Source organism: Chroicocephalus ridibundus, chromosome 2, assembly GCF_963924245.1.
Source record: "Chroicocephalus ridibundus chromosome 2, bChrRid1.1, whole genome shotgun sequence".
NCBI lineage: Eukaryota > Metazoa > Chordata > Aves > Charadriiformes > Laridae > Chroicocephalus > Chroicocephalus ridibundus.
This window is the reverse complement of record NC_086285.1, coordinates 55,000,392-55,244,184: the sequence shown is the minus strand read 5'-3', so window position 1 is coordinate 55,244,184 and position 243,793 is coordinate 55,000,392. Positions and strand designations below refer to the sequence as shown.

The following is a 243,793-nucleotide window of genomic DNA, read 5'->3' as shown; positions in this document are numbered from 1 at the left end:
GGAAGAGCCGTGGACGGAGCGGTTTGGGAGCGGGGATGCCAGAAGGCGGCAGGTCGTGTCCCCGGCGGGGCCGCCTTTCCCGGCGGGTCGCTTGCCCGCTCCCTCCCGCGGCCACCAGGGGTCTCCGGCGGAGCGGGGCGCGCAATCCTCGCGCATCGCGGCGCGGGGCGCAGCGGAGCCGGGTCGATCCGAGCCCAGCCGAGCGGCGGGGCGGGCACAAAAGCGCCGCGCCCGGCGGCCCCGCCTGGGAGTCGGCGACCGGGGGACAGTGCGGAGCTCGGCGGGCCGGGGCTCAGCGCTCAGCGGCGACGGGACGGGACGGGGCGGTTGCCCCGGGGGTCGCAGGATGCCGGCGGCGGCGCGGCGCGGCGGGGCGCGGGTGCTGTGGGGGCTGCTGTGGGTGGCCCTGGCGCGCTGCTACAACGTGGACGTGGGTCGCCCCGTGGTTTTCCAGGGCCCCAACGGCTCCTTCTTCGGCTACTCGGTGCTGCAGCACTACCACGACAGCACCCGGTGGTGAGTAGCCCGGGGAGGGGGGGGACGACTGCGCGGTGGAGCCGCGGGCGGGCTGGCCCCGGCGGGGCATCCCCAGGGCAGCCGCCGGGGAGAGGGACCGGGGGCTCTTGCCCTGCCTCAGCGCCGCGGCTCCGCATCCCTTCTGCGTGTTGGGGGGGTGTCACCCTGATTGCACACCGGTGTGTCCCCCCCCTCGTTGGGGGGTGTTTTAACACCGGGGTGCCCTTTCCCGGGCTGGCGAGCTGGCTGTCCCCAAGCGCCAGCGGTCCCTCAAGCGCCCGGCGGTGCCGTGCTTTGCCCGGCCCCGCTGCCTTTTTTTTTTTTTTTTTTTTTTTTTGTGGTGGTGGTGGTGATATTTAGCGGCTCGTCTCCCTGACAAAAAAGAAAATAATTTAAAAAAGCACGTGGTGTGAAAGATAATCGGTCGTGCCGTGTTAAACGGGGAAAAAAAGTTGAGTAGCGGTAACCTCCAGGCGGGAGCAGAGCGCTCGGGGTTGACAGTGCCCATCACTCCGTGCTGCGCCCCGGGCGAGGAGGAAAATCCCTCCGGTGGCCGGAGAGACGGTTCCAAATCGGGAGGGGTTCGTCCCCTCCGTGTGCCCGGCTCTTGGCGTGAGGGACCGCAGAGGAAATGAGTATGTGACTTTTTAAAAGAAAATAAAAATGACCGATGATAGAAAGTTTGTCTACATCTCAAAAAAATTATGCAAACTGGCAAGCTGCTTGTTTTTCCCGTTGACTGAAAAGAGCCTTGGAGCATAGTCTGTCTCTCTCTTGTCTGGGTCAGAGGCTCTTTGTTAGAGATTTCTCTTAATTGGACCTAGTTGATGTCATCTGGTGCACTTCTAATGTAAGTAGGAGCCACTGCTGCCAATAAACGTCCACAAAGCTCGTCTTTATCTTTTACACTTAGATATGGCCCGATTACTCAGCTGTTGATGTTGGAACTGTGGTGCACTGTGATATAAATAAATGTATTCATGCTGGCATCCAGTTCTTTAAAAATGAATTTCATTCACGCCCTTTAATTCGCGAGTAGCTGTATGCTCAGCCTTTCTGCATAGTGGCTTTCATGGGACATTCATTTTTAAGGACTTATCAGAAGACCTCGTAGAGGAAAAGCGCTCTGGGAGAAGAAAAGCTCTCAGTGTTTAACTTGGGGCAGGAACCGACAAAGGATGCAAAGGCTGAAAGTGACTCTCATTCAACACAGACTGCTGGGGATTCACAGTGGTGTGAACGAAATGCTGATCTCGTGGGGTATGGTGGGATGAAAAGGGTGGAATTTGTTGCTCCTTCTGTAGGTGTCTGTCATTCTGATCAATAACATGAATTATCTTCAGATAGCATCTGCTGGTGTGATTTTTTTTTTGGAAGGGGAGGTGGACTAGTGAGGAAGGTCTCCCAGATATCCCACATTGTTTGGAAACAATGCTGGACTAGCAGTGTTGGGCATCCGTCTGAAGGCAGGCATCTGTGAGAAGTCTGGTCCTCAAAAGTAAAAACTCCAGTAATGCAAACTCCAGTTTTCTGAAGATGGAGCTTCTTCATCAAGCCTTGGCTGTGGCACTCAGGAAAAAAAAAGTATCTAAGGTCATGAAGTCTTTTAAAATAAATAAATTGCTAGCCCTAACACCTAGAAGGCTTAGTAGCAGCTTAATATGGTCAGCATCAGCACTGGCAAAAATCATAAGGGTGGGATTGTCACCACTGATGGGAAAGCTCATCTTTTCATTGTGGAACTGGGGAGTTTTTTTTCACGGGTGCCTCAAAATCCTGTGCCCAACAGAGGCTTAGATAACAAATTTGGGAGATACGTCTTTTTTGCACTCTCCTTGACTCTAGTTTACTGTGTGCAGTTGTGCTCTTAATGCGTGCGTGCATCATAAAAGTCAAGGGACAGCCATGAATCTCTTTGCTCTTGAAAGTATATGTGGCTTTCTTCCAGATTTCTGAAGGTGCCATCCCCTGTACTGGGTGGGCATATTGTGGGTGCAAGCACACTTCTTTGCATACTACAACATAATATCAATTTTAAGCATTTAATGTACTTCCGGAAAGCTTAAAAGATCTGACCAGTCTTCCTTGACGTTCACACCATCAAAGGGCTGAACCCTTGTCAGTGCCTTTAGCTATGCTCCCTTCAACTGGGCATAAAGGCTTCTGGTATTATACAGTACTATTTTAAAACCATATTTATACTCTACAGAATCTTATACATGCTTTTGGAGCATAAAGTCTCTGATTTCAAGTTTAAACTGATTGCCAGTTGCAGGTTATTGAAACACAAGATGCAATCCCAGTTTATTGGATGAGGGCAGAGGGAAATGCTTTGTAGAACTCACGCCGTTTTTCAGATTTGTCAGGTTTTTGTGTGTGAAGCTTTTGTGTGCAAAGCTATAGAGCTATTTCCTTAACTGGCTTGTAGAGTTACTGAGTGATTTTTAATTTATTTTTTCCCTCCTTCTCTTTCAAATGTGATATTCTTGGGAAAGGCTGAAGTCTGTTATAGGGAATATGCAGGAAAAATGTTTTCTATTCATCCCATTGTAGCATATAGCTTCTCTTAAGGGTTATTGGTCATAGAGTTATTGTTTGCTTTTGTGTGTTAGTTTTCTTCTTACGTTTGTAGCTTTTACATACCCAAAGAAGAATTATGATTTCAGTTTTCTCATGTCTGTTTGGCCTATATGCTACAGTGGGCAATAGTTTGACTTTAGACAGTGATATTTTGGGCACTCGTGGCTTGCCTGGTGAGCAGTGCACTATGTGAGCCTGCAAAAATGTGATTGATCACATCTGAGGCTGGTAGGGCTCCTGCCTATCTAATATTATTTAATGTGCTCTCAGGCATTTGAAAGTGTTGTCGTGATGGTTATGGGCTTCTTGCTCTTTATTGCCCGAGGGCCTGATATTCACCTAATGTACTTCTGATCAAGAGAGCTTCTTAGATGAAGTGTGTTATTCTCAGTAGCCTGTCTGTGTACTGGTGTGTGTGTGTACACGCGTGTGTGTGTGTATATGGTCACTGATCTATATTAATATGGTATCTGTATTGGGCAGGTCTTCAGTGTTTCAGCTCTTTGTTTTCCAACACCACAAAGGCACCCGTCTCTATTATGTACCGTAGGCTTGCAGGTTTCCAGTAAACCCATTCAGGGTTTGGTGATTCTTGAGGATTTATATGAGCCAAATATTCTTGCGGGAGGAAAGAAAAGGGGGGAAGGATATTTGGTTTGAAATACTGTGTCAGGTAAATGTGAATAGTCAGGCTGTTACACAGTCTTTGACACAGAAATTATAGTGCAATATGGATATTTGGCCTCCACTACAATAGTGGAGTAAATCGGTGTCTTTGACCTCTCTGAAAGAGTTAATTGCAATGATGCTTCCGTTTAGGAGTTGTTTTTGCACATTTTTCATCTCAAGAAAAGTTTGTCATCACAGATGTGCTGAGGTTATTGTATTTCTGACAATGTCTCCTTTTCCTTCCTTAAGCGGGTTTTATGGCTGTAGATCTTGAAAGGTTTACCCAGTTCCCCTTCATTTCCATTTTCAGCCGAGTAAGGAACCAGGTGGCTGCTTGCATTTGGAGCAGAGACAAGCTGAAGTGCTTCTGTTCTCTGGATATAATTTTGGAGCTTGGAATAAAGACTCAAAAACCGACCAAGAATGTTGCTTTCTCTGCTTTCCTTCGGACAGTTTAAAAAGAAACAAATGTCAGTTTTTGCCCCAGTAAAAAAAATATTAATAATGTGACATCTCTGATCATTCTTTTTCTTTAAATAAGATGTTGCTTCATCTCTCTCCTGTCCCCTCCCTATGCCCCCTTCTTGCTGTCACCCCCAAATCCCTCAGTAAGGCCATGGTAACAACTTCATCCTTTCTGGCAACATGATCTGGCACGAAAAAGTAGTGGAGTCAGTTTAGTTGCATGGTGTCCTGCTGTGAGTTTTACAATAAGGAATGAGTCTGGTTTCTGTGCTGTTGCTTCATTCCTTCAGTCCTGCTCTTCACTGGATTGCGCTGCCGCTGAAATAAAGAAGGCTGTTCTGCACCTCATGCTGATGGATGTGCTTGTGTGCACGTGTTAGTGCACGATGTGCTTGTGTGCAACTAGAAGGAAGATGCGGGAAAGGACCAACCCTGTGGAGGCTGGGTGTTGGGTTAACCGTGCCGTGTTGCATAAACAATGTAGTGATGCTGTAGGTGCTGCCATGGCATTCCAGGAAACTTGGGCTTGCTGTTGTTGGTCACAGATCATCCATCTACCACCCAAATAACAGCCCTCACACTTATTGCTTTGCACATAATGGATGAACCACTGGGGTTTTTATTTCGAGGACTTAGCAAGTGACAGAGACCTTTCTGAAGGGAAGAAGCTCAACTGGGCTGTGCCGGTGGTGCACTCTCCTCTGGTGCTGCTTTTGAAATCCACTGTGCTATGCGAGGATATTTAAAGACTTTTTTTCTCTGCCACTTAACATTGCAGTGAGGTGAGGTACCTACGCTCCCCAGTCCTTGAGCTGCGATTGCCTAATCGCGGCTGGCATGCTGTAGGCTGATGCTTAATGTGCTTGGCATCTCTCCATGCCATCGGTCAGCTCGACACATTCGTTCACTGTTCCTTCTGCTAAATGCAGCACTTAATTTCCAAATCTGTATGTCCTGAGGGTCAATCGCCAGCAAAGTGATAGTTACTGTTCTGCAGGAAGTAATTTTAAGGAGGTGTGGATTTCCATGTGGCCAAAAAGGCTTCTTGTCATCCATTAATACTGGCTGCTGCAGCTCCTGCAGTGTGATGGTTTCTGGCCACACAGCTGCGTCACTGTCTCCATAAGCTGCGTCGCTGTCTCCATACAGATGAGCGTCTGTCCTTGATCGTGCAAGTATGAATGCAAAACCAGAAGGTTAAATGGCCTCTCTGCCTACTGCTCCTAATGTCAGTTTAGCCCCCAGTATTGCGTTGACAGAGCTCTGGGCACATCAAGCAAAAGTGACCCTAAAATGGCCCCAAGCCCCACTCCTGCTGCCCGCGGTTCTCTGCCATAGAAAGGAATCCCTTTCTCTTGATGGGGTTTCCCCCTCAAGCTGTCTTCACGCAGCTGCTCTCAGATGCCCTAGGGGCTTCCTGCAGAGTATGATGGTTGTGATGAGAGCCAGCACTCATTGATAATCTCTGCAGAGAGTGCTGCCCACACCATGAGCCTTGTGGCAAAAGGCTGGAGAACTGCTGGGGCTTGCTTTGCTGCCAACCCAGGTACTCCTACAGCAGCACTGGAAATCTGTACCACAAAATAAGGCTACTTTAAACTAGTTGGAATATGTTGGAAGGTTGCCTGATAATAGCAAGAGGACAGGGTTGTACTTCTGCTGGCTGTTTACACATCTTCTGTGTTTATGCCAGGCAAGACTCCTCAGCACTGAAATGCAAGACAAGTGCATTAGACTCTAAGGCTTTGTTTTGAAATTTATTTCTGTTTAAATATGGTAGCAGAGAAAGACACCTTCTCTGGTTGCAGCGTTGTTTCATAGAAATTGCAAAAGATTTCAAAGGTGTTTTAATATGTAGGCGTTTGTTTTGCTCGATGAGTCCCAAAATGTTTGAATGCAAATGAGTCTTCTAGCCAGGTCTGCTGAAAAGGCTCATGACAGTTAAACAGGTGCCTTTCTTCTAACAGTTAAGCAGGTGCATACAGAAAACGCTGAAAGAGTAAAGGACACTCTTCTTGACAAAGGAAATATTCCAGTCTCAAACCTTTGAATAAAACCGAAATAAGTGGTATGTGGCAAATACCAACTTGACCAACCAAAAAGCATGTGAACCAACAGAAAACCTCCCATCTCCCTGAAGGTGACTGTCTCAGGCCATGGGCGAACATGGGTCACACCAGAAGGAACAGGAGATCTGCAAAGGTTTCACCTACTGGGGTCTTGGTGCAAGAGTGAAAGAATGAGAGAAGATCCTAAGCTGACATAGTGTGTGATGTAGGTGAAATACAAAATTTGAATGCACGGATGTTCAGGATGATCGAAAGTAGATTTGCTTTTGGCCTGTGTCTCCAGTTGCCTTTACTGGCTGCTTCCTTCTTTCTGCTTGGTCCACATGAATAAACGGCAACCAATGTTTTCTTTTTGAAAGGTATATTTGCTCAAGACAGCAATTCTCTGTGCCAGTAGCCTACTCAAATAATGAATTATCAATTTTTCCCATTCAGCTTTTTTAAGACAGCTGAAGAGTTTTTGTGATTTAGGCTCCTTCATCTCCATGTTGCATTCTGCAACCCCAGGTATCTTGTGCACTAATTGCTGAATCTTATTTACTTGTCTTAGGTTAGAGCAAAGCTTTTTTTTAAACCGCAGGTCAGTGTGGCCTACATTATCTTATTGTTATAACAGGTCATAGAAACAGTTTCTTGCTGTTTGCAATTTGAACCCGTAGCTCTTTAAGCTAGTAATATCCCCCATTATTTATTTTTGTTAGACCTCATGAATGTCAATAAGTGAATGACATGCATTCATCGCCTGTGTAAATGAAATGATTGGCATTTGATTTTCTGCCTGCCGCCTGCCTGGTGGGATTTCCATTTGGAGCTATTATTTCAAGCTCCTTTGCGCTCACTCCCCAAATGTGTGCAGGCTTTGTAGGTTTTAGCAACTTAAGTATTCCGGGCATTAATTCTTCTCACTTGTGAAAACATGATGTGTGCTGTAGAGCGCAGCCCCATCAAACTTCGGCAAATGATACAGCTTAGCTCATGAAACTTGGGAGAAAACAGTCGCTTATTGTAGGGAATTCTCTGTGTTTTGTAAACGTATTTCCAAATGTGATGGGACGGTTTTGTCACATCCAGGGAAGCGTGTATCGCAGCAGGAGTGGAGACGTGCTGCTGTTTGGTATAGGCCAGGCTCTGATGCAGAACAGCTCTCCCAGGTGTCTCAGGCTGACCTTGGACATGTGTGCGCCTTGTGCCTTGGGTCTCCCTGTGTTTAACCAGGATGGTGATGATGGGTAGTGGTTGGGGATGGAACTGTAAATTAGAGAATGAAAGAAAAGTTATTTAAAACAGAGAAAGCTTCTGTCTGTGCTGTGGGTGGGCTGCGTATGTGGACTGACTTTGCACTGTGGCTCTTTATCCCTTTAGTGGCTAAACCAAGAGCAGTGCCTCCTTGGTCAGCTGCTGCCTCCCAGGTAGCAGGCTGGATCTGCTCACGTGAGTGCTGGAGGCTTAGTCTTTTGGAGATGGTCGCCCCTAGTTCCAGCTCTGGGGTTAACTTCAGCCAGGATTTTGTTACATGCAGAAGCTCTGCCCTGCCTCACAGTGCAAGGGCAGCAGCAGAACTGATGCTAAACTACCTGGTGCTCCGTACTGCCTTCCCTGGAGCTACCTTCCTCCTACTTAACCCCCCTCCTCATCCTCATGTGCCCCAGATCCGAGCTCTCAACCAGGTGAGAAAGATTGTCCCTTTAATGAGGAGGTGGTAAAAGGGTTCCCTTAATATTTGTGCTTCCCCTATAATCCTCCTAAAAAAGCATCCCTTAGGGCACGAGCAGCTGCCAGCTTGCTAAACAGTTAACTGGATCATAACGTAAGTTATTAAAAAGTGCTCATCGTCTTTCAAGGCTACATTAAGGAACCCTCTGGTCAGAGCTGTACGTTGGTGCTTCCCAGCTCTCATGTGGGATAAATAGTCCAGGTAAAGTCTTCACAGCCTTAATGATAAATGTTGGTTGACAGCAGCATGTCGTGGAAGAGATTTGCTCCTATGGTGTTGGTTGAGGTTTTGTGCTGTTGTTTTTTAAAGCTATAGTTACATAAAACGTTCTGAGAATGGGGTGCCTCAACTTTCTAAACAAGCTTATTAATCTTTGCTGGCTGGCAAGCGCCGAGTTCAAATTTCATCCTCTCGTGCGTGTGTGTATTAGCTCTTGTGGGTCCTTGGATTGATAGGGATGTAGCTAAAACTGAGGAAAAATGGATGCAGCTGCTGTTGTCCATCCTAATACTTTCCTAAGTGCTTTTGGGGGGTAGGGTGTTGCTTTAAATGTGTTACAATCCTAATGGAAATTTAACTTGTTAAAGCATTTGTGCCTTCACTGGGGAAAAATGCCTTTATTGTGTGTGGTGTTTTCAGTTTGTGAATCAATGTCATCGTTTTACAAGGTTGCTGAAAAAAGTCCTCTTGCTGAGGAAGCTCTGGCAATGTGAATCTTGATGTTGTTTGTTTATTTTTATTTTTTTTTCCCTTTTCTCCTGAAATTAATCACTTGTTACTTTGCTTTTGGTTTCCAGGGTCTTGGTTGGTGCTCCCAAGGCAGAATCTAAATACAGCACCTCTGTTCAGTCCCCAGGAGCAGTGTTTAAATGTCGAGTCCATACCAACCCTGACAGAAGATGCACAGAACTGGATATGGGGCGAGGTGGGTAGTTACAATGCTTGGGGGGAGAAGGGGAAACCAAAAAAAAAAGACAACCCCAACCCAAATGGCTAGCAATCCTCCTGACAGCTTCAAAGAGGCCCTAAGACGCTGAGAGGAATTAGTCACCCTCTCCTGATGGATTTTGGCAAGGCTGGACGGGGCTTTGAGCAACCTGGTCTAGTGGGAGGTGTCCCTGCCCATGGCAGAGGGGTTGGAACTGGATGATCTTTAAGGTCCCTTCCAACCCAAACCATTCTATGATTCCATTGATTTTGAGCACTAGTAGCAAAGGTGTCATATTCTCTTCAGCATTATGAAATAGTGTCCCACCTCGTGTGTCCTCCCAGTGGCTCTGCTCGCTCCCTCCACCGAGTAGCCAAGCAAAGGTGGGTTTTTCCCTGCTTACCCTAAGCCACTGTCTTTTCTCCACCTGCTTCAGCGTAACTTTGCAGCATGCTGGTGGGTATGTGAGTGGTTGGGAGCGCTGCTGCCTACTCCAGGCAGAGCTGAAGTAAGGATGCGTGGGATGACCCCGGGCGGTGTGGCGGTGAGCGCATGATGTGCAGTGTTATTAGCAATGTGGCGATCTGTGTGTTCCCTTGTAATACCGCAAAATCATTCCTTGGGTTTGCTTCTTGTGCTAAGTTGCTCTGTGAGAGTTGTGCTTGTACGCTGTTGCACGTGATCAGGAACAGCTTTGGTTTCTCTGATGTACTGTCTGAATCGGGGGAAGGTGGAGTCCTAAAGTAAGGCTCTGATGTAAAAACCTCATGCTGGATTCTGGTGGAGAAAATGGAGGCCTTTTAATATTTTGGCTTTCTTGGTGACATGCGTTTTATTGCTTTCTCTGCCTATAAAAAAGGCATGTTACTCTTGTTCATCTTTTCATGACTGAGTCAAGTAGAATTTATTTTTATGAAGCTTACATGTGTTAAAACAGTGTTTTGGCTAAGTTTGATTTGTCCTGCTACTGTCATGTAAAGTGTCTCTCATGGATTCGTGAATACTGCCTGACAGGACTAAAGATTTAGGCCTCAATTTTTTTTTTTTTTTAAGTGCTCCAGGTCTCTTCATTTTCAAGAGCGGTTTTTGCTTTGATTGCATTCTGCAGGCAATCCCACATCTCTCCCATTGACTTCAGTGCGATGGTTTACCCAAGTAAAGCTGTGGACATGCTGTAATAGCTGCCGGCTGGGCTGTTCGGGAGAGGGTCTGTTGTCTACTATATATTTGTTGGCGCCTAGTAAGAGTGAGAGCATTGTCTCAATTAATGCATAGAAGAACTGATAATCAGGATGAAAGGGAAAAGAAAAGCACTGTCAGGCAGATGTTTGATGGGCAATCTCTTTTCTTGTAGGGATTCTTTGGAGGGTATTTAAAGCTCATGTCTCCTTGTCTTGCTGCCTTTCCCCTCTTTCTGTAGGCAATTCTCGGGGCATGGTCTGCGGAAAGACCTGCAAAGAAGACAGAGATGATGAATGGATGGGCGTGAGCCTGGCTAGACAGCCAAAGGCTGGTGGAAGTGTGCTGGTAAGTCCACTCTTTTCTTTGATCTCATTAAAACCGTTGCTGCTGTCTGACTTTAATGCTAAACACGTCAGGATTAATGTGTTCAGCAGTGACTGACGGAGCCCAGCTTTACAGGTAGCAAATTCTCTAGTCCCTTCCTTCAAGCGGAAGGAAAAGTGAGCCCCAGCCAGAAAGCTTTATTTATAGAAGGAGGACTTCAAAGCCGTCACACCTGACTTGTGTCACCCAAGGGTTTCCTCCTAAATCTGGGGGATTAAATCTTTGAACAGAATAAATAGAACTTTTTGTCTGGGAGGTACCTGCTAGTTTTTTCTTTTTGTCATTTCCCTATGTTTATGTAGAGAATATTATGCATCCTTTTTTCCTGAGCATATGTTTTGCGTGTCAGAACTTAGCATGAAAAATGTAAGATGAGTCTTTGTGGTGATATTTTTTCGTTATGTATATCAATTAAGAAGAGTTGAGAGTAGAGGTGACTTAGAGAGAGTTGTGTGTGGGTGGCTTTGTTGTCTTTGATACGGTTACCATGCAAATAGACAGATCAAGGAGAGCATATGTGGTCCTTAGGATGTGGAATTTATCTTTGCAGAACAACATTTCCTCTGTTGGAAAAAAGATAATCATAAAGAGAGCTGGGCAAAAACCTTTCTAAAATACATGGGTGGATCATGATCAATAGCTGTCTGTGTTTGCATCTGTGGTTGGGTTCTGACTGTCTACCCAAGTGAGTCTGTCTGCAGGAATGATAAATGAAATTAAAAAAAAAAATAAATTGCAACAAAATGTTGTGCGTAGTATATGTGTTAGGCAAATTTCAAGCTCGTATCAGAGTAACCCTGACAACAAGTTAATTCTTTGCATTGCTGTTTGGGAGTTGGAAACTTGCAGTATGACTTCAGCTTTCCAATGATACAGGGGATTGCCCTGGTGCATGGCACCAAACTGTCCCAAAGCTGCTAGTGAGAAAGATCTAGTACAATGATTACTGTGCCAACCACCCGTGTAAGGCAAGTGGATAAAGCTGCTTCGCCCAAAAGTGTTTTTCCTCATATGCAGTTGGAAACCAAACGCTTACGATCCAAGTCTTTGCACACCAACTTCCCCAGGAGGGAGCAGGTGGTTTTTATACCTTTCTTTGGTAGTACTGTGGTGTTTCATCTGATTGTCTCTCTTAGTGTACAGCTTGCCAGTGCTGTAGAGGCTGTCTGATGCTTTACCTTCCTTGGATGTTTTAAGTGTGTTCAGCACTAGAGTAGGAGAGGAAAAAGGAGCATAAATGAAATACACTGTAAACATGCATAGCAGAGCACAAAATTAAGGCATTCATGCTAGTGTAAGCAATTTGTGTTTTCGGGGGATATCCTGGTCTGTACATGTGCTCAGAGGTCCTGTGTGACAGCTCAGGAGTAACTTGCATTGGTCAGGATAACACTATCTCGAGACACGGCATCCTCTCTGTTTTCCAGTCATTGATCTGAACTAGACAAATTCTTGTCCCATTTTCAGAAACTCACGCGTACACTTTTTTTTAGACAACGTTGAGACATTTTTGTAAAAGCCACATCTTAAAAATAACAGTTTTGTGTATTTCGGCTCAAAAGGGAATGGGTTGCAGCTGATACTTAGGTGTCATCTCCCTAGACAGAAGCCCCAAAAGAAGGGAAAGCCAGTAGGGAAAAAAGCTGGGCAAGTACCAAGGCTGGGGCTGGTTGCTCAGTGGCTGAGGGAAGGCTGCAAAGGGGAGAGATGAGGGCAAGCTGTGAGGGCTTAGATTGGGGCTGAGGGGGCAGAAATTTCAGACACAAAGCAGGTTAAAGGCAAAGTGTAGCTAAAGTAAAGTGCGCAGCTGGTGGTGCGCTTATTCGGGTGCAGGTTAAGATGATAAAATGTCTCCGCAACTTACGCTGATTTAAGGAAGTCCTAAATCAGCCCTCTGACAAGATTATGCTGCCCTCATTAAGTAGATTCTGTCCAGATGCTTGAGGATGTTTAAGTGTCTGATTCTCATTGATTTCAATGAGATAGTTACCACCAAAGCACTCCATCTTAAACTACTAATTAAACATCTGTGTGTAGACAGAGCCTGGAATGAAGGCATACGGATTCCTTCCTGTATGGAGAATACCTGACTGTTTCAGGGCATTGTTACTCTCTGTTTTGAGACACTTTTTTAATGAAAAAGATTCATGACTTTCCCATAAGCAGGTGAAATTTAATTCATCTGCTCTTCTCATTTTAAAGATCAGGATTTCTTTAAAATGCAGCTGTCTTTGAAGCACCTGTGAGAAATTGGTGTTCTGAGAAGATGTGTCTCAATGTGCGTACAGAGCCACGTCTGCTGATTTTAGCTTTTTCATGAAATTACTAGATAACTCGTGAGTGATGCCCAGTACTTATGAGTATGTGGAATCTATATTGTCTGGCGTTACAGCTCTATTTGCTCCATCTCTTTCAGAGATCCCTTTAAGTCAGAGTGGTATCTTTGTGGTCAATAGCCCTGGATGGATTTCTTTTTTTTTTTTTTTTTTTTTCTTTTCATAAATATGGGTAGTTGCTTTTTAAACCCATGCAAACAACTATTCATACTCTTGACGTCCTGCGTTAGAGGAATCAGTCACAGAATCACAGAATCTTAGTGGTTGGAAGGGACCTCTGAGATCATCGAGTCCAACCACCAAAAAAAAAAAAAAAAAAAAAAAGCACCCACCTACTAAACTCCACACCCACAACCCCACACACAACACCCCACCACAAACAATAATCTTGGGCACTAGAGCATGCCCTGAAGAGCCATGTCTACACGTTTCTTAAACACCTCCAGGGATGGTGACTCCACCACCTCCCTGGGCAGGCTGTTCCAGTGCCTGACCACTCTTTCAGTAAAGTAATTCTTCCTAATATCTAATCTAAATCTCCCTTGCCGCAGCTTCGTACCATTTCCTCTGGTCCTGTCGTTATTCCATAGTTTAACTGCGGATTGTACAAAGCAGTGGTTGCTTTTGCTTTGAAACTGCTTAGTGGCTTAAACTTCTGTCTTATCGGCCTTCCCCAGTTGCTGGATAAGAGTACCAGCTTCAGCAGAAAGGGGTGGTAGGGAAGGTAAGGAGTGTGCAGGGGGGCTTTAGCTGGTATTTGGTAAAGGGGGTTGTGTTTGAGCCCATCTTGTGCCAGGATGTTAATGAACCAGAGTTTTATGTTTGTGTGACATGCTAAATAGAAAAGTATCAAAAAATGAGAACTTAAACAAATGAAGAAGTAAGATTAGCTAAAAAAAGCTCTAAGTTTGCCGTTCAGTGGCTTCCTGTCCTCGGGTATGCTATCAGTCAATATTTGCATTAATCCCAGTACTGCAATAATACAGCTGAGATTGCCAGCTCTTTCCAAACTGAAACAGCAAAAGTCCTTTTACTTTTACTTTTGTTGGGAGAGGAACCGGGTGCAGTGCATTATTATTTGGAGATGAGCCACATCCTTCAGGTCTTGCTCTTCCTAAATACCTGCCACATCTGTCGTAACTCTGTTTTTTTTATCAAGTGTTGCCATTTTTCCTCTTAAGTAGTTGACTTAGTGGCACATTTAGTGATTGTGTCTGTGTGTCTGTGGGGAAAAAAAAAACCAACCATCACTGCAGCAAAGCCAAAGCCCTCCTAGGGAAGGGCAAACTGGAAGTGGTCTGACAGTGGTACATTCAAAAAGTCCCTTGTTTGGACTTTGACTTTAGGATTCAGCAGAGGGCTCTATAAGGACCGTGGGCAGTCAGCCTCTAAAGTGAAGCCTGGGTCTCTCGTGTTGCTTTTCCTGTGGTGCAAAGCCCGTGGCTGGTGTTCAATACGCAAAAGAGCAAAGTGGCTGCAGTTCTGAAATAGCCTATTCATTACACTGCAGTAATGCAGTGTCTGCTATCACTAGAGACCTCTGTGTGCTTTGTCCGGAAGCTTTTTATTTTGCTTCAAGGGTTTGCATCCTTTCTCCCTTGTTTCATGGTAGAGCCAGAGCCTGTGCCCCGGCAGCAGCTGCGGAGCACCAGAGTGTGCCAATGGCAGCCTCGTTGCACAGGGGCGCACCTATGGCTTGCATCTAAAATAGGGTGTATAAGCTGTCAGTTATTTGCCCAGTTTTTTAACCCAAAAAACAAAAAACCAAACAAAACTCACAGAAAACCCCTTTCCACAGCAGCAAATTCAGGTGACTCATCTCTGTTCTTAAGACCTCTTCAGACATGTTGCCATCAAAGAAGGAAGGCTGCAGCCACCTTTGGTAGCACATCACCTTGCCTCAGCAACATTGAATAATGCAGGGACTACGTACTGTAATCCAACTGAACATTTTTGGGAAGGCAGGAGAACTAAAAGCAGCTGTGGACGAGCCTTGTCGTGGCAGGGAGACAAATGTGCTGGTTGCCTGGCTGCAGAGAAACGAGTTTCAGGGAGGAAGAGGAGCTGCTGAACTTCTGTCCATTGGGAAAATCTCAAATTCTGCAGCTGTGGTGTGGGGGAGTCTGGGGAAGCCCCTGCTGAGATAACCGAGGTGGAGCTCATCTCTTGGAGCTACGGTTACGAGCTGTCCGCAGACTCAGGCAGTCAGTGCTAAACTGTAGTGTGCCTGGATACACAGTACGCTGAGAGTACAGAAAAGTGATCATTTAAAAAAACCAAAAACAACACCCAAAACCCAAACAAAACCCGAACCCTAACAGATTAGGTAAGTGTTCCTAGAATTGCTAAACTGAACCCATAGCCTCCAGTTGATTTTGAACATATTTCTTAGGCAGCAGCTCCTTTTTTTTTTTTTCTCCTTAGACTGTTCTATCTTTCTTGGCCTCCACACCTCACTCCTGAGCAAAGCCTCCTGCTTCTGATGAAATGCTGCTGCCCTCCCCAGCTCTGTCGTTTGTGCTCCTCTGGGAGAGATTAGTAGGTTAATTTATGTGAGTCCCTTGCAGTTTCTGAGATATAAAATATCAAGGAATTTACAATATCACAATCCTTTATTTATCTTTCCATAATTTTACAAAATACTCTCAGTCTGTTTCCGTTTGAGTTTATATCCGGAGAGGGGGTTGACTTGACTGTCGCTTTAATAGTATGTGTCTTTATAGTACTGTCTTTAAAAGGGCTGTGCATGTGTATATTTTTGTGCTCGCAGCACAGATCCGTCAGGAGAGAAACTATTTCCTGGTTACTCTGAAAATGAGCATTTCACGTGCTGTTTTTTTCGTTGCTGTTAGATTTTGAATGAGTGGTGCATGGGGACTAAAATCGTAACTGAGCTCCTTAAAGCAGGTAAAGGAGTCTCCAAAGCTGCAGTTCGTAGGACTCCTCACGTGCATTTGGCTGTCGAGCAGCGTGCCATCAGAAGCATCCTTCGTGTCATGGGTGGCAGCCTGCGCCAGGCAGTGCAGTGCAGAGTTTTCCACGGCCCCTGGAGTCCCTCGTTATCCCTCTGCAATAGCCATCTTCAGGAGATACGTGCTTCTCCTTGAGTACTGGAAGTTAGGAAAGTAATAAATATCAAACTCTAAATGCAGCACTGCTAATAGCAGGGCAGGCTTTTGCACAACTGGTTTTACTCTGTTTCAGTTTAAAAAACGAGAGCAATATTACCCTTTTATGTCTTTCTGTGGTTAAGTATATGGGAAGGGAGCTGTGTTGACGGTTGGATTGAATTTTGAGCTTCCCAGTGGTTGGTACGCTTCCCAGGTCCTTTACTGGATAGGTGACACAACTGTGCTTGTCTTATGAATATATATTTTTTTTAATGATGTTGAGATGCTCCCATGGGAAGCTCTGAGGTCCTAAGGCAGAAAAATGGGGTAGCACAAAGGGAAGAAGACAGAGGGTGTCTTGTCTGGGGAGGATAGGGTCAAATGTGGGGATTGTGAAGGGGATGATGCAAAGTTGCCAGGAAGGTTGGAAGTATGTGGAGGAGGTGATTTGTAGCTTAGGGGCTAGTCAGTGTGCATAGGACCAAGCCTTAAATGATATAAATTGACACATCTACATTGACTTCAGTGACTTAGAACAGCTGGAGATATGGCCCGACATGTACTCAGGTTTAACGCCCTTGCTGTTTCACATTTCATTTCTTTTTATTCCAAGTAACTCCTGAGCATCAGGCGACTTGTGGTTTGTCTGGCAGCAATGCAGTGTTAATTTTTGGAGCAAGTGGGTCCTGGGAAGGTGTGAACCAGGCTTCACGCTGCTTATGTGCCTGCATGTGTGTGGCAGTTGTACTGAGCAATGTGTCCTGGTGAGACTGGTTTAGCTCTGGTTTTGCAGCGTGATATTATTCTTCATTATGAAGGGTAAGGCACCCCAGTCTCTGCAGCACACCTGCACCTTGACTGATGTTGTCAGTCTCGTTGCCACAAAATCTCTGGCATTTTCACTTTAACTCAGTACCAGTAAGCAAGGCCCAGCTCTTCTGTCACCAGAAACAAAGCCACCTTTCCCAGTGAGACAAGCCTTTCACTCACACATGCATCCTCTGGTGGGATAACCTTCTAATATGGTCTTAGTAACTTTCTGAGTCATAGCATCACTTCTGAGCCTCTTATGTGAATTCTCAATGTCTGTGTTCCCATTTTTCCCCCATTTCTGGCTCGTCTGGGTTCTGTTGGTGCATCTTTAGTTTAGAAAAGCTTCACTGGCCGTGAGAATTCATAGACAGTGAGAGATCTTGAAATCTCCAGCATGGGCTCTGTCTTGCCCTGAGACCTGGCTGTTTTCCTAGTCACGCACACGTGAAGGCTAAGATCTGAGCTGCCAGGTCAGGCAGTGTCATGAGATGCGGAAGATAAGTGAGAAGATACTTTATCTAGAAAGGGGGGTGTAAGGGGAGGACAATGGGGCAGTGAGGGGAAGGCGATGCTGAGAGGTCCTGTTCATGCGTGCTGTGCCTTGGTCGGAAGGCTCTCCTGTGACTCTGGGTCAATAACACATGTGATATGATCTGTTTTAGGCATGTGCGCACCGCTGGAAAAACATCTACTATGAGACAGAGTACATCCTGCCCCACGGCTTCTGCAATATCATTCCCCCCAACCTGCAGTCCAACGGGAAAAAGCTCTTGCCCTGCTACGAAGGTAAAGGGTGTTGGGACTGGGAGCGGGGCTCACCTCCATTGCTGCTCTCCCATTTTATAGCTGCTGTGTTTTCCCTTTATTTCCAAAGCCATCCACAGTAACCCTCAATACTGATATTTTTATTTCTTTTTTTTTGGTAACATACGGCTGACTTCCGGCACAGCTGGGGTGGAGGTTGGGTTTTGGATGAAGTCAAAATAGTAGCAGATAGACCGAATAAGTCCTGTGTCTTAGTGTGTGTGGTTGCACTTCAGTAAAGGAATAATACATTTCTGAACTGTGTTTTTGAGGCAGCAGCTCTCTCTCCCTTAAGTGAATAATCAGTAGATATTGATCTGAACTTGGCCTTTCATGCTTTGCTGTGGCACAGAATAAAAATCCCGAGTTATGTTGCAGCTGGGAACCAACTTGCTCATCTTAAGGAAATATTTTCATTTTTGTGTTTTGATTTATCTGAGAACTGGCGGGGTGGGGAAAGGGCTGCTTAACACCTTACTTATTTCAGGGATCTTCTGCAGCAGTTCATATGAAATTGTTTTGGGTGCCATAAGGTGTCTTGGTCCCTGTTTGGATCCTACAAAGGTCTGGATTTGTGGGCGGCATGGAGAGGGAGGGCTCCGGCTCTGAGCAGTGGGTGGCTGCGCCTGTTGATTCTGCTCCAAATCTCAAGTGTCAGCGTTTTAATTTTCCAGCTCTCATGCATTTGAGACTCGTGTATCGTGTTTCCTTTCCTAAAGACTTCAGAAGAGAGCGTCTCCTCAGCCAAGAGCAATTAACTAAACCAGAGGCCATGAGTGTGTTGTTAGGAAGAAGATAGGGTATCATCTCCTAAGATTTCTCAGTCTTCAGAGGAACGCTTGAGGGAAAACACCTTCTTGGTTTCTCCTGTCTGCCCCGGGCATCATCTTTCCCCTCTTGCCTGTAGGAGCCTCAGGAAGTGTGGAAGTTCAGAGGACAAGATGCACCAGGGTTTGTTGTAGGCAAGACCTCTAATTTTATTTATTTATTTGCCTTTATTCATTCTCCCCTTCGCAAGCTGGCAGCAGCCAGCAGCAGGCTTGCCGTTGACATTAGTAAGTGGGAGAGGGATAAGGCAGTGGATGCCCCAGTGAGTTTCTCTGCTGCTGGCAAGTGGCTGTGTCCCCGTTTCTCCGCTGCTGGCAAGTGGCTGTGTCCCAGCTCAGTGGCCCATGAAGCCAGCTCTGTGACAGCTGGGTGGTCCGTTCCATGCCCACTCTCTCCTGAGGCAATTCCTCACCTCCCTCCGGGCTTTGCTTGGGAAGCTGCCACTACAAATCCATGCAACTTCTGGAGACGGAATGCATTCCTGCATTGAGCATTTCCCAGCCCTGAAATTGGTCATTATTTGAAATGTGAAGGGGTTTGAGTCTCTTGACCCAGCCATGCCAGCTGCTCTGCAGCAGGATACAAGTAAATTACGTAAGCCTTCCTGTTGTGAGGACTGTCCTACTGTATTTGTCTTCCCCCCGCCTTGTTCCTTTTCAGCAAAATCAGGATAAGGCCTCATACTGAGGGAATGCACTGCAAATCATCCAATATTAACTTTATGGTCAATGCAGGGACGCAGCCAGGGCTCCCTCTCAGCCTATGTCACCACTCCTGTGCCGCCTTAAAGACAGCCTGCTTGAAGCTGTGGCAGGGAGGTGGTTTCGGGAAGAGACGAACCGCTTGTGTTTTTCTGTGCGTCATGTCTTTGGAGTAAAACTGCTGCTAATCTGACAGGATATTTGCCAGGAATTGCTAGAAAATAGAAATGTGTGGGCCTAGTACACGCAGAGCAGCCAGTGGAAAATTGGCAGGGCTGGTGCAGTACTATGTTGGCTTAATTTCACTTCATGGAGTGAAAATTGGAGGTTTGGGACTGATTTTTCTCCTCCCCCCAATCAGACATGAAATCACAAAGTATCACGAGGGATGGCTGCATTTGTTTACTCCTGTATCTTTTAGGTTTTAATAAAACAAGCTTAAAGAGAGATAGCTGTGCTACGTCATGCAGAGGGATTCATTGTTTGAGCTTTGCTGTGAAACAAGATTGCAGTCATCCTCATAACGTTTTTCTTTCACTTTCTGGAAGCAGCAGCAGAAATTCTCCTCCACTGACACTGAGGAACAGCCCAAAGGGGAGAAGCGGCAAGTCTGAAAGGGATAATAAACGTGGTGCGTGATGCAGCTGAAGTGACACTGCACTGAGGGCCTCATGGCCGTCACTGGGAGGCTGCCAGACCCATGGCTGCAAGCCCTGTAACTGGGGACTGCACCTTCAGTCCTGGAATCTCGGCCTTCTCCGGGACTTGCTGTGTGTGAATGGGTGCAGGCAGTTGTGTCCTCATTTACAGAAGCCCTGTCCTTAGCACAGCTAAGGTGATAAGCCCGCTGGTGCGGCTGCATGGTCCACAACCGGAGCTGGCTCTCGCATAACTGGCAAAGGGTGCAGGACAGTTGAGTGCACGTCAGTCTCCATCCGTGTGTGTGTGTGTGCGTGTGCACCTCAAGATGAATTATTAGCTTGTATAACAAAAGTCTTGTGCCAGAAAGGGAGAGGAGTCTGACCTTGGGACATATGTACTTAATGCATACGGTATGTTTTCTCTCCACATAAAGCAGGCTTAATAATTAAAGACAAAGGAGGAAATGGAAATTTCCTGACTGGATGGTAGTGGTGCAACAACATAGTAGTCTCAATCCGTCTTATTCTTGTCCGGCTTCCCTGAAAGGGCTGACAGAAGTCTGGAAGCGATTGGGAGCTAATGAGAACAGCAGCAAGCCTAATAGTTAAATGCAATCTTTCTGAGTAGGAACTAATCTGGTTTATATGAGCTGGATGTCCTTTGTGGTATAGCTGGCGTATGGAGCCATGGTCTTCCAGGCAGTGCTTTCACTTGTTTATTTTTCCCATAGTTTTAATGGCCTTCCAAAAAAAGAAAGCTGCCTCCTCATTCCCTCCTGCCCCAATGCATTCAGTTTGCAAAGAAAAAGGGTGGCCACATCTACTGTGAGAAGCAGCCCAGCTGATGGGGAGAGCTGGGATGGTTTCCTAGTTCTCTGTGGTAGGAGCTGGTGGTGGAGCTGGGCAAGACTGATGGACCCGTGGGTTAGTAAATAAGGGGATGGGCACATGCTCACTTGCCTCACCTCCAAAGGGATAAGCAATTTTTCCCACAGGGTCCAGACCACACTTGGTTTTCTGGGAGCCATCAAAACATCCCTGCTTTGTGGTGCAAACCCAATACCACAATGCTAGGTCAGAAAAATTGCTACTGTTTCTTCCTAGTGTAGTGAAACACTGTCAGATAGGAAGGAAGAGGCTTCCAGTGCAAATGATAGTTTACTGTAACTGTCCACTTTGCTTCCATCTGTGAAAAAGGTAGATACAGGACTTTATTGCACTGTGAAGCTTATGGTATGTTATGGCATTGAAGTCTGCTTAGAGACTTTGAGAGGTTTTCTCGGAGAAGAAGTTGAGGAGCGTTTGCCTTCAGAATCGTCAAAGCTTATCCTATTTGTTTGTATATTGTTTTATCCAATTACTTCTTCCTCAGCCCTGCTTCTCTTATAACCTGAGATCATCATGGCTACAGACCCCTACCATCTTCTTCTCTTTATTTATTCATGGCACATCTTCAAAGTCTCAGAGGCAGCCATCTCTTCCAGGCTCAGCCTCATCTTACTGCGTTGCTATCAGCTGTTGCCACAGCAGTTAGTTTAGTGGCTTGCGGTCTGTGTAATTGGGGGCGCACAGCAGTCTGCGGGCAGATGAGAAAGAACAATAAAGAAGTGTAAAAACAAAGGATCTGTTCATGACAGCAGTTATTGCCTGGAGCTACGCAGAAACTATTGAATCTGCTGTATACTATATCTAAACCTCATGCAAATGTTGCTGTTCAGGTGTGCAAAAGCTGTGAGCTCACACAGTAACTGCACAGTTTCCTGCTGCTTGAGCTTTTCACTGCATGGATGGGTGAATGGACGGATGGCAGTGTCATACGAGTGACAGGTGTCACTGCCATGCACCAAAGTGAAAGGGAGGTGGAAGCAATCTTGGCTTTCATGCCTTTTGGGCTTATCCGCTGCTTGGGAGAGGCAGACTGGCTCTAGGGAGGAGGCAGAAGTTTCTGGGGCTGGGATGTGACAATCCAGGATGTGGGGGGCTGCTCTGGGCTGTGAGCATGGGCGCATGGGTGGAAGGAGACCCAGCTGGCTTGTGGGGAGGGAGGGGGGAACCGCATGCAGGTGGGAATTCGGTGGGCTGATGAGGAGGGTTACGCTGGAGACCAGGAGCTCAGTGTCCTGGGCTGGGCTGCTGGCTCCCTGGGGAGGACTACCTCTCTCTGGATCCCTCCAAAACATGGTGCTGATCTCTGCTCGGTGTCAGTGGAGGTTTAAACAATCAAATAGCCTCAGTATCTGAGGTGTTTGGGCCTTTATGCTTCCATTTCCTCTTGCAAAATGTCATTAAAGCTGTTTTCTCTCTCAGAGGTTTTAAGAAAAGAGGTTAATTGGCGTGTATCGTGGTCATAACGCATAATGATAAAATGGAGTCTTGATACCTGTAGGGAGGAAGGACAGTCATTGCTTTGCATCATTGCTGTATGTCATGACACATAACTGTAATGAATCCATTTATTCTGCTTCTGTAAGCTCTTTTTTTTTTTTTTTTTTTTTTTTTTCTTTTCTGAGAAGCAGTGTCAGGTATTTATCTGTCAAAATGTTTTAATGTCTTTTCCTTAGTTCACAGAAGCACAGGTTATATCCCAGCTCTTAATTTAATTGAAATGCTGCAATCCCATCTATCCACTGTTACAACCACAATGTAACTAGTTATTTAGGTGAGATGTAGGGCCATTAGTTCGAGCAGACAGTATTGACAATGTAAGTAAGTGATTTAAAAAACACTGAACATCACAGAAAAACATGAAGGGTGTCTGCGAAAATATGTGCTTCAGTGGATCTACCAACTCCATTTTTCTCAGCCACACACATCTCTCCCATTCCTTATGCATTGCAGTTAATAATCATTTTGTTCGTTTAAAGAATAATTGATTATTCATTGCTTGACAATGAAAACAATCTATGTGTTTCTGTTCGTTTTCTAATATGTATATTGCTGATGAAAATCAGCTGTGTTGTGTCCTCTGATGTTTGGGCTTTTGTTTCAAGGTACTCCCTGATCTGAATTTGGTGTGTCTTTTTTTGTTTGTTTGTTTGTTTGTTTTGGTTTTAGGTAGGCAAAATTATATTATCATAGAATGGGTTGGAAGGGACCTTAAAGATCATGTCATTCCACCTCCCCTGCAGTGGGCAAGGACACCTCCCACTAGACCAGGTTGCTCAAAGCCTCATCCAGCCTGGCCTTGAACACTTCCAGGGATGGGGCATCCACAGCTTCCCTGGGCAACCTGTTCCAGTGCCTCACCACCCTCACAGTGAAGAATTTCTTCCTATTATCTTATCTAAATGTAGCTTCTTTTAGTTTAAAACCATTACTCCTCTTCCTGTCCCTACACTCCCTGATAAAGAGTCCCTCCCCATCTTTCCTGTAGGCCCCCTTTAGGTACTGGAAGGCTGCTATAGGGTCTCCCTGGAGCCTTCTCTTCTCCAGGCTGAAGAACCCCATTCCTTCTGCTGTCCACCTAGGGTTTTGCATGCCCTTGGTTTTTCTCTGCAGCTGAGTTGAGGGGACAGCTGGATGCGAGCTGGATCACGGGCACCCGCAGGCATGCGTGGATGGGGCCTCTCAGGCGGCTGGCGTTTCATGGGGCAACAGTTTGGAGGACATTCAGGCCTCACTCAAGTCTACTTGGGAAGCCGCCATTGTGTTTGAGGCTTTGTGACATGCTGCTGAACTGTGAAAAAAGTTCTGGAAAGCCTGCTTATATTTAAAAAAAAAAAAAAAAAAAAAAAGAAAAAGGAGGAGAATTTTGGAAATCCAAAATAAGAAACAAGTTTTGTTTGCCTCCTGTCCCATCCTGAGGCATCCCCTGCCCTTATGTTGTCATTTGCTTGACCTAAATCTTTCGCTGTGCAAGTTAAATATGTTATGGCAATTTTCTTCTTTTATTTTAAAGCAAATTGAGCCGTGTGCTTTTTGAAGGAGACACTTAAAGAAACCGTGAGCCAAGTGTAATACAATTTCATAGGGAAATACAGCATTTTAAATCCATCAAATTGTCAGCAGCGGCCCGCTTGCAGCGGTTGGTTGTGGGCCTGACGCAGAGGGCCATTGAGGCCTGCTCTCGAAACAAATATATATGTAAGAAATCCTGTCTCATCTTGTCCCAGGTGAGGGACTCATTTGTCTTTTAAGAAGCTGTGCCCTGGCCTGGTAATTAAGATCTAGCAGGGACCGCGGCCTCTAGTGCCTAAAGGGACAGTGGGCGCTGTGTCTCGTGGTGGGCAGGCCGGGTCGGCCGTGGCTGTGCGGCCCCTGGGGTGGCTTTTCAGGCAGGGCACGGTGCTGGCTTGGGCTGCCTGAGCATTGGCCTGAGTTCCTCTAGCCCTCTACCGAAAAAAAAAAAAAAAAAAAAAATCCTGTAAAGTGGGATTTTAGAAGGCATTCTCTAAAGCCTTGAGCTTTGGCATTATAAAAGCCTCCTGCCAAGTTTTCCAGACCTCCAGGGCTATGCTGGCTAGCGGCATTTTGTTCCGAATTACAGTAGGTCAAGTGCAAAATTAGGAAGAGGTAAGGTCTGTTCATGCTTCGGTACATCCTGTAAAGGGAAAACCTTGGCTGGAAGTGAAAGCATCCGAATGGGACGGATGTGGAACTTGCTGGATTTTATTCTATGCAAGGGTGGGAATCCAGCCGTAGCGAAGGCGGGGCCTTTAGGACTTATTTTTCAGGAAAAGCCAGAGGGAGAAATTTGATCTCCTTGGTTCTCTGAATAAAAAAATGTTCATATCAATAAACAAATATTTTTTTCCCAGGCAAGGAGTGCCTGGCTCTGTGAGAGAGTATATGTGGAGAGCTAGCGATTTAGAGCCTTTCTGAATAGCCATGAGCAAACGTGGGCTTCATTTCTCAGCGGAATTGTTGTCATGCATTCCCACTAGGAAACCCAAGTGTACTTCTGGCCCTTCTGGTCTGCTGGGACACACATCTGCTTTGGCAGGACCCTGCCTTGGCCAAGGGCGTTAAGCATTTGAACTGTAATTTGTGGATCAAGTCACTGTCCGGCGTGGTCTCTCCAATTAAACCTCTCCCTGTGCAACCGGTGTGACCTCAGCAAATTCCTTAAAATCTGAGCATCTTTATGATGTTAGGAAGAAGCTATATATAATATATAAAGGGGGAATGGTGTGTGTGTTTGTATATATATACACATACCACACACACAATGTTTTGAAAAAATTCTGTGAGACGGCAGCGGTTTAAAATTAATTCCTTTTGTTCTTCAGTAAGATGAAATGCAACTCAAAAGGAACTTGCTTGGTTCCAAAGAGGCAATTTGCTCATTGATTTCATTAAATATTTTTGTCATTTAGCAATGAGTTAATGGTGCTTACTTAAAAAAATAAAAAGAAAAAATAATCACAATTACCAGGCTATATGATGAGAGTGTGTGCCATGCCAGGGATGACCATGGTTTGTTTTCTTCCCTTCTCACATCCAGAGTACAAGAAGAAGTATGGGGAGGAGCACGGTTCATGCCAGGCGGGGATTGCAGGCTTCTTCACCGAGGTGAGCAGGGACGCATCCATGGAAGGGATGGGGTTGGTGAAAGGTTCTCCTGCTGCGTGACCCAGGAAGGGGGCTCTGAGCACTGCTTGGACAGCAGGCTGAGCACTGACTGTGGTCCCTTCCTGCCAGCAAACAGCCTCCTGCCTCATCTGCCTCCCAGGTGCCTGCATCTTGCACAACGGCTGCCCAGTGGTTTGTATGTAGGTGTATGTGCAAGGGCTGTGGACAAGAATTTGTTTTGTTTAATATCTTTATCAATGATCTGGATGAGGGGTTGAATGCACCCTCAGTAAGTTTGCAGATGACACCAAACTAGGTGGGAGTTTTGATCTGCTTGAGGGTAGGAAGGCTCTACAGAGGGACCTGGACAGGCTGGATCGATAGGCCAAGGCCAATTGTATGAGATTTAATAAGGCCAAGTGCCGGGTCCTGCATTGTGGTCACAACAACCCCAAGCAATGCTAAAGGCTTGGGGAAGAGTGGCTGGAAAGCTGCCCAGCAGAGAAGGCCCTGGGGGTGCTGGTGGACGGCCAGCTTAACATGAGCCAGCAGTGTGCCCAGGTGGCCAAGAAGGCCAACAGCATTCTGGCTTGTATCAGGAATAGCGTGGTCAGCAGGAGCAGGGAAGTGATCGTGCCTCTGTACTCAGCACTGGTGAGGCCTCACCTCGAGTACTGTGCTCAGTTCTGGGCCCCGCTGTGCAAGAGGGACATAAAGTGCTGGAGCATGTCCAGAGGAGAGCTACCAGGCTGGTGAGGGGTCTGGAGACCAGGTCATATGAGGAGAGGCTGAGGGAGCTGGGCATGTTTAGCTTGAAGAAGAGGAGGCTGAGGGGAGACCTCATTGGCCTCTACAACTACCTGAAAGGATGCTGTAGAGAGGTGGGTGTTGGCCTTTTCTCCCAAGTGAATAATAACAGGACCAGAGGAAATGGTCTGAAGTTGCGGCAGGGGAGGTTTAGATTAGATATTAGGAAGAATGACTTTACTGAAAGAGTGGTCAGGCACTGGAACAGCCTGCCCAGGGAGGTGGTTGGGTCACCATCCCTAGAGGTGTTTAAGAAATGTCTAGATGTGGCATTTCAGGGCATGCTCTAGTGGCAGAGATTGTAGCTTGTTTGGTTGGACTCGATGATCTCAAAGGTCCTTTCCAACCATGAAGATTCTATGAATGAATGAATTGACTCTGAGAAACGTCCTTAGGGAATGTTTTTATTGTGTACATCCCAAAACTTGCATAGAGATATCTCTGTGTCTAACATTAACTCTGTACTTAAAGTGATCATGTAAAACAGTCCTCCCTGAATGGCTTTGTTTATATGCATCTATATGAATATATAAAGGTAGATACACATACATATACATCCATCAGTTAACCACACTTTTTTTAGTTCTGCTTTAGTTCTTATTTCAAAAAGATGGAGGAAAAACAGCATGGTAAAATGTATGCTCCGGAGCTGTTCTGAATACCAGACGATATTCTTTCCTGGACAGAAGTCTATCAGCTATGTTTAAATTATGTCAAAGATCAATTTGTTACTTTATGTATGTATTGATGGTTTTTTGTAATGTTTCAGGGTTAGGTGGTTTGTTTTTTTTTCCTGTGGGGTGGGTGGGTGGGGTTGTTTGGTTTTGTGGTGGTTTTTTGTTGTTGTTGTTGTTTTTTAAGGGGAAAAAAAAAAGCTATTTCAGTGTCAGGCTCCTTGTTACTGTCATGTCAGGTATATACTTAATCCTAATTATGTATGCACTGGTCTGCAGAATTTATTGTCCAGGCTGATATAAGCAGAATAAAGGTGTCCTCTCTGAAACAGCAGAAGGTGATTTCCGAGTAAACTGGGATGGCAGGTGATGTTACTACAGTGGCACTGTCTGATAACTGGAAGTTCAGCCAGCAGCAGCTGTTTCCTGGCTTGTCTGCTCTCTCCAGTCTGTTTCTGTTCCCATGCTTTAAATCCTCCTTTGCTACCCTAGTTCAAAAGATATCTTTGAACTTTCATTGCTTCAGCCTGATGGCAGCTCACTGAGCAGGAAACGCAGATAAATGGCTTTTTGGGTCAAACAGGCAAGACCCTACCATATATTCAGCGCTGCTGATGGTAGTCGTTCCTGCTGGTAAATGATCCCTTGACCTCAAGGGCACGGCTCCTCCCAAGGAAAAAAGCTGTTGCCAAGCACGTCCTTCTCTTTGGTTGGGTTTGCAGTCCTGACCCTGTAGTCTTATTAGGAAAATCCCTTGTTTAGTGTCTCCCCCTGACTGGAACTGGTCACCCAAAGGGGTCCCAAGCGCGGGAGCGTTTTCCCATAAGAATGGAGTTCACCCATGGCTTTGCACTGAATGGAGATGTGAGGCAAAGCAGCTGTCCTCGTGTCTCCTCCAGGGATGGGGAATTTACCTAGGCTTAATACTTCCCTGGCTTAATTTGGTCCCTTGCTGGAGATATTTAAAACCACATCCAGGACTAAGGTTTCCCTGCCAGGATGCTGGACGCTTTGGGGCAACCTCTTTGCAATCTCTCTTTCATGTGACTGTACCTTTGATTTTGTTTCAAAAGCATTATCCATGAGCATCTACCTTTGGATGCTGGATCAAACTTTGCCTGATATCTAGTCTTTTAAAATCGTGAATCATGCTGTGGGTCTATAATGAACTATAGCCAGGTTGTCTCTTGAAGGGCAGATTGTACCTGAGGACAGAGCGAGCAAGGCAAAATGTTCCAACCATGACATAATGCACACTGTGCTTCTTGTTGAGTGCAGGGCAGCTCTTTAGCTTCATATTTCTAAAATCGGAATTCTTTGTGCTCTATCTGTCATGATTGGTTGGTATAGCATGTCAGCCAGCATTGAGGCACAGTCTGTAGCTGAATAGTGGGTCTGGGTGGGCTGGGGCACTTCTGTCACTTGGTGGAGGTCGTCAGGTCTTCTGGAAGATGTTTAGGAAAGACAGCAGGTGGAGAGAGATTTTGGGGAGGACTGTGTTAGCAGGGGTAAGTTTGATGGTTAGTAAGACTGAGGAGGGTCTTTTATTGAAGCAGCAGAAAGGCTGAGTAGAAGTGGGCCATAAAAGGAAAGACTGTGTGTCTCTAGGGTGTGTGCAGTGACCTCCATGTTTGGGAAGAAGGATATCCTCTACACGCACACAGAATGGAGATTGTTATAGATGGGCTGATAATTGGTATTTTAAGTTAGTATCCTCTCCCTTCGCCAGTACTGTGTAAAGGATGAATTTTTTTCCAGTTTTGATTGTTATTTATTTTTTTCCCCATCCTTTCCCCCACACCCTTCTGTTTTTCCTGTTGTAGGAGCTGGTCATCATGGGGGCACCGGGATCTTATTATTGGACAGGAACTGTCAAAGTACTGAATCTCACTGACAACACATATTACAAGCTGAACGATGATGCTGTGATAGCCAGGCGGTACACGTATCTTGGTAAGCGGCTCTCTGGTGCTCACTGTGGGAACGGATTTGTCCAACAACATATTTCAAGGCTTTGATGCTATAAAAATTTAAAGGCTTCCACCTAATCCTAAGACTGTTGAGACCTAAAAGGCATTTCAAACAGTCAGTAGTGACTAAAGACTTGCACTGACTTCTCTTTTTCCCCTTAACCTTTAGTCTTTATAAAAATACCACTTGAAACATGCTCCTTGGCAATAGCTGAATTAGGAGTGCATATATACATTTTTAAGGACATAAATAGGTTTTGCCACTGATAGACCTGAATTATAGTGTTTACCATGTAGACAAGAGCCTCATAATTTACAGCAGAAGAGCAAGGCAAATACAAGACAGCCTTAGAAGGAAAGCACTCTACTCTTCTTTAGTTATTATATATCATTTTAATATATCAAATAAGACTGAATCTTTGATCTCCTTCTTTCAAATACACTCCTTCTTTCTTTGATCTATCCTCCCATTTTTCTTCCTGCCTAAACAAAGATCTTTTTAAGCCATTAACTTCTCTGACCTCTTTGCCTACTGTCCTCCGCTCTCCCCCCCGCTGACCAAAAAGGCACGTAATTTTCCAAGCCTTCCTGGGCAGCGATTTTAGCCAAAAGAGGACACTTCAGTCTGGTCAATGCAGGGCTGTTGCTCTCTGATGTGATACTTTCCCTGTGACAATGTGGTCTCTTTGCTCTGTTTGTTCATGCCTATTCCTGTTTTATCGGATCCCTTTCTGGACTCGCAGTTACCGAACTGCTCCCCGTACCTGCTTTGCGTGTCCCTCGCCCAGCTCCACACACACCTTTCTTCTCTCAGCTGTACTGGAGGGCATACTGTCACTTCCCAACTCTGTGAGCTTGTGTGCAGAATATTCGCGCATCCTGAGCAGAGTGGCTGTTGAATGTGTAACCCAGGAGGAGCAGTTAAACCCAATGAGTGTGATCCAGCTGGCTGACCTGTCTCTCAGGTTCTTCCCCTTCACGATTATTTATTTATTTATTATTTATTTCCTCTCTCCTCTCCCACCCGACCCCATCTCCCGCTCAGGATATGCGGTGACAGCAGGTCATTTCTCTCAGCGGACTACCACGGACGTTGTAGGAGGAGCTCCCCAGGATGGAGGCATCGGAAAGGTGCGGCTTTTTGTCAAACAATAATGTAGTTGGATGCAACAGGGCAAAAAAAGTAATACTGATGCAATTCCCATGTGTCTGAGAAGCCAAGAGGTTTTTGCCTACAGGATAGTTTTGGAGCACTGAGCAGGGAAGAGGTGAGGTAGTTTGAAGTCATCAAATTTTCTCGACCCATCCCTCCTGGTGCCTCACTTCCCTCACCCCTCACTTTCCTCTCTCTCCCACCCAATCCTTACAATAGTTATTTTAACGAGACAAAGGCAACATTTCTTTCACACTGCTTTTATTTAGGATTTGTAACGTATAGGTATCGCTTAAACCTTGCCTGGAAATGAGAAAACTTGAAAAAGAGAGTTTGTCTTCTGCTTGTTTTCTTCATACATTTGAGTATTTCAGTATTTACTTCAGGGTAGCATCTCTAATGAGAAGCCATTTAATAGGTGATTTGATGTCCCTCTCAAAACTTCTTAGTACATTGTTTAGTGGATTGGAATCTGGGTTTCTGCCAGCTGTACTTTGAAATCTTGGTGATAGTCTTTTGAGAAGAAAAACAGAAAACAGCATAAAAAAAGATTTTCCTGTAGGCATACACATGTTCAATGTCCCAAAGATGTAAGCAAGTGAATGGCTTGGTGGAAATGGCTGGTGAGTTAGGTGTGCCTCGTGTTCCTGTGCTGAGTACTCAGCTGGTATTGGGGGAGCTGGTTGAAGGTGAGCACCCTTATACACTTCTGAACCAAAGGTGGAGAAGTGGGAGTGGGGAGAGAGAGGGAAAGGATGTAAAGCATCTGATTTTGTCCCTTTTTCTTCAAAATCTAATCTTTTCAGGACCTGCTGCCACCATGTGCTTGACAGAGATGTCCTGAAGCCCCCTTCCATCTTCCTCCCTCTGGCTCTCTTGCTCTATAGGGAGATGAGTTGTAGCCGAGTCATAACAATAAGGAGTGATTGTTCTCCGCTGCCAGGAACACTATACCTTGGTTTAGGCATATTATTTTTGATAGTAAACATGTCCCAGGGGATAGCAGCGCAAGTGGGGAAAATGTAATAAAAGTAGAGGATGAACTTGGTACGTATACCTGATCTGGTGTGAGTAGGACATATGGGGTATCGTAGCAGCGCAGTTGCTACTGAGAGGACATGTGCATGGGAAAGACATAATTTCCTTATCCCAGGTGCTCTGTTAGGGCTGCTTCAATGCACCTTCCTTTCAACCTGTTTTCTCTGTGGAACAGATTTAATTTCTGTACAAGGAGGGGGAAAAAACCCAGCTGCTAACATGAGGCCTATAAGAAGGCAGCTGGCCCTGTAGTTTAAAAACTACTGCTCTAGTTGCAAAAGCTCCCGTTATTCTCCCTTGGCATGGGATGTGGGTAGCAGGAATGCATGGCCAAGGGGCGGTAAGAAGTGTTGAGTACAGGACATTACGCTGAGCAGTCCTGTGTGCTTTCCACACTCTCTAATAAGCTAATCCTTTCCACTTCCCTGATCGAAAGTGATTAGCATTGTCACACCCTTTTCACTGAAGGTAAAGCCAAAATACTTAATGAGACTGAGTCATTTCTCCAGAGTCGCCAAGAGTGTCATTAGTTAAGACTGGGTTTGGAGCTGTGACACCTGGCAATATGCTCTTGCTGCTAAACATGCCACTGCAAAACCTAGGGAGTCCTTTATATCTAGAGCAATTGTCCACAGTAAATCTGTGCTGTGTTCTCGGCTGAAAACAGCTTTGAACTTTGTCTCACCACCTATTAATAACTTGCCACATATTCAGCTATGTCAAGTGCTTGGCTCCGCCACGTGGCCTTGGAAGTAAGGGGTCCTCTGTCCTGCAAACTGTGTGAGCACCTGCTAGGAGGGAGCCTGACAAATGCTGGAGGAGTCTCAAATGCTGACTGAGCCAGCCTTTCTGTCGAAGAGAGTCTCCTTCTACAAGCCATGTCTCTTGAATTTTGGTATAAGATCTGTTACTGAACTTGCATCAATACTATTAGCCCCGAGAGTTCTTGGTAAAAACAGTTTCTCCTGTGGAAACAAGCAATTACTGGACTATGCTTTAATAGTTTTCTGATTTACAGATTGTTTCAGACAGAAAGAGCACAAATGCCTTGGGTGGTCCGATTGGGATTTCTACTCTGACCTTTGCTAAAGCATCGTGAAGTTTGCAGTGCAGTACGTGCAGGCATGTGTCCTTGTGAAGGAAAGGCTGTATAAGGGAAGGGGAGCAGGGTTGTGCCTTCGCAGCCTTTTCCCCTGCTCGAGATGCCACTTGTTTGAGAGTTGGAAAGTTCCTTTACTAGTAATACTTACATGTGCACATACACACATGCACACCAAATATGTAGGCAACAAGATACTGTTCAAGCATTTCTCATGAGAAGCCTGTGATTCATCAGGAAAAAGGGAACTGTGTGTTTTGTCTTTTAAAAGAAGACTGATCAATAAAGTGATCATGAAATTGGATCTTAGCGATAGCCATGGCCATGATCATGATTTGGATATTATTTAGAAAGCACCAATGCTGTACCATTATGTGCTTCATAGTTATTATTTGTTAACTTTTTTATTTTTTCACTTTTCAGGTTTATATTTTCAGAACAGACAGGCGATCAGGCTCTCTAATAAAGATTTTTCAGGCTTCAGGAAAAAAGGTGAGCTTTTATGTAGGTGTGTTTTCTTTTTAAGGGGTGGAGAAGGTGGAAATAATGGCAGAGTAATCTCAGAGCATCATTTTCATTCCATTGCTTCATGACTTGTCAAGCAAATTCTGTTTCTGCTTGTCCTCCCAGAAGAGCTAAACCTATTGTACAGACAAGCTGTATGCCCTTTCTCCTGTAGCAGTCATGACTGCAATGTCGGCTCAATGCCCATGTAACTGAAAGGTCTTTCTGAAAATTGTACTAGTGGTTCTTTTTAGTCTTACGCAACTGTAGCAGGGCTTTCTGAGATGTGGGACATGAGGCGCCAGGTGAGCCTAGACACAGAGATTTCCTCTTAGTAGATGTTACTGGGAGATATGGGTAGCCTGGAGCTTAGTTTAATACACAAAGCCTCAATCTGTTTTTCTGTGTTGTGCTGTGACAGGGAGTATATTAGAGTTATGCTGTTTTGTGGAGGAGCAGCTTCATTGCCTCAAGAGGTGATGATTTCCCCTTTCCACCATGAGTCAGCCCTGCATTTTTATCTTAGGACTGGTGTCTTAGAGCTGAACGGTGCACCCCCCAGCCCCACAACATTTAGTGAACGCTAGTGAGATCCATCTCCCCCTGCGTGGACTTGTGTTTGAGTGGGGAACAGCTTGTATTCTTCACTGGGGGCTTGCTGGAGATGTGTTGCAGGGGAAATGAAGTGGGTGGTATATCTAACTATAGGTAACAACAAAAAGCTGTCTTATTTGGGAATAATGCAGTGAAGAAACGATACCCCTTACCTGCTGTTGCCTGTGCTTTCCTGAAAGGAGAGGAAATACAGAAGAAAAAGGTTACTGGTGGCATCTGGCTCTAGAAAGACTGCCACCCTCAGAAGGATCTGAAGTGTTTGGCTGTATCATCGAGTTGGGAGCATTAGCATGTTTTGTTATTTTTTTCCCAACAAAAGACAGTTGCAGTCTTTAAAAACAAGCCTTGAAGAGGGGAAAACTGCAAGGATGTGTAGGTGGATGGTGTGACTTGTATTTTAGGGTTTCTCCAAAATTTGTCTTTCTCTGCACTAGCAGAATTGCAGACATCTTGAAAGGAAAAGACCTCCCAGTTCATCTAGGCCATCTCCTGTGTTTGATTGCTTCCTGTTAATTTCTTTCCCTGTTGACTTTTAAATGTCCCTAAGGATGTGCTCCTGGAGAACTACTTCTCGGCCTAATAAACAGAGCTATCAGGAAGTTTCCAGGTCTCAGCCAAAAACTTCCCTTTTCCAGTTTAATTGTGTTATTCTTATATGTAACTTAACTAATCAAGTATTTACATCCTTTGAGTACTTCTAGGCTGTCATCTTCTCCTTCCCCATTAGCATCTGTCTTCTACAAATTCTCTAAAATCCAAATGAGAATTTTACTTTAAAGAGAAGGCTGTCCTAAATCACCCTTACTTTGTTTCGTGATTGAAATATAACCAGAAGTTCTCAGCAAGGAGCACTGCCTGGAAATAAGTTCTCACAAAACGTTGCGTCTCTCCCAGTGGTGTGAAAGTTCATTGCTCTGACATTCTTGTTAGACAGACATTAAAAGCAGGCCAGTTTCTTCCTTCCCTTTTTTATTGCTGGAGGCTGAACTAGGAAATCAAATGCAGACAAGAAAAAAGAAAATGCAGTGCCTTGTTACAAATGTTAAGTGCACAAACTTCAGCTTCTCACAGCACTGTGAACTCACCCACGCTGCAGACGTACCATGTTGCAGTTAAGTAAATAATAGCCTTTCCCTGAAAACTGCCTGAATACATAGTGAAATGCTTTTCATAACTTTCGCTCCTTACCCATGAGAAATTTGTTTTAAAACCTTAGTGGATTAAAAAAAAATAAACAAATAAAAAATCCACAAGGGAACTTAAGCTACAAAATAACTGGAATCAAATGATGTTTGAGGTCTGACCTTAAACCCACACAAACACAAAAATCTGAATTACAAACTGAAACTCTATCCTTACCTCACCCCACTATATATATTTAGCAGCTTTTAAATCTTACGGACTGCACAGAATCGAGTTGCTGCTGCCCATCTCCTGGCATGCCCAGTAGCTCTGGCTCATGCATCTCAACTTATCAGGCGTGGAAGGCTGTGGGTCAGAGATCTGCAACGAGGAACGTAAAAGCACGCAAGAAGTGTGATTCTTTATTTTTAACCTAAATAACTATTTCTGTGACCTCAATTTTTCCTACTAGGTAAACAGCTCTCCATTTCAAATACAAAGTGATATCTCTTAATTTTTCCTTTGGAGGTTGCTTTTAATTTTGAGGCTATGGTTTGTAGTAGGTCTCAAAGAGTATGCCTTGTGGTACCTTAGCAGAAGTGGATGAAATAAGTGTGGAATACCATTTTTGCTTCTGGTTTCCTCCTTGTGTTTAAATGTGTTTTGAAATTCGTAATGTGGATGCCTGTTTGGAGATTGTTAGCATTTAATGTTAACGCCTATCAAAAATTATGTAATTTAATTATTTATTTTTTTTTAATTTAAGCAATTAAGTTTTATCAAGGAGTAATAACGGGGGATAGAAAGTGACTGGGGTTTTTTGTTTATCAACTGAAAAGCTTTTATTGAAAGTCTTCTTTCTGTGTCAACTCACCTGCCTGTACATGAGAGGAAAGACTATGATCAAAACCCACAACCAGTACTGCTATATGAAGGTGACTGATACAAATAGATACAAATAGAGCAGGGGAAGACAGTCCACACTCAAGAGGCAATTTTAGATGCCTCTTTTCATGGATACCCTACCCCATGCCTATTTTTCTTTTTTCTTTTCTTTATTTCTTTAAGGTATCCCTAGAAGGTCTGGGGTACCCAAATTCAGGTCTCTTTGGGGAGTCTGACACTGGGCATGAATAATCACTGGCCAGGTCTTGGTTTGGGAAACTTATTTCATCCTTTCCTGGCTTTAAGCATTTCACAAGTGAAAGCAAGTCTAAGAAAGCTCTTTATGTGTCTCACTTAAGCGTGTCCCAGGGTATAAATTTTCTTGTGTTGGTAAAACATCCAAGCTGATGCACTGTTACAGTAAAGTGTTTAATTCCTGCCAGAATTATCCCCTAAGCTTTCTCTGTAGGAGTGCTTGTGAGTGATAAAGCAGCAAGTCATTATTTGAAATTAAAAACAAAAAAACCACGAACGCCTAAATGACTTCCTCCTGTGTGTGGGCAGATACTGAATGCTTTGTTGTGACTCGGCTTGGTTACAGATGGGCTCTTACTTTGGCTCCTCCTTATGTGCAGTTGATCTGAATTCTGACGGGTTGTCAGACCTGCTGGTCGGAGCACCTATGTTTTCTGAGATCAGAGATGAGGGTCAAGTCACAGTCTATATCAACAGAGGAAACGTGAGTATGTACAGGAGATGACTTGGTAAGGAATGAGGGTGTGGGTCCGGGCAGGGTAACGCTAATATCCTTCCAGCACTGCATGGTGAAACTCTGTTTCTCAAATAACGGGGCTTTGGATGTCTCTAGCAGAGCATAAAGTCACGGAAAGCTCATCTGGTATCATGGTTTCCCAGACACCAGCCCACATTCATCACAGAGCTGTGAATCTTTCGAGGAGGTCTGGGAAAGTTTCTGGTTTTATGTTGAAACTTGGTGGTACTTGTGGCTTTACATGGATTTGATGCCAAAACCAAGTAAGAGTCAGCAGCTTTGACTGATTTTCCTTTGTCTTTTGGGTGGTCACTAAAATACAAATTAGAGCACAAATGTCTGGGGATTTAGGAGACCTTGTGAAGAGAAACCAGAGCTTGAATTCACGTTATCTTTACATTATGCCCCACATATAGACTTTAGGGGAAGTGTTTACCAGCTGGCACTGCTGGATTTCACATTACCCAACAACAGTCTTGGAAAAGGCTGAACTTTCTTGCATCAGCAAAACAAGATCATTCTTATGTTGTATTTATAGCAAAATAATAGCTTTTTACGTATTATTAAATATTTAATATTCAGGTCCCAAACCTACTGTCTCAAAGGAGGAGTTGTTATGGACTAAAATGAAATTGGTTTGCTTCATTAGTAGTTTGTCAATGGAGTTTGTTTACGTTAGACTTGACATTCACCACAAGTCCTATTGGTAGCATTTGGGAGAGTTCAGAATTGCCTTTGGTGTAATTCTATTTTCTGTTATCACTCCTCCTTTAAATGAGCTTTACTTTTTCAGTCTGATCCACAGGCTGTCCCACTTCTTATATTGCAGTGTTGCTGCTGCATCCTCAGGACAGGGTCCAGAAAGCCAAGCAGATAATAGGCAACGTGTTCTGCTCGCAGTGAGAGCATGCATGAGTTAGTTTTTATCTTTTATAAAACAGTCAAGAAGCTAGTAGGAGTTTCTTATACTCCTACAGCAAGAATTACTTGCAGGAGCAGTGGCTTGCAGGATTGTGGGTTTTATCTTGGGGTTTAGAGTTTTTAAACTGTGTTTCATTCTGCAAGCACCACTGCCTAAGAGGTTGTTGCAGCGGATGAAAGAAGACTGCGTTATAATACAAGCACGCATGGTGATGCTAGATTTAACACGCTTGTATTTTGCCCTTTCCTGTGAGGGCTGCAAAGAAATGAGTCGCACATACAGGCCTGCCTGTCTCCTCTTTGTTGTGTTTCAATTTCATTATGTGGGATTTTCTTAAAGTCAGCAACTCCCCACAGCCAAGAAAAAGATTTTATTACATGTTCCAGAGGGCAGTTTACTCTCATTCACAAAGAAGCAAAAACAAAACAAAACAACCCTTGAGGTGGGTACAGAGTTGGATTGCGTAACTAAATTTTGTTTTCTTGTGGAAATGTTCCTTTCCCCTTGAGGGAAGACTGCAAGAAACTAAAGCTTATGAATCTGACCAGAAAGTGGGTGGGCAAGAAATACCAGATCCATATAAGGCTTCTCATGGCATAGGAGTACAAAGCTACTTTATTCTAAACGTTCCTCTGTCTCTTTATTGCGTTAAGTCCCTTTCCTTATTCTTCATTTCAGAAGGCTTTTTGGTGACTTTGCTTTAATCCTTTTGTCCAATACTTAAAAAGTTTTCAAATCCAATTGCCCAAATGTTCTTTGCTTAGGGGAGAGTTCTCCTTAACTCGATGGGGTTTAGCTGAATAAGCCTGGACTGAGGATTTCACTCCTCAGATGTAATCTGCCAGCAGAGCAAGTTCTGGGCTGTTATATTTTAGGCATCTGGAAACCTTCATGAGCTCACCAAGCCCTGTGACTGCATTTAGTTAAATCACTGAGTTATCATTTAGTTAATTTATCATTTTAGTTATATCACTCATATGCTCCTTTTCTTCCCCCTCTTAGTCTTAAAACTAAAAGACAGAAGATGGTTAAAACCCTCAAATAAGTAGTAAGACAATTAATAATAAAGAAATTAGATTTTTAGTGCCCAGGTGATCTGTGTGCATTGAGGGCAGGAGTCAGAATGCAGCCCTGCCCCAGCTGTTTCCCACAGTGCGTAGGCAGCTCCCACGGGGAGGGTTCACGTCATCCAGGACTCACACTGGATCCCTGACCCTGTTTAATTGCCTACTTGCTAGGGAGTACTGGAAGAGCAGCTCGTCCTGGATGGTGATGGCGCCTACAATGCACACTTCGGAGAGAGCATGGCCACCCTCGGCGACATCGATGATGATGGCTTCCCAGGTTGGTGTGATTTCTTCCTGGGCCATTTGCCTGGAAATGCCAGCAGGGCTGGTGGCACTGCCAGTCTCCTCGCATCACTGGGTGCCGCGTGGCATCCATTGTTCCTCTGGCCCTGACGAGCACCTGGGCTCACGCTAAGGATAAATGTGCTTGTGTTGGATTTGTCTGCTAAAGCCTTTTGTAGCTGATTGTCCTTCATGTGGGTTTAGTCCCCGTTCATGCAACTCGCACCCCAATCTCATTAGCATTGCTTTGCTTTCCATGCTGTTGCATTTTCTTCTTCCCTGTATGGTTTGTAAAAAGCTTTAGATACCCATGCCCCAAACAAAACAGAAACCTATGTCTGACTTCTTTTTTCTTTCCCATTTCTTTACGTCTTCAAGCTTTTCCAGTTTTGTTGACATAATCACATTTCTTATCATGAAATGTAAAGAAGTAGTAGCTTCTCACTCCTGATAGCATGTACTATATTAATAATTTCTCTCCTTTGCTTTATTCTACCCCTGCTCCTTTCACAGACCACTCAGTGTGAGGCCCTGTGCTGTGATAGCAGTAGGAGAGAGCAAAGTGTTGGTGCTGGCACCTTTTCTGCCCTGATTTCTGGCAGTGCAGATTAAGGACTTCCAAACAAAGGATGACTTACTCCGTGTGCACCTGGATTTATTTCTTCCAGTCCACTCGGGGCACAGTATCCCAGTAAGCCTAACCCAACCTCATTGCAGGTTGCCCAAAGGTGGACTTGCTCTTCTTCTGCACCTGGACATGCATTTGCGTGTTCTTGCTGCTGCTTGTGGGACAGTTGTGGTGATGGTGAGACTGCAGAGTGAGTTGCATCAGTCCACGGGTATGAAGCCATCGGGAAGAGTTTAATTTTAGCAACTGTGTTGTCACTAGATCCAACTAGGAGAGGAGAATGGGAGGTGGGATCACTCTTTCTGCAGGAGTTTGCAGTTAAAATGGATCAAATGTAATTTGAAAGTAGCCTCAGCAGCCTTTTTTTCTTCCTGCCTATCCATTTAATATACCCAGCCTCATTTCGGAGCCTTGGATTTTCAAGGAAACTTAATGTAGTGCTACAATAGATGTTTTGCCAATGCTGTCTTGGTTCACAAAGCTGATGTTCCCCTGGGTTGGAGATTTTTGTATGAAAGAATTCTAAATTAACTTTTTGAGCATGTCTTCTGGTTAATAAACGCACATTTTCATAACAAGCACATGTTTCTAATTAGGCACAATATAGCCACATGCGTGTACAAATTCATATACATTTGTGTAATTTTTTAAGTTTATCTTAACATAAGCTCTTTACTAAATCAAACAAGTTCCGTCTCTCCAGGTTCACATGAGCTGCTGATCATCTTCGTCGTGGGGAGCTAGTTTCCTATGGATAGCTGGCTTCTAAAATCGGGAAAAAGTTGGACTAATGGAATAGATTGTGAAATGTTTGTACTGTTTTACAGATGTTGCTATTGGAGCGCCTAAGGAGGATAACTACATAGGAGCAGTGTACATTTACCATGGGGACGCCAATGGTATTGTACCTCAGTACTCTATGGTATGTGACACTGTCATTTATGATACCTATCTGAAGTCACTTTCCCAGGGCCTGCAGAAATAAACCATACTTAGGGGTTCCTTTATAGGTAGTCTCATCATAGCTCTACACCCTTTTCTGAGTCCTGGTTTGAAGATGGCTTCTCCCAAAGTTTGTCCATATGCTGTAGGGCAAAATTATGTTAGTCAGGAGATATCTTTCACTGTCTTTTGTTGCAGTTATCAGCTGTAGCTTCCTTCTTGAAGCAAACGAAGTCTTGGTGTTTGAATGTCAGTTTTTCGAGATAGTACTGCTGCAGAGGAGAAATGAAAACCCTGGAGAGGTTGAGCATACAAATTATGGAGAGGCCAATGGGCAGCTGGGAGGTTGCACTTTCTTTCTGTAGAAGCAGGCTTAGTGAGAAAGAAGAGGTACTAAAATTGTTGTGTCCCGCAGAAGCCTCTTTACCCATCTTGTTGGCCCTCTCCTTGCAATGTGACGATATATCACGAGGTTGTTCTTGGGTGCCATTCCCCTGACCATTATTATGAAGTAAAATCTTGGCTGGGGTATGCTGTAGCATCTTGTGCAGAGATGACACAGTGCAATTTAGCTACTGTAGCCAGGATGTGGAGAAGATAAATTTATGCTCAAGCTGCCCAACATGTATCCCCTAGTCTCTGTCTAGCCCATTTCTTTTTTCAGAGAGCCTGAATCTTCCCTCCCTCCGTGTGTTTGAAGTTTGGCTTGTTTTGTTTTGTTGCTGGGTGGGATCCTTCACAGTAAATCAGTTTAAGCAGAATTAAAGAGTTTAGTGGTTATATTGGAGACTCTTCTAACAGACCGTAGAAGTTTAGTCCTTCTTCCTTTTACCATGTGTATGCCATGCGCTGCTTTTTAGAAAAAAGGAAGTTAAATGACTCTTTATGGATACTTGTAAAATGCACTAATGTGTGGCATGTGCAGGGTTCTGCCCGTTTCTTGCTGAGAGCCACTGGCTGGGCGGTTCTTCTCTGGCTGCTGAGAAGCCTGAAGATTTCCAGCTCTTGCTGAAAAGGATCAGATTATTTTTATTTTTTTTGTCATTCATGGGAAAATTTTACATTTTTTGAAAGAGGCCAGATCAGCAGGGTGGGAAGCGAAACATCCTGCTTGCAATCTCTCCCTCCCCATTGGAGCAAGGCCGGCAGACATAGCGCGTGTCCCTCCCCTTGGTCAGTGGGACAAAGCCCAGCTCAAGAGGGTGGCAGGGTATCACAGTCATTGTCTCTTGATACCATTCCTGTTGTTGTCCCGTGTCCTGAGGCAGACGAGGGGGCACCACGTATGGGCATTGTGTCTCTGTGCTGTTTCCCAGTGTCTGCTGCGGGGCACCAGACACACCACCATCTCCCATGTGCAACCAAAAAAGCTGTGTAACAACTTCAGCTCTTTACCTACCTGCCCTGGATTTGAACTTGAAGGTGAAAGACTTTTTGTATCTTATTACTATACCCCTGAGCCATCTTAATGCCCTGGATTTCCTTTTTTTAAATAAGCTGAGAGAGGTGGAGGCAGGGCCTGCAGGGTATGTGTTTTCACCCTTTTCATTTTGTTAGCTTTTTTCCCTTTTCTTCGTTTAAATTGCTGGTCAGTGTTTTTCCCTCATGTCCCTTCAGCAGCTTTAGTGGTGGCTATGAGCAGAAGCAGCTTAATTGGCTTTGCGGCCTGCTGTTTTCATTCATGGCACTTAAAAGCAGAGCAGCATTATACCTCTGCCTTCTAGGCTGTAACAGCCTGCAGATGTCCACTGGGGTGTTTGCAGGCGGGATTTACCACCCTAACCGGGACCCCCCAAAAATGTGATGTAAGTGTAATGTGGGGAGGAAGTTACTTCCAGTTGTCTTAATCTTATCTGCCCGCAAGTAGGAAAAGGAGATCTGTACAGGCAGAGCACTGTTTCTCCTTTAAACTCTGTCAGGACTGCAGGATATCTTTCTTCCCCTCAACTTGTCTTTTTTTCCATGAATTTCCTGCCTGACCTTTTGTCCAATATTATGTCCTTTTATGGGAGGGCCAGGAAAAGCTGGTCGCATGTCACAAGCTGTGAAGCACCACCAATAGCCTTGAAATTACTTCATGGGGTAGGTTTCCTCTGTCTGTAACTTCTGCAGTCAGATGTTAGTTTGAGTTCAGGTCTCGCATTGGTGGCCCAGCATAATGAATGAGAGCTGGGAGACATCTGATTGCCTTCTTAGAAAATGAGATTGTGATATATTAATTTGCTTCAGACAAAGGCATTTACAATTCAAAACGTTTAGAGAAAGTTTTTGTGTTAGTAATCAAAAAAAAAAGAAGCTGTGTTAGAAGTTAATTAATCTTTGCGTTGGGGAGGCAGAAATGAGATACAGCTTCCAAACTGACACAAAACACTACATAATAGCTGATGGAAACCAGAATTTCCAAGTGGGATGAAAATTAATCATTTTGACTTTGGGTATGCTGGCAAGCTTTGTGAAAAGGAATGGTTGTGCAGGATTTTCTGTTTCAATTAATCATTAATTTTGTTAAGATGCTTAACTTATTTACTGAAATAAAGGTAATGAAAAAAAGAAGAGAAAATCTCTAGGGTGCAGTTAAATTTCCTCCCACTCCCCGAGAAATCTGTTTGATGTGTTCTTTATTTTGCTTGGGACTGCATGAGGCTTGTAACACAGGTGTGTTTTTTAATCCAAGTCAACACTGGCCTCCTCCTAGCCCAGAGCAGAAGGGCTTCCTGCAGTCAGCAGCCTTCCTGCTCTGGGCTGCGTGGGTGAAGTGTGAGTCTGCAGATGTGCAGCACTCCCGGTCCATGGAAAAGAACCCCGGTGACCATGAAAATAAGGCTCGAAGGGTTTTTTCGTTTGGGTGGGTTTGGTTTTGTTTGGTTTTTTTTTTTGTTTGTTTGGTTTTTTTAAAGGATTCTTTATGTTACTGACTGATTTCACTTATGTGTTTTCTGCTGCAGAAGCTGTCTGGGCAAACAATAAACCCGATGCTGCGGATGTTTGGCCAGTCCATATCAGGGGGAGTCGATATGGATGGCAATGGTTATCCAGGTATGTCTGCTACGCTGGCAGCGAGAGCACTGGGGAAACACAGCAGCAGGCTGAGAAAACAGTGGAGCTGGTGATTTCCAGGTTGCTGGTTCCTGCAATGGCCAGAGGCTGATGAAGCTGAGCATTTTCTTCCCTTTTCCCTGTTATTCAAAGCTCCTGATAAGAATTTGAGCCAATTGCTTGCTTCAGATGTTTGGACAGTCATGACGAATGATTGAGATATTAAAGCAAAGGATTTCAGTATCTGGCCAAGGTTGTAAGTTGCCTGGAAGCTGCCCAATCATGATGACAATTAAAAAAAAAATAAATAAAAAAAATAGTAGACAATAGCATAATGGTAATAATAAAAACCAAACAATGAAGTAGAAGTGAAATAACATCACAGACATGATCCTCTGGTTGCACTACTTCTGACATAATTATATTTGAAGAGACCAGCCAGCTGATTTAAGTAAAAATGCTTTTTTTGGATATATGCTCCATAATTTACCAACTGACATGAAAAAATTGAATTCTGTGCCTCCTTTGTAACCGTCTCAATGTTACAATAATTTCAGATATGACCGTTGGAGCTTTCTTGTCAGACAATGTGGTACTTCTGAGGTGAGATCAAAGTCTTTTTCATCCGCTGTTGTCTTCTTTTTGTGTCTGTTTTCTGTTTATATCTTACGTGTTCTAAGTCCTCCACCACTCTGATTTTCTCCCTAGTTTACTGTGGTCAGAAGAAGCAAGCTGGGTTACCTTTTGAGCAGAACCTTAAACATGGATAGTGTCAACGAATGCACAGTCTGATTTAAACAGTGTAGTGAGGGATGACAATACATAGGACTCCCAGGGCTAGGAACAAAACGAAGGATTAGAGCCTGAAGGAGATGTGTTGCTTCTTAATGCCTTTTCTAAAAAGGTTGCTCTGAATTTGTGAGAAGGCTTTTTTATTGTTCTTACATTTGCATAAAGTAAATAAAATATGATTTAAGGGAATGCGGTTGAGCAAAAAGCCAGCTGCATATGATGCCAGGATGTAATTTTGCAAGTTATAATGGGACACAGAATGAAATAAGAGTCTTCAGGGAAATGAAATATGGAGATGTTTGCAATGCACACAGGATTTGGGCTGCTGTTTCAAGTGTATGAATTAAGTGCAATTGCTTGTTTCATCTGATGGAGAGAGGTGTGACAGCTTGGTCCACCAAATTATGCAGGTGGAGATTTAGAGTAGGAGCAGGCTTGAGATGCACAGACGTGGGGAAGAGAATGGGAAATCTGAATTTTACCAGTAGCTCTGTTGTTACACTTGTAAATATTTAATAGAAAAATCCTGTCAATACCTAGATGTCATTAGAATTAGTCACTAGGGATTCCTGCATCTTAATGGAACATAAAGAGATGTGGTGAAACTGGCAAGACAAATAGTGGAGCTGCAGAACGGATGTGCCAGCCTGCTTCTTTTTCAAGGCAGGAAAAACTTGGCTCTGTTTCCATTTGAATCAGTTAAACAAAACAAAAAGAAAAAGGAGAAGAGGGGAAGAAATGCTCTTGATGATCAATGTGGCAGCTAGTCAAGTCTTCTGAAGAGCTTTCTATTCCTTCATCATGCACACAAAAGATGCCAATTGCTGTTTCTATGAAAAGGTGTGCCATGCCCCAGATGGAATCTCACAGCCCCACATCTCCAAACCTGCTAGAAAGAAAACTGTGCATTTTTATTCTGCATTGTTGTTACTTGCAGGGTGGGAAATGGCAGTCTGAAAGGCTTGCTGTGATGTTTAAAACAACATACATTGCAAAAGCATGGTGACCTCTGTCCATGCGTTCAGTCACTGCTTGTGCATTTCGGAGAAGATTAAGACATTACCAGCTGACTTTGTGGGCAGCCTGATTTAATTGTGGCTACTGCCAATTTACAGCGTGTCCATCTTGCTGTTTAGATTCAGATTAGGATAAAGAAATGAGCTGCCTTTCCCCCCCACCCCTCCAGAAGCCTTTGTGAAATTCTTTGGCCAAAACCAACAAATGTTTTGCCAAGTGATATTAAAAGCTTTGGTGGAAGCCGCAGTGACTTGGGGCAGATCGTCATTGCTGTATTACTCGCGTGTGTGTATGGCTGTTTGACAGATGCATTGTGTTTTTTTTCCCCCAGTGAATAACTAAGTGAGCTAACATTAAGGAAAAATCACACAGTGCATCATGGCTGGAGAAATTTTTTTTTTCTAGGAGAAATATTTTTCTAGGTCAATTATAGCATTTCCTCTTTTATGTTTCCTCAAGCATTTGAAAAGAGTTTTTTCCAAGGTGTGAAATGATCCTAGGAAGCTCACTCTTTTTCCTCCTTCTTCCCCCTTTTTACTGTATATATTTCTAGGGTTAGCATTTATCTTCATCCTCCATCTCAAAAGGTGAACTTGCACTGTTATTTCAGGCTGTGGTAAAAGAGCCTGAGCAGCTGTCTCAGAGATTGATGTGAAGCTTGTTCCCGTTGATATGAATTAGGTGTAACCACAATCCCTGCTCTCTTCTCCCCGCTCCCCTCCACCTCTAAATTAAGTGGCTTGTGGAGTGAGAGTCCTGAAGTGGTTTGCTTGCGTGGTCTGGCCTTGCACAGCTGCTGGGACTACCTTAGAAGTGAATTTGCTGGTTGCTGCACATTTTTTTTTTTACTACTAGAGTTGGTTTTGGAAGAACGTTTTCATGTTGAACATGTACAGAATTGAAACCACAAAGAATAACACTCGATGAATTTTTGGGCTGGAGTCCTGTGCTAGGGGTGGCTCAGGAGAAACCTGAGTTTCTGGGCTGCTTTTCCCAACCAAGCTGGTGGGGCTTCTGTGTTGTCTGAGAGAGGAGACCCACCTCAGCCCTGATGTCACTCAGCTTGCTCTGTGATCCTGACCGAGGTCATCTTCAGCAAAGAATAGTTGTAGCAATAACCTAGTGCTGAAGTTTCAAGGGCAGAAAGCTTTTGTTCACAGTGCACCAGGTAACTCCTGAAACAGAGCTTAGCAGCGTGAAAAGAGTATTCAATCCTTACCACTTTCCAGGAGCAAATTAGCCAAACATTCCCTCCCCCAGAAAACATGAATATGGTGCCTGTTGTCCCTCTTATACTGTCAGAAAAATTATGTATGAATCCATCTCCTACCCCTGTGCTCCCTCCTTGACTTGCAGGTCACAAACTTGACCGTAGACCATTCTCTGGAAACCTAAGGTCTCTGCCTACCTGTTCCTGACCATCCGGGCTGCTTAGCAAGCAGCCTCACTTGAATGAGCTTGTTGTCCTTGGTTGCCATTCTGCTAATTTTGTTATCCTCTTCAATCATCGGAAAGGCTTTCTGCAACTTTTATTTGAGATGGTTATTATTATGTGTTACCAGTTTCCCCAGCTGCGTGCCTGCAGTCTGTATCAGCATGAACTTCAAGTTGACACTATGGTTTTCATTCAGATGCAAGTAGTCCTTGCCAGCTAGGTCAAGTGCTAATCTATCTTACAGTTACAAGTGCACTCTCCAATTTTTCATGCTTGAAATTGTGCAGTTTACCAAATGTACTTTATTTTCCTTTGGCTGAGAACTTCCCTCTGAATGATCACTCAATTCCACTCTCTATTGATCTCCAGATCCAGGCCTGTCATTACTATGGACATCTCTATTTTTCTGCCCGTGTCCATCAACATCACAGCTCCTCAGTGCCATGATGGCTTGCAGCCGGTGAACTGCCTCAATGTCACAGCATGCTTTCGCTTCAGTGGCAAGCGTGTTCCTGGAGAAATAGGTAAGGTACCTGCGCCAGCCCTGGGCAGGGGCACACTAGCAGGCTAAGCTGGAGTCAAGGGCTCTCCTTGGATTCAGTAACAGAGCTTTTACATGAAATACGTTGTTTCAAGGTGAGCAGAGCTATACAATTCCAGAAAGTTGGAGCCTGCCTGGGAACTTTCTTGGGCACGTTTTTACCTTCCGGTGAGGCTGAGTTAATACTGGGGCAGTTTCTTCCTTAGTGAAAGGAGGGAAATGTGTCCTTGGACTTACTGCAAGGACAGAACACAGAAACAACTGATGCTTTAGAAGTTCATATTCCCTGTGTATCTCTTGATAACGCATATCTGTATCCATATCCTCTATCAGTGTTATCAGAAAGCAGGTGTGATTTGCTCTGGATTAATAGTTTTTGAAAGTCTACAAGGAGCTCTTGAAACAGAGCCCTTTAATTCTGAATTCCTAGCAGACGTGAGCAATTCCTTTTCTGTGCATCAGTTTACCTGTCTGTAAAATGATTATAAATAGCCCAGTATTTTACTGATAGCAAGAATATCTTCCAGGTTAGTTAACCTCTGTAAAACACCTGGAGTTTCTCGTGTGAATGAAATTGTGTAAGGTGTGTAATTGTGCAAGCCTTTACGTCTTGGCTGCATTAAAATATTACTTATGTCTTTTACATCCCAGTGTTTACAAGTCTTAGATATTGTGTGAAGTGGTATGGGATAGATAGAGCATTTCTAATTATTGTAAGGTCTGGGTTTGTTTAGTTCAGCCACAATGTTTTACCTTCAATGTGCTTTAGGAATGGCAGAGGACTTGCAGTGTGCTGCTCATGGGAGATACCTCAGCCTCACAGTGTGCTGCGTCTCTGCTGTGGGTCTGGTGAGGAGCTGGAGGAAGCAGTGCCTCCTCCTACTCTGTGCCTCAGCCTTTCTGAGTCACTAATCAAGAAGGGTGAGAGTTGCATCTGTGCATCCCAGTATGTAGAGCCTGCTGCAGTATTTGGATTTTAAATGAGTCAGAGAAGAAAAAGGCTTCTTGCTACTTCTCCTGCTCTTCACATGGAGCGAGAACTACAAGCTGCTTGTTGAAGTTGTTCTCTGCAGCTTGTCACTTTTTGTCACCTGAACAGCTCAAAAAAGTGGAGTTACTACATTTAAGATTCCTCTGGATTCTAACATATTGGTGCAACTGAGACTTCAGTTTCTATTTTTGCACTTTTTCCTTCCCTGTAAATGATGACTCTCAGCAGACGAACACATGCTTTGATAAAGTATTTTTTGTAATGCCTGCTCCCCTGTCAGTTGAGAAAACTCTTATCTCCGAGCGCTCCGAGGGTGATAATTCCTTTCTGACAATCAGTGCATAGATTTTCTGAATATATAGGTTTTCATGTGTTCTTGGGGGTACTGTTTAATATGTTTCCTTTGCTTTAATTTCATACCTCTGGACCTGTGGCTAAGAAGTGAGCTGTCTTTTTTTCCAATCTAAATATCTGTTCCCCTTGTTTGCAAAAGACCTATCTTCCCGCTTCATCGTGTCTTGTAAAAGCCAGTTGAATTCCTCTGTGTTGTCATACAAACTGTTCTCCCGATGATTTATTGTGTGAAAGCACATGTGCATCTTCTTTGGCAAGTAACATATATTTCATTACAAGGAATTTTTTTACTATTAAGTAGATGATTATAAAACTTCCAACCATTGTCCTTTTATACAATGCTTCTTGCAAAGTGATTTGTCTTGAAAACATTGCAGCCAGAACTATCTGACTGTATAAAACCCCTTGGGGATATGATTTGGATAAAATATCTCAAATAAGCTTTCAGTTTGTAATCTAACAGTCAGATCATTTTAATTATGTTGCATTTGAAGAGTATCAATTAGCAAAGGGTAGAACAATTCCTGGAAATATTGCAATGGTTCCTCTCCTGCATGGTTAAATGTAGAGGGGAAAAAAATAGAATTGTTGTCCAGTTCGGACTTTGACAGACATATGGAGGTGTTGAAATGCTATGTGAAGTTTTGTGGCTAAAAGTGTTGGGATTGTCTCCTCTTCGGGTATCTGGGGCCTGTCTGTTAAGTCAGACGATGAGAACACAGTGCTGACTGGGAAAATCGCTCCCCTAAGGCTTGTCAGCATGGACGCTCAAGATTGCTGCTTACTGGTGAAAAGCTGAGTGTTGCTCTTGTTTTTGGGTGGCTGAAGTTGGTCACCTACTACACAATGTTTAGAAAGTCAAGCTGAACACGCAGGCACCATTCTTCTGTGGCAAATGTGTGTCTTCAGTGCTTATTTGAACATGTGGTTATTTTTAGCGTTACATTAACTGGCATGTGAAGGAAAGTTGTCTTCATCTAGCACTGCCTCACGCTTGCATATAAACCTTCCCCACCTTCCTTTTGTTTTTTGAGGATCTGTGTTCATTGACACTGCTTGATACTGCCAATGACAGTATAATTCCCATCCATTTTGTGGATACTGAATGCAGGCTATGGTTTTTAGAAGTATGAATTTATTGCTGAAATGGTTTCATCTAAACAAAGAGCCATGCCCAAGTGAAACATGTGCTCTGCACTGTGTGCCAGGCATTGTCTGACCCTTCGCTCTGCCTCTGTGCTTGCTGCAGAGCTGAGCGTCTAGTTGTACGGCCACTGAGAGAGACAGCCTCTGGTACATCTTGGAGGTGTGAGAAATACGGCATTTTAAGTTTTCCCTCTTTCACCTCAGAATCTCACTCAGACTGTTCCTCCCTCACCTGAGGGGCCATTGCTTTGTCTCTCCTGGGGTGTCTGTACCTGCAGGAAAGGCAGGGATGAGAGAATGGCCTTTCCTAGCCTGGGTGAGCAGACTTCAGCCTGTTCAGACCATCCACTTCTGGGTGACCAGCACAAGAAAACAGAGGCTGTTTGCATCTCGGTGCATCAAGCACTGTTTCTGCATTCATCTCCACAGAAGAATGGAGTAAACTTGTGCCCACAGTCTGGGTAATTTCCTCAACAACAACAGCAACAATAGTGCCAGTGTAAGAATTAGGTGAATTTTAAGTGGCTATGAAATTAAGGGTTTTGGGCATTTGGCTAGGGCTAGGCAGATGCGTTAGAAACTTCTTCAAAGTTTCTCTTGTACTGTTCACTTCAGGTGTGCATGGCTTGTGTGCTGATCCATTTCTAGGGTAGTCTTCATGTCCCAAATACTGTTGCCTGAAAGACGGGTGTGAGATTTAGTGTGGGATAATGGGTCACTTGACATTTTCATTCTGCTTGTATACATTTCTAGGACTGAAGAAACATGCCTGATCCAAAATCTGACAAAAGTGGACACTCCTTATCTAGTTTGGTGCAGGAATAGTACTTCTGTCTGTCTGTCATTTTTCCAGTCCGCTTGGATGCAGGCCTAAGACCGTGCTACCCTCTGAATGCCTCAGGGGCAGGGATGCTGTAGGGTTGTGTTGTTTAGTGTATGCCCGGAGCAGTGAGGATGGCTCCCTACTTGGAAGCTGGGGACAACACTACGAGAAAGAATTTGAAACAAAGTTTGAATTAAGGGGAAAGGGAAAGAGTTTTGAGAGAGGATGGGGAGAATGTCCTATGTAGTCATTTGCTAGGACAAATTTTTTTTAATACTTTTTTTACTTAAGAATTTTCTCTGCAAGCAAAGGTCATGAATCATTTTCTCCTTGTAATTACTGGTAAAGAAGGCAAAGAAATGCATTCCTCTTCCAATGGCTTTTTGTTATTGTTTACTAAGTTCTTAATTTTCTCCATGTGGTGCCCTGCTTCACCCCCCACAAATCAGTACTATAGCTAGTAGTTTAACAAGAACTTATGGACGTGCTTATTCCTGCTGAGCATTTTGCCGCCTGCTTTTTGTGTGCTGTAGCATCATCTGAGTGGGCAACAAAGGCATGCGCAGGGTGGCTCAGGGTGTGTAACCTCTCCATTAGCACAGCCAGCTGCTATTCCTGTTTTAGCTCACAGGATACCACTACCTGAGTTCAATCCCTCCTCACTCCTCTCTGCTTCAGGGCTGCCTGCAGCCCTGTAAGGGGGGGACTCTTGCATCATGAGTACGCATGTGCCGCTTAGGTTGAAAATCCATTATAAAATGCCTTCTGCCATTTACTTTGTTTGTCTGTTACTGGCTGGAGTAACTCTCCTGGTCTGCTGGCTGATGGTTCTCTTGCAGGTACGATCAAAAATTTCTCAGTGAGCTGTTATCAAAGCTTTCAGGCATTTAACTTTAGTTATGGAGAAGGAATAGCTGTTAGAAAAATCAAGCCCTGGATCTGAGCTCATCAAATCCATGCCAGAGTTTTGTTTTGATTGTGTGAAGTTAGGATGGGCAGATCCCCAGAAACATTTCAAACTAGACCTCCTTAAAGCTGCTGGACAAATATTTAAAGGCATTACCTGCAAGAGTTAATTTGCTAATGAAAACTTGCCTTGCGATCTCCTACTGGAGTGAGCAGGAGGAACTTACACCACCAGCAGTGCGAAATTTGGCCAGTTATCTCCCCACCCTGGTTGCTTTTTGGAAGCAATGAAGCTGGGGAGAGGAAAAAAAAAAAACCTTACTCATGGTATTTCAGTTTTTCCACTGATGTGACATCATTGGATATAACATAGAAACAAGTTGTCAAAATAAAGGGGAGGCGGGGGGGAGGATGGGAACTGTGCTGCTTGATTGAAAACATCCACTGCTGTTTCAGAGAGACGGTAGCTGGGATCACTTTGCTTGGAGGCCTGGTACGGGGCTTGCCTTGGGATGCGTCTCCGCGCCTGCAGCGAGGAATTGTTCAGTGTCAGTAATATGTTGCGCATCCTTTGGAGAGCCTCTGAGCCTCCCCAGGCACCCCTGCAAGCTATGCAGCCCTGCCTTCCTTTGGTGTTTCTCTTTTGAAGAGAGCTGTGTCTCCCCGTGGGGCTTTTTGCCTCTGCCTACGCAGGGCCTGGGTTTGCTATGGGTTTTCTTGTCTTTAATCTTGGGATGCCGGTGCACATCTCAGCATGCAAGCGTGCATGTGACGTCTTGAAAGCAAAAGGGAGACAATTGGGGATGGGTGTGGGATGTGCACACTTTAAAAAAGAAAAAAAAGGTTAAGAAAGAGACTGCTGGCTAAACCCTGCATTTCTGTTTAGGTGGTGCTCTTCAGCGGGACTGAGCAAACACCACTTCAGGGAGAGTTTTTGGTGCTGAGCCTGTCAGAGTTTGAAACGCTTTCAAGGCATTATCCTTCTAAACAAGTTATTCTTCCAAAAGCAAGCAAAAAAAGTTCAGGTGGAGCCCTATGATGGTAGTTAGGCTGATTACTCAGCTGTTGCTTTTCTTACTACCTAGGGTATGTCTCTGGTTGCTTTGCATGAACTTGTGAGTGAACTTTTCATCAGAATGCAACACACTACAAATGGAAGCAAGGTCCGTTTGAATTATATATGTTCACAGGGACTTTTGCACCAAGTTTTATATCATTAAATAAATTCTTCAAAGTAGTGAAACTTTGGTGGAGAAATGATTGGAGGGGATACCACTGTCAGCAGTGTTGATTTAGAGAGATAAGGATTTTCATTGACTTTAAAAAAAAAAAACCAACCTACCGCAGTGAAACCAAATTAAAACGTGACAAATCCTAGCAAAGACCCCTTGCTGAAATTTGGTATAGAAGACCTCAATCCAGGAATGTGTTACATTTACATTGATTGTGTATAAAATTCTGCTTTAAAAAAAGTTTACATTTATGTGGAGCATATTATCTGGCATCAATCATTTAGGACTTAAATAAAACCAAAGCAATAATTTGGCAAGCACCCTACACATGTAACAAATCAGCACAGGAGCTGGTGCTGGCTGTCATTTAGGGAGATTATCAACTAATTAAGCCATTTATAGTGAGCCAATCTCGTGGTATTTACGTTATTGCCTTGATAACAGCTGAAATCAGTGGAGGCTGTGGTCTGTGATGAGTGAAAGGACCTCACAGCCAGTGTTTCCCTTGTCTGTAGAGAGCAGCAAAATAAGCGTTTATGCTTCTGTTGCAATTTCATTGCTCCTGTTGTTGCGTTTACCAAAAGGAAAGGTATAGTCAGCTTGGATTATTCAATCACTGTACAAGTGCTTCGGGTAACAAGTAAGTTTTCTGTTGGACACAGACTCATCCAGTCACAAACTGACCGATTGTGTTAAGTTGCTTATCCTGTAGAACAGCAGGAAACAGGATTTGCAGAGATACAGCTCATTAGTCTCTGGGTATTTCTTCTATAAGCTGCTAGGGATGTATAACATCTAAGGGAGGGATACTGAGTGCAAGACAGTGATCTCTAATTAAGGTCTAAACGCTAAGATGACCGCAAATCAACAGAAGTAATTGTCAGGAAGTGCCACATCCTTGTTGACATTTGCATGGTTTGTGCTGTTCTAGAAGGGAGACAAAGCTCGAGGCTGCCGCTGTTGTTGTGTTGTGGTTTTGCTTTTTATGTTAGCAACTTAATTTAAGCATCTTTTGTTTCTTTTTTTTTTTTTTTCATTAGGTGTGCATGTCTAGATGTGTATTTACACATCATTTCCTATGGGAAAGGATGGGCTGGGGAACCAACACGAAACCCGGGAGTACATTAGTAATTGGATTTGGGTTTGTGCAGCCACAGGAAACTTAGTGATTGATTGAGGGCTGGCAAGGGTTGACCTTTTTTCAAGCACACATGTCCCGGGGGCGACAGGATCTATTGATAGGTGGCTAGAAAATAACTATTGTTCACTGACATCCTTTGTTTTCTTCTTCTTCCTTTTTAAAACAGGTTTGAATTATAACTTGACTGCTGATGTGGCAAAGAAGGAAAAGAGCCAGCAACCCAGAGTTTACTTTGTGACTTCTGGAGAGACGGTGGGGCAGATCACAGAGAAGTTGCAACTGTCATACATGCAGGAAAAGTGCGAGCATTACCTAGCATATGTCAAGGTCAGTTCATTCCTGTCCTTACTAACATTGGCCTCATTGCAATTCCACTTTTTTTTTTCTTTTAAATATTCAAACAATTAAAATGGTGCTGCTTGGATTCAGATGTTCTTTGTTTTCCTGACAGATGGATGAAGTTTTTTGAGTGGAAGCTCAGAACTTCTTGCTTAGTATGATTTGTCAGTCTGAGTACCATCAGGCCTTCAAGACCTGATGCCAGAAATATGTATTTTATTTACTTTTGATCAGGTGCATTTGCAGGTGATTTCTTTCTTCTTTTGGCTTAGTTTCTTGCTACACTTGTTATACTCAAAATATGGAGGCAAAGTTGGTTTGGTTTTTTGTTTTTGTTTTTTTTTTTTTTTTTTGGCAGGAGCAGCAGGTTTAGTATTTAGTTTTGTGTAAGGTCTGATTGCACAAGGGGCTGGTGATGCAATCTTCATGGTAATGGCAAGATAATGTGGTGTCTGTCCTGAAGCAATTGGGCTCATGGGTTTGAAGAGCACCCTGGATTTCATCGGGGCTTGAAAATAGCAGTGGGATAACTTTATTTCACATTCAGAGAGTGCTTTACAGACATGCTGGGATGTAGAAAGGGTCTGTTCTTCCTATAATAAATTCTTCATATGGGGTCTGCTGTTGTTGAAGAAATGTCACCCAAGTGCCATTCTGTTTGCAAAGTAAGCACAATAGTTTTCTTCTCAGCTAAGAAATTTATAGAATGGATTTTAAAATGATACAGGAAGGAGATCTATCTTTTAAACCAACTATGTCTTACAAGCTCCAGTCTGTATCACCAGTCTAGTGGGAAGTATGGTTGTATGGTGAGTTGCATATCCTCCTTACTGAAGGACATATTCCCGTAGAAGAGTGTGACCTAAATTCAATGGATATCACTTGGCACTGTCTTGTTTTGAGAATCCAGCAGGTCCAGACATCCCTAAATGTATAAACTTTTCCAGGAAGCTTCTTTGTACCTAAAAACTGTGAGAACGGGAGATAAAATTCATCCTTTGACTTTATCAACATTTTGTGCATGGCTGCTGAGAGATAAAAATAAATAAAGGGACCAGCAAGGAGGAAACGCTGTCCTGTTAAGTTGTGTGGATCTCTGGGAAGAGACTAGGTAGCTTCCATAGTTTTTTGTTTCTAGAACAACCTTTGCTTTCTGCTGTGGAAAAGCTTCTTAAAGAAAATGTAGACCTATGACATTGCCATTACTTAGAAAATATGGCTGTGAGTTCACTGATTCTGGTACTCCTCAAATGAGCGTATCTGATTAGCTTTAATGTACTGAGTTTGGATGAAAAGGAGCCATATACCTTTCTATCTTAACCCAATAATGATTTCTTTCATGCTAACCCTATTGTAGTTTTTGGGTACTACATAGGATTCCTTAAAGAGCTACATATGCCCAGGAAACTGTTTAATTTATTGTAGCATTTATAGATGATGTTGGGAATGCAAAGGTAAGAACTATTTTTCTGGAAAATTCCTGGGAAATTTCATTTTTATAGGCAAGGGAAATGCCAACAACTTAAAGCAAAATGGCTGGTTAACAAACAAGGCTACTGGCTTTCTGTATGGTATAAGCAGTTATTTTTCACAGTTGGAAGAATAGAAGGAAGTGTTGTTTTTTCGTGGAAGGGAGAATGCAAAGCAGTGGAGAAAGGTAATCCCTGTGCTTTCATGGGAAAGGTGATATGATCCACGAGGCTACATTTGAAACATCAAAGAAAGCCCTGCAGACTCTGGAGGAGTGGAAATGGGGTCATGATCTTTCACTGCTATCCTTAAGTAACAGCTAGTAAAACAAAACCAAAAACCCTGAAAAACAAAAAAACTCTCCAAACTCCAACCGGAAATCTCCTTGATTGCATAGTTTTATGATGGAATGGGTGATAAAAGATGTGGACTTAAAATATACAAAGTATTTCACTTGGACTTTCCTCTTTCCTTTTATTTACTGTATGCCTGATGAATTCGCCTCCATGGCAAATTGAGTTATTTGCAGTTGCATCCTTAATCTGTTCACTTTATTATTATTCATTTGAATCCCTGGTGACAAATAGGTTTATATGGTAACATAAGGAAGTCAATTCTGGACTGGCTAGGATCAAGGATAGAGAAGCTCTTTGGACTTGTGCATGACCTCACGTGCTAGCTTCACAAGCCCTACTAAGGAAACAAGGCACCTGGTCCAAATGGCATACAGCAGAGCTCCATAGGTTACGTTAGTGAGGTGAAAGCCTGTGCCAGGCCTTGCTGATGACATTGTCTTGCCAACGTGCAGTTCTAGCATGCTGGAGGCATAAAACAGAAGGACTGAGGAAAGTTGTGAAAAAACTAGACCTATACAAGCTTGCTGCAATTTCTTTTGACAGATTAGATCTCAGGAGACTCCAGCGAAACTGAGCACTAAAAGAATTGCAGTCTGCAAATAAACTGACAGGGAGACTCAATAAATCATTTTGCAACTGATAAGTGTCAATGTTTTGAGCATGATTCCTTTCCTATTTGTGGTTCCCTCTCAGGACAGGAGCTACTATTCTTATTGCTGCTGCTGAAATTGAGTATTAGAGTCTGTCTTTCCTCATAACTGTGTGACTGAGTTAAGTGTGTCTATCTCACAAGGTTGGTAGGATATGTGTAGTTCAGAACTCGACCTTGTACAAGGCAGGCTACCAAATTACAGCTGAAATTGCTAGAATTAGGGTAGTTCATGAGAAAACATGTTTTTCTGGTTGAGAACAGAGAATGAAATATAAATGCTTTGGGACATCAAGATGCTTTGAGTTTGGTTTTGTAGTGGGCATGGGGAAGTAGAGGAGAGAGGCAGTTTTCTGAATTTTTTTTTTTTTTGCCCCTCCATTAGAGTCTGTTTGATTTCTAGTTAGGAAACTTTAATTCTTTGGTATACATAGTCAGTAATTCCAATACTCGCAGCGCCTCGTGTCATCTGCAAAAGCTGTTGTTTGTTTTAATTTAAACAACCTTTGGAGGTTTGACTGATACATTCAGTAGAAAATGGACAGCTGGTGCACGTGGCTATTAATTAAGAAGTTGAGGAGCATCGCTGTTTTTTTTCGCGTCAGTGTGTATCTGATCCCGCTCCCCGCCGTCTCTCAGGAGGTGCTTCGCTGCTGGACAGTTCCTCCTCCAGCCGGCTGGAGATGATGGTGCTGCCACTACGGACCTTCTCTCCTTCAACGGTGATAAAACTGCTAACAGCAGATAAATACACTACGTGACAACTATCTGTCAGTTTTGCTGGAGGAAAATGAAGCAAAAGTTTAAATCTTACTAGTTGTGTGTGTTTGTTTTTTGTTTTTGTTTTTTTTTTTTTTAAGGGATTTGTTTTTTGATAAAAGGAATGGCAAACATAAACGTGAGAAAATGGATCGTGGTCCTAAGAGGAGAAGCAGCAGAGGTTGCAGAAGGGGATAGAAACAGAAAAAGATGAAGGAAATAAATGGGTTTTGAGGCGTCACAAGTGTCTCCTTAATCTTAATATCTGGGCCTGCAGCTGAAGTGTAGAGTTTTCTCTTGGGAACTGCACTCGTTTGGTGCTCAGAAGACTTGAGTTGTGTGTTTAAGACGTGCTGTGATCAGGGCATTGACTCTGAGAAAACATTGTTTTCCCTTCCCAGCAACTGCCCTGGTTGTTTCCTGCTTATGTGGGCTCCCCTAATATTTAGGGTAGATTTACCTGTGGATAGCACAAGAGAATTTGATGCAGACAGCGAAGCACATTGTGGCTGCAGATTCATGCAGGGTCAAATCTCATCTTCCTTAATTTATCACAAAGGTGTAATGGTGATGGTGAAAGCCCCTTATACAATTCCTGCATTTATTAAAGAAGCACCGTCTGGTTTCTTACCGTGCCATGGGCCAGCCAGCTGGGCTGCCTGTTGCTACCAGTCACTGCTGTCTGTGTGCAGAGTGAACATTGTAATAGCTTCAAACACTTATCAGCACTGGTACATGATTAAACCAGACACAGCATTTATATTTTCCAGAGATCTTTTATCTGGTGACTGTCTGGTTGTTTAAGAAGTCTCATGTTGCTTATTGTATTAACTCTTAATGGATCCGGCCATAGCTTATGGGGAGGATGGGGCTGAGAAGCAACAGAGGAGCAGTGATACCAAAGGCTTTTCGTAATGGCGTGTAGGTGGGGAGCTTGGGCTGTGTTTGTACAGGCAGGTTTGGAATAAACTGCTGCCTTTTCAACAGAAATTGCACAACTGTGTTTTATTCACTGCTGAATTCTGTAACCAAATCTTTGCCTGTTTATAGGTATGTTTCTGGCCTTTGTATGCCATACAGCACTTGCCTCAGGTCTCTAAAAATACTTTGGGTTGCTGATCTTCCCACAGCTTCATCTCTAGTGCTTTCCAATTTTAGTCCCTGTCTGTGGTTGTGATTATTTTTCCCTCTATAGATCTTTGACCTCATCTGAGGGGGATGCATGTATTAGTCTTTTATTCTTAATTCATAGTAATCTGGCTTTTTTTCTAGAGTCTGGGTAGCAAAGCATTCTGTCTCACAGTCACGTGTGATGTGGAGATCACATCACTTTGATCATTTCCAAGATGTACTGTCTTCTGAAAGCTGTCTGCCTGTGAATTAACATCTCTGTGTTAAGATTTGGCTGGTAGTGTTACAGCATAGAGACATACAGCCAGAGATACTCAAGAGCTTGTTTTGAAGGTTGGGGTGTTTTTTGGGGGGGGTGGTGGTTTCTCCCATACTGTCAACACGGAGCCTTTTAGAGGCGATAGGTTTTCAGCAGAGCTTGGTTGCTCACTTTTAGCGAGGCCTTTCCCGGAACGCTGGTGCTGTGAGCAGTGGGCTGTGTGTTGGACGTGGACAATAACCACCGCTTTGTGGAGGAAGAAGTGAAATACAGACCCTTGGCAAGCACAGCTCCCCTCGGTAGTGACCCAACTGGTCCTGCACACCTCTCCTTGGGAGAGGAGAGAAGTTGGAGGAAGTCAAGGGATAACACTTGAAGTGAAGCCTACTTTCACAGCAGCAACAGCTATGAAAACTTAGTCACGATTATCTAGGATTTCACAGGGTTTGGAGCACTGGGCAGACAAAGGGAGCGCTGACCTGTTCCAGCTTGCAGCAGGAAGTTTATCGTCGCTGCAAGACGAAAGCTGCTGTGTAGTTTTGCCAGGAATGATGACTGCAGTGAGATTCAGTGCTAAGACCAAGAGCAGAGTTGATATCTTTGGGTTTGTTTCTTTTTGCTGTTTTATATAACTTTTTTTTGTCCTTTTGCTGAGCCAACTGGAGAAACTGTCAGGCCGAGACAGATGCAGTCATAGCATATGTTGAGCCTTAAAGGGCTGTGGGATAGGTAGGGTGATCATGACGCACAGGGGTTTATTTACAGAAGCATGCTTTCCGGAACAACCCTGTTTTCCAAAACTGCGAAAAGTGTGCTTGTAATCTATTAACACAGCCTGCCTCCCCTCCAGCAGAGCAAAATAAATATAATCTTAGCAAAATAAATATAGTGTTTTCAGTTGCCTCACTCTGTAAAGTGATCAACCCTCTCCTTTTGGATATACTCTTGCCAGCACTGTGTAGAGCTGATGTTTCACCTTGAAAAATAAGCCAGGGAGAAGAGAAGCTGCATTTTTTACCCGAGTAGCTCATATGGGCAAGGGAAGAACAGTTGTTAGCTGGATAACTCTGTGTTCCTTTTTATTGCCTCTTAAGTACAGCGATTTAGACGTACCAGAAGGAGAATTAGGAGCTGGTGGGAAGACTGACATCTTTGTGCTGGGCATTAATTGTATCAAGATTTAAATACTGTTAATGACCATGGAGTTGTCTTTGGCTTTTCCAAAAGTTTTTGCAAGGTTCACCAAGAGCAAGTAAGATTGTCTTTCAAGGGTAGGCTTATACACAAGTTCAAAACTGTCCTGCACGATGTGGCCAAAATGAAGCTGCCAAATATGTGTGGCACTAGCATCCTTTCAGAGGAGACCCATGCTGCAAGTAGTTAAGTGCTGTAAGATCTGTTAGGGCTGGTAGTGCAACTACATGGGAGAGCAAACTGTAGCAGATGTGGTGCTATTAACCATTTGGGGGCTTTTTACTGGGCAGTGTAGCTAGTAGGGCTGTGTGGTAGCCCAAAGGGTCTTGTGTCCTGAGGCCAGTGGGAGGTTTTCAGCTGTGAGCTGAAGGCAGAGGTTTTGTCCAGATGTCCTCCTCTGCCCATCTTCCCAGGTTTTTAAAGAAATCACTTTTTTTGTTTTTTCTCCTCACACTGACAGATGATATAACGGGGTGGCAAATGCCTCCTCCTTTCTGGTTGGACAGGGTCTTTGAGTGTTTTCTGCTCTGTACAAAGCTTGTCTGTTATAAAAACAATGAAACCAAAAAAACCCCATCCAATTTCAAGTTTTAGTGAGGTAACCAATTTTACTTTAGTTCACTGTTGCTCTTCAGCTTTTGCCAGCATGTATGAAATAGGCCAAGTACATTGTTTGTGGCCAAGACAGAAATTGGTTGCTCTGGTGGAGCTGCTGTCAGACAAAGCGCCTGGTTAATCACATTCATGAATCCAAGTAGAGAGATTTTATGCTCCCCAAATGAAATAAATATCATCTTGAATGTGGCTCAGTCAGTAGACTTATAGCACAGCGGCTGCTGAAATTCTGCTTTGCCTGCCTTGTATTTCTTTTTACCTGCCTTTTTTTTAAACTCTAGTGTTACCCGCTAAACCCTAAAGGGATCCAAATCTTTAATCTTGAGCCCTTTGATAAACTTGTCTGTTTGATATATTCTGTAATGGAAAAGAAATATGATTTATTTTTCAAGTAGAGTCCCTCAAAAATACATATTTCTTAAGTTTTAACAGAGTTGAGAATTACTTTCATTGCTTGTAAAGTCTTAATGAAGTGTAACACTTCACTGCTGGTCTTACGCATTCAGTAGCCTGCATGTTCCTGGCTTTACTGTCTGCCCACTGATGTGTTTCTGTCTGATACCGTAGTTCCTCAAAAAGAGATTTCATTTGCAAATTAAACCTTTTGGAGGCTCAGGAGGGGCAGATATAGGCCTGGATGGAGTATGTCTCTTTTAGGGAGAAGGATACCAGAGCCCATGGTTTGGAGAGGCTGTCCATGGGGCTTTTGTCTGAGAGGAGTCATTGCATTTCCCAGTGATGGCACTTTTAGGAAGTGAATGGCCAAATAGAGATAAAAGAGGTGCTGCACTTTGTGCTAGGAGAAGTTATTTCAAAAGGTAGGTAATGATGGATAGGAATATTTTTGCTTTCTCTGGCACTCCTGGTTAACCAAAGAGCTTGTTTTCTCAGGTGGAAAGAAGCAGCAAAGAAGGTAACACTGCCGTTTTAGGAACTTTCTAAGCTTATTTTTCGTACGGAGTGATATAAACTAAACACATGATGGCAAATTGTGCTGTAAAAGTTTATTAGTGCTTCTTTGGGACAAATTTACACTTGGGGGGAATACGCTTAATGCTAGAGTATTGCTGCAGAAAATTACAATAGGGAACAGCTTGTTTGTCTTAGTGGTTTTCCTGTTTATAACACATGGAGGAATATCAGTCTGTGCGGTAATCTCGGACACACACATGAACATGCTTGGCTTATCCTGTCCAAACTGGGGAGTGCCTAAAATTATCACCCTTTCATTTTGCTACCCTTAGGAAGGAATGAGCAGGGCCCTTCATCAGGAAACAGTGGAGGCAACTTCCAACAGAAAACTCCTCACTAGGCAAAAAAAGAAAACAATTAATTTTGCTGGCTGTGTCTTCTGGGTGTGCTCCAAACCTATAACCTCCTCATAGTCAGAACAGACTTGAGACTCCTGGGAGACTTACAGATGCTGTGTTTGGTTTGAGTGGCAACACGTAATGCTAATCCAGTGGCCTAATTCATACCAAAAGTGCCTGACAATATGTTTGAAGAAATGTGGGAGTAATAGGTTGCAGGCGTAGAGCTTTTTTGGCAGAAAATGCCTTTTCTTCCTTTCTCCCCCACTACGTAACTTCAGTTGTGGAACTGAACTAATCTTGAACTCCTGACATCCAGAAAGAATTGAGGAAAGGCACATACCCTGTGCCGTTACTGTCACTCCCATGCGAACCCCAGTATTTCCATATGCAACGGGCTAGTTACACATGGTATGGTTTTGCTGGTGATCAAAAGTTACATCCTTGGTCATAGGCTTCCAGTTTGTTGCATAATTTTAATTATCAATGTCCCTTGTAGAGCTGCGTGACCTCTCCTGGAGTCGCAGTTATTTTAGGGAATGTTTAGTCTTCTGTACCTGGAACCTGCATGTTGTCCTACGCTAACTGTGCTCCTCTGGAGATTTGAAATAGATAGTTATCTGTTAGCGCAAATTGTTTTCCACTTGCCCACAGTCTCTTTAACCTGATGGCAATGCTTAAGCTTGTTTCCTGACTTTATATACGAGATATTCTTATGGATTGGATGCACTAGGCAAATTAGCTTGCGCTTCTCCTCTTTGGTGTGTCATGATTTTATAATGGCCTTTTCTCCCATCAAATGTTTGTGGCCACTGTGCTTGCTTTCAGTGGTCATTTTTGCTTTGAAAAAAGGATCATCTTTGAAAATAAGCATGCTTTTGAAAGCTGTCCTCAAAGCAGTGAAGTAGTCAAATTTTAAGAATATGTGCAATCTAATTTTAAGGGTTTGTTTCTTCCATTGCTGTCTTCTGGCTGGCTCACAGTGTAATGTGCCATTTGTTTTCATCTGGTGTTAAAATTGTTATTGCTGCATGTGAATTACACAAATTTAAAAGAACAATTTTCATAAGGGATATTGTAAAGGCTCTGTGTAACACAAATAGCTAATTAATTAATTCTTAAGCAAAAGCTCAGTGTTACTGCACCAGAGAGATTTCTCTGATCGGATTCCTACAAGAACATAACATAGCAACTTCACTGTTTAACAGAAAATTTAACCAGAGGATCTTCTAATCTACCTTTACTGTCAAGTTATTGACCACTTTTTCTGCCTAAGTTGCACTTACTGGTGTTCATAATTTCTCATATGTAACATGAGCAGTTTCCTGTAAATAAAGTCCTCCGTGAAATTATTTGCCAACATTTATCTTCTCAATGAAAAACGGAAAATAATGAGTGGCTTTTGCATGCTTTTTATGCAAGCTGGATTCTTTTATTGCCGTCTTCTTGTTCTAGTTATTTTTAATCTCCATTTATGCATAGGTTTTAAGGCACTAAATATGTTTTACTCCGTGGTATGTCAATGTGCCTAACCATAAGGCTAGGGCTGGGTGATAGTCTGACTGTAATAACAAATACTAATGAAAAGGAAGAGAATCCTGCAATAGTTTATATTAAGCGGTTGGGGTTTTTTGTCCTGGGAGAAGACCCAGGTCTGTTGTTAAATTCTAGACTGAAATGTGAGGAGTTAGCTGTAAATCTGGGGGAATCTATGTAAGAGTAAAGTAAATTTACTACTTCCTTCTTTTGGCATACACACTGCATCACTTAAGACTTCCTTAGATGACAAAATAAGTTAAAAATACAACTGGTTAAACTTGTTATGACTTAGTAATTTTCATCCTATTAGCAGACACACAGCTTCTTATTTGGGAAGATTGCCTATAAGGGAACTGACATTAATGTCGTTTTGGTGAGAAGAGTGTAAAAATAGAAACAATTATCAAAGAATGTAAGTTAAAACAGAGTACGTCTTAAAAGTTTATACCTTCTTTCACATATTTTTGACATGCTAGGATATGGAAAGCACCAAGTGAAACATCCATTAGCTATGAAATGGCAGTTTTGGTGAAGCCCAAGTGTATGGGGATAATGGTCTGAGGGAAAGGCTTTTAAATCCCTTCCATGTAAGAGACTAATCTCTGTCACCTGCACCTGGGTCAGGGCAACCCCCGGTGTCAATGCAGGCTGGGGGATGAAGGGATTGAGAGCAGGCCTGCCCAGAAGGGCTTGTGGGTACTGGAGGATGAAAAGCTGGACATGAGCTGACAACATGCACTCACAGCCCAGAAAGCCAACTGTATCCTGGGCCGCATCAAAAGAAGCGTGGCCAGCAGGTCGAGGGAGATGATTCTGCTCCTCTGTTCCTCTCTGGTGAGACCCCACCTGGAGTACTGCATCCAGCTCTGGGGCCCTCAGCCCAGGAGAGATATGGACTCTGTTTGAGTGGGTCCAGAGGAGGGCCATGAAGATGCTCAGAGGGCTGGAGCACCTCTCCTGTGAGGACAGGCTGAGAGAGTTGGGGTTGCTCAGCCTGGAGAAGGCTCCAAGGAGACCTTATTGCAGCCCTTCAGTACTTAAAGGGGGCTTATAAGGAAGATGAGGACAAACTTTTTAGCAGGTCCTGTTGCGGTAATACAAGGGGTAATGGTTTTAAACTAAAAGAGGGAAGATTTAGACTAGATATAAGGAAGACATTTTTTACGATGAAGGTGGTGAAACATTGGAGCAGGTTGCCCAAAGAGGAGGTGCTAGATACTCTTAAAGCTCTGTTCTGTCTTGCAGGTACGAAGTCTTTGAGATCAGAGTGAAAAATTTTAAAACAGAACCTTTTTGTTGTTGTTTTCTTATAAGGATTTTCGTTATTCAGAGAAAACAGGTGATTTCATGCAACTCTAATAGCTATAAACTACTCCTTTTAAATCATTGAGCAGATCACTGAGTGGTTCTGAATCACTCTTTGGTTATATGCCACCAGGGGAAACCATTGCTTCATGCGCTGGTAAAGTACAAATTCACATGGTAACAAACCCAGTTTTGTATGAAAAATATTATACATGTGAAAGTGAATGAGTCCAGTTCCCATTTGTGGTGCATGATCCCCCACCCCAGAAACTGCTTGCCCAGGAAAGGCTGCTGGTTTGCCCCCATTCAGTGAGCTCTACAGTTCATGGTGAAGAGGAGGCTTGAGCCCAGCAGCTGTAATTGGCAACCGATGAGCTCCCTGTGACTTGGAGGTGTCAGTGGGCGCCCTGGCACACAGGAGTGTTCAATCCATCCCCTGCTTGATTGCAGGAAGGGAGTTGGAGGCGGTGGTTTCTATTTTCTTGTGTTACTCATGTGATTGTTTCCATGAAAGCTAACCCTGTCTGTTCTCAAATCACGGCAGCAAAAATCACAAGCTGGCTTTGAGAGGCTGTGCCCTGGAGCACAGCCAAGTTTGGGAGCCCAGTCCAGTCTGTGCCAAGACAACGCAAGCGCTGCAACCCTGGCAATAGAAATCAATGGCAAAAACTATCCCAGGCTTCAGTAAGGAGTGAGGATCTTGCCTGGAGACCAGAGCAGACCCTATTCACATGAGACAGCATTTTCAAAGCCTTTCCTGAACCCACTAAATATTTCTGGTGTGGGGCAATGGGTGAATGTTTAAGCCTGCTGGGATGGTGCTTCCACTTCTGGTATTTCCATTCCTGCTAAATGCACTGGGGCAGGTTGTGCTGCCTGTATCTCTGCTTAACCGATGTGTAGGTAGTCAATTGTGGCAAAACCCGTCCCTGAAATGGAGATACCACCTGAAACTGTGCTGTGACACCATAGCCATTGCAAGTGATAAATATTATCCAAAGAGCTGTTTTTTATTTGTCCCTTCCAAGAACTTGGGCAAATGCCAGAATTTATTTTTAAACTTTATATAAGCAACTTAAATATTTGTGATGACTCATTTTTCTTTCCTTATATTTTGGGAACAGTTTTAATTTTGCCCTATGTTGTTTCTGTGGGTCTTTTTTGGCATTGGTTCTCTCTCTCTCTCTCTCACCTCCCTCCTGTAACAGAATGGTCTAATGTCCTGTATTGACTGAAGGCTGGTGGGTTCAACATAAGGTTGCTTGCTTCAGGGAACGAGCAGAATATATTTACAGGGCTTCTGCTGTGTCCCCCTCCTACCCACCAAGACAGCTATCTAAAAATGTAATGTTTCTGACTGCATGATCTGTATGTATTTTAATTTTGGTGTTAATGCTATCTTTTTCATCTTGGAAGGAATACTGAATGCAGCTCTGGAGTGCTGCATGGTGGGCAGGCAGCTTGACACTTAGTACTTATGTATTATTACTATTAATCACTTACTGTTGTAAGCATTTATCTTATGTCTATCCCTAATTCTTTAGTGCAGTGGTTCTTATATTGTCAGCCTTGAAAATGTTGCGAAGGCAATAAAGGTAAAATGCTGCTTAATAAGGTTCTGTAGATCTCTTCCTATTGCCTTTCTTACTACCAATACCATTTGGGAGCCACTGTTCCCACCTATGCTAGAGGCACAGAAACTGCCGCAGTTCGTCATTGAATTCATCCCACCAAGTCAATGGGATTATTAAAGTACAGCAACACATCTGCCTTTCATGATGATACCTCCTGAGACCTATTTGTCTCTTTAGTGACTGATTGGATCAGTCCAGGATTTTGGATTGCGAGCTGCTGGGATCAGGGACTGCCTTTTACAGACCCTTGTATAAACAGCAGCAGTGTTTATGGCTATAAACTGCCAGGGAGACAGTCACCGTGATGGATGAAGATCTTCTAAGGTTTGGATGCTTAGGGATCGTTTTCTTAAAATAGACATCCCCAAAATAATCCACAAGAGTATATAAGCTGTCTAAATCTTTTGAGAAAGCAAAGTTTAGGCTGGAGATCCCATGTGAGCAGATTTTCTTCTCTTACACTTCTTATTCTGGCTCGTCTGTAGTGCTTTGTCGGGGTGTTTCTGGAAACGTATGTGCTCTCATCCTTCTAGTTCCCGTCACAACCAGAAAGAAAAGAAAGCTCAGAAATAATTAGTATTTTATTAAGAAAAAGAAAAAAATAATCCAAAGCTTGAAAAGCTTTTATAAGTGTGTTTTATTTTTTGATATAGCTGCAGTCTTTGCCATTTGAACAGTACAGTATTCTGCTGGTAGCTGAGAAGCAGGAAATCAAATAAGTAGGTATGAAGAAGAAAGGAGCAGCATCAGTAATGTGTGTGTGTGTATATATATGTGTGTATACTTTATGTATCTCATATACTTCTAATGTCAATATGCAAGGACTATTTAAAAGAATTTAGGATATGATGATATGCTTCTAATTGTCATACTTTTCTCATCTCAAGGAGTCGTTGCAAAATATAATAGACTGTGAATCTACACAACAAAATGGATGTTGTTTAGCATGTTGGTTTTCCTACTGCTAACTCTCTTGTTGTGCTGAATGCATTCCTCCAGTGCCAGGCTGGATGATAGGTGTAGGCCATGAGACAAGCAACGTGCATCATTTTTCCTTTGCCAACAGCTCAGCATTATCCAAAAAGAACTTGATGTATGATCCCTGGAGAGCATGGTGTGTAGGTTAGCTTAGATGGCCAAGAAACGTACTGCCAAACTTACACTCCACCTAGGAGCTCATTGGTTTATGCTGGACCTACGGCTGACTCTAGGCTTTGGCAGAGGAATTTAGTGTGCCTCTATTGCAAACCACTTCTTCTCTTTTAAAACCTTTTTGTCAGATGACGACTGTTAAAACTGTGCATCTGTAACTACAGGTTGCAGCGTTTCGGATGAATGTGCCGATTTCCTTAATCGGTATTTATTTGATAATAACATAATTAAGGAGAGTTGTGATCAGATTTTGCTTGTTTCTGTCCCACTTGCAATTTTGAACAGATGGAATATTCTTATTCAGCTTTTGATCACCATTTGATCTCTGCTCCACCCTCGGAAAAGTTTTTCCTTTTGAGGCATTGCAAGAAGTTATTTTTGTGGATGCATACTACTGAATCTGGGTATGAAAGACAGGACTACATCAAGCTGTGGGCTGCAAATTATTATCTTATGTATACAGTAAACACAGATGATGGAAGTCTTGACCTACAAGTTTGCTTCACTAGACAGATGGATGAAACTAACTAAAAATATGCAAGTTTATTTCATTCCCTGAGGAAGGGCCTTTGGGTCATAAAGTGTCTATACAAACAAATCTTTATTTTTCCTTTACTATTATTACCACTAATTTACTAATATTTTGACTAATATTTACAACTTTTTAGTATGTATTTTCAGCTTATCCTTCATTTTATACAGACCATACATTTCTGAGTAATGAACTGGAATAAACTCCAGTCAGTTGCATAACTAAGCCTTCTGCTGTTCCCCTTTTCTCTACTTTGGAGCAGTCTTGTTTGTATGAAGAGAGGGGGAGTGATGCTAGCTTTGATGTTAACTATATTTACAGAAACTACCCCAAATCAAAATTTGTTTGAAAAAGAAAGCCTGTTTAGAAGGAAGCTGGTAGGACATCTTCTCTAGGAAAAGAAAAACAGTAAGGGTGTATTATAGTAGTGTCTAAAAATTCCTAACAAGACATGAACTTCTACTGTGCTAGTCATGAACAAAAGCATGTTTAGGACAGTCCTTTACCCTTCAGATGTGATAGTCTGTCAGGATCACTCTTATCTTCTTTGCTTAAGAATTGCCACTGGGTAATCCAAGGAAGAAGTCATAGAAGGGAATGAGAGGTGGCCGCAGCTCTTTCATACACAGTGTGTTATATTCTGTACTTATCTCAGACAGATCTCTTTCAAGCCTGGGTTTTATGAACACAATTGCAAGGGATAAAGGGATAAATATCCATTATTTTTACCAGCGAGTGGTTGGGGGACTGTGGCATTAAGCCATATCCCCTAGAAGTGTTTACAGCCACATGCAAAAACAATGTACCAGGTCCTTTCCTGTGACGGCAGTGGTGAGCGCAGCATTGGGAGTCAGCACTGCCCTTCAGGGAGAGGGCAGCTGCAGAGTTTACCATACAACCTGGTGTAGCTAGATAACACATGGATGAATCTTGTTTAATCAGTTAAGTCTATACCCATAGACGATTGAAACTTTGTTACCTTGTATATGTTTTTATTTGTGACTTACTTAAAAAAAAAAAAAGGTGTGTTGGTGTTTTAACATTGCATTTTCAGTTGACAATCTTGATATTTTTGTTGAAGCACTGAAAACAGGTGCAATTTTCCTTTTTTTGCATATAAGAAAGTGTTGTGGGGTTTGGTTTTTTTTCTTATTTTTTTCCCCCGTGTAATCTCTTTCCCAAATTGTGCAAAGGGACTAAGCTATGATGCTGAGCATATTTCATTCCAGCTCAGTCATTAAAGCTTGTAACCTTATAGCACTGTAGGCCCTGTGGAAAAAATACTGCAGGGGAAGGTAGCATGACTTAAGGCATTTTTGAGAAGTTTGTCTGGAACAAGATTCCAACAGTGGTCATCTGAGAGAAAAAGTGATAGCAGCACTGGCGTAAATGAGGCTGACGTGCATGACTGGATGATACTTATCTTGTCCCTCTTTCCATGTCTGTAGCTATTCACCTTTGGTTGCCCTTAAAATTAATGTCAAAAAATAAACATTTTTAGGGCACAATTCACTTGGCCCATTCCACATGCGTGTTTTAGGGCGGGACAAGTCAGACTCCATTGACTAGGTCTCCACTGGCTCACAAGAGAGCCAAGGGCAACTCGTTGGAGTAGCCATCTGTATTCCAGATGTGTGCATTTATCCAAATGAATCCCACCCAGTCCAGTGTTGTCTGACATTATTTGCAAGTTAAGAAGCAAAAATGCTCAGTTGGTAACAATGCACTGATCTGTTTCCAATATTCTAGCCAAAGGACTGGAACAGAGAAGTGGTACAGTCAAAAACTGACTTTCCACCTCACCCTTCCTACAGTCAAATAACAAGAAAAAAAAATCAGGCTTTTCAGCTATAAATCTGAACTCAGCATGGGACAGACAAGGTCTAGTTGGGTGAAAAGTAATGAAAGCGAGCAGAGCACAACTGCTGTCCTCTGTTCCTGTCTTTGTGTCTACTGGTCATGGGGTAAAAGATAGAGTCGTCTTTCATATATCTAAATCCTACTAATTTTCTTTGGCTTCACTGAAATGTGATGAGATGGCTATCCATAATCAGAAAATTTGTATTCCTGTATTATAGCTGGGTATCCCACCTTGCTTTTAAAATAGCAACCGACGCGTGTGGGAACCTTTCTATTGCTGTAGTAGTAGTTGGATCAGAGCCTCGACGAACAACCCAACAGCTGTGAAAGATGTTAGCTAAATGGTTTTAAATAGTTTATATTACTCTCACTGAAGAGCTTAGTGGTAGCATTGTTATGCTCTACTTCTTTTTCGTGTTTGGAACGCCTGTAAAGTTACCTTGTGTTTGAAGCCAGTCATATTTTACACCTCATCTTCTGAAAATTGATTTGGCATAAGGGTAAAATCTGCTTTGTTGGAAATCAGATGTACATTAATTCAATAGTACAGCTCTCTCACAATTTTTGTCATCACTTAGGAGTTTGGAGAACAGATTGTGGAGTGTAGAAGGCAGATGGTGTGGTGGGGTAATGTTAATGCAAGGGGCTAGCTGAGGTTTTTGTTTGGACTCTGCCAGGATCAAGTGCCATCAGCTTTTTCTTAGCAATGTCCACAGCTGTATTAAACAGTTTTGCAGACAAATCTGTAGGAGTGCAGGCACAATAAATTTGGGCATTGTTACTTCTGCTCTAAGCATTCAGAGATGCTTCCATCTTGGCATGGAAAGAAATACATTTCTATGATTCTTCTGTGAAACCCCTTTTCCCTCCCAGAAGGGGTTTTTGTAGGTTTGGGGGTTTTTTGTTGGTTTTTTTTGCATGTGTCTAATGTAAGACTTAACCAAGAGAAGAAAACATGCACAAGGTGTTTGGGATTTTAATAACTGATACATAATGTATTTTTGAGAGCTAATGAATAGCTTTATTCTTGTGTCTTAATCGCTATGTGATTAGCTGTATTTCCAAAAAGTTGCATTGCACTTTCTTGGCCCCTCAAGAAATAAGGTGTTGATGAAATGTCTGTTCTCATGTTTCAGTGTTAAAAATTTGAATTGAGATTTTGTGTCAAGATTTTGCTGACTCACTTGCTTTGTAGGATGTGCTACTAAGATCTTTCTGTCTCCAGTCATGGGAAAATAGGGAAAACAGCTAAAACACGTGAATGAGCATTGTTAAGTAAAGCCATAAGAAAATTCTTCTCTTCTCCCCCCTTGTTTTGATTTTTTTAAAAGTTCTGGTTGGATCTAATTGTTTTAGGTTATTTTGACTGACTGATAATTAACTAGATTAATGACAAAATAAATCGTAAAACCCACTTAATCCATCCCTGAACAGTTTACCATCTAATTTTCAATCTTAGAAAGAAAGAGATTGAAACAAAGAGAGCAGTGTCGTCCTGCTGGCAGACTGAACTCTAGTTTCAGAGAGAGGTTCCTGGAGTGGGAGAAACAGTGATATGACCTTTATTTACTCTGGTCGGAAATGACTGTCCGTACAAAAGCCTACAGTAGGAGCTTGGAGGATACCTAGCTGACCTTCTGTGTAGATTAAAATAAATAAATATGTTATATTCATGAAAAATATTAGTTCCTTGTAGAAAATTTAGCAGTCAACCAGATTGTTGCTTTTCTTCATGGAAATCTTCAATTTTCTATTGGAAAGTGAACATTTTTGCAAAAAATACACTGTTGTGCTCTGGAAAGCTTTTACTTATCCTCTCGTTGAATCATTTTCACCTCCTTTCTTGAGCTGAAATGAGTAACTATTGAAACATCTATGTAAGACTGAAGTAACATTGGTAGTACACACGAAGGCAAAAGATCACGTGGGGCTTGTCTCTTAAAAGCTGCTTTGTTGAGCTCGATCCAAAGTGTACTGAGGTCAGTGGAAAGAGAAGTACTAATCTGAAAGGGCTTTTGCTTTGTCACAGGGTACTGTGACAAAGTGGTGGTACTTGGTGGTGGGGAGAAAGGCAATTATGCACAGTAATAAGAATTCATTGCCTTTCTATAGCAAACAAAACTTTTGCTGAGAAATTGCATTTTTGCTGTGGCAAACTCTTTCTCAAGTTTTATTGCCCCATAAATGAAGGACTGGGTTGCCTTTGCTGTGGGAAGAGGAGGGAAGAGAGCTGGAGGAGAGGCCTGAAGAGGAGTTGTTCTTGCTGTCAGTGGGTGAGCAAAATAATAAATAAGCTGCAGCAGTGACTTTTGGTGTAGGCAAGTTTCTTCCTACAACTATGGCTACTACCATCCCATGCTCCCCACTCCAAACTACAGAGCTGCAACAGCCTGGATTTTAGGTTGTCATCAATATAAAGAGGGACTAATCTGCTGACTTAGTGGTTACCAGTCTGCCAGTGATGAGCACCATCTCTGAGGAACCATGCACTTGCAGCGCTGCACAGTTCATGCACTCTCAAGCTCCCCTCATCTTTCCAGGAGAGAATATTGCCTACCTGTGGGGCCCCCGGCAGAAGAGTCATGTAGTGCCCATGGGTCATGGACCTGGCATTTCCATCACTGGGTAGCAGATGTGAAAATGGCTTCTGGAAAGGTTCACTTGACTTTGGCTGACTTCAGTCTGTCCTGTTTGCTTAACTTCCTAAATGCACGGTAAGGAAGTTGTTAAAGCATGCCCTCTGTTTCTTTTCTTCCCAACAGTGTTCCTCTTAAAAGCTTTAGAAGCTTTAGAGAGGCAGAGATGGAGTTTCTCTCAATCTGTGCCAGCTGCCCATGATAAAAATAAATACCTTTCTGCTTGTCAAGCACTGCTTTCAGTGGAAAATGATGGCACTTTCAATTTTTATTTCTGTAACCCTTTGGCTTCTGTAATGAAACTTAAAACTTTCTCCATGTCTTTGGCTGCTGCTTTTGCTGAATTAGTATTGTGTTTCCTGCCTTAAATGAACAGCGAGGAAAACTTCAAAGGAAACAAATGGACAGGCAAGGAACGCGTCAGCAGTCAAGAAAAGTCAAGCAGTTTTCCTGCCAGTGAAAGGACATTTTAATCTGCAGTGCCTCCGGTGCAGGGATTAGGTAGTGGTGACTGAGGATGAAGAGGAGTTGGTATGGGAACGTGCTATTACTCCCAGTAGCAGCTTGTGTTTAAGCAAAGCGTACTGTGTGTTTATATGGACACCACCACATGCGTGACAGATCTAATTTGCCACCTTGTGAATGGAAAAGTTAATCTCAGTAAGGTGGTTTATTTTTAGTTAGTCTACAAAAGAATAAAATGAAGGAGAAGCAGAGTTGGCCTCACAGTATGCTGGATTAAAAAGTCTAAATTTGTGTGTAGTGCAAAAGCTTTCAGAGCTTATTTTCACTGTGTTTCCTTTCTATAGTAAACACTGCTTCTTTTGGTCTAAGAGCAATTCCTTCTCCTTTCTTAGCACTGAAGCAATCTTTTGAGCTTTTCCTTTTAGAGATGTCTTTGCTTCATTTTAATTCATCAGCATGATTAAGATGTAGGATCTTGATGCCTGGCTGCATTGCAAAGAAGAGATTAATTTCTTAAGGGACCCTTACTGCATCTTCTTGGGATGCTGTTCCTGTAACACACTTCACAAGGGAGTTAGTTCAGGTTGTAGTGATTATTTCCTCTAAACCTGGAAAAAATAGTTACTAGTGGGATGAACTTCAGATCAGCACCTCAGTGTTAGCAAACTCAAAATTTTATGCATTACATGTAGTTACTTGACTTAAACTTCACCTTAGAACAACTGATTTTGCACTATCCAGGATGACTCCATTCCTACTGATGAGTTTATCCTCACTGCATCCTTGCTGACATCAGCAAAGACTTGTGGCCTTTGTCTGCAGGTGAGGGGGAAACTGAGACTCAGGGGTCTTTTTGCTCTGCCTACTTGCCATGTAGCCAGCTGGTGCAGCACATAAGGCAGGGATGGACTAGCTGAGAGGAATGAAGGTAACAGTGAGGTCTGGTCACATACTAGCAGCTTCTTACAAAGCAGGGAGCTAGCTGACATGTCCTGGTTCCTGCATGTAGGACCCTCCCACCTGCTGCCTGCAGGGGTGGCTGTTCATTCCTAATGATTGTCCAGAATATTTACTTCTTGTAAGTATTTCCGTAGCATCCAGGAAGTGCCTGACCCGAATATGGAGAAGCAGGGAGATGCATTTCAGGGTGTCAGAGAAGCTCCTGCAGGAGCTGAGTCCTAATCATGACAGCAGGGTCCGCTCTGGGCTTTGGCCTTATTCCAGGGTTTCAACTCACGCCTTGGTGAAGGTTTTTTTTCCCTTTGTTAGTCTTACCAGTGCATCTCAGACTAAGATGGAATGAAATAGTTCATGGGCCATGGCATGTTGCCGTGTGAATGAATGGTGGATTTTAACAGTTTCCTTATGAAATTAAAAAAAAAAAAACCCAACCCAAACAACAAACACAAACTAAATAAAGCTTTCTAAATAAAGCTTTCTAGTGTAAGCAAGTGGCTGATGTTTTCCTGCTGGTAAAATTTTGTAGCCCTCATCTCATCCATAAACCATGCGTAGCAGCAAATACTGCTACAAAAAGCTGCCTTGCGGCCATTGAGTAGGACTGATAGAGGAGAAGGGATGGTACTGAAGACACTGCTTGTGCCTATGCCCTTCTCTAAGATCTATTGTGGGGACACTTCCTTTTTTATGGGCTGACTAGTGTAGGATGGCCTCCACATGGCCCATCCCTGGTTCCCCTAGGGCAGTCTGGCCACGCTCATTCACTGCATTGCTGTGCTGTGTGGTCACCAGCTCAGTGACTGCCCCACAGACCTGCTCACCCAAATGCATCTCGCCTGTGCAATGCATAGCTGTTGTCAGTCCGGTCATCACATGGTGCAGCTGCTTTAGCATGTCCTGGGAGGGCTTGTGCAGCTCTGTCTGTCCCACCTTCTCCTTCCTCCTCCCCTTCCAGTCTGGGGGCACCCTGCTGCTACAGGGCCTGGGATTCACATGCTACTGTGTATAGCAAAGGGCGGTGGGGGGTAAGCTAGCGGTAGTGGGCTCAACAGGGCAGGTTCCCACAGGCAGTCAAGACCTATGTGTGTGAAAAGTGGTCATGAGAAAGCACAGTCATCGATTTCTAGGCCAGTACCTGCAGGAAGAGAAGCTTGCAGAGAAGTGTCCAGGTGATAGTTGAGAAAACCCAACCTGACACCCCCCCCCCAAACTGTAGAATAATCTGAGCATTCTAGTTCAGGGTTAAAATGTGGCAGGGAATTGTTAATTTAAACAAATTATCTTCAAGCACTGGAGCGTGAGTGCTACAATATGGCTTACTAAAATGCCATGAGCCCTGCTCTTTGCTGCTTTTGCACGTAGCCTTTTGCATGTGCTGAAGGGAGCACAGCTGTATGTGCAAGTAAGGCAAGGAAACCTCCTCCTGTGGCATCTAACCAAGGAGTTCACGTTTTTGTGTGAAGATTTATAGCTGTGTAATAAACATTCCTCTGGATTAGCATGATGATATTTTAGGTATCAGAGTTGCATCGATCAGTATGTGAAGGAAACCTTGACAGGGCAGGAAGCCGAGAGATAAACTCGCATGCCTGCAGCTTGCAGTCGCACAGCTTTGTGTTCAGCGGTACCTACGGCATAAGGCAGCTTGTAAAAGGCAAAATTTTTCCCGAAGGTGTCTCATGGCAGAACTGCTTTTTCTCTGACCCCTGCAGGGAAAAAACCAGACCACTTTCATATTTGTTTATAAAGAAGTGTAGTGGGTTGCATTGCCTGTACCCAGGTAATTCTACATACTAGTATCAACCAGGGTACGAAAAGGATGTTGTAGGGAGTCTGGCCTCTCTACGATGTGTTATATACTGTATAAATATGCTGTATTATGTTGTATTTTGACTCTTACGTGGCAGGAGAGAGGCTCTCTGTTTGGGATCCTTATGTCCATTAGATGCTGCTCTCCTTGCCCCAGGCTTGATCCTCCTCTGCTTTCTATTGCAGGTCTGTCTGTCTTTGCTGCTTTCTCACAGCCCTTCTCTTTCTTCCTCTTTTTCTCCACGACATCCAGAGTGGATTTGGTCTTTGATGTTTTTATGGCCTTGCTGCTTTCCCACACTATGTGGCTGCCGGGTCTGGTCTGTCACCAATCCTCCTAGGATACAAATGAAAAAGTGTTGTGTTTAAGGACCATACTTGTGCTCTGTCCTGTGGCTTCCCTAACATTCATTAACCATTTTATATCACCGGGTGTAATATTGCAGAAGAATAGTTTTGTGCCCTGTTATTTGGAAGCACAGGGCCTGATGGTGTTATCTAGCAAAGACGTCAGTGTAGTCAGAAACACTTTTCCTTATGTCTAAGCTTTGCTTTACTTGGCTTTCTTGAAATCATGGGCTGCTGTCGGGTGACAACATACATAAAGCTATGTGAAGTCTTCTTGCTCTTTAATAGATTTAGCTAGCAGGTCAGCTCGGGAGGCTTTACAAATTACTTTAGCACCTTTCTTAGAGATGAGCACAACATTTCTGTTCTGCTGCTTCCAAGTACTACCTTCATCTGTTTACCTTTTTTCTTCAGTTAAATTTTATGCTTTTGGCACGGGGGCTTGCTTTCTGGTTGGTGTTGGGACAGCATCGTTGTCTTCTACCATAAATGAGATTTTTGTGTCCTGTGGTGATGCCCAGTTTCTGCATTGCCCAGGAAAGAATTAGAGTTTCTTGGCTTTGACATGCTTAGAAACAGTGAAATGTTAAATGTTTGCCTTTTTAAATTTTATTTTATTTTTTAAATCTAATTTTTCTAGGAGAATTCAGAGGAGCCTAGGGTACTGAATTCAAAAGAAATAATGAGAAATGTAAGATTTCCTTTTGTTCCACTGTTCCTCTCACCTGCTGCATTTCAGTTACAGTAATTGCACAATGTGCCATATTCCTATATAATGGCAACAGAGATAATTTTTAGTTGGTGTTTCCATCAAAGGTGAAAATTATCTCAAGATTCTCTATTTGTATTAGTACATGGCAAAGAAAAATGCCTCTCTTATGAAGAAGCCATCCATCTTATTTGGATAGGGAGAGGTAAAATTTTGCTTAATGATCTAATCCTGTCCATGTGTCTGTATGTATATCTCCTGAGCCACTAGTGTCAGAGAATGCAGTTGCTCTCTTGAGTTTTCATTTTCATCAGAGTTTGCTTTTTCAGGGTCAAAAGTATTCTGGGGATTTAATTACACAGTGTGTTTTCCTGAGGATCCCATGGGCATACTGCACGTAGAGTTATATGCCACAGTACTCCAACGCTGTGTAAACAGTATGACTCAGGACATGAAATAACTCTGAGCCCTGGCCAGGCACCTCTTCAGCAAGTCTTTTGCTAACATAACTTTTTCAACAACAACAACAAAAAAATCACTTGTTTTTTAAGTCAGTGCAGGTCTTTCCTTTTATGAGGCAGGTGTCTGATTTTAGAGTTTTGAGCTGCAGACACAGGTTCTTGTTGTTATGCTTAATGTTGGCTTTATACTTTCAGATGTCAATTTGGATGCATTTTAGACATACTGAAAAGTGGGTATTTTCTGCATCAGAAGATAAGGGGGGACACAGGGATGCTGTAACTGCATAGCAGTAGCAGAGTTGTAACTTCAGTTTCTTGACACTTAGAAATAGACAATGGATGAAGAATCCATTCTAAAGAAGCCATGTTAATTGTCCTACTTGATTATGAAAGATTTTGGTCATACTGTCATGTATGTGCGTTGAAAAAATGGTTCAACTTGGATGAATTTCTGAAAGGTGAGGGGACTGCGCAGTCAGGTCAGAGCAGCGTTGGTATGAACAGTTCACAGGAGACAATGTAAGCGCAGACAACGACACGTTGCTTAGTGTGGATCAGCCTGCATCTTTTCAGCAGAGCAGACCTGCTTCCAGATGCTAGTGATGTGTTATGATCCTTTCCCCCGAGGATTTTTGTGGGAACCTGAACTTCGCTTTAGGTAGACAATCAAGTTCCAAGAAAATTTCAGGAAAGTAGCCAGCCTGCTGCTTCCACTTACAGACTTGGGCTACAATAGAAGAGTCAAAATGAGCATACATGGGGAATTCTACGTGAAAATCAATGGACAAGGTTGTGTTTCTGCTAGGGACTTAGTCTGGAATTAATTTCTGTGGGTGGTTTTCAGTGTGATCAGGTCAAACTTCAGTGAGTCCATCTACACAATGCTGTAATTTTTGTATGCGCTAGTGGTACCGTGCGGATGAATACTCTTAGTATTTTTCACATCTGTAACTCAGTGGTTGTCTGTAAATGAAACAGTTTTTATCTTTCTTTAGATGCCTTGGTTGTATACACATGCAGGTAATATGTTGAAGACTCCAGAGCGCTCCCTTTTCTAGAAACCACACTTGGTCTTTCATTTTCTTTTTGTGTTCCAAAAAAGCTCTTTACTTTTCCTGGGCTGTTGAGTTGGTTGAGGAGCTTGCTATCCATTGCCTTGTTTTCAAGGCATGGGATTTTTAAAAGGCTTCAAAGGTGTGGATTGTGTGCAAAGAAATATGGCAATGATGTTTGCTCAGTATTGGTATAGTTTTGATCAGAAACAGCATACATTATGTGTCTGAAATAATTTCTGAAAATTATGCTCTATACTTTTGCTGAAACTACCTATTCATCAAGGAAATGAATTTTGTCTTTTCAGGAATGCAACCTTTAGGACGTGTGGAACTCCTGGGTTGGTTGGTTGTTTACCAAATAAGAAATATAGTGAAAAGGTCTCCAGAACATACTAAATAACTCCAATTTGTATCTCAAAGTGTGGTGAGGAAAAAAATACCTTCTGGATGAAATACCCAAACTTGAATTTATTGCTTCATCTAACCCAAAGAAGCTGCTCTTGCTTTTCATACATCTTTCATAATGTTTGGGCTACAGTGGATGTTTATTGTAATTTTGCAAGTCGGGAGTCAGTAGCCATGTTGTTGTATGGATTTAATTTTACTAGGGTTTCCAGTGCTTTCCTCAAGTGATGTGATCCACAGCCCTAAAAATTAATCCTTCTGTGGCAGAGACCGTGAAGCTAAGGATTATTGGGAAGGTTGTAAACTCTCTCATATATAAAAAGACCTTACCAAGTAGTCCAGGAAACCTTGTAAGAATAGCATGAAATTATGTCTGAATCAAAACTTCCCCTGGCCTGGACATTTGAGGCAGGACTACTTTATCTCTGTTCCAGAGCCAGATCCATAATGCATTCTTTACTGGTGAAGCCTTGGCCAGCTCTTCAGCTAGAAGACTGTATTAGCTGGTTCCTAGAATAAGAATGTGGACTCAATGAGAGATTTATTGCAAACAGCAGAGCAAACTGGTTCATGTTAAATAAAAGCATCTGTGCTTTTCATATTAAATATAAACTCCATATTTAATTCAGGTGTCTTTTTTCAGGTTACTGCCTTTACATACTGCAGGAGGTGGGTCTGACTGAACTGTCTGTAGCGCTACCCGCCTCTTTCTCCTGAATAGTACCCAACAATATAAATTAAATTATTTCTCTAAAGTGGCTATTACCCTAGCTCTATCAAAATTCGATTTCATGTGCCCCAGCTATCTTTTCAATTTTCTATATGTTTCTGAATTGCATCATAGCCTTTTCTAGTTTTGGCTAAACTTAATAATTTGGCATCATTTGCCACTTCAGTGCTTGCTTATTTTTCCCAATCATTTAAAATTGCGTTAAACAGTGATCCTCACTCTGTGAACGCAAGACTGCACTCTTAACCTCTTGCCGTGTCTCTTCTATTAATGGTTAACATGATGAAAAATTCTGATATAAGCCATCCAGGAAGGGACAGTGTTCATGTGAAAGACAGTGCCTGAAGCATGGACCTGAAGACCTTAGAAGTAAAAGCTTTTAGAAACAGTATCACATCACTAGGAATTTGCCCTCATTAACATCCTGCCCTGAAGTGAGCCACTAAAGAGGCAACAGGTGCAGGTAAGGGCTTAAGTTTTAAGAATACTGTTTGGTTTGGGTTTTGGTTGTTTTGTTGTTTTTTTTTTTTTTTCCCCAAGAATTTACTTTATTAAAAGGAAATGGTGAAATAATCACCTTTTTTTCCTCTCAAAGATATTCCATGCTTTATAAATGACTTTGGAAGCACTGAAATTTCATCATTGAACATCTGAAGAGAGGAAGTGTCTGCTATTCTCCATGCTTTGGATTAATTCAGGTGTGGTCTGGTTCTTTGCTTTGTCTCCCTCAGCATAAAAATAGACCCCAGAGTGTTCAGTGGTCCCTCCATCGGCCCCCATGAGACAGACAGCAACTTTCCAATTGTCCCCTGTTTGACAAACACAGTACTAAACATGTCTGGGTAGTTACCACCTCTGGCAAAGAAATCCTGGTGTTTGATCTTCAAGGCACACATCCCAACCATTTGAATTGGAGGGATCACTTTATTAGCTGCTACCATTAGCAGTCACCATCTCCTTTGTGAACCAGCCAGCAACTAGCCCGTGTATGACAAGCACTCCTGACCACCCAGTTTGTTGTTTAAATAATCCAGGGAGTTAAAAAAAACTGAGGCCCTTGCACCACGACCACCAAATTTGGCATGTCCTAGAGAGCTTTGTTTGGAGCCGTCATTGTTTCCCTAAGAGGAAATATTGTTGTGTGTTTAAAGTCCTGGGCAGGGAATTCAGAAATCTGAGTTGAATCCTCAGCTGTAAAGCAGTAATCTGGTGTGAAGCTGGGAAGGGACTTACAATTTTTCTTTCAGTTTCTGATCTTTGTGTCACCCTTCTCTCTTGCCCTTGGGTCGTCATTCCTGTTTGCTCCACAGGCTTTTTGTACTTTGAAGATAGTCTCTAGCTTGCTTCCAGTTCCTATGGTGATCATTTGTTTTATGTATTTGTGTGTTACTGGAATGCTGATTCTTTGAATCCAGCTCAGAATTCGGTGTGGTTCTGCCAGAAAAATCAATTTGCGCTTTGATTTTTTTTCTTTTTCCTTTGCACGCTGTTTTTTCCTCTCCCTTTGGGTGTTTTGGCAAAGGCAGAAATTACCAAATCTCGCGGCCATCCACCGTGGCGCAGAGAGCTTGGGTGAAAGTGTGGTTACTCGCAACTGCCAACGTTGTTGTAAGAGACGGAGCACTCCAGGGTCAGGGGCCAAGGCAATAGATCACACAGATGCTTTTAAGTTGAAGGCATTGATTGTTTGCTTTAAAATTCTTCTCATCTTCCACGCATTTTGTGTGTGTGCACATATCTGCCAGCTGGGCTAAATCAGCCTCATTCTGTAAATACATTTTTTAACAATACTTTCCATCATGTTCTCTATTTGGGACCTTCTGTTGGGCTGTTCCACCCAAATCTATTTAAGTGCTTCGTATAGCCACAGCTTAAATTTTGTACACCCTATTACAAATAAGAATAAGCTTTTATTTGGCCAGTTGATAGCAAAGAAGTGTGGAGGACCTCAAGCTATAACACCTCAAGCTGTGACCTTGCTAGATCTCCTAAGAGAGATCCTAGCAAGCTGGGAAACTGCATGGAAAAACTTGAAAACTGAAAAGCTGTAGCAAAGTGGGTTGGGGGCTTTGGGTTTTGGCCTTCCTTCCTTTGACTTAATGATGAGCCAGCTTCCCAACATGACAATGCTTTACTGTTGTAGGTGGCTTTTACTTCAAATGAACCAAAAAACTTTAGACTTAGATTAGTCCTTCTGACTTAAGGCAGTTAACTGTTCTAAAGCAAGGGCCTCATTCTGCAGTCTGGCTGTGTTGTTAGATGAGGGGGGCAGAAACCTCCAGGAGGCAGGGACTTCGGATCTTGGTGACCAGAGAGAGTGTGAAAGCAAGACAAAACACCTAAGCATCCAGTCATGAGTCTCTCAATTGAAGGTGTTTGCTTTGGGATATCTCAGGCCTACTTTTCAGGAGATCCCAGTATTACAGATATTGGTGGAGCCACTATTTCATTTGCCCTTCTTTCCTCCAGCAGCTGGCTCCAGCTTAGCCCCAGAGAACAACCAAGGGAGCCAGAGATGAGATTTTGGTTAAAACATGAGCCTAGGCGGCAGTGTATCTCATGGCTTTTTCTTTGAATGACACTCAGTAACCTGGGGGCATGTGTTTTGGGAAAATCAGAGCTCCTGAGTATGGCAGAAGGCAGCTGCTTGGAATTGAGTTCTTTGTGGATGCCAGAAATTTACCTGGGTTCAAAAAGCGATCACGTGAATCCATGGTATAATACTGCAAAGATAAACACATACACAGCCCTGGACTCAGGGGTTGCTGGAAGCTGGGACGGTGTGTCAGTGGGGTGTCACTGTGCACTTGGCCTTTGCTTATTCTTCTCTGATAGGATTTGCTATTGGCTGTGATTGGGAATGGGCACAGACTGAGACAGTTCACTGGTCTTACCCAGCACTCTTACCCCATATTCTCATCCTTGTAAATATTTTTAAGTTAATTCTAGTTGAAATACCAGAGTCGTAGGAGATCCTTAAAAAGGTAATTTAATTAATTCAGCATGTCTGCTGGTGCTTCAGTTCGCTGATGGCCATTTTTCAGTAGCCGGTTGCACCAGTAGTATCTTCATCCAAGGCTGCACCCAAAGTATTATATAGTGACAGATAGAAAAATATAGAAAAGCTGTGCCTGTTGGCACATTACAGGCAGGACAATCTGCAAATGGGTAGGCTCCAGCATCAGAAGGAGCAGGAGCTGACCTGCTCAGGAGGGATGGAGACCGAGTCTGTCCTATAGAGGAAAGAACAAAACAATTTTACAGCCCGATATAATTGTCAATGGGATGTGAGACTCTGAGATGAGTAAGTTAAAGCCAGAGGGCTATTTAAGAGAACATTTCCTCTTACTGTAGTCATCCCTCCCAGTTTTCTATAAATGTCTCATTTAATAAAAAGAAGATGGCGGCAAACAGTTCTGCAGTGTTCCTTTGCAGGTGTGTATTTGTTTCCAAAGACCAAGATGGAGAAGGAAAGGGTTCTAAATTGAACATATTGTTATTAAACAATCCTATTTTTTCATCGCTACTTGCTTTTAAAAATCAGCTTTTTGCACTGCTTCCTGTTTCCATGATCAACTGGAAGTGCTCTTATTACCCAAGTAGGAAACAAGCATTTCGTTAGGTTGCAAGTGACATGAAACTGAAGTCTTGAAAACCCTTCTTCCTTTGCCACCTCTTGTTTAACATTTTCATTCTTCTCCAAGTTATTGTTGCAGAGGCCCAGGATGAATATCTTGGCAATTGTCAAAAGAATGAAAAAATACGTAAGCTGTTCTCTGATTTTATTTTTAGTTTTAAAAATAACGGCTGTGCTTGTGTCTGGTCAAACAGGTCCCTTGACAAGCCAAACAAATTATTTTCTTTTTTTTCTGGATCTAAAAGCAGTCCTCTGATTTAATAAAAGGGGGGGGAAAGGGCTCCTAAAAAGGTTAGAGTAACTTTGAAAGACTTTTGTGGTTTAGTATTTAGCATTTTAAAAATGAGGGGGAAAACCTGAACTCCAGGGGGAATGACTGGACTGGGGAAGGGGAAGATAGTGTGATTTCAGATGATATCATTAAGCACTGGCAGACGCATTGTGTGATAGGTCAGGCAGCTGACAAGTGCTCCAGAAAATCTGATTTTATGTGTGATAGCAAAGAGCAGCTACAGCTGATGGCAACGTCCATCTAATTCTCAGAAGGGAAGAAATACAGTGACAGTTGGCTGAAACATCTGACAGCATTTGGCCCCCTCTCAGATAATGCTAAAATTATTAATGTTCTCCTTTCCTGGTATACACAGAAACACTGATTACAGTGTCTCAGGGATTCAGACTGCTTTGATTGTTTTCATCTGTGGAGCCCTGAGAGCTTCTGTGTAGGCTCACGTAACCTGCAAACCATTCATCTGGAATTTTGTAGGTCTGCCTTTGCATAAGTCAAGGGAGACATTTCCCCCCAGTCTGGGGACAAGTGAGCCTGACAGCAGATGAAGAAGGCTAGTTTGATTCTGCGTGGTCAGTTTGAAGAGGTGGGGTGAATGAGCAGAGACTGGTGAATCTTCCAGAGATTATTACATGAAATATACTGCTAGTGGGGAAGGAAGATCGTGAGATCTTAGTAGTTTTGCATCCTGGAGTCATTGTTGTATCCTTCCACGTCCTAGAAATTGCATCTTCCAAAATAAAGGGGTGTCCAATGCAATGATGGTATCTACTATTTCTATACATTGCATAGGGTTTGAGTCCCAAGGGACTGTAAAACTGAATTTAATTTTTTTTTTTGCAGTCATGTACAAAGTATAGGGCCTGAAACAAGGATACTTCTGCTCTGAGAAGAGGCAGCTAGCATTTAGCAGGCTTGAAGAGGGATGGCTAGGAGCAGAAACAGTGCCAGAGCAATGCGAATAGGCAGAGATTCGGACAACCCATTAGAACTGATTCAGGAGCAGAGAGGAAGCGCCCCATGGCTTTGATGAAGACTTTGGTTTTCTGATTCATTTGCGAAACAATACTTATAGCAGTATGTCACTTCCTTATCTCATGAGCATTGGATAATTAGAAGCTACATGAATGCTAAATGAGTTTTGGCTCAACCCTACACTGGAAAAAAGTGGGAGCTAAAGGAAAAAGAAAACTAAAAGGGAGAACAAAGGTTGGATTGAACAAAACATAACAAAACTGTCGGAGGGGAGGGGGGGGACCCAAACAAAACCAAACCTGAGACGTTTTCAAGTTAAATATCTCATAGTTTTTTGGATTTTTTTTCTGTTTTAGAAAGAGTTGTTACAAAAGGGAAGTAGTAGAATAAAGTCTTCAAATTAAATTAATTAATTAAATTTCATTTATTAATGAATTAAACTTCAAATTAAACTTCAAAAGCATTTATAAAACCAATGGAAATGGAGGTATTTGGTGGGCTGGTGGTAACAGCTGCTAACCAAGACAGGGAGCAGGGTATTCATCCTGGATATAAGAGGAATATTAGCTTCCCTCTGCTTGGAGAGAGGTAGAAGCCTAGGTGAGAAATCGAAAAATCTGTAGAAGATCAGGTTCTGAAATGATGATTCACAGATAGCAAAGCCATGGCAGAAAAATCTCAGTTAATTCTTCCCATTTAAGTTTCTTCTGGAAATGCCTTCCTACGTGATTCTTTCACTAAGGGAGAGTTGTCTCCAGCCAAAGTGGCAGTGGAAAAGGTTGTGTGACAAACTGACGCAATGAGTAACTGTGTTTGCATTTCCAGGACCAGCTGGTTTTCACCCAGAAGTTCTGAGGGGACTCAAATAGAAAATAGCAAACTATCAACTCCAGTTCATAAGCTGGTTTGCTTTTTGGTGTCAGAACGATACCAAAGTGATACAAATTTAACAGACTTCATGGAAACTAAAGACTGGTTGTCTTCCTTACAAACCAGGGAAATGGTAGAGAGTATAAAAAGAATAGTATTATTTTGTCCATAAATCATATGATAGAATGAGGAAAAAACAGTGCGGCTTTCTTGGGGATATATCAGTTTCTCACAAATCTGTTTGCGTTCACTAGAAAGAGTCAGTGAAGATACTATTCTGGATATTGTGTAAATGAATTTTTAAAAAGGTTTTACAAGCTCATTAGGTAGCCTTGTAGAAATGAAGCTCTCAAGAGGAAAGTTAGTTACTGTTGTGAATTAGCAGCTGATTGAAGAGTGGTAATAAATAGTATGGTTTTGTAGTTGAAGAAGATTATTGGGGTGTCGTGGAGAACTGTGTTGGGCCTGTGCTTCGTAAGTGGTACGGCAAAGGGATGAATGTGAGATGACAAAGTTTGCTGATGACACAGTAATATTCAGGTTAGGAAAAAATTGTCAATTGCATAGTAGCATTCAGGGTAGAAAACACCAAAAGATGTTATTCCAGGTTTGCAGAAAGTTTTCACAGTGAATGGGCAATAAAATGGCAGATGAAATTCTCAGTAACATATGTGGAATAAACCGGCTGTAAATATATATACACAATTACAGGGTTTAAACTGATTATTAAAATTCAATATAGAAATGTTGAAGTTATTATGGATAGCTCTTTCAAAACATCAGCTCAAGTGGCATCCAAAAAGTCAGTTCTTGATCAGAATTTAGTAGGAGAGAAGTAGAGAGCCAAACTGGAATTTCATTTGTGTTCAGAATATCTATGTGTGCATGCATGTCCTGGGCACCATCATCTTTTCTACTTTCAGCAAAGCTAGAAGAGGTATAGAGACATAAAGATAGTTAGAGGAGTGAGATATCTTTAGAACGTGATTGGGAAAATTCAAGGAAGAAAAGTCATGAAGACTTTTTACCTAAAGTTTAGGTAAAAAAATAAAGTGTCTGAACTTACATGTATATATCAGGAAACATGTCATTCTATCTTCTCTCTCCTCTTGCAGTCTCCCCCTTAACGTCCCTAAATTGACTCTTGTATATCCCATACCTAGTGGTTCGTTTGATCCTGTACAGCTGCTCTTGGTTAAAGCAGCATTTCTCACCAACCACGGGAGGACCCCCATCACGAGGTTCTGTACTCTTCTGGTCTAGGCTTTGCACTCCAATAGTGCTATTCCACCTCATATCAAGTGTTCCAATCTTTGGGCAAAAAAGTATGTTTTTGACCAAAACCTGAGAGTTAAATCATGAACTTGGTGGTGTGCCCTGAATCAGGCTGAGAGTGGGTATAAACTTGACTTGTTCAAGTCATTCTCATCGTGTGTCAGAAATAGGGGTAATTCATGGGAGAGGAGGATGGGGAAGCAGCTCAAGAGTTCCCTTAGTAGTTTTGTCTAGAAAAAAAAATATTCCTGATGGTTCATAGCAAGATGATGAGAGCGTTTTTCACCCTTTTACAGTGGTGTCTCTGCACTCCTTGGTGCTTCCTGGCTTGAGGCAAAGGGCCTGTAGTCACTGAGGTAGTTAGGAGGGCCCGTATATTTTGTGCAAGCAGAGCGCGCTCACAGGAAAGGTTTAAGAAATCATGGCTGGGGACTGACTAATCCCCAGGAGGCTACTGGACACTGCAGCGTTGATTGCTTTGTAAACCTGATGGAGAGGAACAAAAAATCTATGCAAATACTTATAAGTGTCTCATCTAACTTCTCTGTGTTGGAGGGTAATTGGCTACCACTGTGGGTGACAGGAAAGAGTTCCTACTTTGTAACTAAGACTTCGTTGCTTCTCAGAGGTTTTCATACTTGTTTGTTCTCTAGTCTTCTCTTGTGATGCCTGTCATGGTCCTGGCAGAATGTGATAACTCAGGTCTGTTTATGGTCTTTTAAAGAACATGGGAAAAACAAAAACAAGAAAAAGGAAAAAAAAAAAAGCCTGGTAACATGTTCTTAAAGATCTTAATTATGGATTCAAAATGAAACAGTTAGCAAACTAAAGTAGCATAAAGCCATAGTTTGTTTACAAAAAAACCGCAGTGCCCATGTGAAAGGGAAAAGTGGGTATGAGAGTGAAGACCCAAGCCCTATTCCAACAGTCTGTTGACATTGCAGGCATGAAATGTGGTTGTTTATAGTATTTGGCAGGGGATTTCAGAGTAGATTCTTTGCTTTTATCTGCAGGGGGTAGGAAGTGCTCAGGCCCTCGCTTGAGGTGGTTATAAATACTAACTTTATAAAACCACTGCTGAAAGTCTACAGAAACGTGTAGAGCCAGACAGCCAAAGTCATTGATACAAACATATTTGGGAACTGGCAGAGTCTACAGAAGAAAGGAAAATGACGGAGCCTGAGGGCTTTGTTACTTATCCATAGCATCGATTGCAAAGCAAATGAGACTTCCAGGGCTGGGTACTGTTTTGGTCTCATGCTTTGATTCAGGCCTATCTTGTTAGGTTGCACTCTTACATCTGATCATGTCAGGAAAAATAATCTCAACGTTGAATTAAACTCACATATGTGGGTTTTCACTGCTGTGTATCATAATAGCTGCTTTCATATTTGCTAATCTCTAGAGGCATTGAATTCAGGAAAATACTATGGGAGAATGGGAATGCAGCATGGTGACGGCTGGGTTGCAAATAGAAACTGTGTGTTTCACTTCTGTATTAAGACGAACTGCAGAATATAATGTCAGGGCAAAGAAAACCAGATATTTGCATCATTATGAGATAACGTAATGACTATGTTTTACTGAAAGGAACAAAGTTTTAGTGGCTGAACAAATCCTCTGGCAGCAGCTGCTTTTTCCATTCCAAACACTTTTTTTCCCCCTCGGGCTGTGAGGAAATCTTGCGATGCTGCTTGTAAAAAGTAACACCGGTGAGTTGACATTATTTAGGGGATGGGAGGTCACGCCAGCTGCTCCTCAGTGAATGCAACAGATGTTCCTTCCTAAAAAGGACATGCTGTACTCTTTCTCCAGTGTTCTGGTGTCTCCAAAATACTGGATATCAAGTGCTGCAGCTTTTGCGCAGAAGTCTTGGCATTAGGTATTTATAGTTACTCCTACACAGAATGACTCAGCCCCTCTTTTACACAAAAGAACACGGTTGGTTAAAGCCTTCCAAAAATTGTCAAGTGGGAAAACTTTACAACTAAAATGGATCGTGCCTCAGAGGTTTCACTGCTGTATATTGTGATTTGCTAATTAAGTCCTTTGGTAGTCTTGCTACTTTGGTTCTTTTCAGTGGAAACAAAAAAAGGATGAAGATATCCTCCCTTAATGAATTTGCTACTAAAAAACCCCAAATCTGATCTGAGGACACACAGGGTTGGTTTTAGGCTGCTACTGGTTAACATCCGCTGCTTCTGATGAAATACAGTAAGTCCACTGGGAAAGAAAGATGCTGTAAATGTAGTTAAGAAAATGTGCTGCATTTAACTTCAGGTTTGCATTTAAACTGACATTATATATGGCCAGTCTCCTTGCTACCGTCCCCAGATTCCACCTGCTGTGTTGTGTGATGAATCTTTATTTATTTGCTTTGATAAATGAAGTAGCAACGTGTTTTTTAGATGAAGGTCCATTAGTCTGGTGCTCAGTACTGATTTGGCCAGTTACCAAACAAGGTGATGCTGGGAACTGAAAGGCTACTAAGCAAAAAGAGTGGTCACTTCTATATTGCTACCCCTACGCTTCCTCTGACATTTGGAATAGGACTTGCTCTTTGCAGTCCAAAGCAAATAACATCTAACTAATAATACTTTGATTTATTGGAAGTTGGAGATAATGGGGAGGTAGTGTCTTCTTTGTGCCAGGAATCTAAAAATGTCAAATTTTTGGTTAAAAGATGAAGTTTAAAGGTGAGGGGGTGATGGAACAGCTTCTGGATGTGTTCTAAAATGAAACCTGTGGTTTTTCACCTGCCAATTCTGGAGTTAACCCCCCCCCCCTTTTAATTTTTTTTTTTTTTTAATTTCAACAGTACTACAAGGATTATTCAGTCACTGAACTTATGTGCTTGTACACTTCATTTCCTAAGACTATGGTCAGAGGCAATTCTGCAGGATGCAGGTGCAACATGAAGCCCCTTTCTCACCTGAGGTTCAGTTCAAGCACAGGTTTTATAACTTGCAAGGCATTGTGAATTAGCAAATTAAATCACTGTAGCAAGACTTTGAGCATTACAAAACTGAATAGTCCATAGTCCCCAGTCATGTCAACTGGAGTTTGCTACATGCACTCATTTCTGTGTTTGACTACAGAAAGTTCACAGAGTATACTGGAGCTCTTTGTCTGATTTTCGTATGACTTTAGGTTGCACTGGGACAAATCTAACTGCTGCTATTGTGCTTTTAACTGTTCAGCTTCCTTCTTGTTTAGAGTAAATAAATTGGAGAAGTTAGTGGGAGATGGATGACTTGTAGAATGGCAAATATTGAAAACATTTTAAATCTTTCTTTCAGTTCTTTTGGACAAAAAAAAAGAGGATATTGGTAGCTAGTCATATCACCTTTCTTAAACCTTGCTGTTGATTAGATTCTGATGACAGAATTCAGTCTCAAAGGTGAAAATATCAGAGATGAGTTTCTCATGAAATTTGTAATCTTTCCTGTGTCTTTTTCATCTGAGAAGCTTCCTGGGTTTTTTTTGTATTAAAGAAAAACAACAAACACGACCCATCCTGTAGATGCAGTGTTTCCACTCACGTTAGCAACACTCCTGATCATTTGGTGAAAGTCCCGTATTTCTTTCTGATTTAATGTCCCATTGCAATTTTGATTTTGAAATTGTTTGCCATATTTAGTAACCATTCTAGTTTTCTTGCTGCTTTTCATTCGGTGATTTTCCTGCTCTCTATAGCAGTACTCAAATCTTGTGCCAACGTTGCATCATCCATTATGCAGCTGAATCTGAAAGTAGCATCGTCAGACTTTTTGGTTTCTTTTTAATGGGAACTGCTGTGGTTCTGAAAACTCTTGGTCTGGAAATCGTGCAAGATTAAATCCTCCAGTACAGCACAAGCTCTGGAAGTGCAAGGTCTCCTTCAGTGCCCTGCTGCTCTGTCTCATCATTGCACACCCTGTCTGCAGCCACTGCGGTAACTACATTTAAGATTTGTACCTTGAACCCCAACAGCTATAAATCAGGAATAAGTCCTAATTAACCTCCTCTCCTCCTCCACAGGGTTACTGTGAAATAACAACACATTGCACAGGGTTAAAAAAAAAAAAAATATATAAAAAAAAGCCCCATATCCTATTTCCCACCACCTGAAACAGCCTGCACCTGGGTTTCAGGCTGCACTGGTGGCCGTGCTGTTGGTACACAGGGGCTTGGCTTCAGCCTAAGAGCAAGACTATTTTTCTGCTGGTCAGATGTTGCCTCTGAAGCCTGTGGTGCTGAATACACAGTGAGGTTGTGTGTTGTTCACCCAAATGCCATGTTTGTATTTGTGCGGTTTGCTCTGAACATAGTTGGGTTTTTTTTTTTGGTGATATGAGTTAAATGATGAGTGGTTACCCTGGAGACAATTCAGTATTTCTGTGAGCCTCACAGGAAACAATAGCCTCGTGCCTTGTTTTTAGCTCAGATGTTTTCCTCTTATTACTAAACAGGATGGCTATAGGAATTCAGGTTGAAAAATGTTTTGCTTTGAGTTTGTAAAGTGTTTCTTCCTGGTGCTGTGCAGACATTAATTAATCAGTCTCAAGAAAGTTCCTTTAAGATAGGTGAATAGCATTATCTCTATTTTACAGGTGCAAGAGTGAGGTAGTGAGATAAAATAATTTTCTCAAAACCACTAAGTGTCAAAAAATCCTGGGATTAAAACTCTAGTTTGGCTCCATTTCAGCTAAGGTCCAAGAGGAGCAACAGGGCCAAGTCAGGCAGTGAACAGCAGGACCTTGGTCACATCGCACCTTGTGCAAGCTGCACCTGAGCACCAAGGTCCCCAGTGGTGGGTTCATCGGACATAATTTGTATCAGAATCAGTTATATTTATTTACTTAAAATGTTAGATGGACGTACTGGAATTTCTTTGTTGCAGGAGTTTTCTGTTGAGCATTCGTCTGAGCTGTTTAGATGTGGCCAAGAGGCTACGTAACCTCCAGAACTGTACAGATTTCCTGAGGGAAGTAATTTTTGACCTTTCTTCTCAGTTTTCTTGGTCTTTACTAGACTGCTGAAGTAAACAGAGTCTAGGTTTGAAAGCAAAACCAGACAAGGAGAGAACACAGTGAAATATTTTGTCCAGACTTGAAAGATTCCTGTGACTGCGTTTCTCCTTGATGTAGGCTGCCTCCAGTCAGTAGATTTTGGTAGGTTTTGGTAGAGAAAGGTATTTCTACTTCATGTGCGATACTTTTGATATTTTGAAACTTGGTTTTGTTCCAGTTTGGAATGAAAATGGCAAGTCTTGCTGGGGAGGGATGGCGACTACAAAGGTGTATTGTCCTCTTCTCGGCATTGGCTGCCTTGCTGCTCAATGTTCCCAGACTTAAGGTGGTTTGCTTAGCTGGAGGTTGGTGTATAAATATTTATTAATTTAAGCACAGAACTTAGTTTTTATGGCTGTGCCCATACTAGTGAATTAAGCATCTCTGGGAAGCTCCACTGGCTGCTGTGGTTCAGTCACCTGCGGTGCCACATTGTAGAATAGCTCCTGGTGTGGTTTTGGACCAAAGTAGCCTTCTCCAATGATTCCTGGGCAGACACTGGGAGATGGCGTGTGTCGCACCCAGCTCATGGTGGGTCGTGTGCGTGAGGCTGGGAGGGAAGAGAGTTGCCAGATGTGTTTGCTTGTGGTCTTATCTCTTCCCAGGGGGGCTGCTCAGCCTCTGGAGTTAGGGTGGGGATGTATTTAGCCTATTAAAGATTTTTAAAGGGATTAAAAGCTGTTCTTCTGTTACTGATTTTTCTTAAAAATAGCTCTTTCAGGGATCCAGGCTCATTCTGAAGAGATGCTTTTTTTTTTTTTTTTTTTTCCCCAATTAGGCATCAAGTTAGAAACAAGTCATTATACTATCTCTGCTGGTGACTTAGCCCCAGAGGAGCCACCATGTCAGCCAGTGGGGCATTTCATACTGTGAACAGCATTAGCAGGCACTCTGCCATCTACTTTTCTCTGTCAAGCTCCTCCAAAGGCATACCATGATTCCCCAGCGGCAGCTCAGCCAGCTACGGGAGCTGTGGGGGACTGATTTTGGTAGTGTGCCCTTGCAGTTAAAAGACAAGAGGAAAGCAGAACTGGAGTGTGCTCCCTGCAGCCAAACCCTGACGCCACGCAGGCATTGCAGCTTGTCCCACCTGGCCCTGAAGCACGCGCAGCCACGGTGCATGCTGGCATCAGGCAGGGAGGATTTACAGAGATGTGTTTGGCAGTGGAGGGTTTTGGTTGGATTTGCCAGATCTGCAGGCAGATCTCAGTGGCCAGGGTGGTTTTTGAGGGTTCCCACTTTGCTTTCATGTGGGGACCCGAAGGCCCATGGCATCCCACGCTGATTTTTCCCTCTGTCCCCTCTTCCTCCAGTGCAGGGAAACCCTCTGCCCCTCTCAGGGGAACTTGTTTTCTGTGTCCGGATGCGTTTGGGTTCTTTTATTTATAATACTGTAAGTGAGGCTAGTCATTAAATCAGCAGCGTTTTCCCAAGGTGTGTTTTTTCCGTTCAGGGGAGGCTCTCTGGAGCTACTCCAGATCACATGTGAAAGCCTTTTTTTCCACTTTAGCAAACCCATTTTACCACAAGCAGTTCCACCTGGCCCTCCTCCCGGTGCAGAGCTGCGCCCAGAAGGGAAGCACCATACTGTCCCTTGCACAGCCCTGGTGGCATCAGGCAACGAGGTCCCCTCCACGTGTTAGTGAGGCACGTGAAGCCCCTCTGCTGCACAGTTTCTGAAAGCCACCCCTGTCCATAGGGCTGCACTTGGAGTTAATTTAAGCCTCCAGCGGGTTTAATAATTCTCAGGGGACATATAGGTAGTGGCCAGTCCCCAGAGACCTGATGGAGATGAGGGATTAATAAAGCACATTTATCTGCGGTCAGGAAATGAGTCCCTGGGAAGTTATGAGTCTGTGCATTTTGAGGCTTTCAGGGTGGAAGAGTGCAGTGACCCTTTGATAATTTTAGAAGGGAAGGACAGTAGCAGAGAGAGCACTGATACAAGCATGTCCCTGCAGTGCAGTGTGTTCTTTGATGGCATGGGTTTAATGAGAGAATGTATGATTCTTTCAGTCAATAAGTCATGATTTCTGCATCCCTTCTAGAAGCTGGCAGTAGCCAAGGCTGTACCCAGGAATGTGCTTAGAGAATTAAAAAAAAGTAAATTGGAGAAATGTAAACATATAAATCCTTTTGCCAGCTTTTCAGGCAGTCCTTTTCCACTTGCAAATGTCCAGAAGTCCCTCAAATTGCAAAACTGAAGCTACATAGTTGTCAGGAACTTGGTTTAAAGCTAATTTAGCTACCACTCCAGAGTTATACTCTTAGGGTGTAAAATAGATAATTAGATAATGACATTTCCCAAATCCTGCTGATTATTCTCGTTTATTTTATTCTGAATGTTCTTTGCTTTATCTGCATGTTTAGGAAACTCTGTTTCCTTATTTTAAAAATGTGTCTTTTCATGTTCACATTTTTTATTATAAGTTGTCTATACCTTTGATTTCAAGTAAACTACTTTTTTTTTAAGGTAGTTTAAGAAAATGAACAGATCAAGACGTTTAAATCTCTTTTTGTATTGTTTCCTTCTCCTGTGGTTTTTATTCATATGAAATGCGATTCTTCTGAAAGGCATTACTTGGAACAGTTTAAAAGACTGCGTTGTCTTTAAAGTATAAAGAAGGGATCGTGTCTTATGAATATCATGCCAAGGAGGGAAATGTTTCTCCATTATTGTGTTGTTCTTGAGGATTTCATATTATCAGGTTGAAGGGACCTTGACAGGTTGTAGTTTGTACTTTGTCACAGGGCATTTTCTAACACTGTGAGATACATATATATATATATATATATATATATATATATATATATATATATATACACACACACACACGAGCACCATCTGACCCTGCCCTGTTATACCCTTGGTACACAAAACTAAAGCAATCTTTCTGTGCCAACCCTAGAAGAATCCAGAAGCTATCCCAAACCCAAGCCCTTTGCGTGTCTTGTCTGTCTGATGACTTTGGGCACAGTCTTTATGTCATTTGGATCGATCAGCACTGTGTGGCTGGGTGACTTTTTGGTGGGAAAACGTTATGCTTTAAACACGAGCTTTGGTGGCGAGCATGGTGGCTTACAAAAAATGAAACTAGTGTCCCATTGTAGTCAGCTCGACACAGACAAAAAAAGAAAATGTGTTTTTTCTTACTCTGCTGTGTAAGATGCATGACATGGCAGTTGTCTCTTTTGAGACAAGAATAGTCAAATACGTGAGGCAGACATTCGTATGGCTTAAAATGGTAGGAACTTCCTGGTAATAATGCCATAATTCTGTGTAAATGTATTTGCATGAGGAAGAGATGTAAAGAAACTCTAATACTGTTTTTTGTAAAGAGAGGTTTTTATGATAGAGACTTTGTTTGGGTAAAAATGGGCTTGGTTTGAGATGCGAACAGGTTGCTGTAATTGAAATATGCATTTTCACATCTTTCAGATCCCTGGAAGGAGCAATTTCATAGTCTAGTAAAGCTATGTAAACTCTGAACGACTGCAAGTTAGCAGTCAGTTGTACTGCCAATAAGCACTAATGCTTTTCCATATGTAACTCTGCTGTGAATTTCTGCAGTTCCTGTAATACACTTTAAAAATGTTTGTCCGTCGTAACATTTATCTTTGGGTTTATCAGAAATGGAAGCTGAATCAAGTCATACTCTGTGGGGTGAATGGTGTTTGCAAGTGAGAGGAAAATTGTAATGTAGGAAAGTTGAGACATTATGCCTAAAAGTTACAGGGAATAAGGAGTGACTGGGGTTTCCAGGAAAGAACAAGTTATATGCAGACAATGACGTAGCCTTGAGAAAAGACACTATGTAGAAGTGGAAAAGATAGGCTTTTTATAAAGTTACATAAATACCCAGAAGTTTGAAGATCAGAAAAATTCAGTTTTTCAAGCTTTGGACATTTCGTGCTACAACGTTAGAAAGCATAATTTTTCTGTTTGTATGCTCATGTGGGAAGAGACAGTCTAGAACAAAAGGGTTGGGTTTGAGTCCTCCAACTGTGGTTGATGCTTTGTTTGTTTTTTTTCATCACCTTATGCTCAAAGTATTTTTCTGTTTGGGATAGTAATTTCCATGGGAAATGGTTGTGAATCTTCTCCTCATTTTTATTACCACTTTTTTTCCCCCCTCAAATTCAGAATTAATTATTTCTAAATAGAGTTTTGGGGTTTTTTAAGTTTTGTGAGTCCTTTCAAACTTTTCCTTAGAGTCACAAAGAGTTTTGAGAATTCTTTTTTAGTCACCAAAAGAACTCATGATTTTTCTCCTTCAGTTTAGCAGATTTGCTGAACCTTGAATATAAAAACATTTATCTTTCTATCACAAGAGAAAGAGAAGCAGTCTCCAGAGTCCTGCTTATCAGTAATTACAGCCATAATCTGCGGTAACCTTTTATCTCAAAGAAAATTGGTTTAAAAAGGGAAATGCTATGGAAGCAAGGAATATAGACTTCGTATTTAAGTAGCTGGCTGATAATTAAGTGATTTGGAAGAGGTCAACCAGTTCTTTGCAGTAATATTTTAAAGTTCAAGTGACCAAAAATAGCACTGTTTATTCTCTTGTAAACATGGACAAAATTATAGCTTTTACTTTGCTGCCTTTTCAAAATGGATGCTTGGCCATGGTACAAAGTGATATATGGATGTTTCTACAAAGGTTTATTTGTTGGCTAAACCAGCAATTTATCTCAAATATAGGAAAAATAAAACACATTCTCTTTTTATAGAATTTTTATAGTTTGAAAAAAACCCCAAAACACAAACTTTCTAACCAGCTGCAGAAGATACATGAAGAACAACTAAGGTGACATTTAATAAATATGGTTAAGTAAATATAATCACTTTTAATGTTTCCATATGATTCCCATTTTGACAACTGGGAGTCATCAGAGCTCATAAGCTGAGCCAATGCTATTCAAATTCAAAATACTACCTGATATTTTAGCAGTGCTGAATTCAGGGCAAATAGTTGATCCTGCGCACTTTAGCTGCAAGCAGAAACACGAGACCAAGCCGTTCCGTGAATTGTCGGCTTCTGCTTGAGCTGAGCGTATCCTGTACCCTCTGATCTCTCTCAGCGTATGGTATGGGAGCCGAAACGTGTCCTTTTTCAAACTGGGAAGTACAGACATGGATAAAATGTTTAAAGCAGAGATTTTTGGATTGCTAGTGTATCTCCTCACCATAAGAAGGACTGGAACCATGTCAAGTTATTCTCGGGAATTTTCTTTGGCCTCTATTTATTGTGCAGAAAATCAACAACGAAATCTTAGAAAAAAGGCAGATCAATGTAAATTCAATAGCCAAACAAAGTAAAAACTGTCTTCCTTTCCAAAGATTTGATTTTTTTTTTTTTTTTTTCAGCTGGGTTGCTAGGCTGTTGGGGAGAGGTCTGGGAGGTCAGGTTGGTTGCGTGCATCCTTCAGCCTGCATTTTTCAATGAGGACATCCCCTTGCAACTGTGTTGGCCTGCCTGACTTGGATGGAGTTCTTGTGCCTGCTTCTTCTCTGTCTCTTCCATTAGCTTGTGACACTCTTCTGATGTACTCTATGCAAATTAATAGTTACTCTGTGGCCATAGGAATGTAAACCATTATGGCATTATGAAGCCTATTGCAAGATTGGGACTTGCTTTTTTTTTTTTTAAAAAAAAAAAAAAAAAAGATTGTTGATTGTTTAACTAGGGAAAAAGGAGGAGGATTCAATTAGGGTAATGTTCCAGATGATTTACAAATATCCTCTAATTGCATTATGTTGCAAAAATACTGAGAAGCCTGGATCCCAGCAGAGAACATTAATACAGCTTTCATGTGTCTTGTGACCCCACCCTTCACTACTTTGATTAAACAGCAGGAAGGGAAAGAAAACCTCCCTCGTAGCTTTCCAAAACAATTGCAGTACTTTTGTTCCTCTTGCTTTAGTTTGGCTTGCAAAAATTACAGTTTTGGCTTCATAGCAACTGCTATAATTACAGCTGCAAAAGGATTTCAATTATAGCGCCCTTTTTTTCACACTATCATACCTTTTCAGCGGATTGCTTTTTGGGGAATAAAATTTTCCGTGTGGCGTGGCTGTGAGAAGTAGAAGAAATGGGACTTTCTCTACTTGTCCTGTGGTTTGGGGAAGTTTGGAAAAATCCGCACTTGAGCTGTTTTATTTTTTCATCTTTTTAATGTCTACAGAGACAGCTTGCTTTTGACACAATGAGTAAATGCAACTGCTGAAGACAAAATAGTCTTTCTCAAGGAGTACGTTTTAAAAGTTTGAAAAATAAAAAGTGCTTACTAGTAAGCTCATAGTAATAAAATAAAGGTCTAAAAGGTCTTTTGAGTGCTTTCAAGGGAAGGGCTTTTACAATCAGAGCCTAAAAACACATCCTTTTTGTGACCAACTGGAGTTAGGATCTGACACCACGTAATGAGGATGCCCCAGGGACAGCGTTGTGGGAAGAGACAGTGTCAGAGAGCTGCCATCCTGTTGAGATTTGGGGAATATCTATGAAAGAGGTGAAGCTACCACAGGGGGTTAAAATCCTTCAGTCTTTGAATAGCAGCTGCAATAAGTGCCCATCCTGTCATGGGCAGGGGGAAGGTGGTGAAGCCTGTAAATGATGAAGTATGTATTTTGAAAGGAAAAGTACCTGAGAAGACAGCAAGAGTGGATATCTCAATGCCTAACTCCCAGGTAAACTGTCCCTCTGCCCTTGATGGCAGGCTGTCCTCAGAACAGGGATTACCCGGGCACATGGAGCTCCCGTGGGGAAGCCCACTGCCACGGTGAGGGGCACATTGCAGGTTTGCACAGTAGCACATCCGCAGAACGTGCTCTTTGGAGATCCCTCAGCAAAGTCAGGTGGAGCTTCAAGGCCAGACATACCATCTAAACTTGAGGCTGAAGCTGGGAGCCAAATACCCAGCACTACTTCATTGGGTCTGACTGGGAAGTAGAGATGGCATATGGTGGTGTGCCTAAGCTTTTATTGGGCCTCTGGTACATTTTTAAGGGATCCATTTGTTTGGGTTTTTTGTTTGTTTGTTTTTTAAATTCCTCATGGCTCATCTAAGGTTGTGAAGTGCTGGTAGTTGGTTTTTGAAGAGACCGAGGTCTTTAAACTGGTTCCGAGTAAGACTGAGAATTGACGGTGAGATTAACAAAAAGGAGTACACGTCCAGCTTGGACTAAAAAGCGAATCTGGAGATACAAACTGGTTCTTCTCCTGACTGGCTTGACAATGTCATGACTCCCAGTGCATGCTGTATTATTGCTCACAGCACACAGACTGAATGTGAAGATTCTGGTTTCCTACAAGCATTACCTGGTGAGCATACTCTTTCCAACTGTTTACAGCTTGGAAAGCCTACCAAAATGTTAATCCGAGCTTTTTTTTTGCAAGTGAAGAGAAGGATGGTGGAGGAGATACACTTTATAACTACAACAGAGGTAGAACAAGGCAATTACCAAGAGTGCTTCTGCTTAGGAGCAGAATCCCATTTGTGTATTTGCTTTTTCCCCAACATGCACTTACAAGGTAGAAGTGAGGCGAAACATTCAGAAAACCTATGTCTTTGGAATGAATCAAAAGGATTTGATTGATTATTCATGCATCTGGAATTAGTTGGCATAATCTGTGTTCAATTGGCAGACCGGGTACCTGGGTTGTAGCCTTGTTTCTGCCCCAGCATCATCTCATGCTGTGCCCTCCGTTACGCAGGACTGAACTAGATTGTCAAAATGAACTGGCTCTGAACAGACTTTTTAATGAGAAGGCAGCTGAGCCCGCTCTAAGCCTGGCTGCGCGAAGAGCTGTGTCAGTGCAGCTGGGAGAGTGGCCCTACAGATGTAAAGAGGTAGCCTGATATTATGTAGTGTGAAAATACAGCTGCCAAGATCGGAGAGGTGCAGTTGATCTGCACGATGCCTGGATGGTCTGCAGCAGGGCTCCATGCGGGGGACTCTGGGGCTGCTCTTCACGTTTGTTGTAAAAAGTGGGTTTGTTTTTCCTGCCGAGTTTTTCACACATGCTGCGTCCACTCATCCTCTCTCCAAAAACATTTCCTTCCTCTGCTGCACTTTGTTCTTGTTTGCTATCTGGCTAGCCAGATATTTGTATTGTATTAATAGAAAGAGGTGGTTTTAGGAAAGCAAGGGTATACTTTACACTTCAGTTCAGAGACCAGTGATCTAGTTTTAGATTGCTTTACTGCTTATATGAATTTTCCAGCAAGCAGATGGGTAGAAAGTAAGGAGAGTTAAAAACAGCACCATGAGTTTTTAAGAGTAACTTCCGAAGTGAGAATGCATAGTATCTCCCTTTTTTGGTTGAAAAGCTATGCAGTGTATGCCTGAGTGCTCCGTATATAAACGACTCCTGACAGCGTTGTTGTAAATGGCTCTGGAGGTGTTCCTTAGGCAGACCAAAGGCCAAATGCTTGCCTTAAGCAGGAAGTGCCACAGAAGTTTCATAAAGCAAAAATGGTATTTGTCAGCCTTTCCCACAGCTGTCTCCGTGCCTCTTCCCTTCAATGGCACACCTCGTCAAGGCCTTCTGACACTTCCCTCTGTGTGAGGTCTGTGAGATCTGAGCTGATGAACAAAGAGTGGATTGAGGAACTGTGGGATGGACTGGTCTAGCCCTCACTCTGTTTTTGAAAGTATACATATATTAAACTGAACTAACATTAGGTTAGATATGAGGAAGAAATTCTTTACTGTGAGGGTGGTGAGACACTGGAACATGTTGTCCAGAGAAGCTGTGGAGGTCCCATCCCTGGAGGTATTCAAGGCCAGGTTGGATGGGGCTTTGAGCACCCTGGACTGGTAGAAGGTGTCCCTGCCCACAGCAGGGGGATTGCAACTAGGTGATCTTTAAGGTCTCTTCCAACTCTAACCGTTCTATGATTCTTATCCCCCAAAAGTATATGAGGGTAGGGATATCATTTTGCCTTCTTAAAACCTTTGGATATTGTGACTGTATTTTATTCAAGTGTCAGTGGTGGACCTAAAGATGAGTCTCCATTGCAGGTCTAGGTTATACGTGACCATAAGTGGTGTTGTCCAAGGGTCTAGTAATGGTTTTGTAGTGGGCAGCAGTGGCAGGGAAGAGCTGGAGACCACTGGAGGGACAGAAGTTGACTTTAAGAATAGGCTAAAAGAGCTTGTGTGCAAGCAGTGCTGTGGAGAGGAGCTTGAAAATGGTTTCTTGCTGTGTGTTACTGCTGTATTCAGAAAAGTGAGACTTTACATACACTCCTCATGTGAAAACAGGACTGCATTTTTAAGTCTTAGCTCCTAACAGATGTAGAACAGATAGTTTGCTTTTAAGACTATTAGTTGGAAATATGTCCAGCCTTCACTGTCACTGACTAAGGTATTCTCCCTTTCCATCCTTTTCAAATGGTCTTTATTTTTAGATTGTCGTGTGTTTGGGGGTTTGTTTGTTAATGTACCGTTCATTCTCTGTAGGGATTGCCCAAAGCAATTCTTAAGTACTACCTTGCATTCAAACCGTACATTATGTCTATCTTGATAGAAAGCCAATTTTAATTGTATGCAGGATTTGATTGTGTGTGTTTAAGAAGCAGTCCTAAAGCAAGCCTAATGGGACTAAGCTTGAACATGATTGGTAATTGAGTAGAGGTCTTCCAGAGACTTTTAGGTGTCTTGTTTTTGTAATAAATGGTTTTGTACGTTACAGTACAGTGTAAAACACAGGGAAGAGAAGCAGAATATATTCAAGTTTTAGAATATGGAAAGAAAAACGGGCCTACTTCGAACTGTTACACTCTTTATAGCCTGTGCTGTTGGCTCAAGGCTGGGTGGCAGCTCATGATACTACCCAGGATTTTTCAGAGTAGAGAAATGATTGGACCAAGGGCATATTTTGAAAAATAGGGGCTTGAACTGCATCTGCATTCATGTAGGAACAAAATAATAGCTATTTGCACGGTCAAGCTGCGCATTATTGTACCCTGAGGTCCAAAGAGAAAACAAATGGGCAGGTGCCATTTAGGGCAGAGTTTTCAAGAGAAAGCTAATTTTGGCTACTGCTTTGGCTCAAAGTTTGAGTGTGGCAGTACTCCTTTGAAAGCCGTCATCTGAGACATCAATACGTGAACTCTTGGTCTCAGTAATCATTATTTGAGGAGTCGGTAGTCATTATTTTAATTCTACCCATCAAGTTGGAAAGTATAAAAATGTTTTCTTTGACCAAATGCTTTAAAAATAGGTATTAAAGGTGAAAGGGTGTGAAGGATGTGTAAAATACCACTTTCAAAATGTGTATGGTTTTGGTTTTGGCATGTCACAAATGGGTTTCAGGACTGCACAGCTGCAGTGGGACAGTGGTCTTCACCTGCACTTCACCTTTGAGGCAATGGTTTCATTGATTAGGTGCCTAGTTTTTAACTTCTTTCTTTGCCTCTTTTTCCAGTAGAAACGATTTCTGGCCTTTTAGCGCTGAGTAATCCAGATATTGTGTGAAAAAGACTATTTTCCCCTCATTGGGTTTCCAGGGAAGGAGATTAACAAAACTTCGTAAATGTTATTCTGAATCCTAGGATAGTCGTGGCCCATCCTGGGTAGCCAATTTTCATTTTGAATTCCATTTGCTTTAGCCAAGAAAGTAAACTGGCAAACCTTCAGTCCTTATATAATTTCATCTTTGCAAAGCAGATAACATTATTGTGGTTTATGTAGTATACAGAGAATACCACAAAATATCTCAATTATTATTTCCTAAAGCATTAAGGCTTAAGAGCACTGTGTGTATCTGTCTTGCCCAAGGATTTGAAGTTTTAGTAAAATGTTTCATTCATCTACAACAAGCTGGGAAATTGCTGGCAATGAGCATTTGTTACTTTAGGATCCTCAGGAGGATTTGTAATATATTTTTATGTTGTTTGGGGTTTTTTGTTTATTTTTTTAAATGCCCTTTTCAAGGAAAAGATGTGGTTGTTAATTTGGTCAGCTCTAAAGGTAAACCTTTGAGATTATATGTGCTGCAGACCAGCAGTTAAAGGAGTGGAAAAGTCAATTGAGGCTATTTCTACATAACGGAAAGGGTTTTCCTCTCAGAGGCCTTGGAAAAACTTGCTGGAGGTGGATACCTACTACCGTAACATGATCTTTATTTTTCCCTTTTTGTTTCCTTTTTAAATGTCATATGCTGAAACAAGTCTCTTCTTTACTGATGAGTAGTGGTAAAAACAGGTTTCTGTGGAAACAGAATTCCACCCACTTAAATAAAAAGAAAACCTAAAAATCATTCCATACTTTTAACAAAATAGAGCTAAGTAAGCCTTTTCTTTTCATTCTGTCACTTGTGATGTCTCATTTTATTCTTCCTTGTATGACTGAGGTCTCTTTAAAAGGAATCAGATCACCTGTGGGCGGCCATAAATCACTTCTGCCATCCAGGTTTAAACACCTACTGTGTTGCATAGAGCTTTTTATGGGAGGTTTTTCCATTCTTAGTAAAAGAGCTTTGTGTCTATTGAGCTGCACTATACCAGTAAGTCTAGGGTATAAATTTGCCTTCATGCTGTTTTTTGTGGGTGTTTTAATGATTTCAGGTTACAGAGATTTCAAGCTGTCACACTTGAAATCAGTCTGAATGGTGAGGTAGTTGAGAGTAGTTGTTTGGACACATGCATTTATTTTTACAGAGAAAAGGAAGAGGTGCAGTGAGGTTTTAGAGATGTTTCTCAACTCACATGCCTTCCTATGTTGTTCTCTAAGATGATAAAACATTTCTGACATATTGCCTGGCTACCCCATGGCATCCGTAGCAGGGCCATCAGAACTTGTGGTACAGCAGCTGTACTTTGTCCACTCAGAATTTATGTGGGAGTCTTTTCCTCTGTGATTATAGCCTCTTCAGAATAAAGTTGTCATGCATTAATGAAATAAATCCTAGCAATAATATTGGCCCATCATTTGATGATGGTAATAAAACTGTTCACGTACAAAGGCAAAAGTGCTTCATTAAATACTTATGCATTTTGTAAAAGAGAAGCAGAATGCGCTCATATTTCTTGAAGTTTATGCTGTGCTTTTAATGCATTTTTAAATATGGATGATGTCAAATACTGTTTACCAGAAATAAACACACTAAAATGGTCTGGAAACTTAAGAGTCGCAAAGACCGTCTGAAGAGCTCTCTGGCTCCATATTGTTATTTTTTCCTAATTCTTGCAATGCAAGGGAAATTCCAGCAAGCATTAAGAGTTTTAAAGTGTCAATATACCAAAAAAGGATAGGAAAGCTGATCTGAAGGGCTGTAGATTGACATCATTGAACAACCAATATAATGGAAATGCAAATACGTCATGTGATTGCTCAAGAAATTAAAGGAACAAATATAGTTTGATTTTAAAAAAGAAAAAAAACCCTGACTAATGAAAGAATGAGTTTGATCAGGGAAGGCAGCTGTGAAGATGTAATAGAGGTTTAGGGGCTTGAAATTTTACTTGCTGTTTTAGGCACTATGACTTTAAAAAAGAAAAAAAAAAAGGATTGTAAAAAAAAAAAAAAATCTGTATATATAAAATTTAATACCTGGACAGCAGTCTGATCTAAAAAGGAGATGTGTAGGGTTTAGTGGGATTACTTCTAGTGACATTCTTCAGGGATCAATAGAAAGCTTAAAATTAATATAGTCATTAAAGATCTAAAAATAAATACAAAATTACTTCTACAAAAAAATACTTGGTTAAAAGGGGAGGATAGGGAATTTCTTATAAAGTGTTTTGGATCAGCTACTAAGCTGAGCCACTCAAGCAAAGTTTATTTTAATCCAGCTAAGAGTGAGGTCATACATCCAAGAATGAAGACTGTGGGTCCCACCTACAAAGGGGGAGGGGCTTGTCTCCTGGAAACTGGGGGCTTTGAGAAGAATTTCAGGGTCATAGCAGACCAACAATTTAACATGAATTCCCAGCATGATGGTTGGCAAAAAGGAGTAATGAATTCTTTGGGTATACAAAAAGAGAGAATGGTACCTTGGGGTGATTCTTTTTCTGCATAGATTGCTGCTTTGATCGTGGCTGGAGTTGTGTGTTCACTGATGCGATGCTTTCTGTTTAGACGATGTTGTAAACAACTATAAAACCTGCTAACGTGTCCAAGGGAAGGCTTCACTTAAAAATCTGAACTAGTCACAGAGTTAATTTTAATGAAGGCACCTGAGAAGGTATTTGTAATCTAGCAGAGAAAGAGGTGATCATCTAGCAGTGATGCCACATGCATTTAAAGAAGCCAGACCCAGGACTTCTTAATTTCAAGAGGGATTACTATAGGACCTAACTATATGCATTTCTGGAAAATATGCTGTAACTAAACAAATGATTTCATATAGTGGAAGATTAACAAATGAAATGTCATGTCTGGGATACACAAGTAGGCAGGCTAAATGTTACAGTCTATTACTGCCTCTTAGGATCATTTATTTTTACAAAAATGAGAATTTCAAGGAGTATCATTAGTATCCCAGTGTTTGTTTCTAAGAGCTTCCTGTTGATAAAATAGGGACAAGTTATAGCAGAGCAATATCAGTTTCTCTGTACTGGATTTATGAAGCAGTACCAAAGCAGAGAGATAGGACAAAATCCCACAGCCAGTGGGATAAAAAAGAGCAGGATGTGGTTTGTGTCTGGGATTGAAAATACAATTTCTGAAGAAGTAACACAGAAATTAAGATAAAAGTAAAAATATTACAACTTTCCAGTGGGTATGTGTTTAGTACGTTCACAGCATAGTTCTGTGAATATATAACATGCTGTTGGTAAATGTCGAAGTTTAGACAAAGCCATGCAACGTGAGTTGGTGATTCAGCAGGCTGTGCTGGGAGTCTGATGCACGCTTCCGACCTGTGACCATCTCATGAAAGACTCTGTTTGTGTCTTGAATCTGACCACTGAAGCTTCCTACATAGCTATTTTTCTTTTATTTTCTTTAGCTGTCACTAAGTATTTGGAGGTGGCTAGTGGTGATTTTCAGGATTTGGTATGTGCTGCTTGTAGGGTCAGAGCTTTGCCATCCTGGCCTGTGGCTTTGGTTTCCTTTTCTTCTCCATCTCCCCTTCACTTTGTCTTTCCCAAGCTCTGAGTGCCATGCTTCTGATGCACTTGCAGCTCTCTCCAAGTACTCCCTGGCCTCTGCAGTTGCTCCTTGCAGTGTCTGATGTTTTAACTCCGACGTGCTTACTGGTCTCTGATCTGCTCTTACTTCAGCGTTGCATCCCGGCCAATTTGGAAATGAACAGACCCTGGAAAAATACGTTCCAAAAGTTCATGCAGTAAGAAAACTAAGGGAAGGCTTCACCCCTTAAAATGAAACAACCTCAGCTTTGACCTAGTTTCATAGCTAGGATGAGCATATTTATTGCTGTTGGTGCTGTGCTCTGTAAAAAAAGCTGCTTCCAAGCCCAGTGCTGCTGGGCACGCAGCCTTTGAAAGCTGAGTTACCCAAGGGCAGTGGTGCTGTGCTACGTACTCCCAAACTGCAGGGCAATGAAGAGCTCTTGTTCCCTTTGGAGCTGGAAACGAGGGTCGAAGTGGTATCTCTTTGGCTGGTGATGTTGGAAGTTGCCTCCTGGCAGGGGTCTGCCATGGTCAGTGTCAGAGGTGTTATTGGCCCCCACCATGTAACCAGTTCCAGTTGGCTTATGCCTGAGACCTGGAAAGATGCCCTTCTCCACAGTATTGGCTCTTGGTTTTTAATGGGTTGCCATTTGTAGGGGAGGTCATTTTGTATCACAGCCCTTTGCAAAAAGTGTACAGTGTGCTCAGGGTACTACACAAATGATGATCACAGGGAGGAAAGTAGTGGTTATTTCTAGGACTCCCAAGGAAAGCAGCTGGGCAAAAAGAGGAATTGCAGAAGAGATGAGTTTCCTGATAATGTTACATTGTGCTCAGTGCGCTGTCATGTCTTGTTGAGATTAATGTGAAGTTACTTTATACAGTGAAAAAATAGAATTAGCAGATGAAACCACCGACCGTCCAAGAGTTTCAATGTTGCTGAAGTATAGCACAAGCTATTTCTGCTTCTTGGGTGTTGGCGGCTGTTACCTGCCCACACTTTCAGGTATACTGTGAGCTGTTCACGGATGAAGTGGTTGGGAAGTCAGAAAACGTTGCTGTCTTCGGAATCGAAAGTTGGTTTTGTTGCTTGGTAAAGACAACGTTTCAGCCTTTCTCCATTCTGGCATTTGTGTAGTTTTGTATCTCAGCCTGATGTACTGCACACACACACAAAAATTGGATCTCAGGGTGAGTCTGGTTGGCTTTGCCTCCATTAGGTGAGAGGAAGCTGCTTCCATTCAAAAGAATAATCTGAACAGATCAAGATTATTTTACAGCTCTACAGTACAAGATAATATATAGTGCAGATAAACTTGTCTTTTTATGGATTTTTATTACATTATGTCTTCCTAAAAACAGAATTAAAAAAAAAAGCCAATCTCCAACCCCCTGCTGCTTTTGATACTTTCTTCCTTATTACTCTCACTGGTTATAATATCCTTCAGACCTCTCCCCAAGGATTTGAGTGTATTTATCTGGCAGGGCCTGCGGTTGGGTAGCGGCTAACTCTGCCCTTTTCCAGCTCTGCTGGCATCTCTTCCCTGCCTCAAACCACATCATATCCCAGTTATCCATTTAGAGTCACTGCATATCATCTAGTCTTCTGCGTAGGCCATAAATTTCTTTTGCCACTGAAGTGTTACGCGTGGTGGAGGTGAGAGACACAGGGCTTTGAGGAAGTGCTGCTGTTAAGATGAGCCCTCTTGTCCTGGTGGATAATGTATAAAATAATGAAGAGTAATCAAATGCAGGCTGCAGATGTGTAAAGTGGCAATACCTGCAATTAATCCTATTTTCAGTTCAAAACTTATTATGGTAAATGCAGTATTGCAGCTATAGAGGGCCATTTTTTCCATTCCCCATGAATGTACCTCCAGCTTCAGAGTAGAGCTCTCGGCTTTGATCTTGGCAACTGTATGGTTTGCACTTATTTGCAGAAACATTTGCCTTGTTTATTTTTAAAGCTAGCGGAACTTGAAGGGAAAGTTTTGGTTTTCCTTGGTTCCCCTGAGAAACGCTTGTTCATCCCGCTCCCGTCAGCGGGTTTAAACAATTGCCCTTTGTCGTCGTACAATATCCTCTATCCTCTAGCCCAGCCATCTCTGAGAGCTGGGCAGCTGTATCCACTGACGTGGTTGCTGAGTGGGAGGCTCCGCTTCTTCATGAATGATCAGCGAAACAAGGGGAAAAGCCTTATCCTTGCTAAAACAAATGGCGAGCTTTCCATTCTGTCATGATTTCAGATGTAAATGCAGTAAAAGGACAGTGAGGTTCCTGAAATACGTCGTGATTCCTTCCTCTTCTTCCTTCTGGTTTTGTGTTGGATGTGAACAGGGGCTGGGAGCTTGAAGAGAGGGGGGGGTGTGTCTGGATGATCAGAGGAGAATAGGAGAAGAGGAGGAAGGCTATGGGGAGGGAGATGACACGGAGGCAGGGTGGTACTGAGGTGGTTGTCAGTGTGCTGATACATAGGTATGTGCAGGATGTGAGACCTATAGGCTAATGAAATATTCTTGGAGTCATCCGTAATGCTTATGCTATGTAACAGGTAAGTTTCCTTCAAGTCTTCTCCTCAACGGTCCTTGGTTAATAAGATTAATTCCTATTAATTAATAAATTAGGGTTAATTAGCTTGTTGCAGAATATTGAGTGGGAATTTGTCATCCATAGAGATTTCATTGTTTCCAGAACAATATGATTCCCTTACCCTGGTCAGATGTTGCAGCTCGTGTGTACAGAAGCCATAGCACAAGGGAGTGAAGAGCTCAGACCGAGGGTCCTGGTTTCAGAAGGTTTCTAGCAGGTACCTAGCATGTGAAGCATGAATTGATACTAAACATACAAGTAGACATCACAGAGGAGCTCTGTTCACGTTTTTAAATTCATGTGGCAAACCAGACAATTATAACACTTTTTCCGTTTACTCCTACTGATTTTAAATCCTGCTCTCAAGAGGGTTAGACTCATAAATACTACCTCCTCCATTTAATAGTGGAAAAATATACTTGGGTCACATTATTGCAACACTCCTCCCAGCCCCCATTGTGGAGCTATCCATTCTCCTATGACTGAAAGAAGGATTTATATTTTTGTGTCTAAACACCTCCATATTTCTTAAGTAAACTGTTTCATCTCAGTAATGTGTCAATGAAAATGTATGAACACTATTCTTCTCATGCACTAAGCCTTTCTCAGACGCATGCATGCAGATAGGCTGAGTAGTGTGTTGCTTTCTTTGCAAGACTTCCAAGGACCATTCCATCAGCTCTATTCAACTTAATTGAAATACTGTCAGTAAAAATGTTGATGATAACCTTCTTTCATCTCTGTCTATCCTCTTCTACTGAGGATGATTCTGCATACTTTCAATTCTGATACAATGCTACTATTTTTTTCCCTTTAGCGTTTTTTTTTGTAGGATACTGGGCTTAAGTAGAGCATTTCTTTGTTCCATACATGTGTTTCTTATAAAGCTGTATTGATGAAATGCTTTTTGTCACAATGGCGTTGAAAGGATCATAACAGCGTATTGTCAGGCCTTCAATTCTAGTCACCTTAAAATGAAGTATCCATCAAAATATTTTTTTCCACTGCTGTTGTGATGTCTTGTAGCCATCCAGGCTTTCTGCCTTCTACCCTGACTCTTCTAGCAGGTATTCAGCTGCCTTGACCATCTTGAGATACCAGGGTTAGCTCTGAGGGAACATCTGCTAGTTGGTACAGGCTGATGCTTTTCTCAAACAAATCCACTGCAAATCTAGGGAATGCAGCAGGACAATCTCATTCAGCCCACAGATGTTTGACTTACTGATAATAAGGTGACCTGCTAGATATGAGATAGACGTACTTTATGACGGTGTGAGATAAAATGTGACATAGGACCCAGATCCAAGAAGGCGTGTGGATCCTATGTCCATTCACATAAACCTGTGTTAGATGCTTGCTCCCTTTGAGAAGTGACACACACCTTCAAATGGGAGCAGGCATTTAAAGTCAGTCACTTTGTGGGTTGGTCAGTGGGAAACTCTGAGGAGAGGGGCATATTCTGGATCCTGGCCCTCCCTGTGGCTCCCTTGTCCTTTACAGAGCTTTAAGGAGGAGCCTTTTGGTTATTTGGCCATTGCTTCTTGGGATGCTCTTGAAAGGTGTGGGGGTTTTTTCTGGTTTTTTTTTTTTCTGTTTGTTTTTGGTTTTGTTTTTGTTTTTTTTTTAAATGGAGGAAGAAGATTCATCTGGAGCATGAGGGAATGTGGGGGAAATGGCTGCTGTCTCTTACAGAGCAGCTCAGGGATTTACTCACAGCTGTGTAGAAGGAGAGTGAGCTCAAGCAAAGACTGGGGGGCACATTGCTTTGGAGCATCCCCCAGCCAGCAGCCATCACCTGTGAGTCTGCTTTGTGCCTCCGGTCTGAGCTGCTACACACAGCAAAAGGGTGTAAGACCAACAAAAAGGGCTCCTGATCACCCCAGTGGTCTGTGGTTTCAGGAATGGGCTGCAAGGGTCAGTCCTCGACCCCAGTCTGTGGCTCCAGGGGTGGCTTGTGTGTGAGATCTTGCACTGAAAGTTTGTTGGACGACACATACGTACAGCTCTTTTATCCCTAGCTAGATGTATACAGTAAGACAGTGAGAAAGTGAGCAAGCAAGTACAGTATACGAATGCTGAAATTAACCATGATGTTTTGACCAAATACTGCTCCCTTGGTCCATGGATGTCCTGAACTTTTGGCAGACCTGTTATCATATACGATGACATGGGAGCCAAGGATCTTAAACTCCTTCTCTGCTACAAGCTTCATACACAGAGACCACTGTGTTCAGCTTATGCATCAGAGTTGGAGGGAAATGCCGTATAAAGGGAAACAGGTAGTAGAATTAACTCATGTTCTGGACTTGATGCATTTTAAGACACTATTAAAGGAAATATCTTTAAAGCTTGGTTTTGATAAAATCTTGTATCAGCAGAATTTGAAATGTGGTAACTCCAGCGGAAAAGACAAGTATATGATAGGGTTACATATGTGCAGGGAGAGCCTGGATTTAATTATTGTCTCAATTCCGTGTATAATTCCCTGCTGAAATATATTTTCAGAAAGAAAGTAAAATAAATAAATGTTTGAATTGTTACCCCTCTTCTTCCTTCTTGGGTTCTCCTTGCTCACCTAAATTCAGGTCTTCATTTCACAAATACCCGTCAGCTCCTAGACTTTCTAATTGTTTGTATTTCTGTACTGTCAGTATTGCAGATGGCCAGTCATGTGTTCTCAGGATTGGTTGTGTCCGGCCTGGTACCAGGAAAAAGCTGGGCATCAAAGTGGTATTTTCTTCAGAGAAAAATAACGTGATTTTAGATAGCTGAGGAATTTTCTTTATTTTTCATATTTAAAAAAAAAACAGTGAAAGAAAATGAACTATAAAAGAGAGAAAGGGAATGGGGAAACAAAAACAGAACTGAAAACATTAGGTCCAATGAAGACCCACCATTTCATAGAATCATAAAATTGCTTAGTTTGGAAAAGACCTTTAAGATCATCAAGTCCAACTGTTAACGTAGCACTGCCAAGTCCACCAATAAACCACGTCCTTAAGTGCCACATCTACAGGTCTTTGAAATACCTCTGGGGATGGTGACTCAACCGCTTCCCTGGGCAGCCTGTTCCAATGCTTGACAACCCTTTCAGTGAAGAAATTTTTCCAAATATCCATCCTAAACCTTCCCTGGCGCAACTGAGGCCATTTCCTCTTGTCCTATTGCTTGTTAATTAGGAGAAGAGACTGCCCCCTGTCATGCTACAGCCTACTTTCAAGTAGTCGTAGAGAGCAATAATGTCTCCCCTCAGCCTCCTTTTCTCTAGGCTAACCACCTCCAGTTCCCTCACTTGCTTCTTGTAAGACTTGTTCTCTAGACCCTTCACCAGCTTCATTGCCCTATACATTTCAAATGTACAGATAGGATGTGAAACTATATTGTCATAATGCATTTTAGTACTGAGTTGGAAAATCAATGTCTGAGCTTGCTAATGCATTATATTGGATTTGGGTGGCATGTAGTGACTTACTGATTACCATGAAAGGATTATCAGTAATATACTGTTGCTAAGCCTTTGTAACCTTTGACACAGAGTATTTATGCTATTGATCGCAAGCGTTCCCATGCCAACATCAGTAATACCTTTATCACGCCCCAGCTGATAGCGGGAAGCCAGATGTGCAGGGATGGTGAGCACTTGTTTAAACTCAGAATGTGACTGCACCCAGCTGGGGTTTGGACTTGCAGCTCTTCCCTTGCTATCTCAGGGTGTCTTCTCAATGCAAACAGGCTCCTGGGCGCCTGGTGTTTATTTAGCACCACATTCCTCCAGGATTTGCTTTTTTGTCTCCCACAACATCTTTCCCTTATCAGTATTTTTGAAGAGAGGTTGGTGACCTGATGGAAACAGTTTTGTGCTGGAGTAACACATTGTGCTGGAGTAACGGGTTTGGGAAGAGGACAAAGAAAGCACTCCCATTCTTTCAAGGGCTAACCCTAAATAACACTTGAGGGTGCGACACCCTGCAAGTCCTTTGCTCTTTTTTTCCTTGCTCTAAACTTTAGGATTCTTCAGAAGCCTTGTAATGTTTGAAGTTTAACAACAAAGACTATTTGCCTACTTGTTGAATTGTAGCTGTCACAAGATCTTAAAAGAAAACAGAAGCATGTATTATTGGACCATCAGGCCTCTGATTGCCTTCATATGCTATTAATTTGACAAAAAATTCACCAATAATTTGTAAATGAGCTTTTACCAACCAAGTAAACTTCTAGTTCAGCGTCTTCTGTGGAAAAGAGTTTGCAGTTGGGTTTTTTCCCCCCCTTTAACTAAAGTAACATCTAAAAATACATATATATATATAAAATTCAGCTTGTGTGTGTGATGGAAACTAGATCTTTTCAAAATGATTTTGGCATGGCCATGTTTTCTCTGCCTTTGCAGTGGGGCGATACCAATGCTAAAATTGAACCAATGTGAAATAAATTATTACAAATCCTAGAATATCGTTATCAAAGTAAACGCAGGACAGAAGGCGGCTCTTGTGAGGACAGAGGTGGTTATTCTTTTGCACAAGATTAGTAGAAGGTTGAAAATATTAACTTGCACTGGGGATTCACACCAAGGGATCTAAACTTAGACTCAATAAGTGTTGCAAGGAACAGGGCAAGGAAGTTAAGTTGCTCCTTACTCATTTTCAGGTGTAAGAATGAGATGTAAACGTTCATTCATCTGAAATGAATGAAAATCTATCTTCCAGTTTAAAACCAATTTGTCTAATTGATATTTTCATTGAATTGCATGGCACTTAAGCCTTGCATCATGAATGACTCACAGTTCGGAGAGGGAGGCTGAGATAATAGAAGGTGGTAATTAATATTAAAGTCAAGCATTGACATCTTATTGATTCATAAGCCATAATATATATTTATTAAGGCCTACAGCTGATACTTTCATTTGATAAATTGTGGAACTAGTGGCCTTTGGGTCTGAAAGCTGGTGGATGTTTGAGTCATTTTTGATGTCACTGAACAGGGGACTGTTTATCTCTTGGCATTGAGTTGAGGATTTATGTGATAGTGACCTGCAAGCTGATTGAAGTGTTATACTGGATTAGCATGACATGGCTTTATACATTTTACAGCATTAGCATGTTATCTATTAAATCTGGATTGTCAAATTTATTTTGTGTGTTTTAAGACTGTAAAAATTCCTATAGTCTATTATTAGTGCTTGTTTAAAACTTGAAATAAATATGTTTAGACTAAAAGTTTCAAGTAGAGTGTTTTAAAAGCCAGGTTCTTGCATTCATTCTTAGTCATCAAACTAAACAGAGCTTGATTCTAAGTACTGAAAAGCTGTACTGAATTCAGTAAAAGCTCTGGAATCTATGCATGGGTTGATGTCCGCAGGATCAAGTCAAAGGGAGCAGAAAAAGGGCCTGACATATCAGAGAACTTTCCCACAGAGAAAGAGGAAAGAAGTTCCAGAAGGTCATGAACAAAGATGAAAGCAAGGGGCAACCACAGAAATCACCCTGATGGTTACGTGTATTTCCTCACTTGGTGCTGTTAAAAATTACCTCATATTCATTGCTTTAAAGGACCACGTTTCATCCTCTATTCCTGCAGGACTCCTGCTGTAGATTGTGGGGATTATTTACATCTCAATTTATTTCTCAGCCCATTGGCCATAATTAAAAATGGAATTTGGCACTCTCCAGAGCCCCTGCTGGAGACTTTCACCTTGTAGAAGAAAGGGAATTAGATGTGATGATTTATTGGGCTCATGTACAGTCCCCTGACTGTACTGTGGCACTGAGCCAAAAGCAAGTTGAAATGATATTCAGTCCTCTCTGGCAACCATTTGCACCATGAGCAGAGTAAATCCTATCCCTTGACTAAAACCTTGTCTTGTTCCGTCCAAATTTGCCCAAATTCCTGATGTGTGTGGGCTCTTGGTAGCACAAAGTTAAGGTTGGAGAAGGCAGTGGCTGCCTGCCAAGGCAGTGTGCCTTTAGGATGTTGGAATCTGTGCCTGTGTTTGTGTAGTCATGATGAGCCTTAGGCTGTGCCTATGAAAAGCACAGAAAATTATTTCTTACAGTCATCACACTCCATCTTTGAGAGGGAATTGGAAATGATGTTCAGAATCACAGCTCTGACGTTTGATTATTGCTCTGTGACTACTTTTTGGATTTTTAGGACCTTTTGGCACTAAAGCTAAACAGAAATGCAGTCATAAATCTGGCAGAGGCTTTGCTTGCTTTCTTTCTTCTCCCCTGCTAAGCCAGAAAACAAAAATGAAGAAACACGTGGCCATGCCTGGCTTCTACCACAGCATTTAAAAAATGCATATTTCTTTGAGGTGATTGTTCTGGGAGAAGAGATGGCAAGCCTGCTCTTTGTTAGGGCGAGGTTTCAGGTCCATGGTGTCTTTTGAAACATCTCAAAGTGCTTTATTGCTTTCTTAGATGCTCTTAAAAGTGTGTTCCTTTTGGACTCAGAGTTCTTTGTCTTTGCTAGGTAATAGGGAGGGATCATCCTGTAATACCCTTGATAAAAATCCAGCTTGTTCATACCAAAACACCTTTTTCTTCAACTCATTGTCACGCAACGTGCCTTGCAGGAAAAGACAAAAGATCCTTACAAAGGGACACAGATGGCTAGGACCTTTTCCATTGCGGGAAGAGACACTGATGGAAGGTTAATTTACTAGGACTGAAGTGTATTAATTTCTGCAAAAGCCCTATTGCAAAATTTCTTATGTCCAGAATGAAATCTGGTCTGAAAGAGCGAGAGGGGAAAAAACCCACCACTGCTTGTAAGAAGAAGAAAACTACCTGAGATAGCTGATGGCTTGTGGGAAACCCAGCTTCAGGCCAAGTTAATTCAGACATAATGAAAACTTGCAGCAGTTTAGCAACATCCAGTCTGTACAGACTGTGTATTTATTGCTATTACTCACTGACCCCTTGTTACGCAGTTGTTTCTGTTGATAACGTGAACTCCTTGGATATTACACTCGTTTTAATGTCCTCCAGAGGTTTTTTCCGTTAATGAAGCTGTGCTGTGCGTGTGCTATGATTTTCAGGGATGCTTTTTCATGATGCAGAAGTGTCTTTAACCTTGCGACACTTCCTCAGCATAGCAGCGTCATGACAAAAAAAGATGAATACATGTAAAAGCTGCTTGTGGAAATTATTTCCTTTGGCAAATCCACTTCATTAGGGCCTTGTAACTGATAGGAAAAGCAACACATACAGTTTCCTTGACTTGGATTTTTCAGTCTGCCCTGAACCTGATTGTCATTGCATCTTTTGACTTCCTTTTAGAAAGCAGGAATACTTAAAAGCAAAGCAATCAGTGTTATCAGTATATGATTCAGCCACTGGAGGTGGTGTGTTTGGATAGACTGAAAGAGAAAGAAACTGGGTGTATTTTGAACCTAAAATAGTAATTTTCCAGATTGCGTTTGAGCAAACATTCATTATTCTCTTTACATGCTCACATCCCAGACAGTCTGTGGTGTACCTGCAAGGCAGAACTGTCTTGTCTCTGTCTCACTGAGGACAAATCCCACAGACTGTCACCTTCATGTTTATAGGATTGTGAGCAGAAGGGACTGAACATGTGGCAAAATTAATAACTGGGTAGCATTCATACTTTCATCCTTAATTAAAGACAAGTGGGTATGTGAAATATATTTCCCCAGGGCTGTGGTGAGGGAATATCCACACATGTAATTAATCTAGCTGCTGGAAGTCACAATTTCACCACTAAAATGAAGCAGAAAGAGACACCAGCCAACAATATGGGCACACTCCAACATTCATTGAAGTCAATGGGAAACTTGTCTTTTTACTTCAAAGGGCATTGGACTGAAACCTGCAAGAGCATATTAAAACACTTAGAAGTCATTAAGCACTTATTATTGTAATACTGCAGTAAAAGAGGTAAAAATACTATAGGTGGATTTTAATTTAACCCACTCCCTACGCTTTTAATTGTTCCGTGTTTACACGGTTGGTTGCATATAGTTGGATTAGGTGGCAATTTGCCTGGTGATTTGTCGTGTTTCTCTGTTGCTGCATAGTATGCATTTTTTTATTGTCTTGTTTCTGTGTACATGTGTGCTGATATAATCCTCACAGAAGTTACTATACATGATTCCCTGTGAGAGCAAAGCTAGTAGCTTCTGTGAGTTGTAGTATTGTTATTTAGTAATCTTGGTATGGTAGAACTCACACACCCCAAGGGTGGGACTGTAGAAGGGGCTGAAGATGTAAGCGTGTCTTCCCCCGAGGGTATTAGCAGCGTCCCAGAGGGTGCGTGATCCTGTTTATGGGATGGGGAGGGGATCACAGGTCTGCCTGCTGCCATCACCACTGCCACTGTGTCTGCTGTCGATCTGTGTCCGTTACTGAGAAAGCACAAACTGCTGCAAGCAACGCACAGTCTAAAATTCACGGTGGCAACTGGAGGCATCAGGGTGCAGAAGGATAAATGTCATCCAACCTGGTTTCTTCTGTTATTCACTTGGCTAACCAATGATTTGGGGATTTGGTTAGCCACTAATCTTTGTCTGATTTCAGAGATCTGTGGTCAGTCGATGTATTAGAGAGAGCAAGTGGTTGCCTTGAAACAGATCAAACGGTGCTCAGAAGAACAGTTACTGCCGAGACTTCCCACATCTGGAAGATGCAGTTTAAATTGCATTGCATCTCAATTACTTGTTGTGATTGGTAGGCTGTGTTCAGAGAAGCCCGCTAACTGATGCAAGGCAAAGTTGAGGGCTGGCCCATTTGAAGACTTGTGCTTACTTATGGTATTTATTTATAGGCTCAGTTTCATCTGTGATGAATTCACGCCAAGTTTTTACATAGCTAAAATTTAAGAGGAATGTTTGCCTATGAAAAAGTAGGGAATCTGCTATCTCTGTTTTCTGCTAAATTGGATTTTGGAAGTCAAGACTGAGCACAATGAGCATTTTGTCCTCGCACAGCAAACTTGCTTTAGGTATTGCGTGTTGGGACAAATGGTGTCAGCTTTCTGGCTTCGGCTCCAACAACAAGAAAAGGCAATCAATAATAAGGGTTCATCCCATCAGATGGATAATGTGGCACCATTTAATTAGAATCATAGTACCATTTAGGTTGGAAAAGACCTTTAAGATCATCAGGTCACACCATTAATGTAGCACTGCCAAGTCCACCGCTAACACAAGTCCATAAGTTCCACATTTACAGGTCTTTTAAATACCTCCAGGGATGTTGACTCAACTACTTCCCTGGGCAGCCTGTTCCAATCTCTTTACTCTCTCTCAACTTAAGGCCATTACCCCGTGTCCTATCAGAACACTCCCTGATAAAGAGTCCCTCCCCATCTTTCCTGCAGGCCCCCTTTAGGTACTGGAAAGCTGCTATAAGGTCTCCCCGGAGCCTTCTCTTCTTCAGGCTGAACAACCCCAACTCTCTCAGCCTGTCCTCATAGCATAGGTGCTGCAGCCCTCTGATCATCTTCGTGGCCTCCGCTGGACCCACTCCAACAGGTCTATGTCCTTCCTGTGGTGAGGACTCCAGAGCTGGATGCAGTACTCCAGGTGGGGCCACACCAGAGCAGAGTAGAGGGGCAGAATCACCTCCCTTGATCTGCTGGCCACAGTTCTTTTAATGCAGCCCAGGATGCAGTTGGCTCTCTGGGCTGCAAACGCGCATTGCTGGCTCATGTTGAGCTTCTCGTCCACCAGCACCCCCAAGTCCTTTTCCTCAAGGCTGCTCTCAAGCCATTCTCCGCCTAACCTGTATTTGTGCCTGGGACTGCCATGACCCAGGTGCAGGACCTTGCACTTGGCCTGGTTGAATTTCATGAGGTTTGTACAGGCTCACCTCTCAAGCCTGTCAAGGACCCTCTGGATGGCATCCCTTCCCTCCAGCGTGTCGACGGTGCCATGCAGCTTGGTGTCGTCAGCAAACTTGCTGAGGGTACACTTGATCTCACTGTCCATGTCACCAACAAAGGTGTTAAACAGCACCAGTCCTAGTACTGACCCCTGAGGAATGCCACTCATCACCGGTTTCCATGTGGACATTGAGCCATTGACTGCAACCCTTTGAGTGCGGCCATCTAGCCAGTTCCTTATCCACCGAGTGGTCCATCTATCAAATCCATGCTTTTCCAACTTAGAGACCAGGATGTCGTGTGGGACAGTGTCAAATGCCTTGCATAAGTCCAGGTAGATGACGTCAGTTGCTCTCCCCTTATCTACAAATGCTGTGGCAACATCATAAAAGGCCACCAAATTTGTCAGGCACGATTTCCCTTTGTTGAAGCCATGTTGGCTGTCACAAATCACCTCCTTATTTTTCATGTGTCTTAGCAGGGTTTCCAGGAGGATCTGCTCCATGATCTTGCCAGGCACAGAGGTGAGACTGACCAGCCTCTAGTTCCCTGGGTCATCCTTTTTTCCCTTTTTGAAAATGGGGATTACGTTTCCCCTTTTACAATCAGTGGGAACTTCACCAGACTGCCACGACTTTTCAAATATAATGGAAAGTGGCTTGGCAACTTCATCTGACAGCTCCCTCAGGACCTGTGGATGGATTTCATCCGGTCCCATGGACTTATGCACCTTCAGGTTCCTCAGACGGTTCCGAACCTGATCTTCTCCTACAGTGGGCGGTTCTTCATTCTCACAGACCCTGCCTTTGCATCCTGCAAGTTGGGTGGTGAGGTTGGAGCCTTTGCTGGTGAAGACTGAGGCAAAAAAGTCATTCAGCACCTCAGTCTTCTCCATATCCTGGGTGACCAGGTCTCCTGTCTCCTTCCTGAGAGGGCCCACATCTTCCCTAGTCTTGCCTTTACCCCTGACGTACTTACAGAAGTTTTTCTTGTTATCCTTGATGCCCCTAGCCAGATTTAATTCTATCTGGGCTTTAGCTTGCCTTATCTGGTTCCTGGTCGCTCGGACAGTTTCTCTGTATTCCACCCAGTCAACTCATCCTTGCTTCCACCCTCTGTAGGCCTCCTTTTTGCTCTTGAGCTTGTCCAGGAGCTGTTTGTTAATCCACGCAGGCCTCCTGTCACTTTTGCTTGACTTCTTCATTCTTGGGATACACCGCTCCTGAGCTTGGAGGAGGTGATCCTTGAATACTAACCAGCTCTCTTGGGCCCCTCTTCCCTCCAGTACTTTTTCCCATGTTACCCTGCCAAGCAGGTCCCTCCAGAGGCCAAAGTCTGCTCTCTTGAAGTCCAGGGTAGCGAGCTTGCTGTGTGCTCTTCTCGCTGCCTGAAGGATCTTGAATGCAACCATTTCATGATCACTGCAGCCAAGGCTACCCTTAAGCTTGACACTCGCCACCAGGCCCTCCTTGTTGGTAAGGACAAGGTCCAGCGTGGTTCCTCTCCTTGTTGGCTCCTCTACCATTTGAAGAAGAAAGTTGTCATTGACACATTCCAAGAACTTCCTGGATTTCTTGTGCCCCGCTGTGTTGTCCTTCCAATAGATATTGGGGTGGTTGAAGTCCCCCATGATGACCAGAGTCTGTGAATGCAATGCCGCTCCTATCTGTCTGTGGAGGGCCTCATCCGCTCTGTTGTCCTGGTCAGGTGGCCTGTAGCAGACCCCTACCATAATGTCCCCTGCCACTGTGTTCCCTTTAATTTTGACCCATAAGGTCTCCGTTGGGTCTTCATCAATGCCCAGGTGGAGATCCATGCACTCCAGCTGTTCATTGACATAGAGGGCAACACCTCTTCCTCATCTTTCCAGCCTGTCCTTCCCGAAGAGTCGGTATCCGTCCATTGCAACGCTCCAATCATAAGAGCCATCCCACCACGTCTCTGTGATGCCAATAAGATCGTAGCCCTGGAGGTGTGCACACATCTCCAACTCTTCTTGCTTATTTCCCATGCTGCATGCATTTGCATAAAGGCATTTCAGCTGGGCGCCCAATGAAGCTGTCTCACTGGCTGGAGTGTTTCTTTTTCCTTCATGCTGCTCTTCAGGTGGTCTTCCTCTGGGGTGTTTTATCTGTGACTCCCCGGTTCCTATCTCCTCAGGGGCCCCTGCCTCATCCCCATAAGACTTCGAGTGTGCTGCAGCATACCCAGCACATTTCGGAGCAACAGGTTGAGTGCCTTCACTAGAGAGCCACCCCTCTAACCTTGAAGCATCATCCCTTGGCTTGTCATGAGTAAGCCGGGTAGCATCCCCCTCCCCCAACAAGCCTAGTTTAAAGCCCGGTCAATGAGCCCTGCTAGCTCTTGAGCAAACACCCTCTTCCCCCTTTCAGAAAGATGAGCCCCATCCAACGCCAACAAGCCTGGTGCCATGTGGGTCATCCCGTTGTCAAAAAACCCAAAACTGTGGCGGTGACACCAGCCACGGAGCCACGTGTTCATAGATTGCACGTGTCTGTTTCTTACAGTGTCCCTGCCTGTAACTGGGAGAACAGAAGAAAGGCCCCTCTTGTACTGAGGGGCCCAAAACTGAACACGCTATTTAAGGTGGGGCCTCACCAGTGCTGAGTACAGTGGGATGATAACTTCCCTAGTCCTGCTGGCCACACTGTTTCTGATACAGGCCAGGATGCTGTTGGCCTTCTTGGCCCCATGGTCACGCTGCTGGCTCATATTGACCCTGCGTTGTAATTCATCTGGTATGAAGCCTAGAAACTGAAAAACTTTTATATACTGAAAGTTTTACTGTGCTGACAGTGCAGGGAGCTGATAGTTTTGCTTTCAGAACCATGCTGGAAGATGGCTTTTCTTGACCCCTGCATGTCTGTGGCCATGTTTCATCGCCAAATTGGTATCTTTAGCCATTCGTTCATTTCATTGATACAGCAAGATGGAGTTTTCTTTTAATGAATGGAGCACACTGGAGGTGACCTCAATCAAAAACCAGGATTTAGAAACCCTAGAGATGAAGATTTACTCTTTGATTCCATGTTGTGCAGGACTAATGAATACACATCTTGATTTATTTTATTTTACAAGTAAATGTCTTGATTTTATTGAAAAAATAGTTGGTTTATACACGTGGTGGATATGCTAGTGATTCAATACGACCGCAAGTGGATCCCAAAAGAATAATTAATTTTTGTTGACCTTTTTTTAATTTTGTGACTTATTTTGGTATAATGTTCTTATTTCTGTTTGGCACAGGAGTAGAGAAGCCTGCTTCCTGTCTGCAGTATTGAATACAAAAATTAATCAGTTATTGTATATTTGTTTTATATAAAAATTCACTTGCCTGTATGCATAGGTAAAAATCTCTGTTGTCTTTTACAGAAAAGAGTCAAAGACGTCATATCTCCAATTGTATTTGAAGCTGCATACAGCCTTGGGGAACACGTCATAGAAAGAAGAAAGGAGGACAAGGACCTACCAGCTCTCAAGCCGATTCTCCGCTGGAAGAAAGGACAGAAGATAGCACAAAGGAATCAGGTCAGGTTTGGACTATGTTATTTCCCTAAATGGTCTGTGGCTCTGTCTGATCCTGAACTGACAGCAGAACTGGGCGTAAAAAGTGATTGCCAAGATCTGGGTCATTTGTGCAGTCCCTACTGTTGCTGATGTCGGTGCTCCTCCATGACATAGTAAAGACAAGGTTGGGCAGCACAAGGTGAGGTCACTTGCTTGTTTCAAGTGCTTGGTTGTGCTGTGAAGAAGGGGACTGAATAAGGGAAAGGATAAGAAAGTTCCTGCTCCTTCTGGTTCTTGCCTTTTGGTAGGAGATTCTTGTGAAAGGCTTGGCCTTGGCTTTCCTTCCAGGCTTCGTTAGCACTGGAGGAGCAGTTCTGGCTCTAGGAGAGGACACAGGCACTTGCCCCTCTCTGTGAGGGAATAACAGTGGACAGATAAAGAAAATTTTTCCTGGCCCGCTGTTCTCTTTTCTTGAGGGTTCCTCACATCCTGCTATGTGGCAGGGGAAACCCACTCCTGCTGTTATTGCAGGACATGCTGTGGTAAAATCATAGAATCATGTATCAAATATGAATCAAATGGGATGGCTTTGTTTCAGAGAAGGGTAAGTGTAGGTGCAGCCAGATATTTACTAGGATCCTATTTTTCTCCCCTGCAATGCAGAAAACTCTTTTGTCTTTAATTTCGGCGAGTAAGAGAATTCCCTTAATTTTGAAACACTTGTCATTTAGAGAGTAGAAATCGTTCCCTCCCCCAGCCCCAAATTGTTCCCTAATGAAACAATGTGTATGTGATTATGCCGCCTTTCTTGTTTGTCTGTCTTGACCTCACTTCTATCTTTGGAAAATGTTGGCCAATTTTCTTTGGTTTTGAGGGGAGTGATTGAGACAGGGCCTATGAAGGTATTAAACGCCTTCAGGGTTTGTGAAAGCAGGCAGTCATGTCAAGGAGAGAGATCCCACTAGTGACCTTTTGAAAGACTCTAGTTTGAGCACAGTCCTTGTAGGTGCAGCACAGTCTGGCAGGGAAGGAGCCTGCAGGACAATTCAGACTCCCACTGTGTCGGCATTAGTGCATCCAACGGTAAAGCTTGAGACTCCACAGGGAAAACAGACTTCTGTGGCTTGCAAAACTTCTTGTGTGTCAGAATTGCAGGATAATTTAGTCTGGAAGGACCTTTGTAGATGCAGTTCTTTGCTCAAAGCAGAGCCAACTTAAAAGTTAGATCAAGTTGCTCAGGGCTGCATGCAGTCAAGTCTGTTTTCCAAAGCATGCTTACAGAGTTATGAGCTGGCGTTGTGCATGAATAGGAAACTTTTTAAAAGAAACTGTGAAAAGTCTGTCTGGAGTCTGAGGCTTTTAGCAGTGGATTGTTAGATCTGGTTTTTAACCCTGCAAAGTTCATATCTATTAAGTGATGTTTGCATCATCATCTGTAACATTACTTTCTGATGTTGCTCATAAGGTTACGTTATTGTGCTGAAATTCCTGGTCCCTGAATGCTCCTCAAAAGTTAACTAAAATGCTTACAGAGATATGCTTTGTCATACCCCCAAGTGTTTTGAAATGTATTTGGCTATAATCCTTGTACTTAGAGAAGTGAGTATTTCTTCAAGTATGGTTTATTTTTATAAATGTGTGAATAAAAGATGTGTCTAAGAATTACTTATTTTTATGAAGAGGGCTGTTAAATATCTGAATGCTGTATTGTTGTAAACATTATAATGGGAATTTGTAGAGAACTTTGGAACTTGAGCAGTGTGCTGAAAACCTGAGTGTTACATGAACAAAACTGCTTGGATGCTTTACTACTGGGCTTAGACTCAAAAGATCCCTTGCCCTGCAGGGATAATCTCAGATCAATATTAAAATACCTAAATGCTGAGATTATAGAGAAGAAACAAAAATATGTTGGGAATTTCCCTGACTTGTTTTCTTGTGTAATTTGGATGACAGGGAGCCAGTTTAACAATCCGTTTCCATTTGCTTTCCAGATGTTGTTCACTTAGCTTAGTAAGAAAAGGATTTTGACATGGGGTGTGCCTGCAAGTGTACTTTCAGCTAAGGAAGTGGGCAGAGCTTCAGAGTTAGTGTGGAAGTCATGGTGGCATAGCCCTGACAGAGTAGCCTCGAGGCATGGTGGTGGGGTCCTCAAAGACCAATTTCATGGGAAAATCGTGGCGTAGCATTCTCTTTCAGGATTCTTGTCATCTCACAAGTAGAAATGGTTTTTAAAGGCCAAAAGGGATAGTGGGAACCAAAGTATATGTAATAAAGGATTTACATCTTCAAAGAACTTGATGACTCTGGAGGGGCCTTACATTTTGGAAGTCCAATTCAAGACAGATTTAGTGGGCTTTTTTTTCCGAAAATACAGCATGGGTGAGGGCAGGTGGACAAGCTTAGTATTAGTGCTAGTACTGAAGTCTTTAAATACAGCCAGTGGTGTGTGGTTTTCTAAAGTGCTAGATCCTATTAATTCAGTAAGAATTGTCATTTTGAAATTGGAAATGTTGCATCTGTTGTTTTGAGGCACCATTGAGATAGTGTTAGAGGTTGATACTTTGCTAAAAAGCACAGGTGTCTAGTTTTTATGAAGGAATGCAGGAGAAGAAACCAAAGTAGTGAACAGCTGAAGAAGGGAGAGGGAGTCATGACAGGGCAGGAAAGAGAGAGACGTCCGTCTTTCAAGATCTTTCTGCTAGACCTACTTGAAAAGCCACACATATTGCATACATGTAGACTTTATAGTCATCTAGATGTGATTTTGTTTAAACTAAAGTGACGTTAAAGCTGAAGTGATCACTTTCACTAGGACTTCAGTTTGTTTTTCATGAACCAGATGTTCCCTGAATGCACGCATGACTTCCCAACAAGAGTGTACAGCCCTATGGCTCACGAACAAGGAGGTAGGAAAGCCATCAAGTGGCCTCTTGATATGAGAATTAAAGATTATATACAAAGTTCTTCATGGTGCTTTGCTCCATGCATTAAGGAGTTAGTTTGGAAACAGTGTTCATGGACACCCACCAGCAGGAAGGTGTATCCCTCCCTGATGACATAATCACAGGAAAGGATTTTGTTGGATATTCAGTCTTTAAATCCGTATTACACTGCATGTGAGAGAACAGTGTGGTCTTGTCCTAGTCACTTAGACCAAAGCAGAGCTAGAGTAGTAAAGGAGTGCATGGATGTAGGATTTAATTCAAAATGCATTTATTTATTGGTCACCTTTATTTTAAAAGAATGCAAGTTTTAAAGTAAGGCAGTGCAAAATGCTTGTATTTAAACAAACAAACAAAAAAAACCACCAACAAAACTAAACCTTGACTGTTCAGTGAAGGAGACTGCTTGTATTCCTAAATGAGCTGTGCTTGAAACAATCAAATATGGTAAATAATTTGAATGTCTGATTTATTTAAAGACCAGAATCTTTACTGCTTTCCTGAAATTTCCTAATGAAAAAGCATGCATTTGTGAGACTTCAAGTATTAGCCTTTTTTCTTTTTTTTAAGGAAAGAGGCTCTGATACTTCAAAATGAAGTAATAATGTAATTAAACTGGCCTGAGGGACTGTTTGGCCCAGGATAAAATAACAGTTGATTTCTCATGGACCTAATTATTTTCATGGTTCTTGTATATGCTTTCCAGAAGCTATGGTTGCTATAGCTTGGTATAATTATTTGTGGTAGCAAAAGCAAATACTTAAGGGTTAGTGTACATGTCTATCGATAGATGCCTCGGCAACTTGTTCAGTTGTTGGGTGGAGACTGGTGGTGTGGAGAAGATGACAGCTTTCCAAGTTGTAAGTGGCTAACCAGCTCAGTTTTGCTAAAACAGAAAATCTCTTATGGGTCAAGACTGGGTGAGGGAAAAAAACATTCTACTTCTCGAGTGCGTATAATGAACTTAAAAACTTCCCACCCTGAGGTTGACTTTCCATTAGCTTCTTTGTTGCCTCCCGAATCAGTTGCTACCTCCATCCGCTGGAAAAAACTAATAAGTCTTCTTACTTCAGGGAAATTAATGTGTATTTAGAACTTGGTTTGGCTTAGTTCGTCGTAAGCGGTTTGTACTATAACATTTATTTTTGTATACCCACTGTATAAATACATGTCAACCAAGAAGGAGAAAGATCTCCTGCCAAATACAGTGGGGATTTGTTCCTAGTAGTATCCAGTAATGTATCTTAGAGTTCAAAATGTGGTATGCTAGAATTCTGCCTGTTCTAAATATTGTAATAAAATCACCTGCTGTTATGTGGATGGAGACACCATTTTGTTATAGGAAAATATTCTCAGTAGATTTAATTGCGTCAGTGTCTTCAGGACTTCTGGAATGGTCTGCCATAAAATTGCTTGTAAGTTATAAGAGACAGAAAAGGTTTAGGACGTTCTGTTCCCAGCTGTGCCGCTGACTTGCAGTGAGAATTTGGGTACAGTTCTGCGCCTCCAGATGACTGCGGCTGCATGTCTCCGGGATAAACTTCACCTTTTTAAAGCAGAGGACTATTTTTTCAAAATAATTGTGTTTGAAAAGCTGGTTAAATATTTGCACATAAATTACCTTAGTTGGCAGGTATGAGAAAGTATAGGAGGATTTTTATGGAGCTGAAACATGAATACCTTCAGTGATTTTTGATCTGCTGCACAAATAATGCCATTCTCTATTTTAAAACATACACACTGATACTGAGGACAAAACAATGACAGATCTGGACAGGCTGAAACGTAGTGTTCATACACACAGCATGGTCCAGGTTTGTCAGTGGTGCCTTCTCCAGAGCAGAGATCTCTGTGTGCCTGCTTGAGTCAGGTCATGTCTCTGCCAGCACACTGACGTGTGTCCCGAGCATTTCTAGGCATTGGAGTGACATCTCTACCCTGGTAAGCTGCTGGAACAGCCCTTGGCATGATTTTAGCCTATGCCAACTACTGCAAACCATTCCTGGGTCTATGGGTCAGGAGTTAGGATGCTCCTGTCTTAGAGGCCAGGGCAGTTTAATTTACTGGTACAGCTGAAGCCTCAGTACCCTTAGTATACCTGTCAGTAGCTGGATAGGTGGAAAGTTTGAAGATTGACTTATGCGCAGACACATAGGAAGTCTCTGGGAGACTGCAGGAGTCAGCCGAGTTGCCATGTTCCAGATGAAATGTCTTGCCACTAAACTCTTTCCTCCTTGGGCAGGGCAAGCTCCCAAATTATCTTCTGCATTTATTCTTGCAGAGATCCACCATGTTCTGCGCTTCCTGCCTAATTGCCATTGTTTTGCCTTCGCTTGGAGTGTGATTGCTGAAAGTGATGACTTCCACTCCTCCTGCCATCCCTTTGGTGGTGTCTGTCTTTTGCTCTAGACAAGTTTGGTCAGAGGCGGTGCTGAACTGGCAGGGACTGGGTGCTGTTCATGCCAGGAAATCTGGAAAGGACCCACCCTGAGCATGTACTGGATTGGGCTGAGTATTGCATTTGCCTGCTTTTTTGCTGTTGAATGGCAATAAAGAGGAAAGATTTACAAGTCTGGAAGAGATTCAGAACTGAACAAGAACAGCAGGTGTCCAGATGTATTGTACCTCTGAAATGTTTATAATTAGCAAACTTGCTGAAGTAAGAATGAGTGGAAATCAGTGTCTCTGATGGTATACATGTTTCTATATGCACGCTCTTAAGCAATGACAGGCTTGGCCAGTAATTGTCCAACTTATTCATATCCCTGTTTAACAGTAAAGGAAAAACAACATAACTGAGAATGTGTAAGACATGGTTTAATCCCCGGGTTTAGATCTCATGGGCTTCCTAAAGAACAATAGCCAATATCGTATGCTAACATACACACGAACACACGCACAGAGATATATAGACCTTCGTGGCTTGGCATATGTGCTAGGGGAAGGGTCAGACTATCTTAAGTGGTAGGACATGAATTATATGATTTAGTTTGCAGGTTCTTCAAATAAACAGGTAGAGAAAGGAGTTTCTGCTTATGCGTGGAGCTATAAAAAAAGAATAAATTGTAATACTTAGAAAGTCACAGAGAGAGGTGACAACCTTCAGGAAGCCAGGCTCCATTAGCTCTGTTCATATATTTCAGCAGTTATGTGAGGGATCAGTAGAGCTTAATTGGAATACCTAAAATCTTGAGAGCAGATAATATGATAGTATTAGTTCGTTCAGTTCAGAATACCTCAGTGCCACAAAACCCCTTGTCAGTTCAAATTTGCATTCATAAATACAAAATCACTGAAGTGCAGGTGGATTACAGAAGAGGACTTTCACCTATCCTTGGGGGTCTAAATGAGCTAAAGGTAGACATAAATTCCTTATCTGATGATTTGAAGAGTTTTTTGTGTTTCCAGCTGACAAAACAGCTGTCACATCTGTTTTTAATTTGTCATTGTTATTATGCTTTTATATTTTTAATTACACAATTGTGTGATGAGTAACAAAGGTTTTGACTCTTGTGTTAAGATGTTTAAGTATGAAAGCATCCCGTGAGAAAGATTCATCTTATACGGTTCTACTTTTGGTAGTAGAAATAAGGAGGTTTAGAGTAGAAAATATTCTCAAATATCATTAAAGAACCCTCCCGAGATGATATAATCGAATTATTCTATATTCATCCAAAATAAGTGGAAGACCATTTAAGACAAGACAGGAAATATATTGAGAAATGTGTTACAGAAATCTATCCTATAATGGTATTGGGAGATGGGACAATTAACCCAATAGGTCTTCCCATCTATTGTTCTATGAATTTATAAGGCCTGAAGTCTTGTAAAATGAGAACACTATTTGGATGATTTGAACCGTTAATGATTTTTAAAAAGAAAAAATTGCCTCAGCCTGAAAAATGAGTGAGTCAGACTAGAAATCTAATAAAGCTCTAAAAGGCTAGGGGCGTATTGCTATTGCCACCAATTGTAATTCTTCACCCCAGGAGAATACGAGGACAAAAGATTGCACTGTTAAATCTACTCACTGCTGTGAAGAATAAGTAATACATATGCTTATTAATTTATGCTTGCCTTCAATAGCTAACAGGTTTCATGCCTGATCTTTTCTAAACAGCTGATTTCATTTGGGAGTTTCTGTTCCCCTTATATTTGAGTGTCCTCTCTCCTTTTTAGCTTGGTGCTCCAGCCCAAGCTGTAGTTGTTTAACAATTACTGAAAGCAGGATGCAGCTGAAATAGGTGAGAAATGTTTGCATTTGGCCTTAGATGTCTTGACAGGTGGCAATGCGGTAGGCATGAGCCGTAGGCCCAGAGCCTTCCACTTAATCAAGTGGATGAATTCCCTTGTAGCCTTCCCCAGCTGGAGAAGTTCGACTTACATAGTTGCAGCCTTACTAGCATGGTAAAAGAATTATTACTGGTCAGGTTCTGTTTTCTTACACTAATGCACTATAAATGAGCATCTGTTTTCTTTGCCTGAAGACATGCTCTGATGAAGTCTGTGTTATGCGGGGGGAGCTTGTTAGCTAACCTTGTTCCCCTGCACCATGCAGGACTGGCACGGCTCTTTGGTTTCATAGCAGGACTCTTTTGAACACTTATCGCTCCCCCGGTATTCCTGCCTTTGTTGTGTGTTTGCTCCACCACTCACTAAGAGTATTGTGGAAATCATGTGTTCTTCTTTTAGCCAGCACATCTGATGAAATCCTGGAAAGTTTTTCACAATATTAATTGCTTTTCTAGTGGGAATTTAATTCAGCCATTTTGCACTTGGCTCAGCGGGATACTGAATGGACCGTTTCCTTGAGTAGTATAGTGAAGCACAGAATGTCTGGAGAGAGTCAGTCACTATTTCTTTTTCTGTGGTCAATAGGTCTGTAGATAATAGCTTTATTTTGCAGGTAAATTGAAAATTTAAAGAAAAATAAATGAAGGTCTAAAATCGGGCTCCTTTATCCATACAGGTCTTTTCCATCTTTAAATGATTCTGTGATTCTCTGTTTAGGCACATTAATATCTAAGTGATTGATTTGTAAGGCTATAAAACAGGAAATAGTTTCTAGAAAAGGCAGTGAGATTTGCTTACAGCTCAGTGCTTTTGAAAATTGGATCGTGTATTCTGGTCCCTAAATAAGGACCCAGGAACCCAGATATACCAGATAACATGGTAATAGCCATATATCATCAGGATCTAAAAAGTAAAGAATTATTAGGCTAACAAACCCCCTTATCCTACATCCTTTAAATGGAAGTGCTTTTGTGTTACTAGCATGATCTAATTGCTAAGTCATCCCTGCACATACCATAGGGTATGGTGACAGTTTACAGGAAATCAGTGTAGAGACTGGAACAGTGCATTCTTAACACAGATTATTTTGCATAACCCAAGTTATCCTGCTGAAGTACACAGCCCAGTTCATGAAGCTAAAGGAATGGATCCTTGATTCCTGAAGGCCGGCTCTGTCGCCTTTTAGGAGATGCGCTGTCAACTTTTTGTGGCCTGATGTGTGAGGAAGTAGTTAAACACCTGATCCAGTGCAAATCACTATTCTCTTATCCAGAGCATAAAATTAAATGATTTCTGGGGTTCTTTTGAGAAACCTGTTTCTTGCCCTTCTCTTCAAACATTGTCTTTCAGCTGTCACTTTTCTGTGAAAGAGTGGGCACAAGTCTTACTGGAACACAGTACTGACAACCTCTCAAAGTCCTGATTGCACATTTTGGCTACAACTGGAAATTTCCATGTGCTTCCCTGAATTTTGAGAAGTTGAATGTCTTGGAATACTTTTTTTTCTTTGTTTATTGGATGATTTCCAGTATTTTCTGTGGGCAGGAGTGCCATAAACACAGGTGTGTGTTTGGTTTTTTTCTGTGTTTCCTGTTATCTTCCCTACTCCCAGTAACTTAAATGGGTTTAATTTTAGATGGCCATTGAAAGAAAGTGAAGCCATTTAGCAAGACAAGTTTGTAATCCCAGATTGCCTTCCTCTGAGAAGGCGACTGTGACCATTAGGCCGAAGCCAGGCTCCTCCTTGCTTGTTTTACACCCTAGCAGCACTTCTTATCAGTCCACCATCAGAAGGAAGGAAAAGGAGAATATCTTCACCCCCACTATCCGGCAGCTTTGTGCTTAGGATGCCTTCAGATGCAGGAACTAGGCATTCATCCTCCTTCCTGCAACAGAGGACTGTACATTTACCCCTGGCCTTTATCCCAAAATATAGAATTTAATCCACTACCTCTCTTCAAGAGGCAAAGTAGATGCAAAGGTACTTGCTTTGAGGCTCTGTCTGAATGTCTGTTTAGACACGTCCTCTTCCTTATCAGCTGGCTCTAGGTTTCTCCTTACTGTACATTTAATTGCATACATATGTCCATTCACTCTTTATGAGGAGTATGTCTTAATGCAGGCTTTTTGACTTAACCTCTGGAGGACATGGGCCACATCCATCTCCACTAACCTTTCATTCCTTGACCTCCTAAGAAGCATCATCTTTTCCACCCAGAAAAGTCGCCAGGCAGAATTTGAGAAAACTGCGCTTGCCCAAGATGTTTGATGTCCTGGTGGGAACTGCTATGGAGCAGTTCCCCATAGGTGCATGGCTTCTGTGCAGCAGAGAGCGCAGAGAAGAATCATGGACCCTGGAAACACTTAAATTTGCTCTGTGTTTTGATGTAGATCTGGCGATTGCAGGAAGTCTGACCGACTCAGTCTGCGTGCCCTTTACATTAGCTTTGTGTTTGTACAGTAAAGATGTGTCCTAGAAACGTTGAGGTTATCCCGTCCCTGCTACTGAGCACACAAACACCTATTTCTCCCCTGGAAATGCCAGACAAAAGTGTGGTGGCCTTGAGATAAGAGATACAGCTGTGTTTCTCATTCAGGACCACTTTTGCCCCTTCCCCGCCATCTTGTAAGCTTTCTTTTATGTATTTCTTATGTAAAGAAATTTCCTGACCATCTCTGATACACGTATTCAAAGCTGTGATGTACTTGGTATGATACAAGTAGAATCCAGTAAGAATCAACTGAACTTCAGTAAAACCACTGTTCAGAATTGCTCCTCTTCACTTTGCGTAACAGTAACTGCAAAAATTAGGAAGTGTTTCCCCAGTGCAATGAATTTGTTTTGTCCTACTTCCCTTTTTCCAGCTCTGGATAATAGATACAGTCCATTGGTTACCTCAATATGTAAAGAGCTCTATAAATCCCTAAAACTGAAAATCCCACTTTAAAGACTGCTTGGAGTTAAAATTAGTGATTATATTGTAGTAGAATCTGTCCATATCCCAGGAAGGGACTCCTGCTCTAACAACATCCAGTGTTCAGTTAGGTGCAGTTTCTGGCCCAAAGAAATTGTAGACCAAGTAAGGGCACAGTAACAGAATATATAAGCAGTGTTCACAAATGTTATGATGACTTACAGTGTGTTTACTCCTTAATTCTTTAAGAGGGATTTGAACAAGCAGGAATTAGTCAACTGGAAAGGTTGGTTCAAGATAGCAGAGAATAAAATGGAGGAAGTAGATTGACAGCTAGAAGCTACAGGGTTGAGGCACGCAAAAAGGGGAGGTGGAGCAGAGTCATGGCAACATCTATCGGACCAGGGAAATAGCAGAAAATAGGAAAATAATCCATAGATGTTATTAGCGTGCAATGGAAGGGGGCTGCTGAAACAGCTGTGGCTGCATCGATGGGTCCTAGCAGCTGGCTGGAGTGGAAATCCTTTCTCCCCACCGAACAGGTTCCAGATCCTCCGCAGAAGCAACGGGTTTGCTCCTACACAGTTATGGATCTGGAGACTCAGCATCCTTATTTCTTTCTCCCATCCCAGTCTGGTAGGACCTTGGGTTTCTATGGAATAACGAAATACTCTGAATGTATTTCGAAGTAGCTTGCTGTCTAGTGCATGATATGTTGGAAGAGATACACACTCAGTAGTTATAGAAAATGAGGTATTTGTTCAGTCTTTCTGAAGAATGGCAACTATAGATTTAGTAAGAAAATTCCAGAATTATTACGTAGTTACTTAAATGTACTTACAGTACTTTATTCTTTGAAACGTGCAGGTCATATCTTTGATCGCTGTGTTCACTTTGCCAAGATTTCTGCAATGCAAATAGGGAAACTGTCAAGCAATAATATTTTTACAGTTTATTTTTTTCTCCTCTGAAGGTCAAACAGTCTTTCCTATATATAGCTGCTATGGTGGTTGAGGATTAATTCTGAGGATTTTTGAGACTATACTGAGAATGAAATGTGCCATGTTTTGAGAGGGATACCTTGTGTTGGTTCCTGTCTCAGGGCTATTCTTGTCCTTTGGTTTGGTAGTCTTTATTAAGGAGAAAGGGTAAGTTCAGCCCTTGTGTTTAAATCCTCAGCAATTTCCACTTCTGAGATTCTGTGAAAGGAAAATAAAACGGCCAAACTAAATAACCCCCAATGAACTGGCACCTCCCTTTTTTCTTCATTTTGAAACTCAGTACAACCGACAGCAGAGTTTGATGCCTGCTAGTCCAACACCAATTAAATTCGTAAAGGTCCACTGCTTTTTGGAGAGCTCTGTTGATACAGAAAAAGGAGAGCAAGCCGCCTCCTTAGCCAAGAGTCTTCCTTGAGAGACAAGGACTAGAAATCGCTATGCCCTCTGGGGTTAAGATTCAAAGTCTTTCTACAATGCTGATACAGTTGGGCAGAGCTCTTAAAAAATGTATTAACTCTTTCCGCCCCTGCTTCGACCCCCGATTCTCTCTAACCCTATCTGACCGTTATCTGTGTCCTGCACAGATTTGCCCTGTCTTTGCATTTAAGATTGAAATATATTTACTTCGGTGATAAAAGTCATGGAGCCAAGCGTGTAGACAAGAATATTCATATTAAAGGAAGAGACCAGTGGAGTGTCAGGTTTCCTAACTGAACAGTGTTGGCAACCTTTATTTTCGGTATTTGTCCTTTGAATATTTGATAAGCTCAAGAGCATTATGACTCCGAAAGAATGAATCCTCCAGCCTGAAAAGTCTAGTCATCTGTTCAGAAAGGTATTGGTCTCTGTTCTCAACAGCAGGGGAAAGTAACCGTGATCTTGACACGATTTAGGTTTCTTGGAGGCAAGGAACATGTTCCTGTTCTCTTCTTTCGCTCACTGGTGTCTGCCTTGTTTAGCTATGGCAAACTACCATAGAGATTTGCATAGGCTCCTAGATGTCTCATGTATTTCTCTTCTTTTTGCTGCTTAAATAGCATGCCCGTGTCTAGTGGTATGTCGTCCTTTCACAGTTCCTAGTTTTATCAATCTATTAGATTTCCCAAATGATAGTCTTATCAGAGTTCACAAGATAAACAGTGCTTCCATTATTTGAGGGTATCACTGGTACATAACAGTCTTTGTAATTTTCTGTTGCTCGCAGGATAGCGGAAGTGTTTCCTATCATACACAAAATCTTAAAATAATAATAATAATAATTTAATTCCTTATCTTTAATATAGGCTAGTGAATATGTTGGTGCATGATTTCCTTACTTGCAATTCTTAGGACTGAAAATAGTTTCATAAATACTTCATTTTCTGTTTCATTTTCATGCACATGTGTTAGGAAGAGAAACAAGAGTGCCAGAAATGTCTGAGCAGTAATTCTTGACAGATAAGAAGTAGGAATGGATTGAGGTAAAACCTCTGAGAGAGCCTGGTTTTGGTGAAACTTCTTCAGTTAGAAGAGAATAAAAATAGTTCTGATAAAGACGAGATTTGCCTGCCCTTGAATTTCCTTAACACTTACACCATATATTCCTGCGTCACAGATTTTGATGATGTGGGGTTTGGGTTTGGTTGTTTTTGTTTTGTTTTTTTTTTCATATGAGTATGTTCTTCCTTTGAATTTTGATCTTACTCTTTTCATGCTGTAATAATTCTTTTTCTCTCTTTTTCACAGACTGTTTTTGAGAGGAACTGCCAATCTGATGACTGTGCTGCTGACTTGAAACTTCAGGGTAAATTATTGCTGTCTAGGTGTGTAGCTGAACTTTTGTTTTTCCTTTTTCTCTCTTACACTCTAGCATGCCATTCATTTATGTAAGATGGCATTGAAAAATCAAAATGCAAACACAGACATTTTATATCCAGACTAGAAGGATGACGACAACAGTATCAGCTTTAGTGCAGAAAGATCTTGAGATGTACACAGAATCTGAATTCCTGTGGTAATGGGCTCAGCGCACATACAGGGCAAGACGCCTTCACCTTCCCAATTACAGTAGACAAAACTGGAGAAAAGAAAAAAGCATAGTGGAGAGGGGCAGGGAAAGTAAAGCTGCATGTCCAAATCAAGTACCAATGTGGACCATTTCATTTTTCAAAGAGAATAAAGTACTGTTTATGACGTGGTAGGACTAAAGCCACATGCAGAAAAGTAGTTACGTTCAGAAAAAATGTCATATGGAAGGTTAAAAAAACCCCTCAGAACATGGCAAATTATCTTCAAATTATCTTTTTCTGTTTCTGAACTTGTGTAGTTTTACTAACTGTCCTGAAATACTGCTTTTGTCAGATTCTTCTTGTTAGTAACTTGGGGAGGGGTGTCTGATATCACTTTCTTCTGGGATAATAAACCTCATCAAATAGACCAGAGGTGAAGTTTAAGTTCTGTCCCTTGTGCTTGGTGATCCTAGGAAAATGCCTATTGTTTCGCCAGGATGCAGTTATTCAATCTCGGGATAAATCAGGCTAAAGGTGAACTTTACACATCACTTGTGTTTCCTTTTTTTTTAGCATTTTTAGCACATTTTTAGAGCTGGAAGTGCTGATGCGAGTTATTTAATTGTGTGCCAGAGGTTTTGCTGTTTGGAGGTGTGTTCTGTGAAATGCTTTGCTTTCAGGTCAGGAAAGAGAGGGGAAGAAACTCCCCTGCTGTCGGGAAAAAAAAAAGGGGGGGGCGGGAATTAACAGTCAGGAGTTATACACACGTTTTATATAAGTCTACAGCATGCTGTAACTGTACTTGGAGATGAAACTGAACCAGAGTCAAGTCTGAGAAGTTACGGACTTCTCCAGACACGACTGAAGTCCACAGGAATGTTTCGGGGGATTGGCTTGGAGGAGGATTAGGTCTCAGGTTGCAGAGTCCAAGCTTTGACTGCGATTAGTCTGTATTTTTGACCTTTCGCTCGATCTTCATGGTGAGCAAAATCTGTGCGGACTAGGGAAGCCAGTAAGGGATTTTGTCCTGCAGTTGAGGAATAATCAATAAAAAGCAAGGGACAGGTCCTAAAAACTTGTCAGTCAGTGTACAGTAATCACAGCAGTAAGAGCTGTATTTGCGATTGGAGCATTAGACTGTTTATTTTTATGGCTGTTATTTATGTTATCTTGGCAAATTAAAAGCCACAACTGTCAAAAAAGCTTAAGATATTCAAATACAGTTTCCACGTTTGTATAGTAAAATGTTGAACAAATGGTCTCAAATCTTTATCCAGTGACACTCTGAAGTCCTGTTTGAAATAAACAGGATGTTGTCAAATCCATCAAGTCTGCACAGAATGGGTTTTCTTTAGCTAAAGGGCTGTGTAAGCTTCGGTTATTAAGAAACAACACAGGTGGTATCTCTAAAGAAAACAGGGTGGTTTCTTTTTATTATTATTGCATGTAAAACTACAAAAACAGGCTATGGATTCTGATGTTGGAGAAGTGCCTGTCTTGAATACGGTCATTTTTCCAGCCCCGCGTGTTTTGTGCTAAAGAATCCTATCAGCGTTTTCCCACATTATTCCTGTTTATGCTAGCTCTGTGTAGAGAGCATTTTCTTTTTCATAGAAAGAGAAAAAAGGGGAGTCGTTTATTACTATCTGCACTAAACAATTGACTTCATTGTTAGCAAGATTATGGCAATGCCTTTTTCTAAATAATCACATCTGACTAAATTAGGTGGACTTATTGGAAAAAATACAATTAATGACACACAGATACATTGGATTGAAATAAACAGGATGTCTGTGGGAAGGCAGTATTAAGTGCTGTCTCTCAGATCTACTGCAGCTCTTTGAAGACGTCACTGGACATGTTGATGGGGAGATCTGGTTAAGATCATCTACCTGGGCTTACAAAAGACTTTTATTAAGTTTTCTCACCAAAGGCTCACAAAGTAGGTTGCCCAGGTCTGAGAGGAATGGTGCCTGAGCATTACTACCTAATTAAAAGGTAGTCAACAGAGAGGAGGAATAAATAGTTTGTTTTCCTGGTGGAGAAAATTCCACAAGTCCTTGTGCTAGGGACAGTGGTATTCAGCATATGCATAAATGATCAGGGCAATAATCTGCTAGAAATTAATAGCAGGTGTTTGCTAATAGCAAAATAGCTAAAGTTTGCTTATCATACTAAACTATTTAGAGCAATGAAAAGAACAAACAGGGAAGTATGTTCTCATGAAGCGTGTGATTAATCTGTGGATTTTACTGTTTGGGATGTTATAAATGATGAGAGTTTACATGGTAGTGAAATGGCAAATATGAAAGCTGGAAGCTGCAGAAATATATCAGCAAAATAACACTGTGCTTGTTCTTCCATAGCCTCTTGCTTTTAGACATGGGCACATACAGGGCTCTCTGCTAAACGGACCAGCTTGGTCTGACTGTTTTTAAGTGCTTTTCATGAATTTGTAACGTTTTAAGAGCCAAAAGCTGTACAGAGAGCTATATATTGTAAGGTATAGTTTTGTCCATCACTATATATAATATGCTTTCAAACGTGTGCTGGTTAGAGCATTTGTGTGCATAGGAAGTTAGCTCAGATTACATTATCATCAAGAGAATTGCTTGCTGAGGTCACTTTTGTGAGCTCAGGAACTGCACAAGCTACTCCAATTTAGCGTTCACCTGGGATGCATTTGAATCACTAGAATTACCCAGTTAAAAGATTGCACCCAGCTTTGAGGATGCCAAATCTGCATACCAAATGACTAATAGGAAAACCAGCCTGTGCTGGCAAGAGCTAACCAGGTCTGCTCTGATTTTGCTTTTCTTGGAATCCTCCTTCTCTTCTGAAAACTTATTCGTGTGCCCTCAAATTGGGAGCACTGCACTTTGATAAATAACAAATAGCCTGGAATGTTAATACTCAGCCTAGGAAACGACCTAATATATGGCCATTCATGCAAAGTGCTCAAACCAAGCAAATCTGCATGTGTAACTTAGAAACTTCACTGTCGTTCTGACCAGATATGATTGGGTTTGCCTCGTTATTTCCTGTTGTTGAGGTGCTGCTGCCCATGGCAACGATGCTGCTGGGCAAGTTGAAACCCTCCACTATGAGCTGGAGAAGAAGAGGGTAGGGTAGGACTGCTTGAAAGTGGGCGATGGCAGAAAGACTTTAAAGCCTTCCAACTCCTATCTGGAAGGTTTTGCAAAGATTTGGGAGGGTGGGACATGGTGGTGATTCCTGTATTCTATTTTTTTGAGTACTTCTGTTGTAGTGAAAGGTGTCCTTGGAGTCTTGGGCTGAAGACCAGGGTACCATGCTGTATTGGGGTGAAGAAGAGTTAGAATGCATTTATTCTGGAAAGAAAAAGGTTTGTTTTCAGTTAACAGCTTAATCTGAGGCTTAATTAATTAATTAATCTGAGGCTTAATTAAGGCTTGTCTACCTTCCTTAGCACCAGCTTGCATATAAACACACCCTAACTTCTTGTAGGGATTGTGGGATGAAGGAGCCAAACTCTTCCTGCTTGTGGCAGATGGCATGTGGGGCAAGAGTCATGGACTGTGGCTTGGCAGGTTCAGATCAGAGATTTGTAAAAACTTTCTTGTGTAGGCAGTTCATGCTGCATGCGAATGAGTTGTGCAGAGATGTTGTGCTTTGCCATTTTGGGTTTCACGACTTGGCTAGATAAGGTCCCAACTGACCTTACCTGTTGTTGGCAACAGTCCTGTATCATGAGGATGTACGACCTCTAGAGATCCCTTCCAACCAACTTTTCTGCAGTTTTCTGACTTGAGGTAAATCTTCTCTGTAACCTGAGCAAAATTGCTTCAAAAAAACCCCTAGCTCCTTGCCAGCATGGAAACACCTACCTAGGATGGTTATGGGTGTCTTCCAGTGCTGAGGCTGGAAACCTGCCTGTGGGACTTCTCACGTCTTGCTTATTCCACCTCTGCCAGAGAGAACATGCAACACAGTGATACCGAAGACTGGACCTGGCAAAGCAAAATGTGCAGATTAAACTTTCTGGGGCAGACATTACAAGGTAGCTTGTAGAAACAGCTGCAATGGTGTGTGCTAGTATTGCTGCAAATGGTCCTTTTAGTGGTTGGCCTGGCCTTATTTGTAGGAGTGTGAATGTTGTTAGCCTAAAACTACAGGTGGCAACTTAGGAGTAGGGAAAAGGGAGCCATGGAGTATATTGGGGACTTGGTGAAGGTAGTGCTGGGAGAAGCTGAAGGAGCAGGGGAGAAGCTGAAGGAGCAGAGGAGAGGCGTTTATCTTTTCAGTCATGACTATTTTCAGATCCATTTTTCTTTAAGAATAAACATGTGAGGTTTTGGCAGCACAGAACAGAGTGACTGCTCATCGCCTCCCCTTCAAAGCGTCTCCAGTGTAAAATCTTGCAGCTGTCATAGGAGGTACCAAAATCTGGCCCTATCTATGCAGTGATGTCCTGTGTTGAGGGGAGGAGGAAACAGATTTCTGAAGGAAGAGAATTAAAAGTATCTTAGTGTAAAGAAGGTATTTATGTATTGCATATGAGTAACTGTAATGACACAACCTGAAACCATCAGAGAAAAAGGAATAGAGTATTCTGCAATAAACTTTATTTTTATGGCCACAGCTCTGGGACAGCAGTGGGAAACCAGTTTTCCTTTCCAGCAATCCAATACTGAAAAGCAAAATGCAATCAAAGAGTGTTCTGTTAGCTATTATTTCCAAATATTGTTTAATATTAAAAATGTATTTATTACATATCATGCTAGACTTCAATGCCTCACTCTGTTTTCTCAGCACAGCAAATGTCTTTTCCATCAGGTTTCTGTAGCAAATAGCACGTTTTTATTGAGCCTGTCTGTAGCTACTTGTTAAGAAGCTGAACTGCATCTGTTTCCTCAAGATGTTCTGGGGGAAACTCTAAAGGAGGTGTTCTGTAGAACATTACACCTCCCTACCCTTTAAAATCTGCTAATCCATTCCTCTGGTACTTTGTATGGGAGAAAAGCACTCTGGTCTTTTAAGAAGAACCTGAAAGTGCTGAGGGAGCAGGGCTGACTGGAACACACATCTTGTCGGACATACCAAAGCAGCTGCAGGTCCTGAGCTGATGTCTACCCAGTCTGATTGTCACTCTGCAGAGGGAATGGTACTTCTGAAGCCCTGTTTAGGCTGTAACAGGAACCAAGTGAAAACTGTGGAGCAGACATTTGAGTAACAGCAAGGGTGTTTGAAAAAACAGACTTTTTCCTAGCTATAATAAACAAACCAGCTAAAACGACCAGAGCAGAATGGGTGGTGGCTTCCCTGCGAGATGCAGCTAGGAAGGAAATCCTGTATGGCTGTGTAAATATACTGACAGCCTGTGTGTTGTGCTGAATAGAGCAGCTTTAGCAAAAACAAACAGTACAAGAAGAAAAATGATGTTGCAACATGCCTTGTAGCCGCTGTGTTCCAGCGTGAGTTGTGCGCATGGTATGTAAATCGGGTTGTAAGCGCTGGACTATGAGCCCCCTTGGATAGAAAATGCTGTAAGAAATAACTGCTACAATAAATATTATAGCAACAAAAAATGCTGTAATACATATTGCTATTCCTGAGAAGGTTCCAGGAGGAAGTCTGTCTTCCATGTATTTATGTGACATGAGGTTACCCTTCATCCATCATTAGAAACAGAATTACTCACCCATTGGAGGGCTTATGAGTGTATGTTTGGCCGATTGGAATAAGCAGCTTGCTTTTATGTATTGGTTTAAGGCATCCTTAACGGCCACCATTCATTAAATTTATGTTCTTCCCCTACAGACTGGCTGGGGTTGCCATATATGCTGATGAAAATTGTTTATTTTGGAAGTGTGAAATTGAAAGCAAAAGTCATAGAAAGCCAAAGGGGCGACAGGTGCATTCTGCAGAGGTTTTAAAAGCTTTTCAAATTGTGGGGTCAATGCTTTCAAAAGTTCTCTTCTAAAATGGGATTTTTGAGAAATGCCCTTTTCCAGTAGTTGAAAGGTCAGGTTTGTGACTTGGGCCGTCTCTAATTCTGTCAGAATTAGCCAGAGAATAGACAAAACCCCAGCCTGTCAAAAATTTAATGGAGCTTGAAATGTTTCCATTTTAATGAAGTGGTAATTTATGAAGAAAAAGTATTTTCCAGATATTTTCTGATCATCTCCAGAGAAGGTTTGTGGGTTTTTTTCCAAATAAATTCCTTCTGTGACTTACTAAAGGATTAACATGTTTTCTGCCAATACTCCTTTTGTTTCTGTGATCTCCGTTGTTTTATGCATGGCTCTCTTGATATGCAGCTAAATTAATATTGAAACTTCTCATTTGATAGACAGGTAAATGATTTGATGTGATCTTTTAGGATGTAATCTCAAAGTACCTAACCCAGACCTCACTGAAAAGACAAGGGAGAGTGTGCACTACCACTCCATGGTCCCCCAGCCCTTGAGCTTGAAAAGTTTGTAAGCATATTATTTGTATTAATGAAGAAAGAATAATTTAACTTAGGTGACTAGCTATGCAACTGCAAAATGGATTATTTTGCAAGTGCTGTGTATTGATGCAATGAAGAATATGCTCATAGACCTATTAAAATCAGTGGAAGGAGTCCCTCAGATTCACTGGGCACATCATACATTAGGCACCTAGATTTGAAAAATTAAGCTCAGCAGTTTCATATTGGCATGTCAAATTATTACAGAACCTGAGCTGAAGGAATCCAGAAATAGTATGTAAAAACGTGTTACGACAGCTTTGTCCAGTTTGCTTTTCACCAGCATAAGATGTCATGGCACAGAATATAGGCCAGTGCAGTAACAGTACAGAAAGTCAGTGTATTCTGAAGGAAGGTGCAACAACATAAAATTGATCAGAAAGATCTTTTTGAGTGTATCTCATGAATATAGTAGTGTTTTTGAAAAATTAAAAAAAAGTATTAATAAAGGTTTTCACTTATCATAGGCTTTTGTAAACCCATGGAGAAAAGCTGCAAGCCTGTGGTTTAGTGTGGGAAGCAAAGCTGTTTCATAAATTTGACCAGGCTCACGCCTCAGCACTTATCTTCCTTTGATCACACAACGGGAATTTGTTTCCAGAGAGGCCTCACGTTTCATGGCATGCCCATTGTGGTTTTATGCCCCTGAAGTGCATCTTAACAAAACAGTCGTGATGAGGAAAAACAATATCCTTTCGTTTGGAGCTTAATTACATGCTCTGATAATATCTGTTTTTCCCTTCCTCTTCATTCATAGCAGATGAAGAATTTGTTTTTACTTATTTCATCTTTCATTGAACAAACACTTCTTTCAAAAATATTTTTGACATTCTGTTTACCCTAGACAGTCTACCCTAAATAGCCGAGCTGCTCAGATGGAGCTAATTTTCTGCTTTACAAAAAAAAAAACAACAAAAGAAAAATGAGAAAATACTACGGTTTGGCATTTCTAGTGCTAGGAAAGTGGTCTTGAGCTTTCAGTCAGGACCTTGTGTGTATAAAACGGTGTGTACCAACATGCGTATTTCCAAATCCTGGGACACAAGTACAGAGTCATGACTGATCCCACTGCAGTCATGTGCTGCCCACTGGTTACTCAGGACAGCACTGAGGTATGACCAACTCCAGATCTTTTGAAGTACCAAAAGAGTTGTTTCCAGGGAGAAAAGAATGACAAAACATTGGAAAAATGAATGAGTAGATTACTTTCAGTTTTCTCGGAAAACCATGCCAAATTTCACGCTGTGATTTAAGTGATTTCATAAATTATAGCATAGTTTAATGTTATTTCAAAGTAATTTTGTGCACTGTAAAGGGTGCAGTGAAAATGCTTGTACCACTTCACGTATATTAGTATACCAATTTGCATTTTCTGTATATTTATAATTCTATTTGGAATTAAGTCTTTTAGGTGAATCCAGGAAGTAGAGTTCTGATTTCTAATCTATGTTTACTTTTATTTATCTTCTACCTACAGACCATTGCTAGTGTATTGAATGCTGCATTTGTGAGCTATGTGGAAAACTTTATTGTAGCTCATCCAGAATCTGATTTGCAGTTTCCTGAAAGGGCTACCCAGCAGAACCAGCAATTATTCAGGATGTAGTACAACTTGCAGTGGGAGCATCATCTCTGGAATGAGTGAATGTTTTCCCTTGTTGAGGGTGAATGAGGATGAAGGAAGGTTTCTTGGTTTCCATCTGGTTAGTTGCACTCAGAGCTTCATAAATCTCTCCCAAAATAAATAAATAACTCCAGTTTGATAGCAGAGAGCAGCACTGTTCCTTTTGAACATATGGTGGTTGAACCCATACAGATGGTAATAGAGCCATCAGGTGATGAGTGGTAACAAGCCTCAGCAGTCCACATCTCATGCAGGAATACAGATTCCCAATCTCTATTTTCTAATAACAGACCACTGATGATCAGTCAGGGATACTGTACAAGCCAGTCTTGTCATTTCTTAAATACTGGTTTGTTTTGTAAGAATCACTTGGCTGTATCTACTGGAGTACGATTTTGCTGTTTGTTTTTTAAACTAGACCCTAAAGAGATGTTCTTTCATATAATTTCAATGCATTGTTGAACTAACATATAACCTGGCTCTCCTTGTGAGTATCCCAACATCAGTATTTTATGGACCTAGGATAGTTCAAGTCACCGTTTTGTTTCTTGCTTTAGCAACTGAGGTATAAAACTAACAAAGCAAAAGCTTAATCTCAGGAAGCGCTGTCATTCATTAGCTGCCTCCAGAGGTGGAAATTCTCAATACTGTACAGACCACAATGAAAAGCAGATGCACCATTGTTTTGGATTTGCAGAATACATCTTGGCTGATGCATACGTGTGTGTATGTATATATACATACATATATACATACTCTTTTGTGACGCAGCTATATGAACTATTTCGGTAGTATGTCCTGCAATTACAAAATCTGGTAAGGCTGAGGTTCTTCATAGGTCACCAGGTAAATTGTCTTGCTGGTTCTGCATTGAGCTATAGAGGAAATGTGCTCATATGGGTATATGTTACTTACCATGTTTGACGTTTAGACATAACTTGCTCCTGACATATAACGCCTGCTACTGCAAAACATATTTCCTAAAGTGGCAAACCTGTACTGTTTCTAACATTTCATGTCTGATAAACTGTTTTTTATTGACCACTGAAAGTGATTGCCGGATATGGCACTGGCCATTTTCTCCCTCATCAATACTCAGCTGAGTACGTTTTTTCTTAAATTTTATATTGCACCCAGCATCCCAGGAATGGGGCAAGCAACTGAAGCTGCATAATAATAGGAGACCTGTTTCTGAAGGCATAATTTCTATAGTAAATACATGGTTTGCATGATGACTTTGTTAATGTTCTAATTCCTAGAAATAGTATGTGAGAAAGCGCTACTGAATCGATCCTCAAGTTTCAGGGCCAGGTCTCTGGTCAACAATCATCTATTTCAACAGAGCTCCTGAAATATTTTAAGAAATGGGGAAAATAAGTAATTTTTTTTTTCTTTCACATCTGGCTGGTACATGCAACTTCCAGCTATGTGCTTGGTAGCATTTATCTTTTGCATTTCTTTCTGCCACTGGTGACTAGGTTTTGTTTGTGCTCCAACCTTAGCATGCTGTTTTATGCGCACATGCAGGGATAACTTTGTCCCAGAGAGACAGTACCATTGATTTCAAGGACGCTGCTTGTGATTATAAAAGATTTATTTTTGTATGTGTGTCTGCAAGACTGAAAGATTAGTTTAGAACTTCTATAGGTGTTGCGCCTCATCTTGCTTTCATGTGACAGTTTCATAAACCAGGGTAACTCCATTCAAATCAAAAGCTCTCTGGAGTAAACATTGTGTGAAAACAGAGTCGCTCTTTCCCCATTGACTCTTCAATTCTGTTTATAAAGGGTTTTGAACATCTGTGTACAATTGAAATTACTGATAACAATAAAAGTCACCAGATTTCTGTAGGGTGATAAGGTAAGAGGTATTTTTATATATATGTTGTGCCCTTTTTACTGTTTGAAGACATAGGTCACTGGGAGTTATGTCTGTTGTGTAGTTATGGAGGATTTATGTGGAGAAACTACATTGGGTAAGAGAGAACAATTTCCAAAGAAGCTTTGAATTTATCGGAACTAGCTGTAACTAAAAATCACTCTGTTGTTTCAATACCTTAATAAAGAGCAAAAAGGATTTCCTAGAGTGTTCCCCCCTCATTGTTTACTACTCACATGCATTCATTTTTAAAATCAAAGGTAATGCTCTGTGCCATATTCCTGAATTGCAGTATGTATGGGAACTGAAGCGCTAGAGGCAGCAGCTCTGCTCCAGAAGGGTACCAGCAGGAGCAGTTCTGGCCCTGGGCTCGCTGTAGTAAGCACTTTTTTCCTATGGGACATTCAGACTCTTACTGTGGGGAAACATTGGCACACTGGTGCTCAGTCTTCATAGAGAGCAAGATTGGTATGATATTACTCCCAAACTGTGCTCTGCTGACACAGGACCTCTGTTGCCCTCTCCTTGAATTCTCTATTATGTTTTTCCCATCACCTGCATCTCAGCTAAGCTGTGGTCATAACTGCGTGAGGTCTCTTAGCACCTTTGCTAGCGCAGGCTTCAGTGAGAGAGGGGGAAGGCAGCAGCTCAGCTAATGCAGAATAAGCAGTGGTATCTTGAGTGTTTGTCTGAGTCCTTAGTCTAGACTGTAAACTTTGCAGAGAGAATTGACCTTGAATGCACATGCAAAGCAAGACAGTGTAACCAAGTGGTGTAAAATCCAGTAGCGTTTTGCCCTGTGGAGTTGTTTAAAATTTTTCCTTGGTTTGTATTTGTTTATGGAGCTGCTACATCTCAGTTTTGCACTGAGACACCAAAAGAATTCCTGGAACATTGGCTGAGGGTTTCAGCTTTTCATTGGCCCTTGAGGTTTAAGTGTTTGCAAAACTCCCCCCAAAGTTCAGCTGATTCTGGAGCTTGTGATAAAACCCCGCCAGGAGAAAGGCTTTAAGTGTTGATGTAAACAGTTTGTGGAGACGAAAGTAATATTCAAGTATCCTAGTACCTACAAAGACCAACTGCGACGCTGGTTGGTGAAGGCAGAAATCTATTTGGATCTGTCACAGGACCAATGTTGTTTACTCACTCACACCTTTTACTGATTTAAAAGAAAGAGGTGTGACTTCTATTTAATTTCATCTGATGGAGGTAGAGGACAGATTGGACTTTAGTTGTTTGAAGCGTTTTTACCCACATGCAGTCTAACTGACCCCAGCTGTAACTTCCACTGTCCATCGAGCAATAGCAGTGATTTATCCATGTAGGTGCCGATTTGCTCTAAGTAAAGAAATGCTTCCAATATAAAAGGAAAAGTCGGTGACCCAGACTAACAGGGTGAGTGTGACCCCATCAAATTCCTTGCCCTATGTATGGTCTGCACGGGCTGAGAGGAAGTGCCAAATGCTTTTTCAATTTTATTTTTTTTTTTTCAATTCTCTCTAGTGCAGGAAATAGAGAAATATGTCCCTGCGTACCTTTTTGGAATGCAGATTATGTCTCCCTTGATCCATGTTAATAAAAACACCAGCATCTTGGGGGGTGGGGGAATGAAAATTGCAGATCTTTTCAGTTTGCCTTTCCCAGCTGGTCTTTCTTCCCTCATTGACCATCGTGCAGTGATGTGTTGCAGGCATTAACAAAGAACGTTAAAGCATGCAAAAAATATTATCCTTGTTTTATCCTGGAATTTAGTTCCTTTTCTTAATTGCTTAAGAGGAAAATGTTAAATATTTCTGTTTACTTCTGATGTGTAGTACTGCAGCCAGTGAATTAAAAACCACAGCAGAATTTTGGCGCCTGATGTTCAGAATTGCTTGTTACCTACAAGTCTGGGTCATGTGAATGAAAGCTGCAGGTATTTAGTACTTCTGAATGTCAAATTTCTTTCCCTTTCCATGCCAACATTCATAGCTTGACATATTTCATGTGCTTTTACGTATGTGTGTGCAACTGTGGTTGCCTATATATAATGTATATATAGATATATAGTCTACCCAGAACTTTTACCCGGTTCATTATTTGTGTGTGCTACCTGATGTAAAGAGATGGTGTTCTTCTGTCCAATTAAGTGATTATGTCTTGTCATTTTTTTCCTTCTTTTCTTCCCTTTTTAAAAATTTTTTGCCTTTCTTGCGTCGGTGTGTTTATTTTTAGCCTGTCTTCCTTGATGCGAGCGCGCTTACGAGGAGCTGAGGATGTTGGCAGCTTTATAGTTCTCATCCAACAAAATGTAAACTGAAAGCCATTGCTTGATTACGTTTCTTAAATTGTTTGACATACCTTGTCGAGATAAAGGGGTGGCTTTGCTTTGTTTCCTTGTTTCTGGTGGGGGACAACAGTTCTTTAGTTATATATTTTCACTTGGCAGCTGGGCTGCTTGATGCGTGGCAAACGCTAGAGGAGGATGGCACTGGGCTGGCAGCAGAGCTATTCCGGCAGAGCAGCAGGCTGTCCGCACCCCATGACGTTACGCTCTCCAACAGCAAACAGGGCCTGGGAGCTCCCCTGTGAGCCGGGAGATTCCTAATCCTTTTCTCACTGCAAGTGAACCTGATTGATTCCAGATGTACACAGATTTAATGACTCAGAAAGCTGTTCTCTTAAAATGGAACTTACAGCACAATCTCATATAACCTTTCAGGGGAAGACCTGAACTCCTCTGTCAGCCTAAAACCAGTGAGGTTTTTCAGAGTTTATTACTGTGTGAATTTTGTGTAGGAGCAACTACAATGTGCTCTTAGAAAGTTGGTTTTCTTTCTCTGCTGAGGAAAATGTTGTTATAAACACCATTTTGCTACGATGCACTTTTTAACAGAGGAGTGATAGCTTTAGAAAGGAGTATCACAACTCAGTGGTGTTTATTTTGACGTTTTTTGTGGGTTTAGTTTTAAATAGGATTTCATTCTGAGTATTTTTCATTATTCAGTAGGAATGAAAGTATTCTCGGTTGCCTTGATTTTATGTTAAAATCTCAAAGTGCTGCTACAACCAATTCAGGGAGGATTCTGTAGCATTCATTGCATTTGGTATCAACCCTGCATAAGATAAATATCTTGTAACGTTCCTTTGCTTACGGAAGTGATACTGCCAGATTTTGCTAATGGGTTTGATAGACGCTGATTAAGTTTTGAAGTGATTGCAAGAAGTGAGATTATAAAGTTCATGAGAAATAATTCACAGTAATAAATGGTTGTTTTATTTCTTTGCTTCCAAATATGCACTTCTGATTATTAGAAAATCCCAGCAGATTGTTTAGTATCTTCATAATTTGTCTGCTTTTCAACAGTAAACATTGAAGTTGGGGCCAAAATGTTAAATGCTTCCAAGTACTCTCATATAGATTTGCCATTAATTTAGAATAAAAGGAGCAACGACTCAAATTGTTTGGACCTTTCAAACTAGTTTTGCAGTGGATCCTGCACTGTGTATGGTTTCTCAAATGTTTATTTGCACTGATAGTTGACTATAAGAATAAACCATAATGTTTAGAAAGCAAAGTGTCCAATTATTGGTAGAGTTGGTTGGTGCCTGCAGTTGATTGTAAGCTTGAAAAAGCAGGCATGTTTCCTGGAGGCTCCTATCTGCCTCATAAGAAGCTGTCATTGAACTGTAAGCCATAATTTTGGGCTTAATAAATGAAGATCATAATAAATGAAGATCATAATAAATGAAGTACAGGAAATAAATATGCTATAAATATCATCTGTGTTACGTGGAAAAGTGAAACTCACAATCCACAGCCATCAGCTTTAAAGCCTGAGTCTAGACCATTTTGTTCTGAACTTCTTACTCACAAGAGCGGTTGGCTACTTCGGTCTGTACCTTTGGAAACCCATGTCTAGAAACTCCCTGGCAAACGCAGGGAGATGGAGCCCAGCGAGCCCAGTATACACAGCTCTCACCCTGAGTCCCTGCCATTTTCAGACAATTGCTGATATGCAGAGGAGCAGCGTGTCCCCAGAACAGCCATTCCTTCATGGAAACTGGGTGAATGAAAGAAAGGTGACTTGACTGGCTACGCATTTCTTTGTGCTATTGCACGCTGCTGCGTGTGCGTGCATCGTGCACCAGTGCCTGCCAGGGTGGGTGGTGTGAGGGTACTTTTCCTTAGAGGGTCCTTCTGACTATCAGGCTGGCCCTGCCCCAGAGGAAATAACTTGGAGTGTCTCTCTGCTGTGTGGCTGGAGGTCTCTGCCTTTTTCTGACCGGCTACTTAGTGTTTTCCCTGTGACGCTGTCTCTCTTTCTCTGGAATATACAAAGGGTCTTAGATTCCAGTTATGATAACTGTAGCCAGTTTGATGATATTTTGGCTATTTTTGCTTATTTTTGCATTTATACTTGTTATATTTCAGACCATCTTTTACTGCACTTTTAGTTCCTAGACCTACAGATCTGTGCATTGATATTATGTTTTTCTGTGATATATCTTTATCCCTCATTCTTCCGTGTTAGCGTATCTTCTGGACAGACTAGTGTGATTAAATGTATACCAAATATCAAATAATAAATGCATGTGTATGAATATTTTTATTTGCCTCTATGTGCCTCTGCATGTCTGTGTTTATGTGTTCATGATCTGTGATGCCTTATTACAATAGTATATTAATTCATGATGCATAGCTATTTTTTTAATTCAACCGTTCCCTTGGTATTCTACTTATAGAAGATGATTCCATTGTGTTAGGTCCAGCATAAACACCCAAGGAAAGATTTGTCACATTCAGTGGATAGTGGTTATAATTTTCATTCATTTTTCCACTTGCACTCGTTTCTGGATTTTATTTGACCCCCTTTTCTGTTTTTTTTTCTATCCATAACATAACTCTAAGAAGATTTTGAGAAAGTTACTAGAATGTTAGAATAAGTTTGAATAGTAAGAGACAAAATAGCCTGTGTACTTGAACGTGGGCGTAATAGCTTGCATTTGTTACATTTCCCCTGTCCAATTACTTTACCGTCTTCAACTATTTTTTTCTCAATAAAATAATATTAACAATAAGTCACATGAAATAGTTTCACATGAGAATCATGGAGTTTCATTACAGTCACAAAAGGCAGTGTCAGAACCAGGACTCGGGAGCTGCTCATTCCCAGTATAGCCCCCCACACATTGTGTTGGCGGTTCAGCACAATCCCGAATTACCAACAGCTGAGCTTTTAAGCAGCTGAGTTGTGACGTTTCCATGGCAGGAATAAAGAAGGACCAGAATGTGAAAGTTGCCCAGAGTTAAACCAATGTAATTGTTTCTGCCTACAGTGTTGATGACAGAACTGCTTACCTGGCCCTGGGAGCGGTGAGGAACATCTCACTTAACATTTCCATCTCTAACATTGGGGATGATGCCTACGACACCAATGTTTTCTTCAATTTTTCTGGGGAGCTCTTCTTCATCAAAATGTGGCAAAAGGTAAGAAAGGCCAACCTTGCTGTCAGCAAGTCTCTTTACTTTAAACCTATTCAGTTGCAAGTTGTAGGGACAGGGGTTTGCCTGGTCCATACTGCTGAGACATTTGGAAGTTATTTCTGGATATGCTGGGCTTGAATTTCTTCCAGGCTCTTTACTGAGTTTTTTTTTCTTTTATGGGTTTGATCAGTGTAAATTACACCCTTTGTGTTTCTGTAGAATACCGCACTGTCATTTGGGGTGCCCTAATGAAAAAGAAAGACCATTTGGTTGAGTTATTTAGGTATTAAGAGGTAGAGGGAAACTGTTTTGGGAACTGGTAGTGTACAAAATGGTGCTGAAATACAAAGGGTGCCTCTAGTTTGAGTGGTGCCACACTGCACGCAGCAGTCCTGGTCAGCTCCTGACCTGGGCTCCGAGGTTTTCTCCTTGTCAAAACCAAGTTACAAGGCTGTTCTTTGCTCACATCCTGGTGCAAGTTTGGGTTGTGTCCAGGACACATCACTAGATTCAAGAACTCAAACGTGCTTTTGACTTCACCCACGTGGAGTCAGGTGAATATTTTGAGCTTTAGTCTGTTTGCATTTAAATTTTAAATACTCGGATGTTTTCATTAGCGTAAGTTCATTTAGAGGTAATGCTGAAATACAAACACAGAATTGAGCTTTTCACAAACTGAGGGCCATGAAAGCTGTCTTGAGTGTGAGCAATGTGAAAATAATTGTGCAAAATGGGAGCTGTACAATCATAACAACATTCTGTCTGTCCCTGCTTTTCACAATTGTTTGTCTCTCTGCTGGGGCTTTGCTTTGCTTTGTAATCCATACGAGCAATATTAAAAAACACAATACAACTGTTGCGAAGTATGGGATTAACTCGGTCCATTGAACCAATGACATTTTGCCATTATTTGTCATGTTTTATGATAGATTTTGGTTATTATAAACCTTTTAAATTAACTCATTGCATAATAAACCAAAGTATAATCATTTCTTATACTCATGGTCTTCAGTTCTGACTATTATGTTTAATACAGTTGCAGGCCTCAGAAAGTTTTCTTTATAATATAAACTTCATTTTCAGACATTATGTGCTGCAAGAGTGCAGTTTATCAGGAGGAAAAAAGCAGGGGATAAAACAGAAATGTCTTAACACCAATACGCAACTTCTTAATGGAAATTTATGTGAAGACTTTCAGGGTCTGGCCCAGCTCCCACTGAAGTCAGTGGGGGGATTTCCATTCCTTTGTGCTGGAAAAGAAACAAAACTTGATGTATGTTCTTTTAAAAGGTTGTTGTGGTTTTTTGGTTTGTTTTTGGTTTTGGGGGTTTTTTTTTGTCTTCTGTGCTTACATGTTGAATATTTTACACACACAGATTAACTGTGTAAATTGGAACACCAGTGGCCTTCGTTGTTCTTCTTGGCCAACACTGTGAGGGAACAAGCTGAAGGAGATGTGCTGTTTCCCTTGGTATTTTACCTTGAGCCTGGGTCTATAGCAGACTTGAAACATCTGTGCTGAAAGCTGCCTAGAAGGAGCGGTTACTGGAAGCAGATGACATTGTTGTAGGGTTATCTCACTACTCAATGTGTCTTCTGCTAATAGAAACAAGTATTTCTTTAAAATAAATAAAATACAGCACACATCAAGGAAGCATGTAGGCTTCCTCAGGTCTTGCAAACAGGATCAGGGTATTGTCTGCTGTTATTCCTGCTGTTCTTGTGATTGATTTGATAGAATTTGGTGGGTTTTTTTTTTTCTGATAATTGGTTTAGTAACAGTTTTGAAAAACCGAGTCACAGAGTTGTGTTGGGCTATTTTACTTCCTCTCAGTCAACTTTTGCTTCAGGACAAACTAATGTACTGTTGGCCTCACCATTTGTCCTATTGGGGAACTGGATTATGACCTCATAGCCTCAATTACAGTGTTATATTTTCCCTAAGCTCTTTGAACAATGATTTTTTTATTTTTTTTTAAATATCATGGATTCCATGTTTTATAACCTACTCCCATCCCTTGACATCTATGCATAATATGTACTGTGCATATACTTTAAATAGATTTTGTTCCTGGTTTAACATTGCCTAGGCAAAAGTCCAGAACGTAAAGCCAGAGTAAAAACGATGACTACTAAAATTTCCCTTAGTGGAGCAATTTCAGAATCAAAAGAGCTTCTTGTTGTGGGAAACTTTCAGCAGCAACTACTTTTTAAGGAGTAATACTTAAGTGGAAGAGAACGGTCTCTTCTGTGTGTTTGCTTGACCTTTTTTCTGCAAGGTGAGTCTGAGAACGATGGCTGTGTGGTGGGCTTTCCTAACCTATCTCTGGAACCCTTTCAGGATGCTGTGAATCCCCTGTTTGTTTTTCCTGTGTCCTCAGTGTGGACATTCCTAGCGGATTCAATGTGGTTTTGTTTCTTTCAATGCATTGGTTAGAATGAGACCTGACAGTGCACAAGTTTAATGCTGTTTTTCTTCAACAGGGTTATTGATACAAAATGCCACATCTTGTGTTTGAAAATAAATGAATGGCTTAGCTCAGGGTAGTGTTTCCTGAAGCGGAACTAGTGGAGCTAGTCCCTCTTTCCTTTCTGGAGACTCAGCTTTCATGAGATGTCGTGGATAGAGAAACTACCTGGTAGGGCTTTGCCACATCTATACAAGGTCAAAAAGCATTTGCCGACTGATATTTAAGGGATTCCACGTATTCCACTGTCTTATTTTCCTGTTGCGCTGCAGCCAGTCCTCCCTGGCTTCATGGATGAATCCCAACGTTTTCTTTCCATAGCTCCTGACAGACAGTCCTCCTCTTGAGAGGCACAGTATGTGGCATGGGCTGATTTCTCATTCCTCCCTCTATCACTTTTAACTCTCTTGTCACTGCTCCCTTTGAAAGGGCGAGTTGTTTTACGGGTGCATGTGAGTACTGCACTGAATGTGAATTTCATAATGTGTCCACTAAGAAAAAAATTTCCTTTTGAAATACAAAGATATTTAATCATGTTCTCTTTAAAACAGAAAATAAAAAAGAAAAGAAAATAGACGGAGGGAGAAAGATACCTCACATGGTCACTTAGAAAGATGTTTTTTCTTTACTATGTTGACAAAGAAATCTTGGTCCCTTTTTCTGTATAGAGTAAATTATTTGTGTTTTTTTTTTAATCTTCAAGTTTATTGTCCCATAATCTTCAAGTTTATTGTCCCATAATCTTCATCCAACTTCAGGAAAGCATCCTATTTCAGAGTCTGAAATAACCACTTAACAGAGGTGATACCACTTTCCTATAGAAGAATGCTGAGTGTTGCTTGTGCGCTAAGGAGTCTGGAAAAAGAATAAAAAGCTATTACTACTAATTTCTATACCGTTTTCCATCTATTGGAATTGCCTACTGGCCTGTGATGTTTTGCTGAAAATGCTTGTCAGCGATAGGCGCTTTGCTAACCATTCATTAGCTGCTGTTCAGCACTGAGGGCTATTTTCAGTACAGTTGCAGAAAAAAATGCTGTAAACTTGCTGGCAGCGGCATTTAATGTGGTAGGGCAGGGTCATATCTGTGTTAAATCAGCTTGGGTATGGCATGAGATTTTATAGCAGTTGTATAAAAATAGCATATAATAATAATAAACCCAACAGCAATAACCCAATATGTATAGCATTAATCTCTCACTGCATTCTAAGGGCTGGTGGGAATCTATCAGCTAATCCCATTTAAGCGCTGGTTACAGGGAGAATAGGTCAGGAAATCCCATTGCTGACCATCATTTCCAGCCGTGGATTGTTCCTAAATTTCAGACAGGCTCCCAGCATCCAAAGCCATCTGTGTGTAACATTCCTGCTGCTTCTCACAGCAGCTTTCGCAAGCAACAGCTGAGTGAAGTTAGCAGGGCTGGGCCAGGGCGGGGTGAACAGTGAGGTTATGGTTTCTGCAGGCGCAGTAATTTCCCATCATTCTTTCGTGAGCGTGTACCTGAAACTTTGGTGTTGGATACGAATATTGCCGATAACCGGAGTCATGCTGCTTATGGGCCCTGGGGTTTTTCTTCTGATGTAATGCGGTACTGTCTCTTTCTGGGTTAGCAGGGAGGTCGTGCGGTTTGGATGTGAACTCTTTCTTCCTCGCTCCCAGAGCACTTGCCGGCATCTCTTGACTAGGATTGCCCAGAAGAGCCGCAGACACAGGCAGAGTTTAATTTTTTCCAAATTGGAAATTCTCTTACACCAGTTTCCCATACTGCTCATACTTTCTAAGAGTCTTAAGGCTGGTAGGGGCAGGATACTGATAGGGCATGAAAGCCAAAGACACATGCCCTCTTTTGGTTCCAGCCGTACCACTGGAAGAAAATTTAGGTCCTGGGTAATCATTATGTCTCTTTTTCAAGCAGTTACTGTCCCTTTGGATCCGCTGGCAGACAAGTTAATGTGATCAGTCTCGATTCACATCCAGCTGGTTAGCAGAAACCTTTCAAATTAGTGGTTTGATTTAATCCAGCTGATTTTGTGTGGAGTGAGTTGGACTTGCTCCTGTAAACCAATCTGCCAGAGGGTCAGAGGGGAGTGATGCCAAGTAGCGTGGAAGCTGTGACCCCTTGCATTGACACAAGTGTGTCTGGAAGATTGCCTGAGCCATATATCACTTATGGGAGGGGATTTGAAGCCTTTTGCCAGGAGAGCTTTTATAACCAGGGCTTGGGAATATGAGTAGCATGGCAGTAACCATGCCACATGCTGCCTCCCTGTTTTTCCAAATCTAATGCTTAACTTTTTGGTTACAGAGTGCACCAAAACATTTTGCATCCCTGGAGTAAAATTGTCCAATTTCTTAATTGGAAAGCAAAAATATGTGTAGTTCAAGCTATCTGACTTCATTGTTTATTTTAATTTCTTTTTCTGTGGATACTTAGTGAAAACCTCAGCTTTTATGCTTCCCTAGGGATAAGTAAGGAGCAGCACCTTTTTCGGGCCAGGGGCTATTAGAGCCATCTAATATCCTCCTGCTCTTAGCAGGTAGGAACTGAAGGCTAGACTTCTGATCCAGACTTTCCACTTAGGAATCATGTGTCACTCCCACATTCAGGGAATCGGCATTGGAGCCTAGATTTAGTTGTGTAATTAGTACTGATCAGAGTCTTGTAAATTTTTCTCCTATACTCTGATTTATTATGTATATTTGAAGTAAGTTTTTGTCATTCTTCCCATTAAATTAACTTGATGAATAGAATGCAAAAATCTCTGAAGTCTTCTGGCAAAATCCCTATTGGAATAAATGCTTCAGAAGCCATGATTTTGCAGGACTTCAGATCTTGTTCAGCTCAATGTTGGAAAAGCCTATGTGAGTTTGATTGTTAAATCCCGTTTTCAGGAGCAGCTTAACACTTAGGAATCTCATTGAAGGTTGACAGTGTATAAGGTTCCAAAAGTCTATATGACTCTGACCTTGCAAAACCGAATGTAGCTAACTCCAACTAGCTTTAAAAATCCAAGTTTTTGCAATCTTAAGCTACTTGCTGGGAAACAATGAGTTGTAGTGGGGGGTCACCCCAAGTATTTCCACAGAAAGTATGGAACTTCCGATTCAAGAAGACAGGACTTTTGATTATAAGCCTGTTTCTTTCAGGTGAGGTTACACAGAGGAAAAAATTTATTTTGCAGTACAAAAATGTGCTATAAAACTTTTGGGTGGAAGTTGGTTGGTTGTTTTTAAAAAGCTTGTGATTAGTAAGCTATTACCAAACACATCTGTTTTTAAGGTCTTGATGATCCTGGAATGCCACATACATTGAGAAAGTTTATGCAGACCAGGCGGGGCTGTGCTCTGGGTTACGTCATGTGGAAAGTGTCCTGGAAGTAGCTTGTCATGACTCTTAATTTGACTGTTTACATATATATACGTAGTGGTTTTGAGGAATAGCCTGGGATGCTTTGTGTGGCTCAGATTATTCAGGGAGGTTTTGTTTGACTGCCTAGCCCTGCCCTGCCCTACCCTTGGGGCTGTGAGGGGAATGGTTTTCTAAAGGAAGAACAGCTATATGGATGAATACAGTCATGTGAGATGGACTTTCTGTAGAGGCTAGACAGCAGCCTGTGCTATAGCAAAGCCTGTTTACAGTGAATCCAGGCCTAGCTGGTGGTGTACCACCCAGGGTGGGGTTTCACGATGGCTGGGCACCAGTGGAGGTCCTGGTTTCCATCCAGGTGAGAGAGGGAAAAGGAAATCTGAAGCACTGGAATTATGAGACTTCCTTGAGGACGTGGAGAAGGGCTCCCTGGGCTGCAGGTGGTTGCTGCCCACTACGTTTTGGCCCCTGTGTGGCCCGTAGCTCACTGGCCAAGCTGCTTCCCCCTGCACATCTTTGGGAGCTGGACAGAGCCAGAAGCCACAGCCACGGTTGCATCAGTGCCGGCCATGGAAGAGGACTGGAATCCCTTTGGAAAAGGGATTCAGCTACCTTGGTTGCTGAGATCCAGACACCACAATTTAGACAGTTATCTTGATACTGCATTTCTGGGAGAAAGGGGAAAAACCCTTCCTGGAGCCCAGTATACAGCGAGCTCAATACACTTGATCTTGGATGTGCTTGTTTACAGGCTATGCTCTCCCTACAGGAAAGATCACTAGTGACTTTCCTGTGTCCAGTGTGTCTCTCAGTTTTCATCTTTTGCTCTTAAACTCAGGGGAGAGAGACTTGCCAACGTTTGAGGTGAGAAATCTATGGGACAGGATTTGTCTCCTGTGCTCTTAAAGATGAGGCTTAAAATCATCTGAACTTTGGCATCCTCTGCAAAAGACTTAAGTAAGAATTGATTTGCGTGGCTTTCAGTAGCTTTCATTACAGCAAGAAGCTGCTGGGTTTGGGGTTTGTTTTGGTTGTAACTTGAAGCTTAAAGTTTATCGAGTTTCTGGTATGAAAGGTCAATTCTGTTCTTGCAGGCATTTCTTTTAGTCACTTTTAAGAGAGGCAGCTCAAGATGGTGCCAGAAGATAAATGATACCCCAAGTGGAAAATCCAATATATATATATATTTACATTATATCTATAATATACATATGTGTGTGTGTGTATATATATATATATGTATTATGTTGCTTAGTCCTGTGGGATCTTGTAGTCATGGTGCTGTATGGCAATCTCTCTTTCTCCTAGTTGTTCAGATTTCTTCTGTGATGCTAGTAGGATCTATACATAAAAACGAAACCCTCTTTAATTAATCTTATTAAGCACAAAGCATGATCCTGCAGTCATACTTCAGCATAGCCTCTCTGAAGTCAACATCAGTTTTGTCTGTAGAAAGACTTACAAAAACCCAGCTGCACAATCAAAATGATGAGTAAGGGTGTGAAGAGTTTTTAGCTGAAAATCCAAGGAGGGGCCAGCACTGCTTAGGAAATCATGAGCTTTTCTTTCCTTGGGTTTGACACTGGGGCCATGTGATTTTTCTGACTTTCTTGTGAACACCCTGGTTACTTCTGGTGTGAAAGGAAAGTCACGTCTGGGTTTTTTTTCTTTGTATTTTCTCTTCCTCTTTCTTGCTCATTGTTTGCTCTTTCTCTTCCTTCAAAAACATGTTGGAAAAGCTCTCAGGAGAGCCTTGATTTTTTTTTTTTTTTTTTTTTTTTTTTCCCCTAGGGAACTAGGTGAGGCAGGCTCCCTCCTCCTGGAGCAGCTGACAGCCAGCAACATAACCCTGGGTTCAGCTGGCATCAGTCTGTGGTCCTATTAGCAGAAGTAGGCACATTAAACCCCTCCCTGCTCTGAAGGAGGCCTTTGGGCCCCAAATCTGTTTTTTTTCGGAGAGGGAGCTTCCTGTGGTGTTTCATCAAAACCAGAGGCGTTGAGCAAGGCAGGGAGGAAGACTGAGAAGTGTTTCAGCTGGCTCCGTTTCAGTCTTGGGGGGTGAGCGGGGGACCCCCTCTCTAGGCTGTCTCAGCGGACCCCCAGCCTGGGCAGGCTGCAGGGGATGCCGAGCCAGGCGCGTTCCCAGCCGGCAGCGCTTTCGCAGCCTGCCTTTGGGTGGAGGCCAGAAAACCTGCGCTTGACTTTTGGCTGTAACCATCTGCAGAAGAGTAACGCAGTGATTTCCACTTAGCAAGGGAAAAAGAAGGAGCGCACTAAAAAGCCGTTCTGTGAAGTAGAGCGGCACCTCTTAAAGTAAAGCCTTACAAGTGAACTGCTAAGCTTTTGTTTTAAAAAAAGGAAATATACATATTAAGAAAACCTGTTTCAGTATCCTGGTGCAGTAGGTAGTGAATTATACCTTTGCGTTTCAGCAGTGTCTCTGGGTTATCTAGTATTTATCATGTCATCAGGTTTTTCTGTGAAGAAGTCCTGATGCACCTTGTATTTGAGTTTCTGAAAGAGAAAGACCAAAACCCCAAACCTGTGTGTTTTTGCAAGAGGCGTTTCCTGGGATGTCGGATTTGGCTTTGGTTGTTGGGCATTATAGGTTGACCTAAGGTTTATTAATTCCAGGAAAATACCCAATGCCAGACTCATTAGTACTGTTATTACCTTTAATATTATTCTTTACACTTGAAAACTACCACCAGAGAAGCGGGAGGGGGGGTGGGGGGGGTGGTGGTGGTGGTGGTGGTAACGCTTGGTTTTATTGATTTTATTTCCTCATCGAGTTTGGTTTTAATTTATTTTTTTTTAATTATTATTTGTGAGGTTTTCCATTTGCTTTTTCCTTGAAGTATGTGAAGTTGATGACATTTGAATTTATTTCCTGAAGCCGTTTTTAACGTAAGCTTTTCATTATAACACTGAGAGAGAATAGCTGTGTTGCAGTTGAATACACCAGTATTCAGTATAATTGATGCCTTACACACAGAAGGTTGTCTAACAGTGTACGTGGGCATGTATTATCTGTGCTTTCAGAAGTACCACTAGGAAATGAATGTTGGTATATTGATTTGATTTCTGCCACTCAATATTCTTTTTCCTGCTTTTAATTTTACGAGAAGCATGTTTTGAAGATATGATTTTGTTATTATAGAATAATAATGTGTATAACCCATGGGTTATCTGTAGTAATTAAAAAACAATTCCCCCGTTAATGTTGCCATGCAACCATGATTTCATAGTGTGAGATACATGTGTGTGTGAGCATACATATATATACATACACCTACATGTAAAGGGAGATGAAGGAAAGCTTACCCCAGAGCCCTTTTTCCTCCCAACAGCTTCCCTGTCTCCTGTTTTTCCCGGGGTTATTGGAGAGCATGGACTCATACACACAAGGATGCACTGCTGTTATTAAACTTATCTTACTGTTCCTATGCACAGATCATGAGGTGATAATAAAGGGAAAAAGATAGGTGTTCATCCACAGTTTTTTTGAAATAAAGGTGTAATCAAACACAATGCACTCCTGACAGATTGCAACAGCGTATATAGTTTGGATATACGTATAATGGTATGAAGAATATAGGAACATGCCAGTGTGTGATTCTGGATGTGCTTTTTCTGACTCTTGAGACTTAATTTTCCTCTCTGGATAATTGCACTGTGTCTGGACAAGCACTTAATCCAACATTTCTGCAGTTTTATAGAGAAAAGCTTTTTTTTTTTTTTTTTTTTTTTAAATAGCACAATCTAAATTACTGCTGAATTTAGCTAAATGTGCATCAGAGATATTTTGTGTAAAAGTTTCTATGGTTGCTTTTTAACTTTATCACTGTGGAGTCAGAAGCCTGATTTTCCCTTAGTCTTTATTTTCTTCAGGGTTTTACTATGTTTTTGTATGTGGAACTTGAACGAAATGGCGAGTACGTGGAAGTTGCCTTAGGCTTAGTAGTATATTAGTATACATACTAGCCAATGTAGTATTTTCAAAACATTTTTATGAGTGAAGGTTTTATCTTGGGTGGTAAACTGATAGTGCATTACTAAGTAGGCACCATTTTGTAATGTTTTGTTATGTGTGGATTGTGGGTTTTTTTCCCATTCTGCACCTAAGTCTCCATTTTTCATGAAATTTTGGGTGAAACTTGAAAAGCATTGTGGCAATGTCTTAACCTAGTGAAGAACTGTCAGTCTTACCTTTTGCAGATTTCTTTTTTAAGATGAGACTTGTAACGAAGGGATGCCGAAAGGAAAGAAATGTATGTTGTGTTCAACTTGTTTTAAGCATCTCTTTTGCAACGGATGGGCTGCGTTCTATTTCCTAGTGCAGTTGGCTCTTGGTCCAGTGGTCATCTACGCATTGGCCTCTAGCTGTTTTGCAAAATCACTGGACCAGACCGGTGAATGTGCTAATTCTAAAATACAGTGCAAGTACATGGAGGAGATGGAGTTTGGATTCCTCCAAGTTTCAGCTTTGTATTTGGCTGCATTAATATCTTGGGGACTGTTCCTGATGCTGTGGCACTTGCAGCCAGCACTAGGATCCCATTGGAGAGGAGCATCCAGACCAGTGTTCCAAATGGAGAGGAGGTTGCTGAGTCCACATTCCATTTGTTGGGATATTGTGCAGATGATGGGACTTCATCTGGCCAGCTTGCTTCCCAGTTACTTTTGTTCCTGTTTACTCATCCTGTTGTTGGATGCAAGAGGCTGTTGCCGGCATCATGCCAGGAGATGACACTCTGTGCCTTTAGAAAGGAGAGCTCTGCATCTCTTGGAATAAATGAAAAACAGTATTTCAAGTGATGCCAACAAAAGATATGTTTTTCAAGGTGGCTACCTAAGACAACAGCTGGAGAAGGCACCTAATAAATCAGCTAAGTGGAGCTGGGAGGGGCAAAGAATTTTTTCTGCTGTCCTACTGTCTACGGAAGGAAACAAAGAAAAGAAAGAGGTACTTCACACTTTTTTCAGGCTGTGGCACTCCTTGCTACTAGATCAAGTGGGTGCTAAAAATAGTGCAAGACTACTTGGGGAGATGAGCAAGTCCATTGAAGAGGAATCCACAGAGGTTAGGGAATACACAGAAATTAACTCTGGCTCAGGACATCCTTGGGTCAAAAACATTTGGAGTCGGGGAGAATATTTTGGGGGAAATACCTCTATATGATTGTCCTGCTCTCATACGCTTCCCCAGGTACTCAGTTTGGCCACTGTGGAGACGGCTTACTAGGATGAAGAGCTTCATCTTCCTGTTGGCCTCTCTGTGTGGCTGCAAAGATACTAATATTGCCTACGCATGTGCTGAACAGTAACCAATCTTTGAAGAGCCAACAGTTCCTACTGAAAGGGAATAGATGATATAAATAAACACAGGGATGTGCATTTGTACTGTTGCATGCTGATTTATTTAGATCCCATTGACACTGAATTTTAAGATGCGTTTAGATTTGTGTTGCAAAAAATGTGCTGCAGGCATGGCACCAGGATCCCAAAGTCCCTTGTTCAGGCTTTCTGACTCAGTTTGCTCCCACCCAGCACTCCCCTGTTGCTTGGCCTGGACATCCATGCTTGCAGTGCCCCTCCCGTGGTCTTTCTCCTGCTCCAAGACATTTCTGTACTAGAGACAGGGCTGGTGATCCGGGTATGTCTGTAAACCAGCTCTGTTGGGCCCTCAGGGGCACTGGTGAAGGGGCAGTGGCCCTCCTCAGGCTGTGGCTTAGCTAAACTGGCTGTGCAACCCATGACACCGGTTCTGAAAAGTATGAGTATGAAATGATCGGCATCGTTAGAATTCACATTAGGAATGATGGTTGCCATCCTTTACAATATTAAGCTGGAAGAATCATGCAAAAGTAAATGGCATGTATAAAAATCTACTGAAAAGACTCTGCAAACGTATGTGTAACCTGCACGTTCTTGACTGCTCAACTATACTGTCTACTAAGGGCAATAACGTGTAGGGTACAAAATACCTGCTGTAATGTGGCTGTGTTCGGGTCATTTGCAGTGTGTGTGTGTTACTGATTTTGGCACTAGGAAATAGTTTCTTTTGCTTGGCTGCAAGTACACAGTTACTTTTTTTATTTTGCCATGTGCATTGCTAATGAATGGGGCAACATATATGTGTGTGGATGTGTGTGTATATGGAAGAGGGCAGCTGCATTTGTTCAAAAAATGGTACAATATGAATAGATCAAAAATATAAATACTTCTAACAACACTGAGTCAACTCGGGGATCTCCAACTAAGGCAGAATAGTCTATTTTTTAATCAAAAATAAACTTTTGGTGCAATTGATGGAATAGCCAGAACTTCTAGAATTTGAATGATTGGTGTTTCCGGTTGTGTCAGCTCTTTGATCCAAGAGGAAAAAAGCAGTCTTAGCTTTCTTATTACACCCTTTCATGTTTTTCCTTTTTTAGGTTTGGTTTTGTTTTGTTTTGTTTTTAATGCAGCAGCCATATATCTATCCATATGTATTTACAGGGCAAGGAGTATAGCAATAGGAACAACAAATTTTTTGGGAGTATCTGTGAGGTCAGATATCTTTGAAGGTACTTGACATAATGTGATATCTTACCAGCTCTGATAAAATTATGATGTGCCTTTATCTCTTTTCTCATCTGATCTGACTGTGGAGGAGAAAATAAGAAAGGTTAGGTTATGGTCATGAATGGAGCCCATGGTTTAATCCCAGTTTGAAACCAGTATACTTCTGTCTGCCTCAGCTGGAAAATAGTGTGAGCAGTAGACCTCAAATGAAGTTTGATGGTAGCTTCCCTCCCTCCTTCCCTCCCTCCTTCCCTCCCTCCCTCCCTCCGTCCTTCCCTCCCGTCCTTCCGTCCTTCCCTCCCAAGTACATAGTTTTGCAATGCTGCATGCAAAGAAGAGCAAGAGCAAAGGGGCCTGTTTATTATTTTAGACAGAGTGTTCCAAGCAAGGAATTCTTTCTCTTCTATTCCAAGCAATAATTACATTTTTCCACTATAGAAAGTACTTGTTATGTGAAAGGCACTTGTGTCTTAATAGAAGTTATGAGCCTGATTCTTTAGTAAGGATTACAAAGGGCAGGTGAAAATTGAGTAAGTGGAATGGGTTCTGTTTGGTTTTTATTAGACTTGAACTCATACAGACTCATTAGAAATATAGTAATTTCTTGGTAATTATAGACATGAATTACATTGAACTATTCAGTAGGTAAGTTGAGCTTGCAAAACTCTCCTATATTCCAAGCTTGATGCTTCACTTCTTTCCATTTTTAGTAGTTTTTTTTTAATTGTGGAGTGCCATTAACTGCCCTATCCTAAGAGCACGCAGCCCTGTTGTCCTCACTTTTCTTGGTCCTCTGTAGAGAGGAAGTGACATAGTGAGCAAGAAAGCAAACAAAAAAACTGTCTGTGACAGCTGATCATAGTACTGTCTTAAATGAAGTTGTCTTGTTAGAAGTACCTTGTCGTTCCCTAGCATGCTTTAAAGGAAGGAAGGATCAAAGAGAGGATCAACTTGCAAGAAGAAACCGGAAGGGGCCCAAGTGCAAGCGGGGCTCCTTGCCACGACCCACTAAAGATGGTTTTTGCTTAAATACCACGAAGGACAGAGGATTTAATCTGAATCCTTCCCACAGAAAGAACACTTTTCCTTTTTTGGTAGAGAATGAGTGAACTGACTTTGGGGCTGGTACTGATCTTCCTCCAACATTTCCCCGCTTGTTCTCTCCCATGGAAGCAGGCAAATCCCATCCCAAAGCTGCCCCCAGCCTGAGCCGACCCTTAAAAGCAAGGAGAGGAGCATTAGCAGAAAGTGGTTGGGAGAAGGTCTCAAGCCGTTGAGTGTTCCTCCAAAGCCTCAGATAGCAAAACACACAGAAAATGGCATGACAAAAGACTTCCTTGGGAAATCTTCAGTGCCTGCAGTCAAGGTAGCTCCTGGCTCCCTTCTTGCAGCCTTTTAAGCTCAGGTGGCTCCTCCTCGATGGGGTCTAGGAAATGTTAGAGGCTCATGGGGATGCAAGGGAAAAGGCAGCTTGAGCTTTCTTGCCCTGGGAAAACATTTCATTTCAGTTGTGTTCAGGAGTTAGAGAGGCCTTCAGGAGCCTGAGGTTATCCTGACTGGACCAGCAGCCCCCTGCACTGATGAGAAAAGAGGCATGAGTGCCAAGCCTGAGCTAATGTGTCTTCCCTTGGGCATGGAGGTAGCTGCAGGGGCCAGAGCCCCAGCATGAGTTCCCGGACTGATGGTGTCAGCAATGATGTCACTTCTCAGATGCTAATTGCTGCTGCAGGGGGAAGGGGTGACCTCAGAAGTGCAAACTTGTCATTAAGAGATGGATTCCAAAAAATACATATTTGCTCTGCTGAGAATCATTTTCCTCTGTTGACTGCTTTTGTACCACTGTCTGTGGAAAGGATATAAAAGCAAGCATAAGGCTCTCATCTCTATTCCAAACTTTTATGAGACATAGTAAAGACATCATAGGGAAAGTGTGGTGTCTTCAGCCGCTGCTCGCCTTGACAACTCCACTGGGGACACTGGTCATCCGCTACTGTAAAATAGGCTACCATTCTGTACTTGGGGGACACTCTATCAGTTAATCCTAAATAAGAAGCTCTACATGACTTAGTCATACAGCCCAATGTGCCAAAATTTGAAGGGCATTCTTTATGTTATTAATAACACTGAGGTCATGCCCGAGGGTGCTCCAGTGGATGAGCGTTGTTGTGTGGTCAGGTGAAAGTCTGACCTTTAAGCTGCTCCTGCTCCATTGGCAGAGTACATGTAGCCATACATTAACACATACGGAAAAGGATTATACAGTCAGGCCTGACCAAACAGTGTAGCTGAAACATGTCCAACCTCACGACGAACGAGGGACAGCTGACCTAACAGCTCTATGGGGGTGGTGGATCATGGTGCTGTCCCCTGGATTATTTCCTAGCTCTTGAAGAAATTAAGTTCAGCAGTTCTCGGCAATTGGGGAAAAGAAGTATTTAGCTTGCATAGTACAGCGAAAGCATATATAAGTCTAATTGGTCTATTAAAAATGAGAGTTAGTGTGGCAGCAAAGAAGGTGAAATTTCTCAGGGCAGCACCAAATCCCTCTTTCTCCTTGTTAGCTTCACCACCTGCCCTGCAGGTCCCTTAAAAGATGGGAGAAGCAAAAATACAATCAATTTTGTTGGCTGGTTCTGAAACTTGTTTTGGGGCTTAATCACTTACGTGAGCTGAGTGAACAATTTTTGCTGCTTCTTCAGCTTCTGAGATGGTGTGCTTTAAAAATCTGCTGCACTAGCTTTTCACTAGTTAAGATAAATGTTTATGAGAGAGAGAAAATAAGAATGTTGGGAATATCCAGTAAGTAGAAAAGTTTTTGTCTCTCTCTCCCTTTTTACTCAAAGATTTGCTATGTCGGCTGGGATCGGTGAGCTCATGGTCTATAAATAGGTTCCATCCAGGGAGGAGAGGGGAGAGGCGGGAGGCTCTAATTAATTATATAGAAATAGTTGTTTTCACAAAATAAGCAGCAAATCCAAGATGTTTGAAGCCAGGCTCGCTGGGCTTGGGGGTGGGGTGTGCCTACAGCATTAACTAGTGAGATCATGGAATGGGACAGGAAATCTCTCCCTAATGCCAAAGAAAACTTCCCCCCTCCCCCCCCGCCCCAGTTCTTTTAATGAAACAACTGTTGAGGTTCCCCAACCCCCTTTGAGGCTTATTTTCTGATAATGAATCAAAGGATGGATTCATTATGAGAATACAGATCCAGATGCCCCACTCTCCCAGATCTTTATATGCACATTTGGCTGCGTGCTTGTCAGCGTACTCGGGTATGCGGTTTTGCTTGCTCATGTAAGCGCTGGGATGATGAGGGTCTTCACTGGTGAAACATCAGTTTGTGGAGCTGCAGAATGTATGATGTGTGACATTCACATTTGTGGATTTGGTTTGTTAGGGAAATATCTGTGCGCTGAAAAGTAAAGGAGAACTTTGAGTCTCTGTGACACCTTTAAAACAGACCTTTGCAATGCACACAAAATCTTTTTATTCTGTTGTATACTTTGATTAGATATTCAATATTCTTCAATCCTTGCATTCAAGAGGTTAGGTAGATGCTAGTTTCATGACAATGTCTAGCTGAGCAAGTCCATAGTGAATCGGTATCTCCCTTTCTGAATATTTTTCCTAGCCAGTAATGATTAACAGTAGCTTTCACACTATAGTTGCTATTGCTGCTGACTTATCATTGACTTCTTCTTCACATTGTTATTCACATTGTTACTTGCATTCCACCCATGTTTGGAAATTATTTGCAATACAAGAAACCTGCAAAGCTCAGGCAACAGACCTGTTGCCTTAAAAGAGTGAAACGTATCTTAATTTCTTTCCATCATGAATATCTTTTTCCTTCTTATATATGACTTTGTCACACTCTTTGCTTTGGCGAGTGGAGAAGCGCATGCAGAAGAGTTTCTGAACACAAGATGTTTGCTTGAAGTTGCTGGTAAATCACATGTCAAAAAACATAATAAAACTCATGAGGCACTTTCTCTGAGAGCAGAAACTTCCTAAAATGCATGTGAAATTTTTTCTTGGACCTTTGCTTTAAAAGCTGTGACCACTTGTGCTGGACCACTGCAGTCCATCTTCAAACCTACTATCAGCAATAGGATTTATTTCTGCCCCCGCCCCACCCCAGGTTATGTTGCACACTCCCAGCTCACAAGAGGCCAAGTGGCCCAGTGTCACCACCGTGTGCCACCGCCACTGCCTGGGAAGCTGGCCCCAGGAAAGCAGTGCATCCCGCCACCACATGCAGCTTTCCTTGCACCTTCCTCTGTCTGACCCCCGGTTTGTGCAGTGTTGGGTGCTGGGTGTTGATGGCAGTAGGTGTTTGAATGCTGTGTGCATTTGTAACGCCTGAAACAGAGGAGCAAAAAAAGGAAAACCAAACTTCCAAACTGCTGGCTCAGTTTGTGAGATATTGAGATGTCCAAACGTAAGCAAGTTGCTGATGCCTTTGGCATTCACTGTAAGTCAAAGGAGGTGCGGAAGGTCTGTGCCTGGCAGGGTCAGCCCAGAAACACAGAGGAAATATTAAGTGTCCGTTCAGCACACGGAGAGTACTGCTGACAAAGAGGCAAAGCAGACATCAGACTGCTAGTTGTGTGAATAAAACAGAGGCCCACAGAGCTTTCAGGGATGATAATCAGAGCAACTTTTAAGAGGTATCTGAGGTAGATCAGACCCACCATTTCAGCCATTTCAGATGAATTTTGCTTGAATTGTTATACAGCACCAGGAAGAATTCCCAGTCAGTAGTACCACTGATCCTCTTTGTGTTCTTGCAGTTTTAAAATACCTAGCAAAGCTAGGAGGAAAGCATTGGAGGAAAGCACGGTATCTGTGGAATTATGTGTTAGAAAAACGGAGCTGATATATGCACAAGAAGGGGCCTCCGAGATTAAATTACTCTAAGCTGCACTTGCTCACAGTCATAGGGAAACTCAGCCTGGGCCAGTCTTTTTATTTGAAAAAAAGAATCCCCAAGCTTTCAGGAGCCCATGCACCCCTAATTGCTCTGTTCATGTGGGTGACTGTGGCCCACGCTCTTTGGTGACCTCAGTTGCTTTAGAAAGAAAGTACATCGACGTGCTCCAGGGGTGGCTATTAAATGAATTGACAAATCTTCATATCCTTGAAGCCTCAGCGAAGGCATTAAAAGGATTGTGAGGCAGGGACAGATAAGGGTAAGTGCAAAATAAAAATTACGCTCTCAAAACCCTAGGGAAAACCACCATGGGGGAAGTTGTTGATAGTGTAACTGAAGGGCTCTAGACCAAGATTATGAAGAGTGATTTGAAGAAGCCACCTCAAACATCATCAAAGAGGCCATCTTTCATTTTAGGTTCCTGACGTGGGAGGTGTTTGTGCTACCTGGCTGTGCTAGCTAAGTGCGTAGGAAGCAGATTACCAGCTGTGTACAGACATATGTTCAGTGATATCTCCCAAAAGTAAGAAGCTCTTAAAATGCAGTTCAGGTCTATATAATTGTCTTGTTGGGTGGAACAAAACATCCAGATGTTCATCTAAACTCTCATTTGGGAAAATGTCCTGTTCACCAAAAGTACAGATTGGAATTACTGAGGTATAAGTATATACTTTAAGTCAGGGTTCACGGTGAGAATAAAAAACTGTACAAATTTAGCAAAACTGTATTTTTCCCTGTGCCTGATGTAAGTATCTACCTTTGGTGCAGGTCAGAGAACCCACATTTCCAAATAACCAGTGGGGAGAGTTAGCTGTAAAGTCTATATACTGAAGAGTATGTAGTAGGTAGATGCATAGTATCTAACTTTTGAGACTTAGCATTGTATGAAGTGGACCCTTCAAGTAGCTAGCCCTCTTCTGTTATATTTTCTTAGTGTATTTGTTTTAGGACTTCTCAGATGAGGATACTGTCCCCTGTGGTGCCAAGTGTAATGGTTCTCAGACAGGCATTACAGAACAAGAAAACCAATAACACAAGAAAAGCAATAATAAGAATGTGTGCTCTGGCAATAAGTGCAGGGTTCCTCAGTATTCACTCTCGTCATTCTTCCTTTGTACCCTTTGGGAAACGTGCAGCAGCATCAAAAAAACTAACAAGTTAAATAAATTCTCAACATCTTCAGAACGGGAATGTTCTGCCAACATATTATCAAGGCTTCCAGGACATTTGCTCCTCTGTTCCAGACCGTATGTGCTAGTAGCCAGGATTTGCAGGGGAGACTTTTCTCCATCTAAACAACAACAAAAAAGCTTTAATTTAAATGTAGCCAAAGAAAGAGAAATATAAACTGCTGGTAAATGCATTTTCTAACAAGTTGGTGTTTCTTCCTTCTAAAAAAATACGCAGATTATCTTAACAATTCTGCAATGAAGGTATTTTTAGTGCCTTTCATTAGTGATTTTAATACATTCAAACATAACAGCTAATCAGAAGAGTGTTTAAAAGGGTGAGGTCAACTCTGGCACAGATAATCAACAGTATTCAGAGCCGCAGTGAGTTTAGCCTAAGTTCAAAAATTAATATAACTTTCTGTTGACTACCTTGGTATGATTTTATTTTAAAAAAATAATCAGTTAGAGCCATAGCTGGCACATCATTTTGCAAGTTGAATATTGTTCTGTTGGATCTCCCTGTTGACATTTCAGATGTAGTATCTCCTATTAGCTTGTGTGCTTAGAAAAGCAGAGAGCTGGCAGGCCATAAATGAGTGTGAGGATAGTTGAATTCACACCTTCTCTGTGAGAGCACTGAGTGATACATACACAAGTAACCTATGCTTTTATATTTGTTTGCTTTTGATGATAGTCGTAGTTTGGTAGAAGAACTGTAGGATAGATAAAAGCCTGGTATTGAAGATGGTTGAAGGAGAGTTAACGGGTTGGTGGAGATTACTTTAAGGAGATGTTTGAGACCAGGAGCTGGCAGCCAGTCATGGGGGGGCATGAGGGGTGGCAGCAACTTGAGGAAGTGTGCTGATGGACCTCATCAGTTCAGAGGAGTTGCTCTACCTTTGGGGAAGAAATGAATGACCCTAAGAGTGGGAAAAATAAAAACAGAATATGATTACATGAACTGACAGATCAGGCTCAGGAAGGTTGGAGGGTTTTGGCTGGACGTAAGTGAAGCAGAGAAGGGTCAGGGTTTATCGGCTGATCAATAAGTCACCACATACGATCTATGCGAGACTGCCTTGGGGAAAAAAAACATACGCAATCCGATTTGAAAATGGTTAGTCAAGGTGAAGCTGAGGAAGTTTCAGTATCTTTCTTTGGGCTGTGCCGCTTCACATATGGTGGTCATTTTTGGTCATCCACATTCAGGAAGAGGGAGCTTAATTAGGAGTAATGTGTTGTGCTGGTATGTCAACATGAAGGCTCTTCCCAGAGGCAGAGTCTGTGACCTGTGACTGTTTTATCCAGAGCCAGGCAACCTTTCTTCCACTAGCAGTTCTTTCTTACTGTTTTCTTAAGGCATTCTCTTTTCCTCCTTCTTCAGTCTTAGATTTAGCAGTTAACCAAGTTGAAAAGGAGCCTTCAGGGTCAAAGTAAACAATATTTAAGAAATCTTCTAAAAATGTTTGTTTCAGGAGAAGGGGGGGACAAATAGCAGCTGTCTTTGAGCAGGGTTTGGTTCTAATAAGAGGCCTTTTCCAGGATCATACCTGAATTAATCTGATCTTGTGCTCCAGCTGGCACTGGTCCCACCTTTGTACCATGAGAACATTCATTGGGCCCACTAAATACTATTAAAAGGAGACAAGCTTTTTAAATGCGAAAATACATGCAGTGAAAGACTTATCTGGTATGACCTGTCGTACTGCTGACAAGCTATTTTCTTAGTGAAAACCTGCCTTATGTGGCCTGAAAAATGTGTGGTTCTCTTGCAGTCCAGTTACGATCTCTGAGATAGGAAAAGAGCAAAATCTGGGGTTGTTCCATGTGTTAATATCCCCAGATCATCAGCAAGGTGAATGCTCTTGAATTATGATAATGATCCCGTAATCCAGTATCCCATCTATGTGGTTAAAATGCTTGACTCTTGCTGAAATGCTTTTTAGACCAAACTGAATGCACTGTTTAAAGCATTCAGATTGACCTAGCTTGTCTACCTGTCTGAAGCTAATTAGTCTGTGAGCCCTGTACTTTCTTCTGTTTAGGTATCTGGAGTTGGTTTGGGCAGCAAGGATTTGACTGCACATAGTGTTACGGATTAGGGACAAGAATATGAGGAGACATTACTCCAAAGCACATCCCACATTGTCAGCCTGTAGTCAGATATACTCAGAGCTCCCGTGTTCAGTACCTGCCTACTTCTGCTGAGGCCGGTACTGGCCAAAGATGCTGGTGGAGGAGACAGTTGGTGTCCCCAGTGAAGCCTGCATGGCGCACCAAGCAAATATCTGAAACAGCAGAGAGATGGGGAAGAACATGACCATTGCTGAAATTTCTCTTCTGAAGTCTTAAATTTAGCAAATAGCAACATTCCAAGGTTGCTGCTTCTACACCTTATATTAATATGATCATTACCAACTTCCTGCACTAGTCAGTTGAAACCACACATAGTATTTACACTTCAAAACACATATGTCCAAAAATAAGGCCATTTTGTTACATCTCTGCTCATACACCTATTTACATGCCCCATGGATTATGTTTGACAGCATTATGCTACAGAATTTAGGGTGAGTTGTTGTTTCCATGTGTGCCCCTTATAATGGAGTTAGAACTTGGCTGTTTCATTGCTCATGTTATAATTACCAGGAACTTTTCTTTCTGCGATAAAGGACTTTGAGAAACAGACTGTGAGCCAGCCGGAGCTTCATGTTTCTCGTACCCAGGTCTGCATTTGTTATGCAGTAATAGTACAGCTATTTGGCTAATTAACTTGCTATTTATCTGATTGTCTTTCCTAAGAATATGAAATGCCGTGAAATGTTTCAGAAAGAAAACAACGTTGTCCAGATAAAGCTTCACACTGTCTCCTTGGAAGGGAAACTTCCAACCCCTTTGGCTATGTTTTCTAAGCAAACTAGAAACTGCTATGAAAACACATGCAATAAGCTGGGTTCTCAGCTGTGTTATATTGTCATAGAGAAGCATCGCTCACTAAAAGCGTTACCTAACATCAGTAAGAAGTGGCATCCGAAATTTCTGGAAGCCCTGAGTTGTGCTGTTTCTGTTCCCTATTTGCTAGATAAGACAGCACCAACCCTTCAGTTTGCTGGAATAGTGTGAAAACTGAATTTATTTAGTGCTTAAAGAGTGCCCACATGTTACAGAGCTGAACACCACAGGAAGCCTCATGAAGAAACAACTTTCTCTCTTTCCAAAACAGTGCTCTGCAAATAAAGCCTGAAACCAGACAATGAGCAGTGAAGGAAAAATGAAATTTTTACTCATTAGCTGAGCTTCTCCATCCTAATCACAGAGCAATGTAAGGATCCATGGGAAAAGTTTTCTAGGTAGCCTGTGTAATTTAGAAATGTGCAGAAGGCTGAACCAGAGTGATGCCAGGCAAACTTATTTCTGCTGTTTCCTAGCATTGAACAGTTTGACTTTGCAGCGTTAATAGAATCATAGAATATCTCAATTTGAAAGGGACCCATAAGAACCACCAAGTCTAACGCCCTGCTTCTCATAGGACCTAAAACTCAATCATATGACTAAGAGCGTCGTCCAGATGCTCCTTAAACTCTGACAGGTTTGGTGCCATGACCACTTCCCTGGGGAACCTGTTCCAGTGACAGGCCACCATCTCAGGGAAGAATCTTTTCCTAATGTCCAATCTGAACTTCAGTAATGTTGTGTTAATATGGTATGCTAATGAAGCCAGAAGGTCATTCAAGTCAATCCTCCTGTATCCATTAAGTTGTTGCAAGCAGCAACAGCAAAACCAGCCAATGCAACATTATCTGTTGTTTCCTTAACAGGCTATTATAAAACAACTGGCATCTGCCTGCCTGCTGTCAGGGCTGCAAAGGCAGGCAGCCACCAACGTGCAAAATGAAGAAGTACTGCACTTCTTCCATTATCAAGATGAGAGTTCTTTCTGCTGAAGTGATATGGCCTTGAGGAGAGGAGGCAGCCTGTTGGGTCTGTCTGGTCACTGTCACCACCAGGCAGCTATGTAAATAGAAACCCCTCTTGAATGAACAGAGGCTGGGAGTTGATGAAAGAGAGTTCATAGGTTGCCACAGTTAGACAGTGAGGAACATTTGAACAACTCAGAACCAAGAATGTTCCCAGAGGAAACAGCTGTGAAATTTTTCATTTGGTTACGCAGCTGCTTAAAGTTTGTGTTCACTTGATCACTCACAAAAAACTGGAGAACCTCCCAGATTGCCGAGAGGAAAAGGCAAATGAAGGGGATGCTTCACCGTGAAGCACTTGCTCTGCTGTTTTGTGTTAAATGGAGGAGAAAATCTTAACACAGCATATGAGGACAGCAGCTTTGTATGACAAACATTTGATGTGCTGGGCAGTGCCATCTTTTGTATTTCTGGAAATAGAAGCCTACTGAAGATTTCAAGAAAACAGATCCATGAAGAAGAAGGTGAATGTGGAGGCCGCTGTTCTGGCATCTGAGTAGTACTGGCGTAATATCACACCACCAGGCATCTCCAAGCATGCATGGATTTTCTATTTACGTTATTTTCTTTTCATATGAAACCAGTGAAATACTGTCTTGAGTGGGATAAGAAAGGTAATGTTAGGGCTATAATTTTCTATACATGTGTGCCCTGATTTGAACCATGATTTTGAAGATAAAGGAGACCTTGTCTTTCCGATATCACAGGAAGCAGTTAAAAGATCGAGAATCTGAATTATGTCAGACTCGTAATTAAGATAATAGTAATGTCTGTAGAGCTGTAACGCCGTGCTCGGGTCAGAACGTGAAAAGCAGAAAGGTATTTCCTGGAGATGCTTATAGCCTGAGTTGATGGTTCAGGAAGCTACTTCCACATGTGCTTGTTCCAGCTGAGAATGGTACTCATGTAAATGCTTAATTTTAAGTGCATATTTAAGGCAGAACTCATATTTGAAGTGATTTGGGAAATGTGCATAAGGAGACAGAGCCCGGGTTTCACAAACTGCTGTCGATACCAAAAATAGATCAAATAAATCATATGTCTTGTAGCTAAGAGATTCTCAGCTACATGTCTAGAATAGAATTAATTTCTAGATTTAGATGTCTAAATTTAGGCATTCGTATTGTAGCTGCATAACATCAATACCATAGCTCCAGTGATGATCTAGTCAATAGTAGGGCCCAGGGAGGTATTCAGCCCAGCCTAAGCTGAACATCTGCATTTGGTCTGCTGGACTGTTTTCTACATCCATTGACTACGATTTGAGCACTGACACCTAGATCACTTAGGTGCCTACACAGCAGGTGATTGCTGATAGTGCGTATCAGATTCTGAAATTGAATCCTAATCCTGAAATTTAGTGAGATGAAGTTGTTCACAGTGACAGGTTCTGGACCACTTGAAAGCTATCTTTTAAGAAATAGAGGGGAACAACTGATGGTCTGAGTTATCCAAGAACTTGGGCTGATCCTGTGACTCTAATGTGTTTAGTCATGCGGTATTTCCCTGTGGTCTGTCTCTCAAGAAATGTTCTGATGGTTGTCTTCCTAGTGCTGGTCTGACTGAGGTGGAGTAAGGAAGTGCAACTCTGCACTTTTTCTTATTCAGTGAGTATTAGTTTTATGGGAATACCAGTGTTATGGTGGGAAATGTTTAGTTTTCTACAATACTTCATCACAATGGTATTTCTTAGTAATCCTCTTTTTCTCCCCAAATCTATCATCTCATGGTCTTTTTTATTTTCTTACAGGAGGAGCTCGGCATTGCCTGTGAGTTGCTGGAGTCAGACTTCCTCAAGTGCAGCGTGGGATTTCCTTTCATGAGATCGAAATCTAGGGTAATGTTGTGATATTTGCATTTGCAGAGTGATGGTCCGTTCACCTCTTTGTCTCCGAGGAGTGGCTGGAAGGGCAACTGCTCTGTTAAATGTCTGTTACTGATACTTTCTGTAGCTTTGTAGCACAGATATCCAAGCCTTTCACAGTTATGGAGGGTAGCTGTCCTCTTTCCCACCAGATAGAGCCAATGGCAGTACCCTGTGCACTGCAGTACAGCTCTTGAAAAACTATAAAAGAATTGCATCTATGAAAAACTTAGATATTTCCTCTGCAGAAAAGTAGAAAAGGACTCTCTTATTTATTTTGCCTTATTCTGTTTTATTTTTGTCTTCTCTCACATTAAAATGCAACTGAATTTGTAAAAATTACAATGAAAATCTCTTAATGACTTTATCATACTGTGGTCTCCTGGTAGCTTTTAAAGAGGATTTTGTTCAGTAGTAGTAGATGAACTCTCTCATAATGTTTAGAAATGCAGCTGGGTTCTTTCTGTCACTAAACTGAGCTGTACAAATGACCAACCCAGAAAGGTGAGAAGATGAGGGATAACTTCAGGATGACCTGAACAAAATTAGTCTGAAAATTTTCAGAACGTTTCAATTTCAAAAACTAATCCTTTCCATTTGAATTGACGTATCCTTTAACCCGACGTGAAATTTTTTGGTTTATGTGTTTTATTGACATGCGCTTTTTAAACATTTAAGAAGATTTTAAATAGAATAGAAAACATAAATGCAGTAGCAAAATGCTATCTGGAATGTAAGGATTTTAATGTTTTGCTTCAGATTGACATAGTTGGGTTATCTTCAGGTTTTTTTCAGGAAGCCATTGAAATTAGCTTGAACTTAGAAACTATTTCAGTTGGCCAAAAACCGTTTTGGAGTTAGGTAGAAATGTTGTTGCATGGAAAAGTTAATGTAGTGGTACAGTGGTCATCAAAGTAACGTGCTTTCTTCAAAATCAGTAAGGTTCTCTTTTTCAAAATTAGAACTTGATTTTATGCATTATGATGAGTGCCCTGAATGCTGCTTTAGTTTGTGCTGGTTGCTTCAAGTCTCTGTGCAGGCCTATGGCATGATCTTTATATCCCCCAAAGATCCCTTCACCAGCAAGTAAGGTATAGATTGGTGCTGTGGTAGCTTCAGGTAGTGACGCCCTTGTACTGGAAGACTCTTTCCCTGGCACATGATCTCCTCAAGAAGTATCTTTGAATGCGATTGTAGTAAAGGCCTTTTCACAATGACGGAAAAGCTGGACTGTCTAGTATTTGAACAGAGACACTATGGCTAAAATTTAAAAGCAGCTCTACAGTAGAGGAGGCTCTCTTACATGTATCAAAATACACTACTTCTGTGCAACTAGGCCAGTTAAAGGTATGTGAAGTTTCAGAATAAGTACATTGTGAAACAATATACAATGTCTCTAAATACCATTTTTTTCTTTGCACAGTATGAGTTCAGTGTGATCTTTGACACAAGCCATTTGTCTGGGCAGGAAGAAACGCTTACCTTCCTTGTCACTGCCCAAAGGTAAGGGAACATTTGTACATCTTGATGACTTGGATATTCTTTGTTGCGTGGAGTGTGCATTGCATATGCTTGACAGTTAGGGGATATTAGTTGTAGACACATGTATGTGTAGTAAATGAGGTTAAATTACTGGGGCCAAATGCATGTATTTTGGTAATACAGAGGAACCCTGTGACACAGCTTCCTGAAAAATGAGGTAGGATCATACTTAGGCTTTCTTTGCCAGGCAGTTGCAATTCTGAAGGAGCATTTTGTGTTTTCTCAGTCGGAAGGCCCTTGCGTTTCTGTGCCCATCCCTTTGGGCCCTGTATCAAGCTCAGCTCAGCTGCGGTTGACGATCAGCACCAGGCAGACCCATTTGTTCCAGCATTCGAATGAAATAAGCATGCTTGGATGCAAACCAAAAAAGAGAAATGCTTTCATCAGGTGGTGAGGGATCTCACTGACAGTTTCCAAAGTTGCATGTCTATTACGCCCCCCCCCGCCCGGATCTTCATCAAGCTATGACAGACTGAGTGAAACAGCTGAATAGGGTACTTCCCCAAGGGCACTTGGAGCAGGCATTGAAGTAGTGTGATACCAAGTATGCATGCCATAGGGATTTTGTCTCACGCGAAATAAAAGGTAACACACATGCTCTGTGCTTCCGAAGATGATGTGCCACAAAGAAGCAGACTCCGTGGGTGATTCAGTCACAGGCACTGTCCGGGTGTGTGCTGACAGGAGTACAGCTGCATTAACCCGCACCATGAACTGCTGTTCTGACGTGCTGAGCGTGTGATTGGTTCCTGCTTCCACTTACTGCGTGAGTGGACCAACTTCATGCCCTTCTGTGTCAAAATCAGGATCTCCAGCCTGAAGTCTCCTCTCCAATTTGATGACACCTCACCGACCAGCTGGAGATGAGAGATGAGATGTAGCAGTTGCTGAGTGACTGCTCTCATAAGGCGTGGTCCTCCCCTGCAGTAACAGCTGTAGGTGGGAACAAGATCCTGCAGCATGTGGGGCTGGTATGAAACACTGAAAGTGAGATCACGCATCAGAGGGGCAAGATTATGTTTTGCACATTAGAGAAGTTTTATTCTCCGTGAGGAGAAGTTCATCATGTGTTCAGATGACCCTGTGATGCTTCTAGGTCAGGGAGACGCATCAATATCTGCTAGGTGAATGCCAGCTGGTGCAAAGATGGGTCACCACTGCTTTAAATTTGCCCAGCCAGTGTTTTCCAGATTGTACCACTCATTTCCCTGCCTTGGATAGCACAGGGCTTTCCTCTGTAACCTCACTCCTCAGATTTCTGTGCCTTACCAATGAGATGGGTTAGTCAGTGCCTTTAGATGGAGCAAAGAAATAAATAGTGGTTTGTACACATAGTATGAATGCTCAGAGGGGTTAAGAGAAAGTTTGTCGTTTCCAAAGGATGAGTGGGAAGACAATTGTGTTTTGAAGGATTCAGCTGAACTTCCAAATACAACAGTGCAGGTCCCAGTGCTGATTACCCTCATTTTTTCTGTGACTTTGGGAAAATGGTTCAATTCCCTCACTGTCAAATAAGTGTAATAAAATATTTCTACCACAAGAGTTGCAGGGAGCCCTGGGATATAGTCAGTGATAAGGAAATGGAGAGGAAGCGTCTGTGCTGTGGCCAGACTGCAATGAGTGGGGACATTGTTTCCACACAAAACTGGAGCTAGTCTGGCAGAAATGTCTGGACTCAGAGAAGCTATGCCATGCTGTCATGGGAAGGTAAGTATTGCCCTTCAAGTGGACACTTAAGCCTGTCCCTTGAAGCTGCAAATTTGGCAGTAGCAAATGTAACAAGAGACTGGTTCAGTAGTGGGAGGGAGAAACTGGAGAAAGGACTAAACATTATATTACATTTTCTCTTTTTGTTTTTTTTAAAACAACAACAAACCCTCTTCTGTGCTTCCTGGTGTGTACTATTTTTCTAGAGCTACATTCTCCTTTTCTGACAGTACCTTTGCTCCATTTGAAACAGATAAGCACATACCCATGAACCCTGTATGGAATTCTACTTGCATATTCTGCTTGCCACCATGGTATCTCGGTATTTGTGTTGGCTGAGAAATGTCTCTGTTTTGGACTCTTCTTTGAGCCTATTCAGAGGAAAAGCTTTTATTAAATGTTTTTTTTTCCCGAGACTGAAAATTTGTGGGTTTTTCCATCTGGGCCACAGGTTTATTAGCAGACACGGCCAATGTGTCAGTTGCAGAACGTTGAGCTGTCCCTATGCATGTATATAGCTAGAACAGTCTGGTTTTGTAATCTGAGCAATTTATCATCTGCATGGTATCACTTGGGATGTTACTGCCTGCTCTTGCCTCAGTGATACTGTCCTTAAATAAATAGGATCATCCCTTTTGTTTTGCTAGTTTGATTTGTGAGTAAATCTAATGAACTGCAAGGCAAAAGTGATTCCAGAGTCTCTGCTAACGAAATGGGAAATATAGGTAACATCTTTCAAGAGTGTTCTTCCGAGTTGTCACGCACCAAGCAGACTAGCAGACTCACCATCATAATTAGAATAAATACAAGTTTGCGTGTTGGACATGCACTTTGGGTACCTTTCCCAGACTTCATACATAAGTGTTCACACTGAAATAAACTGACTCAAATGAGAGATGATTTCTTAGTTTTCTCTTTCCTCCTTCTGCTTTTGACCAGTTGAGGCAAATGCCTTTGAAAATGTAAAGTAGAAGTGCTTTCATTTTGGCAACTGAAGACAGGCAGAGGGCATGGAACTGCTGAGAGGTTACAACCAGTTCTGTACGATTGTCTCACCCAAAAAACTGCTTGTATTGGCACCACATTGGTGCTGTGGTACAGTGCAGGTACAATGAAAGCACAGTTTCATTTACTGAGTCAAGGCTCTCCATGGGCTGCGTGTATCCCTCCCAAGCTGACATACAGTCAGGCTGGGAGAAAATGGACCCTTGCATTGGAGTCTCGATGTCCTTGTTTCTCTCCACTATGATGGCTGCTGTCGTTCTGCGCTGCACAGCTGCAGAACATGTTTTATGTGTGTGCCCTCTCCAAGGTGGGATGAACAAATGTAACTCTTAATCTTTAACAGGCTTCTTAAGGACAGCTGACATCACCCAAACGGAGAGCCTCGGAGTACAAGGCAGAGAGATGGTAGCTTTGAAACTGTGTGATATATTGCAAAGACTGTCGATTTACAGCATATTTATTTTTCCTTTCTGGCACAGTGGAAACCTAGAACGCACTGAATCTCTGCATGATAATACTCTAACCCTGTCGGTGCCCCTGATGCATGAAGTGGACACATCTATCAATGGGTAAGTACCAGTCACCAAATGAAAACAACAAAAATAATAATAATCCTAACAATAACATCTGAGTCTCTTCCAGTGAAAAACTGAATTCTTCTCTTTGTTTACATGTGGCCAGACTGTTGCTTTTTCCTTGTTTCCCAGACTCTGGAAATACAGACAACCTCAGTCATTATCTGGGAATTCTATTTGTCATGCCTTTCATTCCAACGCTGTACCTCTTTCTCACTCCTTTCTAGTTAACACTTATAGCAGGTATTTTAGTGATCATGTTTGAATTCATGTGATTCTGTACATATGGTGGACCTTAAAATAAAATAAAAAGAGAGCAAGTAAATCACACCTTATTCCTTAGGGCATGTCTTTAAGGATGTGGTTGAGAATCATCAGGCCAAAGGTTAGGGTCAAATGTTCTGGGATTTAAAGGAGCTTGGTGGAGTCTAGCTGTTTGCCTTTCTGTTTAATTTCACAATCAGAATTTGCTTCTGCTTCTGTTCATTTTCCCACTCCCTCTGCTCCCTAGTCTGTGAGGCATCCGAATACGAACCAAGGAAAATCACTCACCCTTTGACTGAAATACTTCTATAACACATAGCTATTGTCCTCTCCCCAGGGCTGCAGATGTGCGAGTTCCTGCCTTTGTATTCAGGGGTCTTCCCTTGCACTTCTGCATTATAATCTTAAGTCTAGAATGAAAGATTTGGGGTCAGTCCCAACAGTCAGACTGTCCTCTAGCACAAACAATGCTCGAGTTGAAACTGGGGGACCTGGTCACTGGAGGTGAATTAGCGTCCATGTAGTCTGAGAAAGTTGACATTCATTCCTAAACTGGGGAAGCAAAAATTAGCAGCAGTGTCCCCAAGAGGTCAGTGTCTTAGTCACCATTTATGGCAACCTCCTGGGAATACGTATTGTCTAAATGACCAGTGCAGGTTGGCATCAATAGCAAAAGGTTCTCTTGACCAGTGTGCTAAACATGTAGGAACAAAGTTACCTGCACTGACATGTGATTTGGCTGAAAAGCTGGGTAAACTCAGATTCATGGCCTAGTCTGGGTTTTGCGACATGAAGTTGATTTATTCTCTTGTTGCATAGAAATAAAATCCCTTAATTACTGCCACAACAGTCAGAATGGGTAGAAGATATGCCTGAGCCTGCTCGGAGAAGTCAAGAGCACTGTCAGACCTCACAAGATGACTAGCAAGGACAGAAATCTATATTGAGAGTACAGTCTCAGCAGCCTGTTCTGGAAATTTTTGAATGCTTTCATTGTTACAGATTATGCAAATTTAACTCTGTATCCCTTGCTTCTTGATGCTTTGATACAGATTGATTTTTGTACAGCTTTACAGATACGAATGCCTTCATCTGTCTTTAGGTCTGTTTTTCACCTACAGAATACTGCATGCCTGAATCTCTGAATTTATAAGCCCCACCCAACTGACTGTGTGGATTATTTTTTTCTTTCTCTTAGACAAGGCTTAGTTAATTAAAGTTCAGATAAATGTCCAACTACCAGGGAAAAGTTGGGTTTATTGGAGGGCACAACATTCCCAGGCATGGTAATATTAGTAATACTCTTTTTTGGACAGTGTTTTTTTTTTCTAAGTTTATTTTCATTAGCAATCCTGCATTTGAGTCTACGAGAGCAAACTTCATCCTTGGTCATAAATAGCCCAGAAGGGCTTGTACCATGTTTGGGAGGAGCCTTCTGGCACAACTCCATAAATGGGAGGGGTAAATCTGCGTCTTGCTGTTTCCCCTAGCAATCCCTGGCATAGGAGGCAGGCAGGAAAAAAGGAAATGTACCTAAACAGGCTTAAAATCCTGTCTCAAAAAACTCTGATCCAAAAGGACAGGCTGAGAAGGAAGCAGAGTTTTAGGCAGTCCCTTACTAAGGTTTGTCTGAAATTACACCAGGACCCTTTCCAGCCAGTGGAGCAGCCTGACATTAGAGGGAGGCACAAAGGATGCTTAAAGCACTCCTAGTCCTGCAGGATTTCCAGGTACTGTGTTGTGCTTCCAAGTCTTTTCTGATAAAACCCTCCTGCGTTTTACTTTGTAATAAGATGATAAGAGTAGCTGAGAAGACTTGGCCTGTGCCACTGTAGTTGAAAGCAAGTTATATCCCCCTCTACCCTTCCCTTTAATCATCTGCTAATCATAAAGGTAGTGAAGCTTAGATAATTAATGAAGTGTTTATTCTTGCGATGCTCGGTAAATGGTAGATAAAACTGAAATGTTACTTTAGTGAATATGTAGCTGAAAGTATTCCTATTAGTAACTGTTCCTTCAGGTTAACTTGGTAGTGCAATGATTTCCTGTGTTACACAAATCGTCCATGGCAGGCGGCCCTGGAGAAGAGGTTTTGTGATAGGAAAGGAGAAAAAGAGATAAGTAATCAAAAGAAGTCTGCTTCAATGATGGGATGTTAACCTGGGTCAGCTGAGATGCTGCTTTTGTAGCCTAGTGTTGTCAAGAGGAAATCAAATCACAAATTAATGTAAAATGGTTCCATAGAATTTCACATGACCCAAAAGCAAGGGGTGCAGCTCAGCTTGCCATAAATATGTTTCAGTTTGGTGACAAACGCAGCTTACTAAATCTGTTTCTTGATCTTTCAGAGAAGTCTTCCCTACTTCATTTTTCTACGGTGATTCTGTGGAAACATCCAACTTCGTTCAGTTGGAAAACCACGAATGCCTTTTCCAATCTCTCAACTTCACGCTGCAGGTAAAACTCATACTTATTTTCACAGCTTTCCTGCTTGACAGCACATTCTGGCTTTGTATCTATCTATCTCTTTTATTCTGAGTGTGGTGTGGGCTTTGGTGCATGTCTCTGAATCACAGTATGCTGTGCAATGCATTCTTGATTGGATGCCATATTTACAGTGTGCAGGGTTGGTATATTTCCTTATCTGAATATATTATAACAAGAATTGCCAATAGGGCATCTTGCTTCTACAGGCATGAAGCTGCTACCATTTGTTTTCTTTTACCTTTCATCACATGCTGAGTAAAGAGCTCTAGTTACTCAAGTGCCATATCTGGGATACAGTCACGGGTTCAAAAGGGAGAAGTAGCTCTTTTTAGTGGCATGGTCACTGAGCAGAGGAGTGGGTAAGCCTTTATCCATGAGAACAATCACATACCTGTGCCAGGGATTCAGACTTGCTAAATGCCCCCAGTATGAAAATGTTTATAGCACTACTGATAAGAGTACAGCATAGGGAAGAAACTGTAACACTAACAAGACAGGTGTGAGAAGGTTTGATGAAAGGTCTTATAGCATTTCAGTGTTATTCAAGTATTATCTATAGATTACACTTCACATGGCAGTTAGATGGATTCCTGATGTGGCAAAACATATGGAAGATTTCTTGTAACAAACTCTTGTGATGCAGCCAAAATGAACTTGTCTCATTGCCGTGACTGTATCTATTACAAGCACTTCCAGTCCTTTTTGACCGCTAGATGGAACTAGGGAATGATAAATCATGCAAAGGTAGGGGAATCATTTATTCTGAAAAATAGTCTTTCCCCTGTTTTCCCCTTTCTGTTCTCCTAGGCATGAATGCCACTCAGCTCATAATGAATAACACATGTCTGCCTCCGTGGACAGACTGAGGTCCAGAGCAATTAAGCCCCCACTGTCATGCAGTGCCCTTAGCTATTTACTGAAAAGGAGTGAAAGCAGGGTTTCAGGACATTAAAGCTTTTGTGAACCAGGCTATTAATTCTTCTGATTCTGATTTCTGTCTTGAGGGTTTATAGGTCTTCCCCCCTCCCTCCCCCTCAAAGCCAGTCATTGGTTAAAAACAGATAAAGAACAGATGTACTGATGCTTTAACTAGATGAATATTTTCAATAAAACAAAGTGATAACAGGTAAGGGAGAGAGAATCTATATATTGGCAGAGACACCATTTGTCCTGCCCCATCCTCTTGTCTCTCATGCACACACTTACAAGTTGCAACGTTAATAACTTTTTTTACATATAGGAGTAGAAAATTATACTGTAACAAGTCACAGATCTGCTCTCCAGTAACATAGTAAACCTCATAACTTGATGTCAGAGAGAAAGGGTAGAATTTCGTAATGGGCAAAGCATGGTTTGTATCACTGTTTGCATAATTGTTTTTAATGATTTGCCTGCCATTTATTAAACTTCTCCAGATGGAGAAAAGTAATAGTTTCTTAACCAAGAAAAAGAGATGATTTACAAAAATATGGGGCTTCATAGTGGTTTTCATATGTGAAAATCTATACCGTGTCCAATGTTAATAAGGAGACAGATCTGTGCATCATTTTTTTGAGGTAACAATACGTGCAGTGAAAATGTCTTTTCTGCATTAACTCCTATCTGATCTCAGTGAGATAATCAGGTTTTTTTAAATGTCTAACATGAAACATTATGTTTGTATTTCGTGCAGCATTTATCATGCTCCGTTGTAGTGGGATTTCTCCCCCTGCCTGGAGCCTCAGGGTTTTTGTAAGGATTTGGCATTGTGAACCGATTTTCTTTATCAGTCAGGCATTTCTTCAAATATAAACAGTGTTTGAAGAATGAAAACCTGTTGGGTTTAATATTTGTACTTTACTCAATTAACAACTGATTGCTACATCTTTTGACAGTACTGTCTCAGAGTGGATAAATATTCTGATGGGTTTAGTGTTTTTACTGTATGCACTTATATATGTGGTGTTAGAAATAACCAGGAAATATTTTTCCTAATAAAAAAAAAATGTAGATAGACATGAAAAGGTATTTTCATTGAAATTGTTCCATGGATTGTTTCTTTTCAGCAAAAAACCACAAATTTGGGAATTTTCACTGGATACATTTCAGTGGTGAACTGGAAATTCTTTGAGTTTTTGTTGAAAATTTGTGGGGGGTTTGATAGAAAGCCAGTGTTTTCCACTAAGAGTTTCATTTAACTGGAAACCCCAGAACTTGAATGGAAGTTGTTCACATGCGTTTTCTGGCACCTCACTCAACAAACCCGCAGTCCAGTAGTCACAATCATCATTACTTTGGCTTCTGCTACATAAGGAAAACATGTGCAGAATATAATGCAGTGGTTACCAGATGGAAATGAGAATGTTAACTGAGACAGTTACCAAAACACTCAAAGAGTACTACCAGCGTCTCTGGATATAAGGTACAAGCCTCATGCTATTTGTACTGATGACAGGTAATTATCCTGCAAAACTGCTTCTTGCCTGATCCATGATTATGTGCCTAAAGACTCTTAGATAAGCTAAACCTTTGACTTTATCCTGGTACTTACAGAAAAAGCCTTAGTCTGAAGACATTGGAAAACTTCCGTAGTATTTTAATTTTTTCAAATTTACCTATACTCCCAGCTCTGGTTCTACAGAGTTTCCCATTTATGAGCAGTCATATATGTTATTTTATTTTTATTTATTTTTTATATATTTATTTGCATCTTTTTCTTACAGGTTTACAATGCTGGACCAAGCACTCTTCCTGGAGCTTTTCTTGACATATCATTTCCAAACCGCCTCTCGGCCACTGGAGCTGAAATATTTCATGTTCAGCAGATGATGGTGAGTACATTACTCTGTGTTCTGAGCCCAGAGAGGCACTGAGAGCTATCAATGATTGAAATAAAAAAGTTCAGCAGAACTAGATGAATCAGTTGCTTTTTTAGACAATAAAAGGTTCTTTGTATCTGTGGCCAGATCATCATAAGCAGCTGAGCCCCTCCAGCTGTTGACTGCTGTCCCTCACCTAGGCCAAGCAGCTGGTTGTGTGTTCCTGGTTCCTACAATGCAATGTAAAACTAGGTCAGGCTAATCCTGAAAGAAATGTGGAGATCACTTCCCGGAGTCACACCTCCAAAGAGGATTGAGTCTTAACCAGAGTCCGGCCTGATTAAATAGTGTATGTAATATCAGCAGGGTGTGTTACCAAGCTGACTCACGTTCCCTGTATTTTTCTGTGGTTATCTGCAAAAATGCTAGCTAGGTCTGAATACATTATCAGTATCTATTTTTCTATAGTCCATGTTACAATTTGCTCTTTTTGAGTGTTCTTTTAACAAATGTAAGTAACAGAGAAATTTATTCTTTCAACACAGTGTTTTTCAAAAAGTGATTTTGTGTCAACTACAAAGAAAATCAAAATAAATTGTAGTAAAGGAGACACATTCTTAGATTTCATTTCTAATATTTATTTATTACTTTCAAAGCTTTTGTTAAACCACTAAAATACCGTCATTGATACTGTGGTGGCCAAGAGAGGGAAACCTCACTACTGAGGTAAATTTATTGCTGAAATTCAGAGTAATCTGTCTTTGTGAGATCGAACCAGCTCTTTGGGCTACTTGAAAAGAAGTATTTTACTTTCTTTGTTGTTAGCTACTTTTCTAGCCTTTTGGCTGAAAAGTGTTGCCATCCCTCATGCGTAGGTAACTGTGTCACTGAATCTGTATAAATACAGATCCAATAAGATGTTTCTAAGCAGGTTTCCAAGATTTGTACTGTTGAAATATATGAGATAAATGTGTATATGGCTTACAGATGGGCACTAAAGAGAATCCCTGAGGAAACAGATTTGGGATATTATATGAGGTACCAGTATTGTATAGACTGAGTCAATTCTCCAACTAGACTGACTTAATTCTCCAGCCTATGTCTCATTTTCCATGGTATTGCATTTTAATGTTTTATTTAGTCCAGCCTTATAGGCCAAAGATCACCTTCCCTTCAACACATTGCCTGTCAAAGGATTGTGACCCATTTCCTTTCCCTTCCCTGGTCTCTATGTGCCATGGGAGAGAGTGTGTGTCTCTGTGCAGCAGTAAAGAGGTGGGAGTCTCTTTAAGAGATTTTTTCTGGCCAAATGTTGGTGTCTTCTCTAAAGTCAGTCATCCTATATATTCCTATATAGCCAGGAGAGAGGAACAGAAAACTCAGCCCATCTCACTTGGGGTGTGATGAATTCCTTCTAGGCCTTGCGTGTTTCTCTGCGTGGACTCTTTGGACTCTTACGGAAGTCTGGGCAAAGAGATGCCTGTTTTGCACACTTGAATTAGTTGAGGTGTGCACTACCCACCAGGTGGACAAGGGCTAATTTCCAGTCATAGTTTGTCATCATTTCTACACAACACCCTAAGTTACACTGGCAAGGACATGATGGACTATATGGTTTTGAATAGCCATTAGAAAAACAAGGCAAAATCCTTGAGTCTTGCACTTAACTCCTTTTTCATTGCTGTTGTACCTCTGATGGCTTATCTAAAGGAGATCCATCTGCGTAGTGTGGTCTTGGGCACTGTGCTAATAAATACTTGCAGGGTTTGTATCCCTTTTCCCCAACAACAGGTGGCATCTCCCCCAACATTTTTTGAAATCTTTCTTCTGCTTTGCGGTTTGTCTTTGTAGAAATTTCAAATCGCTGTCATGAGACCTATTTGCATTGCAGGCTGAAGAGTGGTAGTAAGCAAGTATGCTTTTATGAGAGATGTCTGCATGATACACTGGCATATCCTGGGTCATTTCAACCACCAGTTTTGGGTATATGATCAGTAGGACTCTTAATACATGACTTTTTGAGCACCTCTGACATGTTAATAAATGTTATCCAAGCAAAGCCTGTCTGGGATAGTGGTTATTCTTGCTTTACAGATAAATAATTGAAACACCAAATGGTTTGCCTGAGGTCACACAGGAAATTTGTGTCAGAGCCAGGCACTGAACCCATGTCTCCCAAGTCTTTACTATTGCAACAGGAAAAGCATCCTACTCTCTTTCCTCCTACCTCTCTCCCACTGAGTTTTTATTGACTGCAAAGGGCACTAAAATCATGGAGCTTTTCATCTTTTCACAGACCAAATACACTTAAACAAACAAACAAAAAAACCCTAAAAGCAGCAGATTGGAATGAACTTTGGAAAATGGGTTAGAACAGCTGTTTTTCAAGAGCATTTTTGTAAGCGTAGTCATTAAATATTTCAAGCTTTTGCTTATTTTGAACTTCCCAGAATCTAGACTGCAGAAAAGGTGATAGTATCCTTTCAGACAGTGCAGGTGTTTCTGTAATTATACCTTTATACCTATAATCCGGTCGTTCTAGGTGTCAGTGTTGCCAGACCTTTCAGAATAGCTGTCACTAATACAGAGGATTAGGAATTGTCATTTATCTGTAACTGAAACTGTTGATACAGCATTTGGGATTTGATTACATCATGGTTTTTGGTTTTTTTAAAGCTAGTAATTCTTTTGCCTCCTCTGTGATATACAGTACAGCAGTGAAATTTATGGGTGAAAATGCATAGTAAAAGTACTAGAGTTTGTGTCTCAAATACACCTATAACACACAAGATAGTGCCAGGAGCTAATTCCTTCATATGGTGTTGACTGATCTAGTCTTTCAGGCACAAAAAATAATAAAAGGAAGAGAGTCACATATGGCCCACTGGAACGGTCTGTATCTCTGGGAGGTGTTAATAGGAATTATTATCTTGCTGCTCTTAGAGGAAATGACAGCCCTCATGCTTCCTCTGTTCCCGTTGCTCTCAGCTTTTGGCTTGATTGCAGAAACAGCTTTAAGATTTTCTTCCAGAGAAATTTAGGTCACAGAGATGTTTTGACATTTGGAGTTCTGCCTTGGAGATGTTCAGATGCTCTTCAAGGGGTCTTGGGAGTTTCTACAGCACTTCCCCCAACAAAACCCCTAATACATAAAGGAAACAAGTCAACAGTAAAAGACAAAAGTGAAAGAAAATGGATAATTGAAAGAAAACTAGAAAAAAAAAGTGAACTTCCTTTGTATCAGAAATTTTAAACCAGAAGGTAATGGCAGAAATTTTACAAGTAATTTTAACTAGGGAATTTCACCATTGACATTGATTTTACGTGGTTGGTAGCCAGATTTTGCAGTGGTAAATGATATTTTGGAAGCAGCTAAGACAAATTAGTATTTGTTTCTTTTTATGTATTTTTGTATTTGCTTTCTGACAGAGGTTATAAGCCAGGTTAAAAACATAATAAATGAAATACCTCAGCTTGTTCCTAAGTGTTGTGATAGGAACACTATAGGTGATGACACAGAAGAGCTTCACCCAAACAGAGTACAGTAGAGTTAATATTAACAGAAATGTATATTCTCCACTCTTCAAGCCATTGATTATCTATTCTTCCACAAAGGAAAAGAGTGCTCATTATACTTGTGTGTGTTTTGGTTTTGAACTGAAAGATTAGTAATTTCCTTTGGGTATCCAGCTAATTTGGAGGGCAAGGGGAGCGCTACTTGACTTGCCAGCCAAGGAGCTGCTTTCCGGGGCATCCAAAAAGATTTTCTCAATGGGAGTTCCTACCAAATTAACCAGGGTATTTCCTGAAGCTGTTGATAAATTAGCAATGTGTCCAGGATTACTCTGATGCTGGCTTTATGGAACTGGATCAGATTGTTGCCTTCCTATTTATTTTATTTCCAGCGAAGGTAAACACAATTATGAGGAATGAGGGACTAAGAGTTGGAGAACCAAGTTTGTCTGTTTAAACTGGAAGCCAACTGCAGTGCAAGCGGACGATCCTCACAGCTCCTCTGGAGGGACCAAGCTCTGCAGGGCTGCCAAGTTGTTTAGACTCCAGTCAGACAATTGTCACCAGAATCAAAGATGCACAGTGTTAACCCAGAGCAAGTGCTGTGTGCGCTTGTGGGTTTTTGGAAGGAGCTATTGCTTTTTCTGTTGCATATGCATAATGCAGGCCAGCAAGCATTGATTTTATTTTTTTTTTAAGAGCCTGTTTAGGTGAATCAATACTGAGGATAAAAAGAACTATATTGTTATCATTGCTGAGATAAGAATCTTGTTGGAAAGTGATGCACGCGTGGCAAGACAGTCTCTTCAAAGAGTTTGCAGGCTAGGCAATGAAATAAAGGGGAATTTGGAAGAAAGGGAGAAGGAAATAAATACTGTCCTCAATTTTCTGATGAGAAACTCCCTCCCTGCATGTAACTTTTGATATCTAAGTGTAGTAATTACTATTTTAGTAATTGCTAGTAATAGAATATTTTTAAATTATTTTATTTTATTATTATTATTTTAAATTACTATGTTCTCCTGCTCTAGTAATCCATGGAGAGAGAGACAGGCATAGAGACAGCTCTAGAGACACACTTGTCAGTCTCCACTGACATACAAAAGCCATCTAGTCTCCCTGAGTTTCCCGAGATATCTAAGCTTAGACTTTTAGAATTATCTCCAGAGAGCAAAAAGTGGGTTAAACCTCAGTCTTTTGAACCATTAACCTTGAGTGTGACAGTTAGCTCAAGCCCCTAGTTCCTGGTCTGGCGTTCCCATCACTTTTTGGTTGTGGAGCAAAATAAAAAGTCCTTGTGTTGGAAGGACAAACAGAAGTCCTCCAGTTGTCCTGTTATGCTTGACATATTCACTTCATGCTTCTCCTTTCTTCTGTCTGAGTGGGTGAGACCTGAATTGTGCCTTTACGAAAGCTGGGTATTGGTAAGATCTGAAAAATAAAGAAAAGCTGAATTGGAAATGAACAAACAGCATGATGGAGTTGAAGAGAATTCCTTTTCCTAATTGCTTTTTAAGTTAATGGCTGCCTGAGCATGGGGCTGTAGAAAAGCTTGTCATGTTCAGTAAGGAAAGCCGTTGAAATAAACATTATTCTCTTCCTGTGAACATTGAAACAGAAAAAGTAAAATGGAGTCAGTCCCAGAGCCACAAGTCTTTCCTGGCTGATGACAGGTTACATTTTTAAGGCCAGTTTTGTGTAGCACTCATGTCATTTTTCTTCCTGGCATTTGCACAGTAATGTCTGTAAGGAGCAGGAAGACATTAAGGGGAAGAGTTAAAGCTTGTTGTCTTCTTCCCTGAAAGGTCCCAGGCTGCTTGAGGTTTTTCTTCACTTGGATAATGAAAAACAAATCTTTGCAATTTTAAAACCTTAAATGTAATTTCTGCTTATTATTTGTACGTTGCTATCTCCAGTATAAGAATAAGATGCTGTTGCACTCCTGACGTTTAAAACCATAAGCAAAGGAGGACGGTCAGAGCTCTCTAAAGTGCTGGTAGTGCATGAGTGCTCCTTGAAGCCTACGTTGATATTGTCAAGCTCACTATTGCACGCTCCATGTACAGGGGCAAACCTATATTTTGTCATCATTATGTAGAAAACCCCTTGTTTGTTGGCAGCCAATTTAAAATTGTTTAGTTTCTGTCTTTTGGAGTTTCAGGTCTTGGCTCTGAAAATATATATAGAGAGTCCCAGCATGTGAAAATATAAATATTTGCTGTCAGTACTTCATGTAGGAAATTTTTTTCCAGCAGCAATTTATGCTGCTGCTGGTTGCCACCATTGGTGCAAGGTTTGTATAGGAACATTTTGGACTTACAGCAAGATTTATTTTAGCCCTTTGTATTAGTCATCCCCCCCTGTAGTCTCTTCATTTCAGTGATTACTATACACATGCTCACATACTCATACTTTGGCACCATGTTTAAAGGCATAACTAAATTTCTGGAGGAAATTATTCATTCCAGGGAGTGTATTGTACAGAAACTTGCTGACCTTCCTGCCTCCTTTGCTTTAATTGCTTCTTTAAATGACTGTTACAAAACATTTTGCTTAAGCAGTTGGAGTTGTTTCCCCCACCCCCGGTCTAGAGCATCTCTGTGATAGCGATGGAATCTGGCTTTGCCTAGAAGCCCTGTAAGTAGTAGGAGAAACTGATGCATCCACCCTGTCCTGGGATGGCTGTGAGGGGAGGCAGGAGCATACACTGCGGTCCAGTGTGGCACATTTGCTGCTAGGCATGGGAAACAGGACCCCAACGCTCAGAAAGAGCTCTCATAAACATCTTCCTAATGTCAGCATGATAAACTGAAGCTCTTTCAGTGAAGAGGAACTTAGCTCTCATTTAAGATTTCATTGTTACACAGGAAAGGGTGCCTGGCTATAAAATTAAGTTCTTTCCTGAGTTAGGATCTTAAAATAAATCCAAAGTGGAAAAAAAATCATGACATATTTGCTTTACAGGAACCATCTGAATGACTATACAAAAGCTGTGCCTTGGTTAGAGTTCATTGCATTTACAGTGCTTGAAAATAATCTTCTCATGCATTGCTGGATGTTGCCTTCAGGCTACAGCAAAGCTATTTAACATGGCAAAAAGTTTTATGTGACTTCCTAGTTTGGATTTTTAGGTGGAACCAGATTTGGACAAATTTTGTGAGATTTTCAATTTGTTTTGTCTAAATCTTCTAATAATGAGAGTCCTCTAGTATTCATATAAGCAGTGAAATTTTCTGAAAAAGCTAGATAAAGAGAATGTTCATGGAAGGCACATTTTGAATGTACAAAGATAAGTCTGTCTTTCAAAAAAGACTGGTGCTGTAAAGATCAGGGTCATTGAAGCATAGACAAAAATGCACTGTGATCTATGTATTGAATCAGAGCATGGCAGCAGTTGATGTGTTTACCTGTGGCCTGCTCACAATTAGATTCCAAACTAAAGAAGTGAAATTTGTCAAATTGCTCAGTTATCGAAATTTTCCAACAATCTCTTCCTCCAAAACTCATGACCAGTCAATGCAATGTGGCAGTCTGATTAATATTTTGGCTCAACTGAAAGTGTTGCTACTTTGTGAACTGCCTATAGTTCCTATTTTCTTGGCTGGATATGTGAGAATCCAGTTTTGAAAGAGATGACTCATTTGCCTTTTCATAAAAGTGAATCTCAGATAAAGAAAGAAGTTTTATGAAGTGAATTGGTTATATACATTAGCTCTTATCAGATTCATGAAGGAAGCAGGAGGTTTGGTAAATACCACACTAATAAGGAGTTTTGCTGAGGTATGGAAAAAAATATACATTAAACTTCTTGTAATTTTCCCAGGCAGAGAATACCCTTGTGAAGGAACTACTGAATGAGAAAAGAAGAGTGTCTACAAAATTTTGTTTTATTCTAATATTTTATTTTATTTTATTTTCTGTTTGAAAGAGTACAAGAATTACATCCTTTCAGCATTTTCACATTGGTGAAGTTGTTCCTGCCAAAAAACAATGAAGAAGGAAATTTGGGAAAGAGCTGATTGATTAATTTTTTTTAACATACGTGCCTTTTTTAAATGCTGATTCATAAGCTGTCCTTTCTCTTTTATAAATAATGTACAAGGTTTGTGGTTTAAATGTAAATTTAGAAACCAAGAAAGGAAGAGTTAAAAACAATGGTATCTGTGTGTATAAACTCTATCTCCCATTTGACGGAAGAAGCGTTTACCCCCCTGTTCCTGTATCCGAGTGGAAATAAGCATCTTTTGTTGGACTTCCCTCCTGACTTTGAAAGTACCTCATTACAGTTTTGTGCAAGATATTGGATAGTATAAAAAGTATCAACAAACCATTCTTTGGGGAAATGAGAACTCTGAGAATGTCTTGGAAACAAAGGACATCTTCTGTCTAACTTAAAATACCCCACCATCACCTCACCCCCCAGGAGGGTTTTTTAATAAGGATAACTCATTTAATCTTCAAGTGTCTAAAACAGATCAGCAAAATCATCTTCTTGGAGGTCCTACCTTCTATCCACTGCCTCTAGAGCTTAGAACTTAGAGCTGATCTTAGATACCTTTCCTATACATTCAAATATCTGCTTTAGTGAAACATCCCACCCAAGTTGTTTGAGCCCTACAGGGAATGTCTTTATCTGCACAGTCTTTAGAGCTTTTCATCCTAACATCAACACAGCCCATGAGGAAAGTCCGACTCTTAGGCAAAGAAAAACCATGGGCTTATTTATGGTTTATGCACCATAGGGAAGGCTGTAGAAGGGAATGTGCTGGAGACAGGTAGAACCTAGCTGAAGGAGCACTGAACTCCAAGTGGTCTCAGGGGCTTTTTAAACAGAGACGTACGTTGAGATTTGTTTGCCACTTGTGTGGCGCATGTGTTGATTAAGCACTTCACAGTTCATCATAGGGAGAGAAAATGTAACTGTCGGTGATTCTCTCTTGGATTTCAACTGTTAAATGCTGATATATAAGGAGCATGTGAATATTAGAGGCAAACTGGTTTCCATGTAAGGTGGTCTGTCTTCATTCTTCTTCTGTGGACCTCACAGATAAATCATAGGAGTGATCAGTCTTTCTTCTCAGTCTGTACTTGTGGTGGTACCCTCTGACTAGTAAAGAAGCCACTGTCTTGTAAGTCAGGTACTTCAAATCAGAATCTTTGTTCTTCTTGCTAAGCTGGGAAGGCAGCACTAGTTCTTGAAAGGAGGGTTTCTGTACTGCTAAGTGCAGTAAGCAATCAGGTTACTGCAGATTTATGCCAAACGTGTATCTGGTGTTCTTTTGGCTGGAGGAGCAGGAGGCAGAGCTAAGGTGGGATGTTCATGCTCCTCTATCCTCCTTTAATGCTTTAGCATCTCCACTTTGCTATTTAAATCTTGTCTCTTATGGCCATGTAAGTTTTCCTATTGGATCTGTGGAGTACTGCATTTTTTTTAAACAGCATTGCTTTTTTAAAATCTTTTAAGGGTTGTGTAAAATGGGTTAATTTTAAAAATTCTTTTCTGTTGTTTCAGTGGCTCTTAAATTTATTGCCAGAATCAACAAAACTGCTCTAATTCAAACATGTTTCATTATCTGTGAATATTAAACATTTTTGGCATATGGAGCAAGTACTCAGATAACATATTTACATAACTTATTTGTCTACTGTTGAAAGTCTGACCTTGTCTGGAATTTCTTGTGAGTACCCTTTTTTTCTCAGTGCATGTGACATGTTAGATTAACCATGCCTATCAATTAATCTCTGTTCACCTTCTAAAGGGTGAATCAGTATCTTTGAATCAGGAGGTATGTATACATTTTTTCCCTAATATTAGGACGAATGTGCTATGGTTAGCAACAAAGACAAACAAAAGTGGATCTGTTATTTATTATCCAGTTTGCAAACTTGAACCACTGATTAGGCATGTGTACTTAAAAAAAAACATTAAAAAAAAACCTAATAAGAAAGGAGAAATATGTAAAAACTATCTGGCAGCAATTTCAAGAAGTCTACAGCCAGTCCTATGGAGCCAGCATACCCCAGGGCTGATGAGAAAGGCATCCATTTTGGAGCTGAACGATGTTAACAATTTTGTGAAGCAACTGACCTGCGTTCAGACCTTGAGCATGTTTCCTGCAGCTAAAATTGCCATTCCAAATATCTTGTGTCTCATGATGTTTTCCCTGAGCTTGCCCCTGCACTTTTTCCAGGATCAGACGTGGGTTTGGTTCCATCACACGCACTCATGACTGGATTCCACCTTCACGCTTGCTTTGTGTCAGCTTAATTCTGCTGGCTTCCAGGCTCTCACTAATAACTGGTGGTGATTTAGCTCAAGAGGGGAATCAGGCTGACTGGAAGAGCCTGGAAACTTTAAGTTGTAATACCATAATGAATTCTTTTGCATTAGTGGCAGTCTAGTGTTGTCTATAAGGTTGTCTGTCTTCTGTAAGCTGAAGATACACATTTGCTTGCCTGTTTATCTTGTAAAATGCCAATCATTAAATATGGGATTAGACCTCAGCTTCTTGTATGCAACAGGGAGATTGTATTTACTGCTTCATTGGAAGCAACAGCTGGTTTCCTCTTGGTTTTCGGTCTCATTCTTCCAAGACAATCCTATCACATGCACATACTTAACCCCATGCCAACAGCTACTTTCCACTGCCCTGTGCTTGGTCCTCAGCTGAACTTCCCAGCCCCTGGTTTGGAAATTGTATTTAATTTCCCTCTCCCAGGTTGACATCTTGTGCAGGGTACAGGGCTCTGAAAAAAGGGAAGGTCTCGCCTTTGATGCATGTTAAACAGGTTGATGTTAAGTCTAGAAGGGGCTACTGGCTTTCAGTCCACCTGTAAAGTTTATGTTACAGGCAGTAGTGCCTGAGCCTTTAAAGTGTTTGCTAGCAAACCCCAGCAATTTCTTAAGGCCTCAAAGGCTTGCTAGAAATTGTCATGTTCTGAGAGTAGCTACACATGAGCACAAATGATGTTATGAGCATGCTGAAGGTGGGGGACACAGCTGATAGTAGAAAGGGAATGTGCTGAGGCAGCAGGTGTATTATTTCTCCTAGAAACTTTAAATCCCCTAAATCCATGGCTGACCTGGATTAGAAATGTGAGAAGTGTTTCATTGGCAGCCCAGGGTTACCCTCTGTGTTCCTAGGGGAACACATGGTGATTGTCCCCCTTGCACTGGTACCATTTTATTGAAGTGCCAAGCTCAGCCCAAGTATTCTCATAAATCCCTACGTGTGCAGGGAAGGTCAGAGAGGATGATCCACGTGGACATGATAAATCCAACATGCTAATCCCATACAGCTCTATTAAATATCCTGCAGGTTTTTAGGATGCAATGTGTGTGGAGTGTACGTGGCATGTTTTACATACAACTGTTACCCTCCTGCCACTTTGTCTTAAGGGTGATGTAATCTAATATGATTAAAAATCATTGCTACTTTGTGGGTTTGCCCCTGCTCCATAAGACTTTTCAAATATTCACAGTCCACTAAAGAAGTCCTGTGGGAATTTCTTCATTGTTGCAGATACAGCATTTTTAAAGTATGAAGTAATGCACATGCTTCCTCCGGTGGTTACGTCTTGTCTCTGAGAAGCTTAGTGGTTTTTGCTGACGACAAAAAGTTGGCAGAGTAATCCATTGTATAGGCTGTCCTATTTAAACGTTGTCTCTCAAGCATGTTTATGGGCTCTTTAAGGGGGCAACAACTTCCAGGAAATTAGCAAAGCTAGAGACTAATTTATCTCTGAACTTGTGGCCATTTTCGAGTAGGATAGCGGCATCAGATGCATTCTGCTTTTCTGCATGATGGCAGATTAGTAGTAATGTTAGCCATTATAGAGTTATGGTAACGTTTACAGGCCTGTTATGCAAGGTACCATTTACAGTCTGTGTAGTACCAATGTTCCAGCTTAAATCTCTTTGTCTTTATGCATGTTGCATGTACATGCACACGTGTTGAATACAATAGGTGAATACACATATATATGTTCATAACTGAGTAGTGATTTTCAGTCCCTTAGATTTTAGATATCTAGCTAAAACTCTGTAAAAGACGGTAATTTTTAAAAGTGTCCCATGTCCAGCTTCTGGAAGCAGGCCTGATTAGGTGTTTAGGTGAGGCACCCAACAATAACGTCTCACTCATGATAATCTTAGATAGCTCTTCTGGCCTCCAGCAATGGTCAGGCATGCAGGTGAGATCTGAATGCAGGCTGTACTGGCTTTAGTCACTGTGATAGTCCACCTTTGAACTTGCGATAAAAACTAGAAAAAAATAATACACATGTTGCATTGATGATAGGTGTTTTGCAGCCTGTGAGAAGATGTTCCTAGAGGATGGAAACAACCCTACACACAGACAGCCTAGTAAAAAGAAACCATTATCAGTAAAAACTTGTGTGGGTTTGCTTCACATGAAAGTTGAAGACATTATTCAAGCTGGTCAAAACACACTTCATTCTCATTAGAACAATGGCAAATCATAATAAATATATCAAGTTATAAACTCTTAATGGAAGAGTTTTTCAAAAATATTTGGGTTTCCATCAGCAAACCAGCCCCGTACAAATTTTTCAGTTTAGAATTGAAAATCTGAAGAAGTAATTTCTTTGCAAAAATATCATAATTTTTTTAACTGGAAAGGTTTTCCAGGAGCTGAAGTCTAGGATCGGTAGTTGGTAATATTTAGTTCTGTGTTACAAAAATTTTAAGCTGTTACCCTGAAAAAACTCGTTGTGTACTCATCTGGTAGGCTAGACTGTATTGTGAGAGCATAGACTACTGTATATAGAGAAGAATAAAATGAAGAAAATAATTTAAGACCTTTGAAATTCTTTTTATGCCATTTTTTCTGCAACATAAAGGTGTTCAATGAAATCTGCTAAGTCGGATTAAATATATATGTGTGTGTATATATATATATACACGTGTGTATATGTGTGTATATATATATACACGTGTGTATATGTGTGTATATATATACACACACACATATATATTTATCTCACTTCTATTTATGGAGGAATTTTGTATGGTCAAGACTGATTGTAGCTTTTTTGTTCCAGATGGGTTTGCTTATGTGAAAATGTAGCTATTCTAGTACGTAACAAACAATATGAATTCCAGGAGTCCTGCTTATAGGAGTTAATGTGATATCCATACTCATAGGTGAAAAAATTGAAAACTTGTTCTTAGCAAGCAAGTGTAATGTGTATTTCACGCACCTTCAATGCCATCACCCTTTGCAGATGTTCTGTGGGGCTGAAGACCAAAGTATGCCTTAGAGTGCTGCTTTATTAGTGTCTTAGTTCAGTCCAGAAAAGAGCTTTTAAAGTAAAATCCCCATCCCTCCCCACGCAGGGAGCTGTGGTTCACATCACAGAGTGCACAAACTGGATTCCTTTGGGGGCAAAAGAAACACAAAGGAGCACTTGAAGAGTGCACTTAACACTCATTTGTGGCTGCAGCACATTCAGGCCACAGGACCAGACTCAGAGGAAGGTAGAAAAGTATGTAATATGGACATCAGGTGCTGAGGATGCCATGCAGTTAGCCTGGTTCACCTTTTAGCCTGGTTTAGCCTACATAATGTGCTAATGTAGACTTTGTCTACAACTGTCTGGGTACAGATTTTAGGTACGCTTCCAGTACAGGAGACTTAACTGTATTGCCAGTACACCAGACCGCAAATGATTTTATGCAGGACTTAAAACGGTAAAGTACCTTCTAGGAAACAAAATGAAACAACCTTCAGCAGAGACAGCTCTGACACAGCTCCTTGGAAGTTCCTCCTTGGGAGGCTGCAGGGCTGCTCCTGCTTGGTACCTCACTCAGGACCAAGCTGCAGTCTTAATGTAGGATTTAAGAGAGCTTCCCTTCCATCCCTGTTTCCCCTGCCCCAGTTTTGTTGTTGTTTCTTTGTGTTGGGAGCTGGATGTTGATTTTTCTCTGTGCCTTTTGTATAGTCCTTGTACTGAGTACAAAGGCAACCCACATGCCTTTCCACATCCTCTACACTGCTCTGAAAACCCCCTTCTGCTATTTCTGTGAGATGTTAGATCCTAGGTCCTGGGAAGATCACTTTGGGGATAGTCCTTTTCTGTTTATAGAAAAGAGAAACCACATGGAAATTTCCAAAAAGCTGTAGTATGTCACGTACCCTGAAACTCCAGGACTTTGTCAAAGAGCCTGGCTACCTCCTCTGTATCAAAGACTTGCACAGTTCTTGCATCTATAAATTGTAAGCGTTTGCTCATGCCCTTAAACTTTGCCAGAAATTTTCTTCTTTGTGTACCAGATTATGAGGTTGGTCACAAGGAGGAAAGCAGGTGGCTGGCGTAGCACCATGTTTGAACAAGGAGAGGCTCACACATGAGGCCAAATCCTGATTTGCATTTCAGAGATGCAGTTCAGTCTCAGCATAACGCAGGCAGGAGCTTTGTGCTAAGATTTTCTTTAGTAGGTTGATTTCCTAGAGCTGAATTTTTCATTGAAAACAAAGTTTCACGAAAAGTTACCATAGTTTTGTCTGACTGGTTGACTGAACCTTCCCTTTGTGTGTGTAAAAATTGAGGAAAATAAGAGACGGTGTGAAATATAAAGTGTCTGACAGTCACCCTAACAAAATAAACAAACAAAAAACCCCAAACAAAGAAAAAAAACCCTTTGGAAAGGCTGGATGTCCTTCTACCTCAGCATGATCCACCCATTTCAAAGGTTTTTGTTACTTTTTTCCTAGTTCTGTGCCTCTGCTGTTTCTAAGAGTGCTAAAAGAAATAGCCCTTCTCAGCTGCCTTGCATCCTTTCCTGCCTATTGTCTTTCAGCGTATGTTGATTCATCACAGATACACAGATGAATACAAACTAATTTCTGCCTGATTGAATTCCTCCAAATTCTGCAGGCCAAGTAGTAGTGTCTGCCTTCCCTTCTAGGAAGTGGCGACTGCCTTTGGTTACTTAAACAGGCAGTAGATGACCCGCTGGTCTGTTCTAGAGCAGTGCAGGTGACCGGAGGTGCTTGGTCCTTGCATGTGTCCCTCCTAACGTGGGCCGAGACACTGAATTTAATAGCTGCCTTGTGTAGGATTGCTGCGTAGTTGGCAGAGTGGAAAGGGTATTTCCAAATTCAGACTTTATCCTCTGGAAGTGCCTTTCTCTGTTTCAGGTAAAGTGTTTTAAAAAGGACAAGGTGTAGCCAAGCTTCAGTTTAAGAAAAGATAATCGTTTAAAGAAAGGACCAGATTTATGTTGCTTCATGCCAGATAATTCCTTTTAGACTCGTGAGATATTTCTGCTTTGGTTTGTTCTTACATTGTATTTGTACAGGATGTAAAACAGGACTATTTAGAAAGTATGCCAAAAGCTGTGATAGTCCAGAAGCTCATACTGTCCTTTCTGTATCTCTTGCGTGAATCTAATGACATCTGTCCAAGTGTCTGGTAATTCAAACTTTCAGGAAGAAAGAGCAAGTACTGAATAGATCTTGCCTCTTTGTTGTTCTTGATTTAACATAAACCTTCTGGTTGATCTGGATCTAATTCCCATGTGAAAGTTCAAAGAAAGTAAATGTCAATGTGCTTTGAGAATCTCTTACCTACAGTAAATAGCGAAAACTCATTCCAGGTGATCTGGACAACTGGAGAACATCATAGTCTTAATTTTCAGTTGATCCCAAGGAGACTGTAAACTGCGGGTAGCTACCTGTGCCTGTATCTGTTGGGAATGTAAGGATAGATTATATAAAGATAGGTTATGAATATGTACTTCAAAGAACAGCTTATGAAGAGTTTGTGGGCCAGTGAAGCAGAAAACATATATCTTACCAAGAGACATAGACATCGCTTGTCTGGAAAGTAGCATTTAAGATCTAGATAGACCTTTAGGGTTTTTTTCTTTTTTGGCAATACTTTGGCTAACTGAGATATAAACTGTTTAATGCAAAATTGGACTCAGACCATGCGGTAATTTTGTATCTCTAACAACTTTTTTTTCTCCATCTTTCAAGGATTTGTGATTTGAACAAGGTACAAGTTTTCATCCTCTCAGAGCAGAGGATGTGGGGAGGTCAACAGCAGGGTGTGTAAGAACGTTGCTTGTTGGTTTATGGGAAAATCTCCCTCTTTCTCACTCTTATAGGTTTTAAGGATGCTGGCAAGAGGAATTTGCTGATATTTTGTTGTCATAGTTTGTATTAAATTCCAATAGATTTTCTTCAGTGAATATTCATAAGCTGCAAAAAGTGAGAAGGGTTTTCTAATGCAAGGTTGTCTTGACTGAAGATCATTTTATCAAAGCTTGGTACATTTTGCTTGCATCAAGCCTCTACTTTTCTGGACAAGTGAATAAGCTAATGATACAAAAAGTTTAATTTTGTACTATTTATGCTAAAGGTAAAAGAACAGATTTGGTGTCCAGGCTTGTGCATTTACACAAAGATTTCATTTATCTCATTAGTTCTGATAGAAACCATGAAATAGTCAAGTTGACCAAAGCATCAAATAATACAGCTACAAAAAAGGTAATACACAGGGTAACACAATTGATGTAAAATGCTATGTGCTGATTTATATCTTTTGCTGAGATTTTTCTTCTCTATCTCCAGACACACAGAACACAGACACGGACATGTGAGCTAGGTTAGATACGTTCATATCCCATCCAGTCAAGAGAGACAAACATTTCCAGAGCATGGTTTGTCTGGCTTACTTTAGATATTTTCTTTAGGATTATTTAACTCTCAAAGTGCGTATTTCTCTCTTTTGTCTATTAATGGCAGCCCACACATCCAGCTCAGATGTAGGTGTGTTTTACGGACAGGCTAATCCCACCTTCTTGTGTCATTTAGTTTAATTTAGTTTAATTCAGAATAATAATTGTGATCTATAATTGTGCTTGCAGGTTGGTCAAGACAAAGGAAGCTGTTCTTTTCACAGAAACCCCAGCCCATGCGTTGTTCCTCAAGAGAATGAAAATATTTTCCACACAATATTTGCTTTTTTCACAAAGTCTGGCAGAAAAGTATTGGTAAGAAAGTCCACTTATGGCAAACTTGAACATAGAGTGTATCTTGCAAAAGATATTGCATGGCTTAGCATGAAGAATTCAAGCAGATAGTTCATTACAGAGCAAGTGTTTGGTGCATATATATTAATACTGACGTACTGTGGGGATATTTAGTGATTTTAATAATCTGATTTTTCAATGGAAATAGGAAGTTTCAGGAAGTGCAGTGGGGAGGGAGTTACCTGATGTAGCAGGGCATACTTGGTGATGAGCACCCTCGCTCCCGTGTTTTGTCAAAGGCACGTGGGGCAGCAGGACCTGTGCTGTGCTCGGCGCCCGCCCCATGCAGAGGGCTTGATGTTCAGTGGTGGCCGAGCTCCTCCCGGCCCCAGGCACTCGCCTGGCTCAGCAGCTCTGTAAAGAGATGAATTTTACCTGGCTTGCTTTCATGCAGGTCTCTTTATCTAGCTGTCTTCAGGTCTTGAAAGTTGCTGCTATTTCAATGCAGGAGTGCAGTTCGCTATGTAACTTAGTCAGCTGGTGTGTTTGGTGTCACACAATTTGGCACTGATTTTTTTCTTCCTTTGCCTAACAGCTTTTTCCATATTTCCTGTAGGATTGTGAAAGACCAGGCAGGTCCTGCTTAATTATACGATGCAACTTAAGCTCATTAGCAAAAGCAGAGTCCTGTGATATAAGTATCTACACGCTGCTGAATACTGAGATACTGAAGAAGGTACGTGCTTCCTTTGTAGTTTGTCTGAAATACCAATTTGAGTATGCTTATGTGCATCAAAGGACTCAAGAGTTGCATTCCTTCTGCTCTTTATTAGTGTGTTATAAAAAATCATGGTGTCAGAGAAAACAGATCTATTTATCAACAGCGTGCGTGGAGGTGTTAATCCTAGTTCTTACTCATTACCCATTAAGGCAGAAATAAATTAAGTTCAGAAATTTATACATTGAGAAACAACAAATGAGGCCCCTAACTGTATGCATGGTATTAAAACTAGATACTTCATAAAGTTGAATTGATTTCTAAAAGTTTTTGTTCTGAAAAATAAAAAGTAGAGTAAGTGCATGTAAACTGTGACCAACTATCTATCATTCCCTCTGTATAAACAGAGACATGGCAGGTTTTTTTGTGATTTTTTTACTTCAAATGATTATTATTCAAAGAAGATACATCACTACCATATTAATGCTGAGCTTGGCATTTGTGACAAGAAACAAATGGTCGCAAGTTAATTCCTGTCTTCTCTGAAGCCACTGAATGAGACAGCAAATCTTTTAAATTTCTAGTGATTTACTGTGGCTGGCCCTGTTTTCCTATACTTACAAAAATGCTGACTGTGTAATTGTGGCAAGATGCTGTAAGATTATGAGGGTATAAGAGAGGAGAAAGCTGATAACATGAGCCTACTAAAATTAACTTATCTTTGATAGCTGCTAGATTAAAAGCATTGGAGAGCCCTTATTAGAAAGCAGTTCCTGAAGCCATTGATAGCCGTGAGCTTTTCCAGCTGAAACCAACCAGTCTGCTAATCTTGTTCATATTTGAAAACAGAAAATATAGGGAAGGCCGGAAGTTTCAGGTATTTGTTACATGCTTACAGGAATGTTGAAATATGTAAGCAAGTAACTGCGCACAAAATGTGCTTCTGGGAAATTCAGTCCTGGGAATAGCCGCGATTCATCCTGTCTGCTGGGTCCTTTCCAAGATGACCATTAGCAACGCTCATTTAAAAGACATACAGTGCTTACCCGTCTGTGGGTCAGTATCACCAGTACATGCCATTTGCCACTTAACATCTACCATCCCCAAGGTAGACAGCATACAAATGACTAACCCATGAGTTGAAATGGCAGCTTACTGGAATATGCCTGTTAAAATGCACTGTGTAAAATATAGGATTAATAAGGGGAGGTGTGCGTTGAATATTTAATTTAATCAAATAATTAAGAAGTTTTCACCTTGGGTTATACTTGAGCTTATCCCAGGCTTTGTATATCTTTTTTCTGTTCACTTGAAAAACAAATAGGAACTTTTCTTTGATGGTTAATATTGAGCCTGTCTGTCTTGATTGGCAATGTTCTGTCTTCTGCGGTAAATGTGGGAAACTTAACAGGCCAAATACAAATGATGTGATTAAAGTTCAACATACCTGATTTTGTTTTAATCTGAGATAATGGGCTTGGGTTTGCCTGTCTGTTACGGGCATAAGGTATATTTTTCAAAGCAAGGTTTTAACCAGGACAGGAGTAAACCTTCAACCCAGCCTCCACTACGCATTGCCTAGGTGTCTTAATTACACTGGCAAATGTTTAATGTTTTTGTCTGGGGAAGGGGGGGTTGGTGCTTTTTTTTTTTTTTTTTTTTTTTGCACCCCCAAATCCAATTCTTCCTCTTCTTACTTCTCAGGACAGTTCATCGGTCATCCAGTTTGTCACAAGGGCGAGGGTGCGTGTGGACCCTGACCTCAGAGTTGTGGAGGTGCCCAATGGGAGCCCAGAAGAAAAACCAGTAAGTAAATAAACCTGCAGAGAAAGGTTTCCTGATCCCAGTGTGGTAGAGATCATTGAGAGCTCTACGCAAACTGGAATTTGTGGCTGGGCTTGGGCTGGGCTAGCCCATGAGAGTGCCCAGACTTTGTCTGGATAGATTAGCAGTGCTGTGAAGCGTGCTTCTGTGGTTTTGCTCTCTGTGATAACGATGCCATCACAGTGAATGATGTTATGTGGAGCAGGAGGATCTGTGTTGTACTAGCCAAAATTGTAATATCCTTGAGGTATTTGTGCCAAAATTAGGTTTAGCTTCCTGTTCTAGGGTTAACGTCTGCTTTAATCTAATTCAGATTTTCCTTGAAAACCTAGCAGAGACTTGAAACCCCAGCAAAGTCTTTTCAGATGTGCCAGTATGAAAAATTTAGAAGTGTTAATGATATTTTGGGAGCTGTGAAAATGGGCAAGGGGGTCTAAACTTTCAGAAATTCATTTAACTATTCCCTTGTGCTGAGCTGGTGGAATTCATGTATGACCTGATACTGCTTTTTGTGTTGATCTGCATGAGGCTGGGTTGAAAATTGAAGGGGAAATATTAAAGTTCAAGGTGAATTCACTGTGTAGTTTTGACTGTAAGTAAAACTGTACAGGACCACTTTTACAATCTATTGGAGAAGGAGAAGGTGATGGCTTTGTTTTCCTACTACCAAGTTGCCTAATGCTTACGCATGAAAATTGAACAGCGGGCTACATCCAAATTCAGCTTTCTTTTTGTCTGGTGAAATTTTAAAGTTTCATTTTTTATTTCCCTCTCACATGAGGATCAGAGGTAATCTGGATTACTTTCAATTTCTCCTCTTGCTCTGTATTTTTGGAACATGATCTAGATCCCATCTCTCAGTTATCCTTTTATCACCAATGACTGTCATCACCACCAGCCCATGAAACCATGCTCTCATTTGCTCCATTTCAGTCAGTACTACTGAGATTTGAGTGTGAGAGCATTGAGTCCAACACACTTTTGGAAGGCACTGATCTCCCAAATTAAAGCACTTATCTCAGAGATACTGGATTTAAAACCCTACAGACAAAGGAAGAATTGAACCTGCATCTACTTACTACCTTCAGTCTGAAAGTAGAGACACCACTACAGTGACTGTCTTCTCCAGCATCATGTCTGCAACGCTAGACTTAACTTCCTGTTTTATTAGACCTGTCAGAAAAAGAAATTCTTTTATATGTCAGGACTCCATCTTTTCCTTTGGTTTTATTTTCTTTGTCAGGTTTCTGGACCATTCTGAAGAGCATTAAAAAATAGGCTTGGCAGCTGAAATGAAAAGCATAGCTAACCTTCCCTGAGAATGTGCCTCACAAGTGATCTGCAGCCCTGATTGTTAATACATTGCTTGATCTCTCTTTAGCTTGCACAGAGCAAATCTTGCAATTTTATGGCAAAATTTCATTAATGATTGAAGTAACACCTGACTGTGATACCCATGCCCCAACTGAAATGGAAGAAGCCAGGATCTCTCTGCCAAGTATTTTGATCTGTAAAGGGTTTTAGAATCTCTCAGAATGATAGGCACAATGTAAAATGTGTGGGATTACTATTATTTAATGTTCAAAATTTAGATACTTAGCTATTTTATCTAGGAATGCAAGCTCTGCTGTATTCCATTGTTATCTAATGCTTGGAGAAAAAAAAAAGAAAGAAGACAAACAAACAAACAAGACCCAAACAAACCCCCCCAACATCATCCTTTTCCAGTTCCTGGAAAGCCTTTCATGGAGCCTTGAGTTGCAACAATTATAAAGCGCACTGTGTGTGCTGGGAAGCTATATTAATCTTCAAACAAGAGCTTGCTCCTAGTTCCTGGGAAGCTCTAGCTGAAAAGGAGCATGCTTGACATGTTGTAGCCATGTAACATCAATTTGTATTTTCAGGTCTTTTCTAATGTGAGTGCCATTTGCTCTCTCCTTTATGCTATTTCCATATGTCTGTTGGCTTCACCACTGCTATATGTTTTGCATAGGGTCATGTTCAGGGAAAAATTTAAGACATGTGGTTTGGCTCAAGGTATTCATTTTTCCCCCCCCTCTTTTCTTGTGGAATGCAGAAGGGAATAGTGCTCATTGCAAGCCACAGCTATTCAGCTGGAAGTAGAGACAGGAGAGATAAAAAGTCTTTGTTCATACTCCTCCCTTCCTTTTTAGAGCTCATCCTGTATTCATTTCATTGACCACGGACTGCTGTACCGTATCCGTTTGGATAGCAGCTCCTTCTGAACACTTGTGCATGGACTTCCTTTGAGTCTGTTTATGAAAGTGTTCCCTAACAATGAAAAACATTTTCTTAGACACTTTATCGTGGTAAATTTGAAAAGGCCTTTTTGCTTACTATGGCTAAATATAGACTTACTGTCCCATTTAAATGGTTCTTTAGAACCAGGTGCCCTTACTTCACTGGGCACTTTTACAGTATAATGGACAATATCAGACTGCAAACTACTTGTGAAGAAGACAAAAGGAAAAGGAAGACTGGTATTTGTGATCATAGTGTAAGAAGTACCAGTGGTGGCATGACCACCCATCTAAATATCAACTTTGTCAGAAACTGTAGTAGATTTGTAAGGCAGATGCAAAAGCTTATGTAAGTATTGGTAAGTTGGGTAGCAGGCTGTCTTTGAACTTAACCCATTTTTTAAAAAATTGCATGTATGCAATTTTTAGAGATAATTTCTCTGGATTTGGATCTGGTTTTATGTGATTTGGAATGACATATTTTCTGTCTGTGGTCACAATAGGCTGTTTGAACTCTTATATTGAACAAATCACACAAAGAAGGTGAGCAGAGTTTGGATTTGGCTCTGTGATGACAGTTGTATTAACATGAGTATATATTGGCTGAAACCGATGATGGCGTGGTCTTTTCAAGAGCATACGGGTTTCAATGAAGGTTTGGCTCCCTTCTTCTCTGCATGTGAGGCAAAACCAACAATAAGATCCATGAGACCTCGGTGGTTGAATACCAGATCCAAGGATTTACATCCTTTGCTCTCTGCTCCTGGGTAGGAGGAGGAGCGCTCTTATGGAACAAAAGGACATCCTTTCCTCTGTGAGTGTCAGTGTGGAGGGAAGAATAGGGTGGATTTCACTATGTCAAAACCAGATGAACGCGTCTGAGTCTCCATGTCTTGAAAGTGAGGGAATGCAAAGCTGAATAGATGAAAGCGGAACCCTAGATAAAATGCACGCAGCTCCTGCAACGAAGTGCCCTGTAAAGCTGACGGCTACTGTACAGCTGTCTGGTGCTGTCAGCTCAGCACAGGTACGCTTCATCAAGCCTTTGAACCTTTCTCTCCTTCCGGGTAGACTTCACTATTCTCTTATTTTCAGCCAAGTCACCCCAAGTGTAATTCAACACAAGCAAGTGGTTCCCCTACATGGATTTCCCCCCCCCGCCCTCGGGATTTATAGAACCATAGAATGGTTTGGGTGTGAAGGGACCTTAAATATCATCTTGTTCCACTCCCCCCCTGCCATGGGCAGGCACACCTTCCACTAGATCTGGTTGCTCAAACCCCCATCCAGCCTGGCCTTTAAACACTTCCAGGGATGGGGCATCCAGAACTTCTCTGGGCAACCTGTTCTAGTGCCTCACCACCCTCATATTGAAAATTTCATCCTAATATCTAATCTAAATCTCCCTTCTTTCAGTTTAAAACTGTTACCCCTCATCCCATTGTTACACTCCCTGATAAAGGTGTGTTTACACTCTGATTTAGGTGTGTTTATGTTTGCAATGATAAACAAATATATTTTGGGGAAAACAACAACAAAAAGAAAAACTTTTAAAAAATTAAGTTCATGGTTGTGAAGACCTACAAGGTGTTTTTGAGAGGCCTTCATATGCATATGTATATGCAGAGAGATTTAAATGCATATTCACCTGTCTGCCTGTGGTGCAGAGGACTCCTGACTTTGGCCTGTTCTCCATACCTGCATTGGAAGGAGCAGCCTGTGCTACGAGACAGTTCTCATGATGTCCCAGCCTTTTTTTAATGCACATGGGAATACCTCTTCCACTCAGCAACCCATCACCACCCCCTCTTGCCTTTTAGAAACACTCAGCATTTTAAGGTGCCTGTTCTCTCCAGCTTACCTTTGAGATGGGCACATCTTAGCCTGGCTGGAGCCTGATGCGTGCTTCCTCCAGCCACTTTGCAGCCCCCTTTTCCAGTGGGTTATTTGCTGCCTTGCTGTTTTCACGGTGTTTCGTTTTTAATTTCATTGTTTTACCTTTCCATCTGTTACTGTAACAATTGCTTTATAGATTTTCTTGTCTTTACAGTGCAGTCTGTCAGGTAGAAACACACACGGGTAAAGGAAGAGAACAATACACAATAGCAATAAAATACAGTTAATTTCCCAGGGATAGAGACAAGCAGCTAGCAGGATACCTCAGGTTTGTATTTTTTCAAGAACTTCTAAGGTTTTTCTTAGTATATGTAAATAAATAAATATAGAAAAAAGGATGCATATACACTATAGGAGAATAGTGTCTTTACTCCAAGTCTGCCCAAGTATAATGGCACTTGAATGGACAAGTCATCCAGCAGATCAGCATGGTTTGAAACACCAAAAATATTCTGGATAATAATACAGAAATAATTAATTTTTTTTATAAGCCCATGCCTTCCATGGTGCTGTGGTTCATGATACAAGTGCATAAAATTCATTTAGTGCAGACAATCAAAAAGAAATGAAAATTTTGCAATTATGTGTTTCCAGATTTTGCTGAAGTATATTTGTCTTTCTGAGTCTCAGTGCAGCAGCTTGTGCCTATTCTGCAAAGGGCTTCAGCACAGTATGAACTGTATGTGCAAAATTCCTACAGTATGAACAGTATGTGCAAAATTCCTACTCAGCTAACTTCTTAACTTCTTGCCTACACGCTTTACTGAAATAGGGTGTTTTAAAAGCGCTAAAAAAAATATAAAATTCTGATTCTTTTCAATTTGTTCACTAAGACTATCAGAATATAGCCTGTGTTTGGCACAGGTAGAAAATGAACTGGTAGATGCCCTTGTCCATGCAGGTTCAACATTTCAGAAATCAGTGGTAGGGTGCAGATCTCTATTATTTTACAGAAGGGCAGTTACATTGTCTAAAACCTGATTGACATGTGAGCTAGGTATAAACAGTGAGCTACGCTGCCTCCCAGACTTCCCCACTTTCAGATCCCGCAAGTACAGTGTGAAATGCAAACGATAAATATGGAACTAAAACTCCTCATACATCATCAAGACAACTGTGTTTTTCACAGCCTTTCCGTGGCCTTTCGTCAGACTCTGAAAACAAGCGTGTAATCTGCTCTGTATTTGATGACCGTTGCATGTGCTTTCTCTGAAGCAGACGGCTGCCGGCCCCCACTGCCCTCTCTGGGATGCTTTCCCATCCCCACCCCCCTTTATCTTCTGCATCAGTCACTCTTATCACTCCTGACTTCTCTATCTGTCGGGGCTGTGGGAAGTGCGCTGGCCTGAGGACCGCCTTGTGCTCCCCAATGTGTTGGCTGCCCAGCAGGGGCTGTGCTGCTGGACCGGACAGGACGAGGAGTTGAAGGTTTGCTCAAGACTGGCCTTCAGGGACGGCGTGATGGCCAGCGGGTCAAGCAGCAGGTGGCGGCTGGCACACTTCTCTTTAGTAATGTCACCCTCTGCCTCCAACCTTCCCACCAGGATGGCTTGCTTCCCTGGCCTCCCCCACTTACTGTACTGGCTTCTTGTTGACACTCCCAATGTGTGATATACGCTGACTGTCTGCTCAGTGTGGTTTGGCTGGGGATTGGCTTGGGGTTTTTGTTGTTGGTTGCTTCTTCACCAGAACTCATTGCAGTGGCTGCGTATTAATGCAGGCAGATTTTGAGGGCTTGAGCAGGATAAGAACATTAACATGCACAACATCCCTGCTCCTCTCCAAACCACAAAGCCATGAACGGGGGGGTTTATGGTTGTATGTTTGACAGTATGCTTGTATGTATGAACAGAGGAGGTTTCGACTGGATATGAGGAAAAATTTTTACACTGAAAGGGTTATTAAGCATTGGAACAGGCTGCCCAGGGAAGCGGTTGAGTCACCATCCCTGGAGGTATTTAAAAGATGGGTAGACGCAGTGCTTAGAGATACGGTTTAGTGATGGTTTTTGTCAGAGTTAGGTTGATGGTTGGGCTAGATGATCTGAAAGGTCCCTTCCAACCTAGGCAAGTCTATCATTCTATGTTGATTCCAGCCTGCCAGAAAAAAAAACGGTTAGATAAGAAGCTGTTCTCGCTCTCTACCCTTATAGGTCAAGCTGTGACTGCAGAAGTTACAGCCAAGCTATTCTAGCCAGTGTGCTTCAAACCTGAAACGTGGGGCTCTTGCTGTAAAGCTGATGTATGATTTGATCTATGCAGCTATTCCTGGCTCTGTCTTTTGGCAGCATAAAGGACATACATATCTATTGTGCTGGAGGTTGTGTTATGTTAACATTTACTCTCTGAGTAGTGAAGAGAAGGCACCATCTCATTTTGCATCCAGGGACTGCTTGAAAAGGTCTCTTCACTAAAGTTGGCAATACTTAAAATGTTAGGAGGTTTTTTCTTTTAGAGTCAGAAAGGAAAATAACGTTAGTGCCTTATCGTCTAAGAAATAGTCATCTGACTTGTGTGCGCAAGATGTATGCTAACCATAGCCTCCATGAGAAATGGACTGCCACATCAGATCATCTTTCCAAGCTGGCTCAGAAATACGAGGAAGGCACAAGATTTGTCTTTGATCTCTCTGTCTGGTATTTCCCTTACACTAGTCTTGGCTATGAGGGAAACTGCTGCTTAGGAAACTTTCTCTGTTCAGCAAGATGTCTTAAAAAGTCTGACAAAGGCTTTGTGCTAATGTCTGAAATGCTAAAATTATTCTTTTTTTTGGGGTGAAGAACTGGTCTATGTTCGAGAGCTATTTTGAGCATTGTGATACTAGTTATGGGAATATGTTTGGATAATGCTATCTATGTATAGCTTTGTTCCTGTCCACTTGTTATGTTTTCATGTCTCGTTGTCATCAAATACCTGATAATATCTCATCAATAGGAACAAAAAGTGCATGTAAATCATCTGTGTTCAAATTCCTCCTCCGGAAAAGCTGTGGTCTTAATCAGCATTAACCTGTGAAACTGCGATGAAGGATCTTTGAGTACTTCTTTATGGGAACATGGTGACAAAATATAGCTCTATTCACCTGCTTTCTGTCATCTATGCCTGTAATATGTGTGGGTGTTTGCTGAGGCTGCATATGGTTATTGAAACAGAGAAATGTTCGTTAGTGGGATCCTGGGAGTCTGTCCTGTCCCATTTCCCACTCAAAGCAGGTCTGTTGCCTGTACTGGCTCAGTATCCCCATGGCTTTGTCTGAGACTTGGAAACCTGCAAGGATGGAGAACCCAGAGCCTCTTTGGCCCCTGTTCCAGTGCTGCCATCACCTCGCTGTTGCAGCCTTTTACCTGAATGCCCACCTTCAACATCCATGTGGGTTGTATGCTATTGTGCACCCTTTGCTGTCTCACAAATGACACTGTTCGAACGGTGTCATCGGTCAGTAGAGGTATTTTGTGGGTCTTCCATGAGCCTCTTAAAGATGTGTATTTTGGGGTTGCATAATTGTATCTGACTCTTAACTCTGGGATTTTCACCCACTTTTAACTACCGATTTTTTTTTTGTTTTGTTTCAAAGATTGATTTAACAATTTATATTTATGAAAGGGTTTTGGCATTTTTAAGCAAAGATGATGAAAGTGGTTTGTGAAGGAGGGAGGAAAACTCACTACTTTGCCTTCCGAAACAAAGCCAGACAAAGCAAACGTATTACCTTTAAAAAAATCCCTGCTGTCTCTCTGCATTTGCTGGATATTAAATTGCAATAGTTAACATAGAAATAGCCCTCTCTGAGGAGAACTGTTTTTGAGTTTTCCACTGAGGAGCTGGTTTTGATTGAAATAAGAGACTGGAAATTTGCAGTGTATACGAGCGGTATAATTTGCTCCCATTTTCTTCTTAAGACAGACAGTTAAGGAAAGCGCTTTGTAGGATGTATTTCCCTGCCATACATGCCATACAAAAAGAGAGACGAGAACAGCAGGGGATTGCTCTCTGTGTTCTCAGAAGAACCCATGACTGCATGTGCCCTTCCCTCTTTCACACAATGTGTCTTGTGAAGCACAGCAGGAACGATTTGTATTCAATGGGGATATATGCAAGTTGTCCCATTTTTTGTGAAAAAAAAAGTTCACAAGCTAAGCATACACGAGTGTTTCATGTGAAGCATCGGGGTGTTTGGCAGGGCCAGGAGCATGATGAGTAAGACAAACTACGTGAGATGTCATGGTAATCCCTACCAATCCAAGGGATGGAGTTTTTTCATGCAAACTTTTGTGCACCTTTGGTGGCCCAGCACCAGAACCAGCTCAGTGTCTGGGGTGGAGTGGGGGATTGGCAGGGTAAGAATTATTTCAGAGTGGAAGCTGATATGCTTTGGATCCAACGCATGGCTACTCAAATTCCACTTGAAAGCTTTAAATCCCTTGCGAAAAATAGATGGAAAGCACGAAATTAAGGACGCATTCCATATTTGTTTGACAGATGAAATATGATCAGTGAGGCCACCATGCAATGTGTTTAATAAGATGAGTACAAGAGAAAACAATACAACTTCCAATCATAAAAAGATCTTTTTCTAATTGCTTTGTAGGTGGTCTTTGAGGCTTTGCACAATCTGGAGCCTCGTGGGTATGTTGTCGGATGGATCATTGCCATCAGTTTGCTGGTGGGAATTCTCATCTTCCTGTTGCTGGCTGTGCTCCTATGGAAGGTAAGCTAACAGATGCAACATAAACACCAAGGCTAGACCCAGGAAAAAAAAAAGCTTAAATTTATCCTTGCATTTAACATCCATTTGCTTTAGGAACTAAATAATTGGCTGGTCCACTACAGAAGCCATCGACCAGCAAAAATATTTCCATATCCAGGCTTTTCTGAGGGACAGGGAGATACTCATGATGTAGAGAAGAAGTGGAAAAGTGGGTTTTTTTTGGGGGGGTCTGGTTATTAAAAGTTGAAAACTCTGATACCATTTCAGGACAAAGGAGGATCCCTCTTAGAAACCTGCTGTTATCTCACATTTAGATACTCGGTACATCTGTGTGGTTTTCTGACGACTGAGGCTCACTGATTTCAACAGGGTTTCCTGAAAATCAGGTCAGCTTTGCTTGACCAGCTAAAAAATTGGGTGAATGCCTAGCAAAAACCAGTCAAGTAGCTACTGTTTTCAAGAGGTAAACGCCTGTGGGAGAGGAGTATCTGGCAATAAATTCTTCAGATCCCTCAAAGATAGAGTTCCAGATGAGTAAAGTGCCTTACCAGAGCAAGAAGCACCAGGACCTGTTAAAAGCCAGCCTTCACGCCATCTCTGATAAGATACAATTCTTGTACCCAGGCCCTATTACACTGTAAAACTGGGCTGATGCTGACACTTAGCAGCAGCCATCTGGTGTGGTAAATATGAAGGGTAAGGGGAGCTTCAAGTGTTTTCATTCCTCAGTTCCCTGTTACCGATCCATAAATTTAAAAGGCCACGGTCAAGGTCAGGGACTGTCTTTGAGAGAAGTAAATCTCAAACGCACACATGGGAACAAGTCCAACCTTATTTTGCTTCCCGTGGCGGAGGTCCAGCAGCCCGATTCGCACTGTTTAGCAGCATGTGCGCTGCAGGCTCTGCTCGCCGGCTGTGCTGGGACTGGAGGTCGCAGCCCCGATGTGCTGCGAAAGGACATATCGCTGCAGGTTCCGAGGCTGTAAAATGGATTTACAAACTTAGGCCAAAAACTGGCTGTGCAATTCTTATAGATTATACCGATGTGTGTAGCTGTGTTCATCTACTTCATAGATTATATAAAATTTATATGGGTTATAGATTTAAAGTATTTTTATAGTCAGTTTTAAAGATTTTTAAGCATATACTGACCAGGTCAAAATTGGCTGTGTTTTCCGTTTGGAAAACAAAATGTTTGACCACAGTCTAGCATGTCTCGTAACTTCTGTTTTTCTGGCGTGAGGGAAATGCTTTTGCTTTCCGTGGCAGAAAGAGTGAAGAGGAAAAAAAAAAAAAGTCTGTGCAATTAAGCTGGCAGAGTAACCATGAGAATGGAAAAATGTGAGGTTGGAAGAGGCCCAGGGTTTATGTCCCAATGACACACAGATTTGAAATAGGAGTTACTGCTGCTGATAGTTATATGACTGATTTCATATGGCTTGTTTCCTGAAGGTAAAAAGGCACTAAATGAACTGTTTGAAAATGTGTAAGGTACAAGGAGTAGCACCTTTCTGTGAGTCTCCGTAAGAATCTGACACAAGTTCAATTCTTGGTCTCTACTAGAATTATTACAGCCCTTTGCTTCCTGGCTTAATCTTGAGACTTGAGCTCTTTTAAATTTTATAGGGATCATTCAAGTACACACGAAGAAGCTGCCATTTTGGTGCATGAAAGCCTTGAGGGAAATTCTGAGTGACAGCAGCAAATAATTCAAACTAACACCAGGCTTATATAGCCCTTTCTGCCTGTGGATGTTGAAGTGCTGAGGCAAAGCAAGGTGGGATGCCTTGCCCAGAGTCCTGTGGCAGAGATGGCAGTAAAAGCCAGGCTTTGCCAGCTGCACTCCAGTGCTTTATCCGTGGAGTTGCGTGATTACTCAAGGAACCAATAACTTAAGGTTTTGTTTTCGAGAGAAGTGATTAAACGTGTGTAGCTGCTAGTATCAGCCAGTATTTTCATTTAAGCCTTAGTTTGGAACATAAATATACATAAGTAATACTTTGCACTCACTAGTTGCTATATTTATTAAAGTTATTGGCAATATTGAAGTTGTCTGAGATAAAACTGACATGGGAAAGTTGCAGTCCTACAGAGGAATCTTAATTGTCTGATTGTAAATATTTGTTAGACAAAATTGGCCAAGTATATCCTACAGCCATTCCTAAATTTTGTGTGTGAAGGAGTCGAAAAAAAAACTATTTTAGAAGTGGTTTAATCTCTTAACTGTGGAATGAAAGAACAGATTTGAATTAGATGGAGTTTTGGGCATCTTAGAACCCCTAGAGAGAACTAGAAATTAACCAAATTTCAGGACTAGAGTATAAACTAAATTATATTTTTATTAAGAAATTAATTAGAGCTAAACTGTGGTCCTGGAAGGCAGCTGTTTACACAAAACAGAGCAGGAGCTGGAGCAAACTCAATATAAGGCAACTAAGCACTGGCAGCAGTGCAGGGCTTGCTGGCAGCGACTGTGTCTCAGCCCGATGCGGAAGGTACGCTCTCACTGTGTACACGACTGCGCCACGAGTGGGGCAACACAACAGAAAAATCCTTGGACACGCCGGTATTTTGTAGATGGAACAAGCAGCTCTTTAAAGGTGCAGGAAAATACTAGAATACATGTAAATATTTCACGTTACACACAGTGCTAGAGTTAATGGTGTTAGCAGGAGTGAGATCTCAGGGATATTGCGGCCCAAAAACCTATTTTGTATCAGAATAAGGTCACTGTGCATACAATAGGATGAGGATGGTAATTCTTTCATTATTTGTAGACGTAAAATTGCACAAGTTGGAGGATCCATGTTAATGGAAGTGCTATTAAATGCCTGGTTGTTTCACTTTAAATAAAAGCTTATTTATTCATATGTAAGACCACAGCCACGTTTATACACACATAAGAAACTTCTTAGCGTGAGTTCGATCAGTTTTAGACTGGCTTTGCTTCTCTGTTTACTTCAGTATTTCACGTAGACACCATGCTTCCTCTGGTTTCAGTGCATACAGTTTCAGAGGGAATGACCAGCTTTTCCCTGACTTCCACGAGATGCCGTGCAGACCGGCAAGAGTCGCCCCACTTTTGCCTGTTTGGTTGGATAGCCCAGTTTTACGCTGACGCTTGTGGCTGTTCGTATCTTGTTGATCCACTCTGGATGCCTTTCTGCAGGCATCCATGGGGACGTGCTCCCACTCTTGGCGGTTCCTCTGCAGCGCAGCTCGCTCTCCCCACTCGCGCCTCGCCTGTGGTCTGCCCTGTGCGAGAGGAGCAGGAGGGGCTCTCGTGCTGTTGCCCACAGCAATACATCTTGCTTTTTACTGCGGAGATTGGCCTGCACCTCTTTGGTGGCCTCCAGATGCTTGTGGAGAGCAGAGCAGTGGAGGAGGTCGCTTTCCTTCAGGCCAACTACCCGCGTGCTAGACGAGCCCGTGGTTTCACAAGCACTGGCAACAATTCAGAAGGGAAAGGCGGTTGCAGATGGATTATTTTGGGGAGTGCTGTCCCACAGATGCTTCCCTCAGCTGTCAGGACTGCAGCCATGAGCAGGGACAAGGTCCCCTCAGCCATAGTGGATTTATGCATGCGGAAACCAGGGGAAAATTGGCATACACCGTGCAAATGAAAAACTGAAGCATGATATATTATAACACAATAAATAATCTATTAATAATAGTAGTGCTTTACAATGCTGTGGACTGAAGTTTCTGTATTTGAACTGGCTTGAGTTGTGGAGTGAATTATTCAATCCATATTATTTTAGATAAAAGTACACGGAAAGAAAAAAAAAAATGGTTTATGCCGAAAGGATAGCAAAGGAGGGGATGTGTAAGCAAGTACCAGACTGGACATTTGGGCAGCTGAGTGATCTGTGGAGCCGGTTGTGGAAATGGTTTGCAAAACAAAGATTTTATATTCGTTGCAGTAACATTATTTTGTTTCTTTGTGGCACGTTTAACACAGGAGCTGGACTTTTTATCTAAACTTACTTACGTAGATATTAAGCTTCTTTCTGAACTGAGCCTGTCTATGTGGTATCCAAGCTCTGACTTCTCTAAAATGAGATTTTTAGCACTGTTTTACAGCTTTTGGATTCCAGGGGAAAAGAATTGGTCTCTGGGTGTCCCTTATGTAATAAGATACTCTTCTGCTTCAAACCCTGGATTTTTGATGGGATTGCAGAAAGGAGAAGGACAAGCAGAATAGCACCCACATGTGTTGTTTTTCATTAGCCAGAGGGTTCCTGCTCCTTCAGTATGTGCTATACAGAATGTTTTTGCCTTTGTTTTAAAATGAGAGTTTGAAGACTTTTTTTTTTTTTTTTTTTTAGTTTTTAGGAAAAGTATTGTGAATGTTCTTCTGTCTGCTGAGCTGATTTAGTGCAGGCTTTCGACTGAGTTTTTCCAGTAGGGAGCATGAATCCTACCAAGTGCTGGACTTGCAAAATCATCATTTCAGCAGAGGCTGTATGCGTGGATGCAGCTTTTTGCTAACACTGCTTTAAAGGACAGTCTTTGAAATATAAAGCTTTGTTTATGAAATATGAAGCTCTTTTAAAAAAGCTGGACAAACCCAAGCAGGTTTTTCAAAGGTGCGTTTGGGCTTCTTGCTTGGGAAGCCTTATGACTTTTTTCTGTGACTGCACAAGTGTTGTTGAAAAAAAATTTGTATTCCCTTACATGCAGTAGTTGCTATTGCCTCACATATTGTTTCAGCATTCAGAAAATATCTGAAGCTAACCAAGGCAAAAGCTAACTTGAAATTCACCTATGTAGCAAAAACTACTGTTTTCCCATTTTTGGAAGGAGACACTTTCCCTTACTTAGGGCCTCAAACATTAAGTCTTTTTACAATGGGCCAAAACATACAGCTAACGATTTTCCAGCAGAGGCGGGGGAAAAAAAAAAAAACAACAAAAAAACCCTCTGCACTTATTCTTTGCCAGTGGTTGCTCTCTATCCTGTGTTACAAGCCCAAAAACATTTTCTCTCGCTTTTATCTACAGCTCAGGTGGCAGAGGCTAACCACCATTTCCTGGCCAGTCCTTGTACTGACCCCCTTTCCTGGTGGCCAGCTTTTGGAGTAGTAGCTCTGCAATGAAATAAAACTGCTTTTTTCTTCCCCTCCCTCCCCCCCTTCCTCAGAGGTACGTAGGCACATACAGTTATGGCACAAAACCTCAGTGTAGGGGAGAAGTCTGGCTTCTCTCTCTCTCTCTCTCTCTCTCTAATCTATATATATCTATAATCTATTTATATATACATAATCTTTCCAGGAAGAACACTTTTCAATTAAAAAAGTCTCCCAGGTGGGTGTAACCCACCCATTATCACAGCTGTATAACTTCAAATGTTGGGTTTAGGGGTGGGAACAGAGAAATGTGTTGAAACTGAGGGGTGTTTCATTTCAGAGTTCACATGCTGCTTCTTTCTGTACATATAATTCCAAGAAATAAACTATTATTTACTACGGTGATGCTTTAAAATTAAGAATTGTAATTGATGTTCAGGTAAGCAGGGCAGTTGGCTCAACTTGCTGTGAGAGCACTTACTAGGGGCTAGTGATGGGAAGGGTGGGTTTCACAGATTGAAAGGTCTTCCTTGTGGACATGATGCATCAGCTGCCTCTGAATTTTAAAGGGAAGGTCTATACTTCTCCTTTTTCTTTCTTTTTATTTTTTTTTATTCTTCTCCACCATTTCTCCTCAGTTTAAAACTATATCAACACTAGTTTCTCACGCTTTCTTCCAAGTTCCTGCCTAACTTAGTCCTCTCATTTTTCAGCTTGTCTCACTTATAAAAATATGATCCCTGCCTGCAGGAACTACATAGCCCATACCTGTCCTGTCTGTCCATCAAAACCACAACTTCATTTGTGTTCTCTGAAATTCTCCTTTCTGTAGTCCTCAAATCATTGCATTCTGTAGAGTTTTTCTGATAAGCTTTTCATTTTGTTACTTTCGTTACCCATTTATCTAATTGCTTCAAGTAGGTTGTTAACTTGCTGTCTCATATATAGGTTTCTCAAGGATACTACTTTTTTTTGACACAGATTCTAGCCTCAGTAGGCCTAGAATTGGGCTTTTTCTGTACTACCCTGTTATAATTAATAAAAATGCAGTCAGGTGATAATTAGCTTCTATGATTCAAAACCAAACTCGTATTATCTCCCATACATGGATGGATCTTCATTATGTATAGCAGCTAGGAAATCTTGAGGGAATGGGGGCAGTGAAAATGCTTGGTTGTCTGTATAAATAATGATGTTTTCACTGGACAGAAGTTAGGTGGATCATTTGAAGTCTGCTTATGTTCTTAAAGAACAGACAAAACTGTGTTTTGCTATGTTTCCTTTTCTTGGACCCAAGTGAGAATCACAAAATGTTTGTAGACCCTTGGCTTCCCAAGACCAGAAGGGTTTGTATTCTGGCAACAGTGGCTCAAATGTTGGGTTTTCTACAGTAGATTATTTGGGTGATTTGCTGTTCTTTTTGAATTCTCACTAGATGTTAGAGAAGATTGTGTTTGGACATCTTTTACTTGTTCTTACACAAGTAAATAGTTAATGCTGCTCTTGTAGTCAAAACACTGCCTTCCCCAGTGAGTTCTCTGGCTGCCGTGTAATATTTGTTCACCACCCTCAAGACCAAGGTTGGCAACATTTCAGTGGTGGTGTGAGTCCAGTACTTGTGAAATGCTTTTGTTATCTTTCTGGATAAAATGAGCTACGTAAATGTACAGTAAAAATGTTGTGGCTGAGCATTCTGTCTGTTCTCAGTGTCCTCCAAATGGGAGCTGTGCATGCCAGGGCACTTTGAGAACATCACAGCCATTGTAGCTATGTTGCTCTCATCCTGGCACCGTGCAAACAAATTCATCCATTGGCAAGAGAGAGGTCAGGTTGTGGTTCAGAACATCTTTCTGAAAAGAAGAAAGATAACCACCATTTTGAGGAGCCCAAACCAGAAAAAGAATATGTGTGTAGACTGAAAAATTGCAAATAAGTACCTAAGGTTCCAAGGTTCCCCACTGCTGGAACACAACATGTGTATTTATTGGAAGTCGATAGCATCCCTCAGACCCAAATGCCAAGAACAGAGAAAATGTGACTTGCATAGTCTGAATTCTGTCTTTAAGCTTGGTGTCACAGTGGGAAGTGCTGTGTTATGACTTACCAGCCATAGCCATTTCCTCCTGGTTTGGCTAAACCCATGAAAGTAATTTATTCTGATAATTATGAACATAGTACAACTTTCATTCAAATATTTTTGGCAGGTCAAATGTATCAAAATACAATTGTAAAGCTACTTTTTATTGATTCCAGAAATAGTATTTAATGTTTACTCTCTGGTTTTCAAACAAAGCCAGAAATACTTCAGTAGTTTTTCTTTTTTTTTCTTTGAAGAGGAAATGGAAAATATGGATTGACATGTGTCTTAAATTAATTGCACTTACAGGAATGATATATCTAATTACTGTCCTATTCCCTGCTGAGATGTAAGAAATCAGTATCTAGTAATTTGTCCAGACATATCTGCAGTAGACATTGTGTTCTTTCTAATTTTTGAGACTGATAGTCAGAGATGAACTTTGGATGATGGTTGTGTTAATTCTATGACTTTTTAAAGAATAAACTACTTAGTAAATTTTTGCAATAGGAAAAAATATTTAAACTATTTGGAAGTGTGTATAAGCTTTAAGGTTGGCTAATTTGCTTTTTGATTACACTTACAAGTACGCTGGTAACATCTGTAGTGCAAGTTACTGTACACAGTTACCATCCTGCAAGAAGTTCAGGCCTTCATTAAACTCAAGTTAGCAGAACTCAGCACTGAAAGATCTTCAAAGTCCAGTCATTGAATTTTTCTTCATTTCTAAAGTACAGTAATTACTAAGTCCTTAATAAAATATGTTATGTATGCACAAATTAATCAGATTCTAGATGAATGAATCTTGTTTGAGGCAAACTAGATCTTACCTATGTGGTAAAGATATTCCAAGGGTACACACCAGAACCACCAGCTTTATTCACCTCATTAGCAAGTAGGTCCATTGAGCCAACTGAACAACTCCTGGGAGAATAGTTACATGAGAAGTGGTTAGAGGAACAAATTATTGATGACTGGCCTTCATATTTAGCATGAGGTGACACTCTAGCATCAGTGACAATAGCAAGGCATATTGTATCAAAAAAAAAAAAAGTACTAAATTAGATTGTCTGTGTTCATGTCCATCTCTGTGTGCAGTTATCTCTTTCGCAGACCTAAATGTCTCTTTTGCATACATGCTGCTCGTCTGAATTTGTGTATCTACTCTTTGAGGTGCTTAGCCTTAGTAACTGTTTTTGAAAATTTGGCCTTTGACACAGACATAAAGCATTGTGTTAAATTAATATTTTAATAGTTTATTTAATGACTGCTTGAGCTAAGTTTATGAACTGACTGACTGTTCCCAGCAAAAAAAGAAAAAAAGCAGCACTTAGTTTTTCTTATTATTTCAATATTACAAAATAACTGCCTAATAAAATGTACATGTAAAAACTATGCTTGTTCTACTACTACAGCATGTAAAATAAATTTCCTTCTGAAATCCTATGGAGGACTACAGATCTTCCTTCACCCTAGGTACCAACAACGCTAATACATTAAGTCAGTTAGCCAGGCTATATGAAAGTAACTCAAAAGTTACGTGACATTCTGTGTGCATTGCTAGTTCTTTTCTGCCATAGCGATGTCTCTCTGTTGCAATACATTGGGATCAGATAGATAGAGATGCTAGGTATTAAGTTCTTCATTGTAACTAAACAAAGCGTTTGTACAGGAGAACTTACCTTTGAGCAAGGTGCTGAACTTCTCTTTGCCTTCGTTCCCCAGCTGCATATAGCATTGTATATATATCACAAGTATATATTGTATGTATACATACACACACACACCAGCCACTTCTAGAGTGATGATGTTTGAAGCATATGTATTTATTTTCTTGTATATGTTTCATTGAGCAAATGAGGACCCACATTACAGGAAAGTTAAGGAATTTGCTTCTCAAAAGCTCAATGGAAGACTGAATAATCAAAGCCAGGTCACTGGAGTCCTCGTGAGCTTACCTTAGCCATACTATCATCCTTCCTCCTAAATACGCAGTTTCTCCTTTAACTACAGGCAGGGCACGTGGCTGCTTTCCAAACATGCCTTTTCCTCACAGGGGGACCCAGCTGGTGGCAGTTTGCCAGTCCTCTACAGAAAAGCTGATACACAATATCTGTTCATGACCCCTCTGTACTGTGGCAAGGGTCCTTTAATTGGGAGGAAGGAAACGGTGCATCCTCTTGAAGCTGGTGGCTTGCCAGAATTATCCAGTGCCATGCAAACCCAAGTGCAAAGTATTTTTTCCTGCCTTCTTGGCAGTAGTAAAGCGAGATGCACTTAATAACCGGTGATTGATCTCTGCATGGGAAAACACTCTATGCTTCCAAGTCTCGGCAGCACTACTTTGCAGAGATTGGGGGTGTTGCTGCTCTGCTGACTGGGGCATCTTCCTTGGGGTGAGGTTCCTGGCCCTGCTTTGCTGCATATTTTTCTAGCTGTGGTACTGTTCATGAGATGGGGAGAAGTGCCCAAGAGGCATACACCCAAAAAAGGTGAGGAGAAGAGTAAGTTAATTCTTTCTGAAGGGCCATGAGGTGAATGGCTTGGAACCTCTGCCTAGATTAAAGAGATGTAGCAATAAGAGATTCATGGTGTAAGTCTAGACTGTTCGTCAGGTGTGGCTGGATAGTGCTTACAAGTAGATGAAGAAACTGTATAATAGAGGAAAAGACAACTTGTGATTTAGACACCAAGGCTGAAGTATCTTGTCAAAGCCGTGTTCAATGGGAGATTTCTTCAGTGGTTCTTAAATTTTGTTTTATTTCTTAGTTACACCTGTGTCAGTACTTACTTCACTCTCCTTTCTTTTTACCTGTTGGTTTTTGCTGTGGTCAGTAACCTCCATTAGAAGACATTTGTCAGCACAGCCATATGGATAAAAATCAATACTTTTTGTTTGCAACTTAGTACCTCAGTATGCACTAGAGAAACTTAATTAAAAAATTGTATAACAAGTGGCAAAAGTCTCTGATATAGTTTTGGATTCTGTTTGAACATTGCTGTTGACAAACCTCTATTCCTAGCTCAGTTATAATCTCGAAACACTATTGTAAATCAAGACATAATGGCGCTTTTTTACAGCAGTGTGTAACTGTGTTCTGAACAATTTTTTCTTTTTTCTTAATAGCTGATGTGAACGGGAAAAGGGGGTTTTAAAAAAATATACAAAACATAAGCATTCTTCTACAGTCCACATTTCAAACTAATTCTCTTTTTATTTGATTGGGAGAACAAGCTTCGCTGGGCATGACAAAAATGCTTTAGACATTTACCCAACAGTGAATGTAACAAAGGCAGTGATATTGCTTGCCCTCTGATTAGCTTTGCTTTTTCCCAACTGTGGATTAAATTTTATTTTGTAGTATCGTCACTCTTCAAACATACTGATAATTGGCACCCTAGAGAGATAGCCACAGGATAGTGTTGCAGGAAATGTTGGCTAGATGTTTATACTTTTGGAGTTCAGAAAAATATAAAATCCAGTAATTCAGTGATCAGCCTTTGAATGTGAAGAAAACAGCATCAGAAAAAGAGACAATAATATATTGTGTGATGTTATTTCAACACTTTGAAATCACTTTGAAGTTTTCAGTTTGTGTGAGTGCTTGAAGAATGCAATTTTATGCCAGTGTTGTCAGATGTGTCTTATCTGTGATTTTTAAGGGCTTTAAACTCGGCATGACAGGTAAAGCAAGTTGTGTGTGCCAGTGACAGAGACTTGAAATACTCGAGATTGAATAGAGGACTTGACAGTGCTGTCACATGGCAAGAAATAACTTCACAATAACAGGTGTAATTCCCCAGCCTACAAGTAACACTAGTAGGATTTTCTGTTGCTTTATTGTTTGTTTTTGCCAAGAGCATGCTTTCTGCTTAATGTGTACTGTAGATGGCAGTAAGGTTATGCTAGAAAAGGGTACATGGGCTGGAGTAACTAAATTAAACGAAGTGTGTAAAACCTATGGATGGTTTCAGGTTTTGAATCTAAGCCACCTCTTTGTAGCAGCTCTAATACTTAGTACTTGAAGTATCTCCAGAAAGGACTGGTTATTGTTTGTCACTTTTGGTAAAGACCAGGCCAGCTTTTTCTTTCCATTTGTTTGGTTCTGCCTGAATTTGTTTGGATTTGTTTAAAAGCAAGCAGACATCTTTGCAGTTTATCAGGGCAGATGCGAAACATGACAGTTCGTGCATTCACAGACAGTTAAGATGATTTCTCCTTTTCCTGGCGTGGGGTGTGAATCCATTGTGAGTGACACTGATAGCTCCAGGATTTCGGGACTATCCCTATATTCCCATAGTCTTCAATGGCCCTCATTCTCCTCTGTGCTTGCACACAGAAGAAACAAATTAGGACATGGTGTCCTTGGCCTAGCAGTTCCCGTCTGGTGAGGTCTGCCAGTGTTAAGCGTAAAGTATGGCAAATGCTGAGCAGTGTCCCACTCCTGAGACCTTTCTTTCAGCCACACTGACCCGAAAGGCCCGTAATTCAAGAGGGCTTCCTCAGCCTTTCCAAATAATTTTCACCCAACTCTGAAATGGTAAGTGTAGTTTGCTTTTCTCATTTCCTGCATTGTCTTTGGTAGCCAATGCCTCTTCTTCCATTATCACCCTTCAGCTTCCCACGGTACTCTCACCTTTCCTCCTGTAAATATGTTCTCCTGTTGCTTTTCCTCTCATGAGTGCCTTCCCCAGTCAGAGGTTTAATGATCAAAATATTGTCCTCGGGCCTTTCCTAGGATGTGGTGGAGTGAACTCACAGATTGCGTGATGGGGTCATGGCTCTGGATTTGGCTATTCCTTTGGCTTATACATACGTGTGTGTGTATGTGTACATGCACACGTGCACATCCATGTATGTCTGCATATATGGAAAGCAGAGTTTGGGAGAATTGAACAATATTAGAGACCCGTTCCCCATGAAACATGGGTTGGAGACCGTTGGCCCACTGTGAAAACCCATTCCACAAATGAGATCACAGGAATACTCCTGTTAAACCTGAGGAGCTCTCCTTCTCTCCCTGCTTGAAGTCAAGGATTGAGTCCCAGCAGTGCTGTACTCGCTGGGTTTTCTGAGCTCCCTTAAATTCCCTTGCATTAGTCACATAAAAGAGATCTTCTGGTGTCACTTCTGCCCCAGTGACAGAAGAGCCAGTATATGCTCAGCCCCATGTTGCATCAATTCTCTTGCTTTGGTCCAACTGTCCTCCTCCTTATTACCCCTTTATCTCCTCACTGTATATTAAATTCACTTGTTCTCTCCAGCTTGCCACAGGCACTTATCAGCCTCACCATATGGGTTAATATTGCTGTCATTTTTAATGAAATCAGTTTATTGTAAGTTTATTGTAAGGAGATGGTTGTGTGGTCTCTTGTGAGACAATGACTATGTTTTGATTTCTTCAAAGGCCATTAAAAAAAACCCCTTTCTGATAATGATGGGGACTCTGCCACATTAAGTGGAAATATGTGGTGTTAACACTAATGAACAGTCCCATAACAAAACACATCCTTGCCTTCAAGGGATGGGAAATATATTTTTATTTTTAAAAATGTTTTTAAAAAAATAAAAGCCTTAAGGTCCAGTTTCTCTTTTTGCTTGCACTTAAATTAAGTCCTCTATATAATGTTAGATTATCTACATAATTTACAGCAAGTAAACATGATATAGCTTCATAGTAGAATCACCTCTAGATGCAGGATTTCATACTTCATTAATATTTATTATGGTCTTCAGCTCACTTTTTTGCCCTACTGGAAAGTTATACAAAAGCATTCTGTATCCAGTAACAAAACAGTAAAATACCAAAACTATCATAACCAACTTTTAAAGATAATTCCTGAAGCAGATGTTCACAAACACACAATTTTTATTAAAATAACAGTGGGAAGGAGTTTGCTTTTGTTTGTTTGGCCCTCGAGGAAATTAAAAAGGCTTTCTATAATTTTGATTATAACTTCAAGAGAGGATTTTATTGTACCAAGGATGTGGTTGCATGAAGGATGGAAACCTTAAGGGTTTAAAACCTATTTTTAAGAGCTAAAAATTGAACTTCTCTTGTTAATCCTAGGAAACAAAGTCCTGTGGCAATATTCTTTTCTAATGTGCAGAACATGTAGGTCTGTTATAAAAACCGATAGTATAAAAATGGCACGCATTTCTTCAAAATATCTGCTCCCTGAGCATATGTAAGGAGTATCTGCAGATTCCTGTCACAAAAATAAATACCTACGATTGATCCTACTGGGGCAGAACAACGGAGGAGTAGTAGGTTCTTAAACTTTTTTTTTTCATTATCAATAAAATAATTCACCTCCGTTTTAGGGAAACTTTTGTTATGGGCTTCAAGTCTCCATAGAGCCGAAGTATGTTGACATCAATGGTGAAATTTCACTGGTATTTTATGATGGTGCTACCTTGAGGATGTCTTCTCAAAATACATCCTTTGCACTGATATAGCTTGTAGGTACGAGTACAAAAAATACTAGTAATGGTATTTTTCTGCTAAAGAAAGAACTTAATCTGACTTAGAGCAAGTTTGAAGAATAGGGAAATAGAGAAACTTTTATGTAATTCTCTCTTTCTGAATCCTTGTGTACGCTCTTCTGAAAGATGCTAAGAGGCGAGAGAGACATGGCCCTCCAAAATTCAACAGTGTCCCTTTTGTGAGGTGGTTTTTCAGAACAGAACCACCATTATCCTGCATTTGCGTGTATTGAGCAGCAGATAAAGCTTTGCTTATAGTATAGATGGGAAAAAGACTTTGTCTGTAGTCCATGTACAAGACTATGAACAGATGACTTTTAAGGTCTACTTCCAGTTATTCGTGGGGGCCTCCAGGAGGTCATGGGACCTCTGTAAAATTGAGATCATAGGCATTTATGTGTATGTCTAACTATTGTGTATTTATAAAGTGTTTGTAGATGTGCGTGTCATGTGCATCTATCCACCCAGCAGGGTACACCTATTTCTAGATTAATAGCATGCCCCAGGGCTGTGGTCCACAGTTATCCAAAAATGAGCCCATGCTGAAGCTTCTGTGTCCTCCGTACAGAAGCGAAGAGGTGCAGGTAAGGAGTGGTGAGAGCATGGTTTGTGTCTGGTCTTGTGTTGCCGTGAATTCAGGATGGAGTTGGGGGTTCTGGCAGGGACTGGGCTTTGGGAAGCTCTGCTGGAGAAGCACCCTCAGCAGTTTGAACAAGCTGCCTTCCAGACTCCTGTGAGTTGAAATATACTTGAAGAAAATTAAAGTTGCTCAGGAAGTGAAATTAAAAAGCCCAATTTAACAGCAACTTAATACTGACAAAACAGCACAAAATATTCCTACGTATGGCCAATTTGGGAATAAAGGATTGCAATAACTGTTTGATAAAGGAAGACTAAAGCATCATGTTTTACCCAGCAGGAGTAAGAAAACAGGTTTAGAGTGGTAGGAATTACATAAATGTTTAATTATTATGAACAAAATATTGATTCAATGGTCTCAATAGTGCACTGCTAAGTTTGAGGAGTTATTTTTGAATGCTTACCAAAGTCTGTTATTAAAATATTTTTTGTTTATTTGAAAGACTTAAAAAGCCAGGGATATGAGAGGATTTTATCCAAACTGAAAGGAAAACCACTTGCATTTCTTTAATGAAGTACAAGGGTTTAGGAAACAAGAAGATATGCAAAAGTGATTATCATCCCTGCAGCATCTTGGAAGCTTGTGGAGGAGTTATTGTTGATGCTCAGTGTTTTGTAGGATCAGGCTTGGTTTTTGCCTTCTGAGCTGCAGATTACACAACTGGTAGCAATGGGACAAGGGAAATCATTTAGCAAAAAGAAGAGTCCGTAGCTATCAGTTTCTTCCAAAGAAGCATCTTAACGTAAATGATCCTTAAATAGAAAATTTGAGACCTGAACTTAGAGCGATTACTGTCAGGAAGAGGAGGACCTGTGGTAGCACAGCAGTGGGCTGATACTTTTGGAGACAGGTATGCTGAAATGGCAGCAGAGCTCTTCAGAATGGTGGTGGAGCACCTGCGATAGACAATAGACCATGCTGGCTTTTCTGGAAGCGGATTTCTTATGAAAAAGGCTGATAGTTGGAATTTGGATGCTGGGAGGTGGCCGTACTACACCTCTGTTGTTCTGTGCAGTTGTGGACACTGAGAGCGCAGTTTGTAAAACTCTGGCAGCATTTACTCAGGACTCAAGTGCTAGCCTGGCTTTAGGTTCAGATCCAAATTTTGCTTTAGTCTTTATTTGAAACCAATAAACCTGTATCTGACTCTTCTAGTCTATGTTTATTAGAAATACTCTATTTGCATTTTTTTAAAAATCATGTTTCATATAAGAGGACTCTTCTCTCAGAGTAATTAATCTATAAGGAGCAAAGTACTTGTGAAGATTTGGGACCCAGTTTGATCTCATTTATATTGATGTAAACAAAGAGCTATGATTCCAGACTGGCACTAGGAGAAAGAAGTTGGATCTCAACAGCTGTCCTGTTTTTTTTCTGCACACTGTTTTCTGACAAAGTAAGCTTCAATTTAATGATACCGTTACTTACCACTCTCATGTCTTCTTGATTGCAGATGGGCTTCTTCCGCCGGAGGTACAAAGAAATTATTGAGGCTGAAAAGAGCAGAAAGGAGAATGAAGATAGTTGGGACTGGGTCCAGAAAAATCAGTGAACTGCCTGCGAAAACTAAAGCCCAGTCATGTGACACGCGCTTGCTAGCCTATAGGTCCTGCTCTCATATCTTCCATATGTGGAAGAAGGAATCTTCTCCAGATTTTTCGGAGACCCCATTGATGCTGTGTCTTTATCACTCCAACAAGCTAGGGAACATATCCTGAGGCAACCACTGCAGCCATGTCAGGTGACTGGAGCGATTTACACTTCATTTAAGAGCTGAACTTTGAACTTTGGTAACTAAGCTGCAGTGCAGAGCAATATTTATGAATCCAACTATGTGGTATACCCTCAGGGGAAGACTGTTACCTAAAAATATTTTTTATAAATATAAGCTTTTTATATTGATTATGTCTTTATATTTGTATCAATGTTTTATAGTTTTTATTGAATAGCTATATAGTTCACTCAAGCACTGATATCTGGCTAAATCCTTGGAAATACATATATGTATATATAAATCCTATTCTACTTTTAAACTTCAATGCAAGAGAGAAAAGACAGATTTGCAGATAAAAGTAGCTGAAATCCTCATATGCTTAATTCACAAGCCATGGTAATATTGTATATAGACCATTTAATGGCAATAAGCCAAAGTCTTTTCACTATCTCTTTTTTTGTGTTGAATGTGGTGTTTGATTTATAAACTAAAGAACTGAAAGTATTATACAGATGTGATGTTCTGTATCTGAGTCTGTCCTTTACTGGCCTGAATAGGAGAGGATGAAAATGTTTCCTCGGTGACATGTAGCTAAACTTATAGCTTGCTTTGGCTCACTGAAGAAAGCATCACAATGTTTTCCATGGGAAGTTTTCTCTTGCAGTCTCTAGTACTTTGATAATGGTCTAGGACTGTACAATTGAGATACCAGAAGGATATAATCGGGCCAACCACTATGGCATTGACAAATTCCTTGGAATGAAAAAAAAAAAAAAAAAAAAAAGAAATGGAGCCATATTAATGTTAAGGAGGACGGTTTTTAAGCTACTGTTAATGATTGTGATCTGTTGCTGTCAAAGCAAGCGATAAATTGCTACAAGCTATGAGCATACGCCTGCCTTGTGAGTTTTATACATGAGTCATGAGTTTGTTTATATGATAATTTTAAGAGAGGTAAGTAGATGCAAGGGTTAAAAAGTTTGGATCTTTGGATCTTGAGATTCCCTATCTGGGTGTTCCAAGTATTGAATGTCATCCTTCCTCAAGCATTAAGAAGGAAGTTTAGCGAAGGTGCAGACGTTACTGATTGCCGCTTTGTTTGCTGGTAATTCCTTAGCAAATAATTTGTTGAATTAGGAGGAACTTAGTTGTAATTAATTCAACCATGTTTCTTCAAAAAGCTCTTGGATTTCTGAACAGGAATGGTGGAACTCTGTAAGGCTTGGTTTTGGATTCTACTTGTACTTTGCACCTTGTGTAAATAAGACATAAATGCCATGTTGGTATAAAATCCATGTAAGGGAAAGAAGGGTTGAGCTCTGTGGTAGAAGGTGAAGGAGAAACAGGAATGAATGGTTGCAGTGTGTCTCCTTCTATAACGGTAAGGTAAAAGAACTGCTGGAAGTTTGGAAACTTGAATGCAGAGAACATGCAAGGAATCTGCTTGAGAACAGGTCTTATTCTTGCTCTTCCTTGCCAAATTCCTTATAGCTTCAAATTTTGAACAAGTAACCGTGTCCATATTCCTGTTTGCCTTTTTCCCCCACTGGCATTAAGTGCCTGCTATTACTGCAGTACTGATCAATATTTATTAACTTAACTATCTACGCCCATTAGGCAGAAGATGGTTTTTAAGTGAATTAAGTGCATTAATTCAACGTTTGACAAGAAAAGCTATTAGTCTATTCACTTATCCTTCTTAAAACCATCATTGATGATTTGACAGATTTCATGTAAAAAATGATCATTTAAGCTAGAATCTGACAAAAACTGCTGAGGTGAAATCCTGTTATAACCATTTGTAGTGGACTGCAGATTTTTCATCAGAGTGCAAAACCAAAAAGGCTGATGGCCTTTGACTGCACTGTTGTGTTAGAGGCTATTGAATTCCTCACAGTATGATATTTCTGACATCAGTTAGTTTTGCTAGTATTTAAGCCTAATGTATGTATTTTTTCTGTTATTGAAAAATACCTGACAGATAGAAGTTGGACATAAGATTGATTCAGAACTATGAATTGAATAAGAAATTGCATAAAATGCTTGCTGGAAAAAAAAAAAGTAGTTCATTTATTTAGCTGTAAGAATTTTCAGTGTGTGCCTTCTCTAAAACTGACCCCTCAAAAAAATTATTAAAAAGTAGATTTGCTGAAAAAATAATTCAGGGGACCAGTGAAACTGTTTGTAAATGTAAATGAATTTGAAAGTTTCCATCCCCCAAAAAAGGAAGAAATTCCCTTTGAAAAGTCCTCATTTCCACTTTTTAAACAAAAATTTACTTTCAGATCCGCCAAAAAGGCTTCATTACAATGTTTTGAAAATAAAAATTGGTTATTCCTTTGAAACATCTTTTTAAAGTATATGAAGAAGAGAGTTAAAAAAGGTAAATACCCATTTAGCATTTCATATTGTGTTGGCCAATTTATTTATTTTTTTGGCTCAAGGCAAAAATGTTTTTCTTATTTGGTTAAAGTAATAAAACAAATAAAATAAATCACATGTGATTGAGCCCACACTGGACTTTTTTGATCTTTGACTTGAATTGTCTGCTATTGATCCAGTACAAGTCATCAGTCAGTGAAAATCTAGTTGTTGGCCAGATTAGTGACACATTCTTGAAATAATCCATAAATTCTTACTATCACCACTGTTAGGTACTCAGTAGTTCTGTTATCACATGATTTTGTATATGTATACGCTTCATAATTTTTTTCTTTCCTTTTTTTTTTTTTTTTTGGTCGAATTCCATTGTGGCTCTTTCCTGATTCCAGTTAGGGTAGTCAGATTTGACAATGAAACATAACAGTACTTAGTATTAAAATCCTGTAGATGCACCTTTCCACTCCTTAAAAAGCAACCAAACAAAAAAAAACCTCACTAATACCGGCTGGTTGCAATCAGTTTCTAACCCAAAAATCTTACGAAATCATAATATACTTCAAGAATGTGTAGAAAATAGCTGTGCTATAGATCTGCTGGTTTGGGTTTTTTTTAAATTAAGAAATTGTAATAAATGTAATCATGTCAAAATCTAGAGATGTAGTTTGGAAATGGCTTTTAGGGCTCTGGAAGTTCCCATCTGTCAGCTGCTTGCTAGTTCCTTTGTGCCCTATCACTTGAGCAGCAGGGCTGGGGGGAAGTCACTGTACCTGTTCTCTCCAGTTAATCCATTCGGGACAAAGTCATCAATTGTCTTGAACAACTTGGTTGAAAGTTTTGCTGAATTGGCTTTGTATTTTTTATTTTTTTTTTTTCCAGCAGGCTCACTTTGCCCTGGCTCTAAGCTACACAGGTGGAAGCTTAGAGACGTGAGGCAGTAGTGTTTTCAAATGCATTATCTGGCGTGTGAGAGATCTTTTGTTTAAGCCCTGAAGCTTACAATGTGCAGGGTGTCTTCTTAAGGATAGTACCTTTGAAGTTGCTTTTAGGGTAGGAAGAAAACAATCTCAGAAAAACATGATCAGGAAGAAAAGGGGGAAAAAAAAATAAGGAAAAATTCCCTTGGTGCAGAGCCCATGCTGTTGCAACCCCTTTTATTTCCATCTTGAATTCAAGAGGATCACAGACCTTTCAGAGTTTTGGTGGCCCGCAGCACAGGGATGAATTTCATTTCGCAAGAGCTGAAAGCATTTGCGACCTTTCACAGCCTATTTTGTGGCCATTTCTTTTGAAAACCAAGGGTCTGCTCTTGGAGGTGACTTTCCATCAGTTCACCCCAAGCAAGAGCAGGGTTAGTGCGCTCTGAGGCTGTCGCTAATATGCTCTAGTACTTGGCCACAGTATCTAACAGAAATAATAGCTACGTATATCTGAAGAAACCTAGTTTTTAATTTGCTCAATTACAACAAGGAAGTCAGCAAACTGTAGAAAATACTGAAGCCGCCTCTGAATTGAAGTCACCTCACAAATCACTTGGATTATCTGAGAGAGAAATTGGGCATGATGCGAACCCCAAGCCTGTAAACCACTTTACGCAACCCTTTCGTCTCAAAATGGCAGAGGCTTTTGCAATGCCAACCATACCAGTGAGGACAACCCTCCCCGCTGTGACACGTGAATGGGAAGGACCCTACGTACGAGTCAGTGATGTGCAGGTAACTCAGCTTGCTGAAGGCAGCAGTTGCACAAAGGTGGTGTTTGGCAATATTTAGTATCGACTTTTTTGAATGTCTTCTGTTTATGGGCACATTTTGGAGTCTTGCACAAGTTTCAAGCATAGTATCCATGGGGCGTGGGAATATATAATGTTGCTTTCGCTAAAGGATTAAGGGAGTCATGGAACTAATTTCTACCTTTGTCCAAGTTCATCCCCTCGCTGGGGTTTCTTGGATATAAATGGAAGTAGGATTTGGTTCATTTAGTGTGCATTGATTAAACTGGCATGAAGACTATAATTGCTTTTGGAGCATGGTTTGCATATGCAGTAGGGTACCCACACCGTTGTCACTCCTTTTTCTTAGAATGTCACTCCTGATGTATTGTAAAATTGTATGTTTCTTTTTGTGAACTTGTGGTTGGAAGAATGTGTTCACTCTTATTGATGTCACCTGTATTTAGAAGCTCGTGTTCACCTGTATTCTAATTCACTTGCACTGTTTTGGAAATGTCAGGTTTACAAAAATACAACTTTTTGGAATAAAAAGTGGCTGCAAAATTATCCTAATAATATCCTTTTTTTTTTCACTTATTGTCCTTATCCAGCTGAAGTATTTTTCCATTAACTAGGTGAGACGTTTTCTCAAGTATGTGTGAATTAAATGGTGTGTGCCTGTTGTTTATCTGCGTGTGGATGGACATCTTAGTAATTCTATGACTTGCATAAAGTCAAGGTATGTGGAGACTAAAGTTATAACTAGCTTGACTACAATATTGTAGAAGTGTGGAAATAAAATAATAGCAGTAGAATTATTTATATTTCAACAGTATTACTCTATCAACAACAACCCCCCCCCACACACACACACGGTGGTGACACTGTGCTGCTCCATGATGAGAGTGTTAATCTGTATAACTTGAGCTCTGTTTCAATCTGTATGAATTTGGATGAAAGGCAAATTATTCAGCTTCACGTATTTTTTTCTGCGAGGATTTATATTCCGTAAGTAAGCAAAGAAAGACTTTCTTCAACTCCATGCCTCGCCGTGCTGACTTTGTCACTTTCTTCAACTCCATGCCTCGCCGTGCTGACTTTGTCAAAGGGAGTAGAAGCTGGGTAGAAGCAGTAAGAAAAAGCCGATTGATTTCTATGGCTGCAGCATACCTCTTTGTATTTCTAGTACCCGTTAAGAGTCTCATCGAGGTTTTCTCATCATTTTTAGGATGGGTGAAACCATGTGTGGTAAAATATGAACTGTCCTGAACCTTCATCCTAAAACAAAACCGGAAAAACTGAACCTGAAATTTCAGGGTCTCCCTTTCCTCATCTTCGTCTCCGTTCTCTGCTTTTTGTGGAGACCCTCTGTGTAAGTGTTTAAATGTTCTCCAGCCGTACAGAAACAATCTGTTTCTGCGTTAGGCTGTCGGCTAAATATCTATGAACAAGCTGGGCAGAGTTAGGACATAACCTGTGACTCAGAGCACATTTGTACTGGTGGAAGACTACGCCTCTATGTACCGCAAAGCCAAAGGCATTAGGAAAGCTCCAAGGAGATGTGGGTCCTGCCATGTAGGTAGCACCCCTCAAAGGAAAAACAAACATTCTCAGTCAGGAAAGCTTTCCTCAGGGGAAAGAAAACCTTGTTGGGCGAAAGTGTTTTGGAGGATGCTGCTGCAGGGAGGAATGCAATGCACAGTTTGCTTTTGGAGATTTAGTGGAAGCTTTAGTGCAGCGGCAGCTAAAATAATAACCAGCAGTTTTTAGATGTACTAATACCTTTTTGTTATCGTGCGAGCGTGTATGTGGAAGCAGGCGGTGGCTGTCCCCTCCTGGGGACAGAGGATGGATGAGCTAACACTGCCCTCTGTGGGGCTGGCTCGCCTTTTTGCCTTTTTTCCTTTTAATGCGCAGAGAACAGCAGCCTGTACATCGCAGGATTTTGTGCGTTACTTTCTCCTCTAAGTGGCTTTTAAGAACCTCTTAGGACTTCCATGACAAAGCGGCTTCATTTTAGAAAACAAACCCGAAACCTTTTGCAGATTTGTTTCTTCCAGTTTCACCAAGAAGGGAAGAACTTAGGTCAAAATTAGATCAAAATTCAAAAAAAGGAAGATGTTCTTTTACCGTGGAAAAAAACAGCTCATTTGTTAGCGTGCTGCTCTGCCTGGCTGACGTGTAGGACTGGAGTTGATCTGACATTTTGGATTCCTACGCTGGCCATTGACCTGCTCTTAGGATTGGACACCACAGGAGCTCCTCTGCTAGATCTTTTCCATTTAGCAGTGAAATACCCCATGAGAAAGAGATAAGTGACTTTTCCTCAGACCTTTTGGGTCTAGTGGGGTGGATACTGACCTGAGTAGTCCTAGGTAAGATGTTTTGACTTGATTAAAATTTTGAGTGCCCATAGCACACTAGAGTTTGAGTGCCAGAATCACTAAGGAGAGCGTCTTGGGAGTCATTAAAGATACAAAGTAGATCTTATGATCCTCTGGCCCCAGTTGCCTTGCTACCAGAATTAAAAAAACAACAGCAGCAGCTTTTTTTTTTTTTTTTTTTGAAGATCCAGATACGCAAATGGATTTAAAGTCATATGACTGCCTACTCCTGCACATCCAGGGTCTTAACATTTTAAATGGCTGCAAATGGAGATTTTATTTCAAGTGGTTTTGACAGAAGTAAAGCATGATAGTGGGGAAATGAATCATCTTAACAAAAGAGCAATGGAAATTGTTTTTTCGTGTCTTAGCCATGCTATAATTTCCTGTGACTGTCTGAAAGGATTAATTCATGGATTTCCAGTTCATTTCTTCTTTGCTTTTGATGTAGTTAGTGTCGTTTTAATGCCTGAACTTCTAGATGTGCAATGTTTTGGTAAGTTAACCAGCAGTTCAACAGCTATAAAGAATCAGAAATTAATGAAGTAGTAACCCTGAGCAGAGATTTCCCTGCTGCAGACTTGTATTCAGATATGATGTATTGACTTTCATGAAATTATTCTAGATTTATACTGACACAAGCAAGAAGGGACCCAAACAGGCTCCCTTGAAGCTGAAGGACACACATCGTGAGACAAGCTTTGCACTAATCTGCATAAGTGGTAATGTACAGTAATTTCAGTCATTTAAACAGTATTCCTCTGGGTTTGCTATCTGAGCACTGTGTAATTCAATCCTAATGATGCTGCTCCGTGCTATATTCAGAAAGAGAGAAGGAATAGTAAAAAAGTGATCACTTTATCCAGCAAAGAGTCCGCTTCATAGGGAGGATATAGTCTGTCTTACACCAGTCTCTCAATGGAGATGGGGCACTTGAGAACTGGCCACGATCTCTCTGTCCCCTTACCTTTATCTGACTTGAATAATCAGGCTGGTGGCTGAAATTCCTATTTTGTGTTTTGCTGTGTTGATTTCAGGAGAGCGGCACAGAATAGGAAGCTGGCAATAAAGTGATTACCTGGTAAGAGGGCAGAATACCTGCTCAGTATTAAATTCATGAAGTCCGTATGTAGGGTTGGATAGAAGATGGTAGAACTGGGGTAAAATACTTTTCCCCATTTTAATTTTGAGGGTCGGTGATGAGATACTGCATCTAACAGTGTAAGAAAATACAAGTTTTTTGTAAGATTGCCAAACGCCAACATCAAGGTAGCGTGTTGCCCTGTTTCTTAGCTCAAGGCTGCGTCCATGACACGGCTTCATCAAAGTAGACACCCATGCTTCACCTTGACCAGGTGGCCCATGTCACCCTACAATAACCTTGTCTCGTACTCCACTGCCTGCTCAGCTGTGCTTGTCCCACTCTCATTCCCATCCTACAGACAATACCAGCTTTTTCACCTGGTGTCTTAAGTTTCTCCTCTGCTTTGTAAGTGTTATTACCCTTTTCCATCATTTTTTCTGAATAAGAAGGCTAACTTAAATTAAGTGATTTTTTTTTTCCCCCAACTTACACTTAGTTTGCAATATGTCACTTTTGTTTCAGACCCAAAGAAAGATTTGTCCTTCTGAAAGCCTGGCAGTTTTCCCAGCTGCGTCAGTAGCTCTGGGGCCTGTTGGGGAGAAGGTGTCGGACACTGCGGTCCTTTCCTCAGTTTCCTTTTCATTTAACTTATTAGCCAGGTTGAAGTGTACCCTATCAAAACACTAGTGAATGTGAAGTCTTAGGTAGGTAGATAAATAGACAGACAGATGGATGTGTGTTTGATAGCTAGATACATGTGTATATGACTGAAAATTATTTTGGATGTGGACAAATCACATAAAAAGGCCAAGCCTGCCAAAGCCTCAGCCCTTCAGAATAATGTAAACATTTTGTTTGGAAATTCTGAGATGCCATTAGGAACATGGGATTGGAAGGCCCTCAAGCCCGCTTTCCTATTTTCATTGGCAGCTGCTCCATATATTTCCTTTCAACTAACTGAACAAGGTCCAGTAGAACCAGTTAAATTTCTTTTCCTCATTATTCTTGCTAAAAGACTATTCTAGCACCTCATTTTGATGATGCTGTTAATGGTAATTTTCATCCCAGCTTCTTTTTTTGCCAACAACATCTTTTAATTTAAATAAATCCCTTCCTTCCTTCCCATTCTGAGTTGATCTTTCTCGAATATAAGTGACTGGAAGAAGACACTATTTTCCAGGTGAGGTATCAAATTCCTTGTCTGATGCCTTGTACATCACCTGTACATAAGACTGGCTCTCCTGGCTCCATGAAGGTTACTAGCTCTCTACGAGATGTCTTGAATGAAAAGCATCATTCAAAACTCTAGCACAAATGACCTTTCTCAAGAGCTTTTCATCTACCATTTTGTGGAGTCTGGAACCCAAATATCATATATGCCCCATGGAGAAGGTTGTTATGAGCAGAAGGGAAGGATCTCAGGGCTGTGTCTGGAGCTGTAGATCTTTGGACCATGATGCTTTCACGCTAGGTGAGCTGGAAGGGAATCAGAGAGATTCCCTATGGGAGGCTCTGGCTGTATTTTAATAGAAATTAACTGAAACTGATATATAAATGCATAAAGCAGTTTGACTTCAGTGAGTATTTTCATCAGAAAATTCCTAACTAGTGCTGACCACATGCTAGGTGTCCAAACCACCCATTGGTCTTATTTATGCTTGGAGTCTTTCCTAAGATACCATGCACTTAAAGCACCATTAGTTATTGTCTAATTACTTTCAGCAGTGTGGTATGGGTAGAAAAAAAAGGGCTCTGAGATGGTGAAGTTGTTGATTATAGCTGGTAATTAAGGGGCCAGGTGCACGTTTTATTTAACAAGATGGGTATCTCCCCAGATGCTCAGTATCTGAAAGTTCATAAAACACACAGGTATTTGGTACCGGATGGGCCAAAGTCACCTTCAGTGGGTACTCATTTAAGATGGCCTTCTTTTTTTCGTGTGTGCAATAGGGTTGGATTGGCATAGGAGCACATTGCCCATTGAATGATGCACTTCTCTTTATCTTTCTGACTGCCAGCCTAATTTACCTTAATATGCATTGGAAATGTTATTTTAATTGATTTCTTTGGTTAATTTTCCGACTTGAATAGCTGTCATGTACGTCTGAGTGCTGGCATACCGTACAAAGAACAAGAGTCTTACAACAGGGTGATAAAATCTTAGCAGTGTTTTTAAAAATAATGACTTATTTTTGCAACAGGTAACAAAAGCTGTCATATACTACGAAAGGGACACTGTTAGTTATTAAACATTTCTGTTTGGAATAATCTTTTCTTCAATAAAATAGCCAAAATGTAAAACCCACATATGTTCTAAGGAAAGAATGGTGTAGGCTAAGTGCCATGAAAGAATCTGGAGTGAGTTCTTTCTTTCTGTCTTAATTTATTTCACTAGTTAACTCTTGATGTTGCTGTTTCTTGGTAGAGTAGCACTGGGTTTAGGCTAAGGCTCTTGGAAATTGCTCAAGTACTATTTACTAAATCAGTTGGGCTAGATGATCTTTGTAGGTTCCTTCCAACCAACTATTCTATCCTATTCACGTTCAATGACTTTTCAATTAACTAAGACCTACATGACTCTGATTTAAATTTAGCTTTGCATTTATGTGTTTATTATATTTATAGCTGTAAATTTTTTAGAGATATTTCCGTAACACCTGGCGTGGAGAATTCTAGATGGATTAAACTGCTTTTATAACAGTACGGAATCCTGCCATTCTCATGAAGCAGCAATGCATGCACCTTTATACTGGCAAAACATGCCGTCCCTCAGTGGTTAGGATGTGTATGTGTAAATTGGGGCAGTTCTGGGATGTGTAGAATACACAGGAAAATACTCAGACTTGACCTCATTGATGATGCTTTCAATGCGAAACCAACAGACATGCAAAAGAAAAATCCACTAATGGCTATTAAAAGAAAATAGATCACCTCTGGCCCAGGAAATCCCAGTGATTTTTGCACTGGAGGCAGGAGGAGAGTACTGGGGAAATGTCAGTCCCCACTTGACCAGCTCTTTTTCCTTCGTGTCTGCCCCCAGACAGTGTTGGAGACAGGATGCTTGGCGAGATGGACCTTAGGTCTGGTGCAGAGCAGGCGTTTGTACATCCTTGTGGCTTTCAACTGGCCTCCATCAGCAAGGCAGGGGCAGGAAATTCTGCAGGTGAGCTATGGCACCAGAGATGTCCTCTGGCTTCCTAAGGGAGCTCTTTTTTGTTTTGTTTCAGTGGTTTTAATAATAATAACACAAGTGTTTCCTATTTCCATATAAGGAAAATTCCATGTAAGCCACGTCATCTGCCTCAGAGAGAATAATAGAACAAAATAACAGAGAATAAGGAAGATTGAGGAGACTAGTTTGGTTTTTTTTTAATCTTGATCTTTGTGTCTTTTCTTTTACAGTTGGACAGTGGATTATTCCAATAGCTCTTTTGCCTCCCCAAAAAACTACTTCTAAAGAAAATTAATACTTCAGACTAAACCTATGAGAGGCTCCCAATATCAAATATCCCAAGTATCCAATACCAGCTACTCCAAAGAGCCCATTTCCTAATATCATTTTGAGTCATCTCAAGCCTCACCAAAATGATACTTAATCATTCTATTTGTTTCTGTCATTTAAAGTTTTTGCTCCTTCTGTCATAGCTCTTTATAATTTGTTTTACCATCTAGCGTTCTCCGATCATATAGTCGATAGCAAATACCTTCTCTCTGCCACCCTGAACATATGTTACTGCAGCAAAACATTCCAGGTTGTTCCCAGAGAAAAACTGCCCTTCAGATGCCAATCAACAATATTAATAACAACAACGAAACAAATTCTACTTTGCTTAGCTCGTCCTAAAAGCTAAAGTGCTGCTAAAGGCTAGTCAGGAACATGACTGAAAGTTAAAGCTATCCACCTAAACAACATCAAAGAACTGTAATTTGAAATTGTAATTTGAGTCTCAACATAGCAGGTGATAACTGCTTCTGCCGTGGCTTTGTGTTGCAGCAATCACATAATGTGAATTGCTAATAAATGTTTATGCTTTATTTTCCCACTTTTTTTTTTTTTCCAGTGGAGATGTAGTGCTTTGAGAGGTGGTAGAATGAAAGCCGTGAAGGACCAGGTCCTCTCCCTAGGATGCAGGTAGGCCCTCAAAGCACCGCCAGCGTTGTGATGAGTGTTGGCACAACAAGCATTTGAATAGAATCATGGAATGGTTTGGGTTGGAAGGGACCTTAAAGATCATGCAGTTCCAAGCCCCCTGCCATGGGCAGGGACACCTTCTACTAAACCAGGCTGCTCAAGGCCTGATCCAACCTTGAACACCTCCAGGGACGAGGCATCCACAACTTCTCTGGGCAACCTGTTCCAGTGTCTCACCACCCTCACAGTAAAGAATTTCTTCCTAATATTTAATCTAAATCTAACCTCTTTCCGTTTAAAACCATTACCCCTTGTCCTATCACTACACTGCCTGATAAAGAGTCCCTCCTCATCTTTCCTGTAGGCCCCCTTTAGGTACTGGAAGGCTGCTATAAGGTCTCCCCTGAGCCTTCTCTTCTCCAGGCTGAACAACCCCAACTCTCTCAGCCTGTCCTCACAGGAGAGGTGCTCCAGCCCTCTGAGCATCTTTGTGGCCCTCCTCTGGACTCTCTCCAACAGGTTCATGTCCTTCTTATGTTGGTGGCCCCAGAGCTGGATGCAGTACTCCAGGTCGGGTGTCACCAGAGCCAAGTAGAGGGGCAGGATCACCTCCCTCGACCTGCTGGCCATGCTTTCTTTGATGCAGCCTGGGATGCAGACACTGAAATAACAAGTGCTGTTGTGGGAATGTGAAGCTGGGTCCTAATTTTTACCTGTAAGTAAAATTTCAGTGGGACTCTCAATGGTAATGTGGGCACGCGCGTGCTGTTTAGCAGAATCAGTCTTAGTCCTTGAGCCTCTTACAGCAGACATGTCTAAGAGGAGAAATTATGGCTAAAGCCGTAATCAATTTAGTGCTGGCAATTTTTTACCAGGGACTAGGCAGGCATCAAGAACTCATTTCATGTAAACCACCAACACTTGTCACATTAAATAAAATAAAATACTGGGTAATTAAAAATATGTACTTTTAAAGCTGAATAACAGCACACTCAGCTACCTGTCTCCTGAGCTGCTGCTGTTTGTACATTGATGTTACGCTAGTGCCCAGGTGTTCCAAGCTCTAGACCCTGTTGTGTAAAATAAAAGAAATGCTCCAAAGCTTCTGTAGGGTTAGGAGGTCCTACAAGATTTTGATCTTTATCCTACTGATTGATCTCAATGTAAAAATCTGCCAGCCATTTGAAAACTCCACAATCGGCACCAAGAGCGTGAAAGAAGAACGAAACACAAAATTTTGGTTTTAGCAAAAGTGACAATGGCCCTACGATTTAAAAGCAAGTTGTTCTAGTATGATGTAGCATTCTCTTTGGCATTCACTTCTGAACACACTTCGAATGATAGCTGTGCTTTTAAAGTAGTATACATTTTGATATCAGGCAAGTTTCCACTGTAATTCATATTTACTAGTTTGACCTAAATTACTAAAAAATCAACCGCCTAACTTTGCCCAGTAATGAGTCTCTGCTGCTCTGCTCAAGCAGTGGGGCGCTGTAATAGTCTTAAAAGTGTAGGCGAGGTTAAGAAAATATGGGTCGTATCTTCTAACATAACACTTTCCTCATTTGTCCTGGATTTGAATCACTATTCTGAATCCTGAATTCGAAGCCACCTTGGATAATTAGGATAATCTCCTTAAATTGCTTGTCTCTCATGCTGCCTACAATAATACCACAACAGCATCCTGCTGTGGCACTTACTCTAATGCCCCGTGTCTGACTGTTTCATCCCACTCTGCTTTCCTGTATCCATTCATTTTATTGACTTGGTGTCTGGGACTGCAGAAACTGCCAAATTGGTGGGGCAGGGATCCTTTTTTTTTTTTTTTGCTATTTATTTGGCACGTCCTCGTGTCACTCTGTGACTTCAAACACTGTATTATGGATACAACAAACCTCAGACTACTTGAAACCTGGATAGACCTTGAATCCTAGACAGGGGTGGGGAAAAAAAAAAAGAAAAAGATGTTAAAACATTTGGTTGTTAAAAAACCATCTTGTTTAGTTTAGGTGCTTTCATTTCTTTATGGCAAGCACTTCCAGCACAGCCACAGTGGAGGTAATTGGAGCAGCCGAGTGAATGTAAATCTGAGGAGGATTAAGCCCACTGCCTACGTAGCTCATGTAGCTCTGGAGCAATCCAGCAGCGATCAATTCATTATCATTACAAGCAGCCTGCCAAAGAAAACCTACAGGCTATTGAAGGCAAGATGACTGTAAAATTAGAGATCAGACCAACTGTAATGTTCACTAATGGACATGAACATTAGCCTTGCAGCTTCAGCCAACTGCGCTGAAAGAGACCCTGGTGACATTTTTGGATAAAGTACGTTAGGGACTGAAGATTTTATTATTTTTTTTGTTTTTAATTTAATGTATTGGTTTATTTTTTATTGGGAATTAAAGTGGCTGAGGAAAGAAAGAAGCTGGAAAGGATAGTGGAAGTGGAAAGGAATGAAGATTGCCCACTGGCTTGTCTTAAATATTCCTTTCCTAGGTTTTCGCAATATTCAGCAACGGAATCTCTGAGTGAACATTTTCTCCCCACAAAACTTTATTTGTCTACTTTACAGTCCAGCGCTAGTGCTGTCAAGCGCTACGTGCCAAATGAAACATTGGAGGTAAAACTGACACCATGTAAACTCAAGAGAAGCCAAGTCCCTGTGTACACAGAGCTACTCGCTGCTTGTGAGCAGGTCTTGAACAACAAGTAGAAAACCCAAATATTTTCTGCTGCCTTGACCGCTTTATTGTTAAAAAGCTGTGATAACCTCGTAAAAGAAATTACGATTTTTACATTCGTTAGGAAGCAAGTAACCTCTGCACAACAGTTATAAGAACAAGTCACTTGAAAGACACCTTGATGTGTAAGTGGCGGTCCAATTTCCCTATTAGATTCAGCATCACATCGAGAAAGTTACTCGTCTTCAATTAATTTTTTGGTGCAGAAACGACACTGAAAGAAAAACTTACTGCATCCTTTTTCCAGCTATGCTGTGTTTGTTATTCTGGCTGAACTCCTTTTACGCTATCAGCTGTCCACAGCTACCCCCAGGATTAGTTCTGCCCTTTTTTAGTTCTTTTGTACACCACTTTATCATGTTCACTTGTAGCAGGCTCCAAGTAGCGTGGCCACGGCACTAGAAGTTACATGCAAAAGACTGGGCAGGACTTCTTCACTGGCAGCCACTGGGGTTTTGGGCTGGTTACACATTTCAGGCGTTTATTGTCTTTGTGTTGACTTCAAAAAGCGCATTAAGAGGAACCCAGGGTGGTTGAAAAGCTGTCCTTTTCCTGAATTTTCTGGAGCCTGTAGACAGAAGTTTCTGTTACTTGTGCCAGACGTCTGTGCGGTCACACACTACCACAGAATATTTTGTATCTTCCCCAGAGCAGTTCTGCGCCAGTCCTCCATGCAGCTAAGCAGGACCCACTGCTCCCTTGTCTGTAGCTTGCCCAGGGATGCTGCCCAAGGTGATTCCTGGTAGTTGTAGGCCAGTGAGCACCGGCCACACTGGCCCGCAAAGCCCAGGGTTACAGGGTGAAACCTGAATCAGCCTCACTGTCTTCTCGGTATGCTCATCCCAAAGATACGCCTGGAAATTAAGCTGAAAGTTTTGGGAATCTGAAGCTCGTGCAAGGACCCAGCAGATGCTGATTCCTGTGGAAGAGGGTAGATTTAGATTGGATATTAGGAAGAAATGCTTTACTGTGAGGGTGGTGAGACACTGGAACAGGTTGCCCAGGGAAGTCGTGGATGCCCCATCCCTGGAGGTGTTCAAGGCCAGGCTGGATGGGGCTTTGAGCAGCCTGGGCTAGTGGGAAGTGTCACTGCCCATGATGGTCTAAAGACTAGATGATCTTTAAGGTCGCTTCCGACCCAAACCATGCTATGATTCTAT

The 243,793-nt window shown here is 41.5% G+C and overlaps 1 protein-coding gene across 1 annotated transcript; it reads left to right on the top strand.

The window, feature by feature from the left end:
• The first annotated feature begins 265 nt into the window (after positions 1-265).
• On the top strand, positions 266-232,847 carry ITGA9 (integrin subunit alpha 9). The gene is made up of 28 exons (XM_063325548.1): positions 266-516; positions 8,811-8,938; positions 10,362-10,468; positions 17,429-17,552; positions 25,184-25,251; positions 28,556-28,685; positions 29,748-29,833; positions 32,416-32,484; positions 35,720-35,857; positions 38,051-38,156; positions 39,617-39,711; positions 42,677-42,767; positions 43,325-43,370; positions 46,381-46,535; positions 53,312-53,472; positions 120,832-120,987; positions 133,846-133,922; positions 149,423-149,573; positions 173,806-173,892; positions 175,343-175,422; positions 178,653-178,742; positions 181,361-181,469; positions 184,202-184,309; positions 200,706-200,831; positions 201,427-201,546; positions 203,233-203,334; positions 212,097-212,216; positions 227,942-232,847. Exons 1-28 carry the CDS (start codon positions 347-349, stop codon positions 228,038-228,040), a joined length of 3,099 nt encoding a protein of 1,032 aa, XP_063181618.1. The 5' UTR covers positions 266-346; the 3' UTR covers positions 228,041-232,847.
• The last annotated feature ends 10,946 nt before the right edge of the window (positions 232,848-243,793 follow it).

What these genes read in the sequence shown, in the direction of transcription:
- ITGA9 (XM_063325548.1), top strand. Translation starts at nt 347, where the DNA reads ATGCCGGCGGCGGCGCGGCGCGGCGGGGCGCGGGTGCTGTGGGGGCTG. An exon ending in ATTACCTAGCATATGTCAAG is followed by an intron (nt 53,473 to 120,831) that starts GTCAGTTCATTC and finishes TGTCTTTTACAG; the next exon opens with AAAAGAGTCAAAGACGTCAT. An exon ending in TTCATGTTCAGCAGATGATG is followed by an intron (nt 184,310 to 200,705) that starts GTGAGTACATTA and finishes TTGTGCTTGCAG; the next exon opens with GTTGGTCAAGACAAAGGAAG.